The sequence below is a fragment of the Hoplias malabaricus genome, chromosome 13, assembly GCF_029633855.1.
Source record: "Hoplias malabaricus isolate fHopMal1 chromosome 13, fHopMal1.hap1, whole genome shotgun sequence".
Taxonomy (NCBI): domain Eukaryota; kingdom Metazoa; phylum Chordata; class Actinopteri; order Characiformes; family Erythrinidae; genus Hoplias; species Hoplias malabaricus.
In genome coordinates, this window is record NC_089812.1 from 32,305,027 (window position 1) to 32,593,384 (window position 288,358).

Below are 288,358 nucleotides of genomic sequence, written 5' to 3' on the forward strand. Positions count from 1 at the left end.
CTGACATTTGAATTCACTCTCTGTACTGCACTTGTCTGGACAGTGACCACTGACTCTGATCTGCTTTAGATCATTATTTTTCATTTCCAGTGACATTATCAGTGACCACAGGTTTCACAACATCTCAGTGTAGCTGAATGTCCATATCTCTCTTCAATCTACAGTCAGTTTATTATCTTATCATTTTATAATCCTGTAGAAACATGTTTCACTCCTTTAGTCATTCTCACTCTTATTCTCTACATGTGTTTCATTGAGCTGCTGAGGTCTCTGATTAATATCTAGAACATTATACTGGACTCTCCATCACCATGAAAAATGAACAACAGTTTCTTTAGTAATGCATTTTATTAAACTTCAGCAAACAAACATGTTATAAAACAGAAAAGATAAATGACTACGTCAGCAGGAGATGATCCAGTGTTTGTTAATGACGTCAGCGTTCTGTCACTACACGTTAAACTACTGTTTCTATGAAGCTCTGTTACTGTGAAGAATAAAAGAATGAAGATGTATCAGATGTGATCAGGTTCAGACGATACATTCAGACTTCTTCAACTTTTTACTGGCGGTTTTTGAGGCAGAAGACACTTGACACGTTACGTCTTTATCTTTCTCCCACTCTGACCTCTCAATGGTCAAAAAGCTGCTCAGTCTGAATTTCTTATTGGTTTGCTGCTCTGCAGAGCCAGTGGTCACTCCACTGCTGACCGCTTTACTGTCCACCAGCCAGCTCACATCAGCAAACCCAGTGGGCATATCACTGACCACACACACTAGAGTGGCTTTGTTAGACTTCAGCTCTTCACTGGACGGAGGGAAGAGGGTCAGAACAGGAGCCGGGGCAGAAGCGTCTGATCAGAGAAACAGATAAAGACATGATTTAATACACTACAAACAATGCGAATTAAACATTTTTGTCATGTTCTAATGGAACACTCCTGTTCTAACACTTCATTTGATTTAAATGAGTTAATTGAACTTATACTTTGTCTTATAGAGTGTGTAGTAAATATTAAACTGTTTTACATATAAACATTTTATTTATTATTATTTTTAAATGACTTAATGCATAGTTTGCTTAACTTTAAAGTAGTTTTACTGAGATTTTTGGAAAGCTGTGGTCAGGTGATGTTATTTTGTTTTATTCTCAAACTCAGTAATAGACGACAAACTCAGTTATGGCTAAGGCTTCATATTTAATATAGAAAATATATTTTAACATATAATTTATTTTGGAAAAAATAAAATACAAAGTCTTCCAAAAAGTTTACCCAGACCTCGTTTTATGGCATATTTATTAAACATATTTTACATTTAGCAGATAATTTGTAATTATACTTTAAAATAAAGGACATGTGTTGAAAGCTATTGCTTATTTTCCAGTAAAAAAATCAATAGAACTTATCTGTGGCATCAAAACATGCATCAGACAGCAATGAGAGCAATGTAACTTCAGCAATAGCTGACTTACAGCATACTTTCCAATCAGCAAGTACTGTTTTCATATTTATCCACTATCAAATTTCACAACAGAGGAACACAGTCAGGTTTTGATTCTGAAATTATAGATCATTGATCTTCCTTTGGTTCATGTCTGCCTCCAACTCTAATGCTCTCCTTCTTTTAAACACACAATAAAAATAGACAAAATCCTTATTCAGTGTTATAAAGTAGCAGTTTGTATTAAAGCTGAGTCTGAAACATTAAAGAAGTGAAGTGTAGATAAAGAGAAGAGTTTCTTACCGGTGACGAACAGCTTTGTTCCTTGTCCGAATACCACAGTGCTTCATTTCATATCATCACCCGTACATGAACCTCCTCAGTTTCAGAAGTGAAAGTAGCGCAACTGAAACCTCCTCTAGACTTCAGCTCTCTCTTCTACTGTCTGTGATCAGCACTGAGTCCTTCCACATCCCGTTTCAGTTTCTGGGAATTCCACAGCTCTGTTCTCCTGGGATTTCTGCCCATGTTTGGTCTAAGAGACTCACACTCTACTGTTTTGCTGTAGCTGTGGATTTGCTGTACTCAGTAAAATGGAGAAGTGAGTGTGAACAGTGAGGTGGTTTTTGTCCTGCTCTCTATCACTGTGATACAGCTAGACCAGAGTCCCATATTTGACAGTAATACACTGCAGAGTCTCCTACCTCCACTTTACTGATTATTAGCTGGTAGTCCATGCTTGTAGAGGCTTCAGAATCGAAGCGCACAGTTGTAAAATTATCTCCATATTTAGAGTGAGAATTGTAAGAAAGATCAAACTTCAACACAAACTGAGGAGCTGCTTGTGGAATCTGTTTATACCAGTAGACAGAGTTGCCTTCATCCTTTGCGACGTTACAGTTCAGACTGACAGTGCTGCCTGGCTCTGTTTGCACTGAAGGGGTTTGTGTTACAATTTTCTGTGAAGTGACCCCTGAAACATAAAGCAACATTGAAGTGTATGAGCAACAATCACATTTCACACACACTCCTAGTCACACACACACCTCACCAGTGTAGAGAGAAAAACAGGAGGAGAGATCTTACATGCCAGAGCAGGGAGTAGAACACAGAGAGTTGGCAGCATGTTGTCTGTGTGATCAGCAGAGGGATGAACAGAGTGGAGGATGAAGAGAGGAGAGAGTGGAGGGAGCTTTCATAGGGAACTGAGGGAGGGACCTGAATCTCTAATCAGCCAATCAGCTGAGACTTTCTTCACTGACACAATTATAGTGCACTGTTTCTGCAGTGGGGAATGTTTTCAGAGACTGTATTTATTAGCCACATGCATGATTTAATACAGTGTGAGAGTAGTTAATAAAATTATGGGGCAGCACGGTGGCGCAGCAGGTAGTGTTGCAGTCAGGGACCTGCAGGTTGTGGGTTCGATTCCCGCTCTGGGTGACTGTCTGTGAGGAGTGTGGTGTGTTCTCCCCGTGTCCGCGTGGGTTTCCTCTGGGTGCTCCGGTTTCCTCTCACAGTCCAAAAAAAAAAACATGTTGGTAGGTGGATTGGTGACTTAAAAGTGAGTGTGAGTGAATGTGTGTCTGTGTTGCCCTGTGAAGGACTGGCGCCCCCTCCAGGGTGTATTCCTGCCTTGCGCCCAATGATTCCAGGTAGGCTCTGGACCCACCGTGACCCTGAATTGGATAAGCGGTTACAGATAATGAATGTGTTTACAGTTGTGTCCTATGGGTTTTAGGTTGTGATGTGGTGTATTACTGTTCTATTCTTATATATATATGACATATAACTGTGTGGAGTAAATCATAATTTTTTAAGAATCTTAAACGTGTTTCAAAAAGTCCCACTTCTAGCAATGGGTTGTGTTACTGAAAAATTGAAAATGAGTATTTAGTTCAACATATAGGTGATTAAGACTAGACAGGATGAATTTATAGATTTCATGATTGTGAGTGAAAATCTTCTTGTTTGTGGGTTTTATAAGTGTGGGTATACATTTAAACTGAAAAAGGCTGCCTAATAAACAAAGCTTATGTGATCTTCAGAAGAGTGTCACATTGTGTTTTTGTAACAAGATCTCAATCCGTTTTCTTATATGTATCAATTTTACAAAGCATATCACTTCTCCATTTTGGTCTCTGATTCAAAATGATTATTTAATAGGAGTTTATGTTTCTACAGCTGTGTGAAAGCAGAAGTGAATGTGAAGAGTGACAAGATTTTTGTTGTGGTGTAAATCACTGTCATACATGCTCATTAACAGAGCTGTAATATGTGTGACAGTAATACACTGCAGAGTCTCCTACCTTCACTGTATCAATAATCAAAGTGTAATCAGACTGAGATGAGTATGTTGATGTGAATTTAGGAGACGAGAAGCCAGATCCATATGAAGGAGAGCTATAGCTGTTATGATTCCTTAACACAAACTGTGGAGCTCCTCCTGGAATCTGTTTATACCAATGAGGACCACTGCCAGTAACAGTCCCCAGATTACAGTGCAGAGTGGTCTTCTCTCCTTTAGTGGCTGTGAGAACAGGGGGCTTCTGGGTCACCATAGTCACACCACTGACACCTGCAATAAAAGCAGCATCCATGTTACATTAGTTGATGCTCACATTAGATGGAGGTAAATGCTGAGGAGCTCCAGTGTTGTGAAATCTTACATGAGAGAGCAGTGAAGAGAGTGCAGAGTGCTGGCAGCATCTTGTCAGTGTGTGATATACTCTCTGTGCTGAGTGAAGAGATGAGCAGCTGGAGGAGCAGATAAAGGAGAGGGAACAGGGGTGTGCTATAAGAGAGTCAGGAGGGGGGAGAAGGTGGGGGCTGTAGACAACACTAACACACCACGTGTATCATTTACATTCTTGTGCTGTAGAAGGTAATAATTATTTATTTGCATAAAGTTTTGTCAAAATAATTCCTGACATGGAAATACATAATACATATCAAAATACATAAACACTATTAATCCATCCATATAGAAACACTGTCTTATTCCTTGAACGTAGAATATTTCTCATTATAAATCTGATGTAGATGCTGAAATGTTGTGGTAATGAAAAAAGCCTCTGGATTGAGCCTGATATAATGAAGGTACAATGGAGTAACATTCACTACAACCTTGAAAATGATTAATTAGTAATAAACATTACTGGACTAAAGTGATCTCAGCCAAACAATCACTCACTTTAAATTTACATTCTGAGTTTAAATAAAGTTGAATAAACTGCAGCAGAAAATACATCTCGCCACACTTTACAAAAATATCTAGAGTTGTCTTATATTCACTTTAATTTGTGTATGAACCCTGACTAATCAACTGAGGTCACACAACACAAAACATTCTTTTCTATGACTACTTCAGGTATTTTACTGGGATTTAGACGTGAGAGGTGCATACTGAAGGGATGTGACCTGTCCCTGGAATTAAATATTCATCTTTTCAATGTAGTGTTTTTCTTAAAAATATATATTTCTTAATCTTACAAAAAGACATTACTTTTGTTGTGTTTGTGTGGTCTTTGTTCTTTTAATAGACTTCATCATGATGTACAGTGAGATCAAATTTTAGTCCTCACTTGTGGAAATCTCCAGGTCAGTGCACTTCACTCTGATCCTTCACTGCCACCTACCCCCTCTCCTCTCACATTCACATTAACATTAATTCCCACAGTCTGTCTATGAGAGAAAGGGGCAGGGAAAGAATGATGTTTTATAAAACAAACTGCATCAAAGCAATGAGGTCTCATATTTTTGTGATATGAAAACATGCAAATAAACTAAAACTAATTAAAAACAAGAGACAGAAGACCCCAGATTAGGTTGCTGGTTTGATTCCCTGCAAAGGGGCCGGAGGTATGGAGAAACAGCACTGTCTCTTCCCTCAACATCCATGGCTGATGTATCCTTGAACAAAGCACCTAACCCCCAACTTCTCCCCAGGCACTGTTATGGCTGCCCTTCCCTCTGTGTGTGTGTGTGTGTGTGTAATCACTGCCCTAGTGCACCAGTGTGTGTGTGTGTTCACTGCCACTGAGAGGTTAAATGAGGAAGCACAGTTTGGTTAAACTGCTGCACAATGACAAGAAAAGCATGTTTTGTTTTATTCAAATTCAGTTCCGAGGTGTGAAAAATAAACCTCAGCTGATTTCTTTGAAAAACAGAGAAAGTGATGGATTGAGAGAAATTCTTCTTTCACTCAACCACCTCCAATTCTTTTTACCAGTCGTGGAGATCACATCCAAGACCTTCCAGTCCAAAGTCCGCTTCTTTATTAGGCCACAGCTGCGCCTCTGACTTTTGCAAACTGATTGTTTCAAGAAAAAACACATGATGTAAGAAATTGTTTGGACTTATCTTAAAGCTGATGGAGCATCCAGAGTGTAGCCCTTCATGCTGATCGAGGATGAACAAGATGTAAGACACTGCTTAAGTAGCCGTACTGAGAGATGATACACAGTGGTTTTCACTGAGTAATTATTAGGTTTTGATTTGCTTTAAAGACATAGATGAATTTACATTGTATATTTTATTATAACAAAAATCCTCATGTTTTGATCAGTGGGATTTAAATGAGATTTTTACTATAGTTCTATAATCCATTGGGAGCAGGTGGAGAGAGTCTGCATCTGCAGATTTAATGGGAGTTTAATTGTCTTCTCCACATTTGATATTTAATTTCATGTAGCTTTTTGTACCTTCGAGATTGAATTGTTTTGTTGCCCTTTTCTCTTTCTTTTCTCATTTCTTATATATATCTTTTCTCTTCCATAATTTCTTCATTTTGTCTGCCTTTTAATACTGAAATAATTTTCAAATAAATTTTGGTATCTGTTAAATGTTAACCTTTCCTCTTCCCCTTGAGTAATATAGGGTCCTGTGCATGATACTGTGTTTCTACAGCTGTGTTAAAGCAGAAGTGAATGTGGACTTAATTTAGTGAAACACTGTTGAGGGGCGGTGCCTACCTGGTGACCACTGTGAAGGACCATAAACAGCCACGTCAACCTTAGTGTTGAGGGGTAGGATTCAAACAACAGTGTTTATGTACAGCATGTACAGTGACATATAATATTAATCATGTTACAGTGACCCCGCCTTGCGCCCAATGATTCCAGGTAGGCTCTGGACCCACCGCAACCCTGAATTGGATAAGCGGTTACAGATAATGAATGAATGAATGAATGAATGTTACAGTGATTTGTAAATTGTAATGATGATACAGTAGAACTCTTTATTATTACATGACATTTATTTATTCCACTGTTTTTTTTAGGTAAAATTGTGGCAAAATTAATTTGGCACTGAATTTGAACCTTACAAGTGATTAGAGTAAGATGTTTTCTGCATTGCAGAAAAACCTAACACAAAATATTAATAGAAGGACCTGCTAGCCTGTTAGCTGAAGGTATAATTGACCAGCTTGATTTTAGTTTATTTATTTTTTTGTACTGCCATCTATTAAAACACTCTTTAAATATAATAAAACACTAAATACCCAAGTCAATATTATATGTTCCTCTTAAGGACATTATACTTCCACAGCTGTGTGAAAGCAGAAGTGAATGTGAGCAGTGAGGAGGTTTTTGTCATGGTGTGAATCACTGTGGTACGTTCTCTTGAGCAGAGCTGTAATATGTGTGACAGTAATACACTGCAGAGTCTCCTACCTCCACTGTATCAATAATCAAAGTGTAATCAGACTGAGACGAGTGTGTTGATGTGAATTTAGGAGACGAGAAGCCAGATCCATATGAAGGAGAGCTCCAGCTGTGATAATTCTTTAACACAAACTGCGGAACCCCTCCTGGAACCTGTTTATACCAACGAGCATCATTATTAACAGACCCCAGATTACAGTGCAGAGTGGTCTTCTCTCCTTTAGTGGCTGTGAGAACAGGGGGGTTCTGGGTCACCATAGTCACACCACTGACACCTGCAATAAAAGCAGCATCCATGTTACATTAGTTGATGCTCACATTAGATGGAGGTAAATGCTGAGGAGCTCCAGTGTTGTGAAATCTTACATGAGAGAGCAGTGAAGAGAGTGCAGAGTGCTGGCAGCATCTTGTCAGTGTGTGATGACTCTCTGTGCTGAGTGAGGAGGTGAGCAGCTAGAGGAGCAGATAAAGGAGAGAAAGCAGGGGGGTGCTATAAGAGTCAGGAGGAGGCAGGAAGGGGTGTTCAACTACACCACACCCAATGGATCACACTTAACTATAATGTGCCGTGGAACAGAGCTGAAATACGAATTGCATTTAAATTGAAATTGAAAATTGAGAAAGTGTTTTTTGTTTTTCAAATCAAGAAAGCTGCAATATTAATTACAGTTTACATTTTATAGGTCTTAATAATGCTTAAGTGATGACATTTGAATAGTTAGACCAATCAGAAACTGGCGCTGTGTATCTGACCACAGTTAAATTAAACCCTGGCATTTTACAGTCAGTGTTCAAATTTAAAGCTTGATCTTCATTGTTATTAATACAGTCTTGTACTTTCATTTGTAGGAAATAATTGTAGTTTAATTCACAGTTGCATGATTGGTTAGGAAAATTGCAATTAGCAGTTTAAAAGCAATGTCCACAATTGTGGGGAAATGAAGTTCTCCTTCGTTTGTTTGCACTCAGAAGCGCAACATCTTTTAGGGTGGAATGGTGTGTTTGAGGACAAAAAATGCCCATTGTTTCAATGTGGCTGAAGTTAAATTTTCTGTAAATTTTTATTCACAGTATGAATCACCACAGAAACTAATTGGTAACTTAAGTTGTTTAGTTCTGTAGCACTTTCCATCTGTGTTTCATGTCATACAGTTAGCAGCCTCCAGAATTTAGAATGGTTCCTACCTAAATAATCTGAACCAGCAAAATTAAGGCTGGTTACCCACCAATGGAACAGGAGTAAAGCAATATCCTGAATTATCTCAGTGTTTCAGATTACTACAATGGAGTGTCCAGGATTTTAGATATGAGGCAGTGCAAGAGCACAACATCATCTTTGTGCTTATTTACAACATACACATTGTTATCTGGAGTGACATATAAATGTAATCAGGTTTAATTGATGGAGGGCAGTGTAAATTTAGGATTCTTGCCAGAAATATTTTTATTATTAGTGGTGTGAAATGAGTTCTTCTTGGAGCAGAGAATAGAAACCTTGTCTTTATTGTAGGAGGAAGCTGTGTCATCCAAAATGCTGCACCAATCACAGCATCTGTGATAATAATAATAAAAAAAAACTGTGAATTTGTGCTTTACATTGATCTATCACAATTAAAAGGGGTTGATCAGCACAAGATGAAGCAGAGAACACAAAACATGTAACGATTCACTGCTTTAATAAAGTTCACAAATGATCAATTCATATTTTATAATTACTAATATAAATGATCAACCATTCTTCTGATGAGATATATACAGTTAGAAGAGCATATCATACCCAACAAACCATGAACCCTGAAAAAAATGTAAGATCTTTTAGTCATCCATCGTTCTAGACAGGCATTCATTTTCTAAATGTTATAATCATGAACGTATAGCAGTGTATCACATTAAAAGTAGATTATCCTCATCAAATGACCACCACGACATTATAGCTAATTTCCATAAGTGTGCATCAACAAACACACAAACAGGACAACACATTTCACCCTAGAACCTCACCACATTTCTGATCTTCATTTGAATTATTTATTTATTTATTTAATTAATTGAAGCACCAGATGGAACTGAACTGGTTTGTATCCATTAACTCATTCCAAAGACTGAGTCATTCACATACATACTCACCTTTAGTTAATGCTTTACAAGGGAGCTATTTCTCACTCAGTTTAGGAACTGATTCACAAAGGGGATGCCATTATTTCACATCAAAGACATTATGTGTCGTTTAAACAATACTAACAATATTTCAACAGAATTTACCCATTTTATTTGTGTAAACTCATGTTACTCAAATTTATATAAACAAATCAAGATCATTACATAGCATAAGTATAGTAGTGTTTATTCTCATTAAATTCATACACACACTAACATCTAGTCCCATCTATTCAAACATTAATTAAATAACAGCAAATGCAGCACAATGCCCAATTGTGTAGAGTAGGATCCTGTTGATATTACTGTACTTCTACTGCTGTCAAAAAGCAGAAGTTAATGTCTGAATCACTGTGCAATGTATCTTTCTGCAGAGTTATCCCATGTGTTACAGTAATACACTGCTGAGTCTCCTACCTCTACTTTATCAATGATCAAAGTACAGTCAGATACCGATGAACATTCTGATGTGAATTTAGGAGACGAGAAGCCAGATCCATATGTAGAGCTTTGGCCAATGTAATTACTTAACACAAACTGCGGATCTCCTCCTGGAACCTGTTTATACCATCGAGTAGTTTGATCAAAAACAGACCCCAGATTACATTGTAGAGTGATCTTCTCTCTTTTAGTGGCTGTGAGAACAGGGGGCTTCTGGGTCAAAACAGTCACACCACTGACACCTGCAATAAAAGCAGCATCCATGTTACATTAGTCGATGCTCACATTAGATGGAGGTAAATGCTGAGGAGATCCAGTGTTGTGAAATCTTACATGAGAGAGTCGTGTCCTTCATAATTTTACTTAATTTTATTTTCAACTATTAAGTTAATTTGTTTTACCAATAATAAAATAAAACAATAACACATCATTGCATTTGTTACCAGCATGGGTTTCTACGCTTGAAAGTAGAAATGGAAACTTGTCTTGATTTGCATAGAGTTAAAATAACAGCACAGAATTGAGCAGGTGTATCCTGTGTCTTAATGTGTGATGTGTCTCAATTCTGCGGACAGATGACGCTCTTCACTAATAGTCCATAGGTCACGGTCTACGGTTCACAACGTGGTCACTGAGCACATCCCCTTTTCGACATTTTGTTTATTCCATGTCACATAAAAAGGACTTTCACGTTTTTTTAGCGTTTTAATTTGTATATCTGTTGTTTGAGTAGCAGTAAAACTTAAATATAAAGATATGAACTTAAGTCTTTTAGCTCTTTTTGAGTGTAGTTTAAGCCTCAGGATCTGAATCTCTCACTGGAGCCTGACATTTGAATTCACTCTCTGTACTGCACTTGTCTGGACAGTGACCACTGACTCTGATCTGCTTTAGATCATTATTTTTCATTTCCAGTGACATTATCAGTGACCACAGGTTTCACAACATCTCAGTGTAGCTGAATGTCCATATCTCTCTTCACTCTACAGTCAGTTTATTATCTTATCATTTTATAATCCTGTAGAAACATGTTTCACTCCTTTAGTCATTCTCACTCTTATTCTCTACATGTGTTTCATTGAGCTGCTGAGGTCTCTGATTAATATCTAGAACATTATACTGGACTCTCCATCACCATGAAAAATGAACAACAGTTTCTTTAGTAATGCATTTTATTAAACTTCAGCAAACAAACATGTTATAAAACAGAAAAGATAAATGACTACGTCAGCAGGAGATGATCCAGTGCTTGTTAATGACGTCAGTGTTCTGTCACTACACGTTAAACTACTGTTTCTATGAAGCTCTGTTACTGTGAAGAATAAAAGAATGAAGATGTATCAGATGTGATCAGGTTCAGACAATACATTCAGACTTCTTCAACTTTTTACTGGCGGTTTTTGAGGCAGAAGACACTTGACACGTTACGTCTTTATCTTTCTCCCACTCTGACCTCTCAATGGTCAAAAAGCTGCTCAGTCTGAATTTCTTATTGGTTTGCTGCTCTGCAGAGCCAGTGGTCACTCCACTGCTGACCGCTTTACTGTCCACCAGCCAGCTCACATCAGCAAACCCAGTGGGCATATCACTGACCACACACACTAGAGAGGCTTTGTTAGACTTCAGCTCTTCACTGGACGGAGGGAAGAGGGTCAGAACAGGAGCCGGGGCAGAAGCGTCTGATCAGAGAAACAGATAAAGACATGATTTAATACACTACAAACAATGAGAATAAAAGATTAAAAAAAAAATGACTTAAAGCATAGTTTGCTTAATTTTGAAAGGGTTGCATGTAGAAGTTTGGAAAGCTCTTATCTGGTTATTTTATATTCCAAATCAATAATAGACAACAAACGCAATTGTGTCTAATGCGTCATATGTAATGCACAACATGTATTTTAACATATAATTTATATTGGAAAAAATTAAATACAAAGTATGCTTTATAATACCAGACGTGTGATATCTGTTGAGATCTATTTCTAATTTTCCAGTTAGTAAATCAAGAGAACTTATCTGTGGCATCAAAACATATGCATCAGACAGCAATGAGAGCAATGTAACTTCAGCAATAGCTGACTTACAGCATACTTTCCAATCAGCAAGTACTGTTTTCATATTTATCCACTATCAAATTTCACAGCAGAGGAACACAGTCAGGGTTTGATTCTGAAATTATAGATCATTGATCTTCCTTTGGTTTACGTCTACTTCCAACTCTAATGCTCTCCTTCTTTTAAACACACAATAAAAATAGACAAAATCCTTATTCAGTGTTATAAAGTAGCATTTAGATTGCTAAAGCTGAGTCTGAAACATTAAAGAAGTGAAGTGTAGATAAAGAGAAGAGTTTCTTACCGGTGACGAACAGCTTTGTTCCTTGTCCGAATACCACAGTGCTTCATTTCATATCATCACCCGTACATGAACCTCCTCAGTTTCAGAAGTGAAAGTAGCGCAACTGAAACCTCCTCTAGACTTCAGCTCTCTCTTCTACTGTCTGTGATCAGCACTGAGTCCTTCCACATCCCGTTTCAGTTTCTGGGAATTCCACAGCTCTGTTCTCCTGGGATTTCTTCCCACTTCCTGCTCAATAGACTACTTTTCCACTCCACTTTTCTGCTGAAGCTGAGATGTGCTCAGTCAGATGGAGATGTCAGTGTGAACAGTGAGGAGGTTTTTGTCCTGCTCTCTATCACTGTGATACAAATGCTTTAACAGAGTTGTCCCATGTTCCACAGTAATACACTGCAGAGTCTCCTACCTCCACTTTACTGATTATTAGCTGGTAGTCGGTGCTTGTTGAGGCTTTGGATGTGATGCGTGCAGATGGAAAATCATCTCCATATTTATCAGGAGAGCTGCCAGAGTAAAGCAATGTCAACAGAAACTGAGGAGCTGCTTGTGGAATCTGTTTATACCAAGAGACATAGTAGCCTTCATACTTTGCGATGTTACAGTCCAGACTGACAGTGCGGCCCGGCTCTGTTTGCACTGAAGGGGTCTGTGTCACAATTTTCTGTGAAGTGACCCCTGAAACATAAAGCAACATTGAAGTGTATGAGCATCAATCACATTTTACACACACTCCTAGTCACACACACACCTCATCAGTGTAGAGAGGAAAGCAGGAGGAGAGATCTTACATGCCAGAGCAGGGAGTAGAACACAGAGAGTTGGCAGCATGTTGTCTGTGTGATCAGCAGAGGGATGAACAGAGTGGAGGATGAAGAGAGGAGAGAGTGGAGGGAGCTTTCATAGGGAACTGAGGGAGGGACCTGAATCTCTAATCAGCCAATCAGCTGAGACTTTCTTCACTGACACAACTATAGTAAACTGTTTCTGCAGTGGGGAATGTTTTCAGAGACTGTTTATTGGTTACGTACATGATTAAATACAGTGTGTTCCTCATCATGTGTGTGTGTGTGTAGGAGAAATGGAGAGTAGTTAATAAAATGCATGGCTTCCATGATGCGTGAGTGGCTCACTTGTTTGTTAAGTGGGTTTTGTGTGTTTACAGTTGTGTCCTATGGGTTTTAGGTTGTGATGTGGTGTATTACTGTTCTATTCTTATATATATGACATATAACTGTGTGGAGTAAATCATACATTTTTAAGAATCTTAAACTTATTTTCAAAAAGTCCCACTTCTAGCAATGCGTTGTGTTACTGAACAATTGAAAATGAATATTTTGTTCAACATATAGGTGATTATGTCTAGACAGGATACATTTATAGATTCCAGTGCATTTCATAAAGTCATTGTGAGTGAAAATCTTCTTGTTTGTGGGTTTTATTCGTGTGAGTATACATTTAAACTGAAAAAGGCTGCCTAATAAACAAAGCTTATGTGATCTTCAGAAGAGTGTCACATTGTGGTTTTGTAACAATTTCAATTGGTTTTCTTATATGTACCAATTTTACAAAGCATATCACTTTCTCTGATACAAAATGCTTCTTTGATTGGAGTTTCTGTGGGTCTACAGCTGTCTGAAAGCAGAAGTGAATGTGAAGAGTGACAAGGTTTTTGTCGTGGTGTAAATCACTGTGATACATGCTCATTAACAGAGCTGTCATATGTCTGACAGTAATACACTGCATAGTCTCCTACCTCTACTTTATCAATGATCAAAGTGTAATCAGACGGAGACGAGTGTGTTGATGTGACTTTAGGAGACGAGAAGCCAGATCCATATGAGGGTGCACTAACGCTGTGCATATAATACAAAACATTCTGTGGAACTCCTCCTGGAATCTGTTTATACCAACGTACTCCACTGTTAGTAACAGAACCCAGATTACAGTGAAGAGTGATCTTCTCTTCTTTAGTGGCTGTGAGAACAGGGGGCTTCTGGGTCACCACAGTCACACCACTGACACCTGCAATAAAAGCAGCATCCATGTTACATTAGTTGATGCTCACATTAGATAGAGGTAAATGCTGAGGAGCTCCAGTATTGTGAAATCTTACATGAGAGAGCAGTGAAGAGAGTGCAGAGTGCTGGCAGCATCTTGTCAGTGTGTGATGACTCTCTGTGCTGAGTGAAGAGAGGAGCAGGTGGAGGAGCAGATAAAGTAGATAGTAGTGGTGTACTATAAGAGTCAGGAGGAGAGAGGGAGGGGTCTCTTTAACTTTGTATATGAAATCTGACTAATCAACTGAAGTTAGACCACGTAAAACATTTATTTCTATGACTACATTTCTACAATGGATTGTGTTTGTTCTCTTCATAAACATCGTCATGATGTACAGTCAAACTTCAGTCTGGCTACTTGTAGCTTCTATTTATAGTGGCAGAGTATGTGTTTATTTATTGGTGGTGCTCTTTTAGTGATATTTTACAAAGATTGTCTAACCCAGAAACTATTTCTCTCGGATTTCCATGAGTTTCCTGAACCATGTCGCAGACGGTTGGATTTCCCTGCTGCAAATGAAAACAGAGTCAGTTTATGTTCATCTGTGACTGTAGTTACAATAAAGAAAGATGACTTACAATGATGCATATGTAGCGGAGTAACAGTATTTGAGTTATGTTTAATGGTGATTATCACTTATAATAATTATTATTATTACTGAATTAAATGACAAAGATATTAATAATCTATAAAATATTGAAATACTGTCAACGCTAAGGGAATGAGTTCTCAGGATTTTCAGACTCTTAAAGAACAAACTCCACACATGTATTATTTCAAATAATGGAAACACTTTATTAAAAGGAAAGAAAATAGGTTGATAAACATAGCACAATCGTCAAAATCTCACGGAATCAATGCAGGTGAAACCAGTTCGAATTTAATACTTGGCTAGGCTATATGACTTGTGAATGATGTGTTGCTAAATGATTTAATTAGGGTATAATTTTAAGAGACTTAATTCGATATCAGCTCTGAAGATGACGAATTTAGCTTACTTTTGTCGTTATGACCGAGCCGATGGGTCCAGCATATTTTCACTCTGTTCTTCTGGTATTTGACTTGTAACGGCTGAAGTTAGGCTGGTTAGCGGTCCTTTCTCATAGGAGGCGCAGTCACGCCCATTTGGGAGGTCTCTGTTCTCTGATTGGATCCTGGGTCTGGGGTCCACGTGACTAGCTCCAGTTTCACCTCTCCAAAAATTCACATTTTGGACGGATACATAACCTTGATTGAATAAAAGTACTTCATACATACTTGAATATAGCATAATGAGTATACTGGAGTATTTTTATCAAATATATATATATATATATAGGCTATCCACAGAGGAGCTGATTTCTTGTAGCATATCAGACAATAGCATATTCACAAGCTGGATGTGGGCAAGGTCAAGTTGCACTACTGAAAGCAAAGAGTTAACCGTCTGGAGCGTTTTGTTCAAAGCGACACTGTGAGCATTGAGTACTACGACGGTGCCACGTAGGGTTTACCCGATTGTTTGCAAGTGTTGTTGCTGCTTGTTTAATTGGGTTTTAATGTTTGGAATTTCAGCCTGCAATTATCCTACTTGACGTTTGACAGTGGCTACGTTGACGGTGTTCATGGCGGATGTTCCGAGGCTCAGTAGTGATCCCACAGTTGCAGCTGCCATTAGCAATCCCCCTATGAAACGTTTAGATCGTTTGTTAAATCCATTTAATTCTGATTGCGTTACGGTAAACTTTTGTAGCTGGTGGAGCATATGAGTTACGTCAGCTTCGGCATGGCTGATAGCTTCCTCAGTCCATCTAGCTCTATTCCAGCCAGTTTGCAAGGCGGTTATCGGTAGGTTTTTCCTACATGCTTCGGCGGGATTCAACCGTACTAATACTCTCTGGGTATGGAGGCGACAATTAGTGATTAGCAGTCCTGGCTGGTCTTTCAGTATTATTCCGTAGTCAGGACCTGGTTCAATCACTTCAGGAAGCACGGCGGTTCCTAGGGAGCTGACGATCAGGAGAATGAGCAGCGGGGCCATCCTACCGGGAGAGATGCTCATGTTAGATTTAGGGTATTTACGGTGAGCCGTTTTTAGAAAAAATATAAAAATTTTTCCACTGTACCCCCCTTTTGATAAAAGCTTTACGTCTAGGATAAACACTCTACAATAATTGACGATGAGGGACTAGGATCTTGCACCCTGAGTGTCCTCAGTCTGGTTAGAAGCTTGTTGCCTGCTGAAGAGTGAGAGGAAAAGGGGAAAAGGGATAGAAGAACTAAGGTATGAGTAGAAGGCCGAAGTTATTTGTTAACCAACACCCTTCTTGCCTTTGGTTCTATTGTTTATGACCTAACACAAGTGTTAGTATGAGGTATCGAATGTCCATGATGTGCCTTCGCGGGCCCCTTGTTTGGCTAAGCTATCTGCCTGGTCATTGAATTCTTTGTCATCTCCCGGGATTCGGGAGTGACCCCTCACTTTCTTCCAGTAGATCTGCAGCTCATGTGTGTCTACCAAGTGTTCACACGCTGTGAAAAGCTCTTTGTCTTTGACTGGCTTTTTGTTTGATTTGGTGTAGTTGTTGGCTTTCCACAGTTTCAAGTGGCATGTGAAGTGGAGTCTGTGCAGATCACCAACGTTTTTACGCTTTTCTGGACCGCAGGCTGAATTGTGATGAGAATTCCTGCTATTTCAGCATATTGGGAGGACTGAGCACCCAATTTGAACATTAGGGGTTCATGAGGCCAGCCGTTTATTCCGACAATACCCACCCCTGCCATTAGGGTGTGTTCTCAGCGGAACGAACAACCATCTACATATGCAGTGACAAGGTCTTTGCATGTGTTAGGGTCAAAATAGTGGTGGTTAGCCACGGTAGGTATGAGGGTTTCCTGAGTCTGTGGCACTTGGGAAGGAATGTCTCCTTCGCATCACCTGCAGGAGGCAAGGCCTGTGCCTAGAGGGCTCTTGTAGTTTTGTGCGTAACGTACCTCCAAGTCAAAGCTTTGGAGAGCCATTAGCCAGGAGGTTACTTGAGCGTTAGTTACTACACCCTCTCGAATTCGTTGGCTGTTCAGGAAAGTGACTGGCTGATGATGAGTTTCAACAATCACCTTCTGACCACCCAGGTAGTTGGAGAAATGTTTGACTGCCCGCACTGTTGCTAGTAGTGCTTTTTCGCAGTCACTATATTTGTGTTCAGCAGCCAGCATAGTTTTACTAGCATAGGCTATGACACATTTGTCTTTGTCATGTAATTGATACAGAAAGGAGCTGAGACAGTGGTCAGAGAACCCCACTTCTAGGTAGAATTCTTTGCTACTGTCAGGGTAAGCAAGGCATGGGGCCGTGCACAGTTTCGAGTTCAGTGCCTGCATGGCTTGTTCCTGGGCTTCGCCCCAGGTGAATGGAGTATCCTTTTTTAGTAGGTCATAAAGAGGACGGGCTAGGTCCGCATAGTTTTCTATGAATGTCTATCATCATGAGTAGTTGCATACTCCTAAGAAACTACGGAGTTCCTTGAGATTGGTGGGTGCTGCGAGGTCTGTTACCCCTTGCACTCGACTCACTTGTGGTTCAACGCCATCAGTGCTTACGAGCAGATGGACATAATTCACCTTTGTTCTGCACCACTGACATTTGGAGAGTGATATTTTCGCATCTGCTGTTGTGAGCTGGTCAAGAACATGATCAATCTCGTCAATGTGTGCCTGTAGGGAGTGGTTATGCATCCACATATATGAGGATGCCTCGCTCGCGGGCATCAGGGCATGCTTTGTTCAGGGAAACTCAGCTGGAGAGTTGGCACACCCAAAATGGCACAGAGTGAATGTATACTGTCGGTTTGCGAAGGTGAAAGCTAGCTTGTGTTGGTCTTCTGCTTGCACCGGGATGGTCCAGAATCCAGAGGCTACATCGATGGTGGAAAAGTATTTAGCGTTTTGGACCGAAGGAAGTTCTTGCTCTAATTGTGTCATCGGCCACCGAGACAATGGAACCTGTTGATTAAGTTTCCGATAGTCAATGGTCAGGCGCCATTTACCATTGGGTTTTATGACAGGCCATAATGGTGCAGAGTATGTGCTGTTGCAGGGTCGAATTATGCCCTTTTCCAGCAAGTCATCAATGATTTCTTGTACCGGTCCATAGGATGCCAACGGGATTTTGTATTGGCGGACAAATGAGGGTGGTGCTCCTGGACGAGAGGGAATGCACACTGAGTGAATGTCAGTGAGACCACAGTCCGTTGAATCTTTGGCAAAAGATTTTTGGTATTTAAGAAGCACTTCACAGAGTTTCTCGCGTTCCTCTTTGCTTTGGAGGGCATCAGCCTCCTTTAGAACTTGTTCGACTTGAATTATAAATTCAGAGTCAGATAGTTCTTTTGAATTGCGTGGACTCAAAGTGTCTTCTCCCGTTTCTGGGAGAAGAGATGTTTCCCAGGAGGATTCCAGGGATGAATCTAAAGAGCGGACCATGAACGTCATTTGATCATCATCGGCAAAATCTGTCCTGCAAATGGCGTCTGGGTAACCATGTCCAGAGCTTGTACTTACCAACCAACCCAGAGGAGATGAATGAGGAATTGTCAAGGGTTGAGTGGTTTCATTTCGTACGAACAGATAGGTGGACCATGCTCGTGTTTCCACAGAAGGTGTGGCTTCTAGGGTGAGACCTAGTTCAAAGAACTGAGGTGACGGTTGGAAAAGCGCGTGAGCGTGGCTTAAGTGTTTGCCAGGTCGCATGACCAAGCGGATGAACCTGACATACCTCAGGAATAGTTTGTCCTGAGCCTAAGATGCTGGGATCTGAGGACCAGGTTTCTGTCGAAACATCAGTCAAGGACCACAGCACATTATTGAGGGTGTCTACGTGAACATCAAGGCGCACCAAGAAGTAATGGGTGAGTACCCTTTTGTTCCACTGGATGGTTAGAGCACAAATTCCATCAGTGGGTGACATTACTTTTGATGTTGGGTCGAGAGGAAAGCGACAAGGGCTGCTCACCAAAGGAATGTTTGGTTGAGTGAGGCGCAGGGTCTCAAAGAGGGTTTGGCTTATGGCGGACTTGTCAATCCACAGAGCCAGAACGACATTGTCAACATGATGGTTCTGCATTGTGAGGCCGTTCACGATGGGAAGGCCGGGAGTGTCTGTTGGGGAAGGCTTAGTGAAAGTGCACAGAATGTGCTCTGCTGTTCTAACATGGCATTGGGGGCCAGGAAGAGACTGCGTTCTCTGGTGTGGCCACCATGGGCTCAGTTTCCTCCTCCTCAAAGTGAGGGATCTGACTTGGTGGATCTCCTATTGATTCAGGCCAGATTTCAAGGCGGCAACACTGAGCTTCTCTGTGGTGTGGGTTGCAGATGGGCAAAGGCTCATGCACTTGTGCCCAGATTTTGGACCTTTTGAAGTCAATCAGTGGTTCGAAACGATTAAGGAGATCTTTGCCGATGAGGAAGCGAATTGTTTCAAGAGGAGACACATGAACTGGATGCACTAAAGTCATTGGTCCAATGGTTAAGTGTATTAGTGCCATAGAATGGATAGTGAGGCCTGCATGTGAGTACGGCTGAATTTTAAGAGAACAGTTTTGGAGCTGTATCTCCCGATTTTCACGCCGCGCAATGGCTTGAACCTGGTGGAACAAGGTGGAGGTGTCCTATGAATTGTTGTAGGGTGTGTCGCCTTCAATGACCGAAGGGTCATCTGGCGTTAAACCTTCCTTACCGTCTAACTGAACAACCAAGACAGCATTGGAGGGTGTTTGTGAGTCACCCCCCTGTACCATTTGGTCCTCAGCGCTTGCCTGGGTCACAAGGAGATTGCACGGTCAGACTGCACAGAGGTGATAGAAAGAACGTCAGGTTTTTTCTTTTTCTCTTTGCAAATCATTGCAAGCATTCGGCGGATGTCCTCTAACTCCTTAGAGTTAAATTCCTTGCCTTTAAACTTGTCTTTGTCACGCCTTCGTCCTGTCATATCTGTTGTCCCCGGCCATATGCTTTTAGCACAAGGCTATGTTTTGTTTATGTCCTTGTTTCCGCCCTCGTCCCGCCTTTGTTCCGCCTCCTCGTCCGTGTCATGTGTTATACCCGTCCTCGTTATCTGTCCAGGTGTTTCTCATTTGTGTCTGTATTTAAGCCGTCTTGTGTCACGTCCTGTTGGTCGTACATTTCTCATTTCTCCCATGTCTAGTCGGTCGTGTTTTCTTGTCTGTCCGTCTGTCTCCACAGCTTCTCCCCGTCTCTTTTCCTTTGTCGTTGTTTTCGCTTTTTGTCCGTCTGTCACGCTTACCCTGTCTGGTTACCCGTGTTTAATTTAGCCTGCTTTGCTCCGTTTGTTTTCGTTCTGTTTAAGTCTCGTTGTGTTGTTATAAGCCTTTATTAAATATACTGTGTTTTAGCGAGTGCGTCCGCCTCCCTCAATCCGCCCCTCGCTCCTGACAGTCTTTGGCATGATTTTCTTTATTTTGATAACAGTATTTCTCCTTCTTTTCTTTATTAGAATCAGAAGGCTGGTTCTGAGTTACTGAATTACTGAGTTACTGGTACTGAATTAAAATTCACCTGTGCTGAGTACCCTAAGAATAAAGGCTAGTCTGTATGGTGTTCACTTGTGAATCTCTAAAGGAAGACTGTTAGTAGTAGAGTGTAGATGGAAAGTTATTATTATTATTTAAAATTCTGATTAAAGAATTATTAACTAAACAAAAATTTCAAATTAAGGAATTATAAAAGCGAGAGAAATTTTCCAAATTAAAGAATTATTTAAAATAAACGAAAAATAAAAAGACTTTCCCTTTTAACTGTGTTTATGAACTGGTATCAAGTTAAAATGCCAATCTCTAATTACTGCACACTGTATGCTATAGCTGTGTCAGCTTACTGTGTTTCCAAGCCTTTAATCGCAGTTATTCAGATATGCAGTTTAGAGACAGCCACTAGAACTGTAAAACCAGGTCTTGTGAGTGGGAAATAATCTGACAATCTCAATCACGATAGCAAGTTTCTCCACTAGAGGGCACTGAAAGTAAATCTGAATGGCAACAGCAAGTTTCAATATTGGAGTTGAACTTAAATTGCAATACCAGACCGGGACACCAGAGGGTGACAAGCAAGTTTATAATGCAATAGTAACAATGAACACCAGTCGGTGCTGGTGGGAATTAAAATAAACACGACATGAGCAGACACAATGTAACACGAATGGGAATTTCCACTGTAGTGGGAAGTTTTAACACTAGAGGGCATTAACTAAAAAAATCTAAAATGGGAACACAGATTTCGAACACTAAGGTACATTAAAAGGATTTAATTTGTAATGACAGCTTTTAAGCACCAGAGGGCTGCTAAACACTTAAGGTTGCTTCAGCGGACAACCTCCCAACAACTAGAGGGTGTACGGGAATCAAACGTCAAGGGTAACACCACACTTGACCACAAGGAGGAGCACGGGAGGACACGCTTCAATAGACGCTAGTTATGAAGTGATTTCCCTGCAATCATGCACTTTAACCACAAGAGGGAATTAGGCTTCCTCTGTTTTGGGGGCGTTTTGAATTTCCCTCCTTAGTTTTAGCTCCGCCCCTTCAAAGGGGTCGTTTCCTGAATTCGCCTTCAGTCCACCAGGAAAGAGCTGAAGAGCAGACCGCTCTGACACACAAGCCGTATTTTTCCGGCTGTGTTCTTTAGTAACCTCCAATCGCCTAGCGCGCGATTCATTATTAACGCTGGGAGCGACCCAGTTTTAAAACGAGCGGAGGAATTTGGTTCGGTGGTCCTTTGCGCCGGATTTTGTGGCTGAGGGTCGAACCGTAGCAATAACCCACCTTGGAATACGCGCAATGGGGATGCTGAGGCCTTATACAGTTTTATGCATGCAAAATGGTGCAGAGCCACGCACTTCAAAAAGCAACCAAGCTTATTTTCGACGGTACATACCACAGAACAGATTTTCAACAGTAACACACACAACACGAAATTGCCCATATCTAGCTTTGAATCTCAATTGTTATTCAGCAACATAAACAGTGGAAAGGATTTCTCTAACCCAAGCTGAGATTATTCCTCAGTGTGTACAGTCTCTTCATATAAGAGTCTTTTTCCTGCCTCGCGTGGGCGCCAAAAATAAATGTATATCTATATGTAGTAACAGTATTTGAGTTAGTTATGTTTAATGGTCAGTTGGGGATTCCCTTCACAGAGAACTGCTGGCCTGGCTGGTTTTTCCGGAGGGAGGTAGAACGTTCTTCAATGAAGCGCCGTTTCTTCCAATCTTCAGAAGCTGCTTTACGAATCAGTTAGCTAATGCTTATTTTTCGATTTTCACTCTATTCCAGTGGTGGCCTTTATTCTGGCCAAAATAACTTTCACCTGCTTTGATCAGTCGTAAAATTAAACTTTGATTGGGCTACAAACAACGAACACACAAAAAAAAGAAAAGATTACTGACAATTAATCGACGTTTACTCTTTTAGTTTCTGTATTGCACTGCTAACTGACACAAGGCGTCCCTTGTAAGTTGCGTGAAGGTCTTTTCTTTTAAGAGTCTTTGAATAGTCGGCTTGTCAGCATAGAGAGAAGACAAGAGAGCGTAAAGAGCGTAAGGGAGAGCATAAGAAGCGTACGAGTGCCGTACGAGAAGAGATCAAGAAGCGTGGAAGAGATGTTAAGAGAGATTGTAAGATTTCGCGGCTCCCTTTCTCATATGAGGCGCGGTCATTTGGCCCATTTGGGAGGTCTCTGTTCTCTGATTGGATCCTGGGTCTGGGGTCCACATGACTAGCTCCAGTTTCACCTCTCCGAAAATTCACATTTTGGATGGATATATAACCTTGATTGAATAAAAGTATTTCATACATACTTGAATATAGTATAATGAGTATACTGGAGTATTTTTATCAAATATGCATATGTGCATATATATATCGAGTATATTATCAACTATTCTAAATGTTAGAAAGTAATTCATCTTTCTAAATTGAGACAGGAATTTTTCCTCGTGATTGAAACAGTAATTCACATCACTCGATTGGTTAGTAGACAGTCACCTGAGAATAACAGAGGATAACATTAATACACATTGCATAATATATGTTTAGAAATAATGATATATATGCGTCCGGTTATGATGCTTAGAGGGAGAGGGGGCGAAAAGTGATTTCACAAATGTCCACTTGGGGGCACTGTTGGTCCATGCTGTTTTTCTGGTTTGAACTCGCGTTGGAGGTCACCATTGGCAGTCCTGGGCCATCTGTTTATCTGGATAAGATAAGGGTCGCCATCCCGACGCTGATGGTAATAAAGCTGGGGTTCTTTAATCCTGGTCTCTAAGGCTCTGATTGATCTTTTAGGCTTAATGGTGTCATAAAATTTGGGGTTTCCACTTTACATTCCAGAAGAAGAAGGGGGAATAGTCATCTGGTGTGTAAGTTTGAAAATGACTCCTCCTTGTCATCCTGGGGGTCAAGGAAAAGTGTTCTGCTTAGCCTTTGTTGTCAGAAATAGGTGTGTGCGTGAGTTTGTGTGTGTGTGGGGGGGGGTGCGGAGTCTTTCAGCACACACACACACACACTCTGTGGAATGTAGGTCCTGTCCCAAACCTTATCATCAGAGTGGAGAGTCAGAGTCTTAATCTGGGTCCATACTCCACTACACATATGAATAGCACATATATCTAAGCATTAAAGGATTATGTGAGAATTACTGAGCTCTTATACACTCACTATGACCATGTTGATTACTGACTGAGTTCTCACTTGTGGAAATCTCCAGGTCAGTGCACTTCACTCTGATCCATCACTGCCACCTACCCCCTCTCCTCTCACATTCACATTAACATTAATTCACCCCACAATCTGTCTATGAGAGAAAGGGGGCATTAGGTCTCAATTTTGTGATATAAATATGAAACAACGTAAATAAACTAAACATTTTCAAAAATAAGAGACAGAAATTTGCTGGTTCAATCTCCCACAAAGGGGCCGGAGGAGTGAAGAAACAGCACTGTCTCTTCCCTCAACATCCATGGCTGATGAATCCTTGAGCAAGGCACCTAACCCAGAACTGCTCCCTAAGCACTGGGATGAGTGGCTTGCCCTCTGTGTGAGTGTGTGCCCTAGTGCACTAGGGTATGTGTGTGTTCACTGCCACTGAGAGGTTAAATGAGGAAGCACAGTTTGGTTAAACTGCTGCATAATGGCAAGGAAAGCATGTTTCTTTTTTATTCAGTTCAGAGATGTGGAAAAAAAAAAACTACTGATTTTTTTGATAAACAAGAACAAGTCATGGATTGGGGGAGAATTTTTTATAACAAATAAATATTCATGTATTAGATCAGTTGGATTTAAATATACATTTTATGACAGTACTATAATCAAGAGGATGGAAAGTGTCTGCATCTGCAGATTTTATGCGAGTTTAATATTCTGCTCCACTTCTGACATTTAATTTCATGTAGCACTTTTATAACTTTAAGACCTATTGTTTGTTTTTTTTTTTGCCCTTTTCTCTTATCTTTTTATCCCGTTTCCTTCTATAATTTCTGCCTGCCTTTTAATACTGAAATAATTTGTCAAGTAAATTTTGATATATTTTAAATGTTAAACTTTCCTCATCCACTTGAGTAGGTCCCTGTTAAGGATATTGTGCTTCTGATGGCGTCTAAAATAGTGATAGGAATTTCTGCTCTTTTTGGGGAGCCGGCTCTTTTGGCTCCTAAATGGCTCTTTGTTTTACCACTTATTTCCACTCGTACAGAACAATATTACCTACATTTTACATGACTATACGGACAAAACATTATTGTTCAATATTAAAAATAATGTATAGTACTCATTCATTCATCAATTCATTCATTATCTGTAACCGCTTATCCAATTCAGGGTTGCGGTGGGTCCAGAGCCTATCTGGAATCATTGGGCGCAAGGCGGGGGATACACCCTGGAGGGGGCGCCAGTCCTTCACAGGGCAACACAGACACACACTTTATAGTCACCAATCCACCTACCAACGTGTGTTTTTGGACTGTGGGAGGAAACTGGAGCACCCGGAGGCAACCCACGCGGACACGGGGAGAACATACCAACTCCTCACAGACAGTCACCCGGAGCGGGAATCAAACCCACAACCTCCAGGTCCCTGGAGCTGTGTGACTGCGACACTACCTGCTGCACCACCGTGCTGCCTTGCATAGTGTTGCAATGGCCAATTGTTTTATGGCTGTCTTGTAATAACTCACTGATTGCACTCACACATTCAATTGTGTAAATAACAGGATTTTTATTTAAACACCTTAATAAAAAATCACTTGTAAGCTCTGAAATACAGCCAATGGAACCCAAAAGGTAGGTATTACAAAATAGCTTATTAAATTAAATAATCATCCATTTCTGGGTAATAAAATAAACAAAAACTCTGCAATTCAACGGTAGTGATTTAAACAACCACAATTGTCAACAAACATTTAACTGATTTAACATTTTCTTCAACTATTTTTTGGAAGGCAGATTGGCATTCAGGAAAACCAAGTGTCTCAGCTTGGAGGGGTTGATCCGGCCACCCACCCCTTCCTTCCCTGCTTGGTGGTATAACTCTTCGCTGATTGGTACCTTTGCTTGTTCTTCTCTGATTGGTTGAATGACAAGCCTTAGAAAAAAATGGCTCTGTCTTAGACAGGAACCGGCTCTCATCGTTCACTTACAAGAGCCGGCTCTTTGAACCAGTTCGTTTGTGACCGACACATCACTAGTCTAAAAGCAGAAGTGAATGTGGGCAGTGAGCAGTGAGGAGGTTTTTGTCATGGTGTGAATCACTGTGATGCCCACTCACTAACAGATGTGTCCCATGTGTGACAGTAATACACTGCAGAGTCTTCTATCTCCACTGTATCAATAATTAAAGTGTAATCAGACTGAGACAAGTATGTTGATGTGAATTTAGGAGACGAGAAGCCAGATCCATACTTAGGAGAACTCCAGCCATGATAATTCTTTAACACATACTGTGGAACTTCTCCTGGAACCTGTTTATACCACACAACATTATAATTAGTAACAGACCCCAGATTACAGTGCAGAGTGGTCTTCTCTCCTTTAGTGGCTGTGAGAACAGGGGGCTTCTGGGTCACCACAGTCACACCACTGACACCTGCAATAAATATGCAGCATCCATGTTACATTAGTTGATGCTCACATTAGATGGAGGTAAATGCTGAGGAGCTCCAGTGTTGTGAAATCTTACACGAGAGAACAGTGAAGAGAGTGCAGAGTGCTGGCAGCATCTTGTCAATGTGTGATGACTCTCTGTGCTGAGTGAAGAGGGGAGCAGATAAAGGAGAGCAGGCATGTGCTATAAGAGAGTCAGGAGGAGGGGCAGGAGGGAGCTCTCCACTACACTTCCTTTGAATCACATACATCACTCTTACATTCTTAGTGCTCCAATGAAATTTGTGCTGGAAAATAATTATGAAATATTCCAAAACTTTCCAGATTTTCCATCCTCAAACACATGCTGTGAAAATCATTTAAAATCTTACCTATAGTATTTATGTATATTTCAGAATAAACTTCTCTTAATAAATTATCTTGCTTTACCAATTTAAATGCTTTTGTGTGCATCATTTATTAAGGTTGTGTTTCTCTACTTAACTGAAGAAATGGAAACTAATCTTAATTTGCGTAGAGCTAAACATAACTGAGTGTGGTTGAGCAGGTGTATCCTGGCTGTGTCTTGTAATGTGTGATGTGTCAGTTTCAGTGTTGAATTATCAAGGCGTTATAAGAGAGTCAGCAGGGGCCAGAGCACGAGGTCACACCCTGTGGATCCTATACATCAGTCTTGTATGTTATTACACTAATAACAAATAACTGTGCATGTGTGTGTGTGTGTGTGTGCAGCAGGAAGGTCCTGAGTGAGAGAGGAGCTCCAGACTGATTAGATCAGTGCAGCTCTATCTGACCCTTCCCTTCACCTCTAGCAACTCCTCTCACATTCACTTTAAAGGGGGACACAACACTTTTCCCAAAAGTTTACAAGGTTCCCTGGCGTCTTAATACAACACTTGTAAAATGTTTTACTCAAAATAACACAAGGTTAAAAAACACCACCTTTTAACTATCATTTATTGTTTAAATATTCCAACATAAACACTGGCCTAACTCTGTGATTGGAGAGAATCAGGCGAGGAGGAGAGAATATTCTGAAGTGCCTGCTGTAAAACTCCACACAAATTCAGAACAACTTGTTTTACCTCATGTTCTCAGACTTATTTCACAGTTTGTGAGTTGGTAGGAACACCAGATTCCTACATTGATGTGTTTATGCAGAGAAAAGGTGCTTAAAGGGATAAATCACATTGTCTACGCGAGTCCTAACACATATGACCAGTGTGATTGGCTCTGCCTTTCCCTGCTGTCACATGAATCTCTGTAGTTTGGCTGTTAGTAGTGCCAAAACTGGAAGGAAAACTTTCAGTCGTAAGCAAGTATTACTGTGCAAGACTCATTGATGACAAACACATGGGAGTCAAATGTGAGGGAGGAGGGCAGCAAAAAAAGTAGAAAAGGGGGTAGGACGGTTCATAGGTCTCCACTAAAGAGCAAATATATGCCATTGCTTTTCATAATATGCTCCCATTTGTTCAAATCATTTGTCTGTTTAGAGGATGGAAGCAGCAGGGACAAGTATTCCAGACGAACTTCTAGTCACAGTTCATCTGATCATTCATTTGAGCACTGGATTTATTTGTATTTATCCCAGAAACTAAGCTCAAGTGTAAGAATCTAATAAACTAGAGAGAGGTTATCATTAAAGTGAATACCTACCATTGTGGACAATCACAGTTCTCTTGGGTTTTTTACATTCTGAAGCTAAGTGTCTTTAAGGTGGAACAGCATGTTTGAGGGGATAAAAATAACTGTCGTTTGTGGATGAAGTTGAACATGTCTGTAAGTTTTTATTCACCGTTTAAATTACCACAGAAACTCATTTGTAACTCGAGTTGTTTAGTTCTGTAGTGCTTTCAGTAATGCAGCCGTCTCCCGATGTTACAAATCACGGATAGCGGACTGACGGAGGTGGACACAAATGCTAAAACACATATACTTTAATCTAACAAAACAACGAAATAACCCAACATGACTAGAAATAGCAAAACAAAACAAGAACAAGACTCGGAACTTAGCAAAACAATACAATACAACATGACTTAGGAAAAACCTGACTTGGAAACAGACAATACAACAATACAATGACCGATACCAGGAAGTGACACAAGGGGACTTAAATACATCAACAGACAAGACACCCCTGAAACGGATAACAAGGGTAAAGGACAAGGAGGCGGAACAAAGGGGGACATGGGCGGAGACAAGGCCAATAAACAGAGCCTTAGGAAAACAAACACAGGACGTTACAGATGCCCCCTCCAAAATGCGCAACTCCCGGGGCGTGTAAACCTAGAACCCCCAGGAGCTGGCGCAGGATAGGAGCATGGAAAACACAACAGACCAGACAAGGAACCATCAGGAGACAGGACTCAGGACAAGACAGGAACAGACATAGGAAATGAAGCTGGGGACTTGAAAGGACTGGAAACGAGAGACTAGACACGGGACAGGACAGGAGACTGGACTAAGGACTGGAACGGACTAGACAGAACAGGACTATAAACACAAGACTTGACAGGTTGAATGGTTTACGGGGATAGACACGAACACAGTGACAGGGACAGGAACAGAGACAAGTGCAGACACAGGCACTGGAACAAGGACAGAGACAGGGAACCAAAATAACAGAAGGATACCCAGGACTGGTAAAAGTCTGTGGGGACGCCTGAGGGACCAGCCTGGGCACAGTTCTGGGGATCGGCCCTGAAGTCTTTGGGGTCGACCTGAAGTGGCCGGGGCCACAGTCATGGGTGCAGAAGCAGCCGGAGCCACAGTCACTAGTGCTGAAGCGGCCGGAGCCACAGTCACTAGTGCTGAAGCGGCCGGAGCCACAGTCACGGGTGCTGAAGCGGCCGGAGCCACAGTCACGGGTGCTGAAGCGGCTGGAGCCACAGTCACGTGTACTGAAGCGGCCGGAGCCACAGTCATGGGTGCTGAAGCGGCCGGAGCCACAGTCACGGGTGCTGAAGAGGCCTTAGCCACAGTCACGGGTGCAGAGGTGGCCGGCGCCACAGTTACTGATGCAGAAGCAGCCGGGGCCACAGTCACAGGTGCAGAGGTGGCCGGGGCCACAGTCACAGGACATCGCCTTCGCAGGGACAAGAGCGGTTGGAGGCGTCGCTTTCACGGGGACAGGAGCGGCTGAAGGCGCTGTTTTCACGGGGACAGGAGCGGCTGGAGACGCCGCTTTCACGGGGACAGGAACGGCTGGAGGCACCGCTTTCACGGGTACAGGAGCGGCTGGAGGCGCCGCTTTCACGGGTACAGGAGCGGCTGGAGGCGCCGCTTTCACGGGTACAAGAGCTTGCTGGGTTGTGTTGCCCTGGAAAGAACTCCAGAAGGGCATAGAGGCTTGCAAGATTCTCGTGGAAGTTAGGAGGGATTGCAGCGACGTCCTTGGATACAGGGGCCCCTGCGGCGACGTTCACGGAGGCAGGGGGACCCGCGACGAAGTCCATGAAGGAAGAGGCTTGTGCTGCTCATGCTGGAGTTATTGCAGCTTTAGGGGAACTGATGGGCGCACTCTTGAGGGATTTCTTCAACTGTAATTCCCCCGGAGATGCGCCCCTGTTAGCCTCACCTCTCATGTCCCGTGGTTTGAGGCTAACAGCCCCTACCCTCAACCCCCCTCCAAAAATTTCCCCGGATAATCCTCGGGAGCAGAAGGGGAGAATCTTTCCTCTAATAGTTCCAAAAATATCTCCATGGTAAGATCCTGGGCCTTTTCCTCAATTAAATTCTCTGCCCACCGTAATACCTCTCCTCTAAGGAGAAGTAACATGAGAGAAACATGACCTGGATAAAGTCTGGAGGAGTAGGACAGGTCAAATATTCAAAGTACTCTTTGCACTGCAGTATAAATTCCTTACAGTTGGGACCTCCTTCAAATTCCTCAGGCATTCCCAGTAAAGAAAACATAATAGCAGGGCAATTACCCACCCTTGTGGCCCTCTGCTATTTTAATGGCTTTGTCCGTTGACATGGCTGTGTTAGCTGCATCCTTTATGTGATCGGTCATTCTGTTACGAATCACGGATTGCGGACTGACACAGGTGGACGCAAACGCTAAAACACATATACTTTCATCTAACAAAACAACGAAACAACACGACATGACTAGAAATAGCAAAACAAAACAAGAACAAGACTTGGAACTTAGCAAAACAATACAATACAACATGACTTAGGAAGTGAAACGAGAGCGAGAACGACACAAAACAACCTGACTTGGAAACAAACAATACAACAATACAATGACCGATACCAGGAAGTGACACAAGGGGACTTAAATACATCAACAGACAAGACACACCTGAAACGGATAACAAGGGTAAAGGACAAGGAGGCGGAACAAAGGCGGGACATGAGCGGAGACAAGGACAAATAAACAGAGCCATGTGCTAAATGAGCACATGGCTAGGAAAATAAACACAGGACGTCGAATGGTAACATTTCCATCTTAAGTGATTTGAAACAGTTAAATTAAGTCTATATTACTCACCTATGGAGCAGTCATGAGCAGAAAGCAGTATCCTCATTTCGGTTCATGTATTTCAACATATGAAGTTCTCTTCGTTGTCAAGAAATACTCCAAATTCCTCTGCCATGAGCAGAGAGAGATAAAGAGAGAGAAAGCCTATCATACCAGACGTAGCCAGGTTGTCTTTTCGCTCATTTACAGACACTGGGGTTCATAAACACATCAGACTGGTTTCCCGGACGCAAACAGAATGGAGAGAAAGCACAGGGTGAGGAAACATATTCTGAATGTTATAAAAAGTGTTATTTTGATTACAATCATGGACTCTAAAGCATGAAAAATATGCATGGACCTGACTGCTCACATGTTCAATGGCCGTTTCATAAATGTTTCTCACAGCCAAACTCCTGCTGTTTAACTTTAGAGTTCAGATTTTATCCTGCTGTTCCGCTTGCATGCTTTCTTTCATGTATTTACATTCTTTATTTTCTCCATTTTATAGGCACCCTCTCATGTAGTTTGCATAGAGATCAACCAGCCCCACAGTGGTGAAGAAAACTGTACATCCACTTTGAAATGATTCGGGAAAGGTCCAGGTCAGTGCAGACAATAGACGATTCTGTTCAGTGGATCTGCTACAGTTGTGTTGTTAAATGCTGAATCTAAAGAAACTGTTGAAACACACAGAAGCTTTAGAGTGAAACAGACTTTATCAGCACTATATCCACAACACAGTGTAGTTAAAGAAAATGATATTCATCAAACCAAGTCACCTCAATGGTCCATATCTGATGCCCACATACAGTGTAAGTGCTTTCTTTGGTAGATAGAGGTCAGTATGGTCCCTCTGAACAGTATGCATCTACGCCACTACAAAACACAGAAAGCTGCAATACCTGTCCCTTCTAAACTTCTAGACTTATGTGTTCATTACCCTGTCACTGATAATGCTGGTTGTCCTACTTTGAACCACTTTTGTTAGGTACTAACCACTATGTCACGAATGTCATCTGTGCTGTGTTGGAGATGCTCTGACCCATTTATCAAGCAATCAACCTATTGTCAAAACCCCCTTAAATCATTTGTCAAAAATTGCTCAGACCTTGGCGCATTGCCCATTCTTCCTGCTTCCAATAACTTCAAGAACGGTTTGTAAACGTGCTGCCTAATATATTCCAACCCCCCTGAGAAGTGCCGCTGTAATAATATTGTTTAAGTAATAAGTACTTGTCTGTAATTCGACATTGGCACATTTAAGGTCAGTGAACACTAGGCGGCGCTGTTCTGTCAGGTTTATTAATGATAGGCTGGTTCATATCCGTCTGAGACAATTTAGTTCAAAACTGGTCAGTTTCAGTTTAAAACTCGGTCACAAAACCTTCGGACTGTATTTCTGTTTGAACCTTCTGTTTGAAGTTTCAGGTGCAGATCCTGTTACCAAGACAACACACTAACATGAAGCACTAAATGTGAAAAACAGCTAAATGTGAAAGATTAAAATGGAAGTGATTAAATCCACCCTCTTTATTTCTTCCCTATTTTTTTTAAACATTTAACAATAATAGTAAGAGTTAAAACAGTAATAATTAACTTGGATATGTTTGACATCTGTCCCCTCCAGAGTGTATTCCCGCCTTGCGCCCAATGATTCAAGGTAGGCTCTGGACCCCCCGCGACCCTAAATTGGATGAGCGGTTACAGATAATGGATGGATGGATGGATGGATGTTTGACATCTAACACATCCATCTTCAGTGTCAATAACACTGATGCTACAACATCACAATATCACAATAAACTCACTGGAGTTTCATCTGTTTATCACTGTGTAGAAGTCCTTTGCCCATCTCCCCCCGTCTGAAAATATCTATATGAACCATTTCCTCAGAAACATCTCCACATCTCTCTGTTCACCTTCATTTTTCACGAGTTACTGTGTGTATCTGTTGTGTGAGTGACAGTAAAAGTAATTTCACTATATTAATCTAAACTTAGTCTATTAGCTCTTGTTAAGTGCAGTTTCAGCCTCAGGACCTGAATCTCTCACTGGAGCCTGACATTTGAATTCATTCTCTGTACTGCACTTGTCTGGACAGTGACCACTGACTCTGATCTGCTTTAGATCATTATTTTTCATTTCCAGTGACATTATCAGTGACCACAGGTTTCACAACATCTCAGTGTAGCTGAATGTCCATATCTCTCTTCACTCTACAGTCAGTTTATTATCTTATCATTTTATAATCCTGTAGAAACATGTTTCACTCCTTTAGTCATTCTCACTCTTATTCTCTACATGTGTTTCATTGAGCTGCTGAGGTCTCTGATTAATATCTAGAACATTATAATGGACTCTCCATCACCATGAAAAATGAACAACAGTTTCTTTAGTAATGCATTTTATTAAACTTCAGCAAACAAACATGTTATAAAACAGAAAAGATAAATGACTACGTCAGCAGGAGATGATCCAGTGCTTGTTAATGACGTCAGCGTTCTGTCACTACACGTTAAACTACTGTTTCTATGAAGCTCTGTTACTGTGAAGAATAAAAGAATGAAGATGTATCAGATGTGATCAGGTTCAGACGATACATTCAGACTTCTTCAACTTTTTACTGGCGGTTTTTGAGGCAGAAGACACTTGACACGTTACGTCTTTATCTTTCTCCCACTCTGACCTCTCAATGGTCAAAAAGCTGCTGAGTCTGAATTTCTTATTGGTTTGCTGCTCTGCAGAGCCAGTGGTCACTCCACTGCTGACCGCTTTACTGTCCACCAGCCAGCTCACATCAGCAAACCCAGTGGGCATATCACTGACCACACACACTAGAGTGGCTTTGTTAGACTTCAGCTCTTCACTGGACGGAGGGAAGAGGGTCAGAACAGGAGCCGGGGCAGAAGCGTCTGATCAGAGAAACAGATAAAGACATGATTTAATACACTACAAACAATGAGAATTAAAGACTGTTTGATTGACTGTTGGCTGTTATTGAAAGTATAACGATGTCCTGATAGTAAACACCTATACATTTAATAAAACTATAAATGGTGTTACAGTGAGGAGGATTACAGGGAGACACCATGAAAAAAGCATTTTTGTTTTCTGACTTTAAGCATGTTTTGCTTAATTTTGTAACAGTTTTTCTCGGAAGTTTAAAACGCTCAGTTGATGTTATATTTTATTCTCTAAGTAAAATTAAGCAGGAATATTTTATAAGACACACACTCAATTATGGCCCAGTCTTCAGTATGAAAGGCACAACATTCAATTATTTTAAATGTATTTTGTAAACAATAAGTTACTGCCCAAATTTCACTCAGACCCCACTTTATGTCCTTTTCCTTGTAATAAGTGTTAAATCCAGCAGATAATTAGTGACTTTAAAATCTGAGATGTGTGTTCTCTGTAGAGAACTGGAACTTATTTTCAGTTAGAAAATCAACAGAACGTAGCACCCAAACATTTGCAGCAGGTGTTATAGAGAACAATGTAACTCCAGCAACAGCTGATTTAAAGCATAGTTTTGAAATAACAAAAGTGTTTACATATTTATCAGCAACCAAACACACAACAGAGAAAAACAGGTTTAGATTCTGAAATTATAGACTGTTTATCATCCTTTATTTCATGTCTGCCTCCAAGTTTAAATCTCTATCAATCATTTTTATCAAACAATAAACAACAAGACAAATAAAATCCTTATTCTGTGTTATAAAGTGCTCTCAGAAAAACAGTCACATATTCAGTACGTTATTTAGGGACCATAATTGTACCATATTCTCTATTAACTGTAGATTATTAAGCTGTGTTCATTTCATCTGCACAATTTCTTTTCAAAGTTGATTTTATTATTATTATTTTTTTTTACACAATTCTGTAATAAATGTTTACAAATATTCACCTCTCCTTCTGGAGAAGAGAATGTAATGTAACTTTAAGGAACACAACTAGAATTAAAACCACTGTTGTAACGTTAAATGTTTTACACTCTGTGTTCCATTAGTCACAATGATGTATAGTACATTGTTTCTGACGCTGCAGCAGTTTGTATTAAAGCTGAGTCTGAAACATTAAATGAGTGAAGTGTAGATAAAGAGAAGAGTTTCTTACCGGTGACGAACAGCTTTGTTCCTTGTCCGAATACCACAGTGCTTCATTTCATATCATCACCCGTACAATAACCTCCTCAGTTTCAGAAGTGAAAGTAGCGCAACTGAAACCTCCTCTAGACTTCAGCTCTCTCTTCTACTGTCTGTGATCAGCACTGAGTCCTTCCACATCCCGTTTCAGTTTCTGGGAATTCCACAGCTCTGTTCTCCTGGGATTTCTTCCCACTTCCTGCTCAATAGACCACTTTTCCACTCCACTTTTCTGCTGAATCTGAGAGATGTGCTCAGTCAGATGGAGATGTCAGTGTGAACAGTGAGGAGGTTTTTGTCCTGCTCTCTATCACTGTGATACAGCTGCACTAACAGAGTTGTCCCATGTTCCACAGTAATACACTGCAGAGTCTCCTACCTCCACTTTACTGATTATTAGCTGGTAGTCGATGCTTGTGGAGGCTTTAGATGTGAAGCGCGCAGATGAAAAATTATCTCCATATTTATCAGGAGAGCTGTGAGAATGATAAAATCTCAACACAAACTGAGGAGCTGCTTGTGGAATCTGTTTATACCAGGAGACATAGTTGCCTTCATCCTTTGCGATGTTACAGTCCAGACTGACAGTGCGGCCCGGCTCTGTTTGCACTGAAGGGGTTTGTGTCACAATTTTCTGTGAAGTGACCCCTGAAACATAAAGCAACATTGAAGTGTATGAGCAACAATCACATTTCACACACACTCCTAGTCACACACACACCTCATCAGTGTAGAGAGAAAAGCAGGAGGAGAGATCTTACATGCCAGAGCAGGGAGTAGAACACAGAGAGTTGGCAGCATGTTGTCTGTGTGATCAGCAGAGGGATGAACAGAGTGGAGGATGAAGAGAGGAGAGAGTGGAGGGAGCTTTCATAGGGAATTGAGGGAGGGACCTGAATCTCTAATCAGCCAATCAGCTGAGACTTTCTTCACTGACACAACTATAGTGCACTGTTTCTGCAGTGGGGAATGGTTTCAAACGTAATTCAAATGTTTAATGTTCACGTGCATTATTTAAATATTTAAGTGTTCCTTGTCACACAAGAGTGTGTGTGTGTGTGGTGTGTGTGTGTGTGTGTGTGTGTGCAGTAAAATGGAGAAAGAGAGAGGGGACAATGAATGAAATTATGCTTTGTTCCCATAGTGCATTAGGTGCTCTTATTCTGTCCTTATTGTGCGTGGCTTAACACTTTTTGACAGATAGGTAAACAGCTGGGATTGAATGAAGAGCTGAACCAAAGGCGTCTCTGTATCTTCAGTATTTACTTTATCCACATTCCCAAAATCTTTTGTTAAACTGCAAACAAGCATTACAAAGATTCAGTACTTGAAAACACATAAGACATATATAAATATGATTACATCATACACAAATGATATATAAAGCAACATGGATTTCCATACAACCTACACAGAGATTGTGGTGTAATACATCATCTAACCTTACTATCATCAACTGAACAAATATTCTGCTCATCAGTGTACTAAAATATAATACACAATTTTTATTCACAAACGATGATGTCTAAGGCACAAAACGTGAGGATGGACAGAGATGAAAATAGTTCACTTTCATCATGAATTCATGAATGATATCTAAGATGGCTGTATTTGTCTCTAACCTTGTCATGTGACTTCAGCTAACAACTCAGAATTAAGGAACAGTTGTTTCTTAACATTAAACGGTGCCATCTAGAGGAATTGTCATTATATGAAAGAATATTCATGACAGCTCTCTTCTTTATAAAGTGGATTTTGTGTATTTACAGTTGTTGTTTGTGGTTAATATGTAATAATATATATTTATGTGTTGTTGATTTATGTTTAAGGCTCCCTCTTATGCTGAGTTACATCACTGCTGTGATTTGTGTGTTCCCTCTGGTCTCCCCCTCAGTGAGGAGCTGAGTGTTATCTGTGAAGTCAGTGTCCACACAGTGACTGAGAGTGTTGTGTAATGTTGCATCAGTACAGAACCAGTGCACTGGAAGACCTGCTGTCTGAGTTACTGTCTTACACAGGAAGTCTTCAGTACCCATTTAGTCAGAAACCACGGATTCACTCCTGTCAAGGTACTTTTCCTTCACTGAGAGGAAGTTAGAAGACAGTGTAACCAGAATTAAAGGAATGACCCTCTGTGTTGTGCAAAAGCTGGAGGACAAATGTAATTAATTTCCCATTGCAGCATCCCTTAAGTACTTATTATTTTCAGTATCAGGACATTAAAGAAATCACACAGAACATTATACAATAGTGATACATTGACCGAGCATGTGGACTGTGTGAAGTAAATCTGAAATCTATTAAATTAAAAGTGGAGTAATGAGAGTAAACAGCACTTAAAGGTAACACTGGTAATGAGGGATATACTGTAGTCTGGTGATCCACTGCTGATTTGTTTGTTCAAGAGAACTTTTAGGAAATGGAATGTGTTTTCTCAGGTTATTTTCATTGTGGGAGATCATTCATTTATTCATTCATTCATTCATTGTCTGAAACCTCTTATCCAGTTCAGGGTCTCAGTGGGTATGGAGTCTATCATAAATCACTGGGCACAAGGCGGGAACACACCCTGGAGGGGGCACCAGTCTTTCGCAGGGTTACACACACTCCACCTACCAACAAGTGTTTTTGGACTGTGAGAGGAAACTGGAGCACCCAGAGGAAACCCATGCAGACAGGGGGGGAACACACCAAACTACTCACAGACAGTTACCTGGAACGGGACTCAAACCCACAACCTCCAGGTCTCTGGAGTTGTGTGACACAGACACTACCTGCTGCACCACTGTGCTGCCCAGTGGCAGATCAGTGTATGTGGATCATGTTACGCTGATGTAAGGCGTTGTATTTTTAGGAGTCCTGCCCTATGACTCTTATTGGTGTAGACTGCTGTTCTTCACCAAGAAAGGAATCAAACCCTACTCTTCTGTGTAGAAAGAAGTGGAATTTTCCACACTAGACTTTATTCTTGAATTATTGCAAAAAAAAAAAAAAAATGCATGAGGTAAGAATTGTTTAAGCTTATCTTCAGCCTGACAGAGCAGCCCTTTATGCTCATTGTTAGTCGTATTGATGGATGACATCTGAAGATTTTCATTTAGTGATAACATTTTGATTTGTTTAAAGAGCAATATAGAAACATTATAGAAGCATTTTCATTTTTAATTTAACAAATAAGAAGTCGTTTATTTTATCAGCATTTTTTTCAAAATGTTTTTTTTTGTTGCCTGCCTTTTAAAGCGGAAATTCATTCATTCATTCATTCTCTGTAACCATCTTATCCTGTTCAGGGTCGCGGTTAAAGCAGAAATATATTTTCAATATATTACATCTACAGCTGTGTGAAAGCAGAAGTGAATGTGAGCAGTGAAGAGGTTTTTGTCATGGTGTGAATCACTGTGATACCCACTCTTTAGCAGAGCTGTCCCATGTGCTACAGTAATACACTGCAGAGTCTCTTGCCTCCACTGTATCAATGATCAAAGTGTAATCAGACTGAGACGAGTGTTTTGATGTGAATTTAGGAGACGAGAAGCCAGATCCATAGAAAGGAGAACTCCAGCTGTAGCGATAACTTAAAACAAACTGTGGAGCTCCTCCTGGAACCTGTTTATACCAATATGCTACATTAGTAACAGACCCCAGGTTACAGTGCAGAGTGATCTTCTCTCCTTTAGTGACTGTGAGAACAGGGGGCTTCTGGGTCACCACAGTCACACCACTGACACCTGCAATAAAAGCAGCATCCATGTTACATTAGTTGATGCACAGATTAGATGGAGGTAAATGCTGAGGAGCTCCAGTGTTGTGAAATCTTACATGAGAGAGCAGTGAAGAGAGTGCAGAGTGCTGGCAGTATCTTGTCAGTGTGTGATGACTCTCTGTGCTGAGTGAAGAGATGAGCAGATAAAGGAGAGAGAGCAGGGGTGTGCTATAAGAGAGTCAGGAGGGGTTAGAAGGAGGGGGATGTAGACAACACTAACACACCACACCTATCATTTACATTCTTGTGCTATAGAAGGTAATAATTATTTATTTGCATAAAGTGTCAAAATAATTCCTGAAATGGACTATACATAAACACTATTAATTCATCCGTATAGAAACACTATCTTATTCCTTGAACTTAGAATATTTCTCATTATAAATCCGATGTAGATGCTGAAATGTTGTGGTAATGAAAAAAGCCTCTGGATTGAGCCTGAGATAAAGAAGGTACAATGGAGTAACATTCACTACAACCTTGAAAATGATTAATTAGTAATAAACATTACTGGACTAAAATGATCTCAGCCAAACAATCACTCACTTTAAATTTACATTCTGAGTTTGAATAAAGTTGAATAAACTGTAGCAGAAAATACATCTCGCCACACTTTACAAAAATATCTAGAGTTGTCTTATATTCACTTTAATTTGTGTATGAACCCTGACTAATCAACTGAGGTCACACAGCACAAAACATTCTATTCTATCACTACTTCAGGTATTTTACTGGGATTTGAGAGGTGCATACTGAAGGGATGTGACCTGTCCCTGGAATTAAATATTCATCCTTTCAATGTAGTGTTTTTCTTAAAAATATATATTTCTTAATCTTACAAAAAGACATTACTTTTGTTGTGTTTGTATGGTCTTTGTTCTTTTAATAGACTTCATCATGATGTACAGTGAGATCAAATTTTAGTCCTCACTTGTGGAAATCTCCAGGTCAGTGCCCTTCACTCTGATCCTTCACTGCTACCTACCCCCTCTCCTCTCACATTCACATTAACATTAATTCACCCCACAGTCTGTCTATGAGAGAAAGGGGCAGGGGAAGAATGCTAATTTTAAAAAAAAACTGCATCAAAGCAATTAGGTCTCAGTTTTATGATATAAATATGAAACAATGTAAATAAACTAAAACTATTCAAAAATAAGAGACAAAGTTGCTGGTTCGATCTCTTGCAAAGGGGCTGGAAGAGTAAAGAAACAGCACTTTCTCTTCCCTCAACATCCATGGCTGATGTATCCTTGAGCAAGGCGCCTAACCCACAGCTGCTCTGCATCGGGGTGGCTGCCTTTCACTCTGGGGGTGTATACACTCACTGACCTAGTGCACTAGTGTGTGTTTACTGGCACTGATGAGTTAAATGAGGAAGTACAGTTTTGTTGTACTGTTTAAATTCAGTTCCGAGGTGTGAAAAAAACCCTGCTGATTTCTTTGAAAGAGATAAAAGGTTTTCAGTTGAAGTAAGATATGCCTTCACTCACCCACCCACAGTCATTTTTAGGCCACAGCTGCCCCTTTGACTTTTGCAGACTGATTGTTTCAAGAAAAACACATGATGTAAGAACTTGTTTGGACTTATCTTAAAGCTGATGGAGCATCCAGAGTGTAGCCCTTCATGCTGATCGAGGATGAACAAGATGTAAGACACTGCTTAAGTAGCCGTACTGAGAGATGATACACAGTGGTTTTCACTGAGTAATTAGGTTTGGATTTGTTTTAAAGACATAGATGAATTTACATTGTATATTTTATTATAACAAAAATACTCATGTTTTGATCAGTGGGATTTAAATGAGATATTTATTATAATGCTATAATCCATTGGGAGCAGATGGAGAGATTCTGCATCTGCAGATTTAAGTAATTAGGTTTGGATTTGCTTTAAAGACAGATGATTTTACATTTGTTCATTCTTTCATTATCTGTAGCCGCTTATCCAATTCAGGGTCGCGGTGGGTCCAGAGCCTACCCGGAATCATTTGGCGCAATGCAGGAATATACCCTGGAGGGGGCACCAGTCCTTCACAGGGCAAAACACACACACTGACACTTTTGAGTCGCCAATCTACCTACCAACATGTGTTGGACTGTGGGAGGAAACCCACGTGGACACGGGGAGAACACACCAAACTCCTCACAGTCACCCAGAGCAGGAATCAAACCCACAGCCTCCAGATCCCTGGAGCTGTGTGAGTGCGACACCTACCTGCGACCCTGAGTTTACATTGTATATTTTATTATAAAAAAAATACTCATTTTCATCTGCAGATTTAATGGGAGTATAATTGTCTGCTCCACTTTTGATATTTAATTTCATGTAGCAGTTTTGTACCTTTGAGATTTAATTGTTTTGTTGCCCTTTTCTCTTTCTTTTCTCATTTCTTATATATTTTTTCTGTTCCATAATTTCTTCATTTTGTCTGCCTTTTAACGCTGAAATAATTTTTCAAGAAATGTTGGTATCTGTTAAATGTTAACCTTTCCTCTTTCCCTTGAGAAATATAGAGTTCTGTGGATGATACTGTGCTTCTACAGCTGTGTGAAAGCAGAAGAGAATGTGAGCAGTGAGGAGGTTTTTGTCATGGTGTGAATCACTGTGATACGTGCTCACTACCAGAGCCGTCCCATGTGTGACAGTTATACACTGCAGAGTCTCCTGCCTCCACTTTATCAATAATCAAAGTGTAATCAGACTGAGATGAGTGTGTTGAAGTGAATTTAGGAGACGAGAAGCCAGATCCATACTTAGGAGGACTATAGCTGTGATGATTTTTCAGCACAAACTGTGTAACTCCTCCTGGAATCTGTTTATACCAACAAGCAGAATGTTCAGTAGCAGTCCCCAGGTTACAGTGCAGAGTGGTCTTCTCTCCTTTAGTGGGTGTTAGAACATGGGGCTTCTGGGTCACCACAGTCACACCACTGACACCTGCAATAAAAGCAGCATCCATGTTACATTAGTTGATGCTCACATTAGATGGAGGTAAATGCTGAGGAGCTCCAGTGTTGTGAAATCTTACATGAGAGAGCAGTGAAGAGAGTGCAGAGTGCTGGCAGCATCTTGTCAGTGTGTGACACTCTCTGTGGTGTCTTAAGTACACACAACATAAGAATCATATACACAGGGGTGCATAAAATCACTAGCATCACACTTACTTACTATGATTAAAAATGTGCAGATTAATTATTTTCCAGGACTTCAGAACAAATGTTATCATGCTCAAACATATGCTGATATTAGTAACATGTTTATTTTTACTCATGACACATCAGTTCCTATTAATGAATGGAAACTTGTCTTCATTTGCACAGAGCTGAAATAAGATTATAAGTGTTGAGCAGGTGTATCCTCAGTGTGTCATAATATGTGATGTATCATTGTCAGTGTTGAAATATTAAGGGATTATATGAAATTATCACGATTGCCAAATTAAATGTAAGCGTAAACATATTTTAAATTATGGCTTTGTAGATAAATTCGTGATTATACATTCTATTGGACGGAAATGCTTTTTATAAATTCATAAATGTAGAGCATTTGTTTTTCTCCTTTTATGAGATGGCGTACAGAAAGTTGCTGTGTGACTGCGACACTACCTGCTGCACCACTGTTATCAGTTAATCTGAACGCTTAATTAAAATCATCATCTGAATTGTTTTTGGGGCGGCACGGTGGTGCAGCAGGTAGTGCCGCAGTCACACAGCTCCAGGGACCTGTAGGTTGTGGGTTTGAGTCCCGCTCCGTGTGACTGTCTGTGTGGAGTTGGTGTGTTCTCCTCGTGTCCGCGTGGGTTCCCTCCCACAGTCTAAAAACACATGTTGGTAGGTGGATTGGCGAAAAGTGTCTGTAGGTGTGAGTGAATGTGTGAGTGTGTGTTGCCCTGTAAAGGACTGGCACCCCTTCCAGGGTGTGTTCCTGCCTTGCGCCCAGTGATTTCGGGAAGGCCCGGGACCCACCGCAACCCTGAATTGGAAAAGCAGTTACAGATAATGAATGAATGAATTATCTCCAGTTGATTCAATAAAGTTTCTGCTTCTAACTGGTGTCAGCAATATTTTTTCTATGCATCGAGAAAGTTCTTCCAATATTAGGTCAAAGCAGTACAAGTGTTTAGCCTCTGAACCAGCTCTAACACGTGTTTGAGGTGCGTTCAACATCCTAGCCCTGACGATGGAGATGCATCTCTTTCTGAATTTCCATGAATGCTGTGAATGCCTGTATGCAACAGACATTAAAGTATGTAGAGAAAAATGTAAAAATTAAAAGCAACATTCATGTTACATTTGTTGATGCTCACATTAGATGGGGGAAGTTCTCAAATACACACACAATGCGGATTACGTGCTTCACTCTTATGTGTGAAAAGAGAATGTGAATGTGTCCTTTTCAAATCACATCCATCAATCCATTATCTGTAACCGCTTATCCAATTTAGGGTCGCGGGCAAATCACAAGAGCTGCAATTTTAATTATAGAACATTTTCAAGAACAATGTCCTGATATGTTTCAATGGGGACATTTAAAGAAACTGACCAGTTAGAAATATCCAAACAATGTTGTTCATATGATAAAAACAGCAGTTAAAATCTGGAATTATATATATATACTGTATTATATTGTTTCTAAATTGTTCAGCCTTAATATTTAACATATTAAATTCTTCAGTGTGAACTTTAAAAGAAATATATATATATCAATTACTCGTATTTATTTTTGCATATTCTTACTACATAATCCTTTGTTTGAGGTGCTTTATTCATTCAACATTTGTTTTCTATTATTCTTGGAAGAAACTGAGAATAGTCTTCATTTTCTATAGAACTAAAATAAAAGAGTGGTGTTGTGCAAGTGTGTCCTGAGTGTTACACATAATGTGTTATGACAGTGGATTGTTTAGGATTTTTTAGACATGGGGCAGCACAAAAGACAAGAGCACACCTAGATTTGTGTTCATTTACATAATCCAGAGTGGCAAAAAAATGTGATGGGAGGGCAGCGTATATGTACTTACCAAAATGACCATTAACGTTGTAGCATGGCGGGGAAGAGTAACATAGCCTTCTGTGTAGAAGGCAGTTGTTATACACTATGCTGCACCAATCACAGCATCAGCGATGATAAAGCAATAAACCTGAGACCATATTTAATGCAGCAGTGAGCAATGAGTCCATTTAATATATAACAATTAACAATTCAAAAAACAAATAATTCTTCTGTAGAGATAAATACTTCACTCGAGCAGTTTTTCATATCCAAGAAACCATGAAACCATGAGTATTAAAATACTCATTAAAGGTGCACTGTCCAAGATTTTGCCACCAGAGTCTCTCAGAGCCAAACATTAACAGTAATTCAGAAACGTCCTTCCCTTCAGCCTCCCCCTTCTCCTGCCTCAACAACCACTTTTTCATAGCTGACATGTGTTTGGTCTCATGCTTTCCTGCTTTGTTTTGTGAGGTCTGTTTGCCTGCCATGTGCTTCTTTATAACATTGCTCTGTTTTGTTCCTGTCTCCACCTTTGTCCCACTTTAGCCCAACCTTGTAATCAATGTTTCCATCATCATCTCTCCCAGGTGTTCCTTGTCTGTGCTTCTGTGTATTTATACCCCTTTGGTTTCAGTGCTCCCTTGTCAGCCAGAATAGTAAATGAAAATCACAAAGGAAATGTACAAGTCTAATTTAGAACTTTTTAACGGTGGAAATAGGATGCCAACTTCAGGCTTGTGTGTCAAAACAGTCAGCAACAACAACTTTTAAGGTGGAAAGTGAAAAGACGGCAGCAGCAAATGAAGAAGGAATTTACCTGTTGAAGGGATGAAAACTTTTGGCTGTGTCAGTCTTGTTGGGGAGGGTATGGCAAATGTAGGGAAGGCCCAAGTCTCCAGAGGGTGGGACTATAGGCCTTCCTGAGGGTGAAAACAAGCCCTTGAGAACATCAACATGAAGCGGTGTGTGGCTTATTTTTAACTCCTAAAACTCGTTATTCACGATTGTTTTCAAAAATCATTTTTTATAAAAGATTTTATAGAAGATTTGCTAACTCTCAGCTTTAAAAATTTCTAATATGTTTATGAAACCCCGGTGTCAATAACTGGGTAAAAAAAAAACAAAGTGTCTCCGTCCGGAATGATAGGCTTTCACTCTCTCTACAAACGAGAGTCTTTTGTTTTTCTTCTCAAACAAACGGTCCCACTATAAAAGACACACCACCAAGATGGCGCAGTGCATGTGGTAGCTTTTCTTACAATTTAGTAGTTTTTTTCCTTTCTTTTAAAGTAATTGTTTTGACTGTTCTTTATTTCCCCTAATTTAATGTCTAATAAATTTCTATCTTATCTTATACTAACCATAAAGAACTGTATTTCTCCTCAATAGTAGATGCTCCCTTAAAGTCCACTACAACTTTACATTAAAATTATTAGTTTGCTGCAATATTTGTTAAAATAACAGTAAATGCAGCCTAATGCCAACTTGAGTAGTGTCCTGTTGAGGATATTGTACTCCTACAGCTGTGTGAAAGCAGAAGTGAATGTGAGCAGTGAGGAGGTTTTTGTCATGGTGTGAATCACTGTGATACGTGCTCACTAGCAGAGCCGTCCCATGTGTTACAGTAATACACTGCAGAGTCTCCTACCTCCACTTTATCAATGATCAAAGTGTAATCTGAACTAGATGAGTCCGTTGATGTGAATTTAGGAGACGTGAAGCCAGATCCATATTTAGGAGCCCTCCAGCCCTGTTTCTTAACCAACACAAACTGCGGAACCCCTCCTGGGACCTCTTTATACCATCGGGCAGTGTCATTATTTACAGACCCCAGATTACAGTGCAGAGTGATCTTCTCTCCTTTAGTGGCTGTGAGAACAGGGGGCTTCTGGGTCACCACAGTCACACCACTGACACCTGCAATAAAAGCAGCATCCATGTTACATTAGTTGATGCTCACATTAGATGGAGGTAAATGCTGAGGAGCTCCAGTGTTGTGAAATCTTACATGAGAGAGCAGTGAAGAGAGTGCAGAGTGCTGGCAGCATCTTGTCAGTGTGTGATGACTCTCTGTGCTGAGTGAAGAGATGAGCAGCTGGAGGAGCAGATAAAGGAGAGAGAGCAGGGGTGTGCTATAAGAGTCAGGAAGAGGGGTGGGAGGGAGTTCAACTACACCACACCCAATAGATCACACTTAACTATAGTGTGCCATGGAACAGAGCTGAAATATGACTTGCATTTAAATTGAAAATGATTTTTCAAATCAAAAAAGCTGCAATATTAATCACAGTTTATATTTTATAGAACAAGGTCTTAATAATGCTTAAGTGATGACATTTGAATAGTTAGACCAATCAGAAACATTCACACTGCGCTGTTTATCTGACCACACTTAAATTAAACCCTGGCATTTTACAGTCAGTGTTCAAATTTAAAGCTTGATCTTCATTGTTATTAATACAGTCTTGTACTTTCATTTGTAGAAAATAATTGTAGTTTAATTCACAGTTGCATGATTGGTTAGGAAAATTGCAATTAGCAATATTTCATAAACCACTTTACTTTAAAAGCAATGTCCTCGATTGTGGGGAACTGAAGTTCTCCTTCGTTTGTTTGCATTCAGAAGCTCAACATCATTTAAGGTGGAATGGTGTGTTTGAGGACAAAAAATGCCCATTGTTTCAATGTGGCTGAAGTTAAATAGTCTGTAAGTCTTTATTTACAGTATGAATCACCACAGAAACTAATTGGTAACTTAAGTTGTTTAGTTCTGTAGCACTTTCCATCTGTGTTTCATGTCATGCAGTTAGCAGCCTTCAGAATTTAGAATGGTTCCTACCTAAATAATCTGAACCAGCAAAATTAAGGCAGTTACCCACCAATGGAACAGGAGTAAAGCAATATCCTCATGATCTATTCACTGACACTAGGGTTTTGTAAACACTTTAGACCGATTTCCAGTGCGCAAATAGACTGGAGAGCTAGCAAACTGTGAGGAAATATCTGAATTTTATAATAAGTGTTTTTTGCCTGCAGTCAGGAAGATCATATTTAATATATAATAATTATTCATCATTCCTAAAATCTATAGTGTTTTAACATTAGCCTGTCATCTACATACTGATACTGATAAACGTTTCTAATTGTAGCCATAGCGTTTTTCATTTTCATCATCTGTATTTACTCTGCATATTTTATTAAATATTAATTTGAAGTACTTCATTCAAATGAAAATCTGAAAACTATAATTCATGTACTGACTGACAATATTTGTCCATTATTCTTAAAAGAAATGGACATTTACACAGAATATAAACCATTTTGTTAAGCAGACGTGTCCTGAGTGGGTGTCATAATGTGTTATGTATCAGATTCAATGATTCAGTGGTGAATTTTAAAGGCTGACAGTGTCCTACACTTCATGGACTGTGTAAAGTAACCTCCACTGAATTGCCTCAGTGCTTCAGATTACTACAATGGAGTGTCCAGGATTTTAGATATGAGGCAGTACAAGAGCACAACATCATCTTTGTGCTTATTTACAACATATACATTGTTATCTGGAGTGACATATAAATGTAATCAGGTTTAATTGCTGGAGGGCAGTGTAAATTTAGGATTCTTGCCAGAAATATTATTATTATTAGTGGTGTGAAATGAGTTCTTCTTGGAGCAGGGAACAGAAACTTATTGTAGGAGGAAGCTGTGTCATCCAAAATGCTGCACCAATCACAGCATCTGTGATAATAATAATAAAAAAGACTGTGAGTTTGTGCTTTACATTGATCTATCACAAGTAAAAGGGGTTGATCAGCACAAGATGAAGCAGAGAACACAAAACATGAAACGATTCACTGCTTTAATAAAGTACACAAATGATGAATTCATATTTTATAATTACTAACATAAATGATCAACCATTCTTCTGATGAGATATATACAGTTAGAAGAGCATATCATACCCAACAAACCATGAACCCTGAAAAAATGTAAGATCTTTTAGTCATCCATCATTCTAGACAGGCATTCATTTTCTAAATGTTATAATCATGAACATATAGCAGTGTATCACATTAAAAGTAGATTATCCTCATCAAATGACCACCACGACATTATAGCTAATTTCCATAAGTGTGCATCAACAAACACACAAACAGGACAACACATTTCACCCTAGAACCTCACCACATTTCTGATCTTCATTTGAATTATTTATTTATTTATTTATTTATTTATTTATTTATTTATTTATTTATTTATTTAATTGAAGCACCAGATGGAACTGAACTGGTTTGTATCCATTAACTCATTCCAAAGACTGAGTCATTCACATACATACTCACCTTTAGTTAATGCTTTACAAAGGAGCTATTTCTCACTCAGTTTAGGAACTGATTCACAAAGGGGATGCCATTACTTCACACCAAAGACATTATGTGTCGTTTAAACAATACTGAATATACTTCAACAGAATTTACCCAGTTTATTTGTGTAAACACATGTCACTCATCATATTTATATAAACAAATCAAGATCATTACATAGCATCAGTATAGTAGTGTTTATTCTCATTAAATTCATACACACACTAACATCTAGTCCCGTCTATTTAAACATTAATTAAATAACAGCAAATGCAGCACAATGCACACTTGTGTAGAGTAGGATCCTGTTGATGATACTGTACTTCTACTGCTGTCTAAAAGCAAAAGTTAGAGTGAGCAGTGAGGAGGTTTTTGTTATTGTCTGAATCACTGTGCAATGTGTCTTTTCGCAGAGTTATCCCATGTGTTACAGTAATACACTGCTGAGTCTCCTACCTCTACTTTATCAATGATCAAAGTACAGTCAGATACCGATGAACATTCTGATGTGAATTTAGGAGACGAGAAGCCAGATCCATATGTAGAGCTTTGGCCAATGTAATTACTTAACACAAACTGTGGATCTCCTCCTGGAACCTGTTTATACCATCGAGTAGTTTGATCAAAAACAGACCCCAGGTTACAGTGCAGAGTGATCTTCTCTCCTTTAGTGGCTGTGAGAACAGGGGGCTTCTGGGTCACCACAGTCACACCAATGACACCTGCAATAAAAGCAGCATCCATTTTACATTAGTTGATGCTCACATTAGATGGAGGTAAATGCTGAGGAGCTCCAGTGTTGTGAAATCTTACATGAGAGAGCAGTGAAGAGAGTGCAGAGTGCTGGCAGCATCTTGTCAGTGTGTGAGGACTCTCTGTGCTGAGTGAAGAGATGAGCAGCTGGAAGAGCAGATAAAGGAGAGAGAGCAGGGGTGTGCTATAAGACTCAGGAGAAGGAGGAGAGGGAGGCGTCTCTGTACAGCACTCTAATGTGTTATAGAACATATTAATATATAGATATACATTTACTTGTTACTTTTTTAAAAAGGCAGACTATTGATGCGCTATATAAGTTTTAAAATGAGGAAATACAAACCGGATTCCAAAAAAGTTGGGACACTAAACAAATTGTGAATAAAAACTGAATGCAATGATGTGGAGGTGGCAAATGTCAATATTTTATTCGTAATAGAACATAGATGACAGATCAAAAGTTTAATCTGAGTAAATTAAACATTTTAAAGGAAAAATATGTTGATTCAAAATTTCACAGTGTCAACGAATGAAGAGTGGAGTTGAGGAGTTTCAGTGCTACAGTACTCTGTGGACTAAAGTCCACTGAATCTCCTCCTCAGTGCTTCTCATTCTGACAGTTGTAGTGGAAATAGCATGCACACGTTGCAGTGGCATAAGCACTACATAGCGGAGTCAATGATAATTAATTATTATTTTATTAACAAGTAATTATTTCATTCATTTTGATAAGCTCCATGTTTGGGAGTCATTAAATAATATGTAGTGTCTTTACCTGTCCAATTTTTACTTGGACAAGTAGGCCATCTTCACATATTATACAGCAGAATTAGCTAGAATTTATTATTATTAATGACTTATGCTCATTGACCCGTCGTAGATTCTTGGCTCTGAAATTGAATCTGAACTAGAAGGAATAATTCTGTACAAGAAAAGTGCACATATGTAACTTCAAATTGTTTTTAACCAATGGGAATTCAGGTTTAATTCTATAGTTTGAGAAGTTCTTCATTAAGCAGCTTTATACAGAGCATAAACTGATCCTCAAGAGTGTCTCCCAAAAGATTCTTCTCTTGACCCTGCGTGGCCTTGGGTCATAAAAAAGGTCCCTGGAGAGTGGTTTACATGCCTGCTCTGTGTTATCTGAAATTCCCATCTGGGCTTGTGTGGCTTGGAGATGTCTCTGAAAACTAGCGAAAGCTTGGGTATTTAAAATCACATCTCAGAAAGTCTAATATCTTATTAGGAATTAATACACATTCATATCACACTACACAGTTGAGTATCCAGGATTTAGACATGGGGTGGCAGAAGGGGTTAAAAGCACACAAAGTGGTGGCCCCTCCTCATTATGAACAGGAAAAATGATGAGTTTACTTACTGTTTTGTACTGCTATTTACTTCTTATGCAAACTCCCTCCTCATCCCATCTATTAAAACACTCCATAAATAATCCATCCATCCATCCATTATCTGTAACCGCTTATCCAATTTAGGGTCGCGGTGGGTCCAGGGCCTACCTGGAATCATCGGGCGCAAGGCGGGAATACACCCTGGAGGGGACGCCAGTCCTTCACAGGGCAACACAGACACACACACATTCACTCACACACACGGACACTTTCGAGTCGCCAATCCACCTTGCAACGTGTGTTTTTGGACTGTGGGAGGAAACCGGAGCACCCGGAGGAAACCCACGCGGACACGGGGAGAACACACCTCAGAGAACTCCTCACAGACAGTCACCCGGAGCGGGAATCGAACCCACAACCTCCAGGCCCCTGGAGCTGTGTGACTGCGACACTACCTGCTGCGCCACCGTGCCGCCCTCTATAAATAATATATATTATAAACTCAATACACAAGTCACTGTTATAGGTCCCTGTTAATGATACTGTTCTTCTGCTGTTTTCTGAAAGCAGAAGTGAATGTGAGCAGTGAGGAGGTTTTTGTCATGGTGTGAATCACTGTGATACGTGCTCACTACCAGAGCCGTCCCATGTGTTACAGTAATACACTGCAGAGTCTCCTACCTCCACTGTATCAATGATCAAAGTGTAATCAGTCTGAGACGAGTGTGTTGATGTGAATTTAGGAGACGAGAAGCCAGATCCATATGAAGGAGAACTCCAGCTGTGATAATTACTTAACACATACTGTGGAACCCCTCCTGGAACCTGTTTATACCAACGAGCAGATTGTCCAGTAACAGACCCCAGATTACAGTGCAGAGTGATCTTCTCTCCTTTAGTGGCTGTGAGAACAGGGGGCTTCTGGGTCACCACAGTCACACCACTGACACCTGCAATAAAAGCAGCATCCATGTTACATTAGTTGATGCTCACATTAGATGGAGGTAAATGCTGAGGAGCTCCAGTGTTGTGAAATCTTACATGAGAGAGCAGTGAAGAGAGTGCAGAGTGCTGGCAGCATCTTGTCAGTGTGTGATGACTCTCTGTGCTGAGTAAAAAATGAGCAGCTGGAGGAGCAGATAAAGGAGAGAGGGATGTGCTATAAGAGAGTCAGGAGGAGGGGCAGGAGGGAGCTCTCCACTACACTTCCTTTGAATCACATAAATCACTCTTACATTCTTAGTGCTCCTATTAAATTTGTGCTGGAAAATAATTATGAAATATTCCAAAACACTAGGCTTTCCATCCTCAAAAACATGTTGTGAAAATAATTTAAAATCTTACTTATAGTATTTATGTATATTTCAGAATAAACTTCTCTTAATAAATTCTCTTTCTCCTCTTGTGTTTCTACAATAGACAGAAGAAATGAAAACTAATCTTCATTTGCATAGAGCTAAACATAACTGAGTGTGGTTGAGCAGGTGTATCCTGGCTGTGTCTTGTAATGTGTGATGTGTCAGTTTCAGCGTTGAATTATCAAGGCGTTATAAGAGAGTCAGCAAGGGCCAGAGCACGAGGTCACACCCTGTGGATCCTATACATCAGTCTCGTATGTTATTACACTAATAACAAATAACTGTGCATGTGTGTGTGTGTGTGTGTGCAGCAGGAAGGTCCTGAGTGAGAGAGGAGCTCCAGACTGATTAGATCAGTGCAGCTCTATCTGACCCTTCCCTTCACCTCCAGCAACTCCTCTCACATTCACTTTAAAGGGGGACACAACACTTTTCCCAGAAGTTTACAAGGTTCCCTGGGGTCTTAATAGAACACTTGTAAAATGCTTTACTCAAAATAACACAAGGTTAAAAAAACACCACCCTTTAACTATCATTTATTGTTTAAATATTCCAACATAAACACTGGCCTAACTCTGTGATTGGAGAGAATCAGGCGAGGAGGAGAGAATATTCTGAAGTGCCTGCTGTAAAACTCCACACAAATTCAGAACAACTTGTTTTATCTCATGTTCTCAGTCTTATTTCACAGTTTGTGAGTTGGTAGGAACCCCAGATCCCTACATTGATGTGTTTATGCAGAGAAAATGTGCTTAAAGGGATAAATCACATTGTTTGCTCAAGTCCTACCTCCCTGTAACACATATGACCAGTGTGATTGGCTGTGCCTTTCCCTGCTGTCACATGAGACTCTGTAGTTTGGTTGTTAGTAGTGCCAAAACTGGAAGGAAAACTTTCAGTCGTAAGCGAGTATTACTGTGCAAGACTCATTGATGACAAACACATGGGAGTCAAAAGCGAGGGAGGAGGGCAGCAAAAAAGAAGAAAAGGGGGTAGGACAGTTCATAGGTCCCCACCAATGTCAAGAGCAAATCTACGCCATTGCTTTTCATAATATGCTCCCATTTGTTCAAATCATTTGTCAGTTTAGAGGATGGAAGCAGCAGGGACAAGTATTCCAGACCAACATCTAGTCACAGTTCATCTGATCACTCATTTGATCACTGGATTTATTTGTATTTATCCCAGAAACTAAGCTCAAGTGTAAGAATCTAATAAACTAGAGAGAGGTTATCATTAAAGTGAACATCTACCATTGAGGACTATCGCAGTTCTCTCAGTTTGTTTACATTCTGAAGCTACAGGGGTTGGACAATGAAACTGAAACAGTCTTGGGAATGACATACACAAGTCCTGCACAGTGGTCAGAGGGATTTGAAGCCATTCTTCTTGCAGGATAGTGGCCAGGTCTCTACGTGATGCTGGTGGAGGAAAACGTTTCCGGACTCGCTCCTCCAAAACACCCCAAAGTGGCTCAATAATATTTAGATCTGGTGACTGTGCAGGCCATGGGAGATGTTCACCTTCACTTTCATGTTCATCAAACCAATCTTTCACCAGTCTTGCTGTGTGTATTGGTGCATTGTCGTCCTGATACACGGCACCACCTTCAGGACACAATGTTTGAACCATTGGATGCACATGGTCTTACTGGTGCAATGTGGAATTAATGAAGATTGTCCACCAGGCTGCTCCAATTTAGCCATGAAACCTCCCACACTACAAATGACAGGTGTTTCAGTTTCATTGTCTAACCCCTGTAAGTGTGTTTTAAGGTGGAACAGCATGTTTGAGGGGATAAATGCAACTGTTGTTTGTATGTGGATGAAGTTGAACATGTCTGTAAGTTTTTATTCACCGTTTAAATTACCACAGAAACTCATTTGTAACTTGAGTTGTTTAGTTCTGTAGCACTTTCAGTAACGCAGCCGTCTCCCGAATGGTAACATTTCCACCTTAAGTGATTTGAAACAGTTAAATTAAGTCTATATTACTCACCTATGGAGCAGTCATGTGCAGAAAGCAGTATCCTCATTTCGGTTCATGTATTTCAACATATGGAGTTCTCTTCGTTGTCAAGAAATACTCCAAATTCCTCTGCCATGAGCAGAGAGAGATAAAGAGAGAGAAAGCCTATCATACCAGACGTAGCCAGGTCTTTTCGCTCATTTACAGACACTGGGGTTCATAAACACATCAGACTGGTTTCCCGGACGCAAACAGAATGGAGAGGAAGCACATGGTGAGGAAACATATTCTGAATGTTATAAAAAGTGTTATTTTGATTACAATCATGGACTCTAAAGCATGAAAAATATGCATGGACCTGACTGCTCACATGTTCAATGGCCTTTTCATAAATGTTTCTCACAGCCAAACTCCTGCTGTTTCAGATTTTATCTTGCTGTTCCTCTTGCATGCTTTCTTTCATGTATTTACATTCTTTATTTTCTCCATCTTATAGGCACCCTCTCATGTAGTTTGCATAGAGATCAACCAGCCTCACAGTGGTGAAGAAAACTGGAAATTCTTTTTGACTTGATTCAGGAAAAGTCCAGGTCAGTGCAGACAATAGACGATTCTGTTCAGTGGATCTGCTACAGTTGTGTTGTTAAATGCTGAATCTAAAGAAACTGTTCTAACAGAAGCTTTAGAGTGAAACAGACTTTATCAGCACTACATCCACAACACAGTGTAGTTAAAGAAATTCGACAGTGGCGCATTTAAGGTCAGTGAACACTAGGCGGCGCTGTTCTGTCAGGTTTATAAATGATAGGCTGGTTCATATCCGTCCGAGACAATTTAGTTCAACACTGGTCAGTTTCAGATTAAAACTCGGTCACAAAACCTTCGGACTGTATTTGTGTTTGAACCAAAGTTTCAGGTCCAGATCCTGTTACCAAGACAACACACTAACATGAAGCACTAAATGTGGAAAAAAAAACAGCTAAATGTGAAAGGTTAAAATGGCAGTGAATAAATCCACCCTCCTTATTTCTTCCATCTTTTTCTTAACATTTAACAATAATAATACGAGTTAAAACAGTAATAATTAACTTGGATATGTTTGACATCTAACACATCCATCTTCAGTGTCAATAACACTGATGCTACAACATCACAATATCACAATAAACTCACTGGAGTTTCATCTGTTTATCACTGTGTAGAAGTCATTTGCCCATCTTCCCCCCGTCTGAAAATATCTATATGAACCATTTCCTCAGAAACATCTCCACATCTCTCTGTTCACCTTCATTTTTCATGAGTTACTGTGTGTATCTGTTGTGTGAGTGACAGTAAAAGTAATTTCAATATATTAATCTAAACTTAGTCTATTAGCTCTTGTTAAGTGTAGTTTAAGCCTCAGGATCTGAATCTCTCACTGGAGCCGGACATTTGAATTCACTCTCTGTACTGCACTTGTCTGGACAGTGACCACTGACTCTGATCTGCTTTAGATCATTATTTTTCATTTCCAGTGACATTATCAGTGACCACAGGTTTCACAACATCTCAGTGTAGCTGAATGTCCATATCTCTCTTCACTCTACAGTCAGTTTATTATCTTATCATTTTATAATCCTGTAGAAACATGTTTCACTCCTTTAGTCATTCTCACTCTTATTCTCTACATGTGTTTCATTGAGCTGCTGAGGTCTCTGATTAATATCTAGAACATTCTACTGGACTCTCCATCACCATGAAAAATGAACAACAGTTTCTTTAGTAATGCATTTTATTAAACTTCAGCAAACAAACATGTTATAAAACAGAAAAGATAAATGACTACGTCAGCAGGAGATGATCCAGTGTTTGTTAATGACGTCAGCGTTCTGTCACTACACGTTAAACTACTGTTTCTATGAAGCTCTGTTACTGTGAAGAATAAAAGAATGAAGATGTATCAGATGTGATCAGGTTCAGACGATACATTCAGACTTCTTCAACTTTTTACTGGCGGTTTTTGAGGCAGAAGACACTTGACACGTTACGTATTTATCTTTCTCCCACTCTGACCTCTCAATGGACAAAAAGCTGCTCAGTCTGAATTTCTTATTGGTTTGCTGCTCTGCAGAGCCAGTGGTCACTCCACTGCTGACCGCTTTACTGTCCACCAGCCAGCTCACATCAGCAAACCCAGTGGGCATATCACTGACCACACACACTAGAGTGGCTTTGTTAGACTTCAGCTCTTCACTGGACGGAGGGAAGAGGGTCAGAACAGGAGCCGGGGCAGAAGCGTCTGATCAGAGAAACAGATAAAGACATGATTTAATTCACTACAAACAATGAGAATTAAAGACTGTTTGATTGACTGTTGGCTGTTATTGAAAGTATAACAATGTCCTGATAGTAAACACCTGTACATTTAATAAAACTATAAATGGTGTTACAGTGAGGAGGATTACAGGGAGACACCATGAAAAAGCATTTTTGTTTTCTGACTTTAAACATGTTTTGCTTAATTTTGTAACAGTTTTTCTCAGAAGTTTAAAATGCTCAGTTGATGTTATTTTTCATTCTCTAAGTAAAATTAAGCAGGAATATTTTATAAGACACACACTCAATTATGGCCCAGTCTTCAGTATGAAAGGCACAACATTCAATTATTTTAAATGTATTTTGTAAACAATAAGTTACTGCCCAAATTCTACTCAGACCTCATTTATGTCCTTTTCCTTGTAATAAGTGTTAAATCCAGCAGATATTTAGTGACTTTAAAATCTGACATGTGTGTTCTCTGTAGAGAACTGGAACTTATTTTCAGTTAGAAAATCAACAGAACGTAGCACCCAAACATTTGCAGCAGGTGTTATAGAGAAAAATGTAACTCCAGCAACAGCTGATTTAAAGCATAGTTTTGAAATAACAAAAGTGTTTACATATTTATCAGCAACCAAAACACACAACAGAGCAAAACAGGTTTAGATTCTGAAATTATAGACTGTTTATCATCCTTTATTTCATGTCTGTCTCCAAGTTTAAATCTCTATCAATCATTTTTATCAAACAATAAACGACAAGACAAATAAAATCCTTATTCTGTGTTATAAAGTGCTCTCAGAAAAACGGTCACATATTCAGTACGTTATTTAGGGACCATAATTGTACCATATTCTCTATTAACTGTAGATTTTAAAGCTGTGTTCATTTCATCTGCACAATTTCTTTTCAAAGTGTATTTAATTGATTTATTTTTTTTACACAATTCTGTAATAAAAGTTTACAAATATTCACCTCTCCTTCTGGAGAAGAGAATGTAATGTAACTTTAAGGAACACAACTAGAATTAAAACCACTGTTGTAACGTTAAATGTTTTACACTCTGTGTTCCATTAGTCACAGTGATGTATAGTACATTGTTTCTGACGCTGCAGCAGTTTGTATTAAAGCTGAGTCTGAAACATTAAATGAGTGAAGTGTAGATAAAGAGAAGAGTTTCTTACCGGTGACGAACAGCTTTGTTCCTTGTCCGAATACCACAGTGCTTCATTTCATATCATCACCCGTACAATAACCTCCTCAGTTTCAGAAGTGAAAGTAGCGCAACTGAAACCTCCTCTAGACTTCAGCTCTCTCTTCTACTGTCTGTGATCAGCACTGAGTCCTTCCACATCCCATTTCAGTTTCTGGGAATTCCACAGCTCTGTTCTCCTGGGATTTCTTCCCACTTCCTGCTCAATAGACCACTTTTCCACTCCACTTTTCTGCTGAAGATTAGATGTGCTCAGTCTGATGGAGATGTCAGTGTGAACAGTGAGGAGGTTTTTGTCCTGCTCTCTATCACTGTGATACAGCTGCACTAGTGGAGTCATCCCATGTTTGACAGTAATACACTGCAGAGTCTCCTACCTCCACTTTACTGATTATTAGCTGGTAGTCGATGTTTGTAGAGGCTTTAGATGTGAAGCGTACAGATGAAAAATCATCTCCATATGCATCAGGAGCGCTGTCAGTATAATGAAATCTCAACAGAAACTGAGGAGCTGCTTGTGGAATCTGTTTATACCAGGAGACATAGTTGCCTTCATACTTTGCGATGTTACAGTCCAGACTGACAGTGCGGCCCAGCTCTGTTTGCACTGAAGGGGGTTGTGTCAGAACTCTTTGTGAACTGACACCTGAAACATAAAGCAACATTGAAGTGTATGAGCAACAATCACATTTCACACACACTCCTAGTCACACACACACCTCATCAGTGTAGAGAGAAAAGCAGGAGGAGAGATCTTACATGCCAGAACAGGGAGTAGAACACAGAGAGTTGGCAGCATGTTGTCTGTATAATCAGCAGAGGGATGAACAGAGTGGAGGATGAAGAGAGGAGAGAGTGGAGGGAGCTTTCATAGGGAACTGAGGGAGGGACCTGAATCTCTAATCAGCCAATCAGCTGAGACTTTCTTCACTGACACAATTATAGTGCACTGTTTCTGCAGTGGGGAATGTTTTCAGAGACTATTTTTGTTGGTTGCATGCATGATTAAATACAGTCTGTTCCTCTTCACGTGTGTGTGTGTGTGTGAGAGAGAGATGGAGAAATTAAGAGAGTAGTTAATAAAATTATGCATGGTTTCCATGATGTATGAGGTGCTCACTTGTTTGATTTTTGTGTTTACAGTTGTGTTTTATGGTTATTGGGTTGTGATATGGTGCAGTTGAGTTCTATCTTTTTATGTTTATGTCTGATACATTAGGTTATTCATCATTGTGTTGTTTTGTATTCCCTCTGGCTGCCCCTTCATTGTGGAGCTGAGTGTTATCTCTGAAGTCATTGTTCACACTGTGATTGACGGTGTTGTGTAATGTTGTTTCAGGACCGTTGCACTGGAAAACCTGCAGTTACTGTCTTACAAACCCACTAAAATAAGAAAGTAAAAATCACATATTTAACAGAACATCATACAATAGTGTGATACAGAGACAGGTCATGAATTGTTTGGGGTAAATTCTGAGATTTTCAAGAATCTCAAATCTGTTTTCAAAAAGACCCACTTTTAGCAGTGGGTTTTGTTTTGCCAGTGAGTTGAGCTGGATGTGAAGATATGGACGGGTGTTTTGATCTAGTCCCAGCAAAGGAGAGTAGAATATGCTGAAATATAAGTGAATTATGAGTGTATCAAATGAACAGCAAATAAAGGTAAATGAGTTATTGGAAATGAATATTTAGTTCAACATATACGTGATTATGTCTAGACAGGATGAATTAGTAGATTTCAGTGCATTTCATAAAGTCATTGTGAGTGAAATTCTTCTTGTTTGTGGGTTTTATTCTTGTGGATATACATTTAAACTGAAAAAGGCTGCCTAATAAACAAAGCCTATGTGATCTTCAGAAGAAGTCACGTTGTGTTTTTATAACAAGATTTCAATCGGTTTAATTGTTATAATATATAATAATATAATATTTATTTGTTACAAAGCATTTCACTTTTCTCCAGTTTCCTCTCTGATACAAAATGATTAATGTTTCTAATTAATGTTTCTACAGCTGTGTGAAAGCAGAAGTGAATGTGAGCAGTGAGGAGGTTTTTGTCATGGTGTGAATCACTGTGATACCCACTCACTAACAGAGTAGTCCATTGTGCTACAGTAATACACTGCAGAGTCTCCTACCTCCACTTTATCAATGACCAAGGTGTAATCAGACTGAGACGAGTGTGTTGATGTGAATTTAGGATACGAGAAGCCAGATCCATATGAGGGTGCACTATTGTCGTGCATAAAATACAACACATACTGTGGAGCTTCTCCTGGAACCTGTTTATACCAACGAGCAGCACTGTCAGTAACAGACCCCAGGTTACAGTGCAGAGTGATCTTCTCTCCTTTAGTGGCTGTGAGAACAGGGGGCTTCTGGGTCACCACAGTCACACCACTGACACCTGCAATAAAAGCAGCATCCATGTTACATTAGTTGATGCTCACATTAGATGGAGGTAAATGCTGAGGAGCTCCAGTGTTGTGAAATCTTACATGAGAGAGCAGTGAAGAGAGTGCAGAGTGATGGCAGCATCTTGTCAGTGTGTGATGACTCTCTGTGCTGAGTGAAGAGAGGAGCAGCTGGAGGAGCAGATAAAGGAGAGAGAGCAGGGGTGTGCTATAAGAGTCAGGGGGAGAGAGGGAGGGGTCTCTCAAATACAAACACCATAAAGATCATACAGATCACTCTCATGTTCTTCATAATTTTACTTCATTTTATTTTCAACTATTAAGTTAATTTGTTTTACCAATAATAAAATAAAACAATAACTCATCATTGCATTTGTTACCAGCATGGGTTTCTACGCTTGAAAGTAGAAATGGAAACTTGTCTTGATTTGCATAGAGTTAAAATAACAGCACAGAATTGAGCAGGTGTATCCTGTGTCTTAATGTGTGATGTGTCTCAATTCTGCGGACAGATGACGCTCTTCACTAATAGTCCATAGGTCACGGTCTACGGTTCACGACGCGGTCACTGAGCACATCCCCTTTTCGACATTTTGTTTATTCCATGTTACATAAAAAGGACTTTCACGTTTTTTTAGTGTTTTAATTTGTATATCTGTTGTTTGAGTAGCAGTAAAACTTAAATATAAAGATATGAACTTAAGTCTTTTACCTCTTTTTGAGTGTCGTTTACGCCTCAGGATCTGAATCTCTCACTGGAGCCTGACATTTGAATTCACTCTCTGTACTGCACTTGTCTGGACAGTGACCACTGACTCTGATCTGCTTTAGATCATTATTTTTCATTTCCAGTGACATTATCAGTGACCACAGGTTTCACAACATCTCAGTGTAGCTGAATGTCCATATCTCTCTTCACTCTACAGTCAGTTTATTATCTTATCATTTTATAATCCTGTAGAAACATGTTTCACTCCTTTAGTCATTCTCACTCTTATTCTCTACATGTGTTTCATTGAGCTGCTGAGGTCTCTGATTAATATCTAGAACATTATACTGGACTCTCCATCACCATGTAAAATGAACAACAGTTTCTTTAGTAATGCATTTTATTAAACTTCAGCAAACAAACATGTTATAAAACAGAAAAGATAAATGACTACGTCAGCAGGAGATGATCCAGTGCTTGTTAATGACGTCAGTGTTCTGTCACTACACGTTAAACTACTGTTTCTATGAAGCTCTGTTACTGTGAAGAATAAAAGAATGAAGATGTATCAGATATGATCAGGTTCAGACGATACATTCAGACTTCTTCAACTTTTTACTGGCGGTTTTTGAGGCAGAAGACACTTGACACGTTACGTCTTTATCTTTCTCCCACTCTGACCTCTCAATGTTCAAAAAGCTGCTCAGTCTGAATTTCTTATTGGTTTGCTGCTCTGCAGAGCCAGTGGTCACTCCACTGCTGACCGCTTTACTGTCCACCAGCCAGCTCACATCAGCAAACCCAGTGGGCATATCACTGACCACACACACTAGAGTGGCTTTGTTAGACTTCAGCTCTTCACTGGACGGAGGGAAGAGGGTCAGAACAGGAGCCGGGGCAGAAGCGTCTGATCAGAGAAACAGATAAAGACATGATTTAATACACTACAAACAATGAGAATTAAAGACTGTTTGAAGTTGTGCCCAGTTTGCTGTTAATGAAAGTATAATTTTTGTCACGTTCTAATGGAAAACACCTGTTGTAAACACTTTAATTGATTTAAATAAATTTCTTAAAAATAAAATTGAAAATTGAGTAAATTGAACCTTCATTTCTCTTAAAGGAGTTATACTGAATATTAAAAAAGTATTTTACAGTTACATTGAGAAACAGAGAGGAAGATGGAGAGACCATGAAAAAGTATTTAGTTTTTTGTTATATTTAAAAAAAAATGACTTAAAGTATAGTTTGCTTAATTTTGAAACGGCTGCATGTAGAAGTTTTGAAAGCTCTGATCGGGTGAGTGTTATTTGATTATTTTATTTTCAAAATCAATAATAGACAACAAACGCAATTGTGTCTAAGGCGTCATATGTAATGCACAACATGTATTTTAACATATAATTTATATTGGAAAAAATTAAATACAAAGTCTGCCAAAAAGTTTACACAAACCTTATTTTATGTCATATTTACTGTAACATGTCTTACATTCAGCAATTAAATTGTAAGTATGCTTTATAATACCAGACGTGTGTTCTCTGTTGAGAGCTATTTCTAATTTTCCAGTTAGAAAATCAACAGAACGTATCTGTGGCATCAAAACATATGCATCAGACAGCAATGAGAGCAATGTAACTTCAGCAATAGCTGACTTACAGCATACTTTCCAATCAGCAAGTACTGTTTTCATATTTATCCACTATCAAATTTCACAACAGAGGAACACAGTCAGGGTTTGATTCTGAAATTATAGATCATTGATCTTCCTTTGGTTCATGTCTGCCTCCAACTCTAATGCTCTCCTTCTTTTAAACATACAATAAAAATAGACAAAATCCTTATTCAGTGTTATAAAGTAGCAGTTTGTATTAAAGCTGAGTCTGAAACATTAAATGAGTGAAGTGTAGATAAAGAGAAGAGTTTCTTACCGGTGATGAACAGCTTTGTTCCTTGTCCGAATACCACAGTGCTTCATTTCATATCATCACCCGTACAATAACCTCCTCAGTTTCAGAAGTGAAAGTAGCGCAACTGAAACCTCCTCTAGACTTCAGCTCTCTCTTCTACTGTCTGTGATCAGCACTGAGTCCTTCCACATCCCGTTTCAGTTTCTGGGAATTCCACAGCTCTGTTCTCCTGGGATTTCTTCCCACTTCCTGCTCAATAGACCACTTTTCCACTCCACTTTTCTGCTGAATCTGAGAGATGTGCTCAGTCAGATGGAGATGTCAGTGTGAACAGTGAGGAGGTTTTTGTCCTGCTCTCTATCACTGTGATACAGCTGAACTAGTGGAGTCATCCCATGTTCCACAGTAATACACTGCAGAGTCTCCTACCTCCACTTTACTGATTATTAGCTGGTAGTCGATGCTTGTGGAGGCTTTAGATGTGAAGCGCGCAGATGAAAAATTATCTCCATATTCATCAGGAGAGCTGTCAGAATGATAAAAACTCAACACAAACTGAGGAGCTGCTTGTGGAATCTGTTTATACCAGGAGACAGAGTTGCCTTCATCCTCTGCGATGTTACAGTCCAGACTGACAGTGTGGCCAGGCTCTGTTTGCACTGAAGGGGTTTGTGTCACAATTTTCTGTGAAGTGACCCCTGAAACATAAAGCAACATTGAAGTGTATGAGCAACAGTAACATTTCACACACACTCCTAGTCACACACACACTTCATCAGTGTAGAGAGAAAAGCAGGAGGAGAGATCTTACATGCCAGAGCAGGGAGTAGAACACAGAGTTGGCAGCATGTTGTCTGTGTGATCAGCAGAGGGATGAGCAGAGTGGAGGATGAAGAGAGTGGAGGGAGCTTTCATAGGGAACTGAGGGAGGGACCTGAATCTCTAATCAGCCAATCAGCTGAGACTTTCTTCACTGACATGACTATAGTGCACTGTTTCTGCAGTGGGGAATGGTCTCAAACGTAGTTCAAATGTTTCATGTTCACGTGCATTATTTAAATATTTAAGTGTTCCTTATCACAGGAGTGTGTGTGTGTGTGGTGTGTGTGTGTGTGTGTGTGTGTGCAGTAAAATGGAGAAAGAGAGAGGGGACAATGAATGAAATTATGCTTTGTTCCCATAGTGCATTAGGTGCTCTTATTCTGTCCTTATTGTGCGTGGCTTAACACTTTTTGACAGATAGCTAAACAGCTGGGATTGAATGAAGAGCTGAACCAAAGGTGTCTCTGTAACTTCAGTATTTACTTTATCCACATTCCCAAAGTCTTTTGTGAAACTGCAAACAAGCATTACAAAGATTCAGTACTTGAAAACACATAAGACATATATAAATATGATTACATCATACAGAAATGATATATAAAGCAACATGGATTTCCATACAACCTACACAGAGAATGTGGTGTAATACATCATCTAACCTTACTATCATCAACTGAACAAATATTCTGCTCATCAGTGTACTAAAATATAATACACAATTTTTATTCACAAACGATGTCTAAGGCACAAAACGTGAGGATGGACAGAGATGAAAATAGTCCACTTTCATCATGAATTCATGAATGATATCTAAGATGGCTGTATTTGTCTCTAACCTTGTCTTGTGACTTCAGCTAACAACTCAGAATTAAGGAACAGTTGTTTCTTAACATTAAACGGTGCCATCTAGAGGAATTGTCATTATATGAAAGAATAGTCATGACAGCTCTCTTCTTTATAAAGTGGATTTTGTGTATTTACGGTTGTTGTTTGTGGTTAATATGTAATATGGTATATTTATGTGTTGTTGATTTATGTTTAAGGCTCCCTCTTATGCTGCGTTACATCACTGCTGTGATTTGTGTGTTCCCTCTGGTCTCCCCCTCAGTGAGGAGCTGAGTGTTATCTGTGAAGTCAGTGTCCACACAGTGACTGAGAGTGTTGTGTAATGTTGCATCAGTACAGAACCAGTGCACTGGAAGACCTGCTCTCTGAGTTACTGTCTTACACAGGAAGTCTTCAGTACTCATTTAGTCAGAAACCACGGATTCACTCCTGTCAAGGTACTTTTCCTTCACTGAGAGGAAGTTAGAAGACAGTGTAACCAGAATTAAAGAAATGACCCTCTGTGTTGTGCAAAAGCTGGAGGCTAAATGTAATTAATTTCCCACTGCAGCATCCCTTAAGTACTTATTATTTTCAGTATCAGGACATTAAAGAAATCACACAGAACATTATACAATAGTGATACATTGACCGAGCATGTGGACTGTGTGAAGTAAATCTGAAATCTATTAAAATCTGAAGCCTGTGTTCAGAATGTGTCACTTGATGCAGTTATTTTGCTCTAAACTTGAGCGTATCAGTTTTAGGTTAAAACACTGGTGTCTGGGTGAGCTGGAGATGAAGATATGAATGAGTGTTGTGGTCTAGTCCCTGCACAAGACAGTGGATTTGAAATTCTGTAATATCATTCAATTAAAAGTGCAGTAATGAGAGTAAACAGCACTTAAAGGTAACACTGGTAATGAGGGATATACTGTAGTCTGGTGATCCACTGCTAATTTGTTTGTTCAAGAGAACTTTTAGGAAATGGAATGTGTTTTCTCAGGTTACTTTCATTGTGGGAGATCATTCATTCATTCATTCATTCATTGTCTGAAACCTCTTATCCAGTTCAGGGTCTCAGTGGGTATGGAGCCTATCCTAAATCACTGGGCACAAGGCGGGAACACACCCTGGAGGGGGCACCAGTCTTTCGCAGGGTTACACACACTCCACCTACCAACAAGTGTTTTTGGACCGTGGGAGGAAACTGGAACATCCATCCATCCATTATCTGTAACCGCTTATCCAATTTAGGGTCGCGGGGGGTCCAGAGCCCACCTGGAATCATCGGGTGCAAGGCGGGAATACACCCTGGAGGGGACGCCAGTCCTTCACAGGGCAACACAGACACACACACATTCACTCACACACTCACACCTATGGACACTTTCGAGTTGCCAATCCACCTGCAACGTGTGTCTTTGGACCGTGGGAGGAAACTGGAACACCCAGAGAAAACCCATGCGGACAGGAGGGGAACACACCAAACTACTCACAGACAGTTACCTGGAACGGGACTCAAACCCACAACCTCCAGGTCTGTGGAGTTGTGTGACACAGACACTACCCGCTGCACCACTGTGCTGCCCAGTGGCAGATCAGTGTATGTGGATCATGTTACGCTGATGTAAGGCGTTGTATTTTTAGGAGTCCTGCCCTATGACTCTCATTGGTGTAGACTGCTGTTCTTCCCCAAGAAAGGAATCAAACCCTACTCTTCTGTGTAGAAAGAAGTGGAGTTTTCCACACTAGACTTTATTCTTGAATTATTGCAAAAAAAAAAAAAAAAAAATGCATGAGGTAAGCATTGTTTAAGCTTATCTTCAGCCTGACAGAGCAGCCCTTTATGCTCATTGTTAGTCGTATTGATGGATGACATCTGAAGATTTTCATTTAGTGATAACATTTTGATTTGTTTAAAGAGCATTATAGACGCATTATAGAAGCATTTTCATTTTTAATTTAACAAATAAGAAGTCGTTTATTTTATCAGCATTTTTTTCAAAATGTTTTTTTTTTTTGTTGCCTGCCTTTTAAAGCGGAAATTCATTCATTCATTCATTCATTATCTGTAACCGCTTATCCAGTTCAGGGTCGCGGTTAAAGCAGAAATATATTTTCAATATATTACATCTACAGCTGTGTGAAAGCAGAAGTGAATGTGAGCAGTGAAGAGGTTTTTGTTATGGTGTGAATCACTGTGATACCCACTCTTTAGCAGAGCTGTCCCATGTGCTACAGTAATACACTGCAGAGTCTCCTGCCTCCACTGTATCAATAATCAAAGTGTAATCAGACTGAGACGAGTGTCTTGATGTGAATTTAGGAGACGAGAAGCCAGATCCATAGAAAGGAGAACTCCAGCTGTAGCGATAACTTAAAACAAACTGTGGAGCTCCTCCTGGAACCTGTTTATACCAATATGCTACATTAGTAACAGACCCCAGGTTACAGTGCAGAGTGATCTTCTCTCCTTTAGTGACTGTGAGAACAGGGGGCTTCTGGGTCACCACAGTCACACCACTGACACCTGCAATAAAAGCAGCATCCATGTTACATTAGTTGATGCTCACATTAGATGGAGGTAAATGCTGAGGAGCTCCAGTGTTGTGAAATCTTACATGAGAGAGCAGTGAAGAGAGTGCAGAGTGCTGGCAGCATCTTGTCAGTGTGTGATGACTCTCTGTGCTGAGTGAAGAGATGAGCAGCTGGAGGAGCAGATAAAGGAGAGTCAGCATGTGCTATAAGAGAGTCAGGAGGGGGGAGAGGGTGGTGTCTTAAGTACACACAACATAAGAATCATATACACAGGGGTGCATAAAATCACTAGCATCACACTTACTTACTATGATTAAAAATGTGCAGATTAATTATTTTCCAGGATTTCAGAACAAATGTTATCATGCTCAAACATATGCTGATATTAGTAACATGTTTATTTTTACTCATGACACATCAGTTCCTATTAATGAATGGAAACTTGTCTTCATTTGCACAGAGCTGAAATAAGAGTATAAGTGTTGAGCAGGTGTATCCTCAGTGTGTCATAATATGTGATGTATCATTGTCAGTGTTGAAATATTAAGGGATTATATGAAATTATCACGATTGCCAAATTAAATGTAAGCGTAAACATATTTTAAATTATGGCTTTGTAGATAAATTCGTGATTATACATTCTGTTGGACGGAAATGCTTTTTATAAATCCATGAATGTAGGGCATTCGTTTTTCTCCTTTTATGAGATGGCGTACAGAAAGTTGCTGTGTGACTGCGACACTACCTGCTGCACCACTGTTATCAGTTAATCTGAACGCTTAATTAAAATCATCATCTGAATTGTTTTTGGGGCGGCACGGTGGTGCAGCAGGTAGTGCCGCAGTCACACAGCTCCAGGGACCTGTAGGTTGTGGGTTTGAGTCCCGCTCCATGTGACTGTCTGTGTGGAGTTGGTGTGTTCTCCTCGTGTCCGCGTGGGTTCCCTCCCACAGTCTAAAAACACATGTTGGTAGGTGGATTGGCGAAAAGTGTCTGTAGGTGTGAGTGAATGTGTGAGTGTGTGTTGCCCTGTAAAGGACTGGCACCCCCTCCAGGGTGTGTTCCTGCCTTGCTCCCAGTGATTTCGGGAAGGCCCGGGACCCACCGCAACCCTGAATTGGAAAAGCAGTTACAGATAATAAATGGATGAATTATCTCCAGTTGATTCAATAAAGTTTCTGCTTCTAACTGGTGTCAGCAATATTTTTTCTATGCATCGAGAAAGTTCTTCCAATATTAGGTCAAAGCAGTACAAGTGTTTAGCCTCTGAACCAGCTCTAACACGTGTCTGAGGTGCGTTCAACATCCTAGCCCTGACGATGGAGCTGCATCTCTTTCTGAATTTCCATGAATGCTGTGAATGCCTGTATGCAACAGACATTAAAGTATGTAGAGAAAAATGTAAAAAATAAAAGCAGCATTCATGTTAAATTTGTTGATGCTCACATTAGATGGGGAAGTTCTCAAATACACACACAATGCGGATTACGTGCTTCACTCTTATGTGTGAAAAGAGAATGTGAATGTGTCCTTTTCAAATCACAAGAGCTGCAATTTTAATTATAGAACATTTTCAAGAACAATGTCCTAATATGTTTCAATGGGGACATTTAAAGAAACTGACCAGTTAGAAATATCCAAACACTGTTGTTCATATGATAAAAACAGCAGTTAAAATCTGGAATTATATATATATATATATATATATATATACTGTATTATACTGTTTCTAAATTGTTCAGCCTTAATATTTAACATATTAAATTCTTCAGTGTGAACTTTAAATGAAATATATATATATCAATTACTCGTATTTACTTTTGCATATTCTTACTACATAATCCTTTGTTTGAGGTGCTTTATTCATTCAACATTTGTTTTCTATTATTCTTGGAAGAAACTGAGAATAGTCTTCATTTTCTATAGAACTAAAATAAAAGAGTGGTGTTGTGCAAGTGTGTCCTGAGTGTTACTCATAATGTGTTATGACAGTGGATTGTTTAGGATTTTTTAGACATGGGGCAGCACAAAAGACAAGAGCACACCTAGATTTGTGTTCATTTACATAATCCAGAGTGGCAAAAAAATGTGATGGGAGGGCAGCGTATATGTACTTACCAAAATGACCATTAACGTTGTAGCATGGCGGGGAAGAGTAACATAGCCTTCTGTGTAGAAGGCAGTTGTTATACACTATGCTGCACCAATCACAGCATCAGCGATGATAAAGCAATAAACCTGAGACCATATTTAATGCAGCAGTGAGCACACAACCAGATATGACTCACTGCTTTCATATAAAAGCAACAGCACAATATGGTGAAATATATGAGTCAATTTAATATATAACAATTAACAATTCAAAAAACAAATAATTCTTCTGTAGAGATAAATACTTCACTCGAGCAGTTTTTCATATCCAAGAAACCATGAAACCATGAGTATTAAAATACTCATTAAAGGTGCACTGTCCAAGATTTTGCCACCAGAGTCTCTCAGAGCCAAACATTAACAGTAATTCAGAAACGTCCTTCCCTTCAGCCTCCCCCTTCTCCAGCCTCAACAACCACTTTTTCATAGCTGACCTGTGTTTGGTCTCATGCTTTCCTGCTTTGTTTTGTGAGGTCTGTTTGCCTGCCATGTGCTTCTTTATAACATTGCTCTGTTTTGTTCCTGTCTCCACCTTTGTCCCACTTTAGCCCAACCTTGTAATCAATGTTTCCACCTGTCTCCTTTGTTGCCTTACCCTCTCATCATCTCTCCCAGGTGTTCCTTGTCTGTGCTTCTGTGTATTTATACCCCTTTGGTTTTAGTGCTCCCTTGTCAGCCAGAATAGTAAATGAAAATCACAAAGGAAATGTACAAGTCTAATTTAGAACTTTTTAATGGTGGAAATAGGATGCCAACTTCAGGCTTGTGTGTCAAAACAGTCAGCAACAACAACTTTTAAGGTGGAAAGTGAAAAGACGGCAGCAGCAAATGAAGAAGGAATTTACCTGTCGAAGGGATGAAAACTTTTGGCTGTGTCAGTCTTGTTGGGGAGGGTATGGCAAATGTAGGGAAGGCCCAAGTCTCCAGAGGGTGGGACTATAGGCCTTCCTGAGGGTGAAAACAAGCCCTTGAGAACATCAACATGAAGCGGTGTGTGGCTTATTTTTAACTCCTAAAACTCGTTATTCACGATTGTTTTCAAAAATCATTTTTTATAAAAGATTTTATAGAAGATTTGCTAACTCTCAGCTTTAAAAATTTCTAATATGTTTATGAAACCCCGGTGTCAATAACTGGGTAAAAAAAAAAAACAAAGTGTCTCCGTCCGGAATGATAGGCTTTCACTCTCTCTACAAACGAGAGTCTTTTGTTTTTCTTCTCAAACAAACGGCCCCACTATAAAAGACACACCACCAAGATGGCGCAGTGCATGTGGTAGCTTTTCTTACAATTTAGTAGTTTTTTCCTTTCTTTTAAAGTAATTGTTTTGACTGTTCTTTATTTCCCCTAATTTAATGTCTAATAAATTTCTATCTTATCTTATCTTATACTAACCATAAAGAACTGTATTTCTCCTCAATAGTAGACGCTCCCTTAAAGTCCACTACAACTTTACATTAAAATTATTAGTTTGCTGCAATATTTGTTAAAATAACAGTAAATGCAGCCTAATGCCAACTTGAGTAGTGTCCTGTTGAGGATATTGTACTCCTACAGCTGTGTGAAAGCAGAAGTGAATGTGAGCAGTGAGGAGGTTTTTGTCATGGTGTGAATCACTGTGATACGTGCTCACTAGCAGAGCCGTCCCATGTGTGACAGTAATACACTGCAGAGTCTCCTACCTCCACTTTATCAATGATCAAAGTGTAATCTGAACTAGATGAGTCCGTTGATGTGAATTTAGGAGACGTGAAGCCAGATCCATATTCAGGAGCCCTCCAGCCCTGTTTCTTAACCAACACAAACTGCGGAACCCCTCCTGGGACCTCTTTATACCATCGGGCAGTGTCATTATTTACAGACCCCAGATTACAGTGCAGAGTGATCTTCTCTCCTTTAGTGGCTGTGAGAACAGGGGGCTTCTGGGTCACCACAGTCACACCACTGACACCTGCAATAAAAGCAGCATCCATGTTACATTAGTTGATGCTCACATTAGATGGAGGTAAATGCTGAGGAGCTCCAGTGTTGTGAAATCTTACATGAGAGAGCAGTGAAGAGAGTGCAGAGTGCTGGCAGCATCTTGTCAGTGTTTGAGGACTCTCTGTGCTGAGTGAAGAGAAGAGCAGCTGGAGGAGCAGATAAAGGAGAGAGAGCAGGGGTGTACTATAAGAATCAGGAGGGAAGAGGGAGGGCTCTATAAACTACAAAAACTATATATACAATTCTCATGTGCTAAATGCCCCCAATAGAAATATGCTGCTAAAATTGTCTTCCTATAAGTAAAATTGCTAAGTTTACCATGATCAAACACCATAAACATGTTTTTATTTTGATTTTAACTTGTACTCTTTATTTTATCTGTGCATAATCCTTCTCTTAATTCCTTTCTTCCCTTAAACTCAGGACACTTTTATTTGCTTCACTCGTATAAATAATAATAAAATAGATTTATTACATTAACTTAAGGTTTTGATTCTACCAATGACAGAAGAAATGGAAACTCCTCTTCATTTGTATAGAGCTAAAACAGCAGACCAGTGTTGAGCAGGTTGGACAGCAATCGCCTAGATGTTAATGCATTAATGAATGACTGTAATAATAAAGTGATTAGGTTTGTGCTTGAGGAGGAGGAGAGCATGCACAAGCTATAAATATTGGTAGATGGGAGATTGCTGGTGGACGTAGGTAAAATAACTGCACAGAGTGCTTTGTATTAACTACACTGAGGCCAGACATGGTTCTCTACTCTGAAAATAAATGGATAGTTTATTTCATAAAGTTAACTGTTCTATTTGAGGATGCAGTAGATGAAGCATTCAAAAGGAAGAACCTGAAGTACACAGACTTGGTGGCTGAGGTGAGGGAACGTGGGTGGCAGGCACATGTAAGACTGGTGGAGATAGGGGTTAGGGGATTTTTAGCCGAGTCTGCCACATCCCTGCTTGTGCAGTTCAGCATCAGAAGCTGGAAACTAAGGGCAGCTGTGAAGTTATCAGAAACAGCTGAAAGGTCTAGTCAGTGGTTGTGGATGTGGAAAGTACAAATTATTTGGGGAAATGCACTGTAGAGGTGCTATTGTGGTTGTTGGTGATGTAGCACGTAAAGTTCACATGGAACTGGTGGCACTGAGTTACATTAACGATGCCAGTGGGGCTAGGTACAGCCTTAGTCACCAGGGAGGCCAGTGTGGATTTATGGTTGATGATGGTAAAGGGTGAGGTCAGGCTATAAAGCTCGCTTGGAGTGGGGTGGGTCTAAGACACCAGACTTCACTGTTGAGCCTTCTGGAGGTGTTGTGGACTTAATTTAGTGAAACACCGATGAGGGGCGGTGCCTACCTGGTGACCCCTGTGAAGGGTCATAAACGGCCACGTCAACCTTAGTGTTGAGGGGTAGGATTCAAACAACAGACATTTTGTGGCTGCAGGTAGGACGAGAGTGTGGAAGCTCTGTGTGAAGCTCTAATGGATTGGCATAGGATATTTTACATCTTATCCTGTGTATGATTATAATTAAATCCTGAGTGTTTCTCATAATGTGTGATGTAAAGATTTCAGCGTTGAGGTATCAAAGCTTCAGTGACTCTCCTGCAGTGCTTCTGATTCTGACAGTGGAGTTTTCAGGATTTTAGACATGGGGTGGCACATGATACAGGCTCTGAGAAGACATAATAGACCTGTTTGTGTACAGCATGTACAGTGACATATAATAGTAATCATGTTACAGTGATTAGTAAATTGTAATGATGATACAGTAGAACTCTATATTATTACATGACATTTATTTATTCCACTGTTTTTTTTAGGTAAAATTGTGGCAAAAATAATTTGGCATTGAATTTGAATCTTACAAGTGATTACAGTAAGATATTTTCTGCATTGCAGAAAAACTTAACACAAAATGTTAATAGAAGGACCTGCTAGCCTGTTAGCTGAAGGTATAAGTGACCAGCTCGACTTTAGTTTAGTTTTAGTTTTGTACCACCATTTATGCCATTAACTCCACATCCCATCTATTAAAACACTCTTTAAATATTATAAAACACTAAATACCCAAGTCAATATTATATGTTCCTCTTAAGGACATTATACTTCCACAGCTGTGTGAAAGCAGAAGCAAATGTGAGCAGTGAGGAGGTTTTTGTCATTGTGTGAATCACAGTGGTAGGTGCTCACTAATGGAGCTATCCCTTATGTGACAGTAATACACAGATCCATACTTAGGAGAGCTATAGCTGTGATAATTACGTAATACAAACTGTGGAACTCCTCCTGGAACCTGTTTATACCAACGAACTTGATCATTGGCAACAGTCCCCAGATTACAGTGCAGAGTGGTCTTCTCTCCTTTAGTGGCTGTGAGAACAGGGGGCTTCTGGGTGTTACAGCCTGTCTAGGTATGCTGCAACATAAATTATTAAAAAAAAGAAATAATGTCTCCCCCAACTCCTCACACTTCAATCCCACCAGACCAAGAAAACCACACAATGTCACAAGACTCCAGTCTCCAAATGTTTTATTGACTGTAAGGCTATAATGGTAGCAAAGCGTCAGGAGTGATCTAAGCCCAAAATAATCAAAACCCCTTTCCACCCAACATATATAACTTACCTACCCAAAAATAATTAAGAAAGAAAATACAAAAACATAACCTAACTCCCTAACATAAACAGAAGCAATTCAACCCATTTACGGAAAAGAAATAAGGCTACACCCCCTACAGCTTCCAACTTAGTAGGATAACTTTTAAGTTAACACTACATTAGGTAGCTGAATCACACACAATAGCATGAGCTAAATCACACACAATAGCATGAGCTGAATCACACACAATAGCATGTTAGCATATACACACACAAGCCTTAGTCTGGCAGGAAGAAGCAATGGCAAGGAGAAAGTGGAGGAGCCCCTTTCAGTCAACCAGCAGGGCTTTATATCTGTTCCGCCTTAATCCTGTCAGCCAACCAGAGCACGGTTCCAGCAGCAAATCAGCAGCAGCACCTGAGGCATTTACTCAGAGAGTAGAGAAACACAAAACAAATAAGTCACTAGACGTAACACTGGGTCACCACAGTCACACCACTGACACCTGCAATAAAAGCAGCATCCATGTTACATTAGTTGATGCTCACATTAGATGGAGGTAAATGCTGAGGAGCTCCAGCTCCATTGTGAAATCTTACATGAGAGAGCAGTGAAGAGAGTGCTGGCAGCATCTTGTCAGTGTGTGATGACTCTGTGCTGAGTGAAGATATGAGCAGATGGAGGAGCAGATAAAGGAGAGAGAGCAAGGGTGTGCTATAAGAGAGTTAGGAGAGGAGAGGGAGGGGGCTCTCAAATACACACACACACACACACACTTTGACCATATTATTTATATTTAATTCTTTATATAAATTATTACATATTCATTAGAAATTCATTACTCTTTTAACTAAAGATAAAAATCATTTGATGTGAGAATTGATTGTTGGTTTGAATCATTATTAATTACTATATTAATATTTCACCTAATAATGTTCTTCTACCTGATCATTCGTCTGAATTAAATATTAGCCGCTAGTTACGTGAAGTTGATCAGTACAGCTTAAGTATGAAAGAAATGAAATGTGAAATGTTTCACAGGGTGGTGAACACCATCTTCTTTTCTGAAAAACGTCTCTGACATGATCTTTTTATAAAAATCCATTTGTATTACTGACCTGTTGACAGTGAACGTTGGATGTTCCACTGGGTGTTTTTTTTTAGCATTAAACAACTTTACCAGTCTCTTGTTGCCCATTTGAGAAATGTAGCTGTCTATTTTTCAAAAAAACAGTATCATTTCTCAGTTTTAATATTTGATGTGACGTGTTCATACTATATTCAATGAAATATAGGGTTTGAATGATTGCATATCAATGAGTTTTTTAATGTTTTTTAATGGAAACACAAGGCATTCATTAATGCTTTAATATTGTTTTTGTTGTTGTCGCCTGAAATGTGTATGTGGTCCTCTATTTTCAAGGTTTCTTTTTAATTAATATCTTAGGGAGGTTCAGTTTTTCCTCAACACTGTTGCCTTTGAATTGTTTCAGTCAGGACTGGGTGTGCAAGCACAATTCAGCAGGCAGCCTTCCCTGGCACGGGGGGAGAGCAATTAGTGGTTAGGTGCCTTGCTCAAGGGCAATTTAGCCATGGATTGATGGAGAAAGTCAGAGCTGCTCCTTCACCACCTCCCACCTCCTCAGTTTACCTGCCCGTCACTGGGGTCAAACCAGCAATCATCCAGTTCAGCGCCCGCTTCTCTAACCTGATATTGTTCCAGTAAAAATACACGAGGTAAGAACTGTTTAAGCTTATCTTCAGCCTGACTGTGTAGCCAGAGAGCAGCCAGAAAGCAGCCCTCTATGGTCATTGTTGTGGAAGAAGATGTAAGACACTGCAGATGTAGTCGTATTGATAGATGACATCCAATGATTTTCATTTAGTGATAACATTTTGATTTGTTTAAAGAGCATTATAGAAGCATTTCTGTTTTAGATTTTAATATAACAAATAAGAAATCATGTATTTGATCAATATTTCTTTCCAAAGTTTTTCTTTCTTGTTGCCGGCCTTTTAATGCGGAAATATTTATTTCAATAAATTTAGACAAATTTCAAATGTTAAACATTCCTCCGCCATTTCAATAGAGTAGGGTCCTATTGATGATACTGACTTATACAACTGTGTGAAAGCAGAAGTGAATGTGAGCAGTGAGGAGGTTTTTGTCATGCTGTGAATCACTGTGACACCCACTCTTTAGCAGAGCTGTCCCATGTGCTACAGTAATACACTGCAGAGTCTCCTACCTCCACTGTATCAATAATCAAAGTGTAATCAGACTGAGATGAGTGTGTTGATGTGAATTTAGGAAACGAGAAGCCAGATCCATACTTAAGAGAACTCCAGCTGTGATGATTACTTAACACATACTGTGGAACTTCTCCTGGAACCTGTTTATACCAACATGCTTCAAAATTAGTAACAGACCCCAGATTACAGTGCAAAGTGGTCTTCTCTCCTTTAGTGGCTGTGAGAACATGGGGCTTCTGGGTCACCACAGTCACACCACTGACACCTGCAATAAAAGCAGCATCCATGTTACATTAGTTGATGCTCACATTAGATGGAGGTAAATGCTGAGGAGCTCCAGTGTTGTGAAATCTTACATGAGAGAGCAGTGAAGTGAGTGCAGAGTGCTGGCAGCATCTTGTCAGTGTGTGATGACTCTGTGCTGAGTGAAGAGATGAGCAGCTGGAGCAGAGAGAGCAGGGTAGTGCTATAAGAGAGTTGTGGTGGGCGTGGTGGGGTTTATCAACCACACACCAAATGGATCATATACAGCACTCTAATGCGTTAATAACATATTAATATAATAATGTATCTGTATACGTTCTTTATATTGACTGACTCTGTTAGATGTTAAAATAATGAAAAATGTTCTTATGAGTAAATAAATAAATAAACACAACTAACAGGATCCACACAGAGAAAATAAAACAGTGTTAAATTAAAAGGAATGTCTGCGGTTAAACAGGATTTTTGGTTCATTTTCTTTATAAACGCTCTTCATCTGTAATTTTTCAGGATCAGATGTTGCTGCCAAAAAAGCAGAATCCAGCTTTCACTGAATACCCACATCATTCTTGGACACTAGCTCAGTATTATTAACTAAAATGACTCTATTGTAGGCATCTTTATGCATTTCAGTTGTTTGTTAAATCAAATGTATATTTTTGATTATTGCATTTATGTTTATTTCAGATTAATCTTTATTAATAAATATATTTGTTACCATAAAGTTTGGAAAGATTCATAAACTTTAGGGGGAAAAAAGCATATCATTAATTGCATTCACTTACAGTGTTTCTACTCTTAAAATAAGAAACGGAAACTCATTAATTTGCATAGAGCTTAAATATCAATGTGGTGTTGAGCAGGTGTATCCTCAGTGTGTGTCAGTGTCTTATGTATCAGTTTCTGTGTTTAACGGAGAGAAAAGACACTGTAAGAAGGAGGGGGGCAGAGGGAGGACTCACACCATAAAGTAGAATTATATCAAAAGATTGTCTTAAACACTTTTGAGTCTATTTACATACAACTGACTCAAACATTAAAACTGAGTGATGATAGGTTTTTATTTTACGTTTTAAAATATGTTTAAAGAAATTACACTTTTAGTTACTAACAGCACAATTCACCTCTTTTGGATTATGATTCTGCAGAGAGATGTATTTTTAATTCATGGTCATTATACGCTCAGTTGTATGGAAATATCTTTTAAATCTATGAACATAGTGCATTAGTGTTTTCATTGTGAAAATTACCCAGAGAATGTTGCTTATTTAAACAGAGCTAAAATGACCCTGAAATCCAGCTCAAGACCAGCTTTTGCTGGTAGCAGGTGTTGTATGGTCTAAGCTTTGATGGTCAAGGTGGTTAAAAAGCTGTTCATCAGGTTAAAACATACCCTATGCTGGTAAACTAGCTGGCTAACCAGCTCCTGAGCTTTTTTAGTCATACTCAGTTTTGCTGATGGTGTTGGTCGATCACTTTGGTGATGCTGGTCAAGCTGATCAACCAGGTGCTGGTCATGTTGGCTGACCAGCTTGGTCAAGCTTGGTGTTACTGGTTGTTCAGGTTGATAATGTTTGTAAACAGGCTAAACCATCAAACTTAAAGAGCTAAACTTTTCAACCAGCTTGAGCTGGCTAGGCTGTTCTTTTCTGCAGAAATGGGAGAGGAGCTCCAGACTCATTAGTGACTGAATCGCTTGAGGAAATCGGATTCGTCAGACAAGGCCATTTTCTTTAATAGCTCCTACGTCTAGTTCTGATGCCCAGATGTAAAATGTAGATGCCTTCTTCTTTGGACTGCAGTAGACTGCAGTTCACTCTTCTGCGGACAGATGGCAATCTTCACTAATGTTCCACGGGTCCCCGTCTACGGGTCGCAACGGGTTCACTGCACATCCCCTTTTCTACATTCACTTTATTCCCCCCGCCATAAGACACCTAAACGTTTTTTTCTTTTAATTTGTGTAAGTGTTGTGAGAGTGGCGGTAAATGTCCAGTATCACGTTTTGAAGACATTCAGGCTCTTTTTGAGTGTAGTTTAAGCCTCAGGATCTGAATCTCTCACTGGAGCCTGACATTTGAATTCACTCTCTGTACTGCACTTGTCTGGACAGTGACCACTGACTCTGATCTGCTTTAGATCATTATTTTCATTTCCAGTGACATTATCAGTGACCACAGGTTTCACAACATCTCAGTGTAGCTGAATGTCCATATCTCTCTTCACTCTACAGTCAGTTTATTATCTTATCATTTTATAATCCTGTAGAAACATGTTTCACTCCTTTAGTCATTCTCACTCTTATTCTCTACATGTGTTTCATTGAGCTGCTGAGGTCTCTGATTAATATCTAGAACATTATACTGGACTCTCCATCACCATGAAAAATGAACAACAGTTTCTTTAGTAATGCATTTTATTAAACTTCAGCAAACAAACATGTTATAAAACAGAAAAGATAAATGACTACGTCAGCAGGAGATGATCCAGTGTTTGTTAATGACGTCAGCGTTCTGTCACTACACGTTAAACTACTGTTTCTATGAAGCTCTGTTACTGTGAAGAATAAAAGAATGAAGATGTATCAGATGTGATCAGGTTCAGACGATACATTCAGACTTCTTCAACTTTTTACTGGCGGTTTTTGAGGCAGAAGACACTTGACACGTTACGTCTTTATCTTTCTCCCACTCTGACCTCTCAATGGTCAAAAAGCTGCTCAGTCTGAATTTCTTATTGGTTTGCTGCTCTGCAGAGCCAGTGGTCACTCCACTGCTGACCGCTTTACTGTCCACCAGCCAGCTCACATCAGCAAACCCAGTGGGCATATCACTGACCACACACACTAGAGTGGCTTTGTTAGACTTCAGCTCTTCACTGGACGGAGGGAAGAGGGTCAGAACAGGAGCCGGGGCAGAAGCGTCTGATCAGAGAAACAGATAAAGACATGATTTAATACACTACAAACAATGAGAATTAAAGAGTGTTTGAAGTTGTGCCCAGTTTGCTGTTAATGAAAGTATAATTTTTGTCATGTTCTAATGGAAAACACCTGTTGTAAACAATTTAATTGATTTAAATACATTTCTTAAAAATACATATAGAGTAAATTGAACCTTCATTTTTCTTAAAGGAGTTATAATGAATATTAAAAAAAAGTATTTTAGAGTTACATTGAGGAACAGAGAGGAAGATGGAGAGACCATGAAAAAGTATTTTAGTTTTTTGTTATATTTTTTTAAAAAATGACTTAAAGCATAGTTTGCTTATTTTTGAAATGTCTGCATGTAGAAGTTTGGAAAGCTCTGATCGGGTGAGTGTTATTTAGTTATTTTATTTTCAAAATCAATAATGGACAACAAACGCAATTGTGTCTAAGGCGTCATATGTAATGCACAACATGTATTTTAACATATAATTTATATTGGAAAAAATTAAATACAAAGTCTGCCAAAAATTTACACAAACCTTATTTTACGTCATATTTACTGTAACATGTCTTACATTCAGCAATTAAACTGTAAATATGCTTTATAATACCAGACGTGTGTTCTCTGTTAAGAGTTATTTCTAATTTTCCAGTTAGAAAATCAACAGAACTTATCTGTGGCTTTAAAACATATGCATCAGACAGCAATGAGAGCAATGTAACTTCAGCAATAGCTGACTTACAGCATACTTTCCAATCAGCAAGTACTGTTTTCATATTTATCCACTATCAAATTTCACAACAGAGGAACACAGTCAGGGTTTGATTCTGAAATTATAGATCATTGATCTTCCTTTGGTTCATGTCTACCTCCAACTCTAATGCTCTCCTTCTTTTAAACACACAATAAAAATAGACAAAATCCTTATTCAGTGTTATAAAGTAGCAGTTTGATTGTTAAAGCTGAGTCTGAAACATTAAAGAAGTGAAGTGTAGATAAAGAGAAGAGTTTCTTACCGGTGACGAACAGCTTTGTTCCTTGTCCGAATACCACAGTGCTTCATTTCATATCATCACCCGTACAATAACCTCCTCAGTTTCAGAAGTGAAAGTAGTGCAACTGAAACCTCCTCTACACTTCAGCTCTCTCTTCTACTGTCTGTGATCAGCACTGAGTCCTTCCACATCCCGTTTCAGTTTCTGGGAATTCCACAGCTCTGTTCTCCTGGGATTTCTTCCCACTTCCTGCTCAATAGACCACTTTTCCACTCCACTTTTCTGCTGAAGCTGAGAGATGTGCTCAGTCAGATGGAGATGTCAGTGTGAACAGTGAGGAGGTTTTTGTCCTGCTCTCTATCACTGTGATACAGCTGAACTAGTGGAGTCATCCCATGTTCCACAGTAATACACTGCAGAGTCTCCTACCTCCACTTTACTGATTATTAGCTGGTAGTCGATGCTTGTGGAGGCTTTAGATGTGAAGCGTGCAGATGAAAAATTATCTCCATATTCATCAGGAGAGCTGTCAGAATAATAAAATCTCAACACAAACTGGGGAGCTGCTTGTGGAATCTGTTTATACCAGGAGACAGAGTTGCCTTCATCCTTTGCGATGTTACAGTCCAGACTGACAGTGTGGCCCGGCTCTGTTTGCACTGAAGGGGTCTGTGTCACAATTTTCTGTGAAGTGACCCCTGAAACATAAAGCAACATTGAAGTGTATGAGCAACAGTAACATTTCACACACACTCTTAGTTACACACACACCTCGTCAGTGTAGAGAGAAAAGCAGGAGGAGAGATCTTACATGCCAGAGCAGGGAGTAGAACACAGAGAGTTGGCAGCATGTTGTCTGTGTGATCAGCAGAGGGATGAACAGAGTGGAGGATGAAGAGAGGAGAGAGTGGAGGGAGCTTTCATAGGGAACTGAGGGAGGGACCTGAATCTCTAATCAGCCAATCCGCTGAGACTTTCTTCACTGACACGACTATAGTACTGTTTCTGCAGTGAGGAATGTTTTCAGAGACTGTTTTATTGATCACATGCATGATTAAATACAGTGTGTTCCTCATCATGTGTGTGTGTGTGTGTGTGTAGGAGAAATGGAGAGTAGCTAAAAAAAATTATACATGGCTTCCATGATGCGTGAAGTGCTCACTTGTTTGTGAAGTGGGCTTTGTGTTCATTTTGAGTGAAACTCTTCTTGTTCATTTTGAGTGAAACTCTTCTTGTTTGTGGGTTTTATTAATGTGGGTATACATTTAAACTGAAAGAGGCTGCCTAATAAACAAAGCTTAAGATCTCAATCTGTTTTCTTATATGAACCAATTTTACAAAGAATATGATGGGTCTCTGACACAAAATGAATCTTTGATAGGAGTTTATGTGTCTACAGCTGTTGTCTGAAAGCAGAAGTGAATGTGAGCAGTGAGGAGGTTTTTGTCATGGTATGAATCACTGTGATACCCACTCTTTAGCAGAGTTATCCCATGTTTTACAGTAATACACTGCAGAGTCTCCTACCTCCACTTTATCAATAATCAAAGTGTAATCAGACTGTGATGAGTGTGTTGATGTGACTTTATTAGATGAGAAGCCAGATCCATATGAGGGTGCACTATTGCCGTGCATAAAATACAAAACATACTGTGGAACTCCTCCTGGAACCTGCTTATACCAACGTACACCACTGCCAGTAACAGACCCCAGATTACAGTGCAGAGTGGTCTTCTCTCCTTTAGTGGCTGTGAGAACAGGGGGCTTCTGGGTCACCACAGTCACAACACTGACACCTGCAATAAAAGCAGCATCCATGTTACATTAGTTGATGCTCACATTAGATGGAGGTAAATTCTGAGGAGCTCCAGTGTTGTGAAATCTTACATGAGAGAGCAGTGAAGAGAGTGCAGAGTACTGGCAGCATCTTGTCAGTGTGTGATGACTCTCTGTGCTGAGTGAAGAGATGAGCAGCTGGAGGAGCAGATAAAGGAGTGAGTGCAGGGGTGTGCTATAAGAGTCAGGAGGAGAGAGGGAGGGGTCTCTTTAACTTTGTATATGAAACCTGACTAATCAACTGAAGATAGAACACGTAAAACATTTATTTTTATGACTAAATTCCTACATTGGATTGTGTTTGGATGGTGTTTGTTCTCTTCATAAACATCATCATGAAGAGGGAGGGCTCTATAAACTACAAATACTATATATATATAATTCTCATGTGCTAAATACCCCCAATAGAATTATTCTGCTGATATTGTCTTCCTATAAGTAAAATTGCTAATCTTACCATGATCAAACACCATAAACATGTTGATTTTTACTTGTACTCTTTATTTTATCTGTGTATAATCCTTCTCTTAGTTCCTTTCTTCCCTTAAACTCAGGACACTTATATTTGCTTCACTCGTATAAATAATAATAAAATAGATTTATTACATTAACTTAAGGTTTTGATTCTACCAATGACAGAAGAAATGGAATCTCCTCTTCATTTGTATAGAGCTAAAACAGCAGACCAGTGTTGAGCAGGTTGGACAGCAATCACCTAGATGTTAATGCATTAATGAGTGGCTGTAGTAATGAAGTCATTAGGTTTGTGCTTGAGGAGGAACTTGTTCGAGAGCATGCACAAGCTATAAATATTGGTAGATGGGAGATTGCTGGTGGACGTAGGTAAAATAACTGCACAGAGTGCTTTGTATTAACTACACTGAGGCCAGACATGGTTCTCTACTCTGAAAGTAAATGGATAGTTTATTTCATAAAGTTAACTGTTCTATTTGAGGATGCAGTAGATGAAGCATTCAAAAGGAAGAAGCTGAAGTACACAGACTTGGTGGCTGAGGTGAGGGAATGTATTTGGCAGGTACATGTAAGACTGGTGGAGATAGGTGTTAGGGGATTTTTAGCCAAGTCTGCCACACCCCTGCTTGTGCAGTTCAGCATCAGAGGCAGGAAACTAAGGGCAGCTGTGAAGTTATCAGAAACAGCTGAAAGGTCTAGTCAGTGGTTGTGGATAAGGAAAGTACAAATTATTTGGGGAATGCACTGTAGAGGTGCTATTGTTGTTGTTGGTGATGTAGCATGTAAAGTTCACATGGAACTGGTGGCACTGAGCTACATTAACGGTGCCAGTGGGGCTAGGTACAGCCTTAGTCACCAGGCAGGCCAGTGTGGACTTATGGTTGTTGATGGTAAAGGGTGAGGTCAGACTATAAAGCTCGCTTAGAGTGGGGAGGGTCTGGGACACCAGACTTCAGTGTTGAGCCTTCTGGAGTTGTTGTGGACTTAATTTAGTGAAACACCAATGAGGGGCGGTGCCTAACTGGTGACCCCTGTGAAGGATCATAAACGGCCACGTCAACCTTAGTGTTGAGGGGTAGGATTCAAACAACAGACATTTTGTGGCTGCAGGTAGGACGAGAGTGTGGAAGCTCTGTGTGAAGCTCTAATGGATTGGCATAGGATATTTTACATCTTATCCTGTGTATGATTATAATTAAATCCTGTGTGTTTCTCATGATGTGTGATGTAAAGGTTTCAGTGTTGAGGTATCAAAGCTTCAGTGACTCTCCTGCAGTGCTTCTGATTCTCACAGTGGAGTTTTCAGGATTTTAGACATGGGGTGGCAATAGGGTGGATTACAATTTTTTTAAACATGATTTTATTATGAAGTGCAAGCTGGAAAAATTGAAATTCTGTCAGCCTCTGAGAAGGCATAATAGACCTCCTGTGGGAGGAAACCAGAGCACCCAGAGGAAACCCACACAGAAACAGGGAGAACACACCAACTCCTCACAGACAGTCACCTGGAGCGGGAATCGAACCCACAAACTCCAGGCCCCTGGAGCTGTCTGACTGTGCCACCTACCAGCTGCACCACCGTGCCGCCCAATGATGATACAGTAGAACTCTATATTATTACATGACATTTATTTATTCCACTGTTTTTTTAGGTAAATTTGTGGTAAAAATAATTTGAATTTGGCATTGAATTTGAACCTTACAAGTGATTAGAGTAAGATGTTTTCTGCATTGCAGAAAAACCTAGCACAAAATATTAATAGAAGGACCTGCTAGCCTGTTAGCTGAAGGTATAATTGACCAGCTCGATTTTAGTTTATTTATTGTTTTGTACCGCCATTTATGCTAACTCCACATCCCATCTATTAAAACACTCTTTAAATATAATAAAACACTAAATACCCAAGTCAATATTATATGTCCCTTCTAAGGAGGTTATACTTCTACAACTGTCTGAAAGCAGAAGTGAATATGAGCAGTGAGGAGGTTTTTGTCATGGTGTGAATCACTGTGATACCTCTTCTCTAGCAGAGCTGTCCCATGTGTGACAGTAATACACTGCAGAGTCTCCTACTTCCACTGTATCAATAATCAAAGTGTAATCAGACTGAGACGAGTGTGTTGATGTGAATTTAGGAGACGAGAAGCCAGATCCATATGAAGGAGAGCTATAGCTGTGAAAATTCCTTAACACAAACTGTGGAACTCCTCCTAGAACATGTTTATACCAACGAGCATCATTAATAACAGACCCCAGATTACAGTGCAGAGTGGTCTTCTCTCCTTTAGTGGCTGTGAGAACAGGGGGCTTCTGGGTCACCACAGTCACACCACTGACACCTGCAATAAAAGCAGCATCCATGTTACATTAGTTGATGCTCACATTAGATGGAGGTAAATGCTGAGGAGCTCCAGTGTTGTGAAATCTTACATGAGAGAGCAGTGAAGAGAGTGCAGAGTGCTGGCAGCATCTTGTCAGTGTGTGATGACTCTCTGTGCTGAGTGAAGAGATGAGCAGCTGGAGGAGCAGATAAAGGAGAGAGAGCAGGGGTGTGCTATAAGAGTCAGGAGGAGGAGAGGGAGGGGCTGTCAACCTTACACACTTTATAAAACATATATCACTGTTATGGGATAGAGAACATAGTAATGATTGTTTCTATCAACATACTGGACTTTAAAATCACTGTTGTACCTCTAAATGTACATTTTTCTTGAGAGTGTATTTATTCAGTTAAAGAAGTGCACAATGTAATGCATGAAATGTCAGCGTTTGTATTTCCATCATTCTAAGACAGGGTTAATGGTTTTAATTTGCATACAGCTAAAAGAACACAGTTGTCTTGAGCAGGTGTATCCTGAGTGTGTCTCATAATGTGTTATGTTTGTGTAATGTATCAGTTTCAGTGTTGAACTGTTAATGATAACAGTGTACTACAGTTTGACAGTTAAGGGACTGTGTGGAATAAAGTCACATCTACTGAACCACCTCCTCAGTGCTTCTGATTCTGACAGTGGAGTGTTCAGGGTTTATGACATGGGGTTACACAAAGGGGTATGAGCACACCAAGAGCTGGCACCTCAATCTATATCTGTGTCTGTGCACAGTATGTTCATTCTTATAGAAAGAGACATACAGTTTCAATCAAATTACACTGATGGAGTGCAGTGTAGTGTTATGAGTTTTGCCAGAGACATTTAATAGTGTAACATGGTGTTTCTCCTTGAGCAGGGGATCAAACTCTCATCTTCAGGGCACTGGTGTTTTCCACTAGGTTACACCAACCACAACATCAGTGGTTTTAAAGCAATAATCCTGAGACTGTGCTTTACATGAAGCCGAGAACCCACAGCTTGAAGTGGTGTATTGCTTTAAAAACTAGCTACAAAACAAAGGGCATAATACACAAAAATATATTCATATTATGTTATTAATAATATAAAATAATCAGTTGTTCTGTCAAGAAATATACTTGTTTACAGCTGGCTATAGTAAAATAGGCTAAAAAAATAAACCTGAAATAAAGATGTAAATTCATTGTCGTTCATCATTGTCTCCATTTTATGAACTTTCCTTATATTTATAATATGTCCATGAACATACAACAAAATATAATGTAGAAAACGTCACATTGTAGACAGCTTGTTCTCATCAAGCTATAAACACAACACAATGTTGATTTGTTAATGTAAATGAACACACACATACACACACACACACACACACACACAAAACAGTGCCGGACTGGGACAGCTGACGGCCGGGAATCATTATACAGCTCAGGCCACACACTCACCAGCTTGCAAGCTCATTCATCAGCTAATTATTAATTCATAATTATATACAGTTGGTGGTGGTGCAACAGGTAGTGTCTCTGTCACACAGCTCAGGGACCGTCTTTCCTCTATTTAAGCTGCACTAAACACAAGCTTTATTGAGTGAGTGAGAGTGGATTTATATATATCGGCTAAATATTTTTTACATGCTCATCACTGCAGAGGTTTTGCAAATTATGAAAACATTCACTTTTACACTCATTCACTCTACAGTCTGTCTACAAGAGTTTGAATCAGGCACTGCACTGTAAAAAACTTCAGTAAATTTTACGGTGAAAAGTTGTAAAACCATAACTGTAAACTGTGAAAAGGTTGAAAACATTTTCTGTAACAGTGAAACACCGTAGATACTTTTATCAGCCAAAAACATTAATTTTTACATATTTTCTTCTTTTACATTTTTTACATTGTTTCACTGTTAAATGCACAAACCATTAGGGGCGGTAAAAGTGTCCAAGTACTGGGGTTGCATTGGGGTGATTATTTTGTGTATTTGTGTGTGTGTGTTTGTGTTTCTGTGCATGTTGTGATGAGATGTGTGTTGGTCAGGAAAGTTCACCATCAGCCGGTGTTCTGAGTGCTGGAGTATGGCACCCAGATGCCGCACATTTCTTTGCTACTTTTAGCAATACCTCCTTTAAAAGCTGAATATAGGATGTGGTTTGGCTTTATCTGAAGATGACTATATCTCAGTCTCATTCTCTCATTTGTCACACTATTTACATGTTAATTTTATGGCAAAAACTATCTATTTGTTATTTTTATGTAAATACTATGGGATTTTTTATGGTGTATATCTGGTTTTTTTTTTTTACAGAATAGTACTGTAAACAAATCAGTTCTTGAATGTAAAATTTACGATTGCCAAAAATATGACAGTATATTTAATGGTGAAATTTTGGCAACCACGGCTACCATTTTTTTTTCTGTCATTTTATTGATTATTGTTTAAGTGTGGAGTCTGTCTCTCATGTTGTTTAAATCAAGGTCCATGATCCTCATGTTGGTGAAGGACTTAGACCTGATTTAGGAACTGTCCGGGTTAGTGCAGACAACATGATGATTCTGTTCAGTGGATCTTCCCCGTGGTCATGTTGTTAAATATTGTGTGTAAACTGTCCTATGGACTCTGGAATCTGTAAGTGTCTGCAACAGATCCCGTATGTTGCAGCTAAGCAGCTCTATGCACAGAAAACAGCTAAACCCTGTGTTTTTTAATAGCTTTTATACCCTAGCTAGCATTTTTTTCAGTTGCTCTTCTGTGGGTTTGTACCAGATTGACACTTAGGTACTAACCACTATATCACAAGGCTGTGTTGGAGATGCTCTGACTAATTATTATTATTATTATTATTATTATTATTATTATTATTCAAGCAGTCAAAATATGGCTATTGTCAAAATCCCTCAGATTTGTAGTCAAATTTGCTCAGATCCTGGCACATGACTATTCTACCTTCTTCCAATAACTTCAAGAATTTGTTGTTCATTTGCTGCTTAATATACTTCACCCCCCTGAAAAATGCTACTGTAATTCGATATCAGTCATATTCAAGTACTCAGTATGTGGTTTTTAATCTTATGGCTGATCGGTGTGTTTTACGTGTCCATGCTGTAATGCAACATTTATTATCATTAAACACTAGGCGGAGCTGTTGTATGTAAACAGTGACCTCCTGACTCTGATATGACATAGATTGTCCTTTTTCATTTCCAGTGACATTATCAGTGACCACAGGTTTCACAACATCTCAGTGTAGCTGAATGTCCATATCTCTCTTCACTCTACAGTCAGTTTATTATCTTATCATTTTATAATCCTGTAGAAACATGTTTCACTCCTTTAGTCATTCTCACTCTTATTCTCTACATGTGTTTCATTGAGCTGCTGAGGTCTCTGATTAATATCTAGAACATTCTACTGGACTCTCCATCACCATGAAAAATGAACAACAGTTTCTTTAGTAATGCATTTTATTAAACTTCAGCAAACAAACATGTTATAAAACAGAAAAGATAAATGACTACGTCAGCAGGAGATGATCCAGTGTTTGTTAATGACGTCAGCGTTCTGTCACTACACGTTAAACTACTGTTTCTATGAAGCTCTGTTACTGTGAAGAATAAAAGAATGAAGATGTATCAGATGTGATCAGGTTCAGATGATACATTCAGACTTCTTCAACTTTTTACTGGCGGTTTTTGAGGCAGAAGACACTTGACAAGTTACGTCTTTATCTTTCTCCCACTCTGACCTCTCAATGGTCAAAAAGCTGCTCAGTCTGAATTTCTTATTGGTTTGCTGCTCTGCAGAGCCAGTGGTCACTCCACTGCTGACCGCTTTACTGTCCACCAGCCAGCTCACATCAGCAAACCCAGTGGGCATATCACTGACCACACACACTAGAGTGGCTTTGTTAGACTTCAGCTCTTCATTGGACGGAGGGAAGAGGGTCAGAACAGGAGCCGGGGCAGAAGCGTCTGATCAGAGAAACAGATAAAGACATGATTTAATACACTACAAACAATGAGAATTAAAGACTGTTTGATTGACTGTTGGCTGTTATTGAAAGTATAACGATGTCCTGATAGTAAACACCTGTACATTTAATAAAACTGTAAATGGTGTTACAGTGAGGAGGATTACAGGGAGACACCATGAAAAAGCATTTTTGTTTTCTGACTTTAAACATGTTTTGCTTAATTTTGTAACAGTTTTTCTCAGAAGTTTAAAATGCTCAGTTGATGTTATTTTTCATTCTCTAAGTAAAAATAAGCAGGAATGTTTTATAAGACACACACTCAATTATGGCCCAGTGTTTAAATGTATTTTGTAAACAATAAATTACTGCCCAAATTTCACTCAGACCCCACTTTATGTCCTTTTCCTTGTAATAAGTGTTAAATCCAGCAGGTAATTAGTGACTTTAAAATCTGAGATGTGTGTTCTCTGTAGAGAACTGGAACTTATTTTCAGTTAGAAAATCAACAGAACGTAGCACCCAAACATTTGTAGCAGGTGTTATAGAGAACAATGTAACTCCAGCAACATCTGATTTAAAGCATAGTTTTGAAATAACAAAAGTGTTTACATATTTATCAGCAACCAAACACACAACAGAGCAAAACAGGTTTAGATTCTGAAATTATAGACTGTTTATCATCCTTTATTTCATGTCTGCCTCCAAGTTTAAATCTCTATCAATCATTTTTATCAAACAATAAACAACAAGACAAATAAAATCCTTATTCTGTGTTATAAAGTGCTCTCAGAAAAACGGTCACATATTCAGTACGTTATTTAGGGACCATAATTGTACCATATTCTCTATTAACTGTAGATTTTTAAGCTGTGTTCATTTCATCTGCACAATTACTTTTCAAAGTTTATTTTATTATTATTTTTTTTACACAATTCTGTAATAAAAGTTTACAAATATTCACCTCTCCTTCTGGAGAAGAGAATGTAATGTAACTTTAAGGAACACAACTAGAATTAAAACCACTGTTGTAACGTTAAATGTTTTACACTCTGTGTTCCATTAGTCACAGTGATGTATAGTACATTGTTTCTGACGCTGCAGCAGTTTGTATTAAAGCTGAGTCTGAAACATTAAATGAGTGAAGTGTAGATAAAGAGAAGAGTTTCTTACCGGTGACGAACAGCTTTGTTCCTTGTCCGAATACCACAGTGCTTCATTTCATATCATCACCCGTACAATAACCTCCTCAGTTTCAGAAGTGAAAGTAGTGCAACTGAAACCTCCTCTAGACTTCAGCTCTCTCTTCTACTGTCTGTGATTAGCACTGAGTCCTTCCACATCCCATTTTAGTTTCTGGGAATTCCACAGCTCTGTTCTCCTGGGATTTCTTCCCACTTCCTGCTCAATAGACCACTTTTCCACTCCACTTTTCTGCTGAATCTGAGAGATGTGCTCAGTCAGATGGAGATGTCAGTGTGTACAGTGAGGAGGTTTTTGTCCTGCTCTCTATCACTGTGATACAACTGCATTAGAGTTGTCCCGTGTTCCACAGTAATACACTGCAGAGTCTCCTACCTCCACTTTACTGATTATTAGCTGGTAAACATTGCTTGTGGGGGCTTTAGCTGTGAAGCGTGCAGATGAAAAATGGTCTCCATATTTATTAGGAGAGCTGTGAGAATAATAAAATCTCAACACAAACTGAGGAGCTGCTTGTGGCATCTGTTTATACCAATAGACATAGTTGCCTTCATCCTTTGCGATGTTACAGTCCAGACTGACAGTGCGGCCCGGCTCTGTTTGCACTAAAGGGGTTTGTGTCACAATTTTCTGTGAAGTGACCCCTGAAACATAAAGCAACATTGAAGTGTATGAGCAACAATTACATTTCACACACACTCCTAGTCACACACACACCTCATCAGTGTAGAGAGAAAAGCAGGAGGAGAGATCTTACATGCCAGAGCAGGGAGTAGAACACAGAGAGTTGGCAGCATGTTGTCTGTGTGATCAGCAGAGGGATGAACAGAGTGGTGGATGAAGAGGAGAGAGTGGAGGGAGCTTTCATAGGGCACTGAGGGAGGGACCTGAATCTCTAATCAGCCAATCAGCTGAGACTTTCTTCACTGACACGACTATAGTGCACTGTTTCTGCAGTGGGGAATGTTCTCAAACGTAGTTCAAATGTTTAATGTTCACGTGCATTATTTAAATATTTAAGTGTTCCTTGTCACACGAGAGAGAGTGTGTGTGTGTATGTGTGTGTGTGTGTGTGTGTGTGTGTGTATGTGTGTGTGTTTGTGTGTACTCACTGCCCTAGTGCACTAGGGTATGTGTGTGTTCACTGCCACTGAGAGGTTAAATGAAGAAGCACAGTTTGGTTAAACTGCTGCATAATGGCAAGGAAATTATGTTTTTTTTTTTTTTATTCAGTTCAGAGGTGTGAAAAAAAACTACAGATTTTTTTTCGATAAACAAGAAAAAGTCATGTATTGAGAGAGAATCTTCTTTCACTCAACCACCTCCAATTCTTTTTTCCAGTCGTGGAGATCACATCCAAGACCTTCCAATCCAAAGCTCGCTTCTCTATTAGGCCACAGCTGACCCTCTGACTTTTGCAGAAAGATTGTTTCAAGAAAAACAGATGATGTAAGAACTTGTTTGGACTTATCTTAAAGCTGATGGAGCAGCCAGAGTGTAGCCCTTCATGCTGATCGAGGATGAACAAGATGTAAGACACTGCTTAAGTAGCCGTACTGAGAGATGATACACAGTGGTTTTCACTGAGTAATTAGGTTTTGATTTCCTTTATAGACCATCATTTATACCATTTTTTTATAACAAATAAAGTAATGTATTAGATCAGTTGGATTTAAATATACATTTTATGACAGTACTATAATCAAGTGGATGGAAAGTGTCTGCATCTGCAGATTTTATGCGAGTTTAGTATTCTGCTCCACTTCTGACATTTAATTTCATGTAGCACTTTTATAACTTTGGGTTTTAATTTTTTTTTGCCCTTTTCTCTTATCTTTTTATCCCTGTTTCCTTCCATAATTTCTGCCTGCCTTTTAATGCTGAAATAATTTGTCAAGTAAATTTTGATATATTTTAAATGTTAAACTTTCCTCCTCCATTTGAGTAGGTCCCTGTTGAGGATATTGTGCTTCTGATGACGTCTGAAAACAGAAGTGAATGTGAGCAGTGAGGAGGTTTTTGTCATGGTGTGAATCACTGTGATACCCACTCACTAACAGATGTGTCATGTGTGCTACAGTAATACACTGCAGAGTCTCCTACCTCCACTGTGTCAATAATCAAAGTGTAATCAGACTGAGATGAGTGTGTTGATGTGAATTTAGGAGACGAGAAGCCGGATCCATACTTAGGAGAACTCCAGCTGTGATAATTCCTTAACACATACTGTGGAACTTCTCCTGGAACCTGTTTATACCACACAACATTATAATTAGTAACAGACCCCAGATTACAGTGCAGAGTGGTCTTCTCTCCTTTAGTGGCTGTGAGAACAGGGGGCTTCTGGGTCACCACAGTCACACCACTGACACCTGCAATAAAAGCAGCATCCATGTTACATTAGTCGATGCTCACATTAGATGGAGGTAAATGCTGAGGAGCTCCAGTGTTGTGAAATCTTACATGAGAGAGCAGTGAAGAGAGTGCAGAGTGCTGGCAGCATCTTGTCAGTGTGTGATGACTCTCTGTGCTGAGTGAAGAGAGGAACAGCTGGAGGAGCAGATAAAGGAGAGAGAGCAGGGGTGTGCTATAAGAGTCAGGAGGAGAGAGGGAGGGGGCTCTTTAACTTTGTATATGAAACCTGACTAATCAACTGAAGTTAGACCACGTGAAACATTTATTTCTGTGACTACATTTCTACATTGGATTGTATTTGTTCTCTTCATAAATACCATCATGATGTACAGTCAGATCAAACTTCAGTCTGGCTACTTGTAGCTTCTATTTACAGTGGCAGAGTGTGTGATTATTTATTGGTGGTGCTCTGTTACTGATATTTTGCAAAGACTGTCTAACCCAGAAACTATTTCTCTCGGATTTCCATGAGTTTCCTGAACACTGTCGGATTTCCCCACTGCAAATTAAAACAGAGTCAGTGTATGTTCATCTGTGACTTTAGTTACAATAAAGAAGGATGATTTACAATGATACATATGATTGAAAAGCACATGGGTCTAAGCATTAAAGAATGAAAATTACTGATACACTCATACATTTACAATTTCCACGTTGACTACTGACTGAGTTCTCTCTTGTGGAAATCTCCAGGCCAGTGCACTTCACTCTGATCCTTCACTGCCACCTACCCCCTCTCCTCTCACATTCACATTAACATTAATTCACCCACAGTCTGTCTATGAGAGAAAGGGGCAGGGGAAGAATGATAATTTATAAAACAAACTGCATCAAAGTGTAGTAAAATAATTATGCCCCACGTTGCAGCGGCATAAATACTATCATCATGTTAGATGACTTTACATACAATATAGCGGAATTAGCTAGAATTAATTATTATTAATGAATTATGCTCATTGACCCCCTGTAGGTTCTTGGCTCTGAAATTGAATTTGAACTAAAAGTAATAATTCTGTAAAAGAAAGGTGCACACACAAACAAATAACCAAAAACTGGTTTTATCACACAACTGTTTTTTTAATTGTAATATCAAATACTGAATTTTGATTACACATTCATATAATGAAATGGATTACAGTGATACATGAAGGAACAGGGAGATTAATATATGAGAGAATCTCTCTATGGTAATTTCCCTAAATTCTAAAAGGCTATAGTTTATCCCAGCAAAGCGTTTAGCACCAGTCTCATGAGTTATGAAAGAAATGAAACCATGTGACCTTACACATCCCTGGAGATGGACTGGTGATCGCTGGGAGTATGTCACTGACGTGTGGTGCTTTTCAGCACCGGCTTCCTGGAGTACTGCAGACGCAGGTCTTGTAGCACTGCAGCCGCTGTTCCTCTTCTCCCTCTTGGCCAGAGACAGAGTGACCACTCCTTCAGAGCAGGTGGCATCCTGAAGGTCTCTGCGGGAATTCTCAGTTATCGCTGCTCTGCCTCTTGGTGAGAGACACGTCCATGCAGGTCTTTCCTGGGCCTTTTGCTCATAAAATCATTCTGAGGGTCCGTGTGGCCTCCTTCTCCATCGTTGATCCTGAAGCTCGTCACGACTTTGAGGGTCAGGGGTCTGAGGTCTCTTTCAAGCTCTGGGCATTGCATCGAGCTTTGCTGGAGTTAAACTATAGCATTTCTTACTAAACTATAATTTTCTAATAGAAATAAAAAAAATAAAACTTCTGATTGGAATTTCAGGGTTTGTTCTATCTGGACTCTGCTTGAGGAGTCCAAGACTGTTTAAGAAAGAGCCATAAGAGAGTCTGGAAAGCCTCTGAAGAAGCCTGAAGAGAGCTGAAAAGCTGAACTCTGAGGAGCTGAACTCTAAACTGAGAGCTCGAGAGAGAACCGGCCTCTCCCTTGACTGACTTCCCTAGCTGAGAAGCATTGCCTCCTGGAAGCAAGAGAGAGAAGTTCTTCACGCCACTGGTTTTTAAGCCAGATTTTAGGAAATCCGCCTTGAATTGAGGATTGGAGCCTCTCTTGCTCCTGATTGGCTGTTTCATGTACCTTGGTAGTGACATCACATAAAATGTATGACTCATGACAAGACAAAGACTTAAAGACAATCCCTGTTGAATGACTATCCCAGGATTCTGAATCATACTTGTGCAATATAATAGATTGTATGTTAACACAAAGTAATATCATTCAGACAAACCATGTTTTACATAATTCTTAACCAAATAACACAGAGTATGTGGCTACCTTGGTTCCTACATAAGGTCATATAAAAAGGTGATTTTAAACACGTAAATTAATTCCACCCGTTTTGATTGTCTAAATGGAATTTCACACAGTGGTACACATACACAACTTGTTCACCAGGTAAACTTAGGAATTAAGGAATGTGTGATTCTTTTAACAGTCTTTCAAGATGTGTGAGAGGACATTTAATCAAGGTTGAGTCCGTGTGCCTGCATTCCATTTGAGAAGAGTTGCATGACCCTCCAAGACCCTGTGTGGTAAACTGTCCTTGAAGGGGCCTGTAGTATAAGTTTTTATGAACATCTGACACAGACTTTCAATGTGGGGCCAGTGCTTGCAGGAAGGATTATCTCAAATTCCAGTCTCACCTTGAGTTAATTGGAGATGTCTCTGAAGACAATTCAAAATTCCATGGCTGAAGTATCCTTGAGCAAGGCACCTGATCCCCAACTACTCTCCAGGCACTGTTATGGCTGCCCTTCTATCTGTGTGTGTGTGTGTGTACTCACAGCCCTAGTGCACTAGTGTGTGTGTGTGTGTGTGTGTTCACTGCCACTGAGAGGTTAAATGAGGAAGCACAATTAGTGCTGCACGATGACAAGAAAAGCATGTTTAGTTTTTTTCCAATTCAGTACCGAGGTGTTAAAAATAAACCTCGGCTGATTTCATTGAAAAATAGAGAAAGCTATCTATTGAGGGAGAATCTTCTATCACTCAACCACCTCCAATTATTTTTACCAGTCGTGGAGATCACATCCAAGACCTTCCAGTCCAAAGCTCACTTCTCTATTAGGCCACAGCTGCCCCTCTGACTTTTGCAGCCTGATTGTTTCAAGAAAATCACATGATGTAAGAACTTGTTTGACCTTAAAACTGATGGAGTGTAGCCCTTCATACTGATCAAGGATGAACAAGATGTAAGACACTGCTTAAGTAGCCGTACTGAGAGATGATACACAGTGGTTTTCATTTAGTAATTAAATGTTGATTTCCTTTAAAGACCATCATTTATACCATTTTTATAACAAATAAAGTAATTTATTAGATCAGTTGGATTTAAATATAGATTTTATGACAGTTGTCACGCCCTTGTCTTGTCGTGTCTTGTCACGCCCTTGTCTCACTTCCTCTTGTCGGTCGTTTGTTCCAATTCCCAGTCTTGTTGTTTCCTTTCCATAGTCATGTTGTATTGTTTTGTTTCTACTCCCAGATCATGTTGTTTCCTCTGTTCATTTCCTAGGTCATGTTGTTATCAAGTCTGTTTGTCTCCGCGTTTCCACCTTTGTTCATACTCTCCAGTCTGTCTTGTCTGTCACTCGTTCCCTTACCTTGTTCCTATCGCTTCCCTTGTCTGAAGTCTGTTTGTATATTTATTCAGTCTAGCTCTCTTTGTATCTGTTCAGTTTTCTGTTTAGCTCTCCTTGTTCAGTTCTCTGTTTTGCTCTCCTCCTCCAGGTCCCTGTACGATCTCTCTGTTCAAGTCTCTGTCTAGGTCTCCTTCTGTATAGGTATTCTGTCTAATCGTTTGATTCTGTCTATCTCTGTTTTGTCATCTGTTTTTTCAATAAATACTGTGTTTTAGCAATTGCGTCCGCCTCCGTGAGTCCACCCCGTGATACCTGACAACAGTACTATAATCAAGCAGATGGAAAGTGTCTGCATCCACAGATTTTATGCGAGTTTAATATTCTGCTCCACTTCTGACATTTCATTTCATGTAGCACTTTTATAACTTTGAGTTTTAATTTTTTTTGCCCTTTTCTCTTGTCTTTTTATCCCCATTTCCTTCCATATTTCATTTGTCAATGAACTCTTGAAGGGATATGCACCTTGTGGGAGCAGCAGTTCTTGCCCTAGTGGAAGGGTTGTGGTGCTAAGATAAGGAAAACACTCATGTTCATGCATGACAGTGCTCCATCTCAAGCTTCCCACTAGACCCGTGAATGGTTAAAGAAGAAGTGATTTGCTGATGACCAGATTTTGCAGTGACCTGCTTCCTCACCCAACCTAAACCCTTTCTGGGCAATTCTGAAGCAGCAAGTTTATTCAGCTTTACATCCAAAAGGTCTTATTTTTATGTAATTTGCATATATACATGAAGTGGCTGAATTGTTGAGGTGACACTAGACTCTTAAAAAAAAAGAGCTTCTTGTTTGAGCCTGAGATGAATGGAGGTACACTGTGGGGATATTTATAACCTAGAAAAGTACTAATTAGTAATAGTCAGATGTAGGATTAAAATTATCACGTCCCAGCCATTCATTCATTCATTATCTGTAACCGCTTCTCCAATTCAGGGTCGCAGTGGGTCCAGAGCCTACCTGGAATCATTGGGCGCAAGGCGGGAATACACCCTGGAGGGGGCGCCAGTCCTTCACAGAGCAACACAGACACACACACATTCACGGACACTTTTGAGTCACCAATCCACCTACTAACGTGTGTTTTTGGACTGTGGGAGGAAACCGGAGCACCCGGAGGGAAGCCACGCGGACACGGGGAGAACACACCAACTCCTCACAGACAGTCACCCAGGACTGGAGTCCCTGGAGCTGTGTGACTGCGACACTACCTGCTGCACCGCCCTACGTCCCAGCCAATCAATCACTAATTTAAAATGTACATTCTGTGTTTTAATAAACTTTTATAAACTGTAGCAGAAAATACATCTCACTATACTTTTCAAAAACACATATTGTCTTATATTCACTTCAACTTTGTACATGAAACCTGACTAAACAACTGAAGTCAGACCATGTAAAACATTTAATTCATATTTAAACTGGGATTTAGACATGAGAGACGCATACTGAAGTGGATTATCTCTGTAATCAAATATTCATCCTTTCAGTGTACAGTGTTTTTCAGATACAGATTTATTTTTTAGACTTCATCACGATGTACAGTCAAATCAAAATTCAGTCTGTCTACTTGTAGCTTCTATTCATAGTGGGATACTGTGTGTTTATATATAGGTGGTGTTTTATTTTACAACGACTGACAGAAACTATCTGTTGGATTTGCATGAGTTTCCTGTGACTGTAGTTACAATAAAGAAGGATGATTTTCAATGATACATATGATTAAATAGCACATAGGTCTAAGCATTAAAGAATTATGTGATAATTACTGAGCCCTTATACACTTACTATTTCCACGTTGATTACTGACTGAGTTCTCTCTTGTGGAAATCTCCAGGTCAGTGCACTTCACTCTGATCCTTCACTGCCACCTACCCCCTCTCCTCTCACATTCACATTAACATTAATTCACCCCACAGTCTGTCTATGAGAGAAAGGGGCAGGGGAAGAATGATAATTTAAAACTAAACTATTCAAAAATAAGAGACAGAATGTTGCTGGTTCGATCTCCCGCAAAGGGGTCGGAGGAGTGAAGAAACAGCACTGTCTCTTCCCTCAACATCCACAGCTGATGTATCCTTGGGCAAGGCGCCTAACCTACAACTGCTCTGCACCGGGATGGCTGCCTTGGGGGTGTGTATACTCACTGCCCTAGTGCACTAGTGTATGTGTGTGTTCACTGCTACTCATGAATGAAATGAGGAAGTACAGTTTTGTTGTAGTGTTTAAATTCAGTTCCGAGGTGTAAAAGGTTTTCATTTGAAGTAAGATATTCCTTTACTCACCCACCCACGGTCATTTTTAGGCCACAGATGCCCCTCTGACTTTTGCAGACTGATTGTTTCAAGAAAAACACATGATGTAAGAACTTGTTTGGACTTATCTTAAAGCTGAGGGAGCATCCAGAGTGTAGAACCTTCATGCTGATCGAGGATGAACAAGATGTAAGACACTGCTTAAGTAGCCGTACTGAGAGATGATACACAGTGGTTTTCACTGAGTAATTAGGTTTTGATTTCCTTTAAAGACATAGATGAATTTACATTGTATATTTTATTATAACAAAAATACTCATGTTTTGATCAGTGGGATTTAAATGAGATTTTTATTATAGTGCTATAATCCATTGGGAGCAGATGGAGAGAGTCTGCATCTGCTGATTTAATGGGAGTTTAATTGTCTTCTCCACATTTGATATGTAATTTCATGTAGCACTTTGTACCTTTGAGATTGAATTGTTTTGTTGCCCTTTTGTCTTTCTTTACTCCTTTCTTATCTTTTATTCTCTTTCTTCCAAAACTTCTTCAATTTGTCTGCACTTAAATACTACTAAAATAAATTTCAAGTAAATTTTACAGCTGTGTGAAAGCAGAAGTGAATGTGAGCAGTGAGGAGGTTTTTGTCATGGTGTGAATCACTGTGATACCCACTCACTAACAGAGCTGTCCCATGTGTTACAGTAATACACTGCAGAGTCTCCTACCTCCACTGTATCAATAATCAAAGTGTAATCAGACTGAGATGAGTGTGTTGATGTGAATTTAGGAGACGAGAAGCCAGATCCATATGAAGGAGTGCTATAGCTGTGATGATTTCTTAACACAAACTGTGGAACTCCTCCTGGAACCTGTTTATACCAACATGCTTCAAAGTTAGTAACAGTCCCCAGATTACAGTGAAGAGTGGTCTTCTCTCCTTTAGTGGCTGTGAAAACAGGGGGCTTCTGGGTCACAACAGTCACACCACTGACACCTGCAATAAAAGCAGCATCCATGGTACATTAGTTGATGCTCACATTAGATGGAGGTAAATGCTGAGGAGCTCCAGTGTTGTGAAATCTTACATGAGAGAGCAGTGAAGAGAGTGCAGAGTGCTGGCAGCATCTTGTCAGTGTGTGATGACTCTCTGTGCTGAGTGAAGAGATGAGCAGCTGGAGGAGCAGATAAAGGAGAGAGGGGTGTGCTATAAGGCTCAGGATGAGGGGCGGGAGGGAGCTCTACACTACACTTCCTTTAAATCACATACATCACTCTTACATTCTTAGTGCTCCAATGAAATTTGTGCTGGAAAATAATTATGAAATATTCCAAAACACTAGGCTTTCCATCCTCAAACACATGCTGTGAAAATCATTTAAAATCTTACTTATTGTATTTATGTATAGTTCAGAATAAACTTCTCTTAATAGATTTTCTTCCTTTACCAATTTAAATGCTCTTGTGTGCATCATTTATTAAGGTTGTGTTTCTACAGTTGAAAGAAGAAATGGAAACTAATCTTCATTTGCATAGAGCTAAACATAACTGAGTGTGGTTGTGTACCCAAACATTTGCAGCAGGTGTTATAGAGAACAATGTAACTCCAGAAACAGCTGATTTAAAGCATAGTTTTGAAATAACAAAAGTGTTTACATATTTATCAGCAACCAAAACACACAACAGAGCAAAACAGCTTTAGATTCTGAAATTATAGACTGTTTATCATCCTTTATTTCATGTCTGTCTCCAAGTTTAAATCTCTATCAATCATTTTTATCAAACAATAAACAACAAGACAAATAAAATCCTTATTCTGTGTTATAAAGTGCTCTCAGAAAAACGGTCACATATTCAGTACGTTATTTAGGGACCATAATTGTACCATATTCTCTATTAACTGTAGGCTTTTAAGCTGTGTTCATTTCATCTGCACAATTTCTTTTCAAAGTTTATTTTATTATTATTTTTTTACACAATTCTGTAATAAAAGTTTACAAATATTCACCTCTCCTTCTGGAGAAGAGAATGTAATGTAACTTTAAGGAACACAACTAGAATTAAAACCACTGTTGTAACGTTAAATGTTTTACACTCTGTGTTCCATTAGTCACAGTGATGTATAGTACATTGTTTCTGACGCTGCAGCAGTTTGTATTAAAGCTGAGTCTGAAACATTAAATGAGTGAAGTGTAGATAAAGAGAAGAATTTCTTACCGGTGACGAACAGCTTTGTTCCTTGTCCGAATACCACAGTGCTTCATTTCATATCATCACCCGTACAATAACCTCCTCAGTTTCAGAAGTGAAAGTAGCGCAACTGAAACCTCCTCTAGACTTCAGCTCTCTCTTCTACTGTCTGTGATCAGCACTGAGTCCTTCCACATCCCGTTTCAGTTTCTGGGAATTCCACAGCTCTGTTCTCCTGGGATTTCTTCCCACATCCTGATCAATAGACCACTTTTCCACTCCACTTTTCTGCTGAATCTGAGAGATGTGCTCAGTCAGATGGAGATGTCAGTGTGAACAGTGAGGAGGTTTTTGTCCTGCTCTCTATCACTGTGATACAGCTGAACTAGTGGAGTCATCCCATGTTTGACAGTAATACACTGCAGAGTCTCCTACCTCCACTTTACTGATTATTAGCTGGTAGTCGATGCTTGTGGAGGCTTTAGATGTGACGCGCACAGATGAAAAATATTTATTAGGAGAGCTGTGAGAATGATAAAATCTCAACACAAACTGAGGAGCTGCTTGTGGAATCTGTTTATACCAGGAGACATAGTTGCCTTCATCCTTTGCGATGTTACAGTCCAGACTGACAGTGCGGCCCGGCTCTGTTTGCACCGAAGGGGTTTGTGTCACAATTTTCTGTGAAGTGACCCCTGAAACATAAAGCAACATTGAAGTGTATGAGCAACAATCGCATTTCACACACACTCCTAGTCACACACACTCCTAGTCACACACACACCTCATCAGTGTAGAGAGAAAAGCAGGAGGACAGATCTTACATGCCAGAGCAGGGAGTAGAACACAGAGAGTTGGCAGCATGTTGTCTGTGTGATCAGCAGAGGGATGAACAGAGTGGAGGATGAAGAGAGGAGAGAGTGGAGGGAGCTTTCATAGGGAACTGAGGGAGGGACCTGAATCTCTAATCAGCCAATCAGCTGAGACTTTCTTCACTGACACGACTATAGTGCACTGTTTCTGCAGTGGGGAATGTTTTCAGAGACTGTATTTATTAGCCACATGCATGATTTAATACAGTGTGTTCCACATCTCATGTTTATAGTGTGTTTGTGTGTCTGTAGGAGACATGGAGAGAGTAGTGGATTTTGTGTGTATACAGTTGTTTGTGTTTATTGGATTGAGATGTGGTGTATGTTTGTTCTATTATTTTATGTTTATGTCTGTCATAATTGAGGTTATTCACCGTCTTGTATCCCCTGTGTTTGCCTCCTCATTGTGGAGCTAATTGTTATCTCCGAAGAAGATAAGGAGACGAGAAACCTGATCCATAATAAAGGAATATAATATAAAATAAAATATAAAACATACTGTGAAACTCCTCCTGGAACTTGCTTATATCAAAATATATACTCCACAGTCAGTAACAGACTCCAGATTAGAGTGAAGCAGATGAAGGAGCAGTGTGCTGTAAGAGAGTCAGGAGGTGGAGAGTTGTCCCTAAACTACACACACTGTATACACAGATCAACCATAACATTATGAGCACCACCTTGTTTCTACACTCACTGTCCATTCTCTCAGCTCCACTGTCCACAGGAGCCCTTTGTAGTACTACATTTACTGACTGTAGTCCATCTGTTGTTCTGTGTACATTGTTTGCTTCCATTACCCCTGTTCTTCAATGGTCAGGACCACCACAGAGCAGGTATGATTCGGATGGTGGATCATTCTCTGAGCTGCAGTGACACTGATGTGGTGGTGGTGTGTAGTGTCTGCTGGAGTTTTTAAAGCCCTCAGTGTCACTGCTGGACTGAGAATAGTCCACTAACCAAAGAAATCCAGCCAACAACATCTTGTGTCCACTGATGAAGGACTAGAGGATGACCAACACAAACTGTGCAGCAACAGATAAGCTACTGTCTCTGACTTTACCTCTACAAGGTGGACCCAAGAAGAGACACAGTGTATAAAAACCCCAGCAGCACTGAATCTCCTCCTCAGTGCTTCTCATTCTGACAGTTGAGTATCCAGGATTTAGACATGTGGTGGCAGAAGGGGTTAAAAGCACACAAAGTCATGGCCCCTCCTCATTATGAACAGGAAAAATGATTTGAGTTTACTTACTGTTTTGTACTGCTATTTACTTCTTATGCAAACTACCTCCTCATCCCATCTATTAAAACACTCTATAAATAATATATATTATAAACTCAATACACAAGTCACTGTTATAGGTCCCTGTTAATGATACTGTTCTTCTGCTGTTTTCTGAAAGCAGAAGTGAATGTGAGCAGTGAGGAGGTTTTTGTCATGGTGTGAATCACTGTGATACACCTTCTTTAGCAGAGTTATCCCATGTGTGACAGTAATACACTGCAGAGTCTCCTACCTCCACTGTATCAATTATCAAAGTGTAATCAGACTGAGATGAGTGTGTTGATGTGAATTTAGGAGACGAGAAGCCAGATCCATAGTTAGGAGAGCTCCAGCCGTGATAATTACTTAACACATATTGAGGAACCCCTCCTGGAACCTGTTTATACCAACGAGCAGAATATCCAGTAACAGAGCCCAGATTACAGTGCAGAGTGGTCTTCTCTCCTTTAGTGGCTGTGAGAACAGGGGGCTTCTGGGTCACCACAGTCACACCACTGACACCTGCAATAAAAGCAGCATCCATGTTACATTAGTTGATGCTCACATTAGATGGAGGTAAATGCTGAGGAGCTCCAGTGTTGTGAAATCTTACATGAGAGAGCAGTGAAGAGAGTGCAGAGTGCTGGCAGCATCTTGTCAGTGTGTGATGACTCTCTGTGATGAGTGAAGAGATGAGCAGCTGGAGGAGCAGATAAATGAAAGAGAGCAGGGGTGTGCTATAAGAGTCAGGAGGAGAGAGGGAGGGGTCTCTTTAACTTTGTATATGAAACCTGACTAATCAACTGAAGTTAGACCACGTAAAACATTTATTTCTATGACTACATTTCTACATTGGATTGTGTTTTTTCTCTTCATAAACATCATCATGATGTACAGTCAGATCAAAGTTCAGTTTGGCTACTTGTAGCTTTTATTTATAGTGGCATATTTATATGTGTTTTTTTATTGGTGGTGCTCTGTTAGTGATATTTTACAAAGACTGTCTAACCCAGAAACTGTTTCTCCCGGATTTCCATGAGTTTCCTGAACACTGTCGCGGACGGTTGGATTTTCACACTGCAAATTAAAACAGAGTCAGTATATGTTCATCTGTGACTGTAGTTACAATGAAGAAAGATGATTTACAATGATGCATATGAATAGCACATATATCTAAGCATTAAAGGATTACGTGAGAATTACTGAGCCCTTATACACTTACTATTTCCACGTTGAGTACTGACTGAGTTCTCTCTTGTGGAAATCTCCAGGTCAGTACACTTCACTCTGATCCTTCACTGCCACCTACCCCCTCTCCTCTCACATTCACATTAACATTAATTCACCCCACAGTCTGTCTATGAGAGAAAGGGGCAGGGGAAGAATGATAATTTATAAAACAAACTGCATCAAAGCAATTAGCTCTCAATTTTGTGATATAAATATGAAACAATGTAAATAAACTAAAACTATTCAAAAATAAGAGACAGAAAGTTGAGGGTTTGATCTCCTGCAAAAAGGCCAGAGGAGTGAAGACACAGCACTGTCTCTTCCCTCAACATCCATGGCTGATGTATCCTTGAGCAAGGCACCTAACCCACAACTGCTCCCTAAGCACTGGGATGAGTGGCTTGCCCTCTGAGTGTGTGTGTGTGTGTGTGTGTGTACTCACTGCCCTAGTGCACTAGTGTATGAGTGTGTTCACTGCCACTGAGAGGTTAAATGAGGAAGCACAGTTTGGTTAAACTGCTGCACAACAAGGAAAAGGAAAGCATGTTTTTTCTTTAGTTCAGAGGTGTGGAAAAACTGCTGATTTATTTAAAAAAAAAGAAAAAGTCATGGATTGAGGGAGAATCTTCTTTCACTCAACCACCTCCAATTTTTGTTCAGTCGTGGAGATCACATCCAAGACCTTCCAGTCCAAAGCTCGCTTCTCTATTAGGCCACAGCTGCCCCTCTGACTTCTGCAGACTGATTGTTTCAAGAAAATCACATGATGTAAGAACTTGTTTGGACTTATCTTAAAGCTGATGGAGCAGCCAGAGTGTAGCCCTTCATGCTGATGCTGATGAACAAGATGTAAGACACTGCTTAAGTAGCCGTACTGAGAGATGATACACAGTGGTTTTCACTGAGTAATTAAATTTTTATTTGCTTTAAAGACCATAATTTATACCATTTTTACAACAAATAAATTAATGTATTAGATCAATGGGATTTAATTTATTTTTTTTGACAGTACTATAAAGTGGATGGAAAGTGTCTGCATCTGCAGATTTTAATATTCTGCTCCACTTCTGACATTTAATTTCATGTAGAACTTTTATAACTTTGAGTTTTAATTTTTTTTGCCCTTTTCTCTTATCTTTTTGTCCCCGTTTCCTTCCATAATTTCTGTCTGCCTTTTAATGCTGAAATATTTTTTCAATAAATTTAGGGAACTTTTAAATGTTAAATTTCCCTCCTCCATTTCAGTATTGTAGGCTCTTATTGAGGATATTTTACATCTACAGCTGTGTGAAAGCAGAAGTGAATGTGAGCAGTGAGGAGGTTTTTGTCATGGTGTGAATCACTGTGATACGTACTTATTAACAGAGCTGTCCCATGTGTGACAGTAATACACTGCAGAGTCTCCTACATCCACTGTATCAATAATCAAAGTGTAATCTGTCTTAGACGAGTGTGTTGAGGTGAATTTAGGAGACGAGAAGCCAGGTCCATACTCAGGAGAACTCCAACTCTGATGATTACTTAATACATACTGTGGAACTCCTCCTGGAACCTGTTTATACCACAAAGCTCGATAATTAGTAACAGACCCCAGATTTCAGTGCAGAGCGGTCTTCTCTCCTTTAGTGGCTGTGAGAACAGGGGGCTTCTGGGTCACCACAGTCACACCACTAACACCTGCAATAAAAGCACCATCCATGTTACATTAGTTGATGCTCACATTAGATGGAGGTAAATGCTGAGGAGCTCCAGTGTTGTGAAATCTTACATGAGAGAGCAGTGAAGAGAGTGCAGAGTGCTGGCATCGTCTTGTCAGTGTGTGATGACTCTCTGTGCTGAGTGAAGAGATGAGCAGCTGGAGGAGCAGATAAAGGAGAGAGAGCAGGGGTGTGCTATAAGAGGGTCAGGGGAAGAGGGAGGGCTCTATAAACTACAAATACTATATATATAATTCTCATTTGCTAAATACCCCCAATAGAAATATGCTGCTAAAATTGTCTTCCTATAAGTAAAATTGCTAATCTTACCATGATCAAACACCATAAACATGTTGATTTTTACTTGTACTCTTTATTTTATCTGTGTATAATCCTTCTCTTAATTCCTTTTTTCCCTTAAGCTCAGGACACTTTTATTTGCTTCACTCGTAAAAATAATAATAAAATAGATTTATTACATTAACATAAGGTTTTGATTCTACCAATGACAGAAGAAATGGAAACTCCTCTTCATTTGTATAGAGCTAAAACAGCAGACCAGTGTTGAGCAGGTTGGACAGCAATCGTCTAGATGTTAATGCATTGATGAGTGGCTGTAGTAATAAAGTGATTAGGTTTGTGCTTGGGGAGGAACTTGTTCGAGAGCATGCACAAGCTATAAATATTGGTAGATGGGAGATTGTTGGTGGACGTAGGTAAAATAACTGCACAGAGTGCTTTGTATTAACTACACTGAGGCCAGACATGGTTCTCTACTCTGAAAGTAAATGGATAGTTTATTTCATAAAGTTAACTGTTCTATTTGAGGATGCAGTAGATGAAGCATTCAAAAGGAAGAAGCTGAAGTTCACAGACTTGGTGGCTGAGGTGAGGGAACGTGGGTGGCAGGCACATGTAAGACTGGTGGAGATAGGTGTTAGGGAATTTTTAGCCAAGTCTGTCACATCCCTGCTTGTGCAGTTCAGCATCAGAGGCAGGAAACTAAGGGCAGCTGTGAAGTTATCAGAAACAGCTGAAAGGTCTAGTCAGTGGTTGTGGATAAGGAAAGTACAAATTATTTGGGGAATGCACTGTAGAGGTGCTATTGTTGTTGTTGGTGATGTAGCATGTAAAGTTCACATGGAACTGGTGACACTGAGCTACATTAACGGTGCCAGTGGGGCTAGGTACAGCCTTAGTCACCAGGGAGGCCAGTGTGGATTTATGGTTGTTGATGGTAAAGGGTGAGGTCAGACTGTAAAGCTCGCTTAGAGTGGGGAGAGTCTGGGACACCAGACTTCACTCTTGAGCCTTCTGGAGGTGTTGTGGACTTAATTTAGTGAAACACCAATGAGGGGCGGTGCCTAACTGGTGACCCCTGTGAAGGATCATAAACGGCCACGTCAACCTTAGTGTTGAAGGGTAGGATTCAAACAACAGACATTTTGTGGCTGCAGGTAGGAAGAGTGTGGAAGCTCTGTGTGAAGCTCTAATGGATTGGCATAGGATATTTTACATCTTATCCTGTGTGTGATTATAATTCAATCCTGTGTGTTTCTCATAATGTGTGATGTAAAAGTTTCAGTGTTGAGGTATCAAAGCTTCAGTGACTCTCCTGCAGTGCTTCTGATTCTGACAGTGGAGTTTTCAGGATTTTAGACATGGGGTGGCAATAGGGTGGATTACAATTTTTTTAAACATGATTTTATTATGAAGTGCAAGCTGGAAAAATTGAAATTCTGTCAGCCTCTGAGAAGGCATAATAGACCTCCTGTGGGAGGAAACCAGAGCACCCAGAGGAAACCCACACAGACACAGGGAGAACACACCAACTCCTCACAGACAGTCACCTGGAGCGGGAATCGAACCCACAAACTCCAGGCCCCTGGAGCTGTCTGACTGCGACACCTACCTGCTGCACCACTGTGCCGCCCAATGATGATACAGTAGAACTCTATATTATTACATGACATTTATTTATTCCACTGTTTTTTTTAGGTAAAATTGTGGTAAAAATAATTTGAATTTGGCATTGAATTTGAACCTTACAAGTGATTAGAGTAAGATGTTTTCTGCATTGCAGAAAAACCTAGCACAAAATATTAATAGAAGGACCTGCTAGCCTGTTAGCTGAAGGTATAATTGACCAGCTCGATTTTAGTTTATTTATTGTTTTGTACCGCCATTTATGCTAACTCTACATCCCATCTATTAAAACACTCTTTAAATATAATAAAACACTAAATACACAAGTCAATATTATATGTTCCTCTTAAGGACACTATACTTCTACAACTGTGTGAAAGCAGAAGTGAATGTGAGCAGTGAGGAGGTTTTTGTCATGGTGTGAATCACTGTGATACCTCTTCTTTAGCAGAGTTGTCCCATGTGTTACAGTAATACACTGCAGAGTCTCCTACTTCCACTGTATCAATTATCAAAGTGTAATCAGACTGAGACAAGTGTGTTGATGTGAATTTAGGAGACGAGAAGCCAGATCCATACTTAGGAGAGCTCCAGCTGTGAAAATTATTTAACAAATACTGTGGAACTCCTCCTGGAACCTGTTTATACCAACGAGCATCATTAATAACAGACCCCAGATTACAGTGCAGAGTGGTCTTCTCTCCTTTAGTGGCTGTGAGAACAGGGGGCTTCTGGGTCACCACAGTCACACCACTGACACCTGCAATAAAAGCAGCATCCATGTTACATTAGTTGATGCTCACATTAGATGGAAGTAAATTCTGAGGAGCTCCAGTGTTGTGAAATCTTACATGAGAGAGCAGTGAAGAGAGTGCAGAGTGCTGGCAGCATCTTGTCAGTGTGTGATATACTCTCTGTGCTGAGTGAAGAGATGAGCAGATAAAGGAGAGAGAGCAGGGGTGTGCTATAAGAGTCAGGAGGAGGAGGAGGTGAGGGAGGGGCTCTTAACTTTACACACTTTATAAAACATATATCACTGTTATGGGATAGAGAACATAGTAATGGTTATTTCCATCAACATACTGGACTTTAAAATCACGGTTGTACCTCTAAATGTACATTTTTCTTGAGAGTGTATTTATTCAGTTAAAGAAGTGAATAATGTAATGCATGAAATGTCAGCGTTTGTATTTCCATCATTCTAAGACAGGGTTAATGGTTTTCATTTGCATACAGCTAAAATAACACAGTTGTCTTGAGCAGGTGTATCCTGAGTGTGTCTCATAATGTGTTATGTTTGTGTAATGTATCAGTTTCAGTGTTGAACTGTTAATGATAACAGTGTACTACAGTTTGACAGATAAGGGACTGTGTGGAATAAAGTCACATCTACTGAACCACCTCCTCAGTGCTTCTGATTCTGACAGTGGAGTGTTCAGGGTTTATGACATGGGGTTACACAAAGGGGTATGAGCACACCAAGAGCTGGCACCTCAATCTATATCTGTGTCTGTGCACAGTATGTGCATTCTTATAGAAAGAGACATACAGTTTCAATCAAATTACACTGATGGAGTGCAGTGTAGTGTTATGAGTTTTGCCAGAGACATTTAATAGTGTAACATGGTGTTTCTCCTTGAGCAGGGGATCAAACTCTCATCTTCAGGGCACTGGTGTTTTCCACTAGGTTACACCAACCACAACATCAGTGGTTTTAAAGCAATAATCCTGAGACTGTGCTTTACATGAAGCCGAGAACCCACAGCTTGAAGTGATGTATTGCTTTACAAACTAGCTACAAAACAAAGGGCATAATTCACAAAAATAGATTCATATAATGTAACTAATAATGTAAAATAATCAGTTGTTCTGTCAAGAAATATACTTGTTTACAGCTGGCTATAGTAAAATAGGCTAAAAAATAAAACACACACCAAAGGGATCATATTACAGCACTCTAATGTGTTATAGAACATATTAATACATAGGTACATTTACTTGTTACTTTTTTAAATATCAAGGCAGAATATTGATTCGCTATATAAACACCGCTAAATGAATCAACAGATATAACAAAGCAGTGTTAAATGAAAACAGTTTATGTGTGTTCCTCATCAAGTGTTTATAGTGTGTTCTTCCTCAAGTGTGTTTGTGTGTCTGTAGGAGACATGGGGAGAGTAACGGATTTTGTGTGTTTACAGTTGTGTTTTATGGCCATTGTGTTGTGATGTGGTGTATTTTTGTTCTATTATTTTATGTTTATGTCTGTCATAAGTGAGGTTATTCATCGTTTTGTATGCACTGATCAACCATAATATTATGACCACTACCTTGTTTCTACCGTCACTATCCATTCTCTGAGCTCCACTGTCCACAGGAGCCCTTTGCAGTACTACATTTACTGACTGTAGTCCTTCTGTTGTTCTGTGTACATTGTTTGCCCCTTTTCACCCTGTTCTTCAATAGTCAGGACCACCACAGAGCAGGTATGATTTGGATGGTGGATCATTCTGAGCTGCAGTGACACTGATGTGGTGTTAGTGTGTGTTGCACTTGTACACAAGTGGATCAGACATAGCAGTGCTGTTGGAGTTTTAAAACCCTCAGTGTCACTGCTGAACTGAGAATAGTCCACTAACCAAAGAAATCCAGCCAACACCATCTTGTGTCCACTGATGAAGGACTAGAGGATGACCAACACACACCGTGCAGCAACAGATGAGCTGCTGTCTCTGACTTTACATCTACAAGGTGGACCAAAGATGTAGGTGTGTCCAATTGTGTGGACAGAGAAGAGACGTAGTGTTTAAAAACTCCAGGAGCACTGCTGTGTCTGATCCATTCATACCATCACAATGTACATGAACACATCACCACCACAAACCATGACAGAAGAAACAGAAGCTCCCCTTCATTTGTATGGAGTTAAAACACCTGAGTGGTGTTGAGGAGGTACATCAGTTTCAGTGCTACAGTACTGTGTGGAGTAAAGTCTACTGAATCTCCTCCTCAGTGCTTCTCATTCTGACAGTTGAGTATCCAGGATTTAGACATGGGGTGGCAGAAGGGGTTAAAAGCACACAAAGTAGTGGCTCCTCCTCATTATGAACAGGAAAAATGATTTGAGTTTACTTACTGTTTTATACTTTTATTTACTTCTTATGCAAACTACATCCTCTTCCCATCTATTAAAACACTCTATAAATAATATATATTATAAACTCAATACACAAGTCACTGTTATAGGTCCCTGTTAATGATTCTGTTCTTCTGCTGTTTTCTGAAAGCAGAAGTGAATGTGAGCAGTGAGGAGGTTTTTGTCATGGTGTGAATCACTGTGATACGTGTTCTTTAGCAGAGCTGTCATATGTGTGACAGTAATACACTGCAGAGTCTCCTACCTCCACTGTATCAATTATCAAAGTGTAATCAGATTTAGATGAGTGTGCTGATGTGAATTTAGGAGACGAGAAGCCAGATCCATATGAAGGAGAGCTCCAGCTGTGATAATTCCTTAACACAAACTGTGGAACTCCTCCTGGAACCTGTTTATACCATCGAGCAGACTGATCTGTAACAGACCCTAGATTACAGTGCAGAGTGGTCTTCTCTCCTTTAGTGGCTGTGAGAACAGGGGGCTTCTGGGTCACCACAGTCACACCACTGACACCTGCAATAAAAGCAGCATCCATGTTACATTAGTTGATGCTCACATTAGATGGAGGTAAATTCTGAGGAGCTCCAGTGTTGTGAAATCTTACATGAGAGAGCAGTGAAGAGAGTGCAGAGTGCTGGCAGCATCTTGTCAGTGTGTGATGACTCTGTGTGCTGAGTGAAGAGAGGAGCAGCTGGAGGAGCAGATAAAGGAGAGAGAGCAGGGGTGTGCTATAAGAGTCAGGAGGAGAGAGGGAGGGGTCTCTCAAATACAAACACCATAAAGATCATACAGATCACTCTCATGTTCTTCATAATTTTACTTAATTTTATTTTCAACTATTAAGTTAATTTGTTTTACCAATAATAAAATAAAACAATAACTCATCATTGCATTTGTTACCAGCATGGGTTTCTACGCTTGAAAGTAGAAATGGAAACTTGTCTTGATTTGCATAGAGTTAAAATAACAGCACAGAATTGAGCAGGTGTATCCTGTGTCTTAATGTGTGATGTGTCTCAATTCTGCGGACAGATGGCGCTCTTCACTAATAGTCCATAGGTCACGGTCTACGGTTCACAACGCGGTCACTGAGCACATCCCCTTTTCGACATTTTGTTTATTCCATGTCACATAAAAAGGACTTACACGTTTTTTAGCGTTTTAATTTGTACATCTGTTGTTTGAGTAGCAGTAAAACTTAAATATAAAGATATGAACTTAAGTCTTTTAGCTCTTTTTGAGTGTAGTTTAAGCCTCAGGATCTCAATCTCTCACTGGAGGCTGACATTTGAATTCACTCTCTGTACTGCACTTGTCTGGACAGTGACCACTGACTCTGATCTGCTTTAGATCATTATTTTTCATTTCCAGTGACATTATCAGTGACCACAGGTTTCACAACATCTCAGTGTAGCTGAATGTCCATATCTCTCTTCACTCTACAGTCAGTTTATTATCTTATCATTTTATAATCCTGTAGAAACATGTTTCACTCCTTTAGTCATTCTCACTCTTATTCTCTACATGTGTTTCATTGAGCTGCTGAGGTCTCTGATTAATATCTAGAACATTATACTGGACTCTCCATCACTATGAAAAATGAACAACAGTTTCTTTAGTAATGCATCTTATTAAACTTCAGCAAACAAACATGTTATAAAACAGAAAAGATAAATGACTACGTCAGCAGGAGATGATCCAGTGTTTGTTAATGACGTCAGCGTTCTGTCACTACACGTTAAACTACTGTTTCTATGAAGCTCTGTTACTGTGAAGAATAAAAGAATGAAGATGTATCAGATGTGATCAGGTTCAGACGATACATTCAGACTTCTTCAACTTTTTACTGGCGGTTTTTGAGGCAGAAGACACTTGACACGTTACGTCTTTATCTTTCTCCCACTCTGACCTCTCAATGGTCAAAAAGCTGCTCAGTCTGAATTTCTTATTGGTTTGCTGCTCTGCAGAGCCAGTGGTCACTCCACTGCTGACCGCTTTACTGTCCACCAGCCAGCTCACATCAGCAAACCCAGTGGGCATATCACTGACCACACACACTAGAGTGGCTTTGTTAGACTTCAGCTCTTCACTGGACGGAGGGAAGAGGGTCAGAACAGGAGCCGGGGCAGAAGCGTCTGATCAGAGAAACAGATAAAGACATGATTTAATACACTACAAACAATGAGAATTAAAGACTGTTTGAAGTCGTGCCCAGTTTGCTGTTAATGAAAGTATAATTTTTGTCATGTTCTAAAGGAAAACACCTGTTGTAAACACTTTAATTGATTTAAATAAATTTCTTAAAAATAAATATAGAGTAAATCGAACCTTCACTTCTCATAAAGGAGTTATACTGAATATTAAAAAAGAAAAAAGTATTTTACCTGTCACGCCTGTAGCGGCGGACGTCTCGCTTCCTCCCTCTGATCAGGACACTTCAATACTTGAGTCTGGGAAAGACTCAGAGAACGTCAACTCCCAGGATTCAGCTGATGGTCACCTGACATCAACAGCCAATAGAACTCCTCTCACACGATCCAAGTCACCTGAGTTCTGATTCACAGCTGTTTCGGTTTTACCTTAATCACTCACTCACCATATAAACCCGGACTCTTACCTTCACTCTTTGCGAAGTTTTGCTAACCCATGTTATGTACCGAGTGAACCATATCTCTTAAAGCCTACCCGTGTATGACCCTTGCTTACGTTTCTCTGGACTCTGTGTTTTTGATTACGGACTGCTACTGTTTACTACTTCGTGTTTCTGACCCTAGCCTGTCCCTCACTATTCTTTGGATTGCCCCTTTTGTTGTAATTGTCTTCTCTTTACGGTGTGCTTTGCACATCCTTAAAGTAAATCTCTTTTTGTTAAACACCCGCGAGCGTCTCTGTTGTTTACCAAGCCTGACAGAATACTTCGCCTTTAAAATGCAGACGGCGGGTTCTGGTGATTTAACAACTGCGATCGGTAACCAAGGTCAGTTGTTAGGAGAACATCACTCGATATTGCAGAAATTGTCTGAGTCGGTCACTCTATTAAGACAACAGCAGAGCCAGCAACAAGAGCAGATGGCAGTGATTTCTGAACATTTAAAGAATCTCGTTCCCCAGCGACCTTTTGCGCCTCTGCTCGAGCCTCCGTCAACCTCGAGTGAAGTTTCACCTGTTTCTGTTCCATCATCTCCGTATAGCGTGAGTAAGCCGGAAAAGTATGACGGTTGTATGGACAAATGTCTGGGATTTTTGTTGCAATGCTCATTATATTTCAATAGCTCCCCTCCATGCTCTGATTTCGCTCGGATATCATTTCTAATATCGCGCTTAACTGGTAAAGCTCTCGATTGGGCTACGGCCGTTTGGCCTAACATACAGAGCATTTCCTATGATCGTTTTGAAAAGGACTTTAAGACTGTTTTTGATCGTCCTAATGAGGGGAGATCTAATGGCGAAATAATCGCAAAGATTCGTCAAGGCAGCAGATCGGTGGCTGACTATGTTTTAGAATTCCGTATCCTCGCTGCTGGTAGCGGCTGGAATGAACCAGCATTAATCATTGTTTTTCGTAACGGACTTAACGGGGATATCCAGTCGGAATTAGCCTGTCGGGATGAGAATCTCTCATTGGAAGGATTATTTGACCTGGCTATTCGTTTGGACCATCTTTTAAGTGCTCGTAGAAGTTGCAATAGTGGAAAGACATCCCAGGTTACCCACGTTTCTAACTCACGGCAACAGCACCACAGAGTAACTACTACACCTGGTTCTTACAATCATCAAGCATCCGAGTATCCTACTCCCATGCAATGTGATTCGTCACGGCTTACACCAGAAGAGAGGATTCACCGTCAAGACAACGGTTTATGCATGTACTGTGGCGCAGCTGATCACATACTTTGTCAGTGTTCAGCTCGGCCACGCAAATATCAAGCACCTCTTTCTGGAAAGCACCCTACAACTCCGCAGAGAAAATTGGTGAGTACCATCACAAAGGGACTCATTTCGAGGTCATTCACTATTCCTGTGGACATTCACTGCTCTCAGGCTTGTTCTTCTATATTTCCAGCATTGATTGATTCGGGAGCAGAGGGAAACTTCATCACTGCGGCAGTGGTAGAGGACTTGAAGATACCTGTTATTTCCATGGAACAATCTCTACAAATATCAACTATTGATGGTGACCCTCTAGGAACTGGTTTGGTGTCCCAAATGACTGTTCCTGTACTGTTAGTGACAAGTGCTTTGCATAAAGAAAAGATCAGTTTTTTTGTTATAGACTCATCAGACTACCCTGTAATTTTGGGCTTACCTTGGCTAGTGAAACACAATCCTGTTATCTCTTGGTCCGAAAGGGAGATTTTGTCTTGGTCTCTGCACTGTTTTAAGCATTGTCTGTCTATACCCCAGATCAACATTCATTCCACTTCTACTGAGAGTCCTGAGACTAGTATCCGGTGTGATATTCCTCATGAATATAGAGACATTAGTGAAGTCTTCAGCAAACTCAAGGCCATGTCACTTCCCCTCATCGTTCATATGATTGTGCTATAGACATCATTGAGGGAGCTGATCTTCCTAAAGCTCGAATTTATCCACTTACACAAAAGGAAAATCAAGCTATGGAGGAGTATATAAAAGAAGCCTTACAACAGGGTTTTATTCATCCCTCTACTTCACCAGTATCGGCAGGATTTTTCTTTGTAGAGAAAAAAGATGGGGGTTTGAGACCTTACATTGATTATAGGGGCTTAAACCAAATAACTAAGAAATTTACATACCCTTTACCCTTAGTGCCTGAAGCCTTGGAACAGATTAGAGGAGCAAGTGTCTTTACTAAACTTGACCTCTGTAGTGCTTATAATCTAATAAGAATTAAGGAGGGAGATGAATGGAAGACAGCTTTTTCAACTAGCAATGGACATTATGAATATCTAGTAATGCCTTTTGGTCTGGCAATCGCGCCTTCGGTCTTTCAATCGTTTATTAATGATGTTCTGAGAGAGATGCTGGGAAAGTTTGTTATCGCATATTTAGACGATATATTAATTTACTCACCCGACATTAAGACACATGTTCAACAGGTTCGTCAAGTCCTCAATAGATTACTAGATCACCAGTTGTACGTAAAAAGAGAAAAATGTGAATTCCATGTACCCAGAATATCGTTCCTAGGATATATAATAAGTAATCAAGGGGTAGTCATGGATGACAATAAGGTGGACGCTGTTATTAACTGGCCAGTTCCCACTACGATAAAGGGTCTACAAAGTTTTTTGGGGTTCGCTAACTTTTACCGCCGTTTTATTAGAGATTATAGCACAATTGCGGCTCCTCTGACCTCATTACTTAAAGGGTCCCCTAGAAAGCTCCAATGGAACAGTTCTGCTGTCACTGCCTTCCAGAAGCTTAAAGAGGCTTTTACCACAGCACCCATACTTCATCATCCCAATCCGAAGATGCCTTTCGTGGTGGAAGTAGATGCTTCAGATGTTGGGATTGGAGCAGTTCTATCCCAACGTTCAGAAAGTGATAAGAAACTTCATCCCGTAGCATTTTATTCCCATAAATTAACGTCTACGGAGAGAAACTACGGTATAGGGGACAGGGAATTATTAGCCATTAAATTGGCTCTCGAGGAATGGCGTCATTGGTTGGAGGGGTCACTACATCCCTTCCTAGTTTTAACGAATCATAAGAACTTAGAATACGTACGTAATGCAAAAAGACTCAATCCTCGTCAGGCTCATTGGTCTCTTTTTTTTCACGTTATCAATTTACCATTACTTACCGCCCAGGTTCTCGTAATACCAAAGCTGATACTCTGTCTAGACAATTTGTCATGGAGGAGGACTTGGAGAAACAGACGGAAGAAATACTGTCACCCGGGGTGGTAGTAGCGGCAATTAGATGGGAGATTGATGAGAGAATTGATAAGGCATTAGAAACCACGAATATTCCTTCTCAGTGCCCTGTCGACAAGAAATACGTCCCTATGGAATTCCAAGATTATTTAATCACGTGGGCTCATTCTTCAATTTCCTCTGGTCATCCAGGTGAGAAACGTACTCAGGAACTCGTAAAGGCTAGGTATTGGTGGGAGAACATGTCAGTTGATATTCACCGTGTTGTTGCCTCCTGTTCAGTTTGCGCACAATGCAAGACACCAAAGACTTTACCTGCTGGGAAGTTGCATCCATTACCTGTTCCTAACCGTCCATGGTCTCATATTGCAATTGACTTTATCACTGACTTACCCCTTTCACAACATTTCACCACTATATTAACAGTGGTAGATAGATTCTCTAGAGCGGTGAGGTTCATTCCATTTTCTCAGATTCCTACAGCCTTCGAAACTGCAGAAGTTTTGTTCAATTATGTGTTCAGAATGTTTGGAATTCCGGAAGACATTGTGTCAGACCATGGTCCACAGTTTACTTCCCAGGTTTGGTCCGCATTTTTTGAACATTTGGGAGTAAATGTAAGCTTGACTTCTGGTTATCACCCTCAGTCTAATGGACAATGTGAAAGGGTTAACCAGGAATTGGGTAAATTTCTTAGGATATATTGTCACAAGAACCAAACAGAATGGGTTCGTTTCCTCCCTTGGGCCGAAATGGCACAAAATTCCCTTGTAAACTCCACAACAGGTATTACACCATTTGAATGTGTGTTGGGTTATCAACCTCCGATCATGCCTTGGACAGCGGTGACTACTGAAGTTCCAGCTGTGGACAGCTGGATGAAAAGAAGTGAACAGGTATGGGAACTTACTCATCAGCATATTGAAAGAGTTATAGGAAGGTACAAAGACTTTGCTGATCGTCACAGAAAAGAGACTCCAATTTATCAGCCGGGAGATCGGGTCTGGCTTTCTACAAGGGACTTCAGATCTGAAGGCGGTTGCAAAAAACTGACTTCTAAATATATTGGTCCATTTAAGATTATTGAAAGAATCAATGAGGTTACATATAAGTTGGACTTACCTAAACAATATAAGGTTTCTAGATCTTTTCATGTGTCCCTTTTAAAGCCTGTGGTTCCAGGTCCGTTGGACGAAGAGATACCAGGTGAGACACCTCCGCCTCCGGTGTTCATGGATGGAGATCCGGTGTACCAGGTTCGTGGTTTGCTGGATTCCAGGAGGAGGAGTGGTCAACTGGAATACCTGGTAGACTGGGAGGGTTATGGTCCGGAGGAGAGGAGTTGGGTTCCTGCCAAGGATGTTCTGGATCCTGCTTTAGTTTTAGAATTTCACCATCTCCACCCGGACAGACCAGCCCCTCGTCTTAGAGGACGCCCCAGGTCTCAACCACTTGGCTCGGGCAGGGTGCCTACTGCTCGACGTACTGGGAATCGTCGTGGGAGGACTTCTTCAGGTCAACAATCTCTTGACTTAGGTGGTTCAGGAGGCTTACCTCTTCGTTCCGGAGCGAGTCGTCCTGTTCGACCTCGTCCTTCAACTGCGCCGGACTCCTTGGGGGGGGGGGGGGGGTACTCTCACGCCTGTAGCGGCGGACGTCTCGCTTCCTCCCTCTGATCAGGACACTTCAATACTTGAGTCTGGGAAAGACTCAGAGAACTTCAACTCCCAGGATTCAGCTGATGGTCACCTGACATCAACAGCCAATAGAACTCCTCTCACACGATCCAAGTCACCTGAGTTCTGATTCACAGCTGTTTCGGTTTTACCTTAATCACTCACTCACCATATAAACCCGGACTCTTTCCTTCACTCTTTGCGAAGTATTGCTAACCCATGTTACGTACCGAGCGAACCTTATCTCTTAAAGCCTACCCGTGTATGACCCTTGCTTAGGTTTCTCTGGACTCTGTGTTTTTGATTACGGACTGCTACTATTTACTACTTCGTGTTTCTGACCCTAGCCTGTCCCTCACTATTCTTTGGATTGCCCCTTTTGTTGTAATTGTCTTCTCTTCACGGTGTGCTTTGCACATCCTTAAAGTAAATCTCTTTTTGTTAAACACCCGCGAGCGTCTCTGTTGTTTACCAAGCCTGACATTACCATTACATTGAGGAACAGAGAGGAAGATGGAGAGACCATGAAAAAGTATTTTAGTTTTTTGTTATATTTTTTTAAAAAATGACTTAAAGTATAGTTTGCTTAATTTTGAAATGGCTGCATGTAGAAGTTTGGAAAGCTCTGATCGGGTGAGTGTTATTTGGTTATTTTATTTTCAAAATCAATAATAGACAACAAACGCAATTGTGTCTAAGGCGTCATATATAATGCACAACATGTATTTTAACAAAAAAAATTATATTGGATAAAATTAAATACAATATAAAATACAAAGTCTGCCAAAAAGTTTACACAAACCTTATTTTATGTCATATTTACTGTAACATGTCTTACATTCAGCAATTAAATTGTAAGTATGCTTTATAATACCAGACGTGTGATCTCTGAGAGCTATTTCTAATTTTCCAGTTAGAAAATCAACAGAACTTATCTGTGGCATCAAAACATATGCATCAGACAGCAATGAGAGCAATGTAACTTCAGCAATAGCTGACTTACAGCATACTTTCCAATCAGCAAGTACTGTTTTCATATTTATCCACTATCAAATTTCACAACAGAGGAACACAGTCAGGGTTTGATTCTGAAATTATAGTTCATTGATCTTCCTTTGGTTCATGTCTACCTCCAACTCTAATGCTCTCCTTCTTTTAAACACACAATAAAAATAGACAAAATCCTTATTCAGTGTTATAAAGTAGCAGTTTGATTGTTAAAGCTGAGTCTGAAACATTAAATGAGAGAAGTGTAGATAAAGAGAAGAGTTTCTTACCGGTGACGAACAGCTTTGTTCCTTGTCCGAATACCACAGTGCTTCATTTCATATCATTACCCGTACAATAACCTCCTCAGTTTCAGAAGTGAAAGTAACGCAACTGAAACCTCCTCTAGACTTCAGCTCTCTCTTCTACTGTCTGTGATCAGCACTGAGTCCTTCCACATCCCATTTCAGTTTCTGGGAATTCCATAAGTCGGTTCTCATGGGATTTCTTCACATGTTTGGTCTAAGAGACTCACACTCTACTGTTTTGCTGTAGCTGTTGGATTTGCTGTGCTCAGTAAAATGGAGAAGTGAGTTTGAACAGTGAGGAGGTTTTTGTCCTGCTCTCTATCACTGTGATACAACTGCACCAGAGCTTTCCCATGTTTGACAGTAATACACTGCAGAGTCTCCTACCTCCACTTTACTGATTATTAGCTGGTAGTCAATGCTTGTGGAGGCTTTAGATGTGAAGCGTGCAAATGTAAAATTATCTGCATATTCATAGGGAGAACTGGAAGTATGATCAAACCTCAACACAAACTGAAGAGCTGCTTGTGGAATCTGTTTATACCACATAAGAACGTAGCCTTCATCCTTTGCGATGTTACAGTCCAGACTGACAGTGCTGCCTGGCTCTGTTTGCACCGAAGAGGTCTGTGTCACAATTTTCTGTGAAGTGACCCCTGAAACATAAAGCAACATTGAAGTGTATGAGCATCAATCACATTTCACACACACTCCTAGTCACACACACACCTCATCAGTGTAGAGAGAAAAGCAGGAGGAGAGATCTTACATGCCAGAGCAGGGAGTAGAACACAGAGAGTTGGCAGCATGTTGTCTGTGTGATCAGCAGAGTGATGAACAGGGTGGAGGATGAAGAGAGGAGAGAGTGAAGGGAGCTTTCATAGGGAACTGAGGGAGGGACCTGAATCTCTAATCAGCCAATCAGCTGAGACTTTCTTCACTGACATGACTATAGTGCACTGTTTCTGCAGTGGGGAATGTCTTCAGAGACTGTATTTGTTAGCCACATGCATGATTAAATACAGTGTGTTCCTCATCATGTGTGTGTGTGTGTGTGTGTGTGTTGTAGTAAAATAGTTATACCCCACGTTGTGGCGGCATAAATACTACATAGCGGAGTCAGTGATAATTAATTATTATTTTATTAATAATTAATTATTTAATTAAATTTTATAAGCTCAATGTTTGGGAGCCATAAGGTAATATGTAGTGTCTTTACCTATCCAATTTTAGCTTGGACATGTAGGTCATCATGTTGGATGACTTTACATACAATATAGCAGAATTAGCTGGAATTAATTATTATTAATGAATTATGCTCATTGATCCGCTGTAGGTTCTTGGCTCTGAAATTGAATCTGAACTAAAATGAATAATTCTGCACAAGAAAAGTGCACACACAAACAAATAACCAAGGACTGGTTTTATCACACAACTGGTTTATTAATTGTAATATAAAATACAGAACTTTGATTATACATTCATATAATGAAATGGATTACAGTGATACATGAAGGAGCAGGGAGATTAATATATGAGAGAATCTCTCTATGATAATTACCCTAAATTCAAAAAAGGCTATAGTTTATCCCAGCAAAGCATTCAGAACCAACCTCCTGAGTTATGAAAGAAATGAAACCATGTGACCTTACGTATCCCTGGAGATGGACTGGAGACAGCTGGGAGTGTGTCACTGACGCGAGGTGCTTTCTGGCGCCGGCTTCCTGGAGCACTGCAGACGCAGGCCTTGTAGCACTGCAGTCGCGGCTGTTCCTCTTCTCCCTCTTGGCCAGAGACACGGCGACCACTCCGTCAAAGCTGGTGGTGTCCTGAAGGTCTCTGTGGGAATTCTCCGTCATCGCTGATCTGCCTCCTGGTGAGAGACACATCCATGCAGGTCTGTCCTGAACATTTTCCTCAGAAAATCATTCTGCGGGTCCGCGTGGCCTCCTTCTCCGTCAATGATCCTGAAGCTCATCATGACTTTGAGGGTCAAGGGTCTGAGGTCTCTTTCATGCTCTGGGTGTGGCATTGAGCTTTTGCTGGATTAAGCTATAGGTCTTTTAACTATAGTTTTTCTACTAGAAGTAAAATTAAAATAAAACTTCTGGTTAAAAGTTCTGGGTTTGTTCTGTCCAGACCCTACTTGATGGGCCCAAGACTGTTTAAGAGATAGCCATAAGAGAGTCTGATGCCTGAGAGGTGCCTGAAGAGAGCTGAAAAGCTCTAGAGAGACCCAGGGATCTCCCTCAAATGACTATCCTAGCTTAGAAGCATTCCCCGCTGGAAGCAAGAGAGAGAAAATCTCTTTTACATTTTCTTTCTGCTCTTTTCCTGTTCTGTTCTAAGAGTGTGAGTTAGAGTGCGATCTCTCTTTCTAGAGAGATTTCGTGCCACTGGGTTTTTAACCAGAATTTAGAAAACCCGCCTTTGAATACATGATTCGTCCTCAGGGATTGAGGATTGGAGCATCTCTTGCTCCTGATTGGCTGTTTCCTGTACCTTGGTAGTGACATTACATAAAATTTATGACACATGACAAGACAAAGACTTAAAGACAATCCCTGTTGAATGACTATCCCAGGAATCTTATTCTGAATCATACTTTTGCAATATAAGAGATTATATGTTAACACAAATAATATCATTCAAATAAACCATGTTTTACATAATTCTTAACCAAATAGTTCATATAAACGTTCATATAAAAAGGTGATTTTAAAAACATGTAAATTAATTCCAGCCGTTTTGATTGTCTAAATGGAGTTCATTTTATAGTTGTACCCATATGCAACTTGTTTACCATGTAAGAAATTTGAGATGTGTTACATGTAACAATTTTGTGCATGTATTTGTTATCTTGTTTTGTTTCCTGGTTCTTTCTTTTTCTCTCTCTTCTTCTCATGGGTAGATTGGACTGTCACTTCATGGACCTGGCAACCCTTCCAGCTCCAGCCAATCCCAACCAGCCACATCTGCTTACTGCTCCTAAAAGGGTGGGGCTTAAGGGTTTTAAGCTGCACCAGGAAATCAGAAAGGCAGCCATCTTTGGGCTCACTTGTTTTGTTTTGGAAATTGTTTGACTCTGTCTGGTTGTATGGTCTTGTGTGCTGGTGTGTGTCTTAGAAAACTAGTTTAATAATGTCTACCTTATGTTAGTGTTGTTTTGCCTTTGAAGTATTTATATTTTTGTGTTTGAAACCGTGTCCTAGTCCTGTCAGGTTGTCTGTTTGTTTCTGTCTCCCTAGGAGGGTGAGAGCAAGTTAGATGTGCGCGCACTTACATGGTGCACACGTAGGCTCTGTATTGTATAGACACACCAGAGTAGAGGGCAGGTACCACCCCTTGTATTTTCTTTATAGAATATAGTTAGAGTATCTTGACATAGCTTAGGTGTTAGTCATGTTTTGTTATTTTCTTTTCTTTGGTACTGTCCATGTTCCTCCCTCCTAAGGTTTGTCCACCTGTCGTGTGTTATTGTGGTATGGTCGTTTATATTAAAGTAAGGTTTATAGTCCTGAACCACTTGGTCTCTAGCTTTTTTGGCTGGCTTTTCTTTTTCACCTGCACATATTGTTACGTTTCCCTTACTACTACCACCCTAGACCCTGGAGTCCAATAGTAGGGGCGTAACAATTGGGGGCTCGTCCGGGATATTTTTTTTTTCTTTTCTTGTATGTGTAGAGTTGTAAAGGGGTTTGCTGGCTTTTGTTGTTGGACATGGCATCGTTTGATGTGGCTGCTTTTGTTGCTTCACCTAGCTTGGAAGTGCTTGAGAAATGCCGTAAGGATGAATTACTAGAAATAGCTGCACATTACAACATTTCTGTATCTAAACAGATGTTAGTAAAGGACATAAGGGGTAAACTCATTGTGGCATTAAGGGAGTTAGAGGTGTTTGAAAGCTTTCAAGCACAGGTTCCCACAAGTACTGGGGTGGGGGAAGTTGAGAGGGTTGTAACTCCTGTTATTGAGTCTGAGGAGCAAGAACAACTAGAGGAAGAAGTAAGGGCGACATTACCTCGTTTTGACCCTTATTCTCCATCTACTGCCGGGTCTTATGCTGAAGCACGAGCTAAAGTGCGAATCGCTCGTCTCCAATTAGAGGCTCAGGAAAAGGCCGAGGCACGTCAAGCTGAACGGGATTTACGTTTGGCTATCCGGAAGATGGAATTAGAAGTTGACCGGGAGGTCCGTCTAAGGGAGTTGGAGATAGGAGCAATGAAGATTGCTCCTCCTTCCACTATCCAGCCGGACATTGCACCGTGTCCTCCTCCCACTCTGGTGTCTTCTCCAGCTGTTGTTTCAGTGGATTCTGCTTCTGCTCCTCCCGTTTCTTCTGTCAACCCTCCAACATTTGATGTGAGTAAACACATTGCCTTAGTACCACCTTTTAGGGAAACAGAGGTGGATACATATTTTGGGGTTTTTGAGCGTATAGCTACAGCTTTAAATTGGCCAAAAGATGTGTGGTCCCTTTTGTTACAGTGCAAGTTATTAGGCAAGGCTCAGGAGGTATGTTCATCTCTGCCATTACAGGACAGCTTGAAGTATGATGTTGTTAAAGCATCTATTTTACGTGCATATGAACTTGTGCCTGAAGCATACAGACAGAAATTTCGCCTACACAAAAAGAGCTCATTACAAACTTTTGTGGAGTTTGCTAGGGAAAAAGAGACTCTGCTGGATAAGTGGTGCTCGGCTAGCAAAGTCACAGATTTTGCATCCTTGCGTGAGCTGATTCTGTTGGAGGAGTTTAAGAACTGCTTACATGAACGTGTGGTTATTTATCTTAATGAACGTAAAGTTACATCATTGTCAGAAGCAGCAGTATTAGCGGATGAGTATGTTTTGACCCACAAAACAATCTATAAGACCGCTAAGACCGACTTTCCAGTAGTAACTGACCGACGGCCTAAGCAGGTCCAATCTGGTCGAACCTCAGATGAGTGTTTTTTACTGTCATAAGCCTGGTCATTTAATAGCCACATGTCCCAACCTTAAACGTAAGCAAGAAAAGCAAACATCCTACATTAATCAGAATCACAGTGTGGCATTGGTAGATAAACATTCTTTGGTTTATCCTGAAATTGCCACTACCATTCCAGATCCTAGTTATCAGCCTTTTATAACTCAGGGGTATATTTCGTTTGCTGGGTCTGAGGAAAGTCAGTCACTCATAACTATTCTTCGTGATACGGGTGCCTCACAGTCATTTGTATTAGCAGGAGTGTTGCCTTTCAATGAACAGTCATTTTGTGGTTCATATGTGTTCTGTCGGGGCATTGCTATGCAGTATATTAAGGTTCCTTTGCACTATGTTTATTTGACTTCCGGTCTCGCCACTGGCAAATACAGAGTGGGTGTCTGTCCTTCTTTACCCGTGGAAGGGGTTACATTTATCATGGGTAACGACATAGCGGGAGGTAGTATTCTTCCAGTATTAGAGGTCATAGATAAGCCGTCTGACAGTAATGTGTTGGCACTTTCTGGGGTATTAGAAGATCATCCTATGGTTTTCCCTGCTTGTGCTGTGACACGTGCTAGAGCAAAATTGTTAGAGGACGTGGTTGACCTAGCTGATTCATTTTTAGCCCAGGATGACTCGTCTTGCTATACGGCTTCCCATTGTTCAATGGAACCATCTACAGCCTTTGTGCATAATGAAAAGACTGGGGATCAGGGGATGGGTAATTTGAACATTAGTCGTGACCAGCTTGTAACATCCCAAAAGGCTGACCCTAGTTTGAGGAAATGTTTTGCTGCCTTGTCTACAGAAACACGAGATAAACAAGTGTTATTTTTTTTAGATCATAATGTATTAATGAGGAAATGGTTACCTCGTACAAATTCTGAGGCCGCTTGTGTTTATCAAGTTGTGATACCCAATGTTTTCCGACAGCATGTGCTTCAATTGGCACATGATCACCCTTGGTCCGGTCATTTAGGCATTACCAAAACGTATGCTCGTATACTTAAACATTTTTTCTGGCCCGGACTTAGAAAGGATGTAGCAGACTTTTGCCATTCTTGCCATGTTTGTCAGTGCTCAGGGAAACCTAATCAGGTTATTCCTCCTGCTCCTCTTTGTCCCATTCCAGTGATTGGGGAACCATTTGAAAGAATATTACTTGATTGTGTAGGTCCCTTACCAAAAACCAGGTCTGGAAATCAATACTTGTTGACAATAATGTGCGCTGCAACACGTTTTCCTGAAGCTATCCCTTTACGGAGAATAACTGCCCCAATTATCATTAAAGCTTTGATAAAGTATTTTACTACTTTCGGTCTGCCGAGGAGTGTACAGACTGACCAAGGTACTAATTTTCTCTCCAAACTGTTTTCACAAGTTATGGCCACTCTGAATATTGCTCACCAGGTTTCAAGTCCATATCATCCTGAGTCACAAGGTGCTTTAGAAAGGTTTCACCAGTCCTTAAAGTCAATGCTTTGTAAATATTGCTTGGATACAGGGAAAGACTGGGATGAAGGGCTACCCCTTGTGCTCTTTGCTGTGCGTGAGGCTGTTCAGGACTCATTAGGATTTAGCCCCGCTCAGCTTGTATTTGCTCACTCTGTGCGTGGTCCTTTGAAGGTTCTTAAAGAAACATTTCTAAATGAAAATAGTAAGTCACAGAATATATTGGATTATGTAAGTACCTTTCGAGAGCGCCTGCATAAAGCTTGTGCTCTTGCTCGTGAGAATCTTAGTGGTTCTCAGGAACGGATGAAACGTTCCTATGACAGACGTGCAGTTTCCAGACAGTTCCAACCAGGGGATAAAGTAATGGTGTTACTTCCTGTCCCTGGTCCATCACTTTCAGCCAAGTTTGCTGGCCCATATACGGTTGAAGAAAGACTTAGTACTACAGATTATGTTATTCAAACCCCTGATCGAAAACGTAGGAAACGTGTCTGTCATGTCAATATGTTGAAAGCTTATCGTTCTCGTGTTAGTCCTGCTACTGAGGGTAAGATACCTGTTGACACCCTTGTTTCTGTTGGTACAGTAGTTGGTAGCCCTGAAAATGATAATGTACATGGGTTAATATTACAAGACTCTCCACAGATATTGTGTCGACTTGCCAATTCTGAAATGCTACAGAGCCTGGCCTCCATATTAGGCCACTTACCAGATTTGCAAAGAATAGATCTTGAGAAACTAATCTGTGGATTTCCTTCCATCTTTGCTGATGTTCCTTCCCAGACAAATGTATTAAAACATGATATCCAGGTTACTACCACCACACCAATTAAACAACATGCTTATCGTCTTAATTCTGTGAAGAGAGCTGCCATGAAGAAGGAGGTTGACTATTTGTTAGAGCATGGTTTGGCAAAACCAAGTTGTAGTCCTTGGAGTTCTCCTTGTCTTCTCGTTCCTAAGCCTGATGGGTCATACCGATTGTGCACTGATTATAGGCGTGTGAATTCTGTCACAATCTCTGATTCTTATCCTTTACCCCGGATAGATGACTGTATTGATAATGTTGGTTCTGCTAAATTTGTTAGTAAACTGGATTTGCTAAAAGGATATTGGCAAGTTCCTCTGACTGATCGTGCTTCAGACATCTCTGCGTTTGTAACGCCAGATGCTTTTGTACAGTACACAGTGATGCCATTTGGTCTTAAGAATGCACCAGCTACATTTCAAAGATTAGTGAACACTGTGCTATCTGATGTACCAAATTGTTCTGCTTATTTAGATGATCTTATCATTTATACTTTGGACTGGCCCACTCATGTGAAGATCCTATCATCCGTGTTTGATCGCCTACAGCGTGCTTCCCTGACACTCAATTTAGCAAAGTGTGAATTTGCTCAGGCCACCGTGACCTATCTTGGTAAGGTAGTTGGTCAAGGTCATGTGCGTCCTGTTGATGCACTAGTTTCAGCTATATTAATGTATCCTACTCCTTCTTCTAGGCGGGAACTACGCAGGTTCCTTGGTATGACTGGTTATTATCGTACTTTCTGTAAAAACTTTTCAACCGTAGTTGAACCACTGACTTCCTTGCTCAGTCCCTCTCAATCTTTTACATGGGATTTTGGTTGTCAACATGCATTTGACAATGTAAAAGCTCTTCTCTGTAATACTCCTGTTTTGGCTGCTCCTAATTTCCTAAAGCCATTCAAACTAGATGTGGATGCTAGTGCTGTGGGAGCTGGAGCTGTACTGCTACAGGAGGATGATTCGGGCATAGATCATCCTGTATGTTACTTCTCTCGCAAGTTTAACAAACATCAACTAAATTATTCTACCATTGAGAAAGAGACTTTAGCTCTACTGTTGTCTTTACAACATTTTGAAGTTTATGTTGGTTCTAGTTCATTGCCTATTACAGTTTATACTGACCATAATCCTCTGACATTTTTGTCACGTATGTATAATCACAACCAACGTTTGATGAGGTGGTCTTTGATACTACAGGAATACAATCTAGTTATAAAACATAAGAAGGGTTCAGAAAATGTTTTAGCTGATGCATTATCTCATATCTAATTTGTAAGCAATCTTTGTTAGCATACATTCAGGTAATGTCTTTCCTCCTATTACAAACATATTACATATGTTTGTTCTTTGGGGTGGGCGTGTTACATGTAACAATTTTGTGCATGTATTTGTTATCTTGTTTTGTTTCCTGGTTCTTTCTTTTTCTCTCTCTTCTTCTCATGGGTAGATTGGACTGTCACTTCATGGACCTGGCAACCCTTCCAGCTCCAGCCAATCCCAACCAGCCACATCTGCTTACTGCTCCTAAAAGGGTGGGGCTTAAGGGTTTTAAGCTGCACCAGGAAATCAGAAAGGCAGCCATCTTTGGGCTCACTTGTTTTGTTTTGGAAATTGTTTGACTCTGTCTGGTTGTATGGTCTTGTGTGCTGGTGTGTGTCTTAGAAAACTAGTTTAATAATGTCTACCTTATGTTAGTGTTGTTTTGCCTTTGAAGTATTTATATTTTTGTGTTTGAAACCGTGTCCTAGTCCTGTCAGGTTGTCTGTTTGTTTCTGTCTCCCTAGGAGGGTGAGAGCAAGTTAGATGTGCGCGCACTTACATGGTGCACACGTAGGCTCTGTATTGTATAGACACACCAGAGTAGAGGGCAGGTACCACCCCTTGTATTTTCTTTATAGAATATAGTTAGAGTATCTTGACATAGCTTAGGTGTTAGTCATGTTTTGTTATTTTCTTTTCTTTGGTACTGTCCATGTTCCTCCCTCCTAAGGTTTGTCCACCTGTCGTGTGTTATTGTGGTATGGTCGTTTATATTAAAGTAAGGTTTATAGTCCTGAACCACTTGGTCTCTAGCTTTTTTGGCTGGCTTTTCTTTTTCACCTGCACATATTGTTACGTTTCCCTTACTACTACCACCCTAGACCCTGGAGTCCAATAGTAGGGGCGTAACAAGATGTTTGATTCTTTTAGTTTTCACAGTCTTTAAAATGTCTAAGAGGACATGGAATCAAAGTGGAATATCATCTGAGTCTGTGTGTCTCTCTGCATTCTGCATTTGAGAAGAGTTGCATGACCCTCCAAGACCCCGTGTTGTAAACTGTCCTGGGAAAGGTCTGTAGTGTCAGTTTTATGAATCTCTGACACAGACCTTCAGGCACCAATTTGGGGCCAGTGCTTGCTGGAAGGGTTATCTCAAATTCCTATCTAGGCTGGTGGGGCTTGGGGATGTCTCTGAAGACCAATTGAAAAGTCTGAGTATTAAAGTCAAATCCCAGAAAGTCAAATTTCTTATTAGATATTAATACACATTCATCATATCACACTACAACCCACAATGTCACTGCTGAACTGAGAAAAGTCCACTAACCAAAGAAATCCAGCCAACACCGTCTTGTGTCCACTGATGAAGGACTAGAGGATGACCGACACAAACTGTGCAGCAAAAGATAAGCTACTGTCTCTGGCTTTTCGTCTACAAGGTGGACCAAAGATGTAGGTGTGTCCAAATGTGTGGACAGTGAAGAGACGCAGTTTTTAAAAACTCCAGCAACACTGCTGTGTCTGATCCATTCATACCATCACAATGTACATGAACACATCACTACCACGCCAGTGACTAACCACCCAAATCATACCTGCTCTGTGGGGGTCCTGACCATTAAAGAACAGGGTGAAAGGGTGGAAAATAAAGTATGGACTTTATAAATGAACAAATGGACTCTAGTCTTTAATTCTAAAATTATGAAGTGCTTCTGTACGGTCAGTGGAACACAGAGAATGGACAGTGAGTGTAGAAACAAGGTAGTAATAATGCTATGATCATGTATATCATATACATCATACTCATATGCTAAATCATCTGATAAAAATGTTTTCCAGTATTTCTAAACACCAAGCTTACCATGCTCATTATAGCTTACCATGCTGATTATAAGCATGTTTACAGTTAATTGTACTATTTCAGTTTATCTGTGAGTAATCCTTCTCTGAATTCTTCCTTTCCTTAAACCCAGGACACATTCATTTGCTTTACTCATTTAATAAAATTGCATTAGCTTAACGTTGTATTTCTACCAATGACAGAAGAAACACTAGCCCCCCTTCATTTGTATGGAGTTAAAACACCTGCGTGGTGTTGAGGAGGTACATCAGTTTCAGTTATACAGTACTGTGTGGAGTAACGTCCACTGCATATGCTCCTCAGTGCTTCTCATTCTGACAGATGAGTATCCAGGATTTAGACATGGGGTGGCAGAAGGGGTTAAAAGCACACAAACTAGTGGCCCCTCCTCATTACGAACAGGAAAAATGATTTGAGTTTACTTACTATTTTGTACTGCTATTTACTTCTTATGCAAACTACCTCCTCATCCCATCTATTAAAACACTCTATAAATAATATATATTATAAACTCACTGTTATAGGTCTCTGTTAATGATACTTTTCTTCTGCTGTTTTCTGAAAGCAGAAGTGAGTGTGAGCGGTGAGGATGTTTTTGTCATGGTGTGAATCACTGTGAGAGAAATTATGCCTTTCATCATACACCTCCCCTCACACCTCTTGTTCTAGCTTATTTCCTTCTTTCCTTGACCATCACCCTTATCACCCCTATTCTTCCTCCTATCCCTCCCCTGATTTCCATTTTCTCTTACCTTTTCCCCCCCTTCCTTTGTCTTGCACATTCTTCATCACCCTCATTCTACATACCCCTCCTCTCACTCCTCTTCTTCCTCCAATTCTCTTCCCCCACTACTCCAATGTATATAAGGCCCTCCTAAAATATTTGGTGTCAGACTGGATCGGGATCAGACTGGATCGGGATCAGACTGGATCAGGACAAGACTGGATCAGGAAAATAATGAACTGGCTATAGACTGAACTGGTGACAAACTGATGACCAAGCTGTGCCCGTGCTTTCCTGCATGCACGTGAAGGAAACCTCTGAACCTCCAGTTTCTAAACTTCAGATAATCATGTGATAGACTGAGATCATCCAGCTGTACTCATACATGGTCCTGTGTATATGTAAATAAACTCCAGTCAACGCCGAACTCCAGTCTCCTGACTCTTCAATGCCGAATTTCTAACAACTGTGATACCTCTTCTTTAGCAGAGCTGTCCCATGTGTGACAGTAATACACTGCAGAGTCTCCTACCTCCACTGTATCAATAATCAAAGTATAATCAGACTGAGATGAGTGTGTTGATGTGAATTTAGGAGAGGAGAAGCCAGATCCATATGAATTTCTTAGTACATATTGAGGAACCCCTCCTGGAACCTGTTTATACCAACGAGCATTATTAGTACCAGACCCCAAATTACAGTGCAGAGTGGTCTTCTCTCCTTTAGTGGCTGTGAGAACAGGGGGCTTTTCTGTCACCACAGTCACACCACTGACACCTGCAATAAAAGCAGCATCCATGTTACATTAGTTGATGCTCACATTAGATGGAGGTAAAACCTGAGGAGCTCCAGTGTTGTGAAATCTTACATGAGAGAGCAGTGAAGAGAGTGCAGAGTGCTGGCAGCATCTTGTCAGTGTGTGATGACTCTCTGTGCTGAGTGAAGAGATGAGCAGCTGGGAGAACAGATAAAGGAGAGAGAGTAGGGGTGTGCTATAAGAGTCAGGAGGAGAGAGGGAGGGGTCTCTTTAACTCTGTATATGAAACCGGACTAATCAACTGAAGTTAGACCTTGTCAATCATTTATTTCTACGACTACATTTCTGCATTGAATTGTGTTTGGATGGTGTTTGTTCTCTTCATAAACATCATCATGATGTACAGTCAGATCAAACTTCAGTCTGGCTACTTGTAGCTTCTATTTATAGTGGCAGAGTATGTGTCTATTTATTGGTGGTGCTTTGTTATTGATATTTTACAAAGACTGTCTAACCCAGAAACTATTTCTCCCGGATTTCCATGAGTTTCTTGAACACTGTTATAGACGGCTGGATTTCCCCACTGCAAATTAAAACAGAGTCAGTATATGTTCATCTGTGACTATAGTTACAATAAAAAAATATGATTTACAATGATGCTTATGAATAGCACGTATATCTAAGCATCAAATGATTACGTGAGAATTAAAGAGCCCTTATACATTTACTATTTCCACGTTAATTACTGACTGAGATCTCTCTTGTGGAAATCTCCAGGTCAGTGCACTTCACTCTGATCCTGCACTGCCACCTACCCCCTCTCCTCTCACATTCACATTAACATTAATTCACTCCACAGTCTGTTTATGAGAGAAAGGGGCAGGGGAAGAATGATAATTTATAAAACAAACTGCATCAAAGCAAATAGGTCTCAATTTTGTGATATATATATGAAGATATATATATATATATATATATATATATATATATATATATATATATATATATATATATATATATATAATAAACTAAAACTATTTCCCCTAATTAATCCCCCATAAAGGGGCTGGAAGAGTAAAGAAACAGCACTGTCTCTTCCCTCAACATCCATGGCTGATGTATCCTTGAGCAAGGCATCTAACCCACAACTTCTCCCTAAGCACTGGGAAGGGTGGCTTTCCCTCTGTGTGTGTGTGTGTGTGTGTGTGTGTGTGTGTGTGTGTGTGTGTGTGTGTGTACTCACTGCCCTAGTGCACTAGTGTATGTGTGTGTTCACTGCCACTGAGAGGTTAAATGAGGAAGCACAGTTTGGTTAAACTGCTGCACAATGACAACGAAAGTATGTTTTTTTCTTTAGTTCAGAGGTGTGGAAAAACTGCTGATTGATTTCAAAAACAAGAAAAAGTCATGGATTGAGGGAGAATCTTCTTTCACTCAACCACCTCCAATTTTTTTTCCAGTCGTGGAGATCACATCCAAGACCTTCCAATCCAAAGCTCGCTTCTCTATTAGGCCACAGCTGCCCCTCTGACTTTTGCAGACTGATTGTTTCAAGAAAACACATGATGTAAGAACTTGTTTGGACTTATCTTAAAGCTGAGGGAGCAGCCAGAGTGTAGCCCTTCATGCTGATCGAGAATGAACAAGATGTAAGACACTGCTTAAGTAGCCGTACTGAGAGATGATACACAGTGGTTTTCACTGAGTAATTAGGTTTGGATTTGCTTTAAAGACCATCATTCATACCATTTTTTATAACAAATAAATATTCATGTATTAGATCTAAATGTACATTTTATGACAGTACTATAATCAAGCGGATGGAAAGTGTCTGTATCTGCAGATTTTATGCGAGTTTAATATTCTGCTCCACTTCTGACATTTAATTTTATGTAGCACTTTTATAACTTTGAGACTTAATTGTTTTTTGTTTTTTTGCCCTTTTCTCTTATCTTTTTATCCCTATTTCCTTCCATAAATTCTGCCTGCCTTTTAATGCTGAAATATTTTTTCAATAAATTTAGGGAACTTTAAAATGTTAAATTTCCCTCCTGCATTTCAGTACTGTAGGCTCTTATTGAGGATATTTTACATCTACAGCTGTGTGAAAGCAGAAGTGAATGTGAGCAGTGAGGAGGTTTTTGTCATGGTGTGAATCACTGTGATACGTACTCCTTAACAGAGTTGTCCCATGTGTTACAGTAATACACTGCAGAGTCTCCTACCTCCACTGTATCAATTATCAAAGTGTAATCTGTCTTAGACGAGTGTGTTGATGTGAATTTAGGAGACGAGAAGCCAGATCCATACTTAGGAGAGATCCCATCATGATAATTCCTTAACACAAACTGTGGAGCTCCTCCTGGAACCTGTTTATACCAACGAACTTGATCAGTAGTAACAGTCCCCAGATTACAGTGCAGAGTGGTCTTCTCTCCTTTAGTGGCTGTGAGAACAAGGGGCTTCTGGGTCACCACAGTCACACCACTGACACCTGCAATAAAAGCAGCATCCATGTTACATTAGTTGATGCTCACATTAGATGGAGGTAAATGCTGAGGAGCTCCAGTGTTGTGAAATCTTACATGAGAGAGCAGTGAAGAGAGTGCAGAGTGCTGGCAGCATCTTGTCAGTGTGTGATGACTCTCTGTGCTGAGTGAAGAGATGAGCAGATAAAGGAGAGAGAGCAGGGGTGTGCTATAAGAGTCAGGAGGAGGAGGAGAGGGAGGGGCTATTAACTTTACACATTTTATAAAACATATATCACTGTTATGGGATAGAGAACATAGTAATGATTGTTTCTATCAACATACTGGACTTTAAAATCACTGTTGTACTTCTAAAGGTACATTTATTTTGAGAGTGTATTTATTCAGTTACAGAAGTGAACAATGTAATGCATGAAATGTCAGCGTTTGTATTTCTATCATTCTAAGACAGGGTTAATGATTTTCATTTGCATAGAGCTAAAATAACACAGTTGTCTTGAGCAGGTGTATCCTGAGTGTGTCTCATAATGTGTTATGTTTGTGTAATATATCAGTTTCAGTGTTGAACTCTTAATGATAACAGTGTACTACAGTTTGCAACCTCCTGGAACCAGTTTATACCACAGAGCTCGATAATTATTAATAGACCCCAGGTTACAGTGCAGAGTGGTGTTCTCTCCTTTAGTGGCTGTGAGAACAGGGGGCTTCTGGGGCACCACAGTCACACCACTGTAGTGTATGTTGCATATACCGTAATATATGAATATATATTTTATATATATTTATATATTGTGTTTATAGCGTTGACCTTATTCAAACTCTTATGATTACTGATATTTGACTAATGATAGTAATTCAAAATTTATAATTGGCTTAAGCAATTAAAACGTTAATAATTAATTTGAGAAATGAATAATGGCCAAACTAAGTGAGTTCTTCAGGATCTTCAGACTTTTAATGAACAGACTCCACACACTGTGATTTCAAATAATGAAGGTATTTATTAACAAAAAGAAGAAGGATATTTACTTAACATAGCATAATCTTGAAATCTCATGGCATCAACGCAGGGGAAGCCGATTCGAATTTAAAGATAAGCTAGGCACTAGGACTTATGACTAATGTATTGCTAACTGAGGTTTTACTTAGTGTATACATCTATCAAGGGACTTAATTAGGCACCAGCTTCTGGAGAGTGAATGAATTTTGGCTTGCTTACTCTTTTTGCCGTTTTCACCGAGCTGTCGAGTCCCGCTGTTTAACCTCCGTGCTCTAGGGGTTGTTTCTTGTACTCCCCGCGTCGTGGAAGGTAGGCCAGCTGAGAAGGAGATTCCCTCCAGGTTGAGTAAGGCACTCTTGGCCTTAGACGGGGCGATGTCGATCGGGAGTTCCCTTTTTTAGGAGAATTGCAGGCTTGGCTGGTCTTTCCCCTGCGTGGGGTGGCTTCTCAGAGTGTTTAGCTCGTCAGTCGAATCTCCAGAAACTGTGCCCTCAGAAGTCGGTTTATAACGCTAATATATCCGCTTTCAACTAATCTAAAGAGGTGATATCTTATTCTGGCCATGAATAAGTTTCACCTACTTTGATCACTCATGAGATTAAACTTAGATTGGGCGATAAAACATAAACACAATTAAAAGAAAAGAATGTATTCAAATCACTCGACGTATTCGTAAATTTCTTTCATACTAGCTAACTCAAGACGTCTCCTGGGAGCTTAGTGAGGTAATTTAAAAGTCTTTGTTCTTCGGCATGGAGAAGAGAAAACCGTCTCCTTGGAGAGGTTAGAACTTAGAGAGATAGCTTAAGATAGAGCGCGTGAAGTAAGAGAGCGATTTGGAAAATAAGAGAGGAAGTTTCAGCAGTAAGAGCGAGTAAAAAGCAAGAGAGTGTAAGAGAGTACAAAAAAAAAACTAAGAGACCAAGAAATGAGTCGGCACCCTCTTTTCAAATGTAGCGCGGTCATGCCCTATTGGGAGGTGTCCTTCCTTTGATTGGATCCGGGGTCCGAGGCTCCTCTAGCTTCATGTTTCAGAGAGAGGAAAAAAGATACACGTATACACGAAATTGAATATCATAGAAATTACTTATACATACTTGTGGTATAGCATAATATGTGTCCTAGATTATTAATATCAAACATCTACATATAATTTTATTTTGGGTACGTCGTGCTTACGTCCCACTACAATATCATGTTAGAAGATATTAATTCGTTTTCTTAGTTAGAGACAGAAACTTTCTTTCATGATTGAAAACAGTAATACACATCACTTCATTGGTTGATAGGTGTTCATCTGAAGACACAAAGAGTGACATTCATACATATCGCGTACACATATTTTTTCAGAATTTGATTAATTTTTGTTATTGTTTAGGCGACCTCGGGCGAGACGTAGTTTCGCCAATGTCCACTTGGGATCGCTGTTGGTCCATGCTGTTTGTCCTGTGCGGATGGTTACCAGGAGGTCAACCCGAGTTTGACCATCTGGGCTGTCTGTTTAGTAGGCTCGAGATAACGTTTTGTTGTTTAAGCGCCACTCGTCATAAAAAGTCCTTTTAACTCTGGTTCTCACCACTTTGTTTGTTCTTATTTTTCCTAAGAGCATCATAAAATGGGTTTGTTATCTGGAGTTTAGACAGGCGTTCTTTTGATGTAGACTTTAGGTGAGTTCGTGTGGGGGAAGAGTGCAGCGTTTTTGCACACAGCAGTTCTGTGGAATGTGAGATTCTGTTGCAGACAAAAATCCTTGTTAGGGGGAGAGTCTTTATTAAGAACTTTCATCTCTTTATTCGGTCCATACTCCACTACACCACTGACACCTGCAATAAAAGCAGCATCCATGTTACATTAGTTGATGCTCACATTAGATGGAGGTAAATGCTGAGGAGCTCCAGTGTTGTGAAATCTTACATGAGAGAGCAGTGAAGAGAGTGCAGAGTGCTGGCAGCATCTTGTCAGTGTGTGATGACAATCTGTGCTGAGTGAAGAGAGGAGCAGCTGGAGGAGCAGATAAAGGAGAGAGAGCAGGGGTGTGCTATAAGAGGCAGGAGGAGAGAGGGAGGGGTCTCTTTAACTTTGTATATGAAACCTGACTAATCAACTGAAGTTAGACCCCGTAAATCATTTATTTCTGTGACTACATTTCTACATTGGATTGTGTTTGGATGGTGTTTGTTCTCTTCATAAACATCATGATGTACAGTCAGATCAAACTTCAGTCTGGCTACTTGTAGCTTCTATTTATAGTGGCAGAGTATGTGTTTATTTCTTGGTGGTGCTCTGTTAATGATATTTTACAATACTGTTTAACCCAGAAACTATTCCTCTCAGATTTAGAATGATGCCAAACAATCACTGATTTTAAATCTGAATGCTGCCACATGAAGTTGACATTCCTAGTTTTAATGAGCTTTAATAAACTGTAGCAGTAAACACATCGCACTACACTTTACAAAAACAGCTAGAGTCACCTTATATTCACTTTAACATTAGATATGAAACCTGACTAAACAACTGACATCAGCTGATATGTGTCAGATGCACACTAAAAGGATGTGGATTATCCCTGGAATCAAATTTTCATCCTTTCAATGTACAGTGTTTTTCAGTCATCCATTGTCTGTAACCACTAGAGGGTCACGCTGTGTATGGAGCCTATTTGGAATCACTGGACGCAAGGTAGGAACACACCCTGGAGGGGGAGCCAGTCTTCACAGGGCATCATACACACACACACACACACATTCACACACATGGACACTTGAGTCGCCAATCCACCTGCCAACGTGTTTTTTGGACCGTGGGAGGAAACCGGAGCACCCGGAGAAAACTCACGTGGAGAACACGGGGAGAACACACTAAACTCCTCACAGACAGTCACCCGGAGCAGGACTCAAACCCACAACCTCCAGGTCCCTGGAGCTGTGTGACTAAGACACTACCTGCTACACCACCGTGCTGCTCTCAAATAAATGTTGTCTTTTAAATAGTAAACATTCCTTCTTCACCTGTGTAGGGTCCTGATGGGATGTACTATAAAGAGTTAAGAGGAGAGAGGGAGGGGTCTCTACAGTGTGTTTGGAATTATTATGCATCCATGTATTTTTGGCTACATGTCAATAGATCCTTTTCTTAATCAGCACAGCTGCTCTAAATCAATCCCTAATTGGACCCTATAATAATTGAAACCTATTGAAAATTTCTGGGAAATTCAGAAACAGCAAGTTTATTCAGGTTTGTATCCAAAAGGTCTTATTTTTATGTAATTTATATCATTTGCATATATATGAAGAGGCTGAATTGTTGAGGTGACACTAGACTCTAAAATATACAAACCGGATTCCAAAAAAGTTGGGACACTAAACAAATTGTGAATAGAAACTGAATGCAATGATGTGGAGATGGCAAATGTCAATATTTTATTCGTAATAGAACGTAGATGAGAGATCAAAAGTTTAATCTGAGTAAATGTAACATTTTAAAGGAAAATTGTGTTGATTCAAAATTTCACAGTGTCAACAAATCCCAAAAAAGTTGGGACAAGTAGCAATAAGTGGCTGGAAAAGGTAATTGAGCATATAACGAACAGCTGGAAGACCAATTAACACTAATTAGGTCAATTGACAACATGATTGGGTATAAAAAGAGCTTCTCAGCATGTCAGTGTCTCTCTGAAGCCAAGATGGTAAGAGGATCACCAATTCCACCATTGTTGCGCAGAAAAATAGTGCAGCAATACCAGAATGGTGTTACCCAGTGTAAAATAGCAAACACTTTTAAGTTATCATCATCAACCGTGCATAACATCATCAAAAGATTCAGAGAATCTGGAGCAATTGCTGTGCGTAAGGGTCAAGGCCGTAAAAACTATACTGGATGCTCGTGATCTCCAGGCCCTTAAACTTCACTGCACCTCAAACAGGAACGCGACTGTCAAGGAAATAACAGAATGGGCTCAGGAATACTTCCAGAAAGCATTGTCAATTAACACAATCCACTGTGCCATCCGCCGTTGCCAGCCGAAACTCTACAGTGCAAAGAGGGAGCCATTTCTAAGCAAGCTCCACAAGCTCAGACATTTGCACTGGGCCAGGGGTCTTTTAAAATGGAGTGTGGCAAAATTGAAGACTGTTCTGTGGTCAGATTTGAAGTTCTTTATGGAACACTGGGACGCCATGTCATCTGGACCAGAGAGGACAAGGATAACCCAAGTTGTTATCAACGCTCCGTTCAGAAGCGTCAGAATGCTTGTGGCATGGGCAGCTTGCATGTCTGGAAAGGCACCCTTAATGTAGAGAACTATGTTCAGGTTCTAGAACAACATATGCTCCCATCTAGATGTCATCTCTTTCAGTGAAGACCCTGCATTTTTCAACAAGATAATGCCAGACCACATTCTGCAGCAATCACAACATCATGGCTACGTAGCAGAAGGATCTGGGTACTGAAATGGCCAGCCTGCAGTCCAGATCTTTCACCTATAGAGAACATTTGGCGCATCATAAAGAGGAAGGTGCGACAAAGAAGGCCCAAGACGATTGAACAGTTAGAGGCCTGCATTAGACATGAATGGGAGAGCATTCCTATTTCTAAACTTGAGAAACTCCTCTGTCCCCAGAATTATGTTGAGTGTTGTAAGAAGAAGGGGGGGATGCCACACGGTAAAAAAATGGCCTTGTCCCAACTTTTCTGGGATTTGTTGACACCATGAAATTTTGAAATTAACATTTTTCCCTTAAAATGATACATTCTCTCAGTTTACACTTTTGATCTGTGATGTGTTCTATTCTGAATAAAATATTAGATGTTGGCACCTCCACATCATTGCATTAAGTTTTTATTCACAATTTGTTTAGTGTCCCAACTTTTTTGGAATCCGGTTTGTAAAAAAAAAAGAGCTTCTTGTTTGAGCCTGAGATAAATGGAGGTACACTATGGTGATATTTATAACCTAGAAAACTATTAATTAGTAACAGTTATTTGTAGGACTAAAATGATCACATCCCAGCCAATCAATCACTAATTTTAAATTTACATTCTGTGTTTTAATAAACTTTTATAAACTGTAGCAGAAAATACATCTCAATACACTTTTCAAAAACACCTATTGTCTTATATTCACTTTAACATTGTAAATGAAACCTGACTAAACTGAAGTCGAACCATGTAAAACATTTATTTCATATTTAAACTGGGATTTAGACGTGAGAGACACATACTGAAGTGGATCATCTCTGTAATCAAATATTCATCCTTTCAGTGCACAGTGTTTTTCAGATACAGATTTATTTTTTAGACTTCATCACAATGTACAGTCAAATCAAACTTCAGTCTGGCTACTTGTAGCTTCTATTCATAGTGGGATATTGTGTGTTTATATGTAGGTGGTGTTTTATTTTACAAAGACTGACAGAAACTATCTGTTGGATTTGCATGAGTTTCCTCACCACGATCACAGACGGCTGGGTTTCCCCTCTGCAAATTAAAACAGAGTCTGTGTATGTTCATCTGTGACTGGAGTTACAATAAAGAAGAATGATTTTCAATGATACATATGATTGAATAGCACATGGGTCTAAGCATTAAAGGATTACGTGAGAATTACTGAGCCCTTATACATTTACTATTTCCACGTTGATTACTGACTGAGTTCTCTCTTGTGGAAATCTCCAGGTCAGTGCACTTCACTCTGATCCTTCACTACCACCTACCCCCGCTCCTCTCACATTCACATTAACATTAATTCACCCCACAGTCTGTCTATGAGAGAACGGGGCAGGGGAAGAATGATAATTTAAAACTAAACTATTCAAAAATAAGAGACAGAAAGATGCTGGTTCGATCTCCCGCAAAGGGGCCGGAGGAGTGAAGAAACAGCACTGTCTCTTCCCTCAACATCCAGAGCTGATGTATCCTTGAGCAAGGCGCCTAACCCACAACTGCTCTGCACTGGGATGACTGCCTTTCATTCTGGGGGTGTGTACACTGACTGCCCTAGTGCACTAGTGTATGTGTGTTTCACTGCTACTCATGAATGAAATGAGGAAGTACAGTTTTGTTGTAGTGTTTAAATTCAGTTCCGAGGTGTAAAAGGTTTTCAGCTGAAGTAAGATATTCGTTTTCTCACCCACCCACAGTCATTTTTAGGTCATAGCTGCCCCTCTGACTTTTGCTGTCTGATTGTTTCAAGAAAATCGCATGATGTAAGAACTTGTTTGGACTTATCTTAAAGCTGAGGGAGCAGCCAGAGTGTAGCCCTTCATGCTGATCGAGGATGAACAATATGTAAGACACTGCTTAAGTAGCCGTACTGAGAGATGATACACAGTGGTTTTCACTGAGTAATTAAATGTTGATTTGCTTTAAAGACCATCATTTATACCATTTTTACAACAAATATATATTCATGTATTAGATCAGTTGGATTTAAATGTACATTTTATGACAGTACTATAATCAAGCGGATGGAAAGTGTCTGCATCTGCAGATTTTATGCGAGTTTAATATTCTGCTCCACTTCTGACATTTAATTTCCTGTAGCACTTTTATAACTTTGAGACTTGTTTTTTTGTTGCCCTTTTATCTTTTCATCCCAGTTTCCTTCCATAATTTCTGCCTGCCTTTTAATGCTGAAATAATTTGTCAAGTAAATTCTGATATTTTTTAAATGTTAAACTTTCCTCCTCGATTTGAGTAGGTCCCTGTTGATGATACTGTGCTTCTGATTACGTCTAAAACAGAAGTGAATGTGAGCAGTGAGGAGGTTTTTGTCATGGTGTGAATCACTGTGATACCCACTCATTAACAGATCTGTCATGTGTGCTACAGTAATACACTGCAGAGTCTCCTACCTCCACTGTATCAATAATCAAAGTGTAATCCGACTGAGATGAGTGTGTTGATGTGAATTTAGGAGATGAAAAGCCAGATCCATACCTAGGAGAGCTATAGCTGTGATGATTTCTTAACACATATTGAGGAACTCCTCCTGGAGCCTGTTTATGCCACACAACTTGAAAATTAGTAACAGAGCCCAGATTACAGTGTAGAGTGGTCTTCTCTCCTTTAGAGCCTGTGAGAACAGGGGGCTTCTGGGTCACCACAGTCACACCACTGACACCTGCAATAAAAGCAGCATCCATGTTACATTAGTTAATGCTCACATTAGATGGAGGTAAATGCTGAGGAGCTCCAGTGTTGTGACATCTTACATGAGAGAGCAGTGAAGAGAGTGCAGAGTGCTGGCAGCATCGTTTCAGTGTGTGATGACTCTCTGTGCTGAGTGAAGAGAGGAGCAGATAAAGGAGAGAGAGCAGGGGTGTGCTATAAGAGAGGCAGGAGGGGTTAGAAGGAGGGGGCTGTAGACAACACTAACACACCACATGTATCATTTACATTTTTGTGCTATAGAAGGTAATAGTTATTTATTTGCATAATGTTGTGTCAAAATAATTCCTGACATTGACTTATTGAAAAGGCATAAAAATTATTCATTCATTTAATAGAAACACTTTTTTATTCCTTGAACATTTCTAATTACAAATCTGAAGTGTTGAGGTGTCATTAGACTCTGATGAAAAAAGCCTCTGAACTGAGCCTGAGATAATGAAGGTACACTGGGGTTATATACACCATGACCTGGTATTAATTAATAATAGTAACCTGTATTAATTAAATGATCACATCTCAGCCAAACAATCACTGATTTTAAATCTGAATGCTGCCACATGAAGTTGGCGTTCCTAGGTTTAATGTGCTTTAATAAACTGTAACAGTAAACACATCTCACTACACTTTACAAAAACAGCTAGAGTCACCTTATATTCATTTTAACATTAGATATGAAACCTGACTAAACAACTGAGGTCAGACCTGATATGTGACAGATGCATACTAAAAGGATGTGGATTATCCCTGGAATCAAATTTTCATCCTTTCAATGTACAATGTTTTTCAGTCATCCATTGTCTGTAACCGCTACAGGGTAGGGGTGTGTACAGAGCCTTTCTGGAATCACTGGACGCAAGGTAGAAACACACCCAATAGGGGGCACCAGTCAATCAGAGGGCACCCAAAACTCTCACACATTTACTCTCATCTATGGTCAGTTTTGAGTAGCCCGTACACCTACCTGTGTGTGTCTTTGGCCCATAAGAGGAAGCCGGAGCACTCAGAGGAAACCCATGCAGACACAGGGAGAACACACCAAACTCCTCACATCCACCCGGAGTGGGGCTTGTACACAAACTCAGGACCCTAGAGCTATGTAAGAGAGACACTGCATGTTGCGCCATCATGCTGCCCTGTGATATTTATTATTATACTGTAATCAATTCACAGCAGATGGAAAGAGTCTGCCTCTGTTTTATGAGAGTTTTGTTGTCTGCTCCATATCTGACTTCTGATTTCATGTAGCATATTTGTAAATGAGACTTGATTTGGAATCCTTTACTAAATCCTTTTATCCCCTTAATTTCTTTCTTTTTCCCTGCATTTTATTGCTGAAATTATTTTTCAAATAAATTTTATTTCATTCATTTATTATCTGTAACCACTTATCCAGTTCAGGTTTGCGGTGGGTCCAGAGCCTACCCTGAATCACTGGGCGCAAGGCAAGAACACACCCTGAAGAGGGCGCCAGTCCTTCACAAGGTGACATACACGCACATATTCACTCACACTCACACCTATGGACACTTGAGCCACCAATCCACCGACCAACATGTGTATTTGGACAGTGGGAGGAAACCAGAGTACCTGGAGGAAACCCACTCGGACACAGGGAGTACATACCAAACTCCTCACAGACAGTCACCCAGAGCAGGACATGAACGCACAACCTCCAGGTCCCTGGAGCTGTGACTGTGACACTAACCTGCTGTGCCACTGTTCAGCCGTCAAAAAAGTGTTGCTATTTTGTAAATGGAAAACGTTCCTCTTTCACCTGTGTACAGTCCTGTTGATGATATTGTACTTCTACAGCTGTGTGAAAGCAGAAGTGAATGTGAGCAGTGAGGAGGTTTTTGTCATGGTGTGAATCACTGTGATACGTACTCACTAACAGATCTGTCCCATGTGCTACAGTAATACACTACAGAGTCTCCTACCTCCACTTCATCAATAATCAAAGTGTAATCAGACTGAGACGAGTGTGTTGATGTGAATTTAGGAGACGAGAAGCCAGATCCATACCTAGGAGAGCTCCCATCATGATAATTCCTTATCACAAACTGTGGAACTCCTCCTGGAACCTGTTTATACCACATAGCATTATAATCATTAATCATTAATTAATCATTAAGAGATGAGCAGCTGCAGGGGTGTGCTATAAGAGTCAGGAGGAGAGAGGGAGGTGTCTCTTTGACTTTGTATATGAAACCTGACTAATCAACCCAAGTTAGACACCGTAAAACATTTATTTTTATGACTACATTTCTACATTGGATGGTGTTTAGATTAGATTAGATTCAACTTTCAAGAGATGAGCAGCTGGAGGAGCAGATAAAGGAGAGAGAGCAGGGGTGTGCTATAAGAGGGTCAGGGGAAGAGGGAGGGCTCTATAAACTACAAATACTATATATATAATTCTCATTTGCTAAATACCCCCAATAGAAATATTCTGCTAAAATTGTCTTCCTGTAAGTAAAATTGCTAATCTTACCATGATCAAACATCATAAACATGTTGATTTTTACTTGTACTCTTTATTTTATCTGTGTATAATCCTTCTCTTAATTCCTTTCTTCCCTTAAGCTCAGGACACTTTTATTTGCTTCACTCGTATAAACAGCTAAAACAGCAGACCAGTGTTGAGCAGGTTGGACAGCAATCACCTAGATGTTAATGCATTAATGAGTGGCTGTAGTAATAAAGGGATTAGGTGTGTGCTTGAGGAGGAACTTGTTCAAGAGCATGCACAAGCTATAAATATTGGTAGATGGGAGATTGTTGGTGGACGTAGGTAAAATAACTGCACAGAGTGCTTTGTATTAACTACACTGAGGCCAGACATGGTTCTCTACTCTGAAAGTAAATGGATAGTTTATTTCATAAAGTTAACTGTTCTATTTGAGGATGCAGTAGATGAAGCATTCAAAAGGAAGAAGCTGAAGTACACAGACTTGGTGGCTGAGGTGAGGGAACGTGGGTGGCAGGTACATATAAGACTGGTGGAGATAGGTGTTATTGGGGGGAAATGCACTGTAGAGGTGCTATTGTGGTTGTTGGTGATGTAGCACATAAAGTTCACATGGAACTGGTGGCACTGAGCATGCATTAACGGTGCCAGTGGGGCTAGGTACAGGCTTAGTCACCAGGGAGGCCAGTGTGGATTTATGGTTGATGATCGAAAAGGGTGAGGTAGGACTATAAAGCTCGCTTGGAGTGGGGTGGGTCTGGGACACCAGACTTCACTGTTGAGCCTTCTGGAGTTGTTGTGGACTTAATTTAGTGAAACACCGATGAGGGGCGGTGTCTACTTGGTGACCCCTGTGAAGGGTCATAAACGGCCACGTCAACTTTATTGTTGAGGGGTAGGATTCAAACAACAGACATTTTGTGGCTGCAGGTAGGAAGAGAGTCTGGAAGCTCTGTGTGAAGCTCTAATGGATTGGCATAGGATATTTTACATCTTATCCTGTGTATGATTATAATTAAATCCTGTGTGTTTCTCATAATGTGTGATGTAAAGGATTCAGTGTTGAGGTATCAAAGCTTCAGTGACTCTCCTGCAGTGCTTCTGATTCTGACAGTGGAGTTTTCAGGATTTTAGACATGGGGTGGCAGAAGGGTGGATTACAATTTTTTAAAGAAGTGCAAGCTGAAAAAATTCAAATTCTGTCAGCCTCTGAGAAGGCATAATAGACCGAAGTGTTTGTGTACAGCATGTACAGTGACATATAATAGTAATCACGTTACAGTGATTTGTAAATTGTAATGATGATACATTCATTCATTATCTGAAACCCTTATCCAGTTCAGGGTTGTGGTGGGTCCAGAGCCTACCTGGAATCATTGGGCGCAAGGCAGCAATACACCCTGGAGGGGGCGCCAGCCCTTCACAGGGCAACAAAGACATTCACTCACACTTTTGAGTCGCCAATCCACCTACCAACATATGTTTTTAGACTGTGGGAGGAAACCAGAGCACCCGGAAGAAACCCACACTGACACAAGGAGAACACACCAACTCTTCACAGACAGTCACCCGGAGCAGGAATCGAACCCACAACCTCCAGGCCCCTGAAGCTGTCTGACTGCGCCACCTACCTGCTGCACCACCGTGCCGCACAATGATGATACAGTAGAACTCTATATTATTACATGACCTTTATTTATTCCACTATTTCTTTAGGTAAAATTGTGGTAAAAATAATTTGAATTTGGCATTGAATTTGAATCTTACAAGTGATTAGAGTAAGATGTTTTCTGCACTGCAGAAAAACTTACCACAAAATATTAATAGAAGGACCTGCTAGCCTGTTAGCTGAAGGTATAATTGACCAGCTCGACTTAAGTTTATTTATTGTTTTGTACCACCATTTATGCTAACTCCACATCCCATCTATTAAAACACTCTTTAAATATAATAAAACACTAAATACCCAAGTCAATATTATATGTTCCTCTTAAGGACACTATACTTCTACAGCTGTGTGAAAGCAAAAGTGAATGTGAGCAGTGAGGAGGTTTTTGTCATGGTGTGAATCACTGTGATACCCACTCACTAACAGAGCTGTCCCATGTGTTACAGTAATACACTGCAGAGTCTCCTACCTCCACTTTATCAATGATCAAAGTGTAATCAGACTGAGATGATTGTGTTGATATGAATTTAGGAGACGAGAAGCCAGATCCATACTTAAGAGAACTCCAGCTGTGATGATTACTTAATACATACTGTGGAACTTCTCCTGGAACCTGTTTATACCAATATGCTTCAAAATTAGTAACAGACCCCAGATTACAGTGCAGAGTGGTCTTCTCTCCTTTAGTGGCTGTGAGAACAGGGGGCTTCTGGGTCACCACAGTCACACCACTAACACCTGCAATAAAAGCAGCATCCATGTTACATTAGTTGATGCTCACATTAGATGGAGGTAAATGCTGAGGAGCTCCAGTGTTGTGAAATCTTACATGAGAGAGCAGTGAAGAGAGTGCAGAGTGCTGGCAGCATCTTGTCAGTGTGTGATGACTCTCTGTGCTGAGTGAAGAGATGAGCAGCTGGAGCAGAGAGAGCAGGGTAGTGCTATAAGAGAGTTGTGGTGGGCGTGGTGGGGTCTATCAACCACACACCAAATGGATCATATACAGCACTCTAATGTGTTAATAAGATATTAATGTAATAATGTATCTGTATACGTTTTTTTATATTGACTGACTCTGTTAGATGTTAAAATAATGAAAAATGTTTTTATGAGTAAATAAATAAATAAACACAACTAACAGGATCTACACAGAGAAAATGAAACAGTGTTAAATTAAAAGGAATGTCTGCTGTTAAACAGGATTTTTGGTTCATTTTCTTCATTTTTCTTCATCTGTAATTTTTCAGGATCAGATGTTGCTGCCAAAAAAGCAGAATCCAGCTTTCACTGAATACCCACATCATTCTTGGACACTAGCTCAGTATTATTAACTAAAATGACTGTATTGTAGGCATCTTTATGCATTTCAGTTGTTTGTTAAATCAAATGTATATTTTTTATTATTGCATTTATGTTTATTTCAGAATAATTTGTTACCATAAAGTTTGGAAAGATTCATATACTTTAGGGGGGAAAAGCATATCATTAATTGCATTCACTTACAGTGTTTCTCTTAAAATAAGAAACGGAAACTCATTAATTTGCATAGAGCTAAAAAATCAACGTGGTGTTGAGCAGGTGTATCCTCAGTGTGTGTCAGTGTCTTATGTATCAGTTTCTGTGTTTAACGGAGAGAAAAGATGCAGTAAGAAGGAGGGGGGCAGAGGGAGGACTCACACCATAAACTAGAATTATATCAATAGACTAAGTCTTAAACACTTTTGAGTCTATTTGCACACTACTGACTCAAACGTTAATACTGAGTGATGATAAGTTTTAAGTTTTAAATTATTTTTAAAGAAATTATACTTTTAGTTACTAACAGCACAATTCACCTCTTTTGGATTATGATTCTGCAGAGAGATGTATTTTTAATTCAAGGTCATTATACGCTCAGTTGTATGGAAATATCTTTTAAATCTATGAACATAGTGCATTAGTGTTTTCATTGTGAATATGACCCAGAGAATGTTGCTTATTTAAACAGAGCTAAAATGACCCTGAAATCCAGCTCAAGACCAGCTTTTGCTGGTAGCAGGTGTTGTATGGTCTAAGCTTTGATGGTCAAGGTGGTTAAAAAACTGCTCATCAGATTAAAACATACCCTATGCTGGTAAACTAGCTGTCTAACCAGCTCCTGAGCTTTTTTTAGTCATGCTCAGTCTTACTGATGGTGTTGGTCGATCACTTTGGAAATGCTGGTCATGCTGGTCAACCAGGTGCTGGTCATGTTGGCTAACCAGCTTGGTCTTACTGGTTGTTCAGGTTGATAATGTTTGTAGACAGGCTAAACCATCAAACTTAAACAAAAACAAACCCATATGCTGGTCAAGAGCTAAACTGGTCAAACAGCTTGAGCTGGTTAGGCTGTTTTTTTTTTTTTCTGCGGAAATCGGATTCGTCAGACAAGGCCATTTGCTTTAATAGCTCCTACGTCTAATTCTGATGCCCAGATGTAAAATGTAGATGCCTTCTTCTTTGGACTGCAGTAGACAGCAGTTCACTCTTCTGCGGACAGATGGCGATGTTCACTAATGTTCCACGGGTCCCCGTCTACGGGTCGCAACGGGTTCACTGCACATCCCCTTTTCTACATTCGCTTTATTCCCCCCGCCATAAGACACCTACACGTTTTTCTCTTTTAATTTGTGTATCTGTTGTGAGAGTAGCGGTAAATATTCAGTATAACGTTCTGAAAACTTTCAGGCTCTTTTTGAGTGTAGTTTATGCCTCAGGATCTGAATCTCTCACTGGAGCCTGACATTTGAATTCACTCTCTGTACTACACTTGTCTGGACAGTGACCACTGACTCTAATCTGCTTTAGATCATTATTTTTCATTTCCAGTGACATTATCAGTGACCACAGGTTTCACAACATCTCAGTGTAGCTGAATGTCCATATCTCTCTTCACTCTACAGTCAGTTTATTATCTTATCATTTTATAATCCTGTAGAAACATGTTTCACTCCTTTAGTCATTCTCACTCTTATTCTCTACATGTGTTTCATTGAGCTGCTGAGGTCTCTGATTAATATCTAGAACATTCTACTGGACTCTCCATCACCATGAAAAATGAACAACAGTTTCTTTAGTAATGCATTTTATTAAACTTCAGCAAACAAACATGTTATAAAACAGAAAAGATAAATGACTACGTCAGCAGGAGATGATCCAGTGTTTGTTAATGACGTCAGCGTTCTGTCACTACACGTTAAACTACTGTTTCTATGAAGCTCTGTTACTGTGAAGAATAAAAGAATGAAGATGTATCAGATGTGATCAGGTTCAGACGATACATTCAGACTTCTTCAACTTTTTACTGGCGGTTTTTGAGGCAGAAGACACTTGACACGTTACGTCTTTATCTTTCTCCCACTCTGACCTCTCAATGGTCAAAAAGCTGCTCAGTCTGAATTTCTTATTGGTTTGCTGCTCTGCAGAGCCAGTGGTCACTCCACTGCTGACCGCTTTACTGTCCACCAGCCAGCTCACATCAGCAAACCCAGTGGGCATATCACTGACCACACACACTAGAGTGGCTTTGTTAGACTTCAGCTCTTCACTGGACGGAGGGAAGAGGGTCAGAACAGGAGCCGGGGCAGAAGCGTCTGATCAGAGAAACAGATAAAGACATGATTTAATACACTACAAACAATGAGAATTAAAGACTGTTTGAAGTTGTGCCCAGTTTGCTGTTAATGAAAGTATAATTTTTGTCACGTTCTAAAGGAAAACACCTGTTGTAAACACTTTAATTGATTTAAATAAATTTCTTAAAAATAAATATAGAGTAAATCGAACCTTCACTTCTCATAAAGGAGTTATACTGAATATTAAAAAAGAAAAAAGTATTTTACAGTTACATTGAGGAACAGAGAGGAAGATGGAGAGACCATGAAAAAGTATTTTAGTTTTTTGTTATATTTTTTTAAAAAATGACTTAAAGTATAGTTTGCTTAATTTTGAAACGGCTGCATGTAGAAGTTTGGAAAGCTCTGATCGGGTGAGTGTTATTTAGTTATTTTATTTTCAAAATCAATAATAGACAACAAATGCAATTGTGTCTAAGGCGTCATATGTAATGCACAACATGTATTTTAACATATAATTTATATTGGATAAAATTAAATACAAAGTCTGCCAAAAAGTTTACACAAACCTTATTTTATGTCATATTTACTGTAACATGTCTTACAATCAGAAATTAAATTGTAAGTATGCTTTATAATACCAGACGAGTGTTCTCTGTTGAGAGCTATTTCTAATTTTCCAGTTAGAAAATCAACAGAACTTATATGTGGCTTTAAAACATATGCATCAGACAGCAATGAGAGCAATGTAACTTCAGCAATAGCTGACTTACAGCATACTTTCCAATCAGCAAGTACTGTTTTCATATTTATCCACTATCAAATTTCACAACAGAGGAACACAGTCAGGGTTTGATTCTGAAATTATAAATCATTGATCTTCCTTTGGTTCATGTCTGCGTCCAACTCTAATGCTCTCCTTCTTTTAAACACACAATAAAAATAGACAAAATCCTTATTCAGTGTTATAAAGTAGCAGTTTGATTGTTAAAGCTGAGTCTGAAACATTAAAGAAGTGAAGTGTAGATAAAGAGAAGAGTTTCTTACCGGTGACGAACAGCTTTGTTCCTTGTCCGAATACCACTGTGCTTCATTTCATATCATCACCCGTACAATAACCTCCTCAGTTTCAGAAGTGAAAGTAGCGCAACTGAAACCTCCTCTAGACTTCAGCTCTCTCTTCTACTGTCTGTGATCAGCACTGAGTCCTTCCACATCCCGTTTCAGTTTCTGGGAATTCCACAGCTCTGTTCTCCTGAGATTTCTTCCCACTTCCTGCTCAATAGACCACTTTTCCACTCCACTTTTCTGCTGAAGCTGAGAGATGTGCTCAGTCAGATGGAGATGTCAGTGTGAACAGTGAGGAGGTTTTTGTCCTGCTCTCTATCACTGTGATACAGCTGAAGAAGTAGAGTCATCCCATGTTCCACAGTAATACACTGCAGAGTCTCCTACCTCCACTTTACTGATTATTAGCTGGTAGTCGATGCTTGTGGAGGCTTTAGATGTGAAGCGTGCAGATGAAAAATTATCTCCATATTTATCAGGAGAGCTGTGAGAATAATAAAATCTCAACACAAACTGAGGAGCTGCTTGTGGAATCTGTTTATACCAGGAGACATAGTTGCTTTCATCCTTTGCGATGTTACAGTCCAGACTGACAGTGCGGCCCGGCTCTGTTTGCACTGAAGGGGTCTGTGTCACAATTTTCTGTGAAGTGACCCCTGAAACATAAAGCAACATTGAAGTGTATGAGCATCAATCACATTTCACACACACTCCTAGTCTCACACACACCTCATCAGTGTAGAGAGAAAAGCAGGAGGAGAGATCTTACATGCCAGAGCAGGGAGTAGAACACAGAGAGTTGGCAGCATGTTGTCTGTGTGATCAGCAGAGGGATGAACAGAATGGAGGATGAAGAGAGGAGAGAGTGGAGGGAGCTTTCATAGGGAACTGAGGGAGGGACCTGCATCTCTAATCAGCCAATCAGCTGAGACTTTCTTCACTGACACGACTATAGTGCACTGTGTCTGCAGTGGGGAATGTTTTCAGAGACTGTTTTATTGGTCACATGCATGATTAAATACAGTGTGTTCCTCATCATGTGTGTGTGTGTGTGTGTGTAGGAGAAATGAAGAGTAGCTAAAAAAATTATACATGGCTTCCATGATGCGTGAAGTGCTCACTTGTTTGTGAAGTGGGCTTTGTGTTCATTTTGAGTGAAACTCTTCTTGTTTGTGGGTTTTATTCGTGTGAGTATACATTTAAACTGAGAAAGGCTGCCTAATAAACAAAGCTTAAGATCTCAATCTGTTTTCTTATATGAACCAATTTTACAAAGAATATGATGGGTCTCTGACACAAAATGAATCTTTGATAGGAGTTTATGTGTCTACAGCTGTGTGAAAGCAGAAGTGAATGTGAGCAGTGAGGAGGTTTTTGTCATGGTGTGAATCACTGTGATACCCACTCTTTAGCAGAGTTATCCCATGTTTTACAGTAATACACTGCAGAGTCTCCTACCTCCACTTTATCAATAATCAAAGTGTAATCAGACTGAGACGAGTGTGTTGATGTGAATTTAGGAGACGAGAAGCCAGATCCATAGTTAGGAGAGCTCCAGCTGTGAAAATTCCTTAACACAAACTGTGGAACCCCTCCTAGAACATGTTTATACCAACGAGCATCATTAATAACAGACCCCAGATTACAGTGCAGAGTGATCTTCTCTCCTTTAGTGGCTGTGAGAACAGGCGGCTTCTGGGTCACCACAGTCACACCACTGACACCTGCAATAAAAGCAGCATCCATGTTACATTAGTTGATGCTCACATTAGATGGAGGTAAATGCTGGGGAGCTCCAGTGTTGTGAAATCTTACATGAGAGAGCAGTGAAGAGAGTGCAGAGTGCTGGCAGCATCTTGTCAGTGTGTGATGACTCTCTGTGCTGAGTGAAGAGATGAGCAGCTGGAGGAGCAGATAAAGGAGAGAGAGCAGTGGTGTGCTATAAGAGTCAGGAGGAGAGAGGGAGGGGTCTCTTTAACTTTGTATATGAAACCTGACTAATCAACTGAAGATAGAACACGTAAAACATTTATTTTTATGACTACATTTCTACATTTCTTCATGATGTACAGTCAGATCAAACTTCAGTCTTGCTACTTGTAGCTTCTATTTACAGTGGCAGAGTGTGTGATTATTTATTGGTGGTGCTCTGTTACTGATATTTTGCAAAGACTGTCTAACCCAGAAACTATTTCTCTCGGATTTCCATGAGTTTCCTGAACACTGTTGGATTTCCCCACTGCAAATTAAAACAGAGTCAGTGTATGTTCATCTGTGACTTTAGTTACAATAAAGAAGGATGATTTACAATGATACATATGATTGAAAAGCACATGGGTCTAAGCATTAAAGAATGAAAATTACTGATACACTCATACATTTACAATTTCCACGTTGACTACTGACTGAGTTCTCTCTTGTGGAAATCTCCAGGCCAGTGCACTTCACTCTGATCCTTCACTGCCACCTACCCCCTCTCCTCTCACATTCACATTAACATTAAATCACCCCACAGTCTGTCTATGAGAGAAAGGGGCAGGGGAAGAATGATAATTTATAAAACAAACTGCATCAAAGTGTAGTAAAATAATTATGCCCCACGTTGCAGCGGCATAAATACTACATATCGGAGTCAGTGATTATTGATTAGTATTTGATTATTAATTACTGACTTAATTAATTATGATAAGCTACATGTTTGGGAGTCATTAAGTAATATGTAGTGTCTTTACCTGTCCAATTTTAGCTTGGACATGTAGGTCATCATGTTAGATGACTTTACATACAATATAGCGGAATTAGCTAGAATTAATTATTATTAATGAATTATGCTCATTGACCCCCTGTAGGTTCTTGGCTCTGAAATTGAATTTGAACTAAAAGTAATAATTCTGTACAAGAAAGGTGCACACACAAACAAATAACCAAAAACTGGTTTTATCACACAACTGTTTTTTTAATTGTAATATCAAATACTGAATTTTGATTACACATTCATATAATGAAATGGATTACAGTGATACATGAAGGAACAGGGAGATTAATATATGAGAGAATCTCTCTATGGTAATTTCCCTAAATTCTAAAAGGCTATAGTTTATCCCAGCAAAGCGTTTAGCACCAGTCTCATGAGTTAAGAAAGAAATGAAACCATGTGACCTTACACATCCCTGGAGATGGACTGGTGATCGCTGGGAGTATGTCACTGACGTGTGGTGCTTTCCAGTGCCGGCTTCCTGGAGTACTGCAGACGCAGGCCTTGTAGCACTGCAGCCGCTGTTCCTCTTCTCCCTCTTGGCCAGAGACAGAGTGACCACTCGTTCAGAGCAGGTGGCATCCTGAAGGTCTCTGCGGGAATTCTCAGTTATCGCTGCTCTGCCTCTTGGTGAGAGACACGTCCATGCAGGTCTTTCCTGGGCCTTTTGCTCATAAAATCATTCTGAGGGTCCGTGTGGCCTCCTTCTCCATCGTTGATCCTGAAGCTCGTCACGACTTTGAGGGTCAGGGGTCTGAGGTCTCTTTCAAGCTCTGGGCATGGCATCGAGCTTTGCTGGAGTTAAACTATAGCATTTCTTACTAAACTATAATTTTCTAATAGAAATAAAAAAAATAAAACTTCTGATTGGAATTTCAGGGTTTGTTCTATCTGGACTCTGCTTGAGGAGTCCAAGACTGTTTAAGAAAGAGCCATAAGAGAGTCTGGAAAGCCTCTGAAGAAGCCTGAAGAGAGCTGAAAAGCTGAACTCTGAGGAGCTGAACTCTAAACTGAGAGCTCAAGAGAGAACCGGCCTCTCCCTTGACTGACTTCCCTAGCTGAGAAGCATTGCCTCCTGGAAGCAAGAGAGAGTTCTTCACGCCACTGGTTTTTAAGCCAGATTTTAGGAAATCCGCCTTGAATTGAGGATTGGAGCCTCTCTTGCTCCTGATTGGCTGTTTCCTGTACCTTGGTAGTGACATCACATAAAATGTATGACTCATGACAAGACAAAGACTTAAAGACAATCCCTGTTGAATGACTATCCCAGAATTCTGAATCATACTTGTGCAATATAATAGATTGTATGTTAACACAAAGTAATATCATTCAGACAAACCATGTTTTACATAATTCTTAACCAAATAACACAGAGTATGTGGCCACCTTGGTTCCTACATAAGGTCATATAAAAAGGTGATTTTAAACACGTAAATTAATTCCACCCGTTTTGATTGTCTAAATGGAATTTCACACAGTGGTACACATACACAACTTGTTCACCAGGTAAACTTAGGAATTAAGGAATGTGTGATTCTTTTAACAGTCTTTCAAGATGTGTGAGAGGACATTTAATCAAGGTTGAGTCCGTGTGCCTGCATTCCATTTGAGAAGAGTTGCATGACCCTCCAAGACCCTGTGTGGTAAACTGTCCTTGAAGGTGCCTGTAGTATAAGTTTTTATGAATATCTGACACATACATTTAATGTGGGGCCAGTGCTTGCTGGAAGGATTATCTCAAATTCCAGTCTCACCTTGAGTGAATTGGAGATGTCTCTGAAGACAATTCGAAAGTCCATGGCTGATGTATCCTTGAGCAAGGCACCTGATCCCCAACTACTCTCCAGGCACTGTTATGGCTGCCCTTCCCTCTGTGTGTGTGTGTGTGTGTGTGTGTGTGTGTGCACTCACTGCCCTGGAGATCACATCCAAGACCTTCCAGTCCAAAGCTCGCTTCTCTATTAGGCCACAGCTGCCCCTCTGACTTTTGCAGCCTGATTGTTTCAAGAAAATCACATGATGTAAGAACTTGTTTGACCTTAAAACTGATGGAGTGTAGCCCTTCATACTGATCAAGGATGAACAAGATGTAAGACACTGCTTAAGTAGCCGTACTGAGAGATGATACACAGTGGTTTTCATTTAGTAATTAAATGTTTATTTCCTTTAAAGACCATCATTTATACCATTTTTTATAACAAATAAAGTAATTTATTAGATCAGTTGGATTTAAATATAGATTTTATGACAGTTGTCACGCCCTTGTCTTGTCGTGTCTTGTCACGCCCTTGTCTCACTTCCTCTTGTCGGTCGTTTGTTCCAATTCCCAGTCTTGTTGTTTCCTTTCCATAGTCATGTTGTATTGTTTTGTTTCTACTCCCAGATCATGTTGTTTCCTCTGTTCATTTCCTAGGTCATGTTGTTATCAAGTCTGTTTGTCTCCGCGTTTCCACCTTTGTTCATACTCTCCAGTCTGTCTTGTCTGTCACTCGTTCCCTTACCTTGTTCCTATCGCTTCCCTTGTCTGAAGTCTGTTTGTATATTTATTCAGTCTAGCTCTCTTTGTATCTGTTCAGTTTTCTGTTTAGCTCTCCTTGTTCAGTTCTCTGTTTTGCTCTCCTCCTCCAGGTCCCTGTACGATCTCTCTGTTCAAGTCTCTGTCTAGGTCTCCTTCTGTATAGGTATTCTGTCTAATCGCTTGATTCTGTCTATCTCTGTTTTGTCATCTGTTGTTTCAATAAATACTGTGTTTTAGCAAGTGCGTCCGCCTCCGTGAGTCCACCCCGTGATACCTGACAACAGTACTATAATCAAGCAGATGGAAAGTGTCTGCATCCACAGATTTTATGCGAGTTTAATATTCTGCTCCACTTCTGACATTTCATTTCATGTAGCACTTTTATAACTTTGAGTTTTAATTTTTTTTGCCCTTTTCTCTTGTCTTTTTATCCCCATTTCCTTCCATATTTCATTTGTCAATGAACTCTTGAAGGGATATGCACCTTGTGGGAGCAGCAGTTCTTGCCCTAGTGGAAGGGTTGTGGTGCTAAGATAAGGAAAACACTCATGTTCATGCATGACAGTGCTCCATCTCAAGCTTCCCACTAGACCCGTGAATGGTTAAAGAAGAAGAGATTTGCTGATGACCAGATTTTGCAGTGACCTGCTTCCTCACCCAACCTAAACCCTTTCTGGGCAATTCTGAAGCAGCAAGTTTATTCAGCTTTGCATCCAAAAGGTCTTATTTTTATGTAATTTGCATATATACATGAAGTGGCTGAATTGTTGAGGTGACACTAGACTCTTAAAAAAAAAGAGCTTCTTGTTTGAGCCTGAGATGAATGGAGGTACACTGTGGGGATATTTATAACCTAGAAAAGTACTAATTAGTAATAGTCAGATGTAGGATTAAAATTATCACGTCCCAGCCATTCATTCATTCATTATCTGTAACCGCTTATCCAATTCAGGGTCACAGTGGGTCCAGAGCCTACCTGGAATCATTGGGCGCAAGGCGGGAATACACCCTGGAGGGGGCGCCAGTCCTTCACAGGGCAACACAGACACACATTCACACCTACGGACACTTTTGAGTCACCAATCCACCTACCAACGTGTGTTTTTGGACTGTGGGAGGAAACCGGAGCACCCGGAGGGAAGCCACGCGGACACGGGGAGAACACACCAACTCCTCACAGACAGTCACCCGGAGTGGGAATCGAACCCACAACCTCCAGGTCCCTGGAGCTGTGTGACTGCGACACTACCTGCTGCGCCGCCCTACGTCCCAGCCAATCAATCACTAATTTAAAATGTGCATTCTGTGTTTTAATAAACTTTTATTAACTGTAGCAGAAAATACATCTCACTATACTTTTCAAAAACACATATTGTCTTATATTCACTTCAACTTTGTACATGAAACCTGACTAAACAACTGAAGTCAGACCATGTAAAACATTTAATTCATATTTAAACTGGGATTTAGATGTGAGAGACGCATACTGAAGTGGATTATCTCTGTAATCAAATATTCATCCTTTCAGTGTACAGTGTTTTTCAGATACAGATTTATTTTTTAGACTTCATCACGATGTACAGTCAAATCAAACTTCAGTCTGGCTACTTGTAGCTTCTATTCATAGTGGGATACTGTGTGTTTATATATAGGTGGTGTTTTATTTTACAACGACTGACAGAAACTATCTGTTGGATTTGCATGAGTTTCCTGTGACTGTAGTTACAATAAAGAAGGATGATTTTCAATGATACATATGACTGAACAGCACATAGGTCTAAGCATTAAAGAATTATGTGAGAATTACTGAGCCCTTATACACTTACTATTTCCACGTTGATTACTGACTGAGTTCTCTCTTGTGGAAATCTCCAGGTCAGTGCACTTCACTCTGATCCTTCACTGCCACCTACCCCCTCTCCTCTCACATTCACATTAACATTAATTCACCCCACAGTCTGTCTATGAGAGAAAGGGGCAGGGGAAGAATGATAATTTAAAACTAAACTATTCAAAAATAAGAGACAGAATGTTGCTGGTTCGATCTCCCGCAAAGGGGTCGGAGGAGTGAAGAAACAGCACTGTCTCTTCCCTCAACATCCACAGCTGATGTATCCTTGGGCAAGGCGCCTAACCCACAACTGTTCTGCACCGGGATGGCTGCCTTACACTCTGGGGGTGTGTATACTCACTGCCCTAGTGCACTAGTGTATGTGTGTGTTCACTGCTACTCATGAATGAAATGAGGAAGTACAGTTTTGTTGTAGTGTTTAAATTCAGTTCCAAGGTGTAAAATGTTTTCATTTGAAGTAAGATATTCCTTTACTCACCCACCCACAGTCATTTTTAGGCCACAGATGCCCCTCTGACTTTTGCAGACTGATTGTTTCAAGAAAATCACATGATGTAAACACTTGTTTGGACTTATCTTAAAGCTGATGGAGCATCCAGAGTGTAGCCCTTCATGCTGATCGAGGATGAACAAGATGTAAGACACTGCTTAAGTAGCCGTACTGAGAGATGATACACAGTGGTTTTCACTGAGTAATTAGGTTTGGATTTCCTTTAAATACATAGATGAATTTACATTGTATATTTTATTATAACAAAAATACTCATGTTTTGATCAGTGGGATTTAAATGAGATTTTTATTATAGTGCTATAATCCATTGGGAGCAGATGGAGAGAGTCTGCATCTGCTGATTTAATGGGAGTTTAATTGTCTTCTCCACATTTGATATTTAATTTCATGTAGCACTTTGTACCTTTGAGATTGAATTGTTTTGTTGCCCTTTTGTCTTTCTTTACTCCTTTCTTATCTTTTATTCTCTTTCTTCCAAAACTTCTTCAATTTGTCTGCACTTAAATACTACTAAAATAAATTTCAAGTAAATTTTACAGCTGTGTGAAAGCAGAAGTGAATGTGAGCAGTGAGGAGGTTTTTGTCATGGTGTGAATCACTGTGATACCCACTCACTAACAGATGTGTCATGTGTGTTACAGTAATACACTGCAGAGTCTCCTACCTCCACTGTATCAATAATCAAAGTGTAATCAGACTGAGATGAGTGTGTTGATGTGAATTTAGGAGACGAGAAGCCAGATCCATATGAAGAAGTGCTATAGCTGTGATGATTTCTTAACACAAACTGTGGAACTCCTCCTGGAACCTGTTTATACCAACATGCTTCAAAATTAGTAATAGTCCCCAGATTACAGTGCAGAGTGGTCTTCTCTCCTTTAGTGGCTGTGAGAACAGGGGGCTTCTGGGTCACCACAGTCACACCACTGACACCTGCAATAAAAGCAGCATCCATGTTACATTAGTTGATGCTCACATTAGATGGAGGTAAATGCTGAGGAGCTCCAGTGTTGTGAAATCTTACATGAGAGAGCAGTGAAGAGAGTGCAGAGTGCTGGCAGCATCTTGTCAGTGTGTGATGACTCTCCGCGCTGAGTGAAGAGATATGAGCAGCTGGAGGAGCAGATAAAGGAGAGAGAGCAGGGGTGTGCTATAAGAGTCAGGAGGAGAGAGGTAGGGGGCTCTTTAACTTTGTATATGAAACCTGACTAATCAACTGAAGTTAGACCACGTAAAACATTTATTTCTATGACTACATTTCTACATTGGATTGTGTTTGGATGGTGTTTGTTCTCTTCATAAATATCATCATGATGTACAGTCAGATCAAAGTTCAGTCTGGCTACTTGTAGCTTCTATTTATAGTGGCAGAGTATGTGTTTATCTATTGGTGGTGCTCTGTTAGTGATATTTTACAAAGACTGTCTAAACCAGAAACTAATTCTCCCGGATTTCCATGAATTTCCTGAACACTGTCGCGGACAGTTGGATTTCCCTGCTGCAAATTAAAACAGAGTCAGTGTATGTTCATCTGTGACTGTAGTTACAATGAAGAAAGATGATTTACAATGATGCATATGAATAGCACATATATCTAAGCATTAAAGGATTACGTGAGAATTACTGAGCCCTTATACACTTACTATTTCCACGTTGAGTACTGACTGAGTTCTCTCTTGTGGACATCTCCAGGTCAGTGCACTTCACTCTGATTCTTCACTGACACCTACCCCCTCTCCTCTCACATTCACATTAACATTAATTCACTCCACAGTCTGTCTATGAGAGAAAGGGGCAGGGGAAGAATGATAATTTATAAAACAAACTGCATCAAAGCAATTAGGTCTCAATTTTGTGATATAAATATGAAACAATGTAAAAAAATACTAAAACTATTCAAAAATAAGAGACAGAAAGTTGAGGGTTTGATCTCCTGCAAAAAGGCCAGAGGAGTGAAGACACAGCACTGTCTCTTCCCTCAACATCCATGGCTGATGTATCCTTGAGCAAGGCAACTAACGCACAACTGCTCCCTAAGCACTGGGATGAGTGGCTTGCCCTCTGGGTGAGTGTATGTGTGTGTGTGTGTACTCACTGCCCTAGTGCACTAGGGTATGTGTGTGTTCACTGCCACTGAGAGGTTAAATGAAGAAGCACAGTTTGGTTAAACTGCTGCATAATGGCAAGGAAAGCATGTTTTTTTTTTTATTCAGTTCAGAGGTGTGGAAAAAAAATACAGATTTTTTTTGATATACAAGAAAAAGTCATGTATTGAGAGAGAATCTTCTTTCACTCAACCACCTCCAAATATTTTTTCCAGTCGTGGAGATCACATCCAAGACCTTCCAGTCCAAAGCTTGCTTCTCTATTAGGCCACAGCTGATGGAGCAGCCAGAGTGTAGCCCTTCATGCTGATCGAGGATGAACAAGATGTAAGACACTGCTTAAGTAGCCGTACTGAGAGATGATACACAGTGGTTTTCACTGAGTAATTAGGTTTGGATTTCCTTTAAAGACATAGATGAATTTACATTGTATATTTTATTATAACAAAAATACTCATTTTTTGATCAGTGGGATTTAAATGAGTTTTTTATTATAGTGCTATAATCCATTGGGAGCAGATGGAGAGAGTCTGGATCTGCAGATTTAAGGGGAGTTCAATTGTTTCCTTCACATTTGATATTTAATTTCATGTAACACTTTGTACCTTTGAGATTGAGTTTTTTTGTTGCCCTTTTCTCTTTCTTTTCTCCTTTCTTATTTATATCTTCCATAATTTCTTCATTTTGTCTGCCTTTTAATACCGAAATAATTTTTCAAGTAAATTTTGGTATTTCTAAAATGTTAACCTTTCCTCTTCCCCTTAAGTAATATAGGGTCCTGTGGATGATACTGTGCTTCTACAGCTGTGTGAAAGCAGAAGAGACTGTGAGCAGTGAGGAGGTTTTTGTCATGGTGTGAATCACTGTGATACGTACTCACTAACAGATCTGTCCCATGTGTAACAGTTATACACTGCAGAGTCTCCTACCTCCACTGTATCAATAATCAAAGTGTAATCAGACTGAGACGAGTGTGTTGATGTGAATTTAGGAGATGAGAAGCCAGATCCATACTTAGGAGGACTATAGCTGTGATGATTTTTTAGCAACAACTGTGGAACCCCTCCTGGAATCTGTTTATACCAGATAGCAGAATGTTCAGTAGCAGTCCCCAGGTCAGTGTCTTGTCAGTGTGTGATGACTCTCTGTGGTGTCTTAAGTACAAACAACCTAAGAATCATATACACAGGGGTGCATAAAATCACTAGCATCACACTTACTTACTATGATTAAAAATGTGCAGATTAATTATTTTCCAGGATTTTAGAACAAATGTTATCATGCTCAAACATATGCTGATATTAGTAACATGTTTATTTTTACTCATGACACATCAGTTCCTATTAATGAATGGAAACTTGTCTTCATTTGCACAGAGCTGAAATAAGAGTATAAGTGTTGAGCAGGTGTATCCTCAGTGTGTCATAATATGTGATGCATCATTGTCAGTGTTGAAATATTAAGGGATTATATGAAATTATCACGATTGCCAAATTAAATGTAAGCGTAAACATATTTTAAATTATGGCTTTGTAGATAAATTCGTGATTATACATTCTGTTGGACGGAAATGCTTTTTATAAATCCATGAATGTAGAGCATTTGTTTTTCTCCTTTTATGAGATGGCGTACAGAAAGTTGCTGTGTGACTGCGACACTACCTGCTGCACCACTGTTATCAGTTAATCTGAACGCTTAATTAAAATCATCATCTGAATTGTTTTTGGGGCGGCACGGTGGTGCAGCAGGTAGCGCCGCAGTCACACAGCTCCAGGGACCTGTAGGTTGTGGGTTTGAGTCCCGCTCCGTGTGACTGTCTGTGTGGAGTTGGTGTGTTCTCCTCGTGTCCGCGTGGGTTCCCTCCCACAGTCTAAAAACACATGTTGGTAGGTGGATTGGCGAAAAGTGTCTGTAGGTGTGAGTGAATGTGTGAGTGTGTGTTGCCCTGTAAAGGACTGGCACCCCCTCCAGGGTGTGTTCCTGCCTTGCTCCCAGTGATTTCGGGAAGGCCCGGGACCCACCGCAACCCTGAATTGGAAAAGCAGTTACAGATAATGAATGAATGAATTATCTCCAGTTGATTCAATAAAGTTTCTGCTTCTAACTGGTGTCAGCAATATTTTTTCTACGCATCGAGAAAGTTCTTCCAATATTAGGTCAAAGCAGTACAAGTGTTTAGCCTCTGAACCAGCTCTAACACGTGTCTGAGGTGCGTTCAACATCCTAGCCCTGACGATGGAGATGCATCTCTTTCTGAATTTCCATGAATGCTGTGAATGCCTGTATGCAACAGACATTAAAGTATGTAGAGAAAAATGTAAAAAATAAAAGCAGCATTCATGTTACATTTGTTGATGCTCACATTAGATGGGGAAGTTCTCAAATACACACACAATGCGGATTACGTGCTTCACTCTTATGTGTGAAAAGAGAATGTGAATGTGTCCTTTTCAAATCACAAGAGCTGCAATTTTAATTATAGAACATTTTCAAGAACAATGTCCTAATATGTTTCAATGGGGACATTTAAAGAAACTGACCAGTTAGAAATATCCAAACACTGTTGTTCATATGATAAAAACAGCAGTTAAAATCTGGAATTATATATATATATATATACTGTATTATATTGTTTCTAAATTGTTCAGCCTTAATATTTAACATATTAAATTCTTCAGTGTGAACTTTAAATGAAATATATATATATCAATTACTCGTATTTACTTTTGCATATTCTTACTACATAATCCTTTGTTTGAGGTGCTTTATTCATTCAACATTTGTTTTCTATTATTCTTGGAAGAAACTGAGAATAGTCTTCATTTTCTATAGAACTAAAATAAAAGAGTGGTGTTGTGCAAGTGTGTCCTGAGTGTTACTCATAATGTGTTATGACAGTGGATTGTTTAGGATTTTTTAGACATGGGGCAGCACAAAAGACAAGAGCACACCTAGATTTGTGTTCATTTACATAATCCAGAGTAGCAAAAAAATGTGATGGGAGGGCAGCGTATATGTACTTACCAAAATGACCATTAACGTTGTAGCATGGCGGGGAAGAGTAACATAGCCTTCTGTGTAGAAGGCAGTTGTTATACACTATGCTGCACCAATCACAGCATCAGCGATGATAAAGCAATAAACCTGAGACCATATTTAATGCAGTAGTGAGCACACAACCAGATATGACTCACTGCTTTCATATAATAGCAACAGCACAATATGGTGAAATATATGAGTCCATTTAATATATAACAATTAACAATTCAAAAAACAAATAATTCTTCTGTAGAGATAAATACTTCACTCGAGCAGTTTTTCATATCCAAGAAACCATGAAACCATGAGTATTAAAATACTCATTAAAGGTGCACTGTCCAAGATTTTGCCACCAGAGTCTCTCAGAGCCAAACATTAACAGTAATTCAGAAACGTCCTTCCCTTCAGCCTCCCCCTTCTCCTGCCTCAACAACCACTTTTTCATAGCTGACCTGTGTTTGGTCTCATGCTTTCCTGCTTTGTTTTGTGAGGTCTGTTTGCCTGCCATGTGCTTCTTTATAACATTGCTCTGTTTTGTTCCTGTCTCCACCTTTGTCCCACTTTAGCCCAACCTTGTAATCAATGTTTCCACCTGTCTCCTTTGTTGCCTTACCCTCTCATCATCTCTCCCAGGTGTTCCTTGTCTGTGCTTCTGTGTATTTATACCCCTTTGGTTTCAGTGCTCCCTTGTCAGCCAGAATAGTAAATGAAAATCACAAAGGAAATGTACAAGTCTAATTTAGAACTTTTTAAAGGTGGAAATAGGATGCCAACTTCAGGCTTGTGTGTCAAAACAGTCAGCAACAACAACTTTTAAGGTGGAAAGTGAAAAGACGGCAGCAGCAAATGAAGAAGGAATTTACCTGTTGAAGGGATGAAAACTTTTGGCTGTGTCAGTCTTGTTGGGGAGGGTATGGCAAATGTAGGGAAGGCCCAAGTCTCCAGAGGGTGGGACTATAGACCTTCCTGAGGGTGAAAACAAGCCCTTGAGAACATCAACATGAAGCGGTGTGTGGCTTATTTTTAACTCCTAAAACTCGTTATTCACGATTGTTTTCAAAAATCATTTTTTATAAAAGATTTTATAGAAGATTTGCTAACTCTCAGCTTTAAAAATTTCTAATATGTTTATGAAACCCCGGTGTCAATAACTGGGTAAAAAAAAAACAAAGTGTCTCCGTCCGGAATGATAGGCTTTCACTCTCTCTACAAACGAGAGTCTTTTGTTTTTCTTCTCAAACAAACGGTCCCACTATAAAAGACACACCACCAAGATGGCGCAGTGCATGTGGTAGCTTTTCTTACAATTTAGTAGTTTTTTTCCTTTCTTTTAAAGTAATTGTTTTGACTGTTCTTTATTTCCCCTAATTTAATGTCTAATAAATTTCTATCTTATCTTATACTAACCATAAAGAACTGTATTTCTCCTCAATAGTAGATGCTCCCTTAAAGTCCACTACAACTTTACATTAAAATTATTAGTTTGCTGCAATATTTGTTAAAATAACAGTAAATGCAGCCTAATGCCAACTTGAGTAGTGTCCTGTTGAGGATATTGTACTCCTACAGCTGTGTGAAAGCAGAAGTGAATGTGAGCAGTGAGGAGGTTTTTGTCATGGTGTGAATCACTGTGATACGTGCTCACTAGCAGAGCCGTCCCATGTGTTACAGTAATACACTGCAGAGTCTCCTACCTCCACTTTATCAATGATCAAAGTGTAATCTGAACTAGATGAGTCCGTTGATGTGAATTTAGGAGACGTGAAGCCAGATCCATATTTAGGAGCCCTCCAGCCCTGTTTCTTAACCAACACAAACTGCGGAACCCCTCTTGGGACCTCTTTATACCATCGGGCAGTGTCATTATTTACAGACCCCAGATTACAGTGCAGAGTGATCTTCTCTCCTTTAGTGGCTGTGAGAACAGGGGGCTTCTGGGTCACCACAGTCACACCACTGACACCTGCAATAAAAGCAGCATCCATGTTACATTAGTTGATGCTCACATTAGATGGAGGTAAATGCTGAGGAGCTCCAGTGTTGTGAAATCTTACATGAGAGAGCAGTGAAGAGAGTGCAGAGTGCTGGCAGCATCTTGTCAGTGTGTGATGACTCTCTGTGCTGAGTGAAGAGATGAGCAGCTGGAGGAGCAGATAAAGGAGAGAGAGCAGGGGTGTGCTATAAGAGTCAGGAAGAGGGGTGGGAGGGAGTTCAACTACACCACACCCAATAGATCACACTTAACTATAGTGTGCCATGGAACAGAGCTGAAATATGACTTGCATTTAAATTGAAAATGATTTTTCAAATAAAAAAAGCTGCAATATTAATCACAGTTTATATTTTATAGAACAAGGTCTTAATAATGCTTAAGTGATGACATTTGAATAGTTAGACCAATCAGAAACATTCACACTGCGCTGTTTATCTGACCACACTTAAATTAAACCCTGGCATTTTACAGTCAGTGTTCAAATTTAAAGCTTGATCTTCATTGTTATTAATACAGTCTTGTACTTTCATTTGTAGAAAATAATTGTAGTTTAATTCACAGTTGCATGATTGGTTAGGAAAATTGCAATTAGCAATATTTCATAAACCACTTTACTTTAAAAGCAATGTCCTCGATTGTGGGGAACTGAAGTTCTCCTTCGTTTGTTTGCATTCAGAAGCTCAACATCATTTAAGGTGGAATGGTGTGTTTGAGGACAAAAAATGCCCATTGTTTCAATGTGGCTGAAGTTAAATAGTCTGTAAGTCTTTATTTACAGTATGAATCACCACAGAAACTAATTGGTAACTTAAGTTGTTTAGTTCTGTAGCACTTTCCATCTGTGTTTCATGTCATGCAGTTAGCAGCCTTCAGAATTTAGAATGGTTCCTACCTAAATAATCTGAACCAGCAAAATTAAGGCAGTTACCCACCAATGGAACAGGAGTAAAGCAATATCCTCATGATCTATTCACTGACACTAGGGTTTCGTAAACACTTTAGACCGATTTCCAGTGCGCAAATAGACTGGAGAGCTAGCAAACTGTGAGGAAATATCTGAAATTTATAATAAGTGTTTTTTGCCTGCAGTCAGGAAGATCATATTTAATATATAATAATTATTCATCATTCCTAAAATCTATAGTGTTTTAACATTAGCCTGTCATCTACATAATGATACTGATAAACGTTTCTAATTGTAGCCATAGCGTTTTTCATTTTCATCATCTGTATTTACTCTGCATATTTTATTAAATATTAATTTGAAGTACTTCATTCAAATGAAAATCTGAAAACTATAATTCATGTACTGACTGACAATATTTGTCCATTATTCTTAAAAGAAATGGACATTTACACAGAATATAAACCATTTTGTTAAGCAGACGTGTCCTGAGTGGGTGTCATAATGTGTTATGTATCAGATTCAATGATTCAGTGGTGAATTTTAAAGGCTGACAGTGTCCTACACTTCATGGACTGTGTAAAGTAACATCCACTGAATTGCCTCAGTGCTTCAGATTACTACAATGGAGTGTCCAGGATTTTAGATATGAGGCAGTACAAGAGCACAACATCATCTTTGTGCTTATTTACAACATATACATTGTTATCTGGAGTGACATATAAATGTAATCAGGTTTAATTGCTGGAGGGCAGTGTAAATTTAGGATTCTTGCCAGAAATATTATTATTATTAGTGTTGTGAAATGAGTTCTTCTTGGAGCAGGGAACAGAAACTTATTGTAGGAGGAAGCTGTGTCATCCAAAATGCTGCACCAATCACAGCATCTGTGATAATAATAATAAAAAAGACTGTGAGTTTGTGCTTTACATTGATCTATCACAAGTAAAAGGGGTTGATCAGCACAAGATGAAGCAGAGAACACAAAACATGAAACGATTCACTGCTTTAATAAAGTACACAAATGATGAATTCATATTTTATAATTACTAACATAAATGATCAACCATTCTTCTGATGAGATATATACAGTTAGAAGAGCATATCATACCCAACAAACCATGAACCCTGAAAAAATGTAAGATCTTTTAGTCATCCATCATTCTAGACAGGCATTCATTTTCTAAATGTTATAATCATGAACATATAGCAGTGTATCACATTAAAAGTAGATTATCCTCATCAAATGACCACCACGACATTATAGCTAATTTCCATAAGTGTGCATCAACAAACACACAAACAGGACAACACATTTCACCCTAGAACCTCACCACATTTCTGATCTTCATTTGAATTATTTATTTATTTATTTATTTATTTATTTATTTATTTATTTAATTGAAGCACCAGATGGAACTGAACTGGTTTGTATCCATTAACTCATTCCAAAGACTGAGTCATTCACATACATACTCACCTTTAGTTAATGCTTTACAAAGGAGCTATTTCTCACTCAGTTTAGGAACTGATTCACAAAGGGGATGCCATTACTTCACACCAAAGACATTATGTGTCGTTTAAACAATACTGAATATACTTCAACAGAATTTACCCAGTTTATTTGTGTAAACACATGTCACTCATCATATTTATATAAACAAATCAAGATCATTACATAGCATCAGTATAGTAGTGTTTATTCTCATTAAATTCATACACACACTAACATCTAGTCCCGTCTATTTAAACATTAATTAAATAACAGCAAATGCAGCACAATGCACACTTGTGTAGAGTAGGATCCTGTTGATGATACTGTACTTCTACTGCTGTCTAAAAGCAGAAGTTAAAGTGAGCAGTGAGGAGGTTTTTGTTATTGTCTGAATCACTGTGCAATGTGTCTTTTCGCAGAGTTATCCCATGTGTTACAGTAATACACTGCTGAGTCTCCTACCTCTACTTTATCAATGATCAAAGTACAGTCAGATACCGATGAACATTCTGATGTGAATTTAGGAGACGAGAAGCCAGATCCATATGTAGAGCTTTGGCCAATGTAATTACTTAACACAAACTGTGGATCTCCTCCTGGAACCTGTTTATACCATCGAGTAGTTTGATCAAAAACAGACCCCAGGTTACAGTGCAGAGTGATCTTCTCTCCTTTAGTGGCTGTGAGAACAGGGGGCTTCTGGGTCACCACAGTCACACCAATGACACCTGCAATAAAAGCAGCATCCATTTTACATTAGTTGATGCTCACATTAGATGGAGGTAAATGCTGAGGAGCTCCAGTGTTGTGAAATCTTACATGAGAGAGGGAGGGGGCTCTTTAACTTTGTATATGAAACCTGACTAATCAACTGAAGATAGAACACGTAAAACATTTATTTCTATGACTACATTTCTACATTGGATTGTGTTTGGATGGTGTTTGTTCTCTTCATAAATATCATCATGATGTACAGTCAGATCAAAGTTCAGTCTGGCTACTTGTAGCTTCTATTTATAGTGGCAGAGTATGTGTTTATCTATTGGTGGTGCTCTGTTAGTGATATTTTACAAAGACTGTCTAACCCAGAAACTATTTCTCACGGATTTCCATGAATTTCCTGAACACTGTCGCGGACGGTTGGATTTCCCTGCTGCAAATTAAAACAGAGTCAGTGTATGTTCATCTGTGACTGTAGTTACAATGAAGAAAGATGATTTACAATGATGCATATGAATAGCACATATATCTAAGCATTAAAGGATTACGTGAGAATGACTGAGCCCTTATACACTTACTATTTCCACATTGAGTACTGACTGAGTTCTCTCTTGTGGACATCTCCAGGTCAGTGCACTTCACTCTGATTCTTCACTGACACCTACCCCCTCTCCTCCCACATTCACATTAACATTAATTCACTCCACAGTCTGTCTATGAGAGAAAGGGGCAGGGGAAGAATGATAATTTATAAAACAAACTGCATCAAAGCAATTAGGTCTCAATTTTGTGATATAAATATGAAACAATGTAAAAAAATACTAAAACTATTCAAAAATAAGAGACAGAAAGTTGAGGGTTTGATCTCCTGCAAAAAGGCCAGAGGAGTGAAGACACAGCACTGTCTCTTCCCTCAACATCCATGGCTGATGTATCCTTGAGCAAGGCACCTAACCCACAACTGCTCCCTAAGCACTGGGATGAGTGGCTTGCCCTCTGGGTGAGTGTGTGTGTGTGTGTGTGTGTGTGTGTATTCACTGCCCTAGTGCACTAGGGTATGTGTGTGTTCACTGCCACTGAGAGGTTAAATGAAGAAGCACAGTTTGGTTAAACTGCTGCATAATGGCAAGGAAAGCATGTTTTTTTTTATTCAGTTCAGAGGTGTGGAAAAAAAATACAGATTTTTTTTGATATACAAGAAAAAGTCATGTATTGAGAGAGAATCTTCTTTCACTCAACCACCTCCAAATTTTTTTTCCAGTCGTGGAGATCACATCCAAGACCTTCCAGTCCAAAGCTTGCTTCTCTATTAGGCCACAGCTGATGGAGCATCCTGGCTGATGGAGTGTAGCCCTTCATGCTGATCGAGGATGAACAAGATGTAAGACACTGCTTAAGTAGCCGTACTGAGAGATGATACACAGTGGTTTTCACTGAGTAATTAGGTTTGGATTTCCTTTAAAGACATAGATGAATTTACATTGTATATTTTATTATAACAAAAATACTCATTTTTTGATCAGTGCGATTTAAATGAGTTTTTTATTATAGTGCTATAATCCATTGGGAGCAGATGGAGAGAGTCTGGATCTGCAGATTTAATGGGAGTTTAATTGTCTTCTTCACATTTGATATTTAATTTCATGTAACACTTTGTACCTTTGAGATTGAGTTTTTTTGTTGCCCTTTTCTCTTTCTTTTCTCCTTTCTTATATATATCTTCCATAATTTCTTCATTTTGTCTGCCTTTTAATACCGAAATAATTTTTCAAGTAAATTTTGGTATTTCTAAAATGTTAACCTTTCCTCTTCCCCTTAAGTAATATAGGGTCCTGTGGATGATACTGTGCTTCTACAGCTGTGTGAAAGCAGAAGAGACTGTGAGCAGTGAGGAGGTTTTTGTCATGGTGTGAATCACTGTGATACGTACTCACTAACAGATCTGTCCCATGTGTAACAGTAATATACGTCAGTGTCTCCTACCTCCACTGTATCAATAATCAAAGTGTAATCAGACTGAGACGAGTGTGTTGATGTGAATTTAGGAGACGAGAAGCCAGATCCATACTTAGGAGGACTATAGCTGTGATGATTTTTTAGCAACAACTGTGGAACCCCTCCTGGAATCTGTTTATACCAGATAGCAGAATGTTCAGTAGCAGTCCCCAGGTCAGTGTCTTGTCAGTGTGTGATGACTCTCTGTGGTGTCTTAAGTACAAACAACCTAAGAATCATATACACAGGGGTGCATAAAATCACTAGCATCACACTTACTTACTATGATTAAAAATGTGCAGATTAATTATTTTCCAGGATTTTAGAACAAATGTTATCATGCTCAAACATATGCTGATATTAGAAACATGTTTATTTTTACTCATGACACATCAGTTCCTATTAATGAATGGAAACTTGTCTTCATTTGCATAGAGCTGAAATAAGAGTATAAGTGTTGAGCAGGTGTATCCTCAGTGTGTCATAATATGTGATGCATCATTGTCAGTGTTGAAATATTAAGGGATTATATGAAATTATCACGATTGCCAAATTAAATGTAAGCGTAAACATATTTTAAATTATGGCTTTGTAGATAAATTCGTGATTATACATTCTGTTGGACGGAAATGCTTTTTATAAATCCATGAATGTAGAGCATTTGTTTTTCTCCTTTTATGAGATGGCGTACAGAAAGTTGCTGTGTGACTGCGACACTACCTGCTGCACCACTGTTATCAGTTAATCTGAACGCTTAATTAAAATCATCATCTGAATTGTTTTTGGGGCGGCACAGTGGTGCATCAGGTAGTGCCGCAGTCACACAGCTCCAGGGACCTGTAGGTTGTGGGTTTGAGTCCCGCTCCGTGTGACTGTCTGTGTGGAGTTGGTGTGTTCTCCTCGTGTCCGCGTGGGTTCCCTCCCACAGTCTAAAAACACATGTTGGTAGGTGGATTGGCGAAAAGTGTCTGTAGGTGTGAGTGAATGTGTGAGTGTGTGTTGCCCTGTAAAGGACTGGCACCCCCTCCAGGGTGTGTTCCTGCCTTGCTCCCAGTGATTTCGGGAAGGCCCGGGACCCACCGCAACCCTGAATTGGAAAAGCAGTTACAGATAATAAATGGATGAATTATCTCCAGTTGATTCAATAAAGTTTCTGCTTCTAACTGGTGTCAGCAATATTTTTTCTACGCATCGAGAAAGTTCTTCCAATATTAGGTCAAAGCAGTACAAGTGTTTAGCCTCTGAACCAGCTCTAACACGTGTCTGAGGTGCGTTCAACATCCTAGCCCTGACGATGGAGATGCATCTCTTTCTGAATTTCCATGAATGCTGTGAATGCCTGTATGCAACAGACATTAAAGTATGTAGAGAAAAATGTAAAAAATAAAAGCAGCATTCATGTTACATTTGTTGATGCTCACATTAGATGGGGGAAGTTCTCAAATACACACACAATGCGGATTACGTGCTTCACTCTTATGTGTGAAAAGAGAATGTGAATGTGTCCTTTACAAATCACAAGAGCTGCAATTTTAATTATAGAACATTTTCAAGAACAATGTCCTAATATGTTTCAATGGGGACATTTAAAGAAACTGACCAGTTAGAAATATCCAAACACTGTTGTTCATATGATAAAAACAGCAGTTAAAATCTGGAATTATATATATATATATATATATATATATATATATATATATATATATATATATATATATATACTGTATTATATTGTTTCTAAATTGTTCAGCCTTAATATTTAACATATTAAATTCTTCAGTGTGAACTTTAAATGAAATATATATATATCAATTACTCGTATTTACTTTTGCATATTCTTACTACATAATCCTTTGTTTGAGGTGCTTTATTCATTCAACATTTGTTTTCTATTATTCTTGGAAGAAACTGGGAATAGTCTTCATTTTCTATAGAACTAAAATAAAAGAGTGGTGTTGTGCAAGTGCGTCCTGTGTGTTACACATAATGTGTTATGACAGTGGATTGTTTAGGATTTTTTAGACATGGGGCAGCACAAAAGACAAGAGCACACCTAGATTTGTGTTTATTTACATAATCCAGAGTGACAAAAACATGTGATGGGAGGGCAGCGTATATGTACTTACCAAAATGACCATTAACGTTGTAGCATGGCGGGGAAGAGTAACATAGCCTTCTGTGTAGAAGGCAGTTGTTATACACTATGCTGCACCAATCACAGCATCAGCGATGATAAAGCAATAAACCTGAGACCATATTTAATGCAGTAGTGAGCACACAACCAGATATGACTCACTGCTTTCATATAAAAGCAACAGCACAATATGGTGAAATATATGAGTCCATTTAATATATAACAATTAACAATTCAAAAAACAAATAATTCTTCTGTAGAGATAAATACTTCACTCGAGCAGTCTTTCATATCCAAGAAACCATGAAACCATGAGTATTAAAATACTCATTAAAGGTGCACTGTCCAAGATTTTGCCACCAGAGTCTCTCAGAGCCAAACATTAACAGTAATTCAGAAACGTCCTTCCCTTCAGCCTCCCCCTTCTCCAGCCTCAACAACCACTTTTTCATAGCTGACCTGTGTTTGGTCTCATGCTTTCCTGCTTTGTTTTGTGAGGTCTGTTTGCCTGCCATGTGCTTCTTTATAACATTGCTCTGTTTTGTTCCTGTCTCCACCTTTGTCCCACTTTAGCCCAACCTTGTAATCAATGTTTCCACCGGTCTCCTTTGTTGCCTTACCCTCTCATCATCTCTCCCAGGTGTTCCTTGTCTGTGCTTCTGTGTATTTATACCCCTTTGGTTTTAGTGCTCCCTTGTCAGCCAGAATAGTAAATGAAAATCACAAAGGAAATGTACAAGTCTAATTTAGAACTTTTTAATGGTGGAAATAGGATGCCAACTTCAGGCTTGTGTGTCAAAACAGTCAGCAACAACAACTTTTAAGGTGGAAAGTGAAAAGACGGCAGCAGCAAATGAAGAAGGAATTTACCTGTCGAAGGGATGAAAACTTTTGGCTGTGTCAGTCTTGTTGGGGAGGGTATGGCAAATGTAGGGAAGGCCCAAGTCTCCAGAGGGTGGGACTATAGGCCTTCCTGAGGGTGAAAACAAGCCCTTGAGAACATCAACATGAAGCGGTGTGTGGCTTATTTTTAACTCCTAAAACTCGTTATTCACGATTGTTTTCAAAAATCATTTTTTATAAAAGATTTTATAGAATATTTGCTAACTCTCAGCTTTAAAAATTTCTAATATGTTTATGAAACCCCGGTGTCAATAACTGGGTAAAAAAAAAAAACAAAGTGTCTCCGTCCGGAATGATAGGCTTTCACTCTCTCTACAAACGAGAGTCTTTTGTTTTTCTTCTCAAACAAACGGCCCCACTATAAAAGACACACCACCAAGATGGCACAGTGCATGTGGTAGCTTTTCTTACAATTTAGTAGTTTTTTCCTTTCTTTTAAAGTAATTGTTTTGACTGTTCTTTATTTCCCCTAATTTAATGTCTAATAAATTTCTATCTTATCTTATACTAACCATAAAGAACTGTATTTCTCCTCAATAGTAGACGCTCCCTTAAAGTCCACTACAACTTTACATTAAAATTATTAGTTTGCTGCAATATTTGTTAAAATAACAGTAAATGCAGCCTAATGCCAACTTGAGTAGTGTCCTGTTGAGGATATTGTACTCCTACAGCTGTGTGAAAGCAGAAGTGAATGTGAGCAGTGAGGAGGTTTTTGTCATGGTGTGAATCACTGTGATACGTGCTCACTAGCAGAGCCGTCCCATGTGTGACAGTAATACACTGCAGAGTCTCCTACCTCCACTTTATCAATGATCAAAGTGTAATCTGAACTAGATGAGTCCGTTGATGTGAATTTAGGAGACGTGAAGCCAGATCCATATTCAGGAGCCCTCCAGCCCTGTTTCTTAACCAACACAAACTGCGGAACCCCTCCTGGGACCTCTTTATACCATCGGGCAGTGTCATTATTTACAGCCCCCAGATTACAGTGCAGAGTGATCTTCTCTCCTTTAGTGGCTGTGAGAACAGGGGGCTTCTGGGTCACCACAGTCACACCACTGACACCTGCAATAAAAGCAGCATCCATGTTACATTAGTTGATGCTCACATTAGATGGAGGTAAATGCTGAGGAGCTCCAGTGTTGTGAAATCTTACATGAGAGAGCAGTGAAGAGAGTGCAGAGTGCTGGCAGCATCTTGTCAGTGTGTGATGACTCTCTGTGCTGAGTGAAGAGATGAGCAGCTGGAGGAGCAGATAAAGAAGAGAGAGCAGGGGTGTGCTATAAGAGTCAGGAGGATGAGGAGAGGGAGGCGTCTCTACACACACCAAAGGGATCATATACAGCACTCTAATGTGTTATAGAACATATTAATATATAGATACATTTACTTGTTACTTTTTTAAATATCAAGGCAGACTATTGATGTGCTATATATGTTTTTACATGAGGAAATAAATAAACACGGCTAAATTAATCAACAGATATAACAAAGCAGTGTTACATGAAAACAGTTTATGTGTGTTCCTCATCAAGTGTTTATAGTGTGTTCTTCCTCAAGTGTGTTTGTGTGTCTGTAGGAGACATGGAGAGAGTAGCGGATTTTGTTTGTTTACAGTTGTGTTTTATGGTCATTGGGTTGTGATGTGGTGTATTATTGTTCTATTATTTTATGTTTATGTCTGTCATAAGTGAGGTTATTCATCGTTTTGTATGCACTGATCAACCATAATATTACGACCAACACCTTGTTTCTACCCTCACTATCCATTCTCTCAGCTCCACTGCCAACATGGTCTACATTTACACACCAGAGTCCGCCTATTGTTCTGTGTACATTGCCCCTTTTCACCCCGTTCTTCAATGGTCAGGACCACCACAGAGCAGGTATGATTTGGATGGTGAATCATTCTCTGAGCTGCACTGACACTGATGTGGTGGTAGGGTGTTAGTGTGTGTTGCACTTGTACACAAGTGGATCAGACACAGCAGTGCTGCTGGAGTTTTTAAAGCCCCCAGTGTCACTGCTGGACTGAGAATAGTCCACTAACCAAAGAAATCCAGCCAGCACCGTCTTGTGTCCACTGATGAAGGACTAGAGGATGACCAACACACACCGTGCAGCAACAGATGAGCTACTGTCTCTGACTTTACATCTACAAGATGGACCAAAGATGTAGGTGTGTCCAAGTGTGTGGACAGAGAAGAGACGTAGTGTTTAAAAACCCCAGGAGCACTGCTGTGTCTGATCCATTCATACCATCACAATGTACTTGAACACATCACCACCACAAACCATGACAGAAGAAACAGAAGCTACCCTTCATTTGTATGGAGTTAAAACCCCTGAGTGGTGTTGAGGAGGTACATCAGTTTCAGTGCTACAGTACTGTGTGGAGTAAAGTCTACTGAATCTCCTCCTCAGTGCTTCTCATTCTGACAGTTGAGTATCCAGGATTTAGACATTGGGTGGTAGAAGGGGTTAAAAGCACACAAAGTAGTGGCACCTCCTCATTATGAACAGGAAAAATGATTTGAGTTTACTTACTGTTTTATACTGCTATTTACTTCTTATGCAAATTAAATCCTCATCCCATCTATTAAAACACTCTATAAATAATATATATTATAAACTCAATACACAAGTCACTGTTATAGGTCTCTGTTAATGATTCTGTTCTTCTGCTGTTTTCTGAAAGCAGACGTGAATGTGAGCAGTGAGGAGGTTTTTGTCATGGTGTGAATCACTGTGGTACGTGTTCTTTAGCAGAGTTATCCCATGTGTGACAGTAATACACTGCAGAGTCTCCTACCTCCACTGTGTCAATGATCAAAGTGTAATCAGATTTAGATGAGTGTGCTGATGTGAATTTAGGAGACGAGAAGCCAGATCCATATGAAGGAGAACTCCAGCTGTGATAATTCCTTAACACAAACTGTGGAACTCCTCCTGGAACCTGTTTATACCAACGAGCAGATTGATCAGTAACAGACCCCAGGTTACAGTGCAGAGTGGTCTTCTCTCCTTTAGTGGCTGTGAGAACAGGGGGCTTCTGGGTCACCACAGTCACACCACTGACACCTGCAATAAAAGCAGCATCCATGTTACATTAGTTGATGCTCACATTAGATGGAGGTAAATGCTGAGGAGCTCCAGTGTTGTGAAATCTTACATGAGAGAGCAGTGAAGAGAGTGCAGAGTGCTGGCAGCATCTTGTCAGTGTGTGATGACTCTCTGTGCTGAGTGAAGAGAGGAGCAGCTGGAGGAGCAGATAAAGGAGAGAGAGCAGGGATGTGCTATAAGAGTCAGGAGGAGAGAGGGAGGGGTCTCTCAAATACAAACACCATAAAGATCATACAGATCACTCTCATGTTCTTCATAATTTTATTTAATTACGTAATAATGTACATAATTACTATTAAGTTAATTTGTTTTTATCAATAATAAAATAAAACAATAACTCATCATTGCATTTGTTACCAGCATGGGTTTCTACGCTTGAAAGTAGAAATGGAAACTTGTCTTGATTTGCATAGAGTTAAAATAACAGCACATAATTGAGCAGGTGTATCCTGTGTCTTAATGTGTGATGTGTCTCAATTCTGCGGACAGATGGCGCTCTTCACTAATAGTCCATAGGTCACGGTCTACGGTTCACAACGCGGTCACTGAGCACATCCCCTTTTCGACATTTTGTTTATTCCATGTCACATAAAAAGGACTTTTTTAGCGTTTTAATTTGTATATCTGTTGTTTGAGTAGCAGTAAAACTTAAATATAAAGATATGAAATGAAGTCTTTTAGCTCTTTTTGAGTGTAGTTTACGCCTCAGGATCTGAATCTCTCACTGGAGCCTGACATTTGAATTCACTCTCTGTACTGCACTTGTCTGGACAGTGACCACTGACTCTGATCTGCTTTAGATCATTATTTTTCATTTCCAGTGACATTATCAGTGACCACAGGTTTCACAACATCTCAGTGTAGCTGAATGTCCATATCTCTCTTCACTCTACAGTCAGTTTATTATCTTATCATTTTATAATCCTGTAGAAACATGTTTCACTCCTTTAGTCATTCTCACTCTTATTCTCTACATGTGTTTCATTGAGCTGCTGAGGTCTCTGATTAATATCTAGAACATTCTACTGGACTCTCCATCACCATGAAAAATGAACAACAGTTTCTTTAGTAATGCATTTTATTAAACTTCAGCAAACAAACATGTCATAAAACAAAAAAGATAAATGACTACGTCAGCAGGAGATGATCCAGTGTTTGTTAATGACGTCAGCGTTCTGTCACTACACGTTAAACTACTGTTTCTATGAAGCTCTGTTACTGTGAAGATTAAAAGAATGAAGATGTATCAGATGTGATCAGGTTCAGACGATACATTCAGACTTCTTCAACTTTTTACTGGCGGTTTTTGAGGCAGAAGACACTTGACACGTTACGTCTTTATCTTTCTCCCACTCTGACCTCTCAATGGTCAAAAAGCTGCTCAGTCTGAATTTCTTATTGGTTTGCTGCTCTGCAGAGCCAGTGGTCACTCCACTGCTGACCGCTTTACTGTCCACCAGCCAGCTCACATCAGCAAACCCAGTGGGCATATCACTGACCACACACACTAGAGTGGCTTTGTTAGACTTCAGCTCTTCACTGGACGGAGGGAAGAGGGTCAGAACAGGAGCCGGGGCAGAAGCGTCTGATCAGAGAAACAGATAAAGACATGATTTAATACACTACAAACAATGAGAATTAAAGACTGTTTGAAGTTGTGCCCAGTTTGCTGTTAATGAAAGTATAATTTTTCTCATGTTCTAATGGAAAACACCTGTTGTAAACACTTTAATTGATTTAAATAAATTTCTTAAAAATAAATATTGAGTCAATTGAACCTTCATTTCCCTTAAAGGAGTTATACTGAATATTAAAAAAGTATTTTACAGTTACATTGAGGAACAGAGAGGAAGATGGAGAGACCATGAAAAAGTATTTTAGTTTTTTTTTTTTTTTTTTTTTTTTTTAAATGATTTAAAGCATAGTTTCTTAATTTTGAAACGGCTGCATGTAGAAGTTTGGAAAGCTCTGATCGGGTGAGTGTTATTTGATTATTTTATTTTCAAAATCAATAATAGACAACAAATGCAATTGTGTCTAAGGCGTCATATGTAATGCACAACATGTATTTTAACATAAAATTTATATTGGAAAAAATTAAATACAAAGTCTGCCAAAAAGTTTACACAAACCTTATTTTATGTCATATTTACTGTAACATGTCTTACATTCAGCAATTAAATTGTAAGTATGCTTTATAATACCAGACGTGTGTTCTCTGTTGAGAGCTATTTCTAATTTTCCAGTTAGAAAATCAACAGAACTTATCTGTGGCATCAAAACATATGCATCAGACAGCAATGAGAGCAATGTAACTTCAGCAATCGCTGACTTACAGCATACTTTCCAATCAGCAAGTACTGTTTTCATATTTATCCACTATCAAATTTCACAACAGAGGAACACAGTCAGGGTTTGATTCTGAAATTATAGATTATTGATCTTCCTTTGGTTCATGTCTGCCTCCAACTCTAATGCTCTCCTTCTTTTAAACATACAATAAAAATAGACAAAATCCTTATTCAGTGTTATAAAGTAGCAGTTAGATAGCAGTTAAAGCTGAGTGTGAAACATTAAAGAAGTGAATTGTAGATAAAGAGAAGAGTTTCTTACCGGTGACGAACAGCTTTGTTCCTTGTCCGAATACCACAGTGCTTCATTTCATATCATCACCCGTACAATAACCTCCTCAGTTTCAGAAGTGAAAGTAGCGCAACTGAAACCTCCTCTAGACTTCAGCTCTCTCTTCTACTGTCTGTGATCAGCACTGAGTCCTTCCACATCCCGTTTCAGTTTCTGGGAATTCCACAGCTCTGTTCTCCTGGGATTTCTTCCCACTTCCTGCTCAATAGACCACTTTTCCACTCCACTTTTCTGCTGAAGCTGAGATGTGCTCAGTCAGATGGAGATGTCAGTGTGAACAGTGAGGAGGTTTTTGTCCTGCTCTCTATCACTGTGATACAGCTGAACTAGTGGAGTCATCCCATGTTCCACAGTAATACACTGCAGAGTCTCCTACCTCCACTTTACTGATTATTAGCTGGTAGTCGATGCATGTGGAGGCTTTAGATGTGAAGCGCGCAGATGAAAAATTATCTCCATATTCCCTAGGAGAGCTGTGAGAATAAAGCAATTTCAACACAAACTGAGGAGCTGCTTGTGGAATCTGTTTATACCAGGAGACATAGAAGTTTTCATCCTTTGCGACGTTACAGTCCAGACTGACAGTGCGGCCCGGCTCTGTTTGCACTGAAGGAGGTTGTGTCAGAACTCTTTGTGAACTGACCCCTGAAACATAAAGCAACATTGAAGTGTATGAGCATCAGTCACATTTCACACACACTCCTAGTCACACACACACCTCATCAGTGTAGAGAGAAAAGCAGGAGGAGAGATCTTACATGCCAGAGCAGGGAGTAGAACACAGAGAGTTGGCAGCATGTTGTCTGTGTGATCAGCAGAGGGATGAACAGAGTGGCGGATGAAGAGAGGAGAGAGTGGAGGGAGCTTTCATAGGGAACTGAGGGAGGGACCTGAATCTCTAATCAGCCAATCAGCTGAGACTTTCTTCACTGACACGACTATAGTGCACTGTTCCTGCAGAGGAGAATAGTCTCAAGCGTAGTTCAAATGTTTCATGTTCACGTGCATTATTTAAATATTAAGGTGTTCCTTGTGACATGTGTGTGTGTGTGTGTGTGTGTGTGTGTGCAGGAAAATGGAGAAAGAGAGAGGGGACAATGAATGAAATTATGCATTGTTCCCATAGTGCATTAGGTGCTCTCTTCTTTATAAAGTGGATTTTGTGTATTTACAGTTGTTGTTTGTGGTTAATATGTAATATGGTATATTTATGTGTTGTTGATTTATGTTTAAGGCTCCCTCTTATGCTGCGTTACATCACTGCTGTGATTTGTGTGTTCCCTCTGGTCTCCCCCTCAGTGAGGAGCTGAGTGTTATCTGTGAAGTCAGTGTCCACACAGTGACTGAGAGTGTTGTGTAATGTTGCATCAGTACAGAACCAGTGCACTGGAAGACCTGCTGTCTGAGTTACTGTCTTACACAGGAAATCTTCAGTACTCATTTAGTCAGAAACCACAGATTCACTCCTGTCAAGGTACTTTTCCTTCACTGAGAGAAAGTTAGAAGACAGTGTAACCAGAATTAAAGAAATGACCCTCTGTGTTGAGCAAAAGCTGGAGGCCAAATGTAATTAATTTCCCATCGCAGCATCCCTTAAGTACTTATTATTTTCAGTATCAGGACATTAAAGAAATCACACAGAACATTATACAATAGTGATACATTGACCGAGCATGTGGACTGTGTGAAGTAAATCTGAAATCTATTAAAATCTGAAGCCTGTGTTCAGAATGTGTCACTTCAAGCAGTTATTTTGCTCTAAACTTGAGGGTATCAGTTTTAGGTTAAAACACTGGTGTCTGGGTGAGCTGGAGATGAAGATATGGATGAGTGTTGTGGTCTAGTCCCAGCACAAGACGGTGGATTTGAAATTCTGTAATATCATTGAATTAAAAGTGCAGTAATGAGAGTAAACAGCACTTAAAGGTAACACTGGTAATGAGGGATATACTGTAGTCTGGTGATCCATTGCTGATTGTTTGTTCAAGAGAACTTTTAGGAAATGGAATGTGTTTTCTCAGGTTATTTTCATTGTGGGAGATCATTCATTCATTCATTGTCTGAAACCACTTATCCAGTTCAGGGTCACAGTGGGTCCGGAGCCTATCCTGAATCACTGGGCACAAGGCGAGAACAGACCCTGGAGGAGGCACCAGTCCTTTGCAGGGTGACACACACTCCACCTACCAACAAGTGTTTTTGGACCGTGGGAGGAAACTGGAGCACCTGGAGGAAACCCATGCAGACAGGGGAGGAACACACCAAACTACTAACAGACAGTTACTTGGAACGGGTCTCAAACCCACAACCTCCAGGTCTCTGGAGTTGTGTGACACAGACTCTACCTGCTGCACCACTGTGCTGCCCAGTAGCACATCAGTGTATGTTGATCATGTTACGCTGATGTAAGGCTTAGTATTTTTAGGAGTCCTGCCCTATGACTCTCGTTGGTGTAAACTGCTGTTGTTCCCCAAGAAAGGAATCAAACCCTACTCTTCTGTGTAGAAAGAAGTGGAGTTTTCCACACTAGACTTTATTCTTGGATTATTGAAAAAAAAAAAAAAAGATGTAAGAATTGTTTAAGCTTATCTTCAGCCAGAGAGCAGCCAGAGAGCAGTCCTTTATGCTCATTGTTAGTCGTATTGATGGGCGAAATCCGAAGATTTTCATTTAGTGATAACATTTTGATTTGTTTAAAGAGCATTATAGAAACATTATAGAAGCATTTTCATTTTTAATTTAACAAATAAGAAGTCACACATTTTATCAGCATGTTTTTCAAAATGTTTTTTTTTTTTTGTTGCCTGCCTTTTAAAGCGGAAATTCATTTATTCATTCATTATCTGTAACTGCTTATCCAGTTCAGGGTCGAGGTTAAAGCGGAAATAAATTTTCAATAAATTTAGTGAACTTTTAAATGATAAACTTCCCTCCTCCATTTCAGTATTGTAAGCTCTTATTGAGGATATTTTACATCTACAGCTGTGTGAAAGCAGAAGTGAATGTGAGCAGTGAGGAGGTTTTTGTCATGGTGTGAATCACTGTGATACGTACTTATTAACAGATGTGTCCCATGTGTGACAGTAATACACTGCAGAGTCTCCTACCTCCACTGTATCAATAATCAAAGTGTAATCAGACTGAGATGAGTGTGTTGATGTGAATTTAGGAGACGAGAAGCCAGATCCATACTTAGGAGAACTAGAGCTGTGACGATTACTTAATACAAACTGTGGAACTCCTTCTGGAACCTGTTTATTCCAGATAGCATTATAATCAGTAACAGTCCCCAGATTACAGTGCAGAGTGATCTTCTCTCCTTTAGTGGCTGTGAGAACAGGGGGCTTCTGGGTCACCACAGTCACACCACTGACACCTGCAATAAAAGCAGCATCCATGTTACATTAGTTGATGCACAGATTAGATGGAGGTAAATGCTGGGGAGCTCCAGTGTTGTGAAATCTTACATGAGAGAGCAGTGAAGAGAGTGCAGAGTGCTGGCAGCATCTTGTCAGTGTTTGATGACTCTCTGTGCTGAGTGAAAAGATGAGCAGCTGGAGGAACAGATAAAGGAGAGAGCAGGGGTGTGCTATAAGAATCAGGAGGGGTTAGAAGGAGGGAGCTGTAGACAACACTAACACACCACACCTATCATTTACATTCTTGTGCTATAGAAGGTAATAATTATTTATTTGCATAAAGTGTCAAAATAATTCCTGAAATGGACTTATTCAAAATATATAAACACTATTAATTCATCCGTATAGAAACACTGTCTTATTCCTTGAACTTAGAATATTTCTCATTATAAATTCGATGTAGATGCTGAAATGTTGAGGTGACACTAGACTCTAATGAAAAAAGCCTCTGGATTGAGCCTGAGATAATGAAGGTACAATGGAGTAACATTCACTACAACCTTGAAAATGATTAATTAGTAATAAACATTACTGGACTAAAATGATCTCAGCCAAACAATCACTCACTTTAAATTTACATTCTGAGTTTGAATAAAGTTGAATAAACTGTAGCAGAAAATACATCTCGCCACACTTTACAAAAATATCTAGAGTTGTCTTATATTCACTTTAATTTGTGTATGAACCCTGACTAATCAACTGAGGTCACACAACACAAAACATTCTATTCTATCACTACTTCAGGTATTTTACTGGGATTTAGACATGAGAGGTGAATACTGAAGGGATGTGACCTGTCCCTGGAATTAAATATTCATCCTTTCAATGTAGTGTTTTGCTTAAAAATATATATTTCTTAATCTTACAAAAAGACATTACTTTTGTTGTGTTTGTATGGTCTTTGTTCTTTTAATAGACTTCATCATGATGTACAGTGAGATCAAATTTTAGTCCTCACTTGTGGAAATCTCCAGGTCAGTGCCCTTCACTCTGATCCTTTACTGCCACTTACCCCCTCTCCTCTCACATTCACATTAACATTAATTCACCCCACAGTCTGTCTATGAGAGAAAGGGGCAGGGGAAGAATGATAATTTATAAAACAAACTGCATTAAAGCAATTAGGTCTCAATATTGTGATATATATATGAAACAATGTAAATAAACTAAAATTAATTCCCCATAAAGGGGCAGGAGGTGTGAAGAAACAGCACTGTCTCTTCTCTCAACATCCATGGCTGATGTATCCTAACCCACAACTGCTCTGCACTGTAATGGCTGCCTTTCTCTCTGGGTGTGTGAATACTCACTGCCCTAGTGCACTAGTGTATGTGTGTGTTTACTGCCACTGATGAGTTAAATGAGGAAGTACAGTTTTGTTGTACTGTTTAAATTCAGTTCAGAGGTGTGAAAAAACCCTGCTGGTTTCTTTGAAAGGTTTTCATTTGAAGTAAGATATTCCTTCACTCACCCACTCACAGTCATTGTTAGACCACAGATGCCCCTCTGACATTTGCAGACTGATTGTTTCAAGAAAGAATGCATGATGTAAGAACTTTTTGGACTTATCTTAAAGCTGATGGAGCATCCAGAGTGTAGCCCTTCATGCTGATCGAGGATGAACAAGATGTAAGACACTGCTTAAGTAGCCGTACTGAGAGATGATACACAGTGGTTTTCACTGAGTAATTAGGTTTGGATTTCCTTAAAGACATAGATGAGTTTACATTGTATATTTTATTATAACAAAAATACTCATTTTTTGATCAGTGGGATTTAACTGAGTTTTTTATTATAGTGCTATAATCCATTGGGAGCAGATGGAGAGAGTCTGCATCTGCAGATTTAATGGGAGTTTAATTGTCTTCCTCACATTTGATATTTAATTTCATGTAGCACTTTGTACCTTTGAGATTGAGTTGTTTTGTTGCCCTTTTCTCTTTCTTTTCTCCTTTCTTATATATATCTTCCATAATTTCTTCATTTTGTCTGCCTTTTAATGCTGAAATAATTTTTCAAGTACATGTTGGTATTTCTTAAATGTTAACCTTTCCTCTTCCCCTTGAGTAATATAGGGTCCTGTGGATGATACTGTGCTTCTACAGCTGTGTGAAAGCAGAAGAGACTGTGAGGAGGTTTTTGTCATGGTGTGAATCACTGTGATACGTACTCACTAACAGATCTGTCCCATGTGTAACAGTAATATACGTCAGTGTCTCCTACCTCCACTGTATCAATAATCAAAGTGTAATCAGACTGAGACGAGTGTGTTGATGTGAATTTAGGAGACGAGAAGCCAGATCCATACTTAGGAGGACTATAGCTGTGATGATTTTTTAGCACAAACTGTGGAACTCCTCCTGGAATCTGTTTATACCAGATAGCAGAATGTTCAGTAGCAGTCCCCAGGTTACAGTGCAGAGTGGTCTTCTCTCCTTTAGTGGCTGTGAGAACAGGGGGCTTCTGGGTCACCACAGTCACACCACTGACACCTGCAATAAAAGCAGCATCCATGTTACATTAGTTGATGCTCACATTAGATGGAGGTAAATGCTGAGGAGCTCCAGTGTTGTGAAATCTTACATGAGAGAGCAGTGAAGAGAGTGCAGAGTGCTGGCAGCATCTTGTCAGTGTGTGATGACTCTCTGTGCTGAGTGAAGAGATGAGCAGCTGGAGGAGCAGATAAAGGAGAGAGCATGGGTGTGCTATAAGAGAGTCAGGAGGAGAGAGAGGGAGGTGTCTTAAGTACAAACAACCTAAGAATCATATACACAGGGGTGCATAAAATCACTAACATCACACTTACTATGATTAAAAATGTGCAGATTAATTATTTTCCAGGACTTCAGAACAAATGTTATCATGCTCAAACATATGCTGATATTAGTAACGTTTATTTTTACTCATGACACATCAGTTCCTATTAATGATTGGAAACTTGTCTTCATTTGCATAGAGCTGAAATAAGAGTATAAGTGTTGAGCAGGTGTATCCTCAGTGTTTCATAATATGTGATGTATCATTGTCAGTGTTGAAATATTAAGACAGTATATGAAATTATCCATCCATCCATCCATCCATTATCTGTAACTGCTTATCCAATTTAGGGTCGCGGGGGATCCAGAGCCTACCTGGAATCATCGGGCGCAAGGCGGGAATACACCCTGGAGGGGACGCCAGTCCTTCACAGGGCAACACAGACACACACACATTCACTCACGGACACTTTCGAGTCGCCAATCCACCTGCAACGTGTGTTTTTTGGACTGTGGGAGGAAACCGGAGCACCCGGAGGAAACCCACGCGGACACGGGGAGAACACACCAACTCCTCACAGACAGTCACCCGGAGCGGGAATCGAACCCACAACCTCCAGGCCCCTGGAGCTGTGTGACTGCGACACTATATGAAATTATCACGATTGCCAAATTAAATGTAAGCGTAAACATATTTTAAATGATGGCTTTGTAGATAAATCTGTGATTATACATTCTGTTGGACGGAAATGCTTTTTTAAAAATCCATGAATGTAGTGCATCAGTGTTTCTCCCTTTATGAGTTGACATACAGAAAGTTGCTGATTTACATTGAGCTAAAATGAGAGAGTGCTGCTTCTGTTCCACTGTTTTGTGACTGAGGTGCTGGATAAATGCAGTGAATGAGTTTGGCCCATGTGTGGGCCACACAACACTTGAAACCGATTTGGCCCAAATGTGTCTGCTCTGTAGGTGGCGATTGCATGAAGTGATAGTGATGTCCCACTCAGTGATATCCTTCATTCATTATCTATAACCCTTATCCAATTCAGGGTCGCGGTGGGTCCAGAGCCTACCTGGAATCATTGTGAACACCTACAGACACTTTTGAGTCGCCAATCCACCTACTAACGTGTGTTTTTGGACTTTGGGAGGAAACCCACGCGGACACAGGGAAAACACACCAACTCCTTACAGACAGTCATCCAGAGAGAGTTCTTCCAATATTAGGTCAATGCAGTACAAGTGTTTAGCCACTGAACCAGCTCTAACACATGTCTAAGGTGCATTCAACATCCAAGCCCTGACAATGGAGATGCATCTCTTTCTGAATTTCCATGAATGCTGTGCATGCCTGAATGCAACAGACATTAAAGTATGTAGAGATTAAAAAATAAAACCAGATATGACTCACTGCTTTCATATAAGAGCAACAGCACAATATGGTGAAATACATGAGTCCATTTAATATATAACAATTAACAATTAAAAAAACAAACAATTCTTCTGCAGAGATAAATACTTCACTCTAGCAGTTTTTCATATCCAAGAAACCAGGAACCCTGGAAAACAGATAAGAACTCTGTTATCCAACACTGTAGTCATTTCATGAATATTCTAAATGATTTATGCTCATTTAACACTTCAAAGAACAGGTTTGTATCTCATTAACTCATTCACGTACAAACATGGAACGGCTTTACATGGGTTTTATTTCTCACCTGTTCACATATGTTGTGAATGTGGAACTGATCCACAAGGGGATGCTACTACTTCACATGTAGACACTAAGTGACATTTATAACTGAAAACACAATTTACACATAAATGAATTAATTTCACTTATCAAAGAAATAAAGACAAATCAAGTTCATTCAATGGAATGAGTTTGTAATCTTTATTACTACGATCTATTTCATATAAATATTAACATTGTCTCATCTATTAAAATACTTATTAAAGGCGCACTGTCCAAGATTTTGTCACTAGAGTTCGCACTAGTCTCTCAGAGCCAAACAAACAGTAATTCAGAAACGCCCTCCCTTCAGCCTCCCCCTTCTCCTGCATCAACAACCACTTTTTCATAGCTGACCTGTGTTTGGTCTCATGATTTCCTGCTTTGGTTTGTGAGGTCTGTTTGCCTGCCATGTGCTCCTTTATGACATGGCTCTGTTTTGTTTTGTTCCTGTCTCCACCTTTGTCCCCCTTTAGCCCAACCTTGCAATCAATGTGTCCACCTGTCTCCTTTGTTGCCTTACCCTCTCATCATCTCTCCCAGGTGTTCCTTGTCTGTGCTTCTGTGTATTAATACCCCTTTGGCTTCTTCTCCCTTGTCAGCCAGAATAATAAATGAAAAACACAGAGCAAATGTACAAGTCTAATTTAGAACTTTTTAAAGATGGAAATAGGATGCTAACTTCAGGCTTGTGTGTCAAAACAGTCAGCAACAACAGCTTTTAAGGTGGAAAGTGAAATGACAGCAGCAGCAAATGAAGAAGGAATTTACCTGTCAAAGGGATGAAAACTTTTGGCTGTGTCAGTCTTGTTGGGGAGGGCATGACAAATGTAGGGAAGGCCCAATCTCCAGAGGGTGGGACTATAGGCCTTTCTGAGGGTGAAAACAAGCCCTTGAGAACATCAACATGAAGCAGTGTGTGGCTTATTTTTCAGCTCAAGACACATAAAACTCATTGTTCATTATTGTTTTCAAAATACATTTTTTATAAAAGATTTTATAGAAGATTTGCTAACTCTCGGCTTTAAACCTGTCTAATATGTTTATAAAACCCCGGTGTCAATAACTGGATAAAAAAAACCCAAAGTGTCTCCATCCGGTATGCTAGGCTTTCACTCTCTCTACAAACAAAAGTCTTTTGTTTTTCTTCTCAAACAAACGGTTCGACTATAAAAGACGCACCACCAAGATGGCGCAGTGCATGTGGCAGCTTTTCTTACAATTTAGTACTTTTTTCCTTTCTTTTAAAGTAATTGTTTTGACTGTTTTTTTTTATTTCCCCTAATTTAATGTCTAATAAAAGATTATCTTATATTACCTTATTAACCATAAAGAACTGTATTTCTCCTCAATAGTAGACGCTACCTTAAAGTCCACTACAATTTTACATTAAAATGATTTAATAGTTTAAAAATAGTTTGCTGCATTGTTTATGTTAAAATAACAGTAAATGCCAACCTAATGCCAACTTGAGTAGTGTCCTGTTGAGGACATTTTACATCTACAGCTGTGTGAATGTGAGCAGTGAGGTTTTTGTCATGGTGTGAATCATTGTGGTACATCCACACTAGCAGAGCTGTCCCATGTGTGACAGTAATACACTGCAGAGTCTCCTACCTCCACTGTATCAATAATCAAAGTGTAATCAGTCTGAGACGAGTGTGTTGATGTGAATTTAGGAGACGAGAAGCCAGATCCATACTTAGGAGAACTCCAGCTGTGATGATTACTTAAAACAAACTGTGGAACCCCTCCTGGAACCTGTTTATACCAACGAGCATCATTAGTAACAGATCCCAGATTACAGTGCAGAGTGGTCTTCTCTCCTTTAGTGGCTGTGAGAACAGGGGGCTTCTGGGTCACCACAGTCACACCACTGACACCTGCAATAAAAGCAGCATCCATGTTACATTAGTTGATGCTCACATTAGATGGAGGTAAATGCTGAGGAGCTCCAGTGTTGTGAAATCTTACATGAGAGAGCAGTGAAGAGAGTGCAGAGTGCTGGCAGCATCTTGTCAGTGTGTGATGACTCTCTGTGCTGAGTGAAGAGATGAGCAGCTGGAGGAACAGATAAAGGAGACAGAACAGGGGTGTGCTATAAGAGAGTCAGGAGGGGTTAGAAGGAGGGGGCTGTAGACAACACTAACACATCACATGTATCATTTACATTTTTGTGCTATAGAAGGTAATAATTATTTATTTGCATAAAGTTGTGTCAAGATAATTCCTGAAATGGACTTATTCAAAATACATAAACACTGTTAATTCATCTGTATAGAAACACTGTCTTATTCCTTGAACTTAGAATATTTCTCATTATAAATTCAATGTAGATGCTGAAATGTTGAGGTGACACTAGACTCTAGTGAAAAAAAGCCTCTGGATTGAGCCTGAGATAATGAAGGTACAATGGAGTAACATTCACTACAACCTTGAAAATGATTAATTAGTAATAAACATTACTGGACTAAAATGATCTCAGCCAAACAATCACTCACTTTAAATTTACATTCTGAGTTTGAATAAAGTTGAATAAACTGTAGCAGAAAATACATCTCGCCACACTTTACAAAAATATCTAGAGTTGTCTTATATTCACTTTAATTTGTGTATGAACCCTGACTAATCAACTGAGGTCACACAACACAAAACATTCTATTCTATCACTACTTCAGGTATTTTACTGGGATTTAGACGTGAGAGGTGAATACTGAAGGGATGTGACCTGTCCCTGGAATTAAATATTCATCCTTTCAATGTAGTGTTTTGCTTAAAAATATATATTTCTTAATCTTATAAAAAGACATTACTTTTGTTGTGTTTGTATGGTCTTTGTTTTTTTAATAGACTTCACCATGATGTACAGTGAGATCATTTTAGTCCTCACTTGTGCAAATCTCCAGGTCAGTGCACTTCACTCTGATCCTTCACTGCCACCTACCCCCTCTCCTCTCACATTCACATTAACATTAATTCACCCCACAGTCTGTCTATGAGAGAAAGGGGCAGGGGAAGAATGATAATTTATAAAGCAAACTGCATCAAAGCAATTAGGTCTCATTGTGAAATGAATATGAAACTATGTAAATAAACTAAAACTATTCAAAAATAAGTGACAGAAAGCTGCTGTTTCGATCTCCTGCAAAGGGGCTGGAAGAGTAAAGAAACAGTGCTGTCTCTTCCCTCAACATCCATGGCTGATGTATCCTTGAGAAAGGCACCTAACCCACAGCTGCTCTGCACCACTATGGCTGCCTTTCACTCTGTGGGTGTGTATACTCACTGCTCTAGTGCACTAGTGTATGTGTTTGTTCACTGCCACTGATGAGTTAAATGAGGAAGTACAGTTTTGTTGTACAGTATAAATTCAGTTCCGAGGTGTGAAAAAACCCGGCTGATTTCTTTGAAAGAGATAAAAGGTTTTCAGTTGAAGTAAGATATTCCTTCACTAACCCACCCACAGTCATTTTTAGGCCACAGCTGCCCCTCTGACTTTTGCAGACTGATTGTTTCAAGAAAATCACACTTGTTTGGACTTATCTTAAAGCTGATGGAGCAGACAGAGTGTAGCCCTTCATGCTGATCGAGGATGAACAAGATGTAAGACATCTTTAATTTCATGTAGCACTTTTGAACCTTTTGAGATTTAATTATTTTGTTGCCCTTTTCTCTTTCTTTCTCCTTTCTTATCTTTTTTTTCTTTCTTCCACAACTTAATCAATTTGTCTACACTTTAATACTGAAATAATTGTTCAGTGAATTTAATGTATCTCTGTAAATTTTGATATATTTTAAATGTTAAACTTTCCTCCTCCCCTTGGGTAGAGCAGGGTCCTGTTGATGTTACGGTGCTTCTACAGCTGTGTGAAAGCAGAAGTGAATGTGAGCAGTGAGGAGGTTTTTGTCATGGTGTGAATCATTGTGATACGACCTCACTAACAGAGCTGTCCCATGTTTTACAGTAATACACTGCAGAGTCTCCTACCTCCACTGTATCAATAATCAAAGTGTAATCAGACTGAGATGAGTGTGTCGATGTGAATTTAGGAGATGAGAAGCCAGATCCATATGAAGGAGAGCTAGAGCTGTGATAATTACTTAATACAAATTGTGGAACCCTTCCTGGAACCTGTTTAAACCAACGAGCAGAATATCCAGTAACAGACCCCAGATTACAGTGCAGAGTGATCTTCTCTCCTTTAGTGGCTGTGAGAACAGGGGGCTTCTGGTTTACCACAGTCACACCACTGACACCTGCAATAAAAGCAGCATCTATGTTACATTAGTTGATGCTCACATTAGATGGAGGTAAATGCTGAGGAGCTCCAGTGTTGTGAAATCTTACATGAGAGAGCAGTGAAGAGAGTGCAGAGTGCTGGCAGCATCTTGTCAGTGTATGATGATTCTCTGTGCTGAGTGAAGAGAGGAGCAGCTGGAGGAGCAGATAAAGGAGAGAGAACGGGTGGTGCTATACGAGTCAGGAGGAGTAAAGGGAGGCATCTCTACACACACCAAAGGCATCATATACAGCACTCAAATCTGATATAGAACATAATAATATATAGGAGACATGGAGATAGTAGCAGATTTTGTGTTTACAGTTGCATTTTATGTTAATGTGGGGGGTGATGTGGTGTATTTTTGTTCTATTATTTTATGTTTATGTCTGTTATAATTGAGGTTATACACCGTTTTGTATTCGCTGTGGTTGCCTCCTCATTGTGGAGCTAAGTGTTATCTCCAAAGAAGATAAGGAGACGAGAAACCTGATCCATAATAAAGGAGAGCTCCAGCTCTGCATAAAATATAAAACATACTGTAAAACTCCTCCTGGAGCTTGCTTATACCAAAAAATATACTCCACTCTCAGTAACAGACCCCAGATTACAGTGAAGCAGATAAAGGAGCAGTGTGCTTTAAGAGAGTCAGGAGGTGGAGAGTGGTCCCTAAACTACACACAGTGTATACACTGATCAACCATAACATTATGAGCACCAGTGGCGGATGCTGGTCTTTCAAGGAGGGGAAGCTCATTTTCCGCCTACATCATGTGGTTTATTTATACGTAAATTCTACCCTCCGTTCCTTTTTAAGAAAATGATCTTTGACCCTGTCTTACCAACAAGGTGTCTTTTCCAGGGACTTGACTAGTGTCCTCTCAGTGGCCAGTAGAGCTAGGCTGCTTTATCGGCCTTGGCCCATGTGAAGTGTGCCCGCCTGTGCTCCCACGAATCTTTACACCAAAGGATCGCTGATTCGCTCATTTCACTGTCAATCAAAAAGGGATTCAGCCTCACACAGATCATCCAATCATCATGCAGAAGCTGAGCATCCAGGCCAGCCGAGGCCAGCCCACTGCCCCATAGTCCCCCAGAGATGCTGAGCGTCCGATGGGCGGGACAAAGCCCAGCATTTATCCAATGATTCGTCTCGTTTCACTGCACTTCGCTGCTTCACTATTGAACCCTGTGGATGCGTCCACAGAGTTCAAGGAGTTCAGTGTTCAAGGAGGGGAAGCTCAATTTCGGCCTACATCATAAAATGTGTCAGTTTATTTATACGTAAATTCTACCCTCCTTTCCTTTTCAAGAAAATGATCTGTGACCCTGTCGTACCAACAAGGCATTTTTTCCAGGGACTTGACTAGTGTCCTCTCAATGGCCAGCGGAGCTAGGCTGCTTAAACGGCCTTGGCCCATGTTAAGTGTTTCCACCTGTGAGTGCTTTGTGATGGTGGAGGGGCTCAGCAGCAGAAACTGCGATAGAAGTCAGAAAGAGTGATACAAGTCAGTCTCCAAACACAAGCAGCTACAAAAAACCCCACCAGAAATAGAAGCTCGATTTGTCACTAGTCGTTTTTAACAAAGAAAATGCCGCTAAGAGGATTAAGAAAGTCTGGTTCAACTCAGAACAGAATGAAAATGTAATGCTCCCACGAATCTTTACACCAAAGGATCGCTGATTCTCTCATTTGGCTGTTCATCAAAAAGGGATTCAGCCTCAGACAGATCATCCAATCATCATGCAGAACCTGAGCGTCCGGGCCAGCCCAGGCCAGCCCACTGCCCCATAGACCCCCAGAGACGCTGAGCGTCCGATGGGCGGGACAAAGCCCAGCATTTATCCAATAACTTGTCTCGTGTCGCTGCACTTGGCTGCTTCGCTATTGAACTCTGTGGACGCTCAAAAAGCCGCATCTTTACCAGTAATAAGAAGCTGATTCTGAACAAAAGTTGAGCGCGTTGTAGTGCATATTTATTCACTGACATGTACACACAACAGAATATATTTGATCACTTATTTTTTGACATTTTAGGGGAAGCTGAGCTTCCCTTGCAGTCTTAAAGCAATCGCCTCTGATGAGCACCATCTTGTTTCTACCCTCACTGTCCATTCTCTCAGCTCCACTGTCCACAGGAGCCCTTTGTAGTCCTACATTTACTGACTGTAGTCTATCTGTTGTTGTTTGCTCCCATTCCCACTGTTCTTCAATGGTCAGGACCACCACAGAGCAGGTATGATGTGGATGGTTTATCATTCTCTGAGCTGCAGTAACACTGATGTGGTGGTGGTGTATAGTGTCTGCTGGAGTTTTTAAAGCCCTCAGTGTCACTGCTGGACTGAGAATAGTCCACTAACCAAAGAAATCCAGCCAACACCATCTTGTGTCCACTGATGAAGGACTAGACGATGACCAACATAAACTGTGCAGCAACAGATAAGCTACTGTCTCTGACTTTACATCTACAAGGTGGACCAAAGATGTTCATGTGTCCAATTGTGTGGACAGTGAAGAGACACTGTGTTTAAAATCTCCAGCAGCACTGCTGTGTCTGATCATTTCATACCATCACAATGTACATGAACACATCACCACCACGCCAGTAACCAACCAACCAAACCATACCTGCTCTGTGGGGGTCCTGACCTTTAAAGAACAGGGTGAAAGTGTGGAAAGTAAATCATGGTGTTTATACATGAACAAATGGACTCTAGTCTTTAATTAACACTATTTACCATGCTCAAACACCTCATGCTGATTATAAGCATGTTTATAGTCAATTGTACTATTTCAGTTTATCTGTAAGTAATCCTTCTCAGAAGTCTTCCTTCCCTTAAACCCAGGACACATTCATTTGCTTTACTCATTTAACAAAATTGCATTAACTTAAGGTTGTGTTTCTACCAATGACAGAAGAAACAGAAGCTCCCCTTCATTTGTATGGAGTTAAAACACCTGAGTGGTGTTGAGGAGGTACATCAGTTTCAGTGCTACAGTACTCTGTGGAGTAAAGTCTACTGAATCTCCTCCTAGGTGCTTCTCATTCTGACAGTTGTAGTGGAAATAGCATGCACACGTTGCGGTGGCATAAGCACTACAAAACGGAGTCAATGGTAATTAATTATTATTTTATTAATAATTAATTATTTAATTCATATTGATAAGCTAAATGTTTGGGAGTCATTAAATAATATGTAGTGTCTTTACCTGTCCAATTTTAGCTTGGACAAGTAGGCCATCTTCACATATTATACAGCAGAATTAGCTAGAACTTATTATTATTAATGACTTATGCTCATTGACCCGCCATAGGTTCTTGGCTCTGAAATTGAATCTGAACTAGAAGGAATATTTCTGTACAAGAAAAGTGCACATATGTAACTTCAAATTGTTTTAAACCAATGGAAATTCAGGTTTAATTCTATAGTTTGAGAAGTTCTTTATTAAGCAGCTTTATACAGACCATAAACTGATCCTCAGGAGTGTCTCCCAAAAGATTCTTCTCTTGACCCTGCATGGCCATGGGTCATAAAAAAGGTCCCTGGAGAGTGGTTTACGTGCTCTGTGTTATCAGATGGGTTAATTCCCATCTGAGTTTGTGTGGATTGGACATGTCTCTGAAAACTAGCGAAATCTTTGGTATTTAAAATCACATCTAAGAAATTCAAAATTCTTATTAGGAATTAATACACATTCATCATATCACACTACAAATCCCCCCTTTCAGATCATGCTTTCTTTCTAGAAGCATTGAGCTGATAATGCAGAGATGAATGTTGATTTGGTTCCATCTGGTTGTGAGGAACCCATTTGAAGTCAGCACTTTGCTGATCTTTATTCACATTCCTAGCTGGAGGGTGAATGGTGGGGGAAAGTTTTAGGACCCTGTGTGGGTGTGACCCATGTGGCAGGAGCTTATGAGCTTGTTTCTCACTTTTGGACTTTGCACATGGACATTTGGGCCAGTTTAACAGAGTTGTACTTTTGCAACTTGCCCCCCCCCCCCCCCCTTTTCAGCCATTCACAGAACACATATTGGTCATAACCATTTTTCCAGCCTTTGTTGGTTGACTGCAAATGCAGCTCTGAGGAGTTTTGCAAACCGTCCCTATCCTGTCGTGTGTTGTATGTATTTTGATGGACTATGTGATGTTTTACTTTAATCCCTTTTTGTTCTGCTCTTGGGAATTGAATGGGATCAAAAGCACATTGGATGTTTTGGTGGTTACCCTGGTTTGTCAGGTCTTTTAATTTATCTCTTTCTGGAGGCCATTTGGGATCCGAATGGGTGTTAGCAAAAGGGACTGTTATTGTTTGGACAGTCAATTGCTCATCATGAGCTGAGATTCTTTGGCTCATGGCATCCTTTGTCATTGTTGGAGTGTGAAATGTGTTAATAGTCTCTGTGGACCTGGTGTTTAGGTGACAGGGCTGAGCTTTAAGGTGATGTGAGTGTGAGATGGGCAGAGGTTTGTGAACCTGGGCCCAGATCTTCAAACACTTGATGTCAATCAGTGGCTCAAGCCTGTTGAGCAGGTCCTTGCCAATAAGGAAAGGAATGTTTTCAATAGGAGACACATATACAGGGTGAACTAGACTTATGGGTCCTATTGTTATGAACACTCTTGCCACAGACTTTGTTTCGATACCAGTGTACGAATAAGGCACAATTTGGAGGGAACAGTTTTATAACTGCAATCTCCGTGGGGCGTGTTGTGCTGCAGCCCACACTTCATCAAGGGTGTGGATGACATCACAGTGATGTCTGATGCAGCGTCAAAGAGAGCTTTTTGTATAAGCTTCTTTTCCAGGACTGTGGTCAGGTGTAATCTACGAGGCCCCCCCCCCCCCCTTTCCTTTTAAATGGCACAGGAAATGTGATGCAAGTGGATCACCTTGAACAACCATGACACTAAGAGGAGCCTGATTTTCACCCCTTTATTAAATTGGCCAGATGTGCAAGTCTGAATTGCTCAGTTTCACCTGAGGTGTCTTAGAAGAGGTCAGCTGTCTGATGCTCCTCTTTACACAGGTGCGAAATCACCTGTTCAGCGGTTACTGGAATTTCTGTGCTAATTCCAGATACTTCAGACTCATTCACATCATCTGAGCTTTCGCACTGGTGTCAGTTCTCATCCCTGTTCTTGTTAGTTGAGTTAGGACAGGGGCTTTTGTCTAGGATTTCGTCACATGTGCGCGAGTTTTGGGGACATCCGTGGTCCACCATATTTTCCTTGGATGCTGGATTCTCATGCCTACTGGCTGGGAATTTATTCTGAGGGTACCCTGATATTAACGGATTAACACAGGGGTTTGAGTGATGTTGGGTTTCAACTGGGGCGGCACGGTGGCGCAGCAGGTACTGTCGCAGTCACACAGCTCCAGGGGCCTGGAGGTTGTGGGTTCGATTCCCACTCCGGGTGACTGTCTGTGAGGAGTTGGTGTGTTCTCCCCGTGTCCGCGTGGGTTTCCTCCGGGTGCTCCGGTTTCCTCCCACAGTCCAAAAACACACGTTGGTAGGTGGATTGGCAACTCGAAAGTGTCCGTAGGTGTGAGTGAATGTGTGTGTGTGTTTGTGTTGCCCTGTGAAGGACTGGCGCCCCCTCCAGGGTGTATTCCCGCCTTGCGCCCAATGATTCCAGGTAGGCTCTGGACCCCCCGCGACCCTAAATTGGATAAGCGGTTACAGATAATGGACACAGAACGTGTGATTTTTTTCTTTTTTTTAATTGATTATCAGTCTAAATGTTGATGTTTTATTTTGAAAAGTGACTTTTCAGTGAGTGCGGAATGACGCACAGACGCATACATGCATAACCCACGGACGGCAAAAGAATGGATCCGCGACCCATTTGTAAACAAACCTGGTGAATGGAGCCTGTCCGTGCTAGAAGAGGATCAACTGCTGGACATTGCAAATGACGGTGGCCTTAAAAGTATGTTTCAAACAACAACTGTGCCAGTGTTCTGGGTTAAAATTGAGGCAGAATAACACTGAGATCGCCCAAAACGCATTGAAAGCCCTGCTTCCATTTCCAACCACCAATCTTTGTGAAGCAGGATTTTCTGCAGTGACCGCAACCAAAACGAAACTACGGAACAGACTGAACGTACGGAACACACTTCGGATGTCACTGTCTCCCATTATTCTGAGATGGGACCGGCTCGTTGCAGAGAAACAAGCTCAGGGCTCTCTCTAATTGACATTATTATTATTTGATTGACTTGTTCACCCTTTTATAGAGAAATGACCAGTATTGTCACTTGAATTAAGTTTAGAAAAGGATTTTCGTTCTAAAATAAATATTTTAGTTTACAGAGATGTTGTTGATTATCAATTTATGAACAAAAGGTTGTTTATTGTGTGTTGATGTTTGCATTTGACATAAGACCACTGCGGATGATTTATTATTAGATTACGTCATTAACGATTATCGAGCAAATGTAGGCCTGAGCATATTAAGGCTGGTCCATGAAAATATTGTCTTAGATGAAACCGGTCCGTGGTGCAAAAAAGGTTGGGGACCGCTGCCCTAGATAATAACTAGTGTTGGGATGGAGATTTAGAACAAACAGTGTTTTGAAATTCAACTCTTCTTCTATTCCTGGTTCATTTTGGGGCCCAAAATAAGCTTGTCTAATGCCGTGATAGTACTGATGGGGTGACTCCTGCCTTTGTTGTTTAACTTGCAGTGCTGTCATCAGTCCTGCCTGTGACAGCTGATTGGAGAACTCCTTCTCCAAAGTGTCACAGAGCACATCATATTGTTTCCTAACATAGTTAGGTTGATGTTCAATGAAACTGCTAACTTCCCTGCTGGATGTCATTCTGATCAGGTAGATTCTGTCATCTACCGGGGCTCCGGGGAACCTTTGCAAAAAGTAATCTATCTCTTTTAGGTACGAATAGATTTCATTTGAGCCATCCGGCTTTGGCTCGAAGCACGTTATGTGAGTAGTTCTCTGTTGGTTGCTAAATAGCTGTGAGCGTACCTTCTCTAGCTCTGCTTTAGCAAAGTTTTGCTTGTTTTCTGTCTCTGACTGCAGGTGCTAAGACAATTTGAGTTCATCTTTGACTGCTGCAAGTTCTGCTGTTGTTTTTGCATGCAATGCCATTAACTGATCAGGCTTGTTGTGAGCATTTCTGATATTCTCCATTTTTGGGCTCATCATTTGTGTGTTCACTGCTTCTAATTCTGTGTCCTGGACACTATTGCTAGTGTAGCCATTTGGCTGGCTACCTTTATTAAGGCCTTGTCTTTAGGTTTCTCCATTAGATGGAGGACCATTAATTGTGACATTAAATTTGCCATGTGAGAGGGCTCAGCACCGTGGATCATGGCTGTATATTCTGACACTGTGGCTCCTGTTGAGCTTGCTAATTCCAAATACACCTCAGTCAGGGGTCTTACTACTGATGCTTGGTGACTGGGTTGTGTGTCAGATTTAATACTAATTAATGTTTAATTAGACATGCTGTTTTAATTTATTTCACCTCAACCAATATATATTTTATAATCAGTAATTGGTTACTTCCACTTATGGAAGAATGAGTAAAGGATAGAAGCAGTACATCAAATATAACTTACAATTTACATGTGAATTTAGTATATGAAAGACAATTAATTAACTTGCACTTACACAAGTCATCCACAAGAGTGCACCAGAGAAACTTTTAATGCAGTAACACAAGTCATGCAAAAGGGGGCACTATAAGTTGACTTCAGTTGCAATAGCACAGGTCATACACAAGGGTGCACCAGATAAATTTTAAATGCAGTAGTGCAAGTTATGCAAAAGGGGGCACTATAAATTGACTTCAGTTGCAATAGCACAAGTCATACACAAGGGTGCAACAGAGAAACTTTACATGCAGTAGCGCAAGTCATGCGAATGAGGGCACCATAAATTGACTTCAGTTGCAATAGCACAAGTCAGCCATATGTCTCCTGGTGTTTCCAGGGCTGGGTCAGTGGCAACAACTTAGTAACTTAACCCCTCCCCCCGGGTTAGGTTGACTGGCTTGGTTTTAATGGAACCATTTCAGTTTGGACACTGGAGGGAAAACACACCATTGCCAGTTTTAAAGGACAGGGACCTTTCCTTGTGGGCCGCTTTAGAGTGAGTTCACTATTCACGTTGTTTTACACATTCGAGGCACGAGATTCTGCGTTCAATTCTGAGGTGGGATTCGTGGTCTCACTGCTTAGGGGTTGAATCAAAACTGCTCACAAACAATTCCTGTATTTATGAATGTATTTTAACAAGCCATATATCAGAGGAACAAAATTTGCCAATCAAAAGCTGGAATTTGCAGACTTTTGGGCGATTCAACATACACATACACAGAGATTCACGTGCAGTGATTAATTTAACCTCTCACGGGTGTGTCATATGATTTTCATACATGTGATTAAACAGTGACGCAGAACAGTTGATAAACCCACAGTAATACTTCACAGTTATGCGCACGGCGGCAGCCTAATAATTTCACAAATGAAAAGCGTGTTCACATTAAGCATTAAATCAAAACAACAGTGAAATGACAATCATCACTCACACTCAAGGCTTAATTTAGGAACAGGTCCTAGTTATGAATTAGAGGGGATTAAGGTGGGAGGAACCAGTTGTGAGGCCCGTGTCTCTTACACAGGCCGCTCTTATCACTGAAGCACAATTGTGCTTAATTCGGTGTGCAATTTTCTTATACAGGAATTATAATATCTGATCACATAATATATCAGATTATATCCAAAGCCCCACATTGGGCGCCAATAAAAATTTAGTGGAATGTAGCATGCACAAGTTGCGGTGGCATAAGCACTACATAGCGGAGTCAATGATAATTAATTGTTTGGGAGTCATTAAATAATATGTAGTGCCAATTTTAGTGTCCAATTTTAGCTTGGACAAGTAGGCCATCTTCAAATATTATACAGCAGAATTAGCTAGAATTTATTATTATTAATGACTTATGCTCATTGACCCACCGTAGGTTTTTGGCTCTGAAATTGAAACTGAACTAGAAGGAATATTTCCATACAAGAAAAGTGCACATATGTGTCAGGACATAACAGAAAGCTGACAGTCGCGGTACACAGTAAATAGTTATTTTAATGTCGTTATCCAAAAGAGTAATCACAAGGCAGGCAAAGTTCAAAAACAGGAGCAAACAGTACCTCAGAGGATGGACAAAAACCGTAGTCAAAAACAGGCAGAGTTCGAAAACCAGAGAATACAAACAATACCAAAAGGGACAAGGCAGGAGACGTAAGTCGGGAACACAGGCAGGGAGTAGGCAACAGGAAACCGTCAGACAAAGTACAAGGGAACACGTTGTATGCATGGGAGAACCAAAGCAATACTCGGCAGGGAACAGTTCACTGAATGGGGTATATATAGGGAGACAAACAGGTGTGTGTAATTAGAATTCTGGTGAGGGAGACCGGCGGGTAGTCATGTGACTGACAGGTGCATTCTGGGAATTTGAGTCCTGAGATGTAGGCGTGACAGTACCCCCCCCCCCCCCGAAGGCACCGGAGGAGGCCTGGAACGAGGACGGCCACGACGACGACCACCCAGCGGAACGGAGTTACCGGAGCTAGGGACGTCTGCACATGCGGAGAGCTGAGATTGACCTGGGTTTCTGGATCGAGACATAGGAAGGGACGAAGCGGGATTAGAGACTGATCCTCTCGGGTGACCTCTGGGACGGGGAGCCGGCTTCTCAGGATGATGAGAGTGAAACGCCAACACGAGACCCGGATCGTAGATGTCCTTTGCTGGTACCCATGAACGCTCCTCCGGACCGTACCCTTCCCAATCAATAAGATACTGAAGAGTTCCTCCACGTCTACGTGAATCCAGCACCTCTCGCACAGCATATGTGGAAGAGTCCTCAAAGTCCACTGCCGGGGGCGGAACGTCGTCGGGCTGCAACTCATTCAAAGGGCCTGGAACCACAGGTTTGAGGAGGGACACATGAAAGGAATTAGCAATACGGTATTGTGCAGGTAACTCCAACTTATAAGTAACTTCATTAATTTTACCAGAAATAAGAAAAGGACCAATGTACTTGGGAAGAAGTTCCTGCACCTCCCCTCAAACCTGATATCCTTTGTAGCCAACCACACCCTTTCTCCAATCTGGAATACCGGAGAATTCGATCTGTTCCTGTCAGCCTGTTCCTTATATCGGGAAAGGGCCTCTGATGTGTAGATTGGTTTCTTCCCACACCTCCTCACTGCGTCTCATCCACGAGTCGACTGATGGAATCCCAGATGTTGCTGCAGTCCAGGGTGCCAAAGGGGGTTGATAACCTAATATACACTGAAAGGGCGTGAGACCTGTAGTCGAGTTAACCAGGGAGTTTTGTGCTATTTCTGCCCACACCAAGTACTGGAACCAGTCTTGTGGATTCTCATGACAATACATTCGTAAGAACTTTCCCAGCTCTTGATTAACCCGTTCACACTGGCCGTTGCTCTGGGGATGATATCCAGAGGTGAGACTAACATTTACCCCTAAATGTTCAAAGAAAGCTTTCCAGACATGTGAAGTAAACTGGGGACCTCGATCGGATAAAATATCTTCAGGAATTCCATAATGACGGAATATATGTGTATATATAGCTTTAGCTGTATCCAGGGCCGTGGGTAATGAAGGAAATGGTATGAACTTAACTCCTCTAGAGAACCGATCAATGACTGTGAGGACTGTAGTACATCCTTCCGATAGAGGTAGGTCCGTGACAAAATCAAGCACTAAGTGCGACCAGGGACGTTCTGGAACAGGTAGAGGCATTAATTTGCCTGCCGGAAGGGTTTTAGGTGTCTTCGACTGAGCACAGACTGAACAAGATGCTACAAATTCATGTACATCCGCTCTTAATGACCCCCACCAATATCGTGCTAGAATAAGCTGTGTAGTGCGTCTCTCTCCGGGATGACCTGATGACAGTGACGAATGGGCCCAGGTAATCAGACTATTACGAAATTCTGGCGGTACATATGTTTTGCCTTCAGGACAAGCTTCTGATACTCCTTTTGACCTATTTTCCTGTGCAATCAGTTCGTCTAATTCCCATCTGATAGCTGCCACCGAAACGGAGGAAGGTAGTATAAACTCAGTTGATTCTTCACCTTTTTCCCCTAATTCATTCTGATTAAAACGAGAGAGCGCATCAGCCTTAAGGTTATGATTACCTGGTTGAAACGTTATGGAAAACCGGAACCGTGAGAAAAACAGCGACCACCTGGCTTGCCGAGAATTCATACGTTTAGCTGTACGAAGATATTCCAGATTCTTGTGGTCAGTTAAAACTGTGAAAGGATGTAGAGAACCTTCTAGCCAGTGTCTCCATTCCTCTAAAGCTAATTTTACTGCTAAAAGTTCTCTATCTCCGATACCGTAGTTTCGTTCAGCAGGTGATAATTTATGTGAAAAAAAGGCAATAGGGTGTAACTTAGGAAGTTCCCCACTACGTTGAGATAGTACCGCCCCTACACCCGTTTCCGATGCGTCAACCTCAACCACGAAGGGGAGTTCAGGGTTCGGATGTTTTAATATGGGAGCAGTAGTGAAAGCTGTCTTGAGACGTTCAAAAGCACCTTGGGCCTGAGCAGACCAACACAAACGATGGGGACTACCCTTCAGTAAGGCAGTAAGTGGAGCTGCAATAGAACTAAAATTCCTAAAAAGCGTTGAAGCTCTTTCACGTTAGTTGGGACTGGCCAGTTCACGACCGCCTCAACCTTCTGGTCGTCCATGACTATACCAGACACACTGATAACATATCCCAAGAATGAAATGGTTTGTTGATGGAATTCACATTTTTCTCCTTTGACAAAAAGGTTATTCTCCTTTTAAACGCAGAAGCACCTGACTGACCTGTTTTATATGTGTTTTAACATCTGGAGAGTAAATCAAAATCTCATCAATGTATGCAATTACAAATTTTCCCAACATATCCTTGAAAATGTCATTGATAAATTCCTGGAACACAGATGGAGCGTTTGCCAGCCCATAGCTCATCACTAAATACTCATAATGTCCTTTGGTAGTACTAAAAGCAGTTTTCCACTCGTCACCCTCCTTAATTCGAACAAGATTGTAGGCACTACGAAGGTCCAGCTTGGAGAATATGGTAGCACCTCTAAGTTGTTCTAATGCAACTGGAATAAGGGGTAGAGGATATACAAATTTTTTAGTTATATCGTTCAGAGCACGATAGTCTATACAAGGTCTTAATCCACCATCCTTCTTTTTGACAAAGAAGAAACCCGAAGATATTGGAGACTTTGATGGACGTATAAACCCCTGTGTTAGAGCTTCTTCGACATACTCCTCCATGACTCTCTCCTCTTCCAAATTCAAAGGGTAAATACGTGATTTGGGTAAGGTAGCACCTTCTAAAAGTTCTATCGCACAGTCATACGGCCTATGCGGGGGTAGTTTAGTAGCTTTGGTTTTACTGAAGACTTCTAAGTATTGGGAATATGTGGGAGGAATTTTTACTGACATGGTTGACTCTGGACTCTCCACGGAAGTGGAATGGATAGAAATGTTTTTAAGGGCTAAACAGTTTGTTTGACATAAGGATGACCAGGATGTGATTTCGCGTTGGCTCCATGAGATAGCTGGGTTATGAATTTCTAACCATGGTAGGCCCAAGATAATCTGAAAATCTGCCTTGGGTAATACCAGGAACGAAAGCCACTCGTAATGCAGGAAACTTGTTTGGAACCAAACAGGAACTGTCTCTTGTGAGATGAAATCTCCTCCAACGGGAAGGCCATCAAAAGCTCGAACTTGGATCTGTTTGCACAACTGTTTCGTCTTAATTCCCAGCCGGGTAACGAGGGATTGTTGAATGAAGTTTCCTTCGGCTCCAGAATCTATTAGTGCTGGAATGACAAGAGAAATTCCTTGGCAGGAACACAGGAATTCCAAGTCGGGAACACAGGCAGGAAGTAGGCAACAGGAAACCGTCAGACAAAGTACAAGGGAACGCGTTGTATGCATGGGAGAACCAAAGCAATACTCGGCAGGGAACAGTTCACTGAATGGGGTATATATAGGGAGACAAACAGGTGTGTGTAATTAGAATTCTGGTGAGGGAGACCGGCGGGTAGTCATGTGACTGACAGGTGCATTCTGGGAATTTGAGTCCTGAGATGTAGGCGTGACAATATGTAACTTCAATAAACACTCGTGTTTATAAACTTAGAAATATCTACATTTCTACAGTTGCAATATAGACACTCCAGGTACAAAATTAAAGCTTTAAGTCTCAGCTTTTTATTTATTCTGCCATTTTATATATATTTTCATTTAAAAAATATGTATTTTTGGTCGAAATATACCTTGCCAGGATTGTTGTTATGAAAAATTATTTTTGAGTTAGACACATTCATATTTTTCACGGCGCCATATTTGAGTCAATGTTTACATGTCATACACCAATCAAACGGGTGGACTCTCAGGATTAAGAGGATATAAGCCATTATACGCTAAAATGTAGAATTAAGGAAATAAAGCCGAAAGAATAAGACATTTCAAGTGTCAGGTCTGTTTCTTTTACGAGGAAACATCCGTGCGTGTCGCTGCCTGCACCGCACAAAAGCCGCACACACACACGGTTAGCATAGTGTCGCTTACCTTAGGCTCTCCCCTTCAAAATGAGACTAATTCCAAGTCTTTCCAGGAAACCATTCATGAGTAATCCTCATGTTTGTGTCAAGAGTACTGACCGGAAAACAAATCCAGAAGAAATAATACCCATTTTCGAAATTTTTTTAAAATATCTTCAAGCGGCATTACCCACGTATCCTCGTGTAGTGTGGGATCTCTGCCTTCTAGCGACATGTAGCGTAATTACCCCAACTTCTGGCCACTTTAAATACAATATTGGAAATCTTAGCTAACTGTAAATAAATAGAAGTACTTTACTCACTCAAATCAACATTTTTCAGGAGTCAAATATGTGTAGATTAATGTCCAAGACTTGCTTGACTTTGAAAGAAAATATATTTTTAGATAAAAAACGCTTTTGTTTAAGTAGGTGCCAATACCGCTAAGATTATTGGTGCCCCCTAACTTAAGCCACCTCCCCTGATTGTGACAGTCAAACAAGACAGTTGCTACCACATTCAGTGGTTTTTAAAGGGTTTAAAATGAGATTACGTTTGTCCTGTGTTGGTATCCGTACTCTATATGTCAGGATTAAAATGGCGGTAGATTTTCCCCTCAGAGAAAAGGAAGCTAACCGGTAAGCTAACTTTTACACTGAGGGAAATATCTGTCGCAAAATGGAAATGTGTTGTGTTCCACATGCAGTTTTGCACACAAAGAATTACAACACTGTTAGAGATATTTAAATATTGTTTAATTCTATTGTTTGAGAAGTTCTTCATTAAGCAGCTTTATACAGAGCATAAACGGATCCTCAGGAGTGTCTCCCAAAAGATTCTTCTCTTGACCCTGCATAGCCTTGAGTCATAAAAAGGTCCCTGGACAGTGGTTTACATACCTGCTCTGTGTTATCTGAAATTCCCATCTGGGCTTGTGTGGCCTGGAGATGTCTCTGAAAACTAGCGAAAGCTTGGGTATTTAAAATCACATATCAGAAAGTCAAATTTCTTATTAGAAATTAATACACATTCATCATATCACACTACACAGTTCAGTATCCAGGATTTAGACATGGGGTTGCAGAAGGCATTAAAAGCACACAAAGTATTGGCACCCCCTCATTATGAACAGGAAAAATTATGAGTTTACTTATTATTTTGTACTGCTATTTACTTCTTATGCAAACTACCTCCTCATCCCATCTATTAAAACACTCTATAAATAATATATATTATAAACTCAATACACAAGTCACTATTATAGGTCCCTGTTAATAATACTGTTCTTCTGCTATTTTCTGAAAGCAGAAGTGAATATGAGCAGTGAGGAGGTTTTTGTCATTGTGTGAATCACTGTGATAACTCTTCATTAGCAGAGTTATCCTATGGGTGACAGTAATACACTGCAGAGTCTCCACTTCATCAATAATCAAAGTGTAATCAGACTGAGACGTGTGTTGATGTGAATTTAGGAGACGAGAATCCAGATCCATATGAAGGAGAGCTCCAGCTGTGATAATGTCTAAATACATATTGAGGAACCCCTCCTGCAACCTGTTTATACCAAGGAGCATTATGAGTACAAGACCCCAGGTTACAGTGCAGAGTGTTCTTCTCTTAATTAGCACAGCTGCTCTAAATCATTCCCTAATTGGACCCTATATGTTCCCTAACTTCACTTTGCTGTTTTATTCAGTCAAAATGGCTTTTTATTTAATTTTTTTTGGTGAAGTTTGTTGGTGTTTATAATTATTAAGCACAGCTTTTGCCCTTTTCGCCCTTTCCCCTTCTGGGAGCAGCAGTACTTGCCCTGGTGGAAGGGTCGTGGTGCAAAGATAAGGAAAACACTCATGTTCATTTATGACAGTGCTCCATCTCATGCTTCCCACTAGACCCATGAATGGTTAAAGAAGAAGAGGTTTGCTGATGACCAGATTATGCAGTGACCTGCTTCCTCACCCGACTCAAACCCTATTGAAAATGTCTGGGCAATTCTGAAGCAGCAAGTTTATTCAAATTTACATCCAAAAGGTCTTATTTTTATGTAATTTGCATATATACATGAAGTGGCTGAATTGTTGAGGTGACACTAGACTCTAAAATAAAAAAAGCTTCTTGTTTGAGCCTGAGATAAATGGGGGTACACTGTGGTGATATTTATAACCTAGAAAAATATTAATTAGTAATAGTCATTTGTAGGACTATAATTATCATGTCCCAGCCAATCAATCACTAATTCTAAATTTACATTCTTGTTTAATAAAATTGTATAAACTGTAGCAGAAAATACATCTCATTACACTTTTCAAAAACACCTATTGTCTTATATTCACTTTAACTTTGTAAATGAAACCTGACTAAACAACTGAAGTCAGACCATGTAAAACATTTATTTCATATTTAAACTGGGATTTAGATGTGAGAGACATACTGAAGTAGATTATCTCTGTAATCAAATATTCATCCTTTCAGTGTACAGTGTTTTTCAGATACAGATTTATTTTTTAGACTTCATCACGATGTACAGTCAAATCAAACTTCAGTCTGGCTACTTGTAGCTTCTATTCATAGTGGGATACTGTGTGTTTATATATAGGTTGTATTTTATTTTACAAAGACTGACAGAAACTATCTGTTGGATTTGCATGAGTTTCCTGACCATGATCACGGACGGCTGGGTTTCCCCTCTGCAAATTAAAACAGAGTGGGTGTATGTTCATCTGTGACTGTAGTTACAATAAAGAAGGATGATTTACAATGATACATATGATTGAATAGCACATGGGCTAAAGAATTATGTGAAAATCACTGATACACTCATAAACTATTTGCACAGTGTTTACTAACTGTATCCTCTCTTGTGGAGAAACAGCACTGTCTCCTCCCTCAACATCCATGGCTGATGTGTCCTTGAGCATGGCACCTAACCCCCAACTGCTCCCCAGGCACTGGGATGGCTGCCCTTCCCTCTGTGTGTATACACACTGCCCTAGTTCAAGAGCTTATGTGTGTGTTCACTGCCACTGATGAGTTAAATGAGGGAGTACAGTTTTGTTGTACTGTATAAATTCAGTTTGGAGATGTGAAAAAAACCCCTGCTGATTTCTTTGAAAGACATAAAAGGTTTTCAGTTGAAGTAAGATATTCCTTCACTCACCGACCCACAGTTATTTTTAGGCCACAGCTGCCCCTCTGACTTTTGCAGACTGATTGTTTCAAGAAAATCACATGATGTAAGAACTTGTTTGGACTTATCTTAAAGCTGATGGAGCAGACAGAGTGTAGCCCTTCATGCTGATTGAGGATGAACAAGATGTAAGACACTGCTTAAGTAGCCGTACTGAGAGATGATACACAGTGGTTTTCACTGAATAATTATTAGGTTTGGATTTGCTTTAAAAACATAGATGAATTTACATTGTATATTTTATTATAACAAAAATACTCATGTTTTGATCAGTGGGATTTAAATGAGATTTTTATTATAGTACTATAACCCAGTGGGAGCAGATGGAGAGTCTGCATCTGCAGATTTAATGGGAGTATAAGTGTTTGCTCCACTTTTGATATTTAATTTCTTTGAATTAATTAATTTCCTTTGAGATTTGTTTTGTTGCTCTTTCCTCTTTCTTTTCTACTTTCTTATATATTTTTTCTCTTTCTTCCATAACTTTGTCTGCATAACTTTGTCAACATAAATTTGTCTGCACTTTAATACTGAAATAATTGTTCAAGTAAATTTTACAGCTGTGTGAAAGCAGAAGTGAATGTGAGCAATGAGAAGGTTTTTGTCATGTTGTGAATCACTGTGATACCCACTCACTAACAGAGCTGTCCCATGTGTTACAGTAATACACTGCAGAGTCTCCTACCTCTACTTTATCAATAATCAAAGTGTAATCAGACTGAGACGATGTGTGTTGATGTGAATTTAGGAGACGAGAAGCCAGATCCATAGAAAGGAGCGCTATAGCTGTGATGATTTCTTAATACATATTGAGGAACTCCTCCTGGAGCCTGTTTATACCACACAACTTGAAAACCAGTAACAGACCCCAGATTACAGTGCAGAGTGATCTTCTCTCCTTTAGTGGCTGTGAGAACAGGGGGCTTCTGGGTCACCACAGTCACACCACTGACACCTGCAATAAAAGCAGCATCCATGTTACATTAGTTGATGCTCACATTAGATGGAGGTAAATGCTGAGGAGCTCCAGTGTTGTGAAATCTTACATGAGAGAGCAGTGAAGAGAGTGCAGAGTGCTGGCAGCATCTTGTCAGTGTGTGATGACTCTCTGTGCTGAGTGAAGAGATGAGCAGCTGGAGCAGAGAGAGCAGGGTAGTGCTATAAGAGAGTTGTGGTGGGCGTGGTGGGGTCTATCAACCACACACCAAATGGATCATATACAGCACTCTAATGTGTTAATAAGATATTAATGTAATAATGTATCTGTATACGTTCTTTTTATTGACTGACTCTGTTAGATGTTAAAATAATGAAAAATGTTTTTATGAGTAAATAAATAAATAAACACAACTAACAGGATCCACACAGAGAAAATGAAACAGTGTTAAATTAAAAGGAATGTCTGCTGTTAAACAGGAGTTTTTTGTTCATTTTCTTTAGAAACGCTCTTCATCTGTAATTTTTCAGGATCAGATGTTGCTGCCAAGAAAGCAGAATCCAGCTTTCATTGAATACCCACATGTGTCACGCCTACATCCCAGGACTCCAATTCCCAGAATGCACCCGTCAGTCACATGACTACCCACCGGTCTCCCTCGCCTGAATTCTAATTACACACACCTGTTTGTTTCCCTATTTATACCCCTATCACTGACCTGTTCTCTGCCGAGTATTGCAGTGGTATATCCCAGCTTACAACGCATTCGCTTGTTATTAGTTTGACGATTTCTTTTTGCCTACTCCCTGCCTGTTTTCCCGGTTTACGTCTCCTGCCTTGTCCCTTTTGATACTGTCTGTATTCTTCGGTTTTTGAACTCTGCCTGATTTTCGACTACGGTTTTCGCTTATCCTCTGAGGTTCTGTTTGCTCCCTGTTTTTGAACCTTGCTTGCCTTGTGATTACTCTTTTGGATAACGTCATTAAAAAAGTGTTTACTGTGTTCCGCAATTGTCAGCTTTCTGTTCTGTCCTGACAACATGACTTCATTCTTGGACACTAGCTCAGTATTATTAACTAAAATGACTCTATTGTAGGCATCTTTATGCATTTCAGTTGTTTGTTAAATCAAATGTATATTTTTGATTATTGCATTTATGTTTATTTCAGAATAATCTTTATTAATAAATATATTTGTTACCATAAAGTTTGTAAAGATTCATATACTTTAGGGGGGAAAAGCATATCATTAATTGCATTCACTTACAGTGTTTCTCTTAAAATAAGAAACGGAAACTCATTAATTTGCATAGAGCTAAAATATCAACGTGGTGTTGAGCAGGTGTATCCTCAGTGTGTGTCAGTGTCTTATGTATCAGTTTCTGTGTTTAACGGAGAGAAAAGATGCAGTAAGAAGGAGGGGGGCAGAGGGAGGACTCGCACCATAAACTAGAATTATATCAATAGATTATGTCTTAAACACTTTTGAGTCTATTTACATACAACTGACTCAAACATTAAAACTGAGTGATAGGTTTTAAGTTTTAAAATATTTTTCAAAAAGTTACACTTAGTTAAACTAACAGCACAATTCACCTCTTTTGGATTATGATTCTGCAGAGAGATGTATTTCAAATTCATGGTCATTATACGCTCAGTTGTATGGAAATACATTTTAAATCTATGAACATGACCCAGAGAATGTTGCTTATTTAAACAGAGCTAAAATGACCCTGAAACCCAGCTCAAGACCAGCTTTTGCTGGTAGCAGGTGTTGTATGGTCTAAGCTTTCATGGTCAAGGTGGTTAAAAAGCTGCTCATCAGGTTAAAACATAGCCTATGCTGGTAAACTAGCTGTCTAACCAGCTCCTGAGCTTTTTTTAGTCATGCTCAGTTTTGCTGATGGTGTTGGTCGATCACTTTGGTGATGCTGGTCAAGCTGATCAACCAGGTGCTGGTGATGTTGGCTAACCAGCTTGGTCTTACTGGTTGTTCAGGTTGATAATGTTTGTAGACAGGCTAAACCATCAAACTTAAACAAAAACAAACCCATATGGTGGTCAAGAGTCAGCTTGAACTGGCTAGGCTGTTTTTTTCTGCAGGAATGGGAGAGGAGCTCCTTGAGGAAATCGGATTCGTCAGACAAGGCCATTTTCTTTAATAGCTCCTACGTCTAGTTCTGATGCCCAGATGTAAAATGTAGATGCCTTCTTCTTTGGACTGCAGTAGACTGCAGTTCACTCTTCTGCGGACAGATGGCGATCTTCACTAATGTTCCACGGGTCCCCGTCTACGGGTCGCAACGGGTTCACTGCACATCCCCTTTTCTACATTCGCTTTATTCCCCCCGCCATAAGACACCTACACGTCTTTCTCTTTTAATTTGTGTTTCTGTTGTGAGAGTGGCGGTAAATTTTCAGTGTAACGTTTTGTAGACTTTCAGGCTCTGATTAATATCTAGAACATTATAATGGACTCTCCATCACCATGAAAAATGAACAACAGTTTCTTTAGTAATGCATTTTATTAAACTTCAGCAAACAAACATGTTATAAAACAGAAAAGATAAATGACTACGTCAGCAGGAGATGATCCAGTGTTTGTTAATGACGTCAGCGTTCTGTCACTACACGTTAAACTACTGTTTCTATGAAGCTCTGTTACTGTGAAGAATAAAAGAATGAAGATGTATCAGATGTGATCAGGTTCAGACGATACATTCAGACTTCTTCAACTTTTTACTGGCGGTTTTTGAGGCAGAAGACACTTGACACGTTACGTCTTTATCTTTCTCCCACTCTGACCTCTCAATGGTCAAAAAGCTGCTCAGTCTGAATTTCTTATTGGTTTGCTGCTCTGCAGAGCCAGTGGTCACTCCACTGCTGACCGCTTTACTGTCCACCAGCCAGCTCACATCAGCAAACCCAGTGGGCATATCACTGACCACACACACTAGAGTGGCTTTGTTAGACTTCAGCTCTTCACTGGACGGAGGGAAGAGGGTCAGAACAGGAGCCGGGGCAGAAGCGTCTGATCAGAGAAACAGATAAAGACATGATTTAATACACTACAAACAATGAGAATTAAAGACTGTTTGAAGTCGTGCCCAGTTTGCTGTTAATGAAAGTATAATTTTTGTCATGTTCTAATGGAAAACACCTGTTGTAAACACTTTAATTGATTTAAATAAATTTCTTAAAAATAAATATAGAGTAAATTGAACCCTCATTTCTCTTAAAGGAATTATACTGAGTATTAAAAAAGTATTTTACAGTTACATTGAGGAACAGAGAGGAAGATGGAGAGACCATGAAAAAGTATTTAGTTTTTTGTTATATTTAAAAAACATGACTTAAAGCATAGTTTGCTTAATTTTGAAATGGTTTCATGTAGAAGTTTGGAAAGCTCTGATCGGGTGAGTGTTATTTGATTATTTTATTTTCAAAATCAATAATAGACAACAAACGCAATTGTGTCTAAGGCGTCATATGTAATGCACAACATGTATTTTAACATATAATTTATATTGGAAAAAATTAAATACAAAGTCTGCCAAAAAGTTTACACAAACCTTATTTTATGTCATATTTACTGTAACATGTCTTACATTCAGCAATTAAATTGTAAGTATGCTTTATAATACCAGACGTGTTATCTGTTGAGAGTTATTTCTAATTTTCCAGTTAGAAAATCAACAGAACGTATCTGTGGCATCAAAACATATGCATCAGACAGCAATGAGAGCAATGTAACTTCAGCAATAGCTGACTTACAGCATACTTTCCAATCAGCAAGTACTGTTTTCATATTTATCCACTATCAAATCTCACAACAGAGGAACACAGTCAGGGTTTGATTCTGAAATTATAGATCACTGATCTTCCTTTGGTTCATGTCTGCCTCCAACTCTAATGCTCTCCTTCTTTTAAACACACAATAAAAATAGACAAAATCTTTATTCAGTGTTATAAAGTAGCAGTTTGTATTAAAGCTGAGTCTGAAACATTAAAGAAGTGAAGTGTAGATAAAGAGAAGAGTTTCTTACCGGTGACGAAGAGCTTTGTTCCTTGTCCGAATACCACAGTGCTTCATTTCATATCATCACCCGTACAATAACCTCCTCAGTTTCAGAAGTGAAAGTAGCGCAACTGAAACCTCCTCTAGACTTCAGCTCTCTCTTCTACTGTCTGTGATCAGCACTGAGTCCTTCCACATCCCGTTTCAGTTTCTGGGAATTCCACAGCTCTGTTCTCCTGGGATTTCTTCCCACTTCCTGCTCAATAGACCACTTTTCCACTCCACTTTTCTGCTGAAGCTGAGAGATGTGCTCAGTCAGATGGAGATGTCAGTGTGAACAGTGAGGAGGTTTTTGTCCTGCTCTCTATCACTGTGATACAACTGCATTAGAGCTTTCCCATGTTTGACAGTAATACACTGCAGAGTCTCCTACCTCCACTTTACTGATTATTAGCTGGTAGTCGATGCTTGAGGAGGCTTTAGATGTGAAGCGCACAGATGAAAAATTATCTCCATATTTATCTGGAGAGCTGTGAGAATGATAAAATCTCAACACAAACTGAGGAGCTGCTTGTGGAATCTGTTTATACCAGGAGACATAGTAGTTTTCATCCTTTGCCACGTTACAGTCCAGACTGACAGTGCGGCCCGGCTCTGTTTGCACTAAAGGGGGTTGTGTCAGAACTCTTTGTGAACTGACCCCTGAAACATAAAGCAACATTGAAGTGTATGAGCATCAGTCACATTTCACACACACTCCTAGTCACACACACACCTCATCAGTGTAGAGAGAAAAGCAGGAGGAGAGATCTTACATGCCAGAGCAGGGAGTAGAACACAGAGAGTTGGCACTGACACGACTATAGTGCACTGTTCCTGCAGTGGAGAATAGTCTCAAGCGTAGTTCAAATGTTTTATGTTCACGTGCATTATTTAAATATTAAGGTGTTCCTTGTGACATGTGTGTGTGTGTGTGTGTGTGTGTGTGCAGGAAAATGGAGAAAGAGAGAGGGGACAATGAATGAAATTATGCATTGTTCCCATAGTGCATTAGGTGCTCTCTTCTTTATAAAGTGGATTTTGTGTATTTACAGTTGTTGTTTGTGGTTAATATGTAATATGGTATATTTATGTGTTGTTGATTTATGCTTAAGGCTCCCTCTTATGCTGCGTTAGATCACTGCTGTGATTTGTGTGTTCCCTCTGGTCTCCCCCTCAGTGAGGAGCTGAGTGTTATCTGTGAAGTCAGTGTCCACACAGTGACTGAGAGTGTTGTGTAATGTTGCATCAGTACAGAACCAGTGCACTGGAAGACCTGCTGTCTGAGTTACTGTCTTACACAGGAAGTCTTCAGTACTCATTTAGTCAGAAACCACAGATTCACTCCTGTCAAGGTACTTTTCCTTCACTGAGAGGAAGTTAGAAGACAGTGTAACCAGAATTAAAGAAATGACCCTCTGTGTTGTGCAAAAGCTGGAGGCCAAATGTAATTAATTTCCCATTGCAGCATCCCTTAAGTACTTATTATTTTCAGTATCAGGACATTAAAGAAATCACACAGAACATTATACAATAGTGATACATTGACCGAGCATGTGGACTGTGTGAAGTAAATCTGAAATCTATTAAAATCTGAAGCCTGTGTTCAGAATGTGTCACTTGATGCAGTTATTTTGCTCTAAACTTGAGTGTATCAGTTTTAGGTTAAAACACTAGTGTCTGGGTGAGCTGGAGATGAAGATATGGATGAGTGTTGTGGTCTAGTCCCAGCACAAGACAGTGGATTTAGAATTCTGTAATATCATTAAATTAAAAGTGGAGTAATGAGAGTAAACAGCACTTAAAGGTAACACTGGTAATGAGGGATATACTGTAGTCTGGTGATCCACTGCTGATTGTTTGTTCAAGAGAACTTTTAGGAAATGGAATGTGTTTTCTCAGGTTATTTTCATTGTGGGAGATCATTCATTCATTCATTCATTGTCTGAAACCACTTATCCAGTTCAGGGTCGCAGTGGGTGCGGAGCCTATCCTGAATCACTGGGCACAAGGCGGGAACACACCCTGGAGGGAACACCAGTCTTTCGCAGGGTGACACACACTCCACCTACCAACAAGTGTTTTTGGACCGTGGGAGGAAACTGGAGCACCTGGAGAAAACCCATGCAGACAGGGGGGGAAACACCAAACTACTCACAGACAGTTACCTGGAACGGGACTCAAACCCACAACCTCCAGGTTCCTGGAGTTGTGTGACACAGACTCTACCTGCTGCACCACTGTGCTGCCCAGTAGCAGATCAGTGTATGTGGATCATGTTACGCTGATGTAAGGCGTTGTATTTTTAGGAGTTGTGCCTATGACTCTCATTGGTGTAGACTGCTGTTCTTCCCCAAGAAAGGAATCAAACCCTACTCTTCTGTGTAGAAAGAAGTGGAATTTTCCACACTAGACTTTATTCTTGAATTATTGCAAAAAAAATGCATGAGGTAAGAATTGTTTAAGCTTATTTTCAGCCTGACAGAGCAGCCAGAGAGCAGCCCTTTATGCTCATTGTTAGTCGTATTGATGGATGACATCCGAAGACTTTCATTTAGTGATAACATTTTGATTTGTTTAAAGAGCATTATAGAAACATTATAGAAGCATTTTCATTTTTAATTTAACAAATAAGAAGTCATTTATTTTATCAGCATTTTTTTCAAAATTTTTTTTTTTTTTTGTTGCCTGCCTTTTAAAGCGGAAATTCATTCATTCATTCATCCATTATCTGTAACCGCTTATCCAGTTCAGGGTCATGGTTAAAGCAGAAATATATTTTCAATATATTACATCTACAGCTGTGTGAAAGCAGAAGTGAATGTGAGCAGTGAAGAGGTTTTTGTCATGGTGTGAATCACTGTGATACGTACTTATTAACAGAACCGTCCCATGTTTTACAGTAATACACTGCAGAGTCTCCTACCTCCACTGTATCAATAATCAAAGTGTAATCAGACTGAGATGAGTGTGTTGATGTGAATTTAGGAGACGAGAAGCCAGATCCATACTTAGGAGAACTCCAGCTGTGACGATTACTTAAAACATACTGTGGAACTCCTCCTGGAACCTGTTTATACCAATGTGCTGCATTAGTAACAGACCCCAGATTACAGTGCAGAGTGGTCATCTCTCCTTTAGTGGCTGTGAGAACAGGGGGCTTCTGGGTCACCACAGTCACACCACTGACACCTGCAATAAAAGCAGCATCCATGTTACATTAGTTGATGCTCACATTAGATGGAGGTAAATGCTGAGGAGCTCCAGTGTTGTGAAATCTTACATGAGAGAGCAGTGAAGAGAGTGCAGAGTGCTGGCAGCATCTTGTCAGTGTGTGATGACTCTCTGTGCTGAGTGAAGAGAGGAACAGCTGGAGGAGCAGATAAAGGAGAGAGCAGGGGTGTGCTATAAGAGTCAGGAGGAGAGAGGGAGGGGTCTCTTTAACTTTGTATATGAAACCTGACTAATCAACTGAAGTTAGACCACGTGAAACATTTATTTCTATGACTACATTTCTACATTTCTTCATGATGTACAGTCAGATCAAACTTCAGTCTGGCTACTTGTAGCTTCTATTTACAGTGGCAGAGTGTGTGATTATTTATTGGTGGTGCTCTGTTACTGATATTTTGCAAAGACTGTCTAACCCAGAAACTATTTCTCTCGGATTTCCATGAGTTTCCTGAACACTGTCGGATTTCCCCACTGCAAATTAAAACAGAGTCAGTGTATGTTCATCTGTGACTTTAGTTACAATAAAGAAGGATGATTTACAATGATACATATGATTGAAAAGCACATGGGTCTAAGCATTAAAGAATGAAAATTACTGATACACTCATACATTTACTATTTCCACGTTGACTACTGACTGAGTTCTCTCTTGTGGAAATCTCCAGGCCAGTGCACTTCACTCTGATCCTTCACTGCCACCTACCCCCTCTCCTCTCACATTCACATTAACATTAATTCACCCCACAGTCTGTCTATGAGAGAAAGGGGCAGGGGAAGAATGATAATTTATAAAACAAACTGCATCAAAGTGTAGTAAAATAATTATGCCCCACGTTGCAGCGGCATAAATACTACATATCGGAGTCAGTGATTATTGATTAGTATTTGATTATTAATTACTGACTTAATTAATTATGATAAGCTACATGTTTGGGAGTCATTAAGTAATATGTAGTGTCTTTACCTGTCCAATTTTAGCTTGGACATGTAGGTCATCATGTTAGATGACTTTACATACAATATAGCGGAATTAGCTAGAATTAATTATTATTAATGAATTATGCTCATTGACCCCCTGTAGGTTCTTGGCTCTGAAATTGAATTTGAACTAAAAGTAATAATTCTGTACAAGAAAGGTGCACACACAAACAAATAACCAAAAACTGGTTTTATCACACAACTGTTTTTTTAATTGTAATATCAAATACTGAATTTTGATTACACATTCATATAATGAAATGGATTACAGTGATACATGAAGGAACAGGGAGATTAATATATGAGAGAATCTCTCTATGGTAATTTCCCTAAATTCTAAAAGGCTATAGTTTATCCCAGCAAAGCGTTTAGCACCAGTCTCATGAGTTATGAAAGAAATTAAACCATGTGACCTTACACATCCCTGGAGATGGACTGGTGATCGCTGGGAGTATGTCACTGACGTGTGGTGCTTTCCAGCGCCGGCTTCCTGGAGTACTGCAGACGCAGGCCTTGTAGCACTGCAGCCGCTGTTCCTCTTCTCCCTCTTGGCCAGAGACAGAGTGACCACTCCTTCAGAGCAGGTGGCATCCTGAAGGTCTCTGCGGGAATTCTCAGTTATCGCTGCTCTGCCTCTTGGTGAGAGACACGTCCATGCAGGTCTTTCCTGGGCCTTTTGCTCATAAAATCATTCTGAGGGTCCGTGTGGCCTCCTTCTCCATCGTTGATCCTGAAGCTCGTCACAACTTTGAGGGTCAGGGGTCTGAGGTCTCTTTCAAGCTCTGGGCATGGCATCGAGCTTTGCTGGAGTTAAACTATAGCATTTCTTACTAAACTATAATTTTCTAATAGAAATAAAAAAAAATAAAACTTCTGATTGGAATTTCAGGGTTTGTTCTATCTGGACTCTGCTTGAGGAGTCCAAGACTGTTTAAGAAAGAGCCATAAGAGAGTCTGGAAAGCCTCTGAAGAAGCCTGAAGAGAGCTGAAAAGCTGAACTCTGAGGAGCTGAACTCTAAACTGAGAGCTCGAGAGAGAACCGGCCTCTCCCTTGACTGACTTCCCTAGCTGAGAAGCATTGCCTCCTGGAAGCAAGAGAGAGAGAAGTTCTTCACGCCACTGGTTTTTAAGCCAGATTTTAGGAAATCCGCCTTGAATTGAGGATTGGAGCCTCTCTTGCTCCTGATTGGCTGTTTCCTGTACCTTGGTAGTGACATCACATAAAATGTATGACTCATGACAAGACAAAGACTTAAAGACAATCCCTGTTGAATGACTATCCCAGAATTCTGAATCATACTTGTGCAATATAATAGATTGTATGTTAACACAAAGTAATATCATTCAGACAAACCATGTTTTACATAATTCTTAACCAAATAACACAGAGTATGTGGCCACCTTGGTTCCTACATAAGGTCATATAAAAAGGTGATTTTAAACACGTAAATTAATTCCACCCGTTTTGATTGTCTAAATGGAATTTCACACAGTGGTACACATACACAACTTGTTCACCAGGTAAACTTAGGAATTAAGGAATGTGTGATTCTTTTAACAGTCTTTCAAGATGTGTGAGAGGACATTTAATCAAGGTTGAGTCCGTGTGCCTGCATTCCATTTGAGAAGAGTTGCATGACCCTCCAAGACCCTGTGTGGTAAACTGTCCTTGAAGGTGCCTGTAGTATAAGTTTTTATGAATATCTGACACATACCTTTAATGTGGGGCCAGTGCTTGCTGGAAGGATTATCTCAAATTCCAGTCTCACCTTGAGTGAATTGGAGATGTCTCTGAAGACAATTCGAAAGTCCATGGCTGATGTATCCTTGAGCAAGGCACCTGATCCCCAACTACTATCCAGGCACTGTTATGGCTGCCCTTCCCTCTGTGTGTGTGTGTGTGTGTGTGTGTGTGTGTGTGTGTGTGTGTGTGTACTCACTGCCCTAGTGCACTAGTCTGTGTGTGTGTGTGTGTACTCACTGCCCTAGTGCACTAGTGTGTGTGTCTGTGTGTACTCACTGCCCTAGTGCACTAGTGTGTGTGTGTGTGTGTGTGTGTGTGTGTGTGTTCACTGCCACTGAGAGGTTAAATGAGGAAGCACAATTAGTGCTGCACAATGACAAGAAAAGCATGTTTAGTTTTTTTCCAATTCAGTACCGAGGTGTTAAAAATAAACCTCGGCTGATTTCATTGAAAAATAGAGAAAGCTGTCTATTGAGGGAGAATCTTCTTTCACTCAACCACCTCCAATTCTTTTTACCAGTCGTGGAGATCACATCCAAGACCTTCCAGTCCAAAGCTCGCTTCTCTATTAGGCCACAGCTGCCCCTCTGACTTTTGCAGCCTGATTGTTTCAAGAAAATCACATGATGTAAGAACTTGTTTGACCTTAAAACAGTGTAGCCCTTCATACTGATCAAGGATGAACAAGATGTAAGACACTGCTTAAGTAGCCGTACTGAGAGATGATACACAGTGGTTTTCATTTAGTAATTAAATGTTTATTTCCTTTAAAGACCATCATTTATACCATTTTTTTTATAACAAATAAAGTAATTTATTAGATCAGTTGGATTTAAATATAGATTTTATGACAGTTGTCACGCCCTTGTCTTGTCGTGTCTTGTCACGCCCTTGTCTCACTTCCTCTTGTCATTCGTTTGTTCCAATTCCCAGTCTTGTTGTTTCCTTTCCATAGTCATGTTGTATTGTTTTGTTTCTACTCCCAGATCATGTTGTTTCCTCTGTTCATTTCCTAGGTCATGTTGTTATCAAGTCTGTTTGTTTCCGCGTTACCACCTTTGTTCATACTCTCCAGTCTGTCTTGTCTGTCACTCGTTCCCTTACCTTGTTCCTATCGCTTCCCTTGTCTGAAGTCTGTTTGTATATTTATTCAGTCTAGCTCTCTTTGTATCTGTTCAGTTTTCTGTTTAGCTCTCCTGGTTCAGTTCTCTGTTTTGCTCTCCTCCTCCAGGTCCCTGTACGATCTCTCTGTTCAAGTCTCTGTCTAGGTCTCCTTCTGTATAGGTATTCTGTCTAATCGTTTGATTCTGTCTATCTCTGTTTTGTCATCTGTTGTTTCAATAAATACTGTGTTTTAGCAAGTGCGTCCGCCTCCGTGAGTCCACCCCGTGATACCTGACAACAGTACTTTAATCAAGCAGATGGAAAGTGTCTGCATCCACAGATTTTATGCGAGTTTAATATTCTGCTCCACTTCTGACATTTCATTTCATGTAGCACTTTTATAACTTTGAGTTTTAATTTTTTTTGCCCTTTTCTCTTGTCTTTTTATCCCCATTTCCTTCCATATTTCATTTGTCAATGAACTCTTGAAGGGATATGCACCTTGTGGGAGCAGCAGTTCTTGCCCTAGTGGAAGGGTTGTGGTGCTAAGATAAGGAAAACACTCATGTTCATGCATGACAGTGCTCCATCTCAAGCTTCCCACTAGACCCGTGAATGGTTAAAGAAGAAGAGATTTGCTGATGACCAGATTTTGCAGTGACCTGCTTCCTCACCCAACCTAAACCCTTTCTGGGCAATTCTGAAGCAGCAAGTTTATTCAGCTTTGCATCCAAAAGGTCTTATTTTTATGTAATTTGCATATATACATGAAGTGGCTGAATTGTTGAGGTGACACTAGACTCTTAAAAAAAAAGAGCTTCTTGTTTGAGCCTGAGATAAATGGAGGTACACTGTGCGGATATTTATAACCTAGAAAAGTACTAATTAGTAATAGTCAGATGTAGGATTAAAATTATCACGTCCCAGCCATTCATTCATTCATTATCTGTAACCGCTTATCCAATTCAGGGTCACAGTGGGTCCAGAGCCTACCTGGAATCATTGGGCGCAAGGCGGGAATACACCCTGGAGGGGGCGCCAGTCCTTCACAGGGCAACACAGACACACACACACACATACGGACACTTTTGAGTCACCAATCCACCTACCAACGTGTGTTTTTGGACTGTGGGAGGAAACCGGAGCACCCGGAGGGAAGCCACGCGGACACGGGGAGAACACACCAACTCCTCACAGACAGTCACCCGGAGTGGGAATCGAACCCACAACCTCCATGTCCCTGGAGCTGTGTGACTGCGACACTACCTGCTGCGCCGCCCTACGTCCCAGCCAATCAATCACTAATTTAAAATGTACATTCTGTGTTTTAATAAACTTTTATAAACTGTAGCAGAAAATACATCTCACTATACTTTTCAAAAACACATATTGTCTTATATTCACTTCAACTTTGTACATGAAACCTGACTAAACAACTGAAGTCAGACCATGTAAAACATTTAATTCATATTTAAACTGGGATTTAGATGTGAGAGACGCATACTGAAGTGGATTATCTCTGTAATCAAATATTCATCCTTTCAGTGTACAGTGTTTTTCAGATACAGATTTATTTTTTAGACTTCATCACGATGTACAGTCAAATCAAACTTCAGTCTGGCTACTTGTAGCTTCTATTCATAGTGGGATACTGTGTGTTTATATATAGGTGGTGTTTTATTTTACAACGACTGACAGAAACTATCTGTTGGATTTGCATGAGTTTCCTGTGACTGTAGTTACAATAAAGAAGGATGATTTTCAATGATACATATGACTGAACAGCACATAGGTCTAAGCATTAAAGAATTATGTGAGAATTACTGAGCCCTTATACACTTACTATTTCCACGTTGATTACTGACTGAGTTCTCTCTTGTGGAAATCTCCAGGTCAGTGCACTTCACTCTGATCCTTCACTGCCACCTACCCCCTCTCCTCTCACATTCACATTAACATTAATTCACCCCACAGTCTGTCTATGAGAGAAAGGGGCAGGGGAAGAATGATAATTTAAAACTAAACTATTCAAAAATAAGAGACAGAATGTTGCTGGTTCGATCTCCCGCAAAGGGGTCGGAGGAGTGAAGAAACAGCACTGTCTCTTCCCTCAACATCCACAGCTGATGTATCCTTGGGCAAGGCGCCTAACCCACAACTGTTCTGCACCGGGATGGCTGCCTTACACTCTGGGGGTGTGTATACTCACTGCCCTAGTGCACTAGTGTATGTGTGTGTTCACTGCTACTCATGAATGAAATGAGGAAGTACAGTTTTGTTGTAGTGTTTAAATTCAGTTCCAAGGTGTAAAATGTTTTCATTTGAAGTAAGATATTCCTTTACTCACCCACCCACAGTCATTTTTAGGCCACAGATGCCCCTCTGACTTTTGCAGACTGATTGTTTCAAGAAAATCACATGATGTAAACACTTGTTTGGACTTATCTTAAAGCTGATGGAGCATCCAGAGTGTAGCCCTTCATGCTGATCGAGGATGAACAAGATGTAAGACACTGCTTAAGTAGCCGTACTGAGAGATGATACACAGTGGTTTTCACTGAGTAATTAGGTTTGGATTTCCTTTAAAGACATAGATGAATTTACATTGTATATTTTATTATAACAAAAATACTCATGTTTTGATCAGTGGGATTTAAATGAGATTTTTATTATAGTGCTATAATCCATTGGGAGCAGATGGAGAGAGTCTGCATCTGCTGATTTAATGGGAGTTTAATTGTCTTCTCCACATTTGATATTTAATTTCATGTAGCACTTTGTACCTTTGAGATTGAATTGTTTTGTTGCCCTTTTGTCTTTCTTTACTCCTTTCTTATCTTTTATTCTCTTTCTTCCAAAACTTCTTCAATACTACTAAAATAAATTTCAAGTAAATTTTACAGCTGTGTGAAAGCAGAAGTGAATGTGAGCAGTGAGGAGGTTTTTGTCATGGTGTGAATCACTGTGATACTCACTCACTAACAGATGTGTCATGTGTGTTACAGTAATACACTGCAGAGTCTCCTACCTCCACTGTATCAATAATCAAAGTGTAATCAGACTGAGATGAGTGTGTTGATGTGAATTTAGGAGACGAGAAGCCAGATCCATATGAAGGAGTGCTATAGCTGTGATGATTTCTTAACACAAACTGTGGAACTCCTCCTGGAACCTGTTTATACCAACATGCTTCAAAATTAGTAATAGTCCCCAGATTACAGTGAAGAGTGGTCTTCTCTCCTTTAGTGGCTGTGAGAACAGGGGGCTTCTGGGTCACCACAGTCACACCACTGACACCTGCAATAAAAGCAGCATCCATGTTACATTAGTTGATGCTCACATTAGATGGAGGTAAATGCTGAGGAGCTCCAGTGTTGTGAAATCTTACATGAGAGAGCAGTGAAGAGAGTGCAGAGTGCTGGCAGCATCTTGTCAGTGTGTGATGACTCTCCGCGCTGAGTGAAGAGATATGAGCAGCTGGAGGAGCAGATAAAGGAGAGAGAGCAGGGGTGTGCTATAAGAGTCAGGAGGAGAGAGGGAGGGGGCTCTTTAACTTTGTATATGAAACCTGACTAATCAACTGAAGTTAGACCACGTAAAACATTTATTTCTATGACTACATTTCTACATTGGATTGTGTTTGTTCTCTTCATAAATATCATCATGATGTACAGTCAGATCAAAGTTCAGTCTGGCTACTTGTAGCTTCTATTTATAGTGGCAGAGTATGTGTTTATCTATTGGTGGTGCTCTGTTAGTGATATTTTACAAAGACTGTCTAAACCAGAAACTAATTCTCCCGGATTTCCATGAATTTCCTGAACACTGTCGCGGACGGTTGGATTTTCCTGCTGCAAATTAAAACAGAGTCAGTGTATGTTCATCTGTGACTGTAGTTACAATGAAGAAAGATGATTTACAATGATGCATATGAATAGCACATATATCTAAGCATTAAAGGATTACGTGAGAATTACTGAGCCCTTATACACTTACTATTTCCACGTTGAGTACTGACTGAGTTCTCTCTTGTGGACATCTCCAGGTCAGTGCACTTCACTCTGATTCTTCACTGACACCTACCCCCTCTCCTCTCACATTCACATTAACATTAATTCACTCCACAGTCTGTCTATGAGAGAAAGGGGCAGGGGAAGAATGATAATTTATAAAACAAACTGCATCAAAGCAATTAGGTCTCAATTTTGTGATATAAATATGAAACAATGTAAAAAAAAACTAAAACTATTCAAAAATAAGAGACAGAAAGTTGAGGGTTTGATCTCCTGCAAAAAGGCCAGAGGAGTGAAGACACAGCACTGTCTCTTCCCTCAACATCCATGGCTGATGTATCCTTGAGCAAGGCAACTAACCCACAACTGCTCCCTAAGCACTGGGATGAGTGGCTTGCCCTCTGGGTGAGTGTATGTGTGTGTGTGTGTACTCACTGCCCTAGTGCACTAGGGTATGTGTGTGTTCACTGCCACTGAGAGGTTAAATGAAGAAGCACAGTTTGGTTAAACTGCTGCATAATGGCAAGGAAAGCATGTTTTTTTTTTTATTCAGTTCAGAGGTGTGGAGAAAAAATACAGATTTTTTTTGATATACAAGAAAAAGTCATGTATTGAGAGAGAATCTTCTTTCACTCAACCACCTCCAAATCTTTTTTCCAGTCGTGGAGATCACATCCAAGACCTTCCAGTCCAAAGCTTGCTTCTCTATTAGGCCACAGCTGATGGAGCATCCTGGCTGATGGAGTGTAGCCCTTCGTGCTGATCGAGGATGAACAAGATGTAAGACACTGCTTAAGTAGCCGTACTGAGAGATGATACACAGTGGTTTTCACTGAGTAATTAGGTTTGGATTTCCTTTAAAGACATAGATGAATTTACATTGTATATTTTATTATAACAAAAATACTCATTTTTTGATCAGTGGGATTTAAATGAGTTTTTTATTATAGTGCTATAATCCATTGGGAGCAGATGGAGAGAGTCTGGATCTGCAGATTTAAGGGGAGTTCAATTGTCTCCTTCACATTTGATATTTAATTTCATGTAACACTTTGTACCTTTGAGATTGAGTTTTTTTGTTGCCCTTTTCTCTTTCTTTTCTCCTTTCTTATATATTTCTTCCATAATTTCTTCATTTTGTCTGCCTTTTAATACCGAAATAATTTTTCAAGTAAATTTTGGTATTTCTAAAATGTTAACCTTTCCTCTTCCCCTTGAGTAATAAAGGGTCCTGTGGATGATACTGTGCTTCTACAGCTGTGTGAAAGCAGAAGAGACTGTGAGCAGTGAGGAGGTTTTTGTCATGGTGTGAATCACTGTGATACGTACTCACTAACAGATCTGTCCCATGTGTAACAGTAATACACTGCAGAGTCTCCTACCTCCACTGTATCAATAATCAAAGTGTAATCAGACTGAGACGAGTGTGTTGATGTGAATTTAGGAGACGAGAAGCCAGATCCATACTTAGGAGGACTATAGCTGTGATGATTTTTTAGCACAAACTGTGGAACCCCTCCTGGAATCTGTTTATGCCAGATAGCAGAATGTTCAGTAGCAGTCCCCAGGTTACAGTGCAGAGTGGTCTTCTCTCCTTTAGTGGCTGTGAGGACAGGGGGCTTCTGGGTCACCACAGTCACACCACTGACACCTGCAATAAAAGCAGCATCCATGTTACATTAGTTGATGCTCACATTAGATGGAGGTAAATGCTGAGGAGCTCCAGCTCCATTGTAAAATCTTACATGAGAGAGCAGTGAAGAGAGTGCAGAGTGCTGGCAGCATCTTGTCAGTGTGTGATGACTCTCTGTGCTGAGTGAAGAGATGAGCAGCTGGAGGAGCAGATAAAGGAGAGTCAGCATGTGCTATAAGAGAGTCAGGAGGAGAGGAGGAGAGGGTGGTGTCTTAAGTACAAACAACCTAAGAATCATATACACAGGGGTGCATAAAATCACTAGCATCACACTTACTTACTATGATTAAAAATGTGCAGATTAATTATTTTCCAGGACTTCAGAACAAATGTTATCATGCTCAAACATATGCTGATATTAGTAACATGTTTATTTTTACTCATGACACATCAGTTCCTATTAATGAATGGAAACTTGTCTTCATTTGCACAGAGCTGAAATAAGATTATAAGTGTTGAGCAGGTGTATCCTCAGTGTGTCATAATATGTGATGTATCATTGTCAGTGTTGAAATATTAAGGGATTATATGAAATTATCACGATTGCCAAATTAAATGTAAGCGTAAACATATTTTAAATTATGGCTTTGTAGATAAATTCGTGATTATACATTCTATTGGACGGAAATGCTTTTTATAAATCCATAAATGTAGAGCATTTGTTTTTCTCCTTTTATGAGATGGCGTACAGAAAGTTGCTGTGTGACTGCGACACTACCTGCTGCACCACTGTTATCAGTTAATCTGAACGCTTAATTAAAATCATCATCTGAATTGTTTTTGGGGCGGCACGGTGGTGCAGCAGGTAGTGCCGCAGTCACACAGCTCCAGGGACCTGTAGGTTGTGGGTTTGAGTCCCGCTCCGTGTGACTGTCTGTGTGGAGTTGGTATGTTCTCCTCGTGTCCGCGTGGGTTCCCTCCCACAGTCTAAAAACACATGTTGGTAGGTGGATTGGCGAAAAGTGTCTGTAGGTGTGAGTGAATGTGTGAGTGTGTGTTGCCCTGTAAAGGACTGGCACCCCCTCCAGGGTGTGTTCCTGCCTTGCGCCCAGTGATTTCGGGAAGGCCCGGGACCCACCGCAACCCTGAATTGGAAAAGCAGTTACAGATAATGAATGAATGAATTATCTCCAGTTGATTCAATAAAGTTTCTGCTTCTAACTGGTGTCAGCAATATTTTTTCTACGCATCGAGAAAGTTCTTCCAATATTAGGTCAAAGCAGTACAAGTGTTTAGCCTCTGAACCAGCTCTAACACGTGTCTGAGGTGCGTTCAACATCCTAGCCCTGACGATGGAGATGCATCTCTTTCTGAATTTCCATGAATGCTGTGAATGCCTGTATGCAACAGACATTAAAGTATGTAGAGAAAAATGTAAAAATTAAAAGCAACATTCATGTTACATTTGTTGATGCTCACATTAGATGGGGGAAGTTCTCAAATACACACACAATGCGGATTACGTGCTTCACTCTTATGTGTGAAAAGAGAATGTGAATGTGTCCTTTTCAAATCACAAGAGCTGCAATTTTAATTATAGAACATTTTCAAGAACAATGTCCTAATATGTTTCAATGGGGACATTTAAAGAAACTGACCAGTTAGAAATATCCAAACACTGTTCATATGATAAAAACAGCAGTTAAAATCTGGAATTATATATATATATATATATACTGTATTATACTGTTTCTAAATTGTTCAGCCTTAATATTTAACATATTAAATTCTTCAGTGTGAACTTTAAATGAAATATATATATATATCAATTACTCGTATTTACTTTTGCATATTCTTACTACATAATCCTTTGTTTGAGGTGCTTTATTCATTCAACATTTGTTTTCTATTATTCTTGGAAGAAACTGAGAATAGTCTTCATTTTCTATAGAACTAAAATAAAAGAGTGGTGTTGTGCAAGTGTGTCCTGAGTGTTACTCATAATGTGTTATGACAGTGGATTGTTTAGGATTTTTTTAGACATGGGGCAGCACAAAAGACAAGAGCTCACCTAGATTTGTGTTCATTTACATAATCCAGAGTGGCAAAAAAATGTGATGGGAGGGCAGCGTATATGTACTTACCAAAATGACCATTAACGTTGTAGCATGGCGGGGAAGAGTAACATAGCCTTCTGTGTAGAAGGCAGTTGTTATACACTATGCTGCACCAATCACAGCATCAGCGATGATAAAGCAATAAACCTGAGACCATATTTAATGCAGTAGTGAGCACACAACCAGATATGACTCACTGCTTTCATATAAAAGCAACAGCACAATATGGTGAAATATATGAGTCAATTTAATATATAACAATTAACAATTCAAAAAACAAATAATTCTTCTGTAGAGATAAATACTTCACTCGAGCAGTTTTTCATATCCAAGAAACCATGAAACCATGAGTATTAAAATACTCATTAAAGGTGCACTGTCCAAGATTTTGCCACCAGAGTCTCTCAGAGCCAAACATTAACAGTAATTCAGAAACGTCCTTCCCTTCAGCCTCCCCCTTCTCCTGCCTCAACAACCACTTTTTCATAGCTGACCTGTGTTTGGTCTCATGCTTTCCTGCTTTGTTTTGTGAGGTCTGTTTGCCTGCCATGTGCTTCTTTATAACATTGCTCTGTTTTGTTCCTGTCTCCACCTTTGTCCCACTTTAGCCCAACCTTGTAATCAATGTTTCCACCTGTCTCCTTTGTTGCCTTACCCTCTCATCATCTCTCCCAGGTGTTCCTTGTCTGTGCTTCTGTGTATTTATACCCCTTTGGTTTCAGTGCTCCCTTGTCAGCCAGAATAGTAAATGAAAATCACAAAGGAAATGTACAAGTCTAATTTAGAACTTTTTAACGGTGGAAATAGGATGCCAACTTCAGGCTTGTGTGTCAAAACAGTCAGCAACAACAACTTTTAAGGTGGAAAGTGAAAAGACGGCAGCAGCAAATGAAGAAGGAATTTACCTGTTGAAGGGATGAAAACTTTTGGCTGTGTCAGTCTTGTTGGGGAGGGTATGGCAAATGTAGGGAAGGCCCAAGTCTCCAGAGGGTGGGACTATAGGCCTTCCTGAGGGTGAAAACAAGCCCTTGAGAACATCAACATGAAGCAGTGTGTGGCTTATTTTTAACTCCTAAAACTCGTTATTCACGATTGTTTTCAAAAATCATTTTTTATAAAAGATTTTATAGAAGATTTGCTAACTCTCAGCTTTAAAAATTTCTAATATGTTTATGAAACCCCGGTGTCAATAACTGGGTAAAAAAAAAACAAAGTGTCTCCGTCCGGAATGATAGGCTTTCACTCTCTCTACAAACGAGAGTTTTTTGTTTTTCTTCTCAAACAAACGGTCCCACTATAAAAGACACACCACCAAGATGGCGCAGTGCATGTGGCACTGAGGGGTGGGAGGGAGTTCAACTACACCACACCCAATAGATAACACTTAACTATAGTGTGCCATGGAACAGAGCTGAAATATGACTTGCATTTAAATTGAAAATGATTTTTCAAATCAAAAAAGCTGCAATATTAATCACAGTTTATATTTTATAGAACAAGGTCTTAATAATGCTTAAGTGGTGACATTTGAATAGTTAGACCAATCAGAAACATTCACACTGCGCTGTGTATCTGACCACACTTAAATTAAACCCTGGCATTTTACAGTCAGTGTTCAAATTTAAAGCTTGATCTTCATTGTTATTAATACAGTCTTGTACTTTCATTTGTAGAAAATAATTGTAGTTTAATTCACAGTTGCATGATTGGTTAGGAAAATTGCAATTAGCAATATTTCATAAACCACTTTACTTTAAAAGCAATGTCCTCGATTGTGGGGAACTGAAGTTCTCCTTCGTTTGTTTGCATTCAGAAGCTCAACATCATTTAAGGTGGAATGGTGTGTTTGAGGACAAAAAATGCCCATTGTTTCAATGTGGCTGAAGTTAAATAGTCTGTAAGTCTTTATTTACAGTATGAATCACCACAGAAACTAATTGGTAACTTAAGTTGTTTAGTTTGCATCTGTGTTTCATGTCATGCAGTTAGCAGCCTTCAGAATTTAGAATGGTTCCTACCTAAATAATCTGAACCAGCAAAATTAAGGCAGTTACCCACCAATGGAACAGGAGTAAAGCAATATCCTCATGATCTATTCACTGACACTAGGGTTTCGTAAACACTTTAGACCGATTTCCAGTGCGCAAATAGACTGGAGAGCTAGCAAACTGTGCGGAAATATCTGAATTTTATAATAAGTGTTTTTTGCCTGCAGTCAGGAAGATCATATTTAATATATAATAATTATTCATCATTCCTAAAATCTATAGTGTTTTAACATTAGCCTGTCATCTACATACTGATACAGATATACGTTTCTAATTGTAGCCATAGCGTTTTTCATTTTCATCATCTGTATTTACTCTCTGCATATTTTATTAAATATTAATTTGAAGTACTTCATTCAAATGAAAATCTGAAAACTATAATTCATGTACTGACTGACAATATTTGTCCATTATTCTTAAAAGAAATGGACATTTACACAGAATATAAACCATTTTGTTAAGCAGACGTGTCCTGAGTGGGTGTCATAATGTGTTATGTATCAGATTCAATGATTCAGTGGTGAATTTTAAAGGCTGACAGTGTCCTACACTTCATGGACTGTGTAAAGTAACCTCCACTGAATTGCCTCAGTGCTTCAGATTACTACAATGGAGTGTCCAGGATTTTAGATATGAGGCAGTACAAGAGCACAACATCATCTTTGTGCTTATTTACAACATATACATTGTTATCTGGAGTGACATATAAATGTAATCAGGTTTAATTGCTGGAGGGCAGTGTAAATTTAGGATTCTTGCCAGAAATATTATTATTATTAGTGGTGTGAAATGAGTTCTTCTTGGAGCAGGGAACAGAAACTTATTGTAGGAGGAAGCTGTGTCATCCAAAATGCTGCACCAATCACAGCATCTGTGATAATAATAATAAAAAAGACTGTGAGTTTGTGCTTTACATTGATCTATCACAAGTAAAAGGGGTTGATCAGCACAAGATGAAGCAGAGAACACAAAACATGAAACGATTCACTGCTTTAATAAAGTACACAAATGATGAATTCATATTTTATAATTACTAACATAAATGATCAACCATTCTTCTGATGAGATATATACAGTTAGAAGAGCATATCATACCCAACAAACCATGAACCCTGAAAAAATGTAAGATCTTTTAGTCATCCATCATTCTAGACAGGCATTCATTTTCTAAATGTTATAATCATGAACATATAGCAGTGTATCACATTAAAAGTAGATTATCCTCATCAAATGACCACCACGACATTATAGCTAATTTCCATAAGTGTGCATCAACAAACACACAAACAGGACAACACATTTCACCCTAGAACCTCACCACATTTCTGATCTTCATTTGAATTATTTATTTATTTATTTATTTATTTATTTATTTATTTATTTAATTGAAGCACCAGATGGAACTGAACTGGTTTGTATCCATTAACTCATTCCAAAGACTGAGTCATTCACATACATACTCACCTTTAGTTAATGCTTTACAAAGGAGCTATTTCTCACTCAGTTTAGGAACTGATTCACAAAGGGGATGCCATTACTTCACACCAAAGACATTATGTGTCGTTTAAACAATACTGAATATACTTCAACAGAATTTACCCAGTTTATTTGTGTAAACACATGTCACTCATCATATTTATATAAACAAATCAAGATCATTACATAGCATCAGTATAGTAGTGTTTATTCTCATTAAATTCATACACACACTAACATCTAGTCCCGTCTATTTAAACATTAATTAAATAACAGCAAATGCAGCACAATGCACACTTGTGTAGAGTAGGATCCTGTTGATGATACTGTACTTCTACTGCTGTCTAAAAGCAGAAGTTAGAGTGAGCAGTGAGGAGGTTTTTGTTATTGTCTGAATCACTGTGCAATGTGTCTTTTCGCAGAGTTATCCCATGTGTTACAGTAATACACTGCTGAGTCTCCTACCTCTACTTTATCAATGATCAAAGTACAGTCAGATACCGATGAACATTCTGATGTGAATTTAGGAGACGAGAAGCCAGATCCATATGTAGAGCTTTGGCCAATGTAATTACTTAACACAAACTGTGGATCTCCTCCTGGAACCTGTTTATACCATCGAGTAGTTTGATCAAAAACAGACCCCAGGTTACAGTGCAGAGTGATCTTCTCTCCTTTAGTGGCTGTGAGAACAGGGGGCTTCTGGGTCACCACAGTCACACCACTGACACCTGCAATAAAACCAGCATCCATGTTACATTAGTCGATGCTCACATTAGATGGAGGTAAATGCTGAGGAGCTCCAGTGTTGTGAAATCTTACATGAGAGAGCAGTGAAGAGAGTGCAGAGTGCTGGCAGCATCTTGTCAGTGTGTGATGACTCTGTGTGCTGAGTGAAGAGATGAGCAGCTGGAAGAGCAGATAAAGGAGAGAGAGCAGGGGTGTGCTATAAGACTCAGGAGAAGGAGGAGAGGGAGGTATCTCTGTACAGCACTCTAATGTGTTATAGAACATATTAATATATAGATATACATTTACTTGTTACTTTTTTAAAAAGGCAGACTATTGATGCGCTATATACGTTTTAAAATGAGGAAATACAAACCGGATTCCAAAAAAGTTGGGACACTAAACAAATTGTGAATAAAAACTGAATGCAATGATGTGGAGGTGGCAAATTTCAATATTTTATTCGTAATAGAACATAGATGACAGATCAAAAGTTTAATCTGAGTAAATTAAACATTTTAAAGGAAAAATATGTTGATTCAAAATTTCACAGTGTCAACGAATGAAGAGTGGAGTTGAGGAGTTTCAGTGCTACAGTACTCTGTGGAGTAAAGTCCACTGAATCTCCTCCTCAGTGCTTCTCATTCTGACAGTTGTAGTGGAAATAGTATGCACACGTTGCAGTGGCATAAGCACTACATAGCGGAGTCAATGATAATTAATTATTATTTTATTAACAAGTAATTATTTCATTCATTTTGATAAGCTCCATGTTTGGGAGTCATTAAATAATATGTAGTGTCTTTACCTGTCCAATTTTTACTTGGACAAGTAGGCCATCTTCACATATTATACTGCAGAATTAGCTAGAATGTATTATTATTAATGACTTATGCTCATTGACCCGTCGTAGATTCTTGGCTCTGAAATTGAATCTGAACTAGAAGGAATAATTCTGTACAAGAAAAGTGCACATATGTAACTTCAAATTGTTTTAAACCAATGGAAATTCAGGTTTAATTCTATAGTTTGAGAAGTTCTTTATTAAGCAGCTTTATACAGAGCATAAACTGATCCTAAGGAGTGTCTCCCAAAAGATTCTTCTCTTGACCCTGCGTGGCCTTGGGTCTTAAAAAAGGTCCCTGGAGAGTGGTTTACGTGCCTGCTCTGTGTTATCTGAAATTCCCATCTGGGCTTGTGTGGCTTGGAGATGTCTCTGAAAACTAGCGAAAGCTTGGGTATTTAAAATCACATCTCAGAAAGTCTAATTTCTTATTAGAAATTAATACACATTCATATCACACTGCACAGTTGAGTATCCAGGATTTAGACATGGGGTGGCAGAAGGGGTTAAAAGCACACAAAGTGGTGGCCCCTCCTCATTATGAACAGGAAAAATGATGAGTTTACTTACTGTTTTGTACTGCTATTTACTTCTTATGCAAACTCCCTCCTCATCCCATCTATTAAAACAGTCTATAAATAATCCATCCATCCATTATCTGTAACCGCTTATCCAATTTAGGGTCACGGGGGGTCCAGGGCCTACCTGGAATCATCGGGCGCAAGGCGGGAATACACCCTGGAGGGGACGCCAGTCCTTCACAGGGCAACACAGACACATTCACTCACACACTCACACCTACGGACACTTTCGAGTCGCCAATCCACCTTGCAACGTGTGTTTTTGGACTGTGGGAGGAAACCGGAGCACCCGGAGGAAACCCACGCGGACACGGGGAGAACACACCTCAGAGAACTCCTCACAGACAGTCACCCGGAGCGGGAATCGAACCCACAACCTCCAGGCCCCTGGAGCTGTGTGACTGCGACACTACCCGCTGCGCCCCTATAAATAATATATATTATAAACTCAATACACAAGTCACTGTTATAGGTCCCTGTTAATGATACTGTTCTTCTGCTGTTTTCTGAAAGCAGAAGTGAATGTGAGCAGTGAGGAGGTTTTTGTCATGGTGTGAATCACTGTGATACGTGTTCTTTAGCAGAGTTGTCCCATGTGCTACAGTAATATACTGCAGAGTCTTCTACGTCCACTGTGTCAATAATCAAAGTGTAATCAGACTGAGATGAGTGTGTTGGTGTGAATTTAGGAGACGAGAAGCCAGATCCATATGAAGGAGAACTCCAGCTGTAATAATTACTTAACACAAACTGTGGAACCCCTCCTGGAACCTGTTTATACCAGCGAGCAGATTGTCCAGTAACAGACCCCAGATTACAGTGCAGAGTGGTCTTCTCTCCTTTAGTGGCTGTGAGAACAGGGGGCTTCTGGGTCACCACAGTCACACCACTGACACCTGCAATAAAAGCAGCATCCATGTTACATTAGTTGATGCTCACATTAGATGGAGGTAAATGCTGAGGAGCTCCAGTGTTGTGAAATCTTACATGAGAGAGCAGTGAAGAGAGTGCAGAGTGCTGGCAGCATCTTGTCAGTGTGTGATGACTCTCTGTGCTGAGTGAAGAGGTGAGCAGCTGGAGGAGCAGATGAAGGAGAGAGAGCAGGGGTGTGCTATAAGAGTCAGGAGGAGGAGCAGAGGGAGGCGTCTCTACACACACCAAAGGGATCATATACAGCACTCTAATGTGTTATAGAACATATTAATACATAGATACATTTACTTGTTACTTTTTTAAATATCAAGGCAGACTATTGATGTGCTATATATGTTTTTACATGAGGAAATAAATAAACACAACTAAATGAATCAACAGATATAACAAAGCAGTGTTACATGAAAACAGTTTATGTGTGTTCCTCATCAAGTGTTTATAGTGTGTTCTTCCTCAAGTGTGTTTGTGTGTCTGTAGGAGACATGGAGAGAGTAGTGGATTTTGTTTGTTTACAGTTGTGTTTTATGGCCATTGGGTTGTGATGTGGTGTATTTTTGTTCTATTATTTTATGTTTATGTCTGTCATAAGTGAGGTTATTCATCGTTTTGTATGCACTGATCAACCATAATATTATGACAAACACCTTGTTTCTACCCTCACTATCCATTCTCTCAGCTCCACTGCCAACATGTTACACTGTAGTTCTACATTTACAAACGGGAGTCCGCCTGTTGTTCTGTGTACATTGTTTGCCCCTTTTCACCCTGTTCTTCAATGGTCAGGACCACCACAGAGCAGGTATGATTTGGATGATGGATCATTCTCTGAGCTGCAGTGACACTGATGTGGTGGTAGTGTGTTAGTGTGTGTTGCACTTGTACACAAGTGGATCAGACACAGCAGTGCTGCTGGAGTTTTAAAACCCTCAGTGTCACTGCTGAACTGAGAATAGTCCACTAACCAAAGAAATCCAGCCAACACCATCTTGTGTCCACTGATGAAGGACTGGAGGATGACCAACACAAACTGTGCAGCAACAGATGAGCTACTGTCTCTGACTTTACATCTACAAGGTGGACCAAAGATGCAGGTGTGTCCAAGTGTGTGGACAGAGATGAGACGTAGTGTTTAAAAACTCCAGGAGCACTGCTGTGTCTAATCCATTCATACCATCATAATGTACATGAACACATCACCACCACAAACCATGACAGAAGAAACAGAAGCTACCCTTCATTTGTAAGGAGTTAAAACACCTAAGTGGTGTCGAGGAGGTACATCAGTTTCAGTGCTACAGTACTGTGTGGAGTAACGTCTACTGAATCTCCTCCTCAGTGCTTCTCATTCTGACAGTTGAGTATCCAGGATTTAGACATGGGGTGGTAGAAGAGGTTAAAAGCACACAAAGCAGTGGCACCTCCTCATTATGAACAGGAAAAATGATTTGAGTTTACTTACTGTTTTGTACTGCTATTTACTTCTTATGCAAACTACCTCCTCATCCCATCTATTAAAACACTCTATAAATAATATATATTATAAACTCAATACACAAGGCACTGTTATAGGTCCCTGTTAATGATACTTTTCTTCTGCTGTTTTCTGAAAGCAGAAGTGAATGTGAGCAGTGAGGAGGTTTTTGTCATGGTGTTAATCACTGTGGTACGTGTTTTTTAGCAGAGCTGTCCCATGTCTCACAGTAATACACTGCAGAGTCTCCTACCTCCACTGTGTCAATGATCAAAGTGTAATCAGATTTAGATGAGTGTGTTGATGTGAATTTAGGAGACGAGAAGCCAGATCCATATGAAGGAGAGCTATAATCATGACGATTCCTTAACACAAACTGCGGAACTCCTCCTGGAACCTGTTTATACCATCGAGCAGACTGATCAGTACCAGACCCCAGATTACAGTGCAGAGTGATCTTCTCTCCTTTAGTGGCTGTGAGAACAGGGGGCTTCTGGGTCACCACAGTCACACCACTGACACCTGCAATAAAAGCAGCATCCATGTTACATTAGTTGATGCTCACATTAGATGGAGGTAAATGCTGAGGAGCTCCAGTGTTGTGAAATCTTACATGAGAGAGCAGTGAAGAGAGTGCAGAGTGCTGGCAGCATCTTGTCAGTGTGTGATGACTCTCTGTGCTGAGTGAAGAGATATGAGCAGCTGGAAGAGCAGATAAAGGAGAGAGAGCAGGGGTGTGCTATAAGAGTCAGGAGGAGAGAGGGAGGGGGCTCTTTAACTTTGTATATGAAACCTGACTAATCAACTGAAGATAGAACACGTAAAACATTTATTTCTATGACTACATTTCTACATTGGATTGTGTTTGGATGGTGTTTGTTCTCTTCATAAATATCATCATGATGTACAGTCAGATCAAAGTTCAGTCTGGCTACTTGTAGCTTCTATTTATAGTGGCAGAGTATGTGTTTATCTATTGGTGGTGCTCTGTTAGTGATATTTTACAAAGACTGTCTAACCCAGAAACTATTTCTCACGGATTTCCATGAATTTCCTGAACACTGTCGCGGACGGTTGGATTTCCCTGCTGCAAATTAAAACAGAGTCAGTGTATGTTCATCTGTGACTGTAGTTACAATGAAGAAAGATGATTTACAATGATGCATATGAATAGCACATATATCTAAGCATTAAAGGATTACGTGAGAATGACTGAGCCCTTATACACTTACTATTTCCACGTTGAGTACTGACTGAGTTCTCTCTTGTGGACATCTCCAGGTCAGTGCACTTCACTCTGATTCTTCACTGACACCTACCCCCTCTCCTCCCACATTCACATTAACATTAATTCACTCCACAGTCTGTCTATGAGAGAAAGGGGCAGGGGAAGAATGATAATTTATAAAACAAACTGCATCAAAGCAATTAGGTCTCAATTTTGTGATATAAATATGAAACAATGTAAAAAAATACTAAAACTATTCAAAAATAAGAGACAGAAAGTTGAGGGTTTGATCTCCTGCAAAAAGGCCAGAGGAGTGAAGACACAGCACTGTCTCTTCCCTCAACATCCATGGCTGATGTATCCTTGAGCAAGGCACCTAACCCACAACTGCTCCCTAAGCACTGGGATGAGTGGCTTGCCCTCTGGGTGAGTGTGTGTGTGTGTGTGTGTGTGTGTATTCACTGCCCTAGTGCACTAGGGTATGTGTGTGTTCACTGCCACTGAGAGGTTAAATGAAGAAGCACAGTTTGGTTAAACTGCTGCATAATGGCAAGGAAAGCATGTTTTTTTTTATTCAGTTCAGAGGTGTGGAAAAAAAATACAGATTTTTTTTGATATACAAGAAAAAGTCATGTATTGAGAGAGAATCTTCTTTCACTCAACCACCTCCAAATTTTTTTTCCAGTCGTGGAGATCACATCCAAGACCTTCCAGTCCAAAGCTTGCTTCTCTATTAGGCCACAGCTGATGGAGCATCCTGGCTGATGGAGTGTAGCCCTTCGTGCTGATCGAGGATGAACAAGATGTAAGACACTGCTTAAGTAGCCGTACTGAGAGATGATACACAGTGGTTTTCACTGAGTAATTAGGTTTGGATTTCCTTTAAAGACATAGATGAATTTACATTGTATATTTTATTATAACAAAAATACTCATTTTTTGATCAGTGGGATTTAAATGAGTTTTTTATTATAGTGCTATAATCCATTGGGAGCAGATGGAGAGAGTCTGGATCTGCAGATTTAAGGGGAGTTCAATTGTCTCCTTCACATTTGATATTTAATTTCATGTAACACTTTGTACCTTTGAGATTGAGTTTTTTTGTTGCCCTTTTCTCTTTCTTTTCTCCTTTCTTATATATATCTTCCATAATTTCTTCATTTTGTCTGCCTTTTAATACCGAAATAAATTTTCAAGTAAATTTTGGTATTTCTAAAATGTTAACCTTTCCTCTTCCCCTTAAGTAATATAGGGTCCTGTGGATGATACTGTGCTTCTACAGCTGTGTGAAAGCAGAAGAGACTGTGAGCAGTGAGGAGGTTTTTGTCATGGTGTGAATCACTGTGATACGTACTCACTAACAGATCTGTCCCATGTGTAACAGTAATACACTGCAGAGTCTCCTACCTCCACTGTATCAATAATCAAAGTGTAATCAGACTGAGACGAGTGTGTTGATGTGAATTTAGGAGACGAGAAGCCAGATCCATACTTAGGAGGACTATAGCTGTGATGATTTTTTAGCAACAACTGTGGAACCCCTCCTGGAATCTGTTTATACCAGATAGCAGAATGTTCAGTAGCAGTCCCCAGGTCAGTGTCTTGTCAGTGTGTGATGACTCTCTGTGGTGTCTTAAGTACAAACAACCTAAGAATCATATACACAGGGGTGCATAAAATCACTAGCATCACACTTACTTACTATGATTAAAAATGTGCAGATTAATTATTTTCCAGGATTTTAGAACAAATGTTATCATGCTCAAACATATGCTGATATTAGAAACATGTTTATTTTTACTCATGACACATCAGTTCCTATTAATGAATGGAAACTTGTCTTCATTTGCACAGAGCTGAAATAAGATTATAAGTGTTGAGCAGGTGTATCCTCAGTGTGTCATAATATGTGATGCATCATTGTCAGTGTTGAAATATTAAGGGATTATATGAAATTATCACGATTGCCAAATTAAATGTAAGCGTAAACATATTTTAAATTATGGCTTTGTAGATAAATTCGTGATTATACATTCTGTTGGACGGAAATGCTTTTTATAAATCCATGAATGTAGAGCATTTGTTTTTCTCCTTTTATGAGATGGCGTACAGAAAGTTGCTGTGTGACTGCGACACTACCTGCTGCACCACTGTTATCAGTTAATCTGAACGCTTAATTAAAATCATCATCTGAATTGTTTTTGGGGCGGCACAGTGGTGCATCAGGTAGTGCCGCAGTCACACAGCTCCAGGGACCTGTAGGTTGTGGGTTTGAGTCCCGCTCCGTGTGACTGTCTGTGTGGAGTTGGTGTGTTCTCCTCGTGTCCGCGTGGGTTCCCTCCCACAGTCTAAAAACACATGTTGGTAGGTGGATTGGCGAAAAGTGTCTGTAGGTGTGAGTGAATGTGTGAGTGTGTGTTGCCCTGTAAAGGACTGGCACCCCCTCCAGGGTGTGTTCCTGCCTTGCTCCCAGTGATTTCGGGAAGGCCCGGGACCCACCGCAACCCTGAATTGGAAAAGCAGTTACAGATAATAAATGGATGAATTATCTCCAGTTGATTCAATAAAGTTTCTGCTTCTAACTGGTGTCAGCAATATTTTTTCTACGCATCGAGAAAGTTCTTCCAATATTAGGTCAAAGCAGTACAAGTGTTTAGCCTCTGAACCAGCTCTAACACGTGTCTGAGGTGCGTTCAACATCCTAGCCCTGACGATGGAGATGCATCTCTTTCTGAATTTCCATGAATGCTGTGAATGCCTGTATGCAACAGACATTAAAGTATGTAGAGAAAAATGTAAAAAATAAAAGCAGCATTCATGTTACATTTGTTGATGCTCACATTAGATGGGGAAGTTCTCAAATACACACACAATGCGGATTACGTGCTTCACTCTTATGTGTGAAAAGAGAATGTGAATGTGTCCTTTTCAAATCACAAGAGCTGCAATTTTAATTATAGAACATTTTCAAGAACAATGTCCTAATATGTTTCAATGGGGACATTTAAAGAAACTGACCAGTTAGAAATATCCAAACACTGTTGTTCATATGATAAAAACAGCAGTTAAAATCTGGAATTATATATATATATATATATACTGTATTATACTGTTTCTAAATTGTTCAGCCTTAATATTTAACATATTAAATTCTTCAGTGTGAACTTTAAATGAAATATATATATATATCAATTACTCGTATTTACTTTTGCATATTCTTACTACATAATCCTTTGTTTGAGGTGCTTTATTCATTCAACATTTGTTTTCTATTATTCTTGGAAGAAACTGAGAATAGTCTTCATTTTCTATAGAACTAAAATAAAAGAGTGGTGTTGTGCAAGTGTGTCCTGAGTGTTACTCATAATGTGTTATGACAGTGGATTGTTTAGGATTTTTTTAGACATGGGGCAGCACAAAAGACAAGAGCTCACCTAGATTTGTGTTCATTTACATAATCCAGAGTGGCAAAAAAATGTGATGGGAGGGCAGCGTATATGTACTTACCAAAATGACCATTAACGTTGTAGCATGGCGGGGAAGAGTAACATAGCCTTCTGTGTAGAAGGCAGTTGTTATACACTATGCTGCACCAATCACAGCATCAGCGATGATAAAGCAATAAACCTGAGACCATATTTAATGCAGTAGTGAGCACACAACCAGATATGACTCACTGCTTTCATATAAAAGCAACAGCACAATATGGTGAAATATATGAGTCAATTTAATATATAACAATTAACAATTCAAAAAACAAATAATTCTTCTGTAGAGATAAATACTTCACTCGAGCAGTTTTTCATATCCAAGAAACCATGAAACCATGAGTATTAAAATACTCATTAAAGGTGCACTGTCCAAGATTTTGCCACCAGAGTCTCTCAGAGCCAAACATTAACAGTAATTCAGAAACGTCCTTCCCTTCAGCCTCCCCCTTCTCCTGCCTCAACAACCACTTTTTCATAGCTGACCTGTGTTTGGTCTCATGCTTTCCTGCTTTGTTTTGTGAGGTCTGTTTGCCTGCCATGTGCTTCTTTATAACATTGCTCTGTTTTGTTCCTGTCTCCACCTTTGTCCCACTTTAGCCCAACCTTGTAATCAATGTTTCCACCTGTCTCCTTTGTTGCCTTACCCTCTCATCATCTCTCCCAGGTGTTCCTTGTCTGTGCTTCTGTGTATTTATACCCCTTTGGTTTCAGTGCTCCCTTGTCAGCCAGAATAGTAAATGAAAATCACAAAGGAAATGTACAAGTCTAATTTAGAACTTTTTAACGGTGGAAATAGGATGCCAACTTCAGGCTTGTGTGTCAAAACAGTCAGCAACAACAACTTTTAAGGTGGAAAGTGAAAAGACGGCAGCAGCAAATGAAGAAGGAATTTACCTGTTGAAGGGATGAAAACTTTTGGCTGTGTCAGTCTTGTTGGGGAGGGTATGGCAAATGTAGGGAAGGCCCAAGTCTCCAGAGGGTGGGACTATAGGCCTTCCTGAGGGTGAAAACAAGCCCTTGAGAACATCAACATGAAGCAGTGTGTGGCTTATTTTTAACTCCTAAAACTCGTTATTCACGATTGTTTTCAAAAATCATTTTTTATAAAAGATTTTATAGAAGATTTGCTAACTCTCAGCTTTAAAAATTTCTAATATGTTTATGAAACCCCGGTGTCAATAACTGGGTAAAAAAAAAACAAAGTGTCTCCGTCCGGAATGATAGGCTTTCACTCTCTCTACAAACGAGAGTTTTTTGTTTTTCTTCTCAAACAAACGGTCCCACTATAAAAGACACACCACCAAGATGGCGCAGTGCATGTGGCACTGAGGGGTGGGAGGGAGTTCAACTACACCACACCCAATAGATAACACTTAACTATAGTGTGCCATGGAACAGAGCTGAAATATGACTTGCATTTAAATTGAAAATGATTTTTCAAATCAAAAAAGCTGCAATATTAATCACAGTTTATATTTTATAGAACAAGGTCTTAATAATGCTTAAGTGGTGACATTTGAATAGTTAGACCAATCAGAAACATTCACACTGCGCTGTGTATCTGACCACACTTAAATTAAACCCTGGCATTTTACAGTCAGTGTTCAAATTTAAAGCTTGATTTTCATTGTTATTAATACAGTCTTGTACTTTCATTTGTAGAAAATAATTGTAGTTTAATTCACAGTTGCATGATTGGTTAGGAAAATTGCAATTAGCAATATTTCATAAACCACTTTACTTTAAAAGCAATGTCCTCGATTGTGGGGAACTGAAGTTCTCCTTCGTTTGTTTGCATTCAGAAGCTCAACATCATTTAAGGTGGAATGGTGTGTTTGAGGACAAAAAATGCCCATTGTTTCAATGTGGCTGAAGTTAAATAGTCTGTAAGTCTTTATTTACAGTATGAATCACCACAGAAACTAATTGGTAACTTAAGTTGTTTAGTTTGCATCTGTGTTTCATGTCATGCAGTTAGCAGCCTTCAGAATTTAGAATGGTTCCTACCTAAATAATCTGAACCAGCAAAATTAAGGCAGTTACCCACCAATGGAACAGGAGTAAAGCAATATCCTCATGATCTATTCACTGACACTAGGGTTTCGTAAACACTTTAGACCGATTTCCAGTGCGCAAATAGACTGGAGAGCTAGCAAACTGTGCGGAAATATCTGAATTTTATAATAAGTGTTTTTTGCCTGCAGTCAGGAAGATCATATTTAATATATAATAATTATTCATCATTCCTAAAATCTATAGTGTTTTAACATTAGCCTGTCATCTACATACTGATACAGATATACGTTTCTAATTGTAGCCATAGCGTTTTTCATTTTCATCATCTGTATTTACTCTCTGCATATTTTATTAAATATTAATTTGAAGTACTTCATTCAAATGAAAATCTGAAAACTATAATTCATGTACTGACTGACAATATTTGTCCATTATTCTTAAAAGAAATGGACATTTACACAGAATATAAACCATTTTGTTAAGCAGACGTGTCCTGAGTGGGTGTCATAATGTGTTATGTATCAGATTCAATGATTCAGTGGTGAATTTTAAAGGCTGACAGTGTCCTACACTTCATGGACTGTGTAAAGTAACCTCCACTGAATTGCCTCAGTGCTTCAGATTACTACAATGGAGTGTCCAGGATTTTAGATATGAGGCAGTACAAGAGCACAACATCATCTTTGTGCTTATTTACAACATATACATTGTTATCTGGAGTGACATATAAATGTAATCAGGTTTAATTGCTGGAGGGCAGTGTAAATTTAGGATTCTTGCCAGAAATATTATTATTATTAGTGGTGTGAAATGAGTTCTTCTTGGAGCAGGGAACAGAAACTTATTGTAGGAGGAAGCTGTGTCATCCAAAATGCTGCACCAATCACAGCATCTGTGATAATAATAATAAAAAAGACTGTGAGTTTGTGCTTTACATTGATCTATCACAAGTAAAAGGGGTTGATCAGCACAAGATGAAGCAGAGAACACAAAACATGAAACGATTCACTGCTTTAATAAAGTACACAAATGATGAATTCATATTTTATAATTACTAACATAAATGATCAACCATTCTTCTGATGAGATATATACAGTTAGAAGAGCATATCATACCCAACAAACCATGAACCCTGAAAAAATGTAAGATCTTTTAGTCATCCATCATTCTAGACAGGCATTCATTTTCTAAATGTTATAATCATGAACATATAGCAGTGTATCACATTAAAAGTAGATTATCCTCATCAAATGACCACCACGACATTATAGCTAATTTCCATAAGTGTGCATCAACAAACACACAAACAGGACAACACATTTCACCCTAGAACCTCACCACATTTCTGATCTTCATTTGAATTATTTATTTATTTATTTATTTATTTATTTATTTATTTATTTAATTGAAGCACCAGATGGAACTGAACTGGTTTGTATCCATTAACTCATTCCAAAGACTGAGTCATTCACATACATACTCACCTTTAGTTAATGCTTTACAAAGGAGCTATTTCTCACTCAGTTTAGGAACTGATTCACAAAGGGGATGCCATTACTTCACACCAAAGACATTATGTGTCGTTTAAACAATACTGAATATACTTCAACAGAATTTACCCAGTTTATTTGTGTAAACACATGTCACTCATCATATTTATATAAACAAATCAAGATCATTACATAGCATCAGTATAGTAGTGTTTATTCTCATTAAATTCATACACACACTAACATCTAGTCCCGTCTATTTAAACATTAATTAAATAACAGCAAATGCAGCACAATGCACACTTGTGTAGAGTAGGATCCTGTTGATGATACTGTACTTCTACTGCTGTCTAAAAGCAGAAGTTAGAGTGAGCAGTGAGGAGGTTTTTGTTATTGTCTGAATCACTGTGCAATGTGTCTTTTCGCAGAGTTATCCCATGTGTTACAGTAATACACTGCTGAGTCTCCTACCTCTACTTTATCAATGATCAAAGTACAGTCAGATACCGATGAACATTCTGATGTGAATTTAGGAGACGAGAAGCCAGATCCATATGTAGAGCTTTGGCCAATGTAATTACTTAACACAAACTGTGGATCTCCTCCTGGAACCTGTTTATACCATCGAGTAGTTTGATCAAAAACAGACCCCAGGTTACAGTGCAGAGTGATCTTCTCTCCTTTAGTGGCTGTGAGAACAGGGGGCTTCTGGGTCACCACAGTCACACCACTGACACCTGCAATAAAACCAGCATCCATGTTACATTAGTCGATGCTCACATTAGATGGAGGTAAATGCTGAGGAGCTCCAGTGTTGTGAAATCTTACATGAGAGAGCAGTGAAGAGAGTGCAGAGTGCTGGCAGCATCTTGTCAGTGTGTGATGACTCTGTGTGCTGAGTGAAGAGATGAGCAGCTGGAAGAGCAGATAAAGGAGAGAGAGCAGGGGTGTGCTATAAGACTCAGGAGAAGGAGGAGAGGGAGGTATCTCTGTACAGCACTCTAATGTGTTATAGAACATATTAATATATAGATATACATTTACTTGTTACTTTTTTAAAAAGGCAGACTATTGATGCGCTATATACGTTTTAAAATGAGGAAATACAAACCGGATTCCAAAAAAGTTGGGACACTAAACAAATTGTGAATAAAAACTGAATGCAATGATGTGGAGGTGGCAAATGTCAATATTTTATTCGTAATAGAACATAGATGACAGATCAAAAGTTTAATCTGAGTAAATTAAACATTTTAAAGGAAAAATATGTTGATTCAAAATTTCACAGTGTCAACGAATGAAGAGTGGAGTTGAGGAGTTTCAGTGCTACAGTACTCTGTGGAGTAAAGTCCACTGAATCTCCTCCTCAGTGCTTCTCATTCTGACAGTTGTAGTGGAAATAGTATGCACACGTTGCAGTGGCATAAGCACTACATAGCGGAGTCAATGATAATTAATTATTATTTTATTAACAAGTAATTATTTCATTCATTTTGATAAGCTCCATGTTTGGGAGTCATTAAATAATATGTAGTGTCTTTACCTGTCCAATTTTTACTTGGACAAGTAGGCCATCTTCACATATTATACTGCAGAATTAGCTAGAATGTATTATTATTAATGACTTATGCTCATTGACCCGTCGTAGATTCTTGGCTCTGAAATTGAATCTGAACTAGAAGGAATAATTCTGTACAAGAAAAGTGCACATATGTAACTTCAAATTGTTTTAAACCAATGGAAATTCAGGTTTAATTCTATAGTTTGAGAAGTTCTTCATTAAGCAGCTTTATACAGAGCATAAACTGATCCTAAGGAGTGTCTCCCAAAAGATTCTTCTCTTGACCCTGCGTGGCCTTGGGTCTTAAAAAAGGTCCCTGGAGAGTGGTTTACGTGCCTGCTCTGTGTTATCTGAAATTCCCATCTGGGCTTGTGTGGCTTGGAGATGTCTCTGAAAACTAGCGAAAGCTTGGGTATTTAAAATCACATCTCAGAAAGTCAAATTTCTTATTAGAAATTAATACACATTCATATCACACTGCACAGTTGAGTATCCAGGATTTAGACATGGGGTGGCAGAAGGGGTTAAAAGCACACAAAGTGGTGGCCCCTCCTCATTATGAACAGGAAAAATGATGAGTTTACTTACTGTTTTGTACTGCTATTTACTTCTTATGCAAACTCCCTCCTCATCCCATCTATTAAAACAGTCTATAAATAATCCATCCATCCATTATCTGTAACCGCTTATCCAATTTAGGGTCACGGGGGGTCCAGGGCCTACCTGGAATCATCGGGCGCAAGGCGGGAATACACCCTGGAGGGGACGCCAGTCCTTCACAGGGCAACACAGACACATTCACTCACACACTCACACCTACGGACACTTTCGAGTCGCCAATCCACCTTGCAACGTGTGTTTTTGGACTGTGGGAGGAAACCGGAGCACCCGGAGGAAACCCACGCGGACACGGGGAGAACACACCTCAGAGAACTCCTCACAGACAGTCACCCGGAGCGGGAATCGAACCCACAACCTCCAGGCCCCTGGAGCTGTGTGACTGCGACACTACCCGCTGCGCCCCTATAAATAATATATATTATAAACTCAATACACAAGTCACTGTTATAGGTCCCTGTTAATGATACTGTTCTTCTGCTGTTTTCTGAAAGCAGAAGTGAATGTGAGCAGTGAGGAGGTTTTTGTCATGGTGTGAATCACTGTGATACGTGTTCTTTAGCAGAGTTGTCCCATGTGCTACAGTAATATACTGCAGAGTCTTCTACGTCCACTGTGTCAATAATCAAAGTGTAATCAGACTGAGATGAGTGTGTTGGTGTGAATTTAGGAGACGAGAAGCCAGATCCATATGAAGGAGAACTCCAGCTGTAATAATTACTTAACACAAACTGTGGAACCCCTCCTGGAACCTGTTTATACCAGCGAGCAGATTGTCCAGTAACAGACCCCAGATTACAGTGCAGAGTGGTCTTCTCTCCTTTAGTGGCTGTGAGAACAGGGGGCTTCTGGGTCACCACAGTCACACCACTGACACCTGCAATAAAAGCAGCATCCATGTTACATTAGTTGATGCTCACATTAGATGGAGGTAAATGCTGAGGAGCTCCAGTGTTGTGAAATCTTACATGAGAGAGCAGTGAAGAGAGTGCAGAGTGCTGGCAGCATCTTGTCAGTGTGTGATGACTCTCTGTGCTGAGTGAAGAGGTGAGCAGCTGGAGGAGCAGATGAAGGAGAGAGAGCAGGGGTGTGCTATAAGAGTCAGGAGGAGGAGCAGAGGGAGGCGTCTCTACACACACCAAAGGGATCATATACAGCACTCTAATGTGTTATAGAACATATTAATACATAGATACATTTACTTGTTACTTTTTTAAATATCAAGGCAGACTATTGATGTGCTATATATGTTTTTACATGAGGAAATAAATAAACACAACTAAATGAATCAACAGATATAACAAAGCAGTGTTACATGAAAACAGTTTATGTGTGTTCCTCATCAAGTGTTTATAGTGTGTTCTTCCTCAAGTGTGTTTGTGTGTCTGTAGGAGACATGGAGAGAGTAGTGGATTTTGTTTGTTTACAGTTGTGTTTTATGGCCATTGGGTTGTGATGTGGTGTATTTTTGTTCTATTATTTTATGTTTATGTCTGTCATAAGTGAGGTTATTCATCGTTTTGTATGCACTGATCAACCATAATATTATGACAAACACCTTGTTTCTACCCTCACTATCCATTCTCTCAGCTCCACTGCCAACATGTTACACTGTAGTTCTACATTTACAAACGGGAGTCCGCCTGTTGTTCTGTGTACATTGTTTGCCCCTTTTCACCCTGTTCTTCAATGGTCAGGACCACCACAGAGCAGGTATGATTTGGATGATGGATCATTCTCTGAGCTGCAGTGACACTGATGTGGTGGTAGTGTGTTAGTGTGTGTTGCACTTGTACACAAGTGGATCAGACACAGCAGTGCTGCTGGAGTTTTAAAACCCTCAGTGTCACTGCTGAACTGAGAATAGTCCACTAACCAAAGAAATCCAGCCAACACCATCTTGTGTCCACTGATGAAGGACTGGAGGATGACCAACACAAACTGTGCAGCAACAGATGAGCTACTGTCTCTGACTTTACATCTACAAGGTGGACCAAAGATGCAGGTGTGTCCAAGTGTGTGGACAGAGATGAGACGTAGTGTTTAAAAACTCCAGGAGCACTGCTGTGTCTAATCCATTCATACCATCATAATGTACATGAACACATCACCACCACAAACCATGACAGAAGAAACAGAAGCTACCCTTCATTTGTAAGGAGTTAAAACACCTAAGTGGTGTCGAGGAGGTACATCAGTTTCAGTGCTACAGTACTGTGTGGAGTAACGTCTACTGAATCTCCTCCTCAGTGCTTCTCATTCTGACAGTTGAGTATCCAGGATTTAGACATGGGGTGGTAGAAGGGGTTAAAAGCACACAAAGCAGTGGCACCTCCTCATTATGAACAGGAAAAATGATTTGAGTTTACTTACTGTTTTGTACTGCTATTTACTTCTTATGCAAACTACCTCCTCATCCCATCTATTAAAACACTCTATAAATAATATATATTATAAACTCAATACACAAGGCACTGTTATAGGTCCCTGTTAATGATACTTTTCTTCTGCTGTTTTCTGAAAGCAGAAGTGAATGTGAGCAGTGAGGAGGTTTTTGTCATGGTGTTAATCACTGTGGTACGTGTTCTTTAGCAGAGCTGTCCCATGTCTCACAGTAATACACTGCAGAGTCTCCTACCTCCACTGTGTCAATGATCAAAGTGTAATCAGATTTAGATGAGTGTGTTGATGTGAATTTAGGAGACGAGAAGCCAGATCCATATGAAGGAGAGCTATAATCATGACGATTCCTTAACACAAACTGCGGAACTCCTCCTGGAACCTGTTTATACCATCGAGCAGACTGATCAGTACCAGACCCCAGATTACAGTGCAGAGTGATCTTCTCTCCTTTAGTGGCTGTGAGAACAGGGGGCTTCTGGGTCACCACAGTCACACCACTGACACCTGCAATAAAAGCAGCATCCATGTTACATTAGTTGATGCTCACATTAGATGGAGGTAAATGCTGAGGAGCTCCAGTGTTGTGAAATCTTACATGAGAGAGCAGTGAAGAGAGTGCAGAGTGCTGGCAGCATCTTGTCAGTGTGTGATGACTCTCTGTGCTGAGTGAAGAGATATGAGCAGCTGGAAGAGCAGATAAAGGAGAGAGAGCAGGGGTGTGCTATAAGAGTCAGGAGGAGAGAGGGAGGGGGCTCTTTAACTTTGTATATGAAACCTGACTAATCAACTGAAGATAGAACACGTAAAACATTTATTTCTATGACTACATTTCTACATTGGATTGTGTTTGGATGGTGTTTGTTCTCTTCATAAATATCATCATGATGTACAGTCAGATCAAAGTTCAGTCTGGCTACTTGTAGCTTCTATTTATAGTGGCAGAGTATGTGTTTATCTATTGGTGGTGCTCTGTTAGTGATATTTTACAAAGACTGTCTAACCCAGAAACTATTTCTCACGGATTTCCATGAATTTCCTGAACACTGTCGCGGACGGTTGGATTTCCCTGCTGCAAATTAAAACAGAGTCAGTGTATGTTCATCTGTGACTGTAGTTACAATGAAGAAAGATGATTTACAATGATGCATATGAATAGCACATATATCTAAGCATTAAAGGATTACGTGAGAATGACTGAGCCCTTATACACTTACTATTTCCACGTTGAGTACTGACTGAGTTCTCTCTTGTGGACATCTCCAGGTCAGTGCACTTCACTCTGATTCTTCACTGACACCTACCCCCTCTCCTCCCACATTCACATTAACATTAATTCACTCCACAGTCTGTCTATGAGAGAAAGGGGCAGGGGAAGAATGATAATTTATAAAACAAACTGCATCAAAGCAATTAGGTCTCAATTTTGTGATATAAATATGAAACAATGTAAAAAAATACTAAAACTATTCAAAAATAAGAGACAGAAAGTTGAGGGTTTGATCTCCTGCAAAAAGGCCAGAGGAGTGAAGACACAGCACTGTCTCTTCCCTCAACATCCATGGCTGATGTATCCTTGAGCAAGGCACCTAACCCACAACTGCTCCCTAAGCACTGGGATGAGTGGCTTGCCCTCTGGGTGAGTGTGTGTGTGTGTGTGTGTGTGTGTATTCACTGCCCTAGTGCACTAGGGTATGTGTGTGTTCACTGCCACTGAGAGGTTAAATGAAGAAGCACAGTTTGGTTAAACTGCTGCATAATGGCAAGGAAAGCATGTTTTTTTTTATTCAGTTCAGAGGTGTGGAAAAAAAATACAGATTTTTTTTGATATACAAGAAAAAGTCATGTATTGAGAGAGAATCTTCTTTCACTCAACCACCTCCAAATTTTTTTTCCAGTCGTGGAGATCACATCCAAGACCTTCCAGTCCAAAGCTTGCTTCTCTATTAGGCCACAGCTGATGGAGCATCCTGGCTGATGGAGTGTAGCCCTTCGTGCTGATCGAGGATGAACAAGATGTAAGACACTGCTTAAGTAGCCGTACTGAGAGATGATACACAGTGGTTTTCACTGAGTAATTAGGTTTGGATTTCCTTTAAAGACATAGATGAATTTACATTGTATATTTTATTATAACAAAAATACTCATTTTTTGATCAGTGGGATTTAAATGAGTTTTTTATTATAGTGCTATAATCCATTGGGAGCAGATGGAGAGAGTCTGGATCTGCAGATTTAAGGGGAGTTCAATTGTCTCCTTCACATTTGATATTTAATTTCATGTAACACTTTGTACCTTTGAGATTGAGTTTTTTTGTTGCCCTTTTCTCTTTCTTTTCTCCTTTCTTATATATATCTTCCATAATTTCTTCATTTTGTCTGCCTTTTAATACCGAAATAAATTTTCAAGTAAATTTTGGTATTTCTAAAATGTTAACCTTTCCTCTTCCCCTTAAGTAATATAGGGTCCTGTGGATGATACTGTGCTTCTACAGCTGTGTGAAAGCAGAAGAGACTGTGAGCAGTGAGGAGGTTTTTGTCATGGTGTGAATCACTGTGATACGTACTCACTAACAGATCTGTCCCATGTGTAACAGTAATACACTGCAGAGTCTCCTACCTCCACTGTATCAATAATCAAAGTGTAATCAGACTGAGACGAGTGTGTTGATGTGAATTTAGGAGACGAGAAGCCAGATCCATACTTAGGAGGACTATAGCTGTGATGATTTTTTAGCAACAACTGTGGAACCCCTCCTGGAATCTGTTTATACCAGATAGCAGAATGTTCAGTAGCAGTCCCCAGGTCAGTGTCTTGTCAGTGTGTGATGACTCTCTGTGGTGTCTTAAGTACAAACAACCTAAGAATCATATACACAGGGGTGCATAAAATCACTAGCATCACACTTACTTACTATGATTAAAAATGTGCAGATTAATTATTTTCCAGGATTTTAGAACAAATGTTATCATGCTCAAACATATGCTGATATTAGAAACATGTTTATTTTTACTCATGACACATCAGTTCCTATTAATGAATGGAAACTTGTCTTCATTTGCACAGAGCTGAAATAAGATTATAAGTGTTGAGCAGGTGTATCCTCAGTGTGTCATAATATGTGATGCATCATTGTCAGTGTTGAAATATTAAGGGATTATATGAAATTATCACGATTGCCAAATTAAATGTAAGCGTAAACATATTTTAAATTATGGCTTTGTAGATAAATTCGTGATTATACATTCTGTTGGACGGAAATGCTTTTTATAAATCCATGAATGTAGAGCATTTGTTTTTCTCCTTTTATGAGATGGCGTACAGAAAGTTGCTGTGTGACTGCGACACTACCTGCTGCACCACTGTTATCAGTTAATCTGAACGCTTAATTAAAATCATCATCTGAATTGTTTTTGGGGCGGCACAGTGGTGCATCAGGTAGTGCCGCAGTCACACAGCTCCAGGGACCTGTAGGTTGTGGGTTTGAGTCCCGCTCCGTGTGACTGTCTGTGTGGAGTTGGTGTGTTCTCCTCGTGTCCGCGTGGGTTCCCTCCCACAGTCTAAAAACACATGTTGGTAGGTGGATTGGCGAAAAGTGTCTGTAGGTGTGAGTGAATGTGTGAGTGTGTGTTGCCCTGTAAAGGACTGGCACCCCCTCCAGGGTGTGTTCCTGCCTTGCTCCCAGTGATTTCGGGAAGGCCCGGGACCCACCGCAACCCTGAATTGGAAAAGCAGTTACAGATAATAAATGGATGAATTATCTCCAGTTGATTCAATAAAGTTTCTGCTTCTAACTGGTGTCAGCAATATTTTTTCTACGCATCGAGAAAGTTCTTCCAATATTAGGTCAAAGCAGTACAAGTGTTTAGCCTCTGAACCAGCTCTAACACGTGTCTGAGGTGCGTTCAACATCCTAGCCCTGACGATGGAGATGCATCTCTTTCTGAATTTCCATGAATGCTGTGAATGCCTGTATGCAACAGACATTAAAGTATGTAGAGAAAAATGTAAAAAATAAAAGCAGCATTCATGTTACATTTGTTGATGCTCACATTAGATGGGGAAGTTCTCAAATACACACACAATGCGGATTACGTGCTTCACTCTTATGTGTGAAAAGAGAATGTGAATGTGTCCTTTTCAAATCACAAGAGCTGCAATTTTAATTATAGAACGTTTTCAAGAACAATGTCCTAATATGTTTCAATGGGGACATTTAAAGAAACTGACCAGTTAGAAATATCCAAACACTGTTGTTCATATGATAAAAACAGCAGTTAAAATCTGGAATTATATATATATATATATATATATATATATATATATATATATATATATATATATATATATATATATATATATATATACTGTATTATATTGTTTCTAAATTGTTCAGCCTTAATATTTAACATATTAAATTCTTCAGTGTGAACTTTAAATGAAATATATATATATCAATTACTTGTATTTACTTTTGCATATTCTTACTACATAATCCTTTGTTTGAGGTGCTTTATTCATTCAACATTTGTTTTCTATTATTCTTGGAAGAAACTGGGAATAGTCTTCATTTTCTATAGAACTAAAATAAAAGAGTGGTGTTGTGCAAGTGCGTCCTGAGTGTTACACATAATGTGTTATGACAGTGGATTGTTTAGGATTTTTTAGACATGGGGCAGCACAAAAGACAAGAGCACACCTAGATTTGTGTTTATTTACATAATCCAGAGTGACAAAAACATGTGATGGGAGGGCAGCGTATATGTACTTACCAAAATGACCATTAACGTTGTAGCATGGCGGGGAAGAGTAACATAGCCTTCTGTGTAGAAGGCAGTTGTTATACACTATGCTGCACCAATCACAGCATCAGCGATGATAAAGCAATAAACCTGAGACCATATTTAATGCAGCAGTGAGCACACAACCAGATATGACTCACTGCTTTCATATAAAAGCAACAGCACAATATGGTGAAATATATGAGTCCATTTAATATATAACAATTAACAATTCAAAAAACAAATAATTCTTCTGTAGAGATAAATACTTCACTCGAGCAGTCTTTCATATCCAAGAAACCATGAAACCATGAGTATTAAAATACTCATTAAAGGTGCACTGTCCAAGATTTTGCCACCAGAGTCTCTCAGAGCCAAACATTAACAGTAATTCAGAAACGTCCTTCCCTTCAGCCTCCCCCTTCTCCAGCCTCAACAACCACTTTTTCATAGCTGACCTGTGTTTGGTCTCATGCTTTCCTGCTTTGTTTTGTGAGGTCTGTTTGCCTGCCATGTGCTTCTTTATAACATTGCTCTGTTTTGTTCCTGTCTCCACCTTTGTCCCACTTTAGCCCCACCTTGTAATCAATGTTTCCACCTGTCTCCTTTGTTGCCTTACCCTCTCATCATCTCTCCCAGGTGTTCCTTGTCTGTGCTTCTGTGTATTTATACCCCTTTGGTTTCAGTGCTCCCTTGTCAGCCAGAATAGTAAATGAAAATCACAAAGGAAATGTACAAGTCTAATTTAGAACTTTTTAAAGGTGGAAATAGGATGCCAACTTCAGGCTTGTGTGTCAAAACAGTCAGCAACAACAACTTTTAAGGTGGAAAGTGAAAAGACGGCAGCAGCAAATGAAGAAGGAATTTACCTGTCGAAGGGATGAAAACTTTTGGCTGTGTCAGTCTTGTTGGGGAGGGTATGGCAAATGTAGGGAAGGCCCAAGTCTCCAGAGGGTGGGACTATAGGCCTTCCTGAGGGTGAAAACAAGCCCTTGAGAACATCAACATGAAGCGGTGTGTGGCTTATTTTTAACTCCTAAAACTCGTTATTCACGATTGTTTTCAAAAATAATTTTTTATAAAAGATTTTATAGAATATTTGCTAACTCTCAGCTTTAAAAATTTCTAATATGTTTATGAAACCCCGGTGTCAATAACTGGGTAAAAAAAAAAAACCAAAGTGTCTCCGTCCGGAATGATAGGCTTTCACTCTCTCTACAAACGAGAGTCTTTTGTTTTTCTTCTCAAACAAACGGCCCCACTATAAAAGACACACCACCAAGATGGCGCAGTGCATGTGGTAGCTTTTCTTACAATTTAGTAGTTTTTTCCTTTCTTTTAAAGTAATTGTTTTGACTGTTCTTTATTTCCCCTAATTTAATGTCTAATAAATTTCTATCTTATCTTATCTTATACTAACCATAAAGAACTGTATTTCTCCTCAATAGTAGACGCTCCCTTAAAGTCCACTACAACTTTACATTAAAATTATTAGTTTGCTGCAATATTTGTTAAAATAACAGTAAATGCAGCCTAATGCCAACTTGAGTAGTGTCCTGTTGAGGATATTGTACTCCCACAGCTGTGTGAAAGCAGAAGTGAATGTGAGCAGTGAGGAGGTTTTTGTCATGGTGTGAATCACTGTGATACGTGCTCACTAACAGAGCCGTCCCATGTGTTACAGTAATACACTGCAGAGTCTCCTACCTCCACTTTATCAATGATCAAAGTGTAATCTGAACTAGATGAGTCCGTTGATGTGAATTTAGGAGACGTGAAGCCAGATCCATATTCAGGAGCCCTCCAGCCCTGTTTCTTAACCAACACAAACTGCGGAACCCCTCCTGGGACCTCTTTATACCATCGGGCAGTGTCATTATTTACAGACCCCAGATTACAGTGCAGAGTGATCTTCTCTCCTTTAGTGGCTGTGAGAACAGGGGGCTTCTGGGTCACCACAGTCACACCACTGACACCTGCAATAAAAGCAGCATCCATGTTACATTAGTTGATGCTCACATTAGATGGAGGTAAATGCTGAGGAGCTCCAGTGTTGTGAAATCTTACATGAGAGAGCAGTGAAGAGAGTGCAGAGTGCTGGCAGCATCTTGTCAGTGTGTGATGACTCTCTGTGCTGAGTGAAGAGATGAGCAGCTGGAGGAGCAGATAAAGAAGAGAGAGCAGGGGTGTGCTATAAGAGTCAGGAGGATGAGGAGAGGGAGGCGTCTCTACACACACCAAAGGGATCATATACAGCACTCTAATGTGTTATAGAACATATTAATATATAGATACATTTACTTGTTACTTTTTTAAATATCAAGGCAGACTATTGATGTGCTATATATGTTTTTACATGAGGAAATAAATAAACACGGCTAAATTAATCAACAGATATTACAAAGCAGTGTTACATGAAAACAGTTTATGTGTGTTCCTCATCAAGTGTTTATAGTGTGTTCTTCCTCAAGTGTGTTTGTGTGTCTGTAGGAGACATGGAGAGAGTAGTGGATTTTGTTTGTTTACAGTTGTGTTTTATGGTCATTGGGTTGTGATGTGGTGTATTATTATTCTATTATTTTATGTTTATGTCTGTCATAAGTGAGGTTATTCATCGTTTTGTATGCACTGATCAACCATAATATTACGACCAACACCTTGTTTCTACCCTCACTATCCATTCTCTCAGCTCCACTGCCAACATGGTCTACATTTACACACCAGAGTCCGCCTATTGTTCTGTGTACATTGCCCCTTTTCACCCCGTTCTTCAATGGTCAGGACCACCACAGAGCAGGTATGATTTGGATGGTGAATCATTCTCTGAGCTGCACTGACACTGATGTGGTGGTAGGGTGTTAGTGTGTGTTGCACTTGTACACAAGTGGATCAGACACAGCAGTGCTGCTGGAGTTTTTAAAGCCCCCAGTGTCACTGCTGAACTGAGAATAGTCCACTAACCAAAGAAATCCAGCCAACACCATCTTGTGTCCACTGATGAAGGACTAGAGGATGACCAACACACACCGTGCAGCAACAGATGAGCTACTGTCTCTGACTTTACATCTACAAGATGGACCAAAGATGTAGGTGTGTCCAAGTGTGTGGACAGAGAAGAGACGTAGTGTTTAAAAACCCCAGGAGCACTGCTGTGTCTGATCCATTCATACCATCACAATGTACTTGAACACATCACCACCACAAACCATGACAGAAGAAACAGAAGCTACCCTTCATTTGTATGGAGTTAAAACCCCTGAGTGGTGTTGAGGAGGTACATCAGTTTCAGTGCTACAATACTGTGTGGAGTAAAGTCTACTGAATCTCCTCCTCAGTGCTTCTCATTCTGACAGTTGAGTATCCAGGATTTAGACATGGGGTGGTAGAAGGGGTTAAAAGCACACAAAGTAGTGGCACCTCCTCATTATGAACAGGAAAAATGATTTGAGTTTACTTACTGTTTTATACTGCTATTTACTTCTTATGCAAATTAAATCCTCATCCCATCTATTAAAACACTCTATAAATAATATATATTATAAACTCAATACACAAGTCACTGTTATAGGTCCCTGTTAATGATACTGTTCTTCTGCTGTTTTCTGAAAGCAGAAGTGAATGTGAGCAGTGAGGAGGTTTTTGTCATGGTGTGAATCACTGTGGTACGTGTTCTTTAGCAGAGTTATCCCATGTGTGACAGTAATACACTGCAGAGTCTCCTACCTCCACTGTGTCAATGATCAAAGTGTAATCAGATTTAGACGAGTGTGCTGATGTGAATTTAGGAGACGAGAAGCCAGATCCATATGAAGGAGAGCTCCAGCTGTGATAATTCCTTAACACAAACTGTGGAACTCCTCCTGGAACCTGTTTATACCAACGAGCAGATTGATCAGTAACAGACCCCAGGTTACAGTGCAGAGTGATCTTCTCTCCTTTAGTGGCTGTGAGAACAGGGGGCTTCTGGGTCACCACAGTCACACCACTGACACCTGCAATAAAAGCAGCATCCATGTTACATTAGTTGATGCTCACATTAGATGGAGGTAAATGCTGAGGAGCTCCAGTGTTGTGAAATCTTACATGAGAGAGCAGTGAAGAGAGTGCAGAGTGCTGGCAGCATCTTGTCAGTGTGTGATGACTCTCTGTGCTGAGTGAAGAGAGGAGCAGCTAGAGGAGCAGATAAAGGAGAGAGAGCAGGGGTGTGCTATAAGAGTCAGGAGGAGAGAGGGAGGGGTCTCTCAAATACAAACACCATAAAGATCATACAGATCACTCTCATGTTCTTCATAATTTTACTTAATTTTATTTTCAACTATTAAGTTAATTTGTTTTACCAATAATAAAATAAAACAATAACTCATCATTGCATTTGTTGCCAGCATGGGTTTCTACGCTTGAAAGTAGAAATGGAAACTTGTCTTGATTTGCATAGAGTTAAAATAACAGCACAGAATTGAGCAGGTGTATCCTGTGTCTTAATGTGTGATGTGTCTCAATTCTGCGGACAGATGACGCTCTTCACTAATAGTCCATAGGTCACGGTCTACGGTTCACAACGCGGTCACTGAGCACATCCCCTTTTCGACATTTTGTTTATTCCATGTCACATAAAAAGGACTTTTTTAGCGTTTTAATTTGTATATCTGTTGTTTGAGTAGCAGTAAAACTTAAATATAAAGATATGAAATGAAGTCTTTTAGCTCTTTTTGAGTGTAGTTTAAGCCTCAGGATCTGAATCTCTCACTGGAGCCTGACATTTGAATTCACTCTCTGTACTGCACTTGTCTGGACAGTGACCACTGACTCTGATCTGCTTTAGATCATTATTTTTCATTTCCAGTGACATTATCAGTGACCACAGGTTTCACAACATCTCAGTGTAGCTGAATGTCCATATCTCTCTCCACTCTACAGTCAGTTTATTATCTTATCATTTTATAATCCTGTAGAAACATGTTTCACTCCTTTAGTCATTCTCACTCTTATTCTCTACGTGTGTTTCATTGAGCTGCTGAGGTCTCTGATTAATATCTAGAACATTCTACTGGACTCTCCATCACCATGAAAAATGAACAACAGTTTCTTTAGTAATGCATTTTATTAAACTTCAGCAAACAAACATGTTATAAAACAGAAAAGATAAATGACTACGTCAGCAGGAGATGATCCAGTGTTTGTTAATGACGTCAGCGTTCTGTCACTACACGTTAAACTACTGTTTCTATGAAGCTCTGTTACTGTGAAGAATAAAAGAATGAAGATGTATCAGATGTGATCAGGTTCAGACGATACATTCAGACTTCTTCAACTTTTTACTGGCGGTTTTTGAGGCAGAAGACACTTGACACGTTACGTCTTTATCTTTCTCCCACTCTGACCTCTCAATGGTCAAAAAGCTGCTCAGTCTGAATTTCTTATTGGTTTGCTGCTCTGCAGAGCCAGTGGTCACTCCACTGCTGACCGCTTTACTGTCCACCAGCCAGCTCACATCAGCAAACCCAGTGGGCATATCACTGACCACACACACTAGAGTGGCTTTGTTAGACTTCAGCTCTTCACTGGACGGAGGGAAGAGGGTCAGAACAGGAGCCGGGGCAGAAGCGTCTGATCAGAGAAACAGATAAAGACATGATTTAATACACTACAAACAATGAGAATTAAAGACTGTTTGAAGTCGTGCCCAGTTTGCTGTTAATGAAAGTATAATTTTTGTCATGTTCTAATGGAAAACACCTGTTGTAAACACTTTAATTGATTTAAATAAATTTCTTAAAAATAAATATAGAGTAAATTGAACCCTCATTTCTCTTAAAGGAATTATACTGAGTATTAAAAAAGTATTTTACAGTTACATTGAGGAACAGAGAGGAAGATGGAGAGACCATGAAAAAGTATTTAGTTTTTTGTTATATTTAAAAAACATGACTTAAAGCATAGTTTGCTTAATTTTGAAATGGTTTCATGTAGAAGTTTGGAAAGCTCTGATCGGGTGAGTGTTATTTGATTATTTTATTTTCAAAATCAATAATAGACAACAAACGCAATTGTGTCTAAGGCGTCATATGTAATGCACAACATGTATTTTAACATATAATTTATATTGGAAAAAATTAAATACAAAGTCTGCCAAAAAGTTTACACAAACCTTATTTTATGTCATATTTACTGTAACATGTCTTACATTCAGCAATTAAATTGTAAGTATGCTTTATAATACCAGACGTGTGTTCTCTGTTGAGAGCTATTTCTAATTTTCCAGTTAGAAAATCAACAGAACTTATCTGTGGCATCAAAACATATGCATCAGACAGCAATGAGAGCAATGTAACTTCAGCAATCGCTGACTTACAGCATACTTTCCAATCAGCAAGTACTGTTTTCATATTTATCCACTATCAAATCTCACAACAGAGGAACACAGTCAGGGTTTGATTCTGAAATTATAGATCACTGATCTTCCTTTGGTTCATGTCTGCCTCCAACTCTAATGCTCTCCTTCTTTTAAACACACAATAAATATAGACAAAATCCTTATTCAGTGTTATAAAGTAGCAGTTAGATAGCAGTTAAAGCTGAGTCTGAAACATTAAAGAAGTGAAGTGTAGATAAAGAGAAGAGTTTCTTACCGGTGACGAACAGCTTTGTTCCTTGTCCGAATACCACAGTGCTTCATTTCATATCATCACCCGTACAATAACCTCCTCAGTTTCAGAAGTGAAAGTAGCGCAACTGAAACCTCCTCTAGACTTCAGCTCTCTCTTCTACTGTCTGTGATCAGCACTGAGTCCTTCCACATCCCGTTTCAGTTTCTGGGAATTCCACAGCTCTGTTCTCCTGGGATTTCTTCCCACTTCCTGCTCAATAGACCACTTTTCCACTCCACTTTTCTGCTGAAGCTGAGATGTGCTCAGTCAGATGGAGATGTCAGTGTGAACAGTGAGGAGGTTTTTGTCCTGCTCTCTATCACTGTGATACAGCTGCACCAGAGCTGTCCCATGTTCCACAGTAATACACTGCAGAGTCTCCTACCTCCACTTTACTGATTATTAGCTGGTAGTCGATGCTTGTGGAGGCTTTAGATGTGAAGCGCGCAGATGAAAAATTATCTCCATATGCATTAGGAGAGCTGTGAGAATAATAAAAACTCAACACAAACTGAGGAGCTGCTTGTGGAGTCTGTTTATACCAGGAGACATAGTTGCCTTCATCCTTTGCGATGTTACAGTCCAGACTGACAGTGCGGCCCAGCTCTGTTTGCACTCAAGGGGTTTGTGTCACAATTTTCTGTGAAGTGACCCCTGAAACATAAAGCAACATTGAAGTGTATGAGCATCAGTCACATTTCACACACACTCCTAGTCACACACACACCTCATCAGTGTAGAGAGAAAAGCAGGAGGAGAGATCTTACATGCCAGAGCAGGGAGTAGAACACAGAGAGTTGGCAGCATGTTGTCTGTGTGATCAGCAGAGGGATGAACAGAGTGGAGGATGAAGAGAGGAGAGAGTGGAGGGAGCTTTCATAGGGAACTGAGGGAGGGACCTGAATCTCTAATCAGCCAATCAGCTGAGACTTTCTTCACTGACACGACTATAGTGCACTGTTCCTGCAGTGGAGAATAGTCTCAAACGTAGTTCAAATGTTTAATGTTCACGTGCATTATTTAAATATTTAAGTGTTACTTGTGACACGAGTGTTTGTGTGTGTGTGTGTGTGTGTGTGTGCAGGAAAATGGAGAAAGAGAGAGGGGACAATGAATGAAATTATGCATTGTTCCCATAGTGCATTAGGTGCTCTCTCCTTTATAAAGTGGATTTTGTGTATTTACAGTTGTTGTTTGTGGTTAATATGTAATATGGTATATTTATGTGTTGTTGATTTATGTTTAAGGCTCCCTCTTATGCTGGGTTACATCACTGCTGTGATTTGTGTGTTCCCTCTGGTCTCCCCCTCAGTGAGGAGCTGAGTGTTATCTGTGAAGTCAGTGTCCACACAGTGACTGAGGGTGTTGTGTAATGTTGCATCAGTACAGAACCAGTGCACTGGAAGACCTGCTGTCTGAGTTACTGTCTTACACAGGAAGTCTTCAGTACTCATTTAGTCAGAAACCACGGATTCACTCCTGTCAAGGTACTTTTCCTTCACTGAGAGGAAGTTAGAAGACAGTGTAACCAGAATTAAAGAAATGACCCTCTGTGTTGTGCAAAAGCTGGAGGCTAAATGTAATTAATTTCCCACTGCAGCATCCCTTAAGTACTTATTATTTTCAGTATCAGGACATTAAAGAAATCACACAGAACATTATACAATAGTGATACATTGACCGAGCATGTGGACTGTGTGAAGTAAATCTGAAATCTATTAAAATCTGAAGCCTGTTTTCAGAATGTGTCACTTCATGCAGTTACTTTGCTCTAAACTTGAGCGTATCAGTTTTAGGTTAAAACACTAGTGTCTGGGTGAGCTGGAGATGAAGATATGGATGAGTGTTGTGGTCTAGTCCCAGCACAAGATGGTGGATTTGAAATTCTGTAATATCATTAAATTAAAAGTGCAGTAATGAGAGTAAACAGCACTTAAAGGTAACACTGGTAATGAGGGATATACTGTAGTCTGGTGATCCACTGCTGATTGTTTGTTCAAGAGAATTTTTAGGAAATGGAATGTGTTTTCTCAGGTTATTTTCATTGTGGGAGATCATTCATTCATTCATTCATTCATTGTCTGAAACCACTTATCCAGTTCATGGTCGCAGTGGGTGCGGAGCCTATCCTGAATCACTGGGCACAAGGCGGGAACACACCCTGGAGGAGGCACCAGTCCTTCGCAGGGTGACACACACTCCACCTACCAACAAGTGTTTTTGGACTGTGGGAGGAAACTGGAGCACCCGGAGGAAACCCATGCAGACAGGGGGGGAAAACACCAAACTACTCACAGACAGTTACCTGGAACGGGACTCAAACCCACAACCTCCAGTTCTCTGGAGTTGTGTGACACAGACACTACCTGCTGCACAACTGTGCTGCCCAGTGGCAGATCAGTGCATGTGGATCATGTTACACTGATGTAAGGCGTTGTATTTTTAGGAGTCCTGCCCTATGACTCTCATTGGTGTAGACTGCTCTTCTTCCCCAAGAAAGGAATCAAACCCTACTCTTCTGTGTAGAAAGAAGTGGAGTTTTCCACACTAGACTTTATTCTTGAATTATTGCAAAAACAATACATGAAGTAAGAATTGTTTAAGCTTATCTTCAGCCTGACAGAGCAGCCAGAGAGCAGCCCTTTATGCTCATTGTTAGTCGTATTGATAGATGTCATCCAATGACTTTCATTTAGTGATAACGTTTTGATTTGTTTACAGAGCATTATAGACGCATTATAGAAGCATTTTCATTTTCATTTTAACAAATAAGAAGTCGTGTATTTTATCAAAAAAAAATTTCAAAATGTTTTTTTTTAATTGCCTGCATTCTACTGCGGAAATATTTATTTCAATTAATTTAGACAAATTTCAAATGTTAAACATTCTTCCGTCATTTCAGTAGAGTAGGGTCATATTGATGATACTCTACTTTTACAGCTGTGTGAAAGCAGAAGTGAATGTGAGCAGTGAGGAGGTTTTTGTCATGGTGTGAATCACTGTGGTACGTGCTCACTAACAGATGTATCCCATGTTTGACAGTAATACACTGCAGAGTCTCCTACCTCCACTTTACTGATTATTAGCTGGTAGTCAATGTTTGTGGAGGCTTTAGATGTGAAGCGTGCAGATGAAAAATTATCTCCATATTTATTAGGAGAGCTGTCAGAATGATAAAATCTCAACACAAACTGAGGAGCTGCTTGTGGAATCTGTTTATACCAGGAGACATATTTGTTCTCATCCTTTGCGATGTTACAGTCCAGACTGACAGTGCGGCCCGGCTCTGTTTGCACTGAAGGGGTCTGTGTCACAATTTTCTGTGAAGTGACCCCTGAAACATAAAGCAACATTGAAGTGTATGAGCAACAATCACATTTCACACACACGCCTAGTCACACACACACCTCATCAGTGTAGAGAGAAAAGCAGGAGAGATCTTACATGCCAGAGCAGGGAGTAGAACACAGAGAGTTGGCAGCATGTTGTCTGTGTGATCAGCAGAGGGATGAACAGAATGGAGGATGAAGAGAGGAGAGAGTGGAGGGAGCTTTCATAGGGAACTGAGGGAGGGACCTGAATCTGTAATCAGCCAATCAGCTGAGACTTTCTTCACTGACACGAATATAGTACACTGTTTCTGCAGTGGGGAATGTTCTCAAACGTAATTCAAATGTTTCATATTCATGTGCATTTAAATATTTAAGTGTTCCTTGTCACACGAGTGTGTGTGTGTGTGTGTGTGTGTGTGTGTGCAGTAAAATGGAGAAAGAGAGAGGAGACAATGAATGAAATTATGCTTTGTTCCCATAGTGCATTAGGTGCTCTTATTCTGTCCTTATTGTGCGTGGCTTAACACTTTTTGATAGATAGCTAAACAGCTGGGATTGAATGAAGAGCTGAACCAAAGGTGTCTCTGTGTCTTCAGTATTTACTTTATACACATTCTCAAATTCTTTTGTGAAACTGCAAACAAGCATTACAAAGATTCAGTACTTGAAAACACATAAGACATATATAAATATGATTACATCATACACAAATGATATATAAAGCAACATGGATTTCCATACAACCTACACAGAGAATGTGGTGTAATACATCATCTAACCTTACTATCATCAACTGAACAAATATTCTGCTCATCAGTGTACTAAAATATAATACACAATTTTTATTCACAAACGCTGTCTAAGGCACAAAACGTGAGGATGGACAGAGATGAAAATAGTCCACTTTCGTCATGAACTCATGAATGATATCTAAGATGGCTGTATTTGTCTCTAACCTTGTCTTGTGACTTCAGCTAACAACTCAGAATTAAGGAACAGTTGTTCCTTAACATTAAACGGTGCCATCTAGAGGAATTGTCATTATATGAAAGAATAGTCATGACAGCTCTCCTCTTTATAAAGTGGATTTTGTGTTTTTACAGTTGTTGTTTGTGGTTAATATGTAAAATGGTATATTTATGTGTTGTTGATTTATGCTTAAGGCTCCCTTTTATGCTGGGTTACATCACTGCTGTGATTTGTGTGTTCCCTCTGGTCTCCCCCTCAGTGAGGAGCTGAGTGTTATCTGTGAAGTCAGTGTCCACACAGTGACTGAGAGTGTTGTGTAATGTTGCATCAGTACAGAACCAGTGCACTGGAAGACCTGCTGTCTGAGTTACTGTCTTACACAGGAAGTCTTCAGTACTCATTTAGTCAGAAACCACAGATTCACTCCTGTCAAGGTACTTTTCCTTCACTGAGAGGAAGTTAGAAGACAGTGTAACCAGAATTAAAGAAATGACCCTCTGTGTTGTGCAAAAGCTGGAGGCCAAATGTAATTAATTTCCCACTGCAGCATCCCTTAAGTACTTATTATTTTCAGTATCAGGACATTAAAGAAATCACACAGAACATTATACAATAGTGATACATTGACCGAGCATGTGGACTGTGTGAAGTAAATATGAAATCTATTCAAATCTGAAGCCTGTGTTCAGAATGTGTCACTTCATGCAGTTACTTTGCTCTAAACTTGAGCGTATCAGTTTTAGGTTAAAACACTAGTGTCTGGGTGAGCTGGAGATGAAGATATGGATGAGTGTTGTGGTCTAGTCCCAGCACAAGGCAGTTGATTTGAAATTCTGTAATATCATTAAATTAAAAGTGCAGTAATGAGAGTAAACAGCACTTAAAGGTAACACTGGTAATCAGGGATATACTGTAGTCTGGTGACCTTTTGCTGATTGTTTGTTCAAGAGAAATTTTAGGAAATGGAATGTGTTTTCTCAGGTTATTTTCATTGTGGGAGATCATTCACTCATTCATTCATTGTCTGAAACCACTTATCCAGTTCAGGGTCGCAGTGGGTCCGAAGCCTATCCTGAATCACTGTGCACAAGGCGGGAACACACCCTGGAGCAGGCACCAGTCTTTCGCAGGGTTACACACACTCCACCTACCAACAAGTGTTTTTGGACTGTGGGAGGAAACTGGAGCACCCGGAGAAAACCCATGCAGACAGGGGGGGAGCACACCAACCTACTCGCAGACAGTTACCTGGAACGGGACTCAAACCCACAACCTCCAGGTCCCTGGAGTTGTGTGACACCGACACTACCTGCTGCACCACTGTGCTGCCCAGTGGCAGATCAGTGCATGTGGATCATGTTACGCTGATATAAGGCATTGTATTTTAGGAGTCCTGCCCTATGACTCTTATTGGTGTAGACTGCTGTTCTTCCCCAAGAAAGGAATCAAACCCTACTCTTCTGTGTAGAAAGAAGTGGAGTTTTCCACACTAGACTTTATTCTTGAATTATTGCAAAAAGAAAAAAAAAAAATGCATGAGGTAAGAATTGTTTAAGCTTATCTTCAGCCTGACAGAGCAGCCAGAGAGCAGCCCTTTATGCCCATTGTTAGTCGTATTGATAGATGACATCCGAAGATTTTCATTTAGTGATAACATTTTGATTTTTTTAAAGAGCATTATAGAAAAATTATAGAAGCATTTTCATTTTTAATTTAACAAATAAGAAGTCATTTATTTTATCAGCATGTTTTTCAAAATGAAAAACAAAAACAAAATTTTTTTTTTGTTGCCTGCCTTTTAAAGCGGAAATTTATTAATTCATTCATTCATTATCTGTAACCGCTTATCCAGTTCAGGGTAACCGCTTATTTACAACATATACATTGTTATCTGGAGTGACATATAAATGTAATCAGGTTTAATTGATGGAGGGCAATGTAAATTTAGGATTCTTGCCAGGAATATTATTATTATTAGTGGTGTAAAATGAGTTCTTCTTGGAGCAGGGAATAGAAACCTTGTCTTTATTGTAGGAGTAAGCTGTGTTTACAGCGTTTAGATTACAGTGCAGAGTGATCTTCTCTCCTTTAGTGGCTGTGAGAACAGGGGGCTTCTGGGTCACCACAGTCACACCACTGACACCTGCAATAAAAGCAGCATCCATGTTACATTAGTTGATGCTCACATTAGATGAAGGTAAATGCTGAGGAGCTCCAGTGTTGTGAAATCTTGCTCTGTTTATACAGGGATTGGACATCTCGGAGCCGACCGGAGGTCGTTTTCCTCCCCCCACACCCGAGTTTTTGCCTCAGCGACATCCGAAGCCTCGAGCCGCTTGGCTCTTAAGTACCTGTCAGCTGCCTCCGGAGTCCCCCGAGCCAACCAGGCTTGATAGGACTCTTTCTTCAGCTTGACAGCCCCCCTCACCCGAGTGCGGGGATTGCCACCCCGACAGGCACCAACAACCTTGCGGCCACAGAGAGCTCCCATCAACAATGGAGGTCCGGAACATGGCCGACTTGGACTCAATGTCACCAGCCTCCCCCGAGATGCAGTCAAAGCTCTGCCAGATGTGGGAGTTGAAGAACTTTCTGACAGGTTCCTCTGCCAAACGTTCCCAGCAAACCCTCAGCACGCATTTGGGCCTGCCAGGTCTGTCCGGCATCCTCCCCCGCCATCTGATCCAACTCACCACAAGGTGGTGATCAGTTGACAGCTCAGCGCCTCTCTTCACCCGAGTGTCCAGAACATATGGCCGCAGGGCCGCAGGTCCGATGATACGACTATAAAGTCGATCATCGATATGCGGCCTAGGGTATCCTGATGCCAGGTGTACTTGTGGACACCCTTATGCTCGAACATGGTGTTCGTAATGGACAAACTGTGACGGGCACAGAAATCCAATAACTGAACACCACTCGGGTTCAGATCAGCGGGGCCATTCCTCCCAATCACACCCCTCCAGGTCTCACTGTCATTACCCACGTGAGCGTTGACGTCCCCCAGCAGAACAATGGAGTCCCCAGAATGAGTGTTCTCCAGCACCCCCTCTAGGGTCCCCAAGAAGGCATGGTACTCTGAACTGCTGTTCGGTGCATAAGCACAAACAACAGTCAGAGCCCTTTCCCCAACCCGAAGGCGCAGGGAAATTACCCTCTCGTCCACTGGGGTAAACCCTAATGTACAGGTGCTAAGCCGGTAGGGCTATGAGTAAGCCCACTCCTACCTTACACCTCTCACCCTGGGCAACTCCAGAGTGAAAGAGCATCCAGCCCCTCTCAAGGAGATGGTTCCAGAGCCCATACTGTGTGTTGAGGTGAGCCCCCCGACCCCGGCTGCCACCTGATCCACAATGCACCAGATCTACCTGCTCATCTACCAGTAACAGTACCAGTACTACCTCTCCCACAGGTGGTGGGCCCATGGGAAAGTGGACCCATGTAACTCCTTCGGGCTAAGCCCGGCCGGACCCCATGGGTGAAAGTCCGGCCACCAGGTGCTCGAAAAAGGAGCCCCTCCCCCAAGCCTGGCTCCAGGGTGAGGCCCCAGTAACCCTACTCCGGGCAAGGGAGACTGTGTCCATGTTCTTAACTTCATCCTTGTCTTTATGGATCACTATTTGTCTGGCCCATCACCTAGGACCAATTTGCCTTGAGAGACCCTACCAGGGGCCATTGCCCCCGACAACATAGCTCCTAGGCTCAGGCAGGCACGCAAACCTCCCCACCACGTTAAGGTGGTGATCCAAGGAGGAGTCATTTTCTTCCCACTGTCCAAAAACACAAGTTGGTAGGTAGATTGGTGAATTCATTATCTGTAACCGCTTATAAAGTTCAGGGTTGCGGTTTGTCCAGAGCCTACCTGGAATTATTGGACGCAAGGCAGGAATACACACTGGAGGCAGCGCCAGTCCTTTACAGGGCAACACACACAAACTCATACCTAAAGACACTTTTGAGTCGCCAATCCACCTACCAATGTGTGTTTTTGGCCTGTGGGAGGAAACCCACGTGGACACGGGAAGAACACACCAAACTCCTCACAGACAGTTATCAGTAAATCTGAATGCTTAATTAAAAGCACTATCTGAATTCTTTTTGGGCGGCACGGTGGTGCAGCAGGTAGTGTCGCAGTCACACAACTCCAGGGGCCTGTAGGGGCTTGTGGGTTCAATTCCCGCTCCGGGTGACTGTCTGTGAGGAGTTTGGTTTTTTCCCAGTGCTCCGTTTTCTTCCCACTGTCCAAAAACACACGTTGACAAATGTAGGTAGGGCCCAAGTCTCCAGAGGTTGAGACTATAGGCCTTCCTGAGGGTGAAAATGAGACCTTGAGAACATCAACATGAAGCAGTGTGTGGCTTACTTTTTCAGCTCAAGACACCTAAAACTTGTTCATGATTGTTTTTTAGAATATTTTTTAGAAGATTTGCTAACTCTCAGCTCGAAACTTGTCTAATATGTTTATAAAACCCCGGTGTCAATAACTGGGTAAAACCCAAAGTGTCTCCATCCGGTATGCTAGGCTTTCACTCTCTCTACAAAGGAGAGTCTTTTGTTTTTCTTCTCAAACAAACGGTTCCACTATAAAAGACACACCACCAAGATGGCGCAGTGCATGTGGCAGCTTTTCTTACAATTTAGTACTTTTTTCCTTTCTTTTTAAGTAATTATTCTAATAATTTACTATCTTATATTATCTTAAACAAACCAGAAAGAACTGTATTTCTCCTCAATAGTAGACGCTTCCTTAAAATCCGCTACAATTATACATTAAAATTATTAGTTTGCTGCAATGTTTATGTTAAAATGACAGTAAATGCAGCCCAATGCCAACCTGAGTAGTGTCCTGTTGAGGAAATTTTACATCTACAGCTGTGTGAAAGCAGAAGTGAATGTGAGCAGTGAGGAGGTTTTTGTCATGGTGTGAATCACTGTGATACGTACTTACTGACAAATCTGTCCCATGTGTAACAGTAATACACTGCAGAGTCTCCTATCTCCACTGTATCAATAATCAAAGTGTAATCAGTCTGAGATGAGTGTGTTGATGTGAATTTAGGAGACGAGAAGCCAGATCCATATTCAGGAGGACTATAGCTGCGATGATTTTTTAACACAAACTGTGGAACTTTTCCTGGAACCTGTTTAAACCAACAAGCAGAATGTTCGGTTTCAGTCCCCTGTTTCGGTCTTCTCTCCTTTAGTGGCTGTGAGAACAGGGGGCTTCTGGGTCACCACAGTCACACCACTGACACCTGCAATAAAAGCAGCATCCATGTTACATTAGTTGATGCTCACATTAGATGGAGGTAAATGCTGAGGAGCTCCAGTGTTGTGAAATCTTACATGAGAGAGCAGTGAAGAGAGTGCAGAGTGCTGGCAGCATCTTGTCAGTGTGTGATGACTCTCGGTGCTGAGTGAAGAGATGAGCAGATAGAGGAGAGAGAGCAGGGGTGTGTTATAAGAGTCAGGAGGAGGATAGGGAGGTGTCTCTACACACACATAAGGCATCATATACAGCACTCTAATCTGTTATAGAACAAATTAATAAATAAATAAATAAATGATATAATAAATAAATAATATATAAATAAATGGCTAAAAAAAGTGTTTCCATCCGGTATGCTAGGCTTTCACTCTCTCTACAAACGAGAGTCTTTTGTTTTTCTTCTCAAACAAACGGTTCCACTATAAAAGACGCATGTGGTGGAAAATTATGACAGAAATAAGAAAGCTGAGTCTCTGAGTCGGAATCAAGTAAAACAACAATTTATTTAATAGAGAGAGAATGCTACGCACAGCACAGTTTCCTCTCTCTCTGACCCGCTTAACAAACTGCATCTTTATACCTGTGGCGCTCTACCTCTGATTAGCATCTAATTTTTTTTTTTTTTTGTAACTATCTGTGTGTATTGCTTGTGTGCTATAGGTGTTGTTTTTTTCAAGATCACACACTGTGCTTCCTTAATGCACAGTCTGTGACCTTCTTTTTTTACCACCACTTCTCTGTGTTGTAATCCAGCTGTTTTGTCTAACTGTAAGATGGCATGGGCACCTGCCTGTTGCGCACATCTAACCCCTGTTTGGGTGAGTGGACAGACGGAATGTAATTTCGCTGCAATGTTGTACTTGTATAACTTTGTATGTGACAAATAAATTGAATCTGAATCTGAATAGCTCTCATTTCTTTAGCTTATATGGCTACGAACCAAGTTACCACTGTTCACATTCCATTTGCTTTCTTTGCACATCAATCACATTCTAATGCATCCTGTTCTCAGTATGACTCAGAGCCATTTTACCATTTGTTTAACTCTCTTTTGCATATCTTTCACTTTTCACAATGCATTCTGTACACCCCCTCTATTCAGTTGGTCTTGGTTGTCTCCCCTCTGTGGTCTGGAGACAGAAGCAGTTGATTGGAAAAATGTTGATATGCTGTTATTTGAAACACACACACACACACACACAAGTCTGCTGTTTCACACAGAGAATTACGAATAAAACAATTTCAGTTACACAAGCATACATGGTCATTGCTGATTAGGAATATCTTTATTGATTATGAATCATTTCAATAAACAAATTTCATCACACGTACCACCGCCCCGGGGCAGACCAAGAACGTGCTCGAGAGACTACATGCCTCGACTGGCCTGGGAACGCCTCTGTATACCCCCGGTGGAGATGGAAGCAGTGGCTGGGTTTCTTTAATTGGACTGCTTACCCTGTGACCCGGACACGGATAAGTGGTGGAGAATAGATGGATGGGTGGATGGATGGAATGTGTTTTCTCAGGTTATTTTCATTGTGGGAGATCATTCATTCATTCATTCATTGTCTGAAACCACTTAAAGCAGGAACACACCCTGGAGGGGGCACCAGTCCTTCACAGGGTGACACAAACTCCACCTACCAACAAGTGTTTTTGGACCATGGGAGGAAACTGGAGCACCCGTGCAAACAGGGGGGGAACACACCAAACTACTCTGACAGTTTCCTGGAACTGGACTCAAACCCACAACCTCCAGGAACGTTGTGTGACACCGACACACCAAGGAGTTGTGTGACACCGACACTACCTGCTGCACCACTGTGCTTCCCAGTAGCAGATCAGTATATGCTGATCATGTTACCCTGATGTAATGCGTTGTATTTTTAGGAGTCCTGCCCTATGACTCTTATTGGTGTAGACTGCTATTCTTACCTAAGGAAGTCAAGTAAAAGTCAAAGTGAACTTTATTGTCATTTAGACAACACACAGGAAGGAATCAAACCCTAATCTTCTGTGTAGAAAGAAGTGGAATTTTCCACACTAGACTTTATTCTTGAATTATTGCAAAAAAAATGCATGAGGTAAGAATTGTTTAAGCTTATCTTCAGTCTGACAGAGCAGCCATTTATGGTCATTGTAGTGGAAGAAAATGTAAGACACTGCAGAAGTAGTCGTATTGATAGATGACATCCAATGATGTGTTGTGAAATCTTACATGAGAGAGCAGTGAAGAGAGTGCAGAGTGCTGGCAGCATCTTTTCAGTGTGTGATGACTCTCTGTGTTGAGTGAAGAGATGAGCAGCTGGAGGAGCAGATAAAGGAGAGAGAGCAGGGGTGTGCTATAAGAGTCAGGGGGAGAGAGGGAGGGCTCTATATACTACAAAACTCTATATATAATTCTCATGTGCTAAATACCCCCAATAGAAATATTCTGCTAAAAATGTCTTCCTATAAGTAAAATTGCTAATCTTACCATGATCAAACACCATCCATCCATCCATCCATTATCTGTAACCGCTCATCCAATTTTAGGATCGCGGGGGGTCCAGAGCCTACCTGGAATCATCGGGCGCAAGGCGGGAATACACCCTGGAGGGGACGCCAGTCCTTCACAGGGCAACACAGACACACACACATTCACACCTACGGACACTTTTGAGTCGCCAATCCACCTGCAACGTGTGTTTTTGGACTGTGGGAGGAAACCGGAGCACCCGGAGGAAACCCACGCGGACACGGGGAGAACACTCAAACACCATAAACATGTTGAATTTTCCTTGTACTCTTTATTTTATCTATGCATAATCCTTATATTAGTTCCTTTCTTCCCTTAAACTCAGGACAGTTTTATTTGCTTCACTCGTATAAATAATAATAAAATAGATTTATTACATTAACTTAAGGTTTTGATTCTACCAATGACAGAAGAAATGGAAACTCCTCTTCAATTGTATAGAGCTAAAACTACAGACCAGTGTTGAGCAGGTTGGACAGCAATCGTCTAGATGTTAATGCATTGATGAGTGGCTGTAGTAATAAAGTGATTAGGTTTGTGCTTGAGGAGGAACTTGTTCGAGAGCATGCACAAGCTATAAATATTGGTAGATGGGAGATTGCTGGTGGACGTAGGTAAAATAACTGCACAGAGTGCTTTGTATTAACTACACTGAGGCCAGACATGGTGCTCTACTCTGAAAGTAAATGGATAGTTTATTTCATAAAGTTAACTGTTCTATTTGAGGATGCAGTCGATGAAGCATTCAAAAGGAAGAAGCTGAAGTACACAGACTTGGTGGCTGAGGTGAGGGAACATGGGTGGCAGGCACATGTAAGACTGGTGGAGATAGGTGTTAGGGGATTTTTAGCCGAGTCTGCCACATCCCTGCTTGTGCAGTTCAGCATCAGAGGCAGGAAACTAAGGGCAGCTGTGAAGTTATCAGAAACAGCTGAAAGGTATAGTCAGTGGTTGTGGATAAGGAAATTACAAATTATTTGGGGAAATGCACTGTAGAGGTGCTATTGTTGTTGTTGGTGATGTAGCACGTAACGTTCACATGGAACTGGTGGCACTGAGCATGCATTAACGGTGCCAGTGGGGCTAGGTACAGCCTTAGTCACCAGGGAGGCCAGTGTGGACTTATGGTTGTTGATGGTAAAGGGTGAGGTCAGACTATAAAGCTCGCTTAGAGTGGGGTGGGTCTGGGACACCAGACTTTACTGTTGAGCCTTCTGGAGGTGTTGTGGACTTAATTTAGTGAAACACTGATGAGGGGAGGTGCCTACCTGGTGACCCCTGTGAAGGGTCATAAACGGCCACGTCAACCTTAGTGTTGAGGGGTAGGATTCAAACAACAGACATTTTGTGGCTGCAGGTAGGAAGAGAGTGTGGAAGCTCTGTGTGAAGCTCTAATGGATTGGCATAGGATATTTTACATCTTATCCTGTGTATGATTATAATTATATCCTGAGTGTTTCTCATAATGTGTTATGTAAAAGTTTCAGTGTTGAGGTATCAAAGCTTCAGTGACTCACCTGCAGTGCTTCTGATTCTGACAGTGGAGTTTTCAGGATTTTAGACATGGGGTGGCAGAAGGGTGGATTACAATTTTTTAAACATTATATTATTATGAAGTGCAAGCTGACAAAATTCAAATTCTGTCAGCCTCTGAGAAGGCATAATAGACCTAAGTGTTTATGTACAGCATGTACAGTGACATATAATAGTAATCACGTTACAGTGATTTGTAAATTGTAATGATGATACATTCATTCATTATCTGAAATCGCTTATCCAGTTCAGGGTCGTGGTGGGTCCAGAGTCTACCTGGAATCATTGGGCACAAGGCAGGAATACACCCTGGAGGGGGCGCCAGTCCTTCACAGGGCAACACAGACAAACACACACATTCACTCACACACTCACACTTTTGAGTCGCCAATCCACCTACCAACATATGTTTTTGGACTGTGGGAGGAAACCAGAGCACCCGGAAGAAACCCACACTGACACAAGGAGAACACACCAACTCCTCACAGACAGTCACCCGGAGCAGGAATCTAACCCACAACCTCCAGGCCCCTGGAGCTGTCTGACTGCGACACCTACCTGCTGCACCGCCGTGCCGCCCAATGATGATACAGTAGAACTCTATATTATCACATGACCTTTATTTATTCCACTATTTCTTTAGGTAAAATTGTGGTAAAAATAATTTGAATTTGGCATTGAATTTGAATCTTACAAGTGATTAGAGTAAGATGTTTTCTGCATTGCAGAAAATCTTAACACAAAATATTAATAGAAGGACCTGCTAGCCTGTTAGCTGAAGGTATAATTGACGAGCTCGATTTTAGTTTATTTATTGTTTTGTACCGCCATTTATGCTAACTCCACATCCCATCTATTAAAACACTCTTTAAATATAATAACACTAAATACCCAAGTCAATATTATATGTTCCTCTTAAGGACATTATACTTCCACAGCTGTGTGAAAGCAAAAGTGAATGTGAGCAGTGAGGAGGTTTTTGTCATGGTGTGAATCACTGTGATACCCACTCACTAACAGAGCTGTCCCATGTGTGACAGTAATACACTGCAGAGTCTTCTACCTCCACTGTATCAATAATCAAAGTGTAATCAGACTGAGACGAGTGTGTTGATGTGAATTTAGGAGATGAGAATCCAGATCCATATTTAGGAGGGCTATAGCTGTGATGATTTCTTAACACATATTGAGGAACTCCTCCTGGAACCTGTTTATACCAACGAGCATCATTTCCAGTAACAGAGCCCAGATTACAGTGCAGAGTGATCTTCTCTCCTTTAGTGGCTGTGAGAACAGGGGGCTTCTGGGTCACCACAGTCACACCACTGACACCTGCAATAAAAGCAGCATCCATGTTACATTAGTTGATGCTCACATTAGATGGAGGTAAATGCTGAGGAGCTCCAGTGTTGTGAAATCTTACATGAGAGAGCAGTGAAGAGAGTGCAGAGTGCTGGCAGCATCTTGTCAGTGTGTGATGACTCTCTGTGCTGAGTGAAGAGATGAGCAGCTGGAGGAGCAGATAAAGGAGAGAGAGCAGGGAGGTGCTATAAGAGTCAGGAGGTGAGAGGGAGGAGCGCTCAACTACAAATGCCATCTGGTGCAATTATTGTCCAACTTTTCAAAATAATAAGGTAATCATGTTCAAACACATGCCAGCGTAAGTAAGATGTTTATTTTTACTTGTCATATTTGGGTTTATCTGATAATAAGCTTTTATTTACTTTATACTAATGACAAATTATAATTTTGTTTTTAATAAAAGGAAACTTGTCCTCATTTGCATAGAACTAAAATAACAGAGCACATGGAGCTGAGCAGGTGTATCCTGACTGTGTCTCATAATGTATAATGTATCAGTTTCAGTGCTTAACTATTAAATGCCCTGTGAAGGACTGGTGGCTCCAGAGTGTATAGCGCCCAGTGATTCTGGGTGGGCTCCAGACCCACCACAACCCTGAACTGGTTAAACAGTTACAGATAATGAATGAATGAATGTTTTTTTAAAGCCATGAGCGTAGTGGTTAAATGTTTCTTTCATTGTGTTATGGCCGAGAGAAAGTTGCTTATTTACACAAATCTAAAATGACAGTGTGTGTGCAGCAGGTGGAGCCTAGAAATTGACTTTTAGTTAGGTTTTGGCAAAAGTGGGTGGGAACAAATTTTCCTCCAAAAATAAAACACAACATCAAAACAAACTCCTGCTTAAATTTCATTGTCTGAGCAACAGCCAGAAAAGTCTATTCAGCTGTAACGATCAGAATCAATATTGCTTTTCATTTTGCTTTTCATAATATGCTCCCACTTGTTCAAATCATTTGTCTGTTTAGAGGATGGAAGCAGCAGGGACAAGTATTCCAGACCAACATCTAGTCACAGTTCATCTGATCACTATTTTGAGCACTGAATTTATTTGTATTTATCCCAGAAACTAAGCTCAAGTGTAAGAATCTTATAAACTAGAGAGGTTATCATTTAAAGTGAACATCTACCATTGTGGACAATCGCATTTCTCTCTGGTTGTTTACATTCTGAAGCTACAGGGTTGGACAATGAAACTGAAACACCTGTCATTTTAGACCACAATAATTTATTAGTATGGTGTAGGGCAGGGGTGTCAAACCAAATCCACGGAGGGCCGTGTGGGTGCAGGTGTTCTTTTCAACCACACAAAAGCCCCACACTACTGAAAGTCAAGATCTATTGATTAGATCTAATGATTAAAAACTGGTGGAATGAGGAGTGGCTTCTGCGTGGTTGGAAAGAAAACCTGCACCCACACGGCCCTCCGTGGACCTGGTTTGACACCCCTGGTGTAGGGCCTCCTTTTGCAGCCGATACAGTGTCAGTTCGTTTTGGGAATGACATACACAAGTCCTGCACAGTGGTCAGAGGGATTTGAAGCCATTCTTCTTGCAGGATAGTGGCCAGGTCTCTACGTGATGCTGGTGGAGAAAAACGTTTCCTGACTCGCTCCTCCAAAACACCCCAAAGTGGCTCAATAATATTTAGATCTGGTGACTGTGCAGGCCATGGGAGATGTTCAACTTCACTTTCATGTTCATCAAACCAATCTTTCTCCAGTCTTGCTGTGTGTATTGGTGCATTGTCGTCCTGATACACGGCACCGCCTTCAGGACACAATGTTTGAACCATTGGATGCACATGGTCTTACTGGTGCAATGTGCAGTTAATGAAGATTGGCCACCAGGCTGCTCCAATTTAGCCATGAAACCTCCCACACTACAATGACAGGTGTTTCAGATTCATTGTCTAACCCCTGTAAGTGTGTTTTAAGGTGGAACAGCATGTTTGAGGGGATAAAAACAGCTTGTTTGTGGATGAAGGTGAACATGTCTGTAAGTTTTTATTCACCATTTAAATTACCACAGAAACTCATTTGTAACTCGAGTTGTTTAGTTCTGTAGCACTTTCAGTAATGCAGCCGTCTCCCGAATGGTAACATTTCCACCTTAGGTGATTTGAAACAGTTAAATTAAGTCTATATTACTCACCTATGGAGCAGTCATGAGCAGAAAGCAGTATCCTCATTTCGGTTCATGTATTTCAACGTATGGAGTGCCATGAGCTGAGAGAGAGAAAGCCTAGCGTACCAGACATAGCCAGGTTGTCTTTTCGCTCATTTACAGACACTGGGGTTCATAAACACATCAGACTGGTTTCCCGGACGCAAACAGAATGGAGAGGAAGCACATGGTGAGGAAACATATTCTGAATGTTATAAAAAGTGTTATTTTGATTACAATCATGGACTCTAAAGCATGAAAAATACGCATGGACCTGACTGCTCACATGTTCAATGGCCATTTCATAAATGTTACTCACAGCCGAACTCTTACTGTTTTCCTTTAGAGTTCAGATTTTTTCCTGCTGTTCCTCTTGCATGCTTTCTTTCATGTATTTACATTCTTTATTTTCTCCATCTTATAGGCACCCTCTCATGTAGTTTGCATAGAGATCAACCAGCCTCACAGTGGTGAAGAAAACTGGAAATTCATTTTGATTTGATTCAGGAAAAGTCCAGGTCAGTGCAGACAATACACGATTCTGTTCAGTGGATCTGCTACAGTTGTGTTGTTAAATGCTGAATCTAAAGAAACTGTTCTAACAGAAGCTTTAGAGTGAAACAGACTTTATCAGCACTACATCCACAAAACAGTGAAGTTAAAGAAAATGATATTCATCAAACCAAGTCACCTCAGTGGTCCATATCTGATGCTCACATGCAGTGCAAGTGCTTTCTTTGGAAGATAGAGGTCAGTATGGTCCCTCTGAACAGTATGCATCTACGCCACTACAAAACACAGAAAGCTGCAATACCCTGTCCCTTCTAAACTTCTAGACTTGTGTGTTCATTACCCTGTCACTGATAATGCTGGTTGTCCTACTTTGAACCACTTTTGTTAGGTACTAACCACTATGTCACGAATGTCACGTGTGCTGTGTTGGAGATGCTCTGACCCATTTATCAAGCAATTAACCTGTTGTCAAAACCCCCTTAAATCATTTGTCAAATAGTGCTCAGACCTTGGCACATTGCCCATTCTTCCTGCTTCCAATAACTTCAAGAACGGTTTGTAAACGTGCTGCCTAATATATCCAACCCCCCTGAGAAGTACTGCTGTAATAAATCAATAAATATTGTTTAAGTAAACAGTACTTCTCTGTAATTCGACAGTGGCGCATTTATAGTCAGTGAACACTAGGCGGCGCTGTTCTGTCAGGTTTATTAATGATAGGCTGGTTCATATCCATCCATCAATCCATCCATCCATCCATTATCTGTAACCGCTTATCCAATTTAGGGTCGCGGGGGGTCCTTCGCCAGTCCTTCACAGGGCTGGTTCATATCCGTCTGAGACAATTTAGTTCAACACTGGTCAGTTTCAGATTAAAACTCGGTCACAAAACCTTCGGACTGTATTTGTGTTTGAACCAAAGTTTCAGGTCCAGATCCTGTTACCAAAACAACACACTAACATGAAGCAGTAATTGTGGAAAAAAGCTAAATGTGAAAGGTTAAAATGGCAGTGAATAAATCCACCCTCCTTATTTCTTCCATCTTTTTCTTAACATTTAACAATAATAATACGAGTTAAAACAGTAATAATTAACTTGGATATGTTTGACATCTAACACATCCATCTTCAGTGTCAATAACACTGATGCTACAACATCACAATATCACAATAAACTCACTGGAGTTTCATCTGTTTATCACTGTGTAGAAGTCATCCCCCCCACCCCCCGTCTGAAAATATGTATATGAACCATTTTCTCAGAAACATCTCCACATCTCTGTGAACCATCATTTGTCATTTGTTACAGTGTGAATCTGTTCAGTGAGTGACAGTAAAACATCAGGATAAAGACCTGAACTTAGTCTTTAACACTTCTTGTGTGTAGTTTAAGCCTCAGGATCTGAATCTCTCACTGGAGCCGGACATTTGAATTCACTCTCTGTACTGCACTTGTCTGGACAGTGACCACTGACTCTGATCTGCTTTAGATCATTATTTTTCATTTCCAGTGACATTATCAGTGACCACAGGTTTCACAACATCTCAGTGTAGCTGAATGTCCATATCTCTCTTCACTCTACAGTCAGTTTATTATCTTATCATTTTATAATCCTGTAGAAACATGTTTCACTCCTTTAGTCATTCTCACTCTTATTCTCTACATGTGTTTCATTGAGCTGCTGAGGTCTCTGATTAATATCTAGAACGTTATACTGGACTCTCCATCACCATGAAAAATGAACAACAGTTTCTTTAGTAATGCATTTTATTAAACTTCAGCAAACAAACATGTTATAAAACAGAAAAGATAAATGACTACGTCAGCAGGAGATGATCCAGTGTTTGTTAATGAAGTCAGCGTTCTGTCACTACACGTTAAACTACTGTTTCTATGAAGCTCTGTTACTGTGAAGAATAAAAGAATGAAGATGTATCAGATGTGATCAGGTTCAGACGATACATTCAGACTTCTTCAACTTTTTACTGGCGGTTTTTGAGGCAGAAGACACTTGACACGTTACGTCTTTATCTTTCTCCCACTCTGACCTCTCAATGGTCAAAAAGCTGCTCAGTCTGAATTTCTTATTGGTTTGCTGCTCTGCAGAGCCAGTGGTCACTCCACTGCTGACCGCTTTACTGTCCACCAGCCAGCTCACATCAGCAAACCCAGTGGGCATATCACTGACCACACACACTAGAGTGGCTTTGTTAGACTTCAGCTCTTCACTGGACGGAGGGAAGAGGGTCAGAACAGGAGCCGGGGCAGAAGCGTCTGATCAGAGAAACAGATAAAGACATGATTTAATACACTACAAACAATGAGAATTAAAGACTGTTTGATTGACTGTTGGCTGTTATTGAAAGTATAACAATGTCCTGATAGTAAACACCTATACATTTAATAAAACTATAAATGGTGTTACAGTGAGGAGGATTACAGGGAGACACCATGAAAAAGCATTTTTGTTTTCTGACTTTAAGCATGTTTTGCTTAATTTTGTAACAGTTTTTCTCAGAAGTTTAAAATGCTCAGTCGATGTTATTTTTCATTCTCTAAGTAAAATTAAGCAGGAATATTTTATAAGACACACACTCAATTATGGCTCAGTCTTCAGTATGAAAGGCACAACATTCAATTATTTTAAATGTATTTTGTAAACAATAAGTTACTGCCCAAATCTTACTCAGACCTCATTTATGTCCTTTTCCTTGTAATATTTGTTAAATCCAGCAGATATTTAGTGACTTTAAAATCTGAGATGTGTGTTCTCTGTAGAGAACTGGAACTTATTTTCAGTTAGAAAATCAACAGAACGTAGCACCCAAACATTTGCAGCAGACGTTATAGAGAACAATGTAACTCCAGCAACAGCTGATTTAAAGCATAGTTTTGAAATAACAAAAGTGTTTACATATTTATCAGCAACCAAACACACAACAGAGCAAAACAGGTTTAGATTCTGAAATTATAGACTGTTTATCATCCTTTATTTCATGTCTGTCTCCAAGTTTAAATCTCTATCAATCATTTTTATCAAACAATAAACAACAAGACAAATAAAATCCTTATTCTGTGTTATAAAGTGCTCTCAGAAAAACGGTCACATATTAAGTACGTTATTTAGGGACCATAATTGTACCATATTCTTTATTAACTGTAGATTTTTAAGCTGTGTTCATTTCATCTGCACAATTTCTTTTCAAAGTGTATTTAATTAATTTATTTTTTTACACAATTCTGTAATAAAAGTTTACAAATATTCACCTCTCCTTCTGGAGAAGAGAATGTAATGTAACTTTAAGGAACACAACTAGAATTAAAACCACTGTTGTAACGTTAAATGTTTTACACTCTGTGTTCCATTAGTCACAGTGATGTATAGTACATTGTTTCTGACGCTGCAGCAGTTTGTATTAAAGCTGAGTCTGAAACATTAAATGAGTGAAGTGTAGATAAAGAGAAGAGTTACTTACCGGTGACGAACAGCTTTGTTCCTTGTCCGAATACCACAGTGCTTCATTTCATATCATCACCCGTACAATAACCTCCTCAGTTTCAGAAGTGAAAGTAGCGCAACTGAAACCTCCTCTAGACTTCAGCTCTCTCTTCTACTGTCTGTGATCAGCACTGAGTCCTTCCACATCCCATTTCAGTTTCTGGGAATTCCACAGCTCTGTTCTCCTGGGATTTCTTCCCACTTCCTGCTCAATAGACCACTTTTCCACTCCACTTTTCTGCTGAAGATTAGATGTGCTCAGTCAGATGGAGATGTCAGTGTGAACAGTGAGGAGGTTTTTGTCCTGCTCTCTATCACTGTGATACAGCTGCACTAGTGGAGTCATCTCTTGTTTGACAGTAATACACTGCAGAGTCTCCTACCTCCACTTTACTGATTATTAGCTGGTAGTCGATGTTTGTAGAGGCTTTAGATGTGAAGCGTACAGATGAAAAATCATCTCCATATGCATCAGGAGCGCTGTCAGTATAATGAAATCTCAACAGAAACTGAGGAGCTGCTTGTGGAATCTGTTTATACCAGTAGACATAGTTGCCTTCATACTTTGCGATGTTACAGTCCAGACTGACAGTGCGGCCCAGCTCTGTTTGCACTGAAGGGGGTTGTGTCAGATCTCTTTGTGAACTGACACCTGAAACATAAAGCAACATTGAAGTGTATGAGCAACAATCACATTTCACACACACTCCTAGTCAAACACACACATCATCAGTGTAGAGAGAAAAGCAGGAGGAGAGATCTTACATGCCAGAACAGGGAGTAGAACACAGAGTTGGCAGCATGTTGTCTGTGTAATCAGCAGAGGGATGAACAGAGTGGAGGATGAAGAGAGGAGAGAGTGGAGGGAGCTTTCATAGGGAACTGAGGGAGGGACCTGAATCTCTAATCAGCCAATCAGCTGAGACTTTCTTCACTGACACAATTATAGTGCACTGTTTCTGCAGTGGGGAATGTTTTCAGAGACTATTTTTGTTGGTCGCATGCATGATTAAATACAGTCTGTTGCTCTTCACGTGTGTGTGTGTGTGAGAGAGAGATGGAGAAATTAAGAGAGTAGTTAATAAAATTATGCATGGTTTCCATGATGTATGAGGTGCTCACTTGTTTGATTTTTGTGTTTACAATTGTGTTTTATGGTTATTGGGTTGTGATATGGTGCAGTTGAGTTCTATCTTTATATGTTTATGTCTGATACATTAGGTTATTCATCATTGTGTTGTTTTGTATTCCCTCTGGCTGCCCCTTCATTGTGGAGCTGAGTGTTATCTCTGAAGTCATTGTTCACACTGTGATTGACGGTGTTGTGTAATGTTGTTTCAGGACCGTTGCACTGGAAAACCTGCAGTTACTGTCTTACAAACCCACTAAAATAAGAAAGTAAAAATCACATATTTAACAGAACATCGTACAGTAGTGTGATACAGAGACAGGTCATGAATTGTTTGGGGTAAATTCTGAGATTTTCAAGAATCTCAAATCTGTTTTCAAAAAGACCCACTTTTAGCAGTGGGTTTTGTTTTGCCAGTGAGTTGAGCTGGATGTGAAGATATGGATGGGTGTTTTGATCTAGTCCCAGCAAAGGAGAGTAGAATATGCTGAAATATAAGTGAATTATGAGTGTATCAAATGGACAGCAAATAAAGGTAAATGAGTTATTGGAAATGAATATTTAGTTCAACATATACGTGATTATGTCTAGACAGGATGAATTAGTAGATTTCAGTGCATTTCATAAAGTCATTGTGAGTGAAATTCTTCTTGTTTGTGGGTTTTATTTGTGTGGGTATACATTTAAACTGAAAAAGGCTGCCTAATAAACAAAGCCTATGTGATCTTCAGAAGAAGTCACATTGTGTTTTTATAACAAGATTTCAATCGGTTTAATTGTTATAATAATATAATATATAATTGTTACAAAGCATTTCACTTTTCTCCAGTTTCCTCTCTGATACAAAACGATTAATGTTTCTAATTAATGTTTCTAGAGCTGTGTGAAAGCAGAAGTGAATGTGAGCAGTGAGAAGGTTTTTGTCATGGTCTAAATCACTGTAATACCCACTCACTAACAGAGTAGTCCATTGTGCTACAGTAATACACTGCAGAGTCTCCTACCTCCACTTTATCAATGACCAAGGTGTAATCTGATTTGGATGAGTGTGTTGTGAATTTAGGAGACGAAAAGCCAGATCCATATGAGGGTGCACTATTGTCGTGCATAGAATACAAAACATACTGTGGAGCTTCTCCTGGAACTTGCTTATACCAATGTACTCCACTGTCAGTAACAGTCCCCAGGTTACAGTGCAGAGTGGTCTTCTCTCCTTTAGTGGCTGTGAGAACAGGGGGCTTCTGGGTCACCACAGTCACACCACTGACACCTGCAATAAAACCAGCATCCATGTTACATTAGTCGATGCTCACATTAGATGGAGGTAAATGCTGAGGAGCTCCAGTTTTGTGAAATCTTACATGAGAGAGCAGTGAAGAGAGTGCAGAGTGCTGGCAGCATCTTGTCAGTGTGTGATGACTCTCTGTGCTGAGTGAAGAGATGAGCAGCTGGAGGAGCAGATAAAAGAGAGAGAGCAGGGGTGTGCTATAAGAGTCAGGAGGAGAGAGGGAGGGGTCTCTCAAATACAAACACCATAAAGATCATACAGATCACTCTCATGTTCTTCATAATTTTACTTAATTTTATTTTCAACTATTAAGTTAATTTGTTTTACCAATAATAAAATAAAACAATAACACACCATTGCATTTGTTACCAGCATGGGTTTCTACGCTTGAAAGTAGAAATGGAAACTTGTCTTGATTTGCATAGAGTTAAAATAACAGCACAGAATTGAGCAGGTGTATCCTGTGTCTTAATGTGTGATGTGTCTCAAATCTGCGGAGAGATGGCGCTCTTCACTAATAGTCCATAGGTCACGGTCTACGGTTCACAACGCGGTCACTGAGCACATCCCCTTTTCGACATTTTGTTTATTCCATGTCACATAAAAAGGACTTACACATTTTTTTTAGAGTTTTAATTTGTAAATCTGTTGTTTGAGTCGCAGTAAAACTTAAATATAAAGATATGAACTTAAGTCTTTTAGCTCTTTTTGAGTGTAGTTTAAGCCTCAGGATCTGAATCTCTCACTGGAGCCTGACATTTGAATTCACTCTCTGTACTGCACTTGTCTGGACAGTGACCACTGACTCTGATCTGCTTTAGATCATTATTTTTCATTTCCAGTGACATTATCAGTGACCACAGGTTTCACAACATCTCAGTGTAGCTGAATGTCCATATCTCTCTTCACTCTACAGTCAGTTTATTATCTTATCATTTTATAATCCTGTAGAAACATGTTTCACTCCTTTAGTCATTCTCACTCTTATTCTCTACATGTGTTTCATTGAGCTGCTGAGGTCTCTGATTAATATCTAGAACGTTATACTGGACTCTCCATCACCATGAAAAATGAACAACAGTTTCTTTAGTAATGCATTTTATTAAACTTCAGCAAACAAACATGTTATAAAACAGAAAAGATAAATGACTACGTCAGCAGGAGATGATCCAGTGTTTGTTAATGACGTCAGCGTTCTGTCACTACACGTTAAACTACTGTTTCTATGAAGCTCTGTTACTGTGAAGAATAAAAGAATGAAGATGTATCAGATGTGATCAGGTTCAGACGATACATTCAGACTTCTTCAACTTTTTACTGGCAGTTTTTGAGGCAGAAGACACTTGACACGTTACGTCTTTATCTTTCTCCCACTCTGACCTCTCAATGGTCAAAAAGCTGCTCAGTCTGAATTTCTTATTGGTTTGCTGCTCTGCAGAGCCAGTGGTCACTCCACTGCTGACCGCTTTACTGTCCACCAGCCAGCTCACATCAGCAAACCCAGTGGGCATATCACTGACCACACACACTAGAGTGGCTTTGTTAGACTTCAGCTCTTCACTGGACGGAGGGAAGAGGGTCAGAACAGGAGCCGGGGCAGAAGTGTCTGATCAGAGAAACAGATAAAGACATGATTTAATACACTACAAACAATGAGAATTAAAGACTGTTTGAAGTCGTGCCCAGTTTGCTGTTAATGAAAGTATAATTTTTCTCACGTTCTAATGGAAAACACCTGTTGTAAACACTTTAATTGATTTAAATAAATTTCTTAAAAATAAATATTGAGTCAATTGAACCTTCATTTCCCTTAAAGGAGTTATACTGAATATTAAAAAAGTATTTTAGAGTTACATTGAGAAACAGAGAGGAAGATGGAGAGACCATGTAAAAGTATTTTAGTTTTTTGTTATATTTAAAAGAACTGACTTAAAGCAGAGTTTGCTTAATTTTGAAATGGCTGCATGTAGAAGTTTGGAAAGCTCTGATCGGGTGAGTGTTATTTGATTATTTTATTTTCAAAATCAATAATAGACAACAAACGCAATTGTGTCTAAGGCGTCATATGTAATGCACAACATGTATTTTAACATATAATTTATTGGAAAAAATTAAGTACAAAGTCTGCCAAAAAGTTTACACAAACCTTATTTTATGTCATATTTACTGTAACATGTCTTACATTCAGCAATTAAATTGTAAGTATGCTTTATAATACCAGACGTGTGTTCTCTGTTGAGAGCTATTTCTAATTTTCCAGTTCGAAAATCAACAGAACTTATCTGTGGCATCAAAACATATGCATCAGACAGCAATGAGAGCAATGTAACTTCAGCAATAGCTGACTTACAGCATACTTTCCAATCAGCAAGTACTGTTTTCATATTTATCCACTATCAAATCTCACAACAGAGGAACACAGTCAGGGTTTGATTCTGAAATTATAAATGATTGATCTTCCTTTGGTTCATGTCTACCTCCAACTCTAATGCTCTCCTTCTTTTAAACACACAATAAAAATAGACAAAATCCTTATTCAGTGTAATAAAGTAGCAGTTTGTATTTAAGCTGAGTCTGAAACATTAAATGAGTGAAGTGTAGATAAAGAGAAGAGTTTCTTACCGGTGACGAACAGCTTTGTTCCTTGTCCGAATACCACAGTGCTTCATTTCATATCATCACCCGTACAATAACCTCCTCAGTTTCAGAAGTGAAAGTAGCGCAACTGAAACCTCCTCTAGACTTCAGCTCTCTCTTCTACTGTCTGTGATCAGCACTGAGTCCTTCCACATCCCGTTTCAGTTTCTGGGAATTCCACAGCTCTGTTCTCCTGGGATTTCTTCCCACTTCCTGCTCAATAGACCACTTTTCCACTCCACTTTTCTGCTGAATCTGAGAGATGTGCTCAGTCAGATGGAGATGTCAGTGTGAGCAGTGAGGAGGTTTTTGTTCTGCTCTCTATCACTGTGATACAGCTGCACCAGAGCTGTCCCATGTTCCACAGTAATACACTGCAGAGTCTCCTACCTCCACTTTACTGATTATTAGCTGGTAGTCGATGCTTGTGGAGGCTTTAGATGTGAAGCGCGCAGATGAAAAATTTTCTCCATATGCATTAGGAGAGCTGTGAGAATAATAAAATCTCAACACAAACTGAGGAACTGCTTGTGGAATCTGTTTATACCAGGAGACATAGCCATCATCCTTTGCGACGTTACAGTCCAGACTGACAGTGCGGCCCGGCTCTGTTTGCACTGAAGGGGTTTGTGTCAGAACTCTTTGTGAACTGACCCCTGAAACATAAAGCAACATTGAAGTGTATGAGCATCAGTCACATTTCACACACACTCCTAGTCACACACACACCTCATCAGTGTAGAGAGAAAAGCAGGAGGAGAGATCTTACATGCCAGAGCAGGGAGTAGAACACAGAGAGTTGGCAGCATGTTGTCTGTGTGATCAGCAGAGGGATGAACAGAGTGGAGGATGAAGAGAGAAGAGAGTGGAGGGAGCTTTCATAGGGAACTGAGGGAGGGACCTGAATCTCTAATCAGCCAATCAGCTGAGACTTTCTTCACTGACACGACTATAGTGCACTGTTCCTGCAGTGGAGAATAGTCTCAAACGTAGTTCAAATGTTTAATGTTCACGTGCATTATTTAAATATTTAAGTGTTACTTGTGACACGAGTGTTTGTGTGTGTGTGTGTGTGTGTGTGTGCAGGAAAATGGAGAAAGAGAGAGGGGACAATGAATGAAATTATGCATTGTTCCCATAGTGCATTAGGTGCTCTCTTCTTTATAAAGTGGATTTTGTGTATTTACAGTTGTTGTTTGTGGTTAATATGTAATATGGTATATTTATGTGTTGTTGAATTATGTTTAAGGCTCCCTCTTATGCTGGGTTACATCACTGCTGTGATTTGTGTGTTCCCTCTGGTTTCCCCCTCAGTGAGGAGCTGAGTGTTATCTGTGAAGTCAGTGTCCACACAGTGACTGAGAGTGTTGTGTAATGTTGCATCAGTACAGAACCAGTGCACTGGAAGACCTGCTGTCTGAGTTACTGTCTTACACAGGAAGTCTTCAGTACTCATTTAGTCAGAAACCACGGATTCACTCCTGTCAAGGTACTTTTCCTTCACTGAGAGGAAGTTAGAAGACAGTGTAACCAGAATTAAAGAAATGACCCTCTGTGTTGTGCAAAAGCTGGAGGCTAAATGTAATTAATTTCCCACTGCAGCATCCCTTAAGTATTTATTATTTTCAGTATCAGGACATTAAAGAAATCACACAGAACATTATACAATAGTGATACATTGACCGAGCATGTGGACTGTGTGAAGTAAATCTGAAATCTAGTAAAATCTGAAGCCTGTGTTCAGAATGTGTCACTTCATGCAGTTATTTTGCTCTAAACTTGAGCGTATCAGTTTTAGGTTAAAACACTAGTGTCTGGGTGAGCTGGAGATGAAGATATGGATGAGTGTTGTGGTCTAGTCCCAGCACAAGACAGTGGATTTGAAATTCTGTAATATCATTCAATTAAAAGTGCAGTAATGAGAGTAAACAGCACTTAAAGGTAACACTGGTAATGAGGGATATACTGTAGTCTGGTGATCCATTGCTGATTGTTTGTTCAAGAGAACTTTTAGGAAATGGAATGTGTTTTCTCAGGTTACTTTCATTGTGGGAGATCATTCATTCATTCATTGTCTGAAACCACTTATCCAGTTCAGGGTCGCAGTGGGTCTGGAGCCTATCCTGAATCACTGGGCACAAGGCGAGAACACACCCTGGAGGAGGCACCAGTCCTTCGCAGGGTGACACACACTCCACCTACCAACAAGTGTTTTTGGACCGTGGGAGGAAACTGGAGCACCCGGAGAAAACCCATGCAGACAGGTGGGGAATACACCAAACTACTCACAGACAGTTACCTGGAACAGGACTCAAACCCACAACCTCCAGGTCTCTGGAGTTGTGTGACACA

At 40.0% G+C, this 288,358-nt stretch overlaps 10 protein-coding genes, 7 long non-coding RNA genes, 4 pseudogenes and 4 gene segments (V, D, J or C); all 25 read right to left on the minus strand.

The window, feature by feature from the left end:
- Window positions 1-382: 382 nt before the first annotated feature.
- Window positions 383-7,515, minus strand: LOC136665294 (immunoglobulin lambda-1 light chain-like; annotated as a pseudogene).
- A 3,457-nt stretch (window positions 7,516-10,972) lies between these two features.
- On the minus strand, window positions 10,973-26,388 carry LOC136665215 (immunoglobulin lambda-1 light chain-like). Its single transcript, XM_066642804.1, has 7 exons — window positions 26,349-26,388; window positions 26,111-26,255; window positions 16,092-16,159; window positions 14,179-14,235; window positions 13,754-14,087; window positions 12,066-12,106; window positions 10,973-11,386 (listed from the first exon to the last, which is right to left on the minus strand). The coding sequence occupies exons 1-7, from the start codon at window positions 26,386-26,388 to the stop codon at window positions 11,064-11,066; spliced, it is 1,008 nt and encodes a 335-aa protein (XP_066498901.1). The 3' UTR covers window positions 10,973-11,063.
- A 6,831-nt stretch (window positions 26,389-33,219) lies between these two features.
- LOC136665105 (immunoglobulin lambda-1 light chain-like) lies at window positions 33,220-41,732 on the minus strand. The gene is made up of 4 exons (XM_066642664.1): window positions 41,693-41,732; window positions 38,307-38,625; window positions 34,869-34,909; window positions 33,220-33,661 (listed from the first exon to the last, which is right to left on the minus strand). Exons 1-4 carry the CDS (start codon window positions 41,730-41,732, stop codon window positions 33,339-33,341), a joined length of 723 nt encoding a protein of 240 aa, XP_066498761.1. The 3' UTR covers window positions 33,220-33,338.
- A 13,540-nt stretch (window positions 41,733-55,272) lies between these two features.
- Window positions 55,273-60,836, minus strand: LOC136664700 (immunoglobulin lambda-1 light chain-like). Its single transcript, XM_066642054.1, has 5 exons — window positions 60,770-60,836; window positions 59,464-59,550; window positions 59,039-59,372; window positions 56,937-56,977; window positions 55,273-55,732 (listed from the first exon to the last, which is right to left on the minus strand). Exons 2-5 carry the CDS (start codon window positions 59,501-59,503, stop codon window positions 55,410-55,412), a joined length of 738 nt encoding a protein of 245 aa, XP_066498151.1. The 5' UTR covers window positions 59,504-59,550; window positions 60,770-60,836; the 3' UTR covers window positions 55,273-55,409.
- On the minus strand, window positions 60,570-66,324 carry LOC136664702 (immunoglobulin lambda-1 light chain-like). The gene is made up of 4 exons (XM_066642056.1): window positions 66,270-66,324; window positions 65,860-66,178; window positions 62,020-62,060; window positions 60,570-60,995 (listed from the first exon to the last, which is right to left on the minus strand). Exons 1-4 carry the CDS (start codon window positions 66,307-66,309, stop codon window positions 60,673-60,675), a joined length of 723 nt encoding a protein of 240 aa, XP_066498153.1. The 5' UTR covers window positions 66,310-66,324; the 3' UTR covers window positions 60,570-60,672.
- Window positions 66,325-67,109: 785 nt separating this feature from the next.
- On the minus strand, window positions 67,110-68,874 carry LOC136664389 (uncharacterized). The gene is made up of 3 exons (XR_010795134.1): window positions 68,772-68,874; window positions 68,305-68,424; window positions 67,110-67,298 (listed from the first exon to the last, which is right to left on the minus strand). It is a non-coding gene; the product is annotated as an uncharacterized lncRNA (long non-coding RNA).
- Window positions 68,875-77,891: 9,017 nt separating this feature from the next.
- Window positions 77,892-84,146, minus strand: LOC136665046 (immunoglobulin lambda-1 light chain-like; annotated as a pseudogene).
- Window positions 84,147-87,537: 3,391 nt separating this feature from the next.
- Window positions 87,538-105,013, minus strand: LOC136664651 (immunoglobulin lambda-1 light chain-like). Its single transcript, XM_066641978.1, has 8 exons — window positions 104,816-105,013; window positions 104,637-104,724; window positions 103,040-103,175; window positions 102,827-102,894; window positions 102,431-102,517; window positions 102,006-102,339; window positions 99,706-99,746; window positions 87,538-87,990 (listed from the first exon to the last, which is right to left on the minus strand). Exons 4-8 carry the CDS (start codon window positions 102,852-102,854, stop codon window positions 87,668-87,670), a joined length of 813 nt encoding a protein of 270 aa, XP_066498075.1. The 5' UTR covers window positions 102,855-102,894; window positions 103,040-103,175; window positions 104,637-104,724; window positions 104,816-105,013; the 3' UTR covers window positions 87,538-87,667.
- A 5,491-nt stretch (window positions 105,014-110,504) lies between these two features.
- Window positions 110,505-133,117, minus strand: LOC136664882 (immunoglobulin lambda-1 light chain-like). Its single transcript, XM_066642356.1, has 5 exons — window positions 133,078-133,117; window positions 132,673-132,986; window positions 127,410-127,414; window positions 118,639-118,679; window positions 110,505-111,962 (listed from the first exon to the last, which is right to left on the minus strand). Exons 1-5 carry the CDS (start codon window positions 133,115-133,117, stop codon window positions 111,640-111,642), a joined length of 723 nt encoding a protein of 240 aa, XP_066498453.1. The 3' UTR covers window positions 110,505-111,639.
- A 2,467-nt stretch (window positions 133,118-135,584) lies between these two features.
- Window positions 135,585-141,040, minus strand: LOC136664420 (uncharacterized). The gene is made up of 3 exons (XR_010795145.1): window positions 140,921-141,040; window positions 135,896-135,982; window positions 135,585-135,804 (listed from the first exon to the last, which is right to left on the minus strand). It is a non-coding gene; the product is annotated as an uncharacterized lncRNA (long non-coding RNA).
- Window positions 141,041-148,429: 7,389 nt separating this feature from the next.
- Window positions 148,430-158,651, minus strand: LOC136665102 (immunoglobulin lambda-1 light chain-like; annotated as a pseudogene).
- A 2,478-nt stretch (window positions 158,652-161,129) lies between these two features.
- LOC136664336 (uncharacterized) lies at window positions 161,130-163,286 on the minus strand. Its single transcript, XR_010795121.1, has 3 exons — window positions 163,184-163,286; window positions 162,717-162,836; window positions 161,130-161,720 (listed from the first exon to the last, which is right to left on the minus strand). It is a non-coding gene; the product is annotated as an uncharacterized lncRNA (long non-coding RNA).
- A 7,397-nt stretch (window positions 163,287-170,683) lies between these two features.
- Window positions 170,684-172,534, minus strand: LOC136664368 (uncharacterized). Its single transcript, XR_010795127.1, has 3 exons — window positions 172,432-172,534; window positions 171,965-172,084; window positions 170,684-170,925 (listed from the first exon to the last, which is right to left on the minus strand). It is a non-coding gene; the product is annotated as an uncharacterized lncRNA (long non-coding RNA).
- Window positions 172,535-175,621: 3,087 nt separating this feature from the next.
- On the minus strand, window positions 175,622-175,981 carry LOC136664489 (immunoglobulin kappa variable 3-15-like). The segment is given in 1 exon segment: window positions 175,622-175,981. A coding segment is annotated over 1 exon segment (360 nt).
- Window positions 175,982-177,098: 1,117 nt separating this feature from the next.
- On the minus strand, window positions 177,099-182,151 carry LOC136665054 (immunoglobulin lambda-1 light chain-like). Its single transcript, XM_066642606.1, has 4 exons — window positions 182,112-182,151; window positions 181,699-182,020; window positions 178,615-178,655; window positions 177,099-177,586 (listed from the first exon to the last, which is right to left on the minus strand). The coding sequence occupies exons 1-4, from the start codon at window positions 182,149-182,151 to the stop codon at window positions 177,264-177,266; spliced, it is 726 nt and encodes a 241-aa protein (XP_066498703.1). The 3' UTR covers window positions 177,099-177,263.
- Window positions 182,152-186,262: 4,111 nt separating this feature from the next.
- Window positions 186,263-187,025, minus strand: LOC136665055 (uncharacterized). The gene is made up of 3 exons (XR_010795199.1): window positions 186,912-187,025; window positions 186,541-186,623; window positions 186,263-186,381 (listed from the first exon to the last, which is right to left on the minus strand). It is a non-coding gene; the product is annotated as an uncharacterized lncRNA (long non-coding RNA).
- Window positions 187,026-211,151: 24,126 nt separating this feature from the next.
- Window positions 211,152-223,137, minus strand: LOC136665095 (immunoglobulin lambda-1 light chain-like; annotated as a pseudogene).
- A 15,909-nt stretch (window positions 223,138-239,046) lies between these two features.
- LOC136664378 (uncharacterized) lies at window positions 239,047-240,859 on the minus strand. Its single transcript, XR_010795131.1, has 3 exons — window positions 240,757-240,859; window positions 240,290-240,409; window positions 239,047-239,288 (listed from the first exon to the last, which is right to left on the minus strand). It is a non-coding gene; the product is annotated as an uncharacterized lncRNA (long non-coding RNA).
- Window positions 240,860-251,836: 10,977 nt separating this feature from the next.
- Window positions 251,837-253,702, minus strand: LOC136664390 (uncharacterized). The gene is made up of 3 exons (XR_010795135.1): window positions 253,600-253,702; window positions 253,133-253,252; window positions 251,837-252,078 (listed from the first exon to the last, which is right to left on the minus strand). It is a non-coding gene; the product is annotated as an uncharacterized lncRNA (long non-coding RNA).
- Window positions 253,703-254,779: 1,077 nt separating this feature from the next.
- LOC136664490 (immunoglobulin lambda variable 1-51-like) lies at window positions 254,780-255,139 on the minus strand. The segment is given in 1 exon segment: window positions 254,780-255,139. A coding segment is annotated over 1 exon segment (360 nt).
- Window positions 255,140-256,795: 1,656 nt separating this feature from the next.
- LOC136664491 (immunoglobulin kappa variable 6D-21-like) lies at window positions 256,796-257,155 on the minus strand. The segment is given in 1 exon segment: window positions 256,796-257,155. A coding segment is annotated over 1 exon segment (360 nt).
- A 1,121-nt stretch (window positions 257,156-258,276) lies between these two features.
- Window positions 258,277-269,475, minus strand: LOC136665122 (immunoglobulin lambda-1 light chain-like). The gene is made up of 4 exons (XM_066642700.1): window positions 269,436-269,475; window positions 262,789-263,122; window positions 259,771-259,811; window positions 258,277-258,748 (listed from the first exon to the last, which is right to left on the minus strand). The coding sequence occupies exons 1-4, from the start codon at window positions 269,473-269,475 to the stop codon at window positions 258,426-258,428; spliced, it is 738 nt and encodes a 245-aa protein (XP_066498797.1). The 3' UTR covers window positions 258,277-258,425.
- A 4,931-nt stretch (window positions 269,476-274,406) lies between these two features.
- On the minus strand, window positions 274,407-276,964 carry LOC136664493 (Ig kappa chain V-VI region J539-like). The segment is given in 2 exon segments: window positions 274,407-274,744; window positions 276,928-276,964. Coding segments are annotated over 2 exon segments (375 nt in total).
- Window positions 276,965-279,314: 2,350 nt separating this feature from the next.
- Window positions 279,315-283,482, minus strand: LOC136665203 (immunoglobulin lambda-1 light chain-like). Its single transcript, XM_066642792.1, has 4 exons — window positions 283,443-283,482; window positions 283,021-283,351; window positions 280,930-280,970; window positions 279,315-279,727 (listed from the first exon to the last, which is right to left on the minus strand). The coding sequence occupies exons 1-4, from the start codon at window positions 283,480-283,482 to the stop codon at window positions 279,405-279,407; spliced, it is 735 nt and encodes a 244-aa protein (XP_066498889.1). The 3' UTR covers window positions 279,315-279,404.
- Window positions 283,483-284,528: 1,046 nt separating this feature from the next.
- LOC136665093 (immunoglobulin lambda-1 light chain-like) overlaps window positions 284,529-288,358 on the minus strand; it is a 4,936-nt gene continuing 1,106 nt past the window's right edge. Inside the window, exons 3-4 of the mRNA XM_066642654.1 lie at window positions 285,992-286,032; window positions 284,529-284,975 (exon numbers count right to left, since the gene is read on the minus strand). Coding sequence (XP_066498751.1) covers window positions 284,653-284,975; window positions 285,992-286,032 — 364 coding nt within the window. The 3' untranslated portion in view covers window positions 284,529-284,652. The remainder of the gene's footprint in view (window positions 284,976-285,991; window positions 286,033-288,358) is intronic.

Excerpts from the sequence above, each read along its gene's own strand:
- LOC136665215 (XM_066642804.1), bottom strand. The coding sequence starts at position 26,388 with ATGCTGCCAGCACTCTGCACTCTCTTCACTGTTCTCTCGT. Across the intron at positions 26,256-26,348 it reads TCTCTTCACTGTTCTCTCGT|GTGTCAGTGGTGTGACTGTG; the intron begins GTAAGATTTCAC and ends TATTTATTGCAG. Across the intron at positions 11,387-12,065 it reads AACAAAGCTGTTCGTCACCG|ACGCTTCTGCCCCGGCTCCT; the intron begins GTAAGAAACTCT and ends TTCTCTGATCAG.
- LOC136665105 (XM_066642664.1), bottom strand. The coding sequence starts at position 41,732 with ATGCTGCCAGCACTCTGCACTCTCTTCACTGCTCTCTCAT. Across the intron at positions 38,626-41,692 it reads TCTCTTCACTGCTCTCTCAT|GTGTCAGTGGTGTGACTGTG; the intron begins GTAAGATTTCAC and ends CTTTTATTGCAG. Across the intron at positions 33,662-34,868 it reads AACAAAGCTGTTCGTCACCG|ACGCTTCTGCCCCGGCTCCT; the intron begins GTAAGAAACTCT and ends TTCTCTGATCAG.
- LOC136664700 (XM_066642054.1), bottom strand. The coding sequence starts at position 59,503 with ATGCTGCCATCACTCTGCACTCTCTTCACTGCTCTCTCAT. Across the intron at positions 56,978-59,038 it reads GTTAGTGAGTGGGTATCACA|CACTGTGGTATTCGGACAAG; the intron begins GTGATTCACACC and ends TATGAAATGAAG. Across the intron at positions 55,733-56,936 it reads AACAAAGCTGTTCGTCACCG|ACGCTTCTGCCCCGGCTCCT; the intron begins GTAAGAAACTCT and ends TTCTCTGATCAG.
- LOC136664702 (XM_066642056.1), bottom strand. The coding sequence starts at position 66,309 with ATGCTGCCAGCACTCTGCACTCTCTTCACTGCTCTCTCAT. Across the intron at positions 62,061-65,859 it reads TGGGACAGCTCTGCTAAAGA|CACTGTGGTATTCGGACAAG; the intron begins GTGGGTATCACA and ends TATGAAATGAAG. Across the intron at positions 60,996-62,019 it reads AACAAAGCTGTTCATCACCG|ACGCTTCTGCCCCGGCTCCT; the intron begins GTAAGAAACTCT and ends TTCTCTGATCAG.
- LOC136664651 (XM_066641978.1), bottom strand. The coding sequence starts at position 102,854 with ATGGAAATCCGGGAGAAACAGTTTCTGG. Across the intron at positions 102,518-102,826 it reads CCGGGAGAAACAGTTTCTGG|CTGCTCATCTCTTCACTCAT; the intron begins GTTAGACAGTCT and ends CTGCTCCTCCAG. Across the intron at positions 99,747-102,005 it reads GCTAAAGAAGGTGTATCACA|CACTGTGGTATTCGGACAAG; the intron begins GTGATTCACACC and ends TATGAAATGAAG.
- LOC136664882 (XM_066642356.1), bottom strand. The coding sequence starts at position 133,117 with ATGCTGCCAGCACTCTGCACTCTCTTCACTGCTCTCTCAT. Across the intron at positions 132,987-133,077 it reads TCTCTTCACTGCTCTCTCAT|GTGTCAGTGGTGTGACTGTG; the intron begins GTAAGATTTCAC and ends CTTTTATTGCAG. Across the intron at positions 111,963-118,638 it reads AACAAAGCTGTTCGTCACCG|ACGCTTCTGCCCCGGCTCCT; the intron begins GTAAGAAACTCT and ends TTCTCTGATCAG.
- LOC136665054 (XM_066642606.1), bottom strand. The coding sequence starts at position 182,151 with ATGCTGCCAGCACTCTGCACTCTCTTCACTGCTCTCTCAT. Across the intron at positions 182,021-182,111 it reads TCTCTTCACTGCTCTCTCAT|GTGTCAGTGGTGTGACTGTG; the intron begins GTAAGATTTCAC and ends CTTTTATTGCAG. Across the intron at positions 177,587-178,614 it reads AACAAAGCTGTTCGTCACCG|ACGCTTCTGCCCCGGCTCCT; the intron begins GTAAGAAACTCT and ends TTCTCTGATCAG.
- LOC136665122 (XM_066642700.1), bottom strand. The coding sequence starts at position 269,475 with ATGCTGCCAGCACTCTGCACTCTCTTCACTGCTCTCTCAT. Across the intron at positions 263,123-269,435 it reads TCTCTTCACTGCTCTCTCAT|GGGTCACTTCACAGAAAATT; the intron begins GTAAGATTTCAC and ends TTTATGTTTCAG. Across the intron at positions 258,749-259,770 it reads AACAAAGCTGTTCGTCACCG|ACGCTTCTGCCCCGGCTCCT; the intron begins GTAAGAAACTCT and ends TTCTCTGATCAG.
- LOC136665203 (XM_066642792.1), bottom strand. The coding sequence starts at position 283,482 with ATGCTGCCAGCACTCTGCACTCTCTTCACTGCTCTCTCAT. Across the intron at positions 283,352-283,442 it reads TCTCTTCACTGCTCTCTCAT|GTGTCAGTGGTGTGACTGTG; the intron begins GTAAGATTTCAC and ends GTTTTATTGCAG. Across the intron at positions 280,971-283,020 it reads GTTAGTGAGTGGGTATTACA|CACTGTGGTATTCGGACAAG; the intron begins GTGATTTAGACC and ends TATGAAATGAAG.